Source organism: Rhinolophus sinicus, chromosome 14 (genome assembly GCF_057876585.1).
Source record: "Rhinolophus sinicus isolate RSI-liver-muscle chromosome 14, RSI-T2T, whole genome shotgun sequence".
NCBI lineage: Eukaryota > Metazoa > Chordata > Mammalia > Chiroptera > Rhinolophidae > Rhinolophus > Rhinolophus sinicus.
This window is the reverse complement of record NC_142514.1, coordinates 36,638,210-36,882,002: the sequence shown is the minus strand read 5'-3', so window position 1 is coordinate 36,882,002 and position 243,793 is coordinate 36,638,210. Positions and strand designations below refer to the sequence as shown.

Sequence of the window (243,793 nt, the reverse complement as noted above, 5' to 3'; positions counted from 1 at the left end):
TGTCAACATTAATACCCTCCTAATTGCTTTCTCTCCTTTTACTTCTAGTCTTGCCCTCAACCATCCCCCAGCCCCCACCCACCCACCACCCAAACTATTTTTCACACAGCAACCAGAGAGATCTACTTGGAAAACACTTGTGTTACCATATATTCTGTTTCCTGTTTCATTTGTTCACCCATCATACTGAGTACCTATAATGTGCCAGCCACTATCCTAGAATCTAGGAATCCAGTAATACATAAAATAGACAAGGCAATGACTTTTTCTCTTAAGAAGGTTCTATATGATCTTGGCCACTAACTCACTTTCCCTTTGCTGTCAGAATACTACATTTTACTCATGTATCTGCTTTCTTGGAGCTTCTGCTCTAGTCTATTCCTATACCTTCCTATACCAATTCCTGTACATTTTTCAAATGTAAGCTTAAATGTCTCATTTATGAAAACTCTCTGACCAGACTAGCTCCCTCTGTATTTCTCCTTCTAGAACTAGTCACAATGATAAATTTAAAAATGTATATTCTTATTTAATGTCTCTCTCACTAGTTTTCTTGTAAGCCCAAAGAGAACAGGGAAATTTCTTGTTCATTATTCTATTCCCAGTGTCTGGCACACATCAGGAGCTCAATTTGTTGGCTGAATGAATAAACCTTGCTATAGAAGTGTTACCATATATTCTAGCCTGGTGACTTGTAAGATTCAGAGGCCTCTTTTTAAAGGGAAAACTTAACAAGTCACACTTTAGGATGTGGCCTCTCTTTGTTTCTAGTTAGAAAATTCAAGTTACTGGCTGAATTTGAAGATTTCTAACTTATGGTGCCACTGCTTTGGAGAGTTAAAACATACCGTCAAAATAACTGTCACTTCAGGTATTCAACCACAAACATTGACTGAAAACAAACTGGAGTATTTGAACAATATTTTTCAATTAATTTACCTCACCTGCTGCCCTAGTTCAGTTTTCACGATTTCCTCCTCGAATCGTTGCACTGCTCCTTTCCAACTCCTTATTGTCCCATCTTGCATTATTTGTCGTCACAGCATTATTTTTAAAACACATCGTTTATTTTATTATTTGTTCCTCCCAATTAGAATGCAAGCTCCAGGAAGACAAGGATTTTTGTTCTGTTCATTTTATACCGTATTTGTGGAGCTCCGGAGGCCTACAAGAATTTAAAGACTTGTAACAGTCATCAATGTATCTCACTGCTTCAAGTGTTTCTCCATTCATTCATATGAATCTACACCTTTTATGTGCTGTGATCTCTTGCCTCATGGTGCCCGTATATTGTATCTTATTAACATGTCAGTTATTTTTAATTTTTCAAGAATGTCTGTTTCAGTCACATTTTAGATGCCTGCCCACTAAAGGTCATTACAAGGAGAAAATAACGTCGGGAACACGGACTTGAGGGCAGTAGCCTGACCCACTGTCGCTGCTGAATAAATAAATGCTGGCTGAACTGGAACTGTGCACTCTAGTTTGTCGACGGAGCTAAAAAATATTCTCGCATAGACGAGTAAGCACATGTACACTGGTCTCTTAAGCACTGTCTTGGGCCTCGAAGGAGACTACCACCAAAGTGCCCTCGGCGACAAGGCAGAGCAGCGCAACGCCTATTTCTGGAGTTTAACTCAGCCTCGCTCCAATCGTGAGCAGCTTCCATCCGGCGGCAAAGAAAAATACTTCCGGCGTTCGGCTTTTGTATGTGCTGAGTCACGGCCGAAGGCTCCACCCTGGATATAGGGGCAGGATGCACAACATGTGACTTGAATGGGGGAAGAAACTTGGGGATTCATTTTCTCCACTCGGTTCTTGGTTTTCTCCTCAGGCGGGGTATGTCCCCCGAGCCGCGGAGCAGTCCCCCGTAGCTGCCTCAAACCAACCCTCCGCGCACGTCATAAACGCGGCGCGGCTGCCCGGGGGCACTTCTCCCGTCGCCCACCGCGTGGCTCTCGCCGCCTCTCCTTCCTCGCCCCGCCTACCCCAGCTTTCGTAGGGCTGTCTGTGTGCTCCGACAATCAGGCCTGGTCGCTTGGGTTCCTTTTGTTCACTGTTCCCATTGGTTGCTTACGCGAACGTGACTGCTGCCTTGCCTCTTTATTAGCTAGAACCCGTGGCGTCATCGGCGGCCGCGAGGGCGGGGGAGAGAGGGAAGTTAGCGTGCGGGAGACCGGGTTGGGGGAGGGGTGCGGGCCTGTCCTCCCCAGCGGCTGCGGCAGCACCAGCGCCGGCCGCCACCGCCTCTGGAACGCGGAGGAGGAGGAGCGGCTGGAGGAAGAGGAGGAGGAGGAGGTGCGCCCTGGGGAGAGGGATGCTCATCGCTCTGGGTTTATGGTGAAGGCTGAGTCGAGGCACGATTGCTGCAGTCTGTGCCACCGCGAGGAAGTTGTGTAAGGCCGGGCGGGAGCTCGCAGCGCGGTGGAGAACCCAAGCGCGGGGTCGGTGCGAAGACTGGGCTACAGCCAGACCCTTTCCTACTGTGACCATGCCAGGAAGGAACAAGGCGAAGTCTACCTGCAGCTGCCCTGCCCTGCCGCCCAACGGACAGGATTTGGGCGAGAGCGGCCGGGTTGCCCGTCTAGGAGCCGATGAGTCTGAGGAGGAGGGACGGAGTGGGTCTCTCAGTAATGCCGGAGACCCAGAGATCGTCAAGTCTCCCAGCGACCCCAAGCAATACCGGTGAGGGAGGAGGCCTGGACCGGGGAGGAGAGCCGGGTGCGGGCCTCTCTGTTGCTGCCGCGGTCCCTTCTTGTCTCCGTGTCTCCCGAAGGAGCCGCAGGGGCACGCTTCTCACCCCGAATGCTTCCTTGGGTGAAGGTGGCAAGGGCAATTAGGGGCTTCCATGTGGTATCAGCTGGACAACTGGGAAATACTGGGTTCCACAAGGAATCAGGATGTCAGAATGGGAAGGGTGGTTCGAGTAATTTTGACATTAAGAGCGGAGGTTTCTCTGAGGAAGGCAGGCTGGATGGTGAAATACTCTTGGTATTATGAGGAAAGGTTGAAGGAGTTGGGGATTTTAATTTTGGAGAGGATATTTAAGGGGCATATTATCACTATCCAGAAATATTTGAGGTGCCCTTAGTTGAAAGAGGTGTAAAAGTAATGGGTGGAAGTTACTAGAGGATGGTGTGTGGCTTAAGTAAAATAACTTAGTATTATAGTTGGCCTAAGATGAAGTGGCTTGTTTCCATGGGTTTCTCATTACTAGAATGGTTGGGTGACCTCTTCCAAGAATGTATTAGCGAGGACTTGGGTCTCAGTGGGGTAAGTCATAGTCTTGTAAGGTTTCTTTTAATTCTGAAATTCTCTACTTTTGGTTTATGCTGGAATCCTCTAAACATCTCTTAGTAACTGGTGGCTCAATCCCCACCTGAATATTTCCTTCAGAGGTAGCTTATTTCATAGAATGTTATGACAATGATGTAGTTTTAAAGAGAGATCATATTGTCCAAAAACTTCATTTACAGGTTGACGAAATTGAGATCCAGAGAGTTTATGTCTTGCTCAGAATTACACAGCTATAAATTATAACAGAGCTGGTATGAAAACTTTGTCACCAAATCCAGTGCAACGTTTACTGATTTTTATAAAGTTCTTACTCATTGAGTTGAAAGCTGAAGGATTCTTGGTCTTAATTTGTTATAAGCCCCTATAAATGTTGGAGGAGGAAAGAACCTTAGAGATAAAACTTTTCCACTCTCCACCATCCCCATTTGACAGATGACTGAAGCTGAGGTCTAGAAAAAGTGATTTAACCTCAAGTTAAAGACTGGCCTAATTTCTTCTTTCACTCCAAGCCTCCTAATTTAATAGTACATCACTCTTTGTACTATTAATATTTTCCCAGGCTGCACAGTAAAGAGATCTTTATGAGTGAGCCAGATTTTCTCTTTTTCTCATCAAAGATCCGTGGTTGTATTAGTAATATATAAATGAATAAAATTGAAACCTTGCGAAAAGGTGCTTGGTTTTTGCCTTCCAGATTAAATGTTCAATAACTGTTTCAGTTTTTGTCTGTCTATACAGATATATAATAACACTATCTCAGATACTATTCTAACAAGCTTTTAGATGTATTCTTTTTTTTTGGCAAGTTCATTTGACAGACACTTATTAAGTCCTAATGTGTGCCAGGTGCTGAGCTATGATAAATATATTCTGAAACTTGGTCAAATATAATAGTAAATAACATTTTATTCTGGGTCCTGGGCATACAGAGATCATTAAGACAGTCCCTGCCTTCAAGAAGCTTCCAGTGTAGTGGAGGAACCCAGACACAAGAAAGATAAAATTAGGGCACTAAAGTTTTATGGAAGTCGTAATAGAAGTATGTGCTAGGTTTATTGGGGAATAAAGTAAGGCACGGGTAACTGTACCTAGGGAGAAAGTTAGGAAAGACTTCAAAGAGGAGATAATGCTTAAGAAGTAGTCTTTGAATAAGTTGTTGCGTTTCTATATGTGGTCTTTTTCCAAGTCACTGTCCCTCCTAGTGTCTCAGTTTTCTTGTTTTAAAATGAAGGTTGATTTGAATAGCTGTGTTTTCCACTAACTTCTTCTCTTTCAAAAGAGTAGGTCCACTTTTAATCTGTTTTATATATTGAAGTTTCAATTAGACTTCTAAAGAAAAGGTTTTGTTACTTTAAAATAAAGGTGAAAGACCTCAATACTAGATGATTTTTAAAGAGTTACCCAACTTAAAGTCAAATGCTGTACATTTTTGTAACCAGAAACAGACATGAGGCATCTGCGGCCCAGAGAGCTGAATTATCCTTCCCGGACCTGCTCAGATGTTATCTCTGTGGAGCCTTTCCAGGCAGATAATCCCTCCTTTCACTGTATTTCGATCAGACTTGTACATGGTTCGTTACAGTACATATCTATCATATTATATTGAATGTGTGAATAAGCACCACAAGCAGAACTGATTAAAAGAATATATTGTTATGAAATAATGCCTTGAGAAATTTGTTTGCCAGTCTGCGTTAAATAATAGCCTGTGGAATTTTACTTCTGTATATGTCTAATTTGTATTCAGCTTTTTAAAAATGTTAAGCATATTTCCAGGAATCTTTCTGCTTTTTTAGGGATCTGTATAAATGCTTGATAAGTGTTGACTTCCCTCTCTTCTGGAAGGATTAAAGGACTCCAGGTTGGGAACTATTGGTCAAATCTTTATTGGTGTAAAGTGGAAATTCTAGATGGACAGGATTAGTGATAGTGCATTGACTTAAATATAAAACACTTAACCTGTTTGTAAAAAGACCACTTATTTATGTGGGAGAGAGGAGAAGAATATATTGAAAAGGCATGTAAGCTTCTGAAGGGCAAGCAAGCCCTTTTATTAAATGTTGGTCAGACTGTTACAAGTAAGGGGATTATATAAATTCTCACTATACTATAGAAAATAATGGATGCGGGCTAAGTAAGGTACAGGTTATTTCTAAACATGTATTATGTTGTTTACTATTACATATTGATGAACAGATCCAAGTGAGCAGGACAACTGCTTTGAGAATACTAATACCTGCTAGCTTTTGAAATAGTGGGGTGACTCACTTCTGAGTAGAAGCTTTACACACATCTAAGACATGAGAAGAATTGTACATGAGAGAACATTTTCTTTTGTATTGCATAGGAAGAACATGGGTTTATTTGTTTACCTTTCAACTAAAACCCGTGGAATAGTAATGCTTTTTTTTATATGAGGCAGCAATTGCATTTGTAGTATATATACACTGGTAAAATCATGTACTTATGTATATAAATTCTAGGAACTTGACACCATCCAGTCTCTTGGTCTGATACCTGAACTCAAAACTCGATTTTCACTGTACCCTCTTAGTTTTGTATTGTAAAGTAGAGGCAAGCTAGGTCTTACCTTGTGAGATTCAAGCTCATTTAATAAAGTGAGCACTTTCAAAGTTCAAATGCATTAAATTTTTTGAATGCTAATATGACTTGAATAAATGTATCTTTGTTACCATTCCTTAGACTGATTTCTTCTATGTGGGCTGATGGGCTAGTAAGAATAGGAAGAACATTCCTAACTAAACTTTCTTTTGGAAATAAGATTTAGCACTAAAGAGATCTCTTTTTGAAGAACTAAACAATGGTAAGGACTCTTTTGTCTTCAGAGAATTCTAGTCCATCTAGACTCCTGGTGGAGTCATAGAGCAGATACTGAAGCAGAAATGCATTACATGTAATAGGTGTTAGAATAGAGATATGGGTAAAGCATGGCATTTTTTAATCATTTGTGTATCTAAAGGTGAGGGTTTGAAATAACGTAGAGAATAGGTGAAGCATACTTAGGAAATACTAAGAGAGAAGTTGTGGGTTTTTGAGCATTTCTTACAGCCTTTATTCCTTTTCGCTATGCATTTATAACGTTTCAAAAATGGTATGATACTATATTTAACAATGTCAGGAACATTTTCTTAAGTGCTTTTTAATATATTGTGTTTACCTTGAAGTCCATTGTGTAGATAGATATACCATAATTTCATCATTGTCATTTTATAGGCTATTTAGATAGTCACATTTCCTTTACCTCAGAAGCCTGTTTATTCCCAACTGAATCTTTGGGTATGGACCCAATCATAATGGGTCTGGTAGATACATAAGGTGACCTCTGGTGATCTGGTCTGTTTCTAGGATATTCTCTAATTGCGACCTAGCAGACAAGATGGTTTGTTATGGGACTTGCACTCTGACATAGGTCTCATGTACATACTGATTCCTAGAATGAAATCATTCATAAAGCCTGTCCAACTCACAGGAAACTGAGTAGATTTATAGTCCCTTTCTAGTAGTTTTTTTTTTGGTGGTGATGGGGCTTCAGTTACATGGCTGGACCAGAATTAAACTTGTTTTTAAAAGGTTTGGATGTATACTGTAGTCTGGAAAGTTCATTTGGTCCTCTGGAGAGGTGTTTAGAGGGATTTTATGTTTTTATTACAACCACCAATAATCTTCATCCTAATAATAATAACTGGTATTTTGTTGAGTGCTTACTGTGTACTGTACTGTTCTAAGGAGTCCACATAGTATTATTTCACAGTATTATCTGTTTACTCTTTATAGTAACTCTATTAGTGCTCTTATTACATGATAGCCTAAATGCTATTCTATGAAAATATACAGAGGGTGCCAGAAAAAATGTATACACATTTTAAGAAAGGCAAAAACTATTAAAATTGTAATACTCAATATATACTGATAACAAAAGATGAATACAAGTCATGTCTATACATTTTTTTGACATCCCCGGGATTACTGAGCAGGTACTGAGCACTAATTAACTGTATAAAATGATTGTGTTCTCTCATTTGGTTCCTTCTAAGCAAATTTCTTACCATGGCAGATAAGGTCCAAGGCCTTCCATTTTTTGGTTCTTAACTTTCTAGCTTTATCTTTTTTTGTGCTGTTATGTGCTCCTTTTCTTGGCACGTGGTGTATGTACTCTTTGGTCATGTTTGCCTTGCAGATTCAAGCATTACCTCCTCTGTGAATCCTTTGACTCTTTTCCTTCACTTTTCCCCTCCCACATGTGAGTTATTTACACTCTTGTGGACTGTATTTTTTTCAAGCTATTTCATATTTTTGTTAAGTCCTATTTGTCTTTCCTCTCCATTGTGCTGAAATTTTTTTAGGGAGAAACTTTGTTTCTTTGTCTTTGCGTGCCTTTCCTTCTGTAATTAATAAATCAACTGTCTGTACTAAAACCCATCATTTCTCTACTTGTGTACTACTGTGTTTCCCTGAAAATAAGACCTAGCCGGACAGTCAGCTCTACTGCGTCTTTTGGAGCAAAAATTAATACAAGAGCTGGTCTTAGACTGGGTATAATATAATATAATATAATGTAATATAATATAGTATAATACTGGGTATAATATAATATAATACCGGGTCTTATATTAATTTTTTGCTCCAAAAGACGCATTAGAGCTGATTGTCTTGTTTTCGGGGAAGCATGGTAGATCCCATCTCCTTTTTATTGATCCCATCCATCAGTTATCTCAGTGCCCGTTCCGTACCGCATTATCAGTTTCCCCCTTATAGGATCATTACCATGAACATACAAATATGCTGTAATTGTTCGTATCTTCTAGGGAAAAACATTTCTTTACTCCACATCCTCTTTGAGCTATGCCCTTCCAGCTACTTAAATTTCTTGGTTTATTTTATAGGAAAGCTTATTAAAAGAGTTGCATGTACTTGCAACCTGCAGTTCATCTACTTCCATTATTTCTTGAACTCAGAGTGGGCTTTTGTCATTATTGCTGTACCAAAAAGCTATTTTCAAGATCACCAATAACCTTTATATTTGGTCAGTTCTCAAGTTCTTTTCTTACTAGACCTTTCAGTATATATGTATATATATATATGATAACCTCTGGTGATCTGGTCTGTTTCTAGGATATATGACACAGTTGATCACTAGTTTCCTTCTTGAAATGCTTTTTCAGTTGGCTTCCAAGTTAACACTGTTCTTAGCTCTCTTTCTGCCTCCTTCGCAGATTCCTCATCTCCTTGACCTTTAAATTTTGGAGGGCCTCCTGCTCAATCCTGAACCTTTTCTCTTCCCTGCCTACCTTTGCTCCCTGTGTTACCTCATCTAGTCTAGTAGCTTTAAATAGCATCCTTTATAAAATAATTATACTCAGGTTCCCCACCCCTATACTCTTTCTTGCTCTGTTTTATTTTTCTTCATAGCACTTACCGCCATTTCATATATTATATATTTACTTGTTTATGAGAGCAAGGACTTCATTTTGTTCACTGCTATATCCCCAGTGCTTATAATTAGTGCCTGTCTCATAGAGTCTTACTTACATCTCTGACTCCTTTATCCTTTTCTCCTCTGGCCTGATTGTTATATGAGGATATGTTTTTCAGTCTTTTTAAAAACACTTTATTTCTTGTTTTTATTTCAGATCAAATTTTTTTTTAAGAAATAAAATCATACAGCTACACACTTGAAGCTATTTGAGTATTCCCTCCTCCGTAGCATTTCCTACCCTCTTTTTCCAGCATTAACCATTATCTGAATTTGGTATATATACCATTCCTATGTATATTTTTGTACTTTTTATTAAATATACATTTATCTGTGAACAGTATATATTACTGTTTTTGCATGTTTTAACAGACATAGAAATAAAAATTATATCACATTGGATGTCTCATAAACTGCTTTTTATTTTTTATTTTTTGGTATAACAGTGTTTTTGAGATTTGTCCATGCTGATAAGTATAGTACTAGTGACTTGTGTTAAATACTATTTAATATCTTGTTGTACGAATACATCATAATTTATCTGTTTCCCTGTTACTGGTCATTTAGATTATTCCCAATTTTATATTACATTTTATGATTATGCCACAATTTTCTTTGATTGTTGGGCATTTAAGTTGTTTCCAGTGCTTCAGTGAACATTTTTACACATGACTCTTCGTGCACACATTTGAGAATTTATATACTGGTAAGCACATACCTATAAGTATATGATTCATTTTTAACCTTACTAGATGTTGCCATAGTACTCTTATAATTGGTTGTACTATTTTACATTTGCACCAGTAGAGCATGAGCGTTCCTGCTTCTATACATTCCTACTGACTCTTGATATGGTTAGATTTTTAAAAAATTGAGAGCCTGATCTATGGGAAATATTTTTCTCTTTTAAAAAAATCTTTTTTATTTGCATTTTCTCTTGTTACTAATAAAATCAAGCATTATTTCATGTTTCCTGGCAATTGGATTTCTCCTTTTATGAGTGGCCCATTTTTCTATTGGGTTAGTTTCCTTTTTTAAATTAACTTGTAAGAATTCTTTACATATTTTAAGTGCTAATCCTTTGTTGGTTATGAGTTGCAAATACATTCTCAGTCTATATAGCTTGTTTTTACCCTTTGTTTAGAAAGTCTTAAATTTTAATCAGATTTATTCATCTTTTTGTTTATGGTTTGTGCTTTTTTCATCTTTATTTTCTTCTGAAAGTTTTGTAGTTTAGCTTCTTACATTTTGGTAAGGATCTAATTTTATTACTTTTTTAAAAAAAAGTATGGACAACCAGTTGTCCAAGCACATCTTTTGAAAAATCTGTATCCCAGATTTCTGTCACCAAACGTTTCCTGTAAAGGGCTAGATAATAAATATTTTAGGCTTTTGTCAGTCTAGAGACAAAATTAAGGATATTATATAGGTACATATATAACAAGAAAGAAAACAAATTGCACATTCTTAATAAAATTTTTTATGAAGTTCAAAATATAATCGTACTTTTTTGGGGGATAATACAGGTCATCAATTGAGAAGAATGGAATTATTTTTTATAGGGATCACATTTTGCTTTGGGGGAATTCAGAGTTAGTGTTGCCTGTCATCAAAGGTGATTGCAAATGTTCATCTGTTAATAATGATTTGTAATGATATTTTTACATGTATCATCTTTGAAAATGTGTTTTCACACTGACAGGTACTGCCAAATACTGATAATCCATGAGCATATGATTTTATTTGAGCATATTCATTGCTTAAAAGGCATTTATAGAACCCTGTTAGAGTCTTTGATATTTTAGCCTTTTAGCATGTCATTACATTATAAATTAATCACTTCTGATTGAAAATTAGGTGGAAGCCCTTCAATTGCACAATTAAAAGGGCTTTGAAATAAGGAAATTTCTTTTGTGTTTTCACCAAGTTCTGAAAAACCACTGCTGGACCTATAGGAAAACATCCCCTGCAAATTTGTATGGAAATGGAGATATAGCTACTTGTTTTAACTTTTGACAGCACAGGAAATGTATAAAGCAGTTTGCCATTACTTGTGATTCAGACAACATTAGTTATTCTTGAAATGATTTTACCGTAAGTTTTTCATATAGGTGCTGTTTTGTAATAGTGGGTGAATTCATTAAGAAACATTATCAAGTCTGCAGCAACAGCTAATTTCTAAAGCCATTTGGTGTTTGAGAATACTGGTTGAAGGCTGTTCTACAGAAAAGTTTTAATCTTGTCTCAAAACATTGCAATTGATAGTGTAAGAAACATCCAAACCTGCAGAGAATTTTTATGAGTTTATCTGAGCTAAGCTGATGACAACTGCTGGGAAGCAAAATTTCAATGGATTGAGAAAATGCTCTAGAGAATGGCAGCTTTGCATCTTATTTTATACATTAGAATGAAAGGAGACATAAGGAGGGTTACATGAAATCCATTGGCGGTAGATTTTAATAAGGGGGTGGGAGAAAGCAAAGTGGGAGTACATCTCTGGGATTGGATAACAAAACAGAGAGACATATACTTCTTTTACATTGGTGGGTACTGGATAATTAATAACATGTACAGCACAGTGAAATGGTATTTGAGGAACAAGATGAAAATGAGGGGTTCTTTGAGCTCATGCTCAGGAACTGTGGGTGTGCCCTGAGGGGGCCTAGAAAAGGAGATTGCTCTGACATTTCAAAGGTATGTATCTTAGATGCAAAAAGACAATAGACAGTCTCACTTATGGTAAAGATAGACCTTTGTCAAGGAAGCTATAGGTCTAGGATGTGACTACCCACCATGACCCGCTTTTAGTTAGGAATTTTTAATGTTCAGATCATCCTATGTGGTTACTTTTGGTCTCTTGAGTTTGTAGGGTCTGCCATGCAGGTCTCCCCTGAGCTTGTCAGGCTTAGTATGTGGTCCCTTTTTTGTCCACACTTAACACATCAATCTGAAGGATGCATAAACGACCAACTACTTGTTTAGATAATGTAGTCCCATTGTGCTAGGAAGTCTCATTCCTAGGAAGTCTTAGTGTCCTCATTTGCTTTGCTGAAATGGTGTGAACCATTGGGGATGGGGCAAGACCCTGCCTTGGATGGAAGTCAAGGTTGAATTTTTCTCAAAAGGAAAAGACAGGTAAATGGGAGGCAATCAGGTCTTACAGGCCTTCATTAAGAAAAAAAGACCTCTGGATCATTTCTAACCTGCCAGCAAGTTTTGTGGTCTGTCTCACTTTTCTGTATTTTGCATCTAATACAACATTTACTTATAGTTTGAGGGTACACCATAGACCTCTTCGGTTTTTACAATCTGACCATTAGGTGGGTTTCTATTTACTGGCATCATCATTATTATTATTATTATTTGGCCCATCTTCCCATTGGACGTGCTCAAGTTTTCGTGCATTATTCATCTGATTCCTGCTAATTGTGCAATTGGGAACTGTAACTTTAAGGTTTAATTGGGGCCAACGCTGTAAGAATACAATGGTGTAAATTACAATTACCATCTAAAAATTTCCAGAGGCCAGGAGGACAATAAGAATTTCATAAGTAAATTTCCTGTGCCTCAGGAGCTGTTATAGAGGGCCATTTTTTTTTTTTTTTTTTTAGTAGCCACTTCAGCTTCCATCTGAATATAGTTAGTAGTCCTTGTTGGGTTAGGGAATAAACATGTTCCCATAATTGGATTCTAATGTTTATACATAAAATTCCTTTCTCAACATTCTTTTCCACTATCTTTCCACAACTTCCCCTGTTGTCAGTTTATCTCTTTTTACACATTCAGAAGTAACCAACTTACTAGGACAAACTGCTTCCTTTTAACTTCTCTCAAACACACCCACACCCTTTCCTTCTTTCTGCAATAGCATTCCTTCTAAATTTGAAAAGAGAAACCATAAAAAGAATATTATTGATAATACAAAAATTATACACCTTTAGCAATTACTAACATTGGGGCTCTATAAGAACAAATTTTGAGAAAAGCCCAAAGAACAAGTGTAACTATTATTATGAGTAATATTAGCAGACAGGTAAAGAAACAATTTTTACTTTTTTAAGTTTAACATCAATTTGTAGGTATACAGTCCTTATCTATGTCTTGGGATAGCTGTCTACTCTGATGTGGGGCTTCTCATCCTTGAGGAGCCTTTGATGTCCGCTGTAGGGAGAGGTGAGTGTCAGAGACAAGGGCAGATATTCATTCATGGTTAGCCACTTTTTTCTTTTTTTTTTTTTTTTTTTTTTTTTATGAGAAATGTGAATCCTTGAGTTTAGCTGCACATGGATTAGTTAGTAAGACCTTATAACATCCTTTCCCTTTTCCAATGGACAGAATCTCCCGGTTTTAAGTTGTGGTCTTTGAAGTATTTGTCTCCTGGGAGCACATTATGAAATGACTCAGTGACAAATTTATCAGTTTCTTTAAGCTGGTTAATAAGTCCTTGATAATGATGCAAAATGTCTCCTTTTAGTAAGGTTGGCTCATGTGTCCCTTCATCCAGATGCATAGGGCGACCAGTGACTGTTTAATAAGGAGAAATGCTCTGTTTATCAAAAGGAGTAGCTCCGATTGAGGAGCACCATAGGGAGAGGTTTTGGGAGATTAAAGCCTTTGAAAATTTACCTAGTTGACTTTTAATTATACCATTTGTACATCCCACCAATCTAGAGAACTGGGGTGATGAGCACAGTGAAAATGCTGTAGAATGGGATGGGACTAATGTTACAAATGGATTGCATTTGCCCAGTGAAATGAATCTTTCAGTCACTATGTAACTCAGGGAATTCCCCAATGGGGAATTATTTTTTTCCATTAATAATTTACCTACTGTTAAGCCTGTTGCTCTCCTGCAAGGGAATGCCTCAACCCCGTAAGAAAACATACAAATCATAATTAACACATATTTATATTTATGCGATGGTGGCATTTGGACAAAATCTAATTACCATACCTCAAAGTGGAGCTAAAGGAAGTGGGAAATGTCCTTGGGACGTGTGGAATGATTTTCCAGGGTTATATTTTGGACAGATAGAACATCTGCTATATATGTTTATGAGCTACACAGTAGGAGAAGGTTCCCAGTAATATTGTTTACTCCATGAAATCATCTTTTTAGGACCCCAATACATGTACATGTTGAAGCATAGGTAATGAGCTCTTATCGGTAAGACTGATTTTTGATTGGGTCCAAACTATCTGTGTCTGGGTCGAAGTTTCCCTTTTTGTTGCCATATCCTCTTCTTCTGCAGCTGTCCATTGGAACTGTAGAAGAGAGTCTTACTGATTTAATAGGGAGACGACACATGCTCTGGTCTGGATAATTTGGTTGCCTGTTGCTGCTTGTTTAGTTGCAGCATTAACTAAATTATTTCCTTTTGCTTCCATGGTGGCAGCTTTAGAATGTCCGGGAATTTTGATGACTGTCAATTGTTTTGGTTGCTGTATGACATCTAATAATTCTGCAGCCTGTTTTCCATTCTTTATGAGCTGCCCTGAGGGAGTTAAGAAGCCTCGTTGCTTCTACAACATTCCAAAGTTGTGAGCTACACCAAAGTTATAGCAACTATAATATTATAAATATTGTAGTGTAAATATTGGCTATTTGATCTTTTGCCAATTGACAAGTTCAAGTTAGAGCAATTAATTCAGCTTGTTGAGCAGAGCTTATTCAGGTAAATAAGAACCTTCTATTATGTCCACCATGGAAGTTATTACATGTCCAGCTCGGCAATGTCCCTGTTCATCTTTCAGATAAGATCCATCTGTAAACCAAATTCAGTCATCATTATCAATAGGAGTTTCCTGTAAATCATTCCTAGGAACCAGAAGGTGGTCAGTAAGCAAAACATAGTAATGGACGTCTTCATTCTGCAAAGAAGTTTACAAAGTTGCTGGGTTAAGACTTTTAACATCGAGTTACAGTAATATTAGGCACAGAAAGCAAGAATACTTCATAAGAAGCCAGTTGAGTGACAGAAGTGTTGAGTGTGATGAGAGTTCAGTGGAGATTCAACAGCATGAGGAACCTAAATAAAGGAGAGCCCACAACTGCCGTGTTTCCCCGAAAATAAGACCTAACTGGACAATCAGCTCTAATGCGTCTTTTGGAGCAAAAATTAACATAAGACCCAGTCTTATTTTACTATAATATAGGACCGGGTCTTTATAATATAAATATAATATAATATAATATAAGATCGGGTCTTATATTAATTTTTGCTCCAAAAGATGCATTAGAGCTGATTGTCCAGCTAGGTTTTATTTTCGGGGAAACACGGTATTTCTTCTGTTTGTTTGCATAACATGGCTGTAGCAGAGATGGCGGTCATGCAGAGAGGGGGAGCCCTTTGTCTATTGAGTCTAACTGCTGACTATAATATCCGATAGGGCTCTGAGGATCTCTATGTTTTTGAGTTAAAACTCCTAAAGCATTTATTTTCGTTTATAAAAAAGGAAGAAAATTTATAATTAAGGTGTCCCAGAGTTGGAGCTTTACATAATAGTTCCTCTAGAGCTTCTCTTGTTTGCCTTCGGGGTTCCTCTGAATTGAATCAGGTTGATGTGATTTGTAATAAGACATATAAAGGCTGGACCATTAATGAAAAATTTGGAACCTAATTGTGACAGTATCCAGTTAGACTCATGAACTCTTTAAACTGTTTTTTGTTTGTTTGTTTGTTTGTTTGTTTTTGGAAGGGGAAAGGATAAGATTCCTTTAAGTCTTTCTGGATTAATTAGTAGTCCATCTTCAGATACAGAATCGAAGCTTGTCCCTTGAGACCCTATGTCCCTTTATGGCTAGCTGTTGTAATAGGTGAATTGTGTCCTCTTGGGAGTCTAATGTGCTCCAGAGCATAAAAATCATCCACATATTAGAATTTCTGGGAAATTCAGCATAATTCAAATCAGCTTTTAGGAACTGAGAGAAATAGGTGTATATCCCTGGGGTATTACTGTCCAAGTAAACTCTCGATCTTCCCAGGTGAAAGCAAAGAGATAGTTCCTGTCTTTTTCTACAGGAATACTAAAAAGGCACTACATAAATCTATTTAACTGAAAAATATTGGCAGTCCACAGGATTGGCTGATAGATGGGTATGTGGATTTGGAACCATAGGATGTCTTTCCTTATAACTATGAGATTCTGTACCAATCTCCATTCTTTTCCATTTGGTTTCTTTAATGGAAGGATAGGAGAATTACAGGAGCTTGTACACAGAATTATAAGCCCCCTTTCAAGTAATCTTATATAAGAGGATTAATTACCGCTAGTGCATCAGGTCTTAAAGGATATTGGTGAAATGTTAGGTGGAGGCAAAGTATTGTCAATAGTTATTTTAATAGAAGTGGCTGACTTAATCTTGCCAATGTCTATACTGGAAAAAGCACAAAGTTGTATTGGAACCTCCTGTAACAAACATTCAGTCGGTCTCAAGATTAGTTTCCTCTTGTGGAGGTTTTTAAAAAAAATCATTATTTTCCCAATTGTTTTAGTATCTGATTCATTTAGTTCTAAATACATTTCACCCTGGGCAGAGGACATGTGGGCATCATTGGTTTTAAGAAAGTCTTGCCCTATGAAGTGAATTGGGGCAGATTTGACTAGTAAAAATATACGTTGCTTCATAATTTTCCCTAGCTGGAAGGGAACAGAGTCTGAGTTAAAAACAGACATTGGTTGATTAGATGTCCTTACCATTTGTACAGAAGCTTAGTTCAAAGGAGTGAGCAACTTAACTGGGTTAAGAAAAGATAAAGTAGCCCCAAATCTACAAAGGCCTTAGTAGTTTCCCTTTTTATGGTAATTTCAGTTTCTCCTAAAGTGTTTAAGTAAGGAGAAGAGGAAATGTGCTCTCCTAGTCCTTGCTTGCTACTGTTTCTTTTTCTAAACCCCATTTCAGTCTTCTACAATTCTTCTTAAGGTGACCTGAGTTTTTACAATAAAAGCAGACTCCTCTACAGGAGTTTCCCAGCAAAACTTAATTCCTTAATTCTGACCTAGTACAAGGAGAGTAGATTATGGCTGGTTCTCCTTGTGCTGAGACTGGCTTTTCTCTAAGGGGAGCTGCCAGAATTTCTGTTTTGTTTTGTTTTTTGTTTTGTTTTTTTCCTAGTCTATCCTGGTCTGGTTTTCTGTTCTGAGTCTCCTATAGGTCAGTAGGAAGTTCCCATAGAGGAGGTGTAGAAGAGATAGAGAAGGGGGGGAGGGAGGAAAGGAGACTTAAATCCCGACCAGCGACAAAGTAAAGGGTACAGCTGGGCAGTTGGAGAAGAGGGAAAAGTGGGGTGTTGGCATTGAGCAGCTTATTTTAGTTTTCAATCTCTTTGCCTCATAATTTTTTCTATTGATTTATAGTTTGGATCTTTTTTGATAGACTAGGACTTCCAATACAGTGTTGAATAGAAGTGATGATAAAGAGCATTTTGTCCATGACTGTTTTTTAAGTAGATTCAATGTTCATTTATAGAAGTTAACCCTCCAGAAAGTGAAGGACTTTTTGTGTGTGTGTTCTTAATTTGTTAAGGAGTGGGTTTTAAATTTTTATTATTTTTATTACATAAATAATGGACATATTTTTATTACAAAAGATTGAAAATGTATAGAAATTACAGAGTAAAATGTGAAAGTTTTTTGTACCCTGCTCTACTTTTAGTTTATCCCCAGATATATATGTACATATTGCTGTTACATTTGGTTTGTATCCTTTTACTTCTTTTGCTGTACCTTTTTATACATTTAATATATACATATGTAGTCATGATTTTATTTATTTTTATAAAACTAGGTGTTAGATTTTATCTCATGTTTTGTTTCATTTAGCAGATTTTAAGTACCTATCTTGTATAAGGCCCACTTTAGGCCTTAACATTTTGTTCATTCAACAAATGTATCTTAAATGTTTCCTAAGTGCTAAGCAATGTCTAAGGTGCTGCTGATATAAGCTGTGAAGAAAAAGAAAAGCCCTGCTCTCCCAGCTAACATTCTAAAAGTTCACACAGGAAAAAAACCAAACTCAAGTGATGATAAATGGTGTGAAAAAGTTAAAGGAGGATAGAATAGAGATTGACTGGGGCACGATTTTAGATGTGTGGTCAGAAAACATATTTCTGAAAAGGGGGCATTTCAGCAAAGGCTTAAAAGAGGTGGAGCAGCCATGCAAATACTCTATTTAGGGCAAGAGCCTTAGGGCTGAGAGAATAGCAAGCACAAAGGCCCCGGTATGGGAGCCTGTTTGGAATGTTCAGGAAACAACAATAAAGTCATTTGGTCAGAACAAAGAGAATGAAGAAAGATTGGAGAGGTAGTGGGGGACCACCAGATTATGTGGAGCCTTCTAGGCCCTGGCAGGGATTTTAGATTTTATTCCAAGTATGATAGGAAGCCATTGATGGTTTTTGAAAAGGGAAATGCTTTATACTAGTCCGTTAGGGATGCCATAACAAAATACCACAGACTGGATGGCTTAAACAATAGAAATTTATTTTCTTCAATTCTTCAAGGTGTCAGTGGGCTTGGTTTCTTCTGAGGCCTCTCCCTTTGGCTTGCAGATGGCTGCCTTCTTGCTGTGTCCTCACATGGCCTTTCATCTGTGTGCACTCGTCCAGTGTCTCTGTGTCCCAATTTCCTCTTATACAGACACCAGTCAGATTAGATTAGGGCCCACTCTAACGGGCTCGTTTTAACTTAATCACCTCTTTAAGCCTCATTTCTAAATACAGTCATATTCTGAGATATGAGAGAGGTTAGGACTTCAGCATATGACTTTTGGGGGGGACACAGTTTAGCCCATAACATGCCTGCTCTGAATTCTTTAGGCTGCTGAGGATAGACTTGAGGTATGTGTGTGGGATGGGGGTGAAGAGTAGGCTGGGGTATTGAGCTTATTTAAATGTGATTTTTGATACGGAAAGGAGATAAATCCATGGGTTCAGTCTTCCATCTTAATCCAGTCTCCCTTCCTTGTCTTTCTTTGCACATTATTCTTTCCAGTTTCTGCTAAATGAACTTTTTTTCTTTTTTTAAAAAAATCATAATTGCTTAAGTGTATCTCAGGTCTTCCCTGACTGCTTCCTTTTTTCTAACATTATGTGTTTACCTCTGTCATTCTGTATTGTAGTGGCTTAATTGTACTGTATTGTACTAGACAGTGAGTACCTGATGGTGAGGAATGTGTTTTTATAGTTTTTACCATCAATATAGTACGATATCTTATACATTAAAAGCTGCTAAATAAATGCTTATTGAATCACACATGAAAGAATGAGGATAAACAGGAGAAGTTTGCAGTCACCAAACAGGCACAGCAGCTTTATTAAGAGGATCATCGTCTTCCTTCAGGGCTACCAGTCTGTGGGATTTGGTTTTCTTAAAAATGAAGCCATTTTTTTAGTCCCTAAAAATTGGTGACTGGTATAAAATATCAAATACATTTTGCCAAAGCAATCAACAGAGTTTAACTAGTTGAGATTTTGCTGTGATATGCAAGCTGATATGACTGCTCTGTATATGGAGGGATACGTTTATCTTAAAGTCTTCTAGTATGGTAGAATGTTTATTAAGTGCTTATACATTAAAAAACATAGTAAGAGAGGATGAGTGGTGGGTTTAACTTCTAAAATTTTAACTTCTAAGATTTGGTTTTTGAATAAGTAAATATATTTTCATAGTTCAAAATTTAAAAATACAAACAGGGTGTATACAATATACTCTATGTATATAAAATACAAACAGTGATGTGTCTCTCTTATCTTTTCTCTCCAGCTACTCAGAAACTGATAAGCTTTTGAAGTTCCCCTTTCAGAAGCAACCGATTTTATTAATTTAAAAATACTGTTGGTTTTGTGAATGTGTGCTTGGAGTTTTTAAAAAATTCTGCTAAGCTGATTACTTGTATCAATATAGTGTAATGAATAGCTGATTCAAATGTTTTTTGTTTTTTTGTCTTTTTTTCACCTAGACACATCAAACTACGAAATGGCTTGCAGGCACTTTTGATTTCAGACCTAAGTAATATGGAAGGTAAAACGGGAGATGCAACGGATGATGAAGAGGAAGAGGAAGAAGAAGAAGAAGACGAGGACGACGATGATGAAGATTCTGGAGCTGAAATAGAAGATGATGATGAAGAGGGTTTTGATGATGAAGATGAGTTTGATGATGATGTTGAACATGATGATGATGACCTTGATACTGAGGATAATGAATTGGAAGAATTGGAAGAGAGGGCAGAGGCCAGAAAGAAAACCACTGAAAAACAGGTGTGAATCATGTCTATTATATCTTTTTCTAATTTGGGAATTCTTTGGGATAAATTCTAAACTTATGTTCTACTTCTTAATGGCAAAAAGGAAGTATATATTTTTCTTTTGATCTTCAGTAAAGGTCTTTTATTCTGTATAAAGATAACATTTATAAACATTTTGCTTTGATTATAAAAGTGACATGTTTATTATAGAAATTAATGGAAAATAAAGAAAAACAGAAATATAAAAATCACCCATAACCATAACTCTTAGAGGTAATCACTGGTAATATTTGAATTTATGTGTATTTGTGCACATGATATATTTTAAAAACAAATGCCAAGGGGTGAGAATCTGTATAATTCTTAGCCTGGGATAGAGGCATAAGAGAGTGTATTATCCTTGGAGAGACTGAAAGTAGAAAATGAACAGGGCTAGTATAGAATCCTCACCTGGGTCTATGGTTCTAAGAGTTCTCATTGGATATTTCTATCTAGGTAACTGAATGTGATTTATATCTTATGGGAAAGCACCAAAGGTCTGGATAGATAACAAGCAGATTGGAAGAACTGAAATAGAAATGGGGAGTTGAGCTTAATTAGTATAATATATGACAACAATCAATGAATAGATAAATAGGGCTTAATAGGAAGAATTTCCCTTTCTGGGTATCTTTTGAAGAACACTACCTCCATTTTGCAGTAGGGAGTACGTATATTAGAGGATAGTATTTTGGAGGCATTACGGTGGAATTGGTCAGCAAATGTTCGTTGAAGCTAATTTCTTGAATATTGCTAATACATTTAACATGGTACATTCCACAGACAAACAAATTGAAGTTCAGGTTATTAAGACTAAAATCTACATGTCAAATGTATTATACTGTAAAGTGGTCAGTCCTCAAAGATATGAAGTTATGAGATACAAATAGTACCATGTTTCCCCAAAAATTAGACCTAGCCAGACAATCAGCTCTGATGTGTCTTTTGGAGCAAAAATTAATATAAGGCCCAGTATTATATTATATTATTATATTACATTATATTACATTATATTATAGTAAAAAAAGACTAGGTCTTATATTAATTTTTGCCCCAAAAGACGCAGTAGAGCTGATTGTCTGGCTAGGTCTTATTTTCAGGGAAACATGGTAGACAGGTTTTAAATAAATCCTTTGATGGTCATTCTTCCTGGAAAAATTTTTTTAAAGAAGACTGTGCCAGTTCTTTCACTAAATTGGTGGGGGGATTGAATTACGTGTTTAAGAAGCTATTTGTCCTTGCTATTGAGGTTATGAGTGATGGCTGTTTTTGGGTAGCATGATAGGCCAAGTGGTTTTATCTTGGAGAGCTTCAGGGATGAAAACCAAAATACTGGGAAAAAATGCATAGGTATGTCACTTCATAGGCTATACTAAGGTTTTTATAAATAAATTGGGAATTAATAATGTAATGTAATATAATGTAATAATATTTTGGAGCAAAAATAGATCTCACAATTCCAAATAGATCAATAATAGAAAGGAAGAAATGTAAAAGTCACAGAGTGGAAAGAGTACTGACAATCAGGAAACCTGAATTCTAATTCTGGCTCTGTCCCTCTCTTTCTGGATGATCTTAGGCCTTTTTAACTTTCATTTCTATAACAGGATTAGATTACATAATTTTAGGGTCCATTTTAGCTCTAAGACTGAGTGATAACTTTGTAACTGAACAGTCCCTATCTGTATATTTCTTTCTATGTCTACCTATTAGTGGCTATTCTTGTGCTTTGGACTTTTTTATTATCTTCTATCAATTGATATTTTTATCTTCTAATCAATTGATAAGCAAAATTCTAGGGTTAAATTAAAAAATTGTCTTGACAGCTAATTTTACTGTCAAGACATTATAGAGTAATTGTGAACCCCTTTGACAGTTGGGGCTGTGCATTCAGTAGTTTTGGTACCCCTTTTTATTTTGCTTAGGTGGTTAAACCTTAAATGTTTCCCTCTTCCAGAAGCAGCAACATCAAATTCTAATGATTATTAGAAACTGGCTTACATGCCGCCTTCTCTGAGAACTCAGTATGATATATTCTCTGTAAGGTATTAATAGCTAATTTTCATGATTATGTTACAAAGGAATGGAAGAACTTAATGCATTTTGAAGACGAGATCAAATTGTTTTGATTCAGATACAATGGGGTATACTAGTGAAAGGAAAGATCACATGAGTGTAACAACAGAAGATGGTTTATATTCATTGAATGAATAAGTGTCTGCAAAAGGGAAATAAAGTAGTCTAGAGAAGAGGTGACTTAAGAGTAGCATGGGGTTTTTGCAGTGGTTTTATGGTTTAATTTTTATTTGAAAAATATGACCCTTGTTTAAGGTAAATATGAGAATTAATGGAAGTGGGAAGAAAAAAATTTTGAGGTGTTTGGAGAACTTTTACCTAATTAAGAAGTTAACTGCTTTTCCGTGTCATCACCTTTATCCCCCTCCATTTGCCTCCTCACAAAAAGGTGTTTTTGATCTGATTGACAGGTTTGATAAAGTAACAAGATTTAAATTTAAGTATGATATATACCAAAAGATTTGTTCAGGGCTTTCCTAAGTCAATTCTCAAATATGAATTGCTGAAATATGAATTTCTTGGGTAATTAATTCTCAAGTATGAATTTCTTTTCTAACAGTCGCAGAGACTGTTTTTGCTGTGGTCAAAACTGTCTGATAGACTGTGGTTTAAGTCAACTAATACAAAGATATCTTCAACTCTGCTGGTCGAGACAAGAAATCTTTATAGGGTAGTTGGAGCTGAAAGCAGGTTAGGCATCTATTAAACATCGTAGAACAGGTTAGACTGTGGTTTGAAGAAATGGATATTTCCACATGTTTTAACTGAGTTTATGTGCTTAAGTCTTCAAAATGGGATTTACAGTATTAAGTGAGACTCTTTGGTTCTTCTGAAAACATACTTTTGTTTTCTGACAAATGGCTAACTTTACACCAGCTACGTGCTAATTTTTAAAAGCTCTCTTTCTGAGAGGGTAACTGTTTATCAAAACAATCTGTGTCACCAAAGGTGTTAGCCTTTTAAAATTGACATTTGTAAAATTTGAGAATGTTAATAATTCAACTTCTTATCCTCAAGGATTTAAATTGACTTTTTCTCTCCTTTTTTGTGTCTTTTAACTTATAATGACATACGGCATGCCCTAATCATTTTTAAGAAGTGTAGTTTGGTGTACCTCTTGGCCATCTATTTTGTTAAAAACTCTAATTTTCCCAAGGTATTGGGAGAATATGTGCTGGTTAGTAATGTTCTATATATCTTGAATAAGAAATGAAGAACTAAAGAGCCTCTTTCAAGTTTAGTCCTATAGTGTTTTAATAGCTAAAGATTTTCTTTTTTAATCATTTACTTATCTTTGTTAGATGTTTTCCTGACGTGTTATTTTACACCCTCTTTTAATAAAAACAAAATTTTCTGAGAACTTTTAATAAAAGTTTTTTTCTGAGTCTTTTTTAGAAGTTTTAATAAAAACAAAACATTGAGAAGTTTTACATCTTGTAACTGAACACAGAGCCTTTCATTGCTTAGAGATCTTTAGAGATAATCTACCGAGATACATTATTCTGCAGATTTCCAAAATCTAGTAAATCAAGAAACATACTTGGTTCAGAACTCTGAAATCTGACCCAGAATGATATTTGGGTGGGCTGGCCAGTCCCTCTTTGCTTTTTTTCTGTCTGTTTCTACTCCCCCTCTCCCCCGCCCCAGGTCTGCACGTGTTCAGCATTTGGCAGGATGGCAAGAGGAGAAGTAGCAGGGTGAAACTGACCCATTTCTGGTGAGCTTCACTTTGCTGCGCCTCCTGATTATCAGAGAAAGAATTTTGTTACTTCCTATTGGAAAACGTCCATCTCCAAGTGAATCCTTAAGATGAGATGACAATATTATTCCTTTAGACTTAACTCATTATTTGTATGTGTTCTACTTACTCCAGTCTGCAGCGGCTCTTTGTGTTGGAGTTGGGAGTTTTGCTGATCCGGACGACCTGCCAGGGCTGGCACACTTTTTGGAGCACAGTAAGATCTTTGTAAAATATTATTCCCTTGTGTGTTTTTTCCTCCAAATTTGTATGACTTGATTTCAAAGATAACTAACTGCTTTGATAGAAGTATATGTTTAACCAGAGAAAAGACTAAGAAAAAAATCTTGATGCATGTCATAGATGAAGTCTTAATTTTAATTTCCTTAATTATGCTTGTTTTGAGAATTAGAATGAAACTGCTTAGAAAACTATTTGAATATGTAGATTTTATTATTATTTAGGTATGGTAGGGCCAACAAATCAGGAGACAGTAGCCAATCTCTAGGAATTTAGGCTATAGTCTTGGGAAGGGCAGTCTCTTCCAGGGTTAGCCAGGCCCCCAGATGTCAAAGCATTAGAAATATAGAAAATACAAAAGACATGATTAATAGAAAACAAAATAGAAAATATTCAATTTAATTATGAAGGTACCTAACTAAAACCTGTGTGGATGCTATGCAATTACAAATATCTAACATATTTGTTTTCCTGAGTTACTCATTTTTTACATTCTGGTTTTCCAAGCTATTTGAGGGTAAATGTTATGAGTTTTTATAGTAATAATTAATCTGCATGTACCCTTATGTTAACGTTTTAATTTATTTACAAATAAATTATATATTTCTTTTTTCTTTCTTTAAGAATAAAATGTTTAGCTTTTGAGTATATATGTAATATATGAGCATTATAAAATTTTAAAAACAGAAGTGTAAGGAAGAAAGTAAATATTATCCAGACTAGCCATTGTTAGTGTGTTGGTAGAGTCTCTTCCTATTTCTTTTTTCATGTGAGAAATTTCATAATTGATAATAAAAACATTGTCTATATCTTTGTGCTGTGTGACTTTGTGTTCTTTCTATTTAGTGGTATTCATGGGTAGTTTAAAATACCCAGATGAGAATGGGTTTGATGCCTTCCTGAAGAAACATGGGGGTAGTGATAATGCTTCAACTGATTGTGAACGTACAGTCTTTCAGTTTGATGTCCAGAGAAAATACTTCAAGGAAGCCCTGGATAGGTAATTAACTCAAAATGTATTTTTATTTTAATTATCTAATGGCACCACAAGTTGAAATATTGGACATTGTTCTATGTGTTTCTTTTTAAGCAGTACTCTAAGTCTGTAGAATTGTCACAACACTTTATTTGAAGAAAAGAGTAAACTATTAAATACACCTTGGCTCTTATTCTGTAATACTTAATTCTTGTGTTAAAGATTAAACTGAAACCCTTAAATGTCTTTTCAGTTTTGTAAATAATGTATTCACTATTCACTCATTATTGCAATTAGTCTTTCTAATTTAGTAGAAAATATGGAAAAACAGAGAAGCAAAAAAAAGGATAAGATTGTTCCTTAATTTTATAATTTAGAGATAACTATGGTTAATGTTTTGGTATATAACTATCTATATTTTTTGCAGCATATGGGATCCTATTGTTCATATCCTTTTATGTTTTTAAATAAGGTATATCATTTTTACATATATAATTTACAAAATGTGATTTTAAGTTATTATGTATTATTTACATTGTACAGAAGTACCATAATCTGTTCAATCAATTACACATAATCAGATAATTGTTTCCAGTTTTCTAGTATTGTAATGTAAGCCTAATCCTTACCGTGTTTCCCCGAAAATGAGACCTAGCCGGACAATTAGCTCTAATGTGTCTTTTGGAGCAAAAATTAATATAAGACACGGTATTATATTATACCTTATATTATATTATATTATATTATATCCAGTTTTATAGTAAAATAAGACTGGGTCTTATATTAATTTTTGCTCCAAAAGACGCATTAGAGCAGATTGTCTGGCTACGTCTTATTTTCAGGGAAACACGGTATGTACATCCTTAATTATTTCTTTTAATTAATTTCTAATAAGTGAAATTGCTGAGTATATTTGCATGTTTCATTTTCAGGCTTTTTTTGTGAAGCTTTTGATATTTACTGAAAAATTGTTTTCCAAAAAGTTTATATCAGCACATTAGTAGACTTTTGATATCACTTCAGACCAAAGTCTACACTAGAAAAAAGTCACTTTATACCAAATTCTAAATAAATGTAAGATTGAAATATGAAAAAGAAAATCTTGAGTTTGAAAAGTATAATGTAAGCTTCTTGAGGGCAGAGATATTGGTCTATATTTTGTTGAGATATCTCCTGCATCAAGAATTTGATACTAAGATATTTGTTGAATGAATTAATGCATTTCCTTATAGAAACAATTACTATAAAATCAAAACACAAATAATCAGAAAAATTCAAAACTTGGCAAAGAAACAGTTTTCTAAAGAAAATGCCTCACCCCTTAAAAGATTAATTTGGCCTGGAGGACTCTTTTGGGTAAATTCCCAGAAGTTGAAAGCATATGCCATTATCAATGGAATAAATATTTAATGTGTTTCCAAACCCCTAAATTAACAACTTTTTGCTAAAGCAATGCCAAAATCCCATTAAAATTGACACAATTACTTTGATAACATTATTTATAGTAGGATACAAAATGGTGGTTTTTCTTCACTAATCATAGGCATATGACTGCCTATGTTCAATGAACTATTTTATGGCTGTTTTTAATTGTATACTTGAGGACATGCACACAGCACATGCATTTGATACTCAGTGTTATATGTAATTAAAACATTTAATTCCAAAATAACAAACAAATTAGACACCAAAGAAATCAATGAAGGCAGTGAAAATCATGCCCAAGATTATTCTTCCTATAAACTTAGAAAATCAAGAATACTCTAAGAATGACTGCATGTTTGCTCTTGTTTCAGAGTTCTCAGCTCTCAAGGTTCACAAAATCTAATAGGTCTTTCTTTATATATTTGAAGAAATCTTAAGCAATAGATAAGTTGAATTCTCAAGTTGAAATCTTAAACAATAGACCAAATATAAAGAAGAAGAAAAAAACCCTACTCATTGAAAAAAGAATAGGCAAAGGATATGTTGAATAAATTGTGACCATCTCAGAAAAGATGAAACTTATCATAAAGCCTAGTTAAAGAACTTGTTTCATTTCTTCTTAAAGAGGTTCTGTACATTTTTTATTTAAGGATGGCTTTGGGAAATCAGAAGATAGTTATGCATTTATTTCTACTAAGAAAAATGCTACTGGATTAATAGAAATTAATAAGAATTTCAAATCATGAATTTATGCCACAAATGGTAGATAGTGATAGAGCATAAGTATTGCATATACTGTAATAAATATGATAATAGTATACTTCTGTAGTTAGTGAGGAATAAAAAGTCTTTGGATCATTTGCAAAGGACTCAGAGCATGGAATAAATGTGTTTTTTATAGGTCAATAAAATCCAATTCCCTAATACAGGTCACATTTTTTATCAGTATCTTGGATCATTAAGTAAAAAATTGAGGAAATTACTGAAGTTTTACTCTAGTAAGTAAATGAGAATGGAAGCTTCTTCTGCCCTGGTGCCATTTTCAAATTTCAATAAATTTGAACTTTGCTTTATAAGTATTTCAGGGTGAGGGCAAGAAACATTAAAGCCCAGGACATCTACAAAGTGGAATATCAAACAGGAGACGCTCCTCATAATAAGCTGGTCCTCCAAGAGACTTCCACCCTGGATTGAGGAAATGAATTAGCCATCCTGAGGAATTACAGCCTATGTTCAGACTTCCTGAGTCTTCTGGTGAACCTCAAGCCTTGATTGTGATTTAACATGGTCCAGAACTGGTAATGTTCTCAGATGCCCAAGAGAAGCCAACATTCATCCTCTCAAAAGGAAAATGCATTCATTCTAGGCCTTACATTGTTTCTATAAGTAGTTTTTTAAGTAAAATGACCAGCATTCAGTCAAACATAAGCAGGCACACAAGAAAACAAGACAACATGAATGGGGATAACAGAAAAAGATTTCTAGCGCTGTAGAAATCTTATATATTGGAATGATTAGACACAAATTAATAAAATGATTATACTTTCTGTTTTTAAAGAAATAAGAGAAGTTTAAATAAAGTTGCAAGGAATAGGAAACTATAAAATGTGACCTACAAGATTTAAAAAATAAAAAAAGAACATCTTGAACTGAAATATAATCATTGAAATTGAAAACCCAATGGACAGGTTTAAGAAACGAGTAGATATAGCTGAAGATAGAATTGGTGAACCAGAAGACAGGCCAAAAGAAATCCCAAAAATTTAGTATAAAGAGAAAAAGATGAAAAATACAGAAAAAAGGAAAAGAGGCATAGAGGATAGACCAAAAATGTTTGATATATATATTCACTTGGAATCCTAGAAGGGGAAGGAAAGAAAAATGGAGTAGATACAATATTTGAAGGGTTGATCAATGCTTCATAAACACTTCCAAAAAATAGAAGAAGGGGTACTTCCTAACTCATTCTAAAAAAGCCAGTGTTACTCTGATACTAAAACTGGACAACAATATCACAAGAAAAGTACAGACCAATATCTCTTATGAATATAGAAGCAAAAATCCTCAACAAAATACTGTGAAACTGTATCCAGCAACATATGCAGGATTATACACCACAACCCGGTGGGATTTATTCCAGGAATGCAAGGTTAGTTAACCATATAAAAATCACTGTAATATACCATATTAATAGAAGGACAAAAATCACATCTCAGGATATCTCAATATAAACAGAAAAAGCATTTGACAAAATCCAGCACCCTTTCACAATAAAACAATAGGAATAAAATGAAACGTTCTCAACCTCATAAAGGGTCTCTATGAATAACCCACAACTAACGTCATGCATAATGGTAAAATATTGAAAGCTTTTCCCCAAAGATCAGGATCAAGATGTCAGCTATAACCACTTCTTTTCAACATTGAAGTGGAGGTCTGAGCTAGGGCAATTAGACGAGAAAATGAAATAAAAGGCATGCAGATAGCAAAAGAAGAAGTAAAACTATCTTTATTTGCAGATGACATAATCTTAAACAAATGATTCTCATTATTTATGGAGAATTCACCTACCTTACAAAATTTATTTGTAACTCCAAAATCAATGTGATGTGTTCAGTCATTCATGGACAATTTTGTAAATTGTAGTGAAAGTTTTGAGTTGCTGACTCACACATTCTCAGCTGAGGTTGAACAAGAGAACACTCTGCTTTTTTGTTTCAGCTTTCATACGGAGGTAACCAGAGGATGAACACTAGGGGCAGTATATTATAGTAAAAGAAGCTTTGGCTCTAGAGTCAGTTTTATGGAGTTTGAATCCAAACTCTGACATCCATTGGTGAGGTGGCCTCAAGCAGCAATACTTCTGAACCTCATTTTTTCTTTTGTGAAATAAAGAAAAGAGAGTCTACTATGATGAGATACCTTTAGGACTTAAGATCATCGTGTGTGTGTGTGTGTGTGTGTGTGTGTGTGTGTGTGTGTGTGTGTGTATGTATCTGTATACCCCAGGACAGTGGTTCAGTATTCACTAATTCAGCTATTGTGGCAACTTTAGAGAACCTAACTACCACAGATAACCAGAACTCACTGTATATAGATAATCCTACAACTTCCACAAAAGAACTATTAAATATTGAGTTCAGCCAAGTTGCAGGATTAGAATCCATGTACAAAAATTAATTGCATTTCTGTATACTAGCAATGAAAAAAATCCAAAAATGAAATTAAGAAAAGAGATGTTTTGTCACAGCATCCAAAAGAACAAAATACTTAGGAAAAAAGTTGCATGTGGAAAGCTACAAAAAATTATTGAAAGAGATTTAAAAATACCTGAATTAATGGAAAGACATCCCATGTTAATAGATTGGAAGATTCAGCATTGTTAAAGTGGCAGTACTTCCCAAATTGATCTACAGAGTCAACTTAATCCTTATCAAAAGTTCAACTGCTTTTTTTTGAAGAAATTGATGAGCTGATTCTAAAACTCATATGGAAAGGAAGAGACCAGAATAGCCAAAATTTTCTTGAAAAAGAACAAAGTTGAAGGACAATTTCCTCCAATTTCAAAACTTACTCAAAGCTATGGTAATCAAGGCAACATGGTACTGACATAAGAATAGACATACAGATCACGAATGGAATTGAAAGTCCAGAAATAAACCATTACATTTATGGTCAGTTGCAAGGGTGACAAGATAATTTAATGGGAAAGAATAGTTTTTCAACAAATGGTACAGAAACAACTGGATATCCACATGCAAAAGAGTGAAGTTAGACTCTTTATTCACACTATATACAAAATTAACAAATTCAGTCACAGATTTAAATTTAAGAGCAAAAATGATAAAACTCTGAAGAAAACATGGGCATAAGTCTTTGTGACCTTAGACTTGACAATACTTTTTCAGATATGACACCAAAAGCAGAAACAACAAAGGAAAAGTAGATAAATTGGATTCCATTAAAATTAAAAACTTTTTTTGCTTTAAAGTGCCCTATGAAGAAAGTAAAAAGACAATTTACTTGGAAGAAAATGAAAAGTGAAAAGACAATTTACTTGGGAGAATGGAAGAAAATACTTACAGATCATATATCTGATTAGATACTAGTATCCAGAATATATATAGAACTCATACATATCAACATTGAAAAGACAAATAACCCAATTTTAAAATGGGTAAAGGATTTGAGTAGACATTTCTTCAAAGAACATACGCGAGTGGCCAATAAGCCCATGAAAAGATGCTCAACATTAGTCACTAAGGAAATGAAAGTCAAAACCACAAGGAAATACCATTTCACACCACTTCAAAAAGAGGAAAAATAACAATTATTGACGAATGTGTGGGAACCTTCATACATTGCTCGTGATGCAGCTGTGTTGGTAAACAGTTTGGCACTTCCTCAAAAAGTTAAACATCGAGTTACCATATGACCCAGCAACTCCACTCTTAGTATATATCCTAGAAAATTGAAAACACATGTCTACACAAAAACTTGTACATGAATTTTCATAGCAGCGTTATTCATAATAGGTCAATGTGGAGATAACCCAAATATCCATCAAGTTATGAATGGATACACAAAATGGTTTATGTCCATACAAAGGAATAAGAAAGGAATGAAGTTCTGATACATCCTACAACATAAGTGAAACTTGAAAACAGACCAGACACAAAAGACTCCCTAATGCATAATTCCATTTACATGAAATGTCCAGAATAGGAAAATCTATAGAGACCAAAAGTCAGGGGCTGCAAGGATGGGGAGTGGGGAATGACTGTTAATGGGTACAGAGTTCCTTTCTGGAGTAATGAAAATTTTCTGAAAGTAGACAGTGGTCATTGGTTGCCCATTGGCTGCCTTGTGGATATTGTTTGTTTGATCCTCCTGGCTTTTGTGTGTGACTTTAGTTTTTAGAATTAAATAAAAATATTCTGTTTTTTTATTTAATTCAAAAAAATTACTCAACCCATCAGTTATAAGAAGTACTGAAAAGAAAAAAATGTTGACAATATCTTAATGTCTAGTAGCAGCTAGTTAAAAGTTTATTCTCAGCTCAAGCAAAAGTTAAAAGTTAACTAAGTACTGTAGGAAATTAATTTTTCCATCATTTTACTTTTGCTGGAAAAAATGATTTTTAAAAATTTGATTGCATTGCATTATGTAAATGGTAATTTGCATACATAATTTGATACATCACAATTTATGTAAGTATATTACATTAAATGAAATTACAGTTATAAAATTAAGTGAACTATTAATAGCCTTTACATTTTTTTAACTTAAGAATTTTAATTATTTGTAAATGTGCATTGAATAAAAAGAGTAAGCTTTATCCACTTTTTATATATAAAACCACAGATACACATACAGTATATAAACAGACCGTGTATCTGTGGGATTAAAATTTCATAGTGGAGTGATTAGGAGAAAAGTCCTGAAAAGGCTCCTTAGGGTTAATAATGAAAAAAAAAAAGGTCAAGAAACACTGGTCTAGAAATACCTATATGGGTGCTGAAACTATAAAGAAAAGCAGAGAGGTGATTACCGTAACATTTAGGATGTTAACTCTGAGGGTAAGGTAGGTGCTGGGTGCTTCTAGAGTCCTGACAGTGGTTTGTTTCTTGACCTGGGTGGTGGCCACTCAGGGGTTACCTTCTAGTTATGCATAAATCTGTATATGTTTTATATACTTTTCTGTATGAGTGTTATATTTCATAATGAAAAAAGTAGTTTGTAGACTAAAATATAGAAATGCAGACTACTGTTTGGATTTTACATATACTTGATTATGAACTAAATCTCCAACTTAGTAAAATTTCTTAAAAAGTAAGATGTTGACTGATGAAAAGCTTTTACTGAACAAAAACAGAAATGCCAGATTTTTTTTTTTTTTTTTTTTAGGTGGGCGCAGTTCTTCATCCATCCACTAATGATCAGAGATGCAATTGACCGGGAAGTTGAAGCTGTTGATAGTGGTAAGAGAAGTGGTAACATATGTCTTACCACTTTTTCCTTTATTGAACCAGTTATTTATTTAGCACATTTATCATCCTTTATCACTAGACCATTTTATCTTTAATATCATAATGGGCTACATTGAAATAGATGTGTCATGTTTATTCCTGAAGCCATTAAAATGTATAATTCAGTATAGATTTGAAATAAATCAAAAGGATGGTAGATTTTTGTTTTTTTCAGCCTTTGTTGTTTGAGCGCTTTACAGTAGTGACTAAACTTGCAGGTCAGGAGCCTAATTTTTAAAGCTAATACAGGGTGTTAACACTTTAAAAGTTCACACACTCTTTTTGCATGAAGAGAGTTTCTCTGAGGCTTTATGTTCAGTACCATCCTGATATTTAAATAACGTATCCTTTGTTGCCTGTGGTGTAGGTGCTTTGTGGCTTGAATTTTGGTAATTCTGAAAACAATTATGATATATTTATGGATGAAGAAACTAAATCTTTGAGCAGGAAATGCATTTAGTTTTACTTTTTGACAATTTTTCTTCTCTTGGGGGTTTAAAGAATGACGACAATAAGGAAAACTGTGTGCTTATATAGGGCGAGGCTTCATTATAGAGCTCTGCTATAAATGTCCATTAATTACAAAGTACCAGTAAATAGCACCATGATTTATTGACATTATTATAACACTAAAATAAAGCAAGCAGTATGTGAACGCTGCTTGCCTTATTTTAGTGTTATAATAACATCATACTAGATTTGGGGGGACTTGAAGTTCATGTAAGTTAGGTTTGGATTGCAGCAACTGAAGAGGCAAGGTCTCTGTACTTGTTCCTCCTTTTATATTATTTTCCTCCTTGGCTTGATTCAGTGTCTATTTCTAATAATGGTTTATTGCATTCCCTAGGCTGAGTAAACTGCAGATGACTGGAAAGAGCCATCTGTCCAGAAGTCAGCCGACTTGTATTTCACTTATAGTAATGTCACTAACTGTGACCCTCAGTTCATTTGTAAAAGAGGATGAGATTCTTCCTAGTTCTAGCAGCTCCTTGTAATCAAGTATTTATTTTCTTCCTTTTTTTGTTACCTGCCTACCACAGTGTCTGTTTTATCATAGGCTCAGATAAATATTTGTTGAGTGAATGAAAAACCAAAATAACCGAGGAAAACTGTAAAAGTCTTCCTTACTTTTTGGGACCTACGAATTATATTCTCTGTCTTGAATGCTTTCAAGTATGTTTTTATTCATGCAGTTTCTAGAGTGGGTGAAATCAGTGTTTAAAAAAATTAAACCTCTAATTCAGTTTTACAAGTTTAAGTCAATATGTAGAGAGTGCCAAAAAAATGTGTATACATTTTAAAAAAGGAAAAAACTGTATTAATATATACCAATAACAAAAGATGAATACAAGTCACGTTTGACTTCTGCAATTACAAGAGGTGCTCAAAGTGGTTACCATCAGCATCCAGACACTTCTGATTAGGGCGAACTACTGCTTGAGCAACGTTGACAAAAGTGTTAACATCTCTTAAAATGTGTATGTATTTTTTTGGCACCCCCAGTATTTTATTATATTTTGAAATATTATGAAGAAATATCGAGACACGTGTATACATATATGACATATATATACGCATATATATGCACATATACACATAAGCATACAATAAGTAGTTTTGGATTAAGATGAACTTAAGCTAAAAGCTCCATTTTTTGTTTTTGTTTGCTTTGTATGATAGGAGACCTGTATTTTAATTTAAGATCTGATGTAAATAGCTAGGTATATGTCATTAGTCACTTAACCTTCTGAGTATGAAGAATTCACTTGAGTTCAGGGAGATGGGGAAAGCGCTTAAGTTTTAACTAGTGTAATAAACTACTTTAGTATTCATGAACCAGTTTTGAAAGCTCCGTAATTGGGTATTATTTTCTTCTATTCAGATGTCATGGTCTTTCTTTTATCATTCTTGTTTCATTCATGTCTTTAGTTGCCTGCATTTCTATCTCCAGCAACTAGTTCAGTAGTAGTATCTGTCACATAGTAGATGTTCAGTAAATATTTGTTGAAGAAATATATCTATCTTATTTAAACCTTGTAAGAATCCTATGAGCTAGGTACTTGTAACTCTATAGATGCAGAAGTAGAATCAGGGAAGTTTAGATAACTTCCTCAAGGTTGTACAGCTTAGTAAGTGGCAGAACATGGATTCTAGCCAAGATATTTCTGACTTCAAAGTGATTGTTCTTAACCATTAATACTTTATTACCAACATAATTGGCTTTGCAGGAAACTTGAACAGTATACTTGTATATAACAAAGTTCCCAGACGATAAGGAATTTGATTTAGTATTTTATTAGCACTTTCATCAGTAAAATCTTGGGCCTGTCATTCTAGAGTTGAACCCTTCAGATCATTAACCACTATGTTTTATTTGAAAATAAGGGAAAACCTCTACATAGGTGAATTGATTACCCAAAATTATAGAATATTTTAAGTTATAGAGCCTGGCCTAGATCCTTGAGTTCCCTACTTTACTCTTATAACACATGATTATAAAATTAATTTTTGTTACTTCCTTACTCTCAGTTCTGTAAGCTTGAGTTTCCAGATAATAAAGCAGATAGTGAATTTCATTTTATTAAAAGCTGTTCTTTAAAACTGACAGAATATCAGCTTGCAAGACCTTCTGATGCAAACAGAAAGGAAATGTTGTTCGGAAGCCTTGCTAGACCTGGACATCCTATGGGGAAATTTTTTTGGGGTAAGATACTAAATACTTCATCTTATTTCATATTTCCTAGTTAAGGAAGATAGAGAAGTTGAAAAGTTGATAAAGAATGGAAAATTGTAGGGTAAAGTGAGGGTAGATAGGTAGCTTTTCAAATATAATGCCTATATTTGATTCTCTAATATTGAATATATCAAGAATAGCAAGAATATATCAAGAATTTTGTGAATGCTTTCTGGGTGTCAGATACTCTGCTAACATGAATTATCTCATTCATCATCATAACAGTTATGAGCTGGGTATCATTATCATCTCCATTTAAAGTTAAACAGGCTAAGGGAAGTTATTTAATTTGCTTAAATCACACACTGGTGGATGTGGGATTTGAACCTCTGTTTATCTGATTATAAAGTCTGTGTTCTACCCCAACCTGACATTTCCATTTATCAACAGAGATTTCAGGAATGATTTCTCTAATAGCTTTTGAGCTGTGACCTAATTTTGTTTAACTGGTAAGCTGCTAAAATGGTATCTGTTTTTCATAATGACTTTTTTTTAGTGTTAGAATCAGTTATAGCCTCATATTCATCCTCTTGACCAAAGAGTGGAATCTGGGATGAACTGATTTAAATGGTAGTTCATTCAAAGGATGTTTTGCTTCCCTGTATATGTTGTACAAGTACATACATTTTATATGGCCTCCTTGCTTTATGAGGTTTATTTTTTAAGAATTATGCAGAGTATTATTAAAATAATTAAGAGATAAATCCTGAATTGAATAGCAGACTAATTATTAAGAAAGGAAGTATAAGGCAATTATTGTTGCTAAGGTTTTACCAACTAGAGATTAATTTCTTATGTGTTAAAATAGACTTTGGAATTGTTTCTTGGGAATTTTTGTCTTACATGGATATTGTTATTATTATTACACACCGATTCAATATTCTTGAATCACTTGGGTTATTTCATTAATTATGTGTAGTAGCGGAGCATGCATTGTTGGTATACTTTGTTATTTCTATAATCTTTTTCATCTCTTTACAGGAAATGCTGAGACTCTTAAGCATGAGCCAAAAAAGAATAATATTGATACACATGCTAGACTAAGAGAATTCTGGATGCGTTACTACTCTGCTCATTACATGACTTTAGTGGTTCAATCCAAAGGTATTATTACCTACTATGGCCCTTAGAATTACTCTAACGTAGTATTTTCTTAGAATTTGTTTGCCTTGATCAGTGTTGCAGTGCACTGTTAATTACTTTAGTGTTTGATCTTAATATGAACTGAAGGAAATCAGAATTTGGAGAGGTCACATAGCAAGTGGCAAAGCTCAGGGAAGCACAAAAGTCATCTGATTCTCAGGCAAATTTTTTTTTCTCATACAGACATAGATCTTATCTCTGAGCTAGTCTTTGAGTATACTAATATACTAATCGGTCATAAATTTGTCTGTTAAGTTACATTCAGCTGCTGCCACTTCTCTCTTGTTTTGCATTTAATCGATATTAATTATAAACCCTTACAGGGGAAGGTGTCTGTCTTTTATCCTTATATAGGATTCAGTAAAATGGCACAATTAGAATTCCATCATGGTGATGCTAGTAGAAGTGTCTTAAATGTAAAACACTGATCAGTACCACTGCTCTTTTTCTCCTTATCTCCTTATCTTCAGTAACTGGTGTCATTAAAGATATGGTAGCTTTCTTTTGTTTTCTTTACACTTCAATCAACTTAACCTGTTTTTCAAAGTTAATATTAGGTTGGTGCAAAAATAATTGTGGTTTTTGCAATTATTTTTAACCTTTTAAATTGCAGTTACTTTTGCACCAACCTAATGAATTGCTAAACTGTTCCTTTTGACATACTTTATAGTTTGCACATTTTTTTTCTCACCTTAATATGATTCTCCTTTTCACAAAATTTTGTTCTTTTATTATCAAAATTAAGATCAGAGCTGATTTGGCACCTAAGTATAAAACATTTTTGCTTTTAGGATCAAAATTAGTCCACTAAATTTGACTTGAATGTAAAGTTATGAATATGGTGTGGTAGAAATAGGCATTTAGATACCTTTCACAACATTTGTTTAGAATAGGCAATTTCATATTCAGTATGTAATATTAATTTACAGTTTTTAGTTAATTATTGTTTCCAAATCTGTTATGAACGTGCATTTTTCTTCAGCTAGGTATTGTTTCTTTTGCATTCTCTTCTTGTGTGATGACAACTGTAAGAGCATATTAATGATTGTTGCAAATTTACCTTGTACAATCTAGATTCAATTGATTTTGGAGCTGTAGCATTTATTATATTGTTTAAGAGTTACATATTTCTATAAATAGTATAGAATAAATTTAGAACTTGATTAGTGTAATTTACATCTTGTGTTTTATACCCTGGGGCATCTCTTGAGAATTATTGAAACTCATGTGTCTGGTTGAATTAACAAACACTATCCAGTGATGGTAGTGAGTCACTGGGATAAAGATAAAAGATTTCCTTTTTTATTTAATTTCCTGTTTCATGAGAAATTTCAAAAGAATTTCTTATGAAATAGAAGCAAAGAATTAAAAGAAGATAGAATTTTATGTATATTAAACCTAAGTAGAAGACTTATGGATTAAAACCTCAGCAAGTGTAAATTAATGTAAAATAAATGGAGTATAAAAGTACTCATGAGATGCCAAGAAGAAGGGTCAGTGTAGTATGGATTAATTGGGAAAAAACTTCCTAGAGGATGATTGATATATTCTTATCTCTTGGCCCTTCACACTGGCCTAATGATAAACAATTTATTTTTTTATTGTGTGCTTTTTCTAACTTTACCTTGGAGAAATAAAGGAATCTAACAAAATTATATGTACCTTAAGTATTGTTATTTTTTTGTTGCTTATTACTGGTTAAGAAGTGACAGGTAATGCCCAGATTAAAGTATCCCTTTGTTTTATAGCTATAGATCTGTGAGAAATCTAATTGCATTTCTACCTTGAATAACAACATTGCATTTTCCTGTCTCCTTCCTGCCCTCTTCCCAAGAAACGCTGGATACTTTGGAAAAGTGGGTGACTGAAATCTTCTCTCAGATACCAAACAAGTAAGACATTTATTTTCATAAATCATACATTTTTAAAGAGGCCATATCTTCTTGTATGAGTGCCAAAGATTTTTTTTCTTTCGGTTTGCTTTTAAACAGGTGATGAAGACCTAAAGTGGTTTAGCAAGATTGCACAGCTTTTGAGTGGGAAAACTAAGATCAGAACCCACATTTCTGTAGTTGCTGTAGTTCAAAATTTATAAGCTTGTAAACTTATAGTAAGCAGTAATTCTGAAGAATTTATGCCTCTTTTTATATTTATTCAGAGCTTTTCTGTTACTGTGGAGAGTAATACTGATATGAAAGCAAGTTTTGTATTGAGAGGCAGAATATATATCTACTTGTATGCCCTTCCTGAGAACAAGTTGTGTTCTGAAAGTTTGTTTTTTAAGTCATTTGTTTGAAACTTGGAATGCTTTTTCCCATAAATGAAATAATCTTATATATGATGATTGGCTTTCCGTACTGTCTGAAAAGTCAATTTCATATAGTTGAACCAAATTATCTTTTATTGGAAATTGTACATAGAATGGTTCCAGTACAGAAAGCTACTTTTTGTGAACCTCAAATTCATCAAAATTATACAAATACTTAAAAGATACTTTATTGTTACATTTTTGTTAATAAAAAATATAAAAACTAATTCTGACGCAATTAAGTCTTTTTCCCACTTCTAGCAGTTAGCATTTTTTTGTAAAATACATGAAATCAGGTTTTTTTTCTTGTATCAGGTGAGTAAGCTAGACTTTTTCCATTTCTTCATTCTAAGACATAATTTGTTTTAAATTTGTGAAAGAAAAAGTAGCTTTAAAAATGTTAGGATAATTTGTAGTAACAACTGATTATTATTTTCTTGGCTTTATGTTAATTGCCATTGATAATTCACAGTACTTTTTATGTATGAAAAGATAATGAAAGCCATGCCAAAGTTGCAGGGTTGTTTTATTTATTGTTGTTTGTTTTGCTAAGAAATGAGTATGAGCTATGGAAAAGTTAAGTGGCTGATTGAAACTTGTTTCACTGTGAAACTTTCTAATAAAATCAAATGTATATTGAGTAGAGGGATTCATTAGGTCCTGTCAATCCCTCATAAGCATTTAAAAAAATTCTCTTAAATAAAATTCATTAATAACTTTAGTTCCTTAATCAGATGGTTATAAAGTCTTCTAGGTGTTTAATATTAATTCATAATGATCATGTTTTAGAAGAAAATATAAATTACGATATCTTCAACCAGATGGGAAGTCTAGAAGGAGAGTTCATGTCTTTTAAATATCATAGTGCCTAATATAGTGCTTTCTACCTAATAATCACTCCATATACCTATATTTGTTGAATTAAAAAATTATGTCTAGTATACGTTTTTTTCCCAAATGGCTTTGTATAGGAGGAGAACTGAAGTTGAATGTGTTGATAGAAACAGAAAATATTGGGAGGGGAGGTCCCTTTAATTGTTTTATATCTCTTGTGAGTTTTAAAGATGTTTGAGTTACTGGGAGTGAGGTTAAGAATAGGTTATGTAGTTCAGGAGTTTGTGGCTTTGTTGCCATCTATTCACTTGTATCTAGAATGATATTCAGCCAGGAGTATATAGAATAGATTATAAATACCTATCAGTTAGGTATAGGTATCCCTAAAGATACTGCTTATAAAGGCTTTTGCCAATTGAATGTTAATGTATTTGTTTTATTTTCAGTGGGTTACCCAAACCAAACTTTGGCCATTTAACGGATCCATTTGACACACCAGCATTTAACAAACTTTATAGAGGTTCGTGAACCAAAGGTTTAAAACTGTTTGAAATAACTTTAGCGCATTCTCTAACACTTAATTGAGGCTGCCAATTTTCTTTGAAAATGAGAACATAACAGAAAGTTCAGCTGGGTTGGAAAAGGGAGTAGATGGGCGGTGGAAGTCCAGTTAGGCACTAACTAGCAGAAGATTGATTGCTCTGCTGATACTTGAGTCTGTTTCATGCTTTCTCCCTGTTTTCCCCTTGTTCCCTTTTGTTCTTTGGTTTTTTGTTTGTTTGTTTCCTGTTTCATTTCATTTTATATTCTGGTCTTTTTTTGCCTTAAAAAAGAAACAAAACCGAAAAATAGAGGAGGGGAAAACACTTTGGAAATTGTTTCCTTTTACCTTTATTATAAAAACAATTTTGTTAAGTGAAGAAAAATTTAAAGTGTAAAGCAATTGGGAGGGTGCAAATCACCCCTAAATCTTAACATCCAGAGAATTCATTTTGTTGAATTTCCTTTTGAGTTTCTCTAGGTATATTTTCTTAATATAGTTGAGAGTCCAAAGATATATACGTGTCTGTCTTTTGGTTTTTCGTTTAATATTATACTACATTTGTAATAACTTCCCAATGAGTCATCACATGGTTATTTGCCCATATTGAATTTTGCAGAAACATTCTTAATTCACCATTTCTCTTTCTTTGCTCTTTTTATCATGGCAGGTTTTTTTCTCTTTCTCCTAATTGCCTAAGTATGCCTTCCTCCTCCTCCTTCACCCCATTTCCAGTCTCTTTCCTCCTCCCGCCCTCTGATAAATAATTTTTGTCACACCCATTGTCTGCGGCTGGTTCCATTCTACCTAAGCTGACTCTCCTAGAGACAACTTATTTTCAGCTGTATTTTTTCTGGCTTTAGATTTTCTTTCCTTAGAATCACAAAATAATAGCACTGGGAAAAATCTTAGAGCAACTTCAGCCTAATCCACTCACCGTACCATAAAAAAACAAATTCAGAAAGATTTAAATGCAAGTGATTTTTCTCAAGGTCATAGCATACATATAGCAAGATAGTGGTAGGGCTGGATTTCAACCATGGGTCTCCTGACTTCTAGTCCTATATCCTTTCTTGCAAGAAGAGATCCATCCTCAGGAGCATTTAATATTTTGATAGTTCTTTTATCTGTGCTTTCTCTACCTGTGAATTGAAATTGAAATTTACGAAAATTGTACTGTTCAAATTGGGAAATTGGCAACTTAAAATAATAATTGCATTGTATTTAACCTTCCCCTGTTTTTTTGAGGATGAAATGTATTGAATTAAAAAAAAATTCATGTAAAAGTTATGGAGAAACTCTTACATCTATTCTTCTGAAAAATATTTTTTAGTTGTTCCAATCAGAAAAATTCATGCTCTGACCATCACATGGGCACTTCCCCCTCAACAGCAACATTACAGGTAAGAGTTCAAGGGCAAGTTTACTCCATTAGTTATTGAGTGAGAGTCATATTTTTAAAGCATATTAAATGGTTTAAATTTTGGGGTTCTAGATTTATACAAACACAGGTAATGTGGTAAAGTGGGACCTCACTGCTCCTGGATATTTCAAGCCTTGCTATATATTTTAATGTCTTCTTGGGTATAAAAAGTAGAGCTTTCTTCTAACTAGTTGCCTGTTCTGAGTCTTTGAAATTAAGTATCTTATTGTGAATACTAACTTTTGTAATTATTTTCTTTAGTATTTTGAGTACAAAATATATTTATTTGCCAGTGGTGACCATTTAGTTTGGTCTTGTCAAAAGTAAAGTTAAATAATTTTGAGCCTGGAATGCGACTACAGCATAAACCTCAAGGACTTACTCCTATGAGTTGGGAATGAGTTAGGGCAGATTTTTACAAAATAGGAAAACATTTAAACTTATTTATATCATTATCTTATTTGAGCAGTATAGCATGGGCCAAGACATTCTTTAAAGATATGGATCAATCAGTGCCTACCAATGCTTTTCTAATTAGAAACAAATGATAATAAACTGATAAAAATTTAACCTATTTTTTAAAACTATTACTAATGAAACAAAACCATGAGGACAGACATACAAGCAGAAGGAAAAAAAGTAATGTGTGTTGCTTAAGCTCAGTAAAAAATGCTTTTTAGAAAAAGTGTATATTACAATATTCAAACAAGTACCATAAAGTTAATAACAGTATGCCGACTGTGAGAAAGCAGAGAACATGTATTGTCTACTTGCTTTTGGTGCAAGGATAAGATACGAAAAAGTAATATACATTGACTGTGTAGTTATGTTAGTGTCCCCCAAAGTGTTAAAATTAAAATATGCATATTTAAAAACTTATTTGTTTTAAATGTTTACATAATTTATTTTAAATTATGAAAACAATACATGCTTGTAAAATATTAAAATAGGACAAAAGGAGAAGTACAAATTGGCAGTTACAAAACAGTCATGGGGATGTTAAATACAGCATAGGGAATATAGTCTATAATATAATAACTATGTATGGTGTCAGGAGGATACTAGACTTATCAGGGGGATCACTTTGTAAGTTATATAAATGTCTAACCACTATGCTGTACACCTGAAATTAATATAATATTTTATGTCAACTGTAATTGAAAAAAAAAATAGAACAAAAGAATATTAAGTAAAAAGTAAAGTTCTGCTTCTCCTTTTCTTGGTCTCTGTCCTCAAAGATATGCCAAATATTAATAGTTTTATATCCTTCAGATATTAAAATAATGAACATAAAAAATGTCTTACTTGTGGAAATTGAATTATATATACCTTCCCTGTTTTTGCATTTCCTAGTTTCTTAATTAGCAAAGCGTGTTTACCCTCTGATTGATTACTAAGGTAGTTCATTGTAAGAATCTTGAAAATTGCTGAAAAGTAGAAAAAATTCATCCATGATTCTGTTTTCCAAATACTGTTAACATTTCTATATGTTTCCATCCAGTTATTTTATTTTATGGACTATTTGTTTTACCCTGATGTTCATCATGAGTTATTTTGCATCCCCAAACATTTGTATTTCCAGTAAATTAGCTTTTTGGGGAGCTTTTTTTTTATACAAAGAATCAAGTGTTTATCCTCCATAGGTATCAAATACAGTACAGTTGGCTTTGTTCAGGTGCAAATGTTGTATAATCAGCTGGGTTCAATCTTGAACTGATTTGCTCCCCTACATCAGTGTTACTACAGATGTAATTCAAAGTCATATTTTAAACAATGTGTGGGCTTTGTGGATTGCTTAACATAGATGAAATCATAATATTATATCTTGACTTTAAGACTTTACTGACTATACTTCTGTGAACTAATTTTAAAATTTAAGAATGTTTAGATTTCCTAACTCAATTCTATATATTTTTGTTTTGGTAGGAATACATTTCTGAAATTACAGTAGAAGCCAGTGGGAAAAGACAATTTGAATAGAATATATACAACTACTCAGACTATTAAAGTTATTATTATATAATAAAGCATTTTACACCTGTTACATATTTTCATAAAAACCCTATGAGTAAGTAGTTAGGTAAGTGAAGAGAAAAAGAAAAACATAGAGAGGCTAAGCTTCTTGGCCAAGATCATGCATTTAGTTAAAGGAAAAACTAAAACTACATGTTAGATTTTCTGATCCTTAAAGCAGCACGTTTCAGTTTACCACAGAGCCTGAATGGAATACAGAAACTTACAAATACAGAGTGATTCATATTGCATTAGGCTCTAAAATTGTCAAGAATCTATATTATTTCCATTTTGAGTAAAACAAAAATGAAAGATTTTACCATGTAAAGAAGTAAGTTTTGTGTCCAAGAGAAAAAACAGTAGTCTTAAATTTTGGAATGATTGTTGTACTCATTCAGTGATTTCATATGGAGGAGTTGAATTTTACTGTGTTTTCTTTTATCTAGATACCAAATTAGTTATAATTTTGTCTAGTAGAATTTATGTGAGAATACGTTTATAATCATATTCTCAAATATCGTAGTCTTACCAGTACGATTTTTCTGGTGTATTTTAATACCTTAGTTTTTTAAATTTCTGATCTTAATATTTTTTTAAAAGGGTGAAGCCACTTCATTATATCTCTTGGCTGGTTGGACATGAAGGCAAAGGCAGCATTCTTTCTTACCTTAGAAAAAAGCAAGTATTAATAAAATGTAACAATCTCTCAAAAACAAGACAAAATAAGTGTTATATAACCCATTCTTTTCTCTTTTTGCTTTATCTGCCAGGAAGCCTAGAATAAAATCTAATGCTTAATTCAAGTCACTTTACTAACCTAGATTATTTTAATGGCTATATTTTATTTGTGCATTTCCTTGGGAGCACTCTGTTAGCCCTTGTTGGAAGTAGTTGTACATAAAATTAAAAAAATCATAAACTAATAAATTCCAGGATTACATAAAAGGTTAGCTCTAATGAAGAATTTAGATTTGATAGTAAAGAAGTCAGTTATTTACATGCTGTGGATCTCTAAGCTTTCCCAACTCAAAAGGTAGACTTTAATCAGAATTTCATTGGGCAGATAAATTACAATAAATATGTGGGACTGAACAGTATATGTAGCCATGTTAGCAGAACGTTTCCTAATACAGTTAGGCACTTGTTTAAGTTGTCTCTCCAAACAATAGAAGTATTGCTTTAGAATCAGGACCAATACATTCAAGTAATTCCTTGTTTGAGTTCTCTATACACTAATTCAAGAATGGAAAGGTAGATGAGAAATTTAAATAAGTACTTTAAAACATTAAGTGTGTACTAGAGCATTCAAAGAAAGCTGAGAGGGCAGGGTTATTATAAAAAGATAGTGATATTAGGTATGTATATACCTTACACAATAAATGTAAACTTTTGAGATGTGCATAATTTTTCTATCTTACTGAATTTTATTAGAATTTCAAACTATTCTGGCTTCCTTTCTCATTTTAGGTTTTTAACATTGTGTTGTTCTCTTCAACAAAAATTACTATGGCTTTATAAAACTGTTAATGTTTTTCTATTTTGTAACATATTAGTGTTTCTATTAAATAAGTAAATATGGCTGTTATTTCCTTCTCGTGATTCCTGCACGCACTACAATTCCTTGGGAGGCTTTATGCTTTTAAAATTTGTGCTTTTAAACTTATTGGAAAGCATATTTGCATCAAAGGCTGAACTTACCAAATTTTACATAGAAAACCTATTTTGTTAATTTGGTGTATTTGTAGACTATCCATCCCAAGATATTGATTGGATTAATTTTTTTCCTCACTGTAGGTGCTGGGCTCTTGCACTATTTGGTGGAAATGGTGAGACAGGATTTGAGCAAAATTCTACTTACTCAGTGTTCAGCATTTCTATTACATTGACTGATGAGGGTTATGAACATTTCTACGAGGTAAATAATTAAAAAGGGAGGGTTTTTAAATATAGATATCACTTTATGCAAAAGTGTAATAACAAGTTTTGTTTTTAGGTGGCTCATACTGTCTTCCAGTATTTAAAAATGCTGCAGAAGCTAGGCCCAGAAAAAAGGTAATACTTACTTATTAGAATTAGGCCAGGAGTCAATCCTAGTATGTTTTAGCCTTTTAGCTGCTAATGGACAAGCTTTAGTCCTGCCTTGATCGTTTTTTCAGGCATTTCCTGCTTAATTTCCTTTACTGGCTCCATATTCTTGTTCCTCTACATGTGAATGTATGTTAAAGGTTTATGTGGCTTATGTTTTCTTGCTGATGATGCTAATGAGAAATTTAAATATGTCTTCTGATTATAATTATCTTCTTTCACAGAATTTTTGAAGAGATTCAGAAAATTGAGGATAATGAGTTTCATTACCAAGAACAGGTACTAGAAGTCAAATTCTTTTTGAATGTTTTCTGTGACCAAGTTGAAACTGGTATGGACATTGTTCCTCTTTTTGGAAATGTTTTTGAAGAGTGTTAATTCTGCCATGTGAGTCTCAAGATGGCCTTGAGTCTATCTGCAAATTAACTCTTATGTTTTTGAGTATTTATACTAACAGTGAGAGGATTAGGCAGATTGACACAGATCGTATTGTGTGATAATCGTTTATATATGTAGTCATCCATCTGTCTATCCCTTTGATAAACATTCATGGAGAGCTTGCTATTGTACTTGGTAGTTTGGGAATTCAAATATTGTGAAGACATTCTACAAGTTAATCTGTAGTAATTATGATATACAATATTAGTAACAATGTGCTTTGTGATTTCAAGGCAAGGAAAGCATTTGCCTTGATTGGAATAGGATCAAGGAAGGCTTCATGGATGTGGTAAATTTGAATTGAGTTCAGTACTAAAAAATGGATAAGGTTTGGATACATTCTAAGCAATGAGAAGCACATAAGTAAGGAACTACGGGGTATTGTGAAAAAATGAATGAACCTATGTGTCTGTATTACAGAGTATATGAAAGGAAGGTATTTTATAAGACTGAAAGGTAAAGAGTTTAGAGCAGGAGGGTTTTTTTATACCCTTTTGTGCCTTGGATCCCATTGGAAATCTGTTGAATCCTGTCGACCCCTCCTCAGATTAATATTTCATCCCTCCAACTTTTTAAACTCAGAAAAATTGTCAGAGTAGTACAGTGATTACTGGTAGATCCCTCACCTGTCTTCACCAATTGTTAATGTTTTGCCATATTTTATTTATTCTTTCTCTATTTGTATGTGCGTGTGCATTTTTTTCTCAAAACATTTTGAGATTTAATTATAGATATTATACTTCCCCCCCAAATTTTTTTAGCATGTATCTGCTACAAACAAATGTATTCTCTTGCATAATCTCACTAAAAGGGTCACACTCAGGAAATTTAACATTGAAACAATACTGTTAATTATTACACAAGTCACATATTCTATGATTCTGTTTATATGAAATATCCAGGATAGGTAAAAACATGGGGACAGAACACAGATTTATGGTTGCCAGTGGCTGAGGTGAGGGAGTGATTGGGAGCAACTGCTTAATGGGTCTGGGTTTCCTTTTGGGGTGACGAAAATGTTCTGGAACTAGGTAATGGTGATAGTTGCACAATTTTGGGAATATACTGAAAAACACTGAATATACTAAAAACACTTTATTTTTTATTTTTTATTGTACACTTTAAAAGTGTGAATTTTATGGTATGTGAATTATACCTTAAAAAAAATTAAAGGGTAGCATTTGAGTGTTCTTCCTAGTACCTTCTCCATTGCTTTGGCACCCAAGATCTGCTTTAAGCCATGGTTCTTAGTGCTTTCTCACAGGAAATACTTTGAATCACTCAATTTTGTAGCAAACTGATTAGAGCAGTTAACTTATAAATAAGTGGCTGGTAAAAATAACTGATTAAAAAATTTAGAACAGAGTAGGAGTCATTTCAAACAATAGTAGCATTTTAGTGACTAATCAGTTTATTGATTCAAGAATTTCCTGAAGCGGAGGGAAAGAAGCTAACAATGAATCTTTTTCCTTATTCTATTTTTTTCTTATTTTTACGTGATAACACCTATGGTCTCTAGTTTGTACTCTTGTCTCATTTCTCCTCTCTGAATGCAGTAACCTTCACTTCTTTTCTATCTTCCATTAGATGAGAAAACAACCCATATTGTTTAGGAAAGCGGGGAGCCTGTAGTATTTTGAAAAGAGTGTTCACTACTATGTTAGGAGGCCTGAGTTCTTGTATCTACTTTGCCTGTCACTTTCTCACTGTGTGACCTTGGTCAAGTCGCCTAATCAATCTGAGTATATGTCCTCATTACAAAATGTGGGAATAGAACCACTTGGTTCCACTTGGTTTAAGATTCTGTGCATCTGGGTGCTCAGTAAATACTTGAATTGATTGCTTTCTTCTGGAAAAGTATTTCCGTTTCTTAGGTGAGAGAACTGTGGTCCCGCTTTCAGTTTTAAGTTGAGATGATATACTGATTAATACAACTTCTTACATCAAGACTTGCATCTAATCACACATTTTGATTTCTACATGAATTTGATTCATGGCTACAAATCGCTTATAGGTGATAGCGCTATAGTGACAAAGGGTGAAGACCTCATCCTTGTGGAGCCCTTGACGTAGAAACAAGCAATTAGGTCTGGTTATATCTGTTCAGAAGCTTTTGGTTCATTGTTTAAAAAAAAAAAAAAGTGAAAGTATTGGTATTTTGTGGCAAATGAAGGATAACAATGAGGAGTTTCTGGTGTGAAATAATTTTACCTCTTTACAGACAGATCCAGTGGAGTATGTGGAAAACATGTGTGAAAACATGCAGCTGTACCCACTGCAGGACTTTCTCACTGGAGATCAGCTTCTTTTTGAATACAAGCCGGAAGTAAGGAGGTTTCCATTTCTAAAACTTACATTTGGAGAAAAAGGAGGGTGAGAAAGTGCAGAAATGTATTTAAAAACTGTGGGAATGGAGAAAGCTTGGATGGATTTTGTTAAGTGTTTTGTTTCAATAGGAGAAATATCAATGGTTGTATGGATAATTTTTCATGATTCTTCCATGATTGATTATGTTTTAATATGAGGAGAATATTAAGTCCTCAGGTACTATTCTCACCATTTGTCAAGTGTTGAAATGACTACTTAAAGTGATTCCTAAGAATTATGTGATTTGGTTGCTAAGCATATTTAGAGAGGTGTTTAGCCTACCTTTTAATTCAGTTGGAGACTCTGCACGGTTAAATTTTAATCATTTTTGAAAAAATTTACGAGAAAAACATACAATTCCCTGAATTCAAACGTATGACTTATAGATAATACTACATACAAACAGATAGTTGGTCAGTGTCTTCCACTACTCCTGGGAAATAAGTCATTTTGCTCTATAGAGGGCAGCAGTGCTCAACCAGCGGTGATTTTGCCCTCTAGTGGTATTTGTCCATTCAGTTGTCACACCTGGGGGAGCTCCTGGCACCTAGCGGATAGAAGCCAGCGAGGCTGCTAAACAGCCTAATATGTGTATGCTGAAGACAGCCCCGCCCACCCCTCACCCCCCCCCCCCCCAAACAGTGATCTGGCCCAAGATGTTAATAGTCCCAAGGTTGAGAAACTCTGAGGGTATTCTAAAACTACTAATTTTAAAGAGGATAGGAAAAGGCAAATGAAGAAGCAGCAACCACACATTCTTTTCATCTCCCTAGGGTGGTCCAAGAGTTTTTTTTTCTGAACCATCATTTGGCATTTTTTTCTTGAAGAAATGGTATTTAATGGTAGTTAGGGTTTCAAACCTAACCCATACAATTTGTGTTTCGTCCTTATCAGAAGTGAAGGATTGTTGAAATAGGCCCTACTGGGATCATTTGCTGATACCTGGGTATACGGTAGTGTAATGCACAGCTGTTAAGAGTATAGTCTTTGGAGTCATGTGCAAACTTGGTGAGAACTTCACTTTTGCCAGTTGTAGCTGTGTTGTTCTGTATAGAGTACATAATCTTTAACCTGAGCAAATTACTTAACCTTTAACCTCTGAAGCTGAGTGTTATTTTCCATGAAATTGGTATATCTTAGGGTTTTTAGGATTAAATGAAATAACGTACTATGTTAGACATTACTTGGCACTTAGTAGAACCTTAGTGATAGCTATTTTTACTGCTAGTACTGGTACCATGTAGGATTTGAGATGAGTACTGCTTATAGCATTATCAGGAAACATACTTTAAACAACTGGTAGATTAGTGAAGTTTTGTGAGTTAGGGTGTTCATGGACTATAGACATATTTTCATTAACGTTAAGAAGCTAGGGTCTTGGTGTATCTAACATAATGTGGTTTTGCCTTTTTAACAGAGATGTATAGGTTGAAGTTGTTATTTTGTGTCTGTGTCTCCTTCCTAACCCCTTATTCCTTATCAGGTCATTGCTGAAGCCCTTCATCAGCTAGTTCCTCAAAAAGCAAATCTCGTTCTACTGTCTGGTGCTAATGAGGGAAAATGTGACCTCAAGGAGAAATGGTTTGGGACTCAGTATAGTATGGAAGGTAAAATATTTTTAACAATTGTCCTACATTTAGGTGTATCTGACTCACCTGGGAATTTTTATTCCTTAATAATTTGTCTGCTGGTTCTGGTGGGGAAAGTACATATATTTTTTAGAAGATTACTTTGAAATGAAAATTATTTGTACCACTTTGCAGGAAATTATTTTCTGTTGTGAGAATATATATATTTATTAGCTAGTGAAAAATCCTGTTGTCTTGGTAGGTTGGGGGCAGTTTTGACTATGTTTTAGAAAAGTACATCTCAAACTTCAGTATGTATATATTATCACCTGGAGAGCTTATTAAATACAGATTCTGATTCAGTAGCTCTGGGGTAGAGCCCAAGATTTGCAATTCTGACAAGCTCCCAGGTGATACCAATGCTGCTGAGACCACACTTTGAGAAGTAAGAGTCTAGAATGCATGGATGTGTCACTCAGGTTTCCTGTGAAAGGAGAATTGATTTGTGAAGACCAGTTGTTGACTGGTTTGTTATTAAGAGAATTCTGAACATTGCATTATTTGTTGGATCGGTTTGTTTTCCCTTCTCTATAGATGTTGAAAACTCTTGGGCTGAAATGTGGAAGAATAATTTCAAATTAAATCCAGATCTTCATCTTCCAGCTGAAAACAAGTACATAGGTCAGTAAAATAGCAACCAGTATGCACAATCCATCCATGTACTAATAAAACAAATAGCACTTGCATAGAACATTGTTTTACAGAGAACCATTTGAATGATATTTGAGTCTCCTAGTAACACTCTGGGGTGGGCATTATTACTGTTTTCTTACATTTCAAATGAGAAAACTGTGGCTCAAAACAGCAGAGCAACTTGTCTAAGTCTATTCGGTTGATAAATGGAGGAAACAGGACTTAAACGTAGATCTTGGGACTCCCTGAAGCTTTTGCTTTTGCTTCTATATCATAGCTGATCGTTTCATTCAGTCTATGTAGGAATTGCTGTTGTTTTACTGTTTTGCAAACTACAGATTGCAACCCATTAGAGCAGGGGTGTCCAAACTTTTTTCAACATTTTCACCAAGGGCCATATGCGGTAAAATACACAAACAGCCGGGCCACTCACTAGAGGTGAAGTACGTATTGCCTCACCTGGTTTATTTAAGTAAACTAAATATATTTTTGGAATTTGCTGTGGGCCAATTAACAATGGATCATGGGCCGCAGTTGGCCTGCGGGCTGCAGTTTGGACACCCCTGCATTAGAGGGTTGTAAAATGTTATGGGGGTTGTAAGGTCAGTGTAATGAGTTGTGAAAGCATTAAAAAAATCAATTTGAATGGAAAAATAGCAAAATGTTTCATTGCCTAAAGAAAGGGTATTATTGCAAGAGCTTTTGTTCCAGATACGTATATATGTGTATATCTGTCTGTCTACTAGCTTGAAATGGAAAACATTTCATAAAATTATCAAGAACAGATTGCTGAAATCCTGTTAAAAATGCCTGAGTGAATTATTGGTCTTCTCTTTTGTTAGCCACGGACTTCCTGTTGAAGGCTTTTGATTGCCCTGAGACAGAATACCCTGTTAAAATTGTGAACACTCCACAAGGTTGCCTGTGGTATAAGAAAGACAACAAATTCAAAATCCCCAAAGGTAAAATGTCTCCTTCCCTGAAAGGAGTGAAATAAATGTTACAAATCTTTCTCCACCTTGTAGCAACCTTTTTCCCTTATGTGTATCACCTACCTCCCCTTCCCTTTCCGTTTCCATTTGAAGACCTTTTCTAGGCTTATCAGACATTCTGTGCTCCTATGCTAGCACAGAAATCCTTGTAGATACTACAGATTCCAGGAAATAAAGATGCAAGCCTACAATTTTCAGATAGTTTTCTTTCACTTAAAAGAAAGCAGAGCCAGGTATTTGGCCATCTTAGGGAACAGGTAGTACTTCTGAACATTATTTTTTAAAAAGAGAGAGAATAAGAGTACACTGAAGGAAAATTACTCTTAGACACAATTGCCTCGTCCAGCATTATAGGTGTGAAATATTCTCCACATATCTCCCTACCACTTTGCTTTGCAGCATAAAGGAAGCACATTATACAGTTAAGCAGACTCTAAATTCCTTATTTTCAACATGGTGGCCCAAAGTACGTGCTTTTTTTTCCCTTGTCCTTGTGCGTAGGAGCGTTAGAAGCAACATGGACTCAAAGGCTGAGTGGTTCCAGTTGCCATTTGATCCAAATCCCTAACCTCAACACAACTGTACTATGGCTCTGAGAGATTCCGAGTTTATTGGGAAGCTGTTTCCTCAGTTTTTCTTGAATGACTTATAAGAGTTTCTAAAAATTTTCTTCACATTTATTCAGCTTCCTTGGAAATGTTCCGTTATAACCTTTAGTGAGCATTGGGATTGTTCCCTTAATGTTATTGACGTGTATAGCTCTGTAAACATTTCCCTGACTAAAGCTATTGATAAATATGAGTATTCATAGGCCTGTTTGTGTATCTCTCTATATGTCTGGTCATCCCATCGATTAAAGTATGCGTTCTGTACATTATTTGGAATATAACTTTTTAAAGACCCTTAAGGATAAAAATGTAATGGGCATTTAAGGATCAGTAGTTTATTTCAGAGTTTTTAAAAAACATGATATTGGAGGTAAATAGCAGATGAATAAAATATTTGAGGCCTCTGGGCTATATGTCTCATCCATGATCTTTTTTTCTTTCAGCATATATACGTTTCCATCTGATCTCACCTTTGATACAGAAGTCTGCAGCAAAGTAAGCAATCGTCCTCTTTTCTAGAAAATACATTTTGTATTATTGAAAGTTATTTTGTTTCATTATTAATCATTCTATCATTGTCTCTATCAGTACTTGAGCTATGCTGATTTACGTGTATTTTCTGTGCCCCAAAAGTATTTATATTGATACACTAAACATTGAAATAGAGTTGTGGCTGCTGCATCTCCAGTACCCGTTTGTAAAACTTGCTGATCATGTAGGCTAGTCATAGAATTACTGGATTGAGATGGTTCCTCAGAGATGAGTTCAGGTTAGCTTCCAGTCCCTAATGAGGACTAATGGATCTGTTGATCCTGTATTTATAGACTGCCAAAGAATCTGATTATGTATACTTTGTTCTTAGCAAATTACTTATATACTTATACAGCTAGTTCCATTATGGGAGGTCAGAAAGCCCAAAATGTGCCTGAAACAAGGAGGTGCTCGGGAAATGTTAGTTTCTTCCTTTCCTTTGCCAGTTACAGTGTAGAATCCAACCTTAAAATGACAAGCAGCACTAACATTAATATCCATTTAAAACTTAGGCCGCAGGGATAACCTCAGAGCTTTTAGGCCACTGTGTTTGCTGCCTTTTCCACTTGGCCATTGTGCAGCATACATATTATCATTTTCTATGTGTGCATAACTGAAAATGATTGGGAAGCAGTGCTGAAGGTAGGAGTTCTGTAATGCCCTTTTGAAACTGAGTCCCGGGTAAGCTAAACTCACTCAGTGTATAGTTTCACATTCTGGAGGCGTGAGTTAACATCTTTCTAAAAGTGAAGTTTCTTACTCTCAATCAAAGCAAATTCATTCATGTCTACTTCTGGTCAATTAATGAGGCTGTTTGCATTTTATACTCTCAGTGTGGTCCTCTTTGATATCTTTGTCAATATCCTTACCCATAACCTTGCGGAACCAGCTTATGAAGCAGATGTGGCACAGCTGGAGTATAAGCTGGTAGCTGGAGAACATGGTTTAATTATTCGAGTGAAAGGATTCAACCACAAACTACCTGTAAGTACAAATGCTCTGTTTTCCTCACAGAGCTCTTTTAAGATTTCATACGGATGCTTGTTGCCCCTAAGAACCAAGCACAGTGGTTTTGCGTGGAGTGCTGTACATAGAAAAAAATGTTTATTAATGTGGGTTATCATGTTTTCTTGGCTGATGACAACCTTCTAACTTTGGCCACACATATGGACAACATGTATTTGTTAATTACTAGCCACGCATACAGCACAGCCTGTGCTTCAGGCTTGATTTCACTTCCCTTTGCTGTCAGTTTCTCTGCAGCCAGCACGGGCATTTAGGACTAGTTTGACCTTAATTTCAGACCATCGAGCAATAACAGATTTACTTTGCACATTGCCTGACAGAGTAGAACTCAAATGGTTGTGTCCTTTCTTCTTTGTCTTACACTCAATCCCATTGTTTCAAGTATGTGTCTTGTTTTTCAGTTCTAAGTCTATGAGCCTTTTAGAAACAGGGTCGATATCGTGTCAGTAGTTTATCTTTTGGTAAGGAATGTGTTCCAGTGTCGCTTTGTCAAAAACTTCATAAGCAGAGAAGAAATAATATGGAGTGCTAGCTAAAAGGCTTAGATCACTGAATACCAGGTAAAATAATATTAGGTTGGTGCAAAAGTAATGGCGGTTTAAAAGGGTAAAAATAATTGCAAAAACCGCCATTACTTTTGCACCAACCTAATATAATGTACCCAACAACAAATTTTCTGTTTTGGTTTCTTGGATATTACATATATTAAGGTTTAGGCTCTTCATACAAGAAAAAAGTGGGAGGAAAGGACGTGGCAGAAATGAGACCTGTGCTAAGAGGTGATAGCCTCCATATCTTAGCAAAAACTCGAGTGAAGAGTAAGTTCTCTCCTTTACATGCTCATCGCTGTCACTCTCCCCAGAGGACAAACATCGGTCTTAGGAGGAGACACCATGTAATAATTTACTTTTGTCAACCTTCAAAGGCCTACATATAATGTAGCTTAAGATCCAAACAGATTAAAGCCTAATACAGAGGTTGTCGTTTGGGAGGTATGTTTTGGAATTAGCTGGGGAGCTTTTCAAAGTACAAAATAGAAAAGTATTTGAGGTTCTTCATTTTATGAAACTTACCTCACCTTAATATTAAAACCTGAGATAGAATATAAATATATAAAACTAGAGACCAGTTTTACCTGTAAAATATAGATGCAAACATTTTAAATTTGAAAATTGAATCCAAAAATGTAACAAAAAGAATAATTCACCATGACTGAGTGCCAGGAATGAAAAGGATTGGTTGTTCAGTATTTGGCAGTTGACGAACATAAATCATAACACAGGTCAAATGAGTAGTACTACAGACATACCGCGGATATATTGCAGGCTTGGTTCCAGACCACCGCAATAAAGCAAGGATCACAATAAAGCGAACTGTAATCGTTTTGCTGGTTTCATTTGTAAAAAAAAAAGCAACATCTGTGAAGTGCAATAAAGCAAAGCACAATAAAACAATGTATGTCTATATGTGAACATAGTGATAAATGTCAAAAAAAAGTCACTTGATAAATTCGAGTGGGCATTCTTGATAAGTTGGAATGGAGAAAAATTACTTAAACACAACAAAAATCTTAATTTAAAATCAGTAACAGCAAATGTTACGTTAACTGATAAAATGCTGAACATTAAAAACAGAAATAAGCCAATGATACGACGATACTCACAATCACTTCTATTATTCAACATTATTTTAGAGGTTCTGGCTACTCCATTAAAATGAAAAAAAAAAAGTAATAAAGTAAAAACACTTGGAAAGAAAAGGTATTTTTCTTTGCAGATGATATGATTGTTTTCCTAGAAAACCTCAGATACTACTAAAATTTTTAAAATAACTTTTTTTTTTTTTTTTTTTTTTTTTTTTTTTTTTTTTTTAAGATTTTATTGGGGAAGGGGACCAGGACTTTATTGGGGGAACAGTGTGTTCTTCAGGACTTTTTTCCAAGTCAAGTTGTTGTCCTTTCAATCTTAGTTGTGGAGGGTTCTGTTCAGCTTCAAGTTGTCCTTTCAGTCTTAGTTGTGGAGGGTGCAGCTCAGCTCCAGGTCCAGTTGCCGTTTTCTAGTTGTAGGGGGCACAGCCCACCATCCCTTGCGGGAGTCGAACCAGCAACCTTGAGAGGACGCGCTCCAACCGACTGAGCCATCTGGGAGCTCAGCGGCAGCTCAGCTCAAGGTGCCGTGTTCAATCTTAGTTGCAGGGGGCAGAGCCCACCATCCCTTGCGGGACTCGAGGAATTGAACTGGCAACCTTGTGGTTGAGAGCCCACTGGCCCATGTGGGAATCAAACCGGCAGCCTTCAGAGTTAGGAGCATGGAGCTCTAACCGCCTGAGCCACCGGGCCGGCCCCTAAAATAACTTTTGATGTGGCTGGTCACAAGATCAGTATATCAAAATCAGTGGATTTTTTCCCTGTAATAGTAATAACCACTTAGAAATGAATGGAAAAAATGTTCTAGTATTGAGAAAAACGAAATACCTAGGAGTAAATAAGAAAAGTACAGAACCTATCTAAAGAAAAATATAAATCTTATTGAAGCATATAAAAGAAGACTTTAAATAAGGGAGAGATTCATCAAGTTTCCGGATAGGACAGCTTGATACAAAGTTGTCATTACTTCAAAAATTAATGTATAAATGTAATGTCCTCCCAATTGCAGTCACATTTAGGGGCAGTGAGTATGCGGATAAAATTATTTTTAAGTTCATTTGGAAGAAAAAATATTTAAGAATACCCATGAAAATTATAAAAATAGAAGAATCATTGCTCTGCTCCAAATGTGACCATTATTGAGGATTTTAGCCCCTGGAGATGCATTATCAGTACTTCTCTTATGTCCCTGATAATAATGCCTGTCACCATGCTGAGCCCCTGGTAAAAACCAATGGAAAACAATCCCCCCACCAAAACAAACTTAGTGGATTTCTTCTATGCTTCTCCACTTAAATGCTTCTTTTCTTTTCAGCTACTGTTTCAGCTCATTATTGACTACTTAGCAGATTTTAGTTCCACACCAGCTGTCTTCACAATGATAACTGAGCAGTTGAAGAAGACCTACTTTAACATCCTCATCAAGCCTGAGACTCTGGCCAAGTGGGTATACCGGGGATCAGCTTTTATTTTGAAGGCCTGGAAGTATTTGCCTTCCCAGGGGTTAGGTGTGGGGGAGGAGGCTTAGTTTCAGTGCTAATTTGCAGACATGTAAGAATTGTGCTGTGGTTTAGGAAACCTGGCCATAGGGTTACAGGATTTCTAAACCCAGCTAAAGTAGCTATCTGGGAGTACGACTGAAAGTAGCCTATTATACTTAGAGACTTGATGAAAAAATGGGTGTGTTTTCCCCAAGTTTTGACTTTGTTGTAGCTCAAAATTGCTTGCTGCTGACTTCACTGGGGTGATTGTGGTGTGTTGGGTGTTGTGATGAGGAGCTGAGTTGAACTGCTTAACACATCATTTATCTAGCAACTGCAGCTATCCAGAATTCAGCCAAGGTTCCAGAGAGAGCACAAAGGCTTATATGGACAGTGTCATGCGGGGTCTCAGTTCCCACTCCCCACACAAGAACGCAGGATATGGCGAGGCCAAAAAGGAACACCCACGGAGCCATAGATGGGGGAGTCATACCACTATATTCTCACTGGCGGCTCAGTTGGAGACACAGGCAGCGGGAGCCACATGATCCGCAAACTGACATCTGCTTCTCTGCCAACCATCAACCCCCTAGCATAGCCACAGCGGTTATATTAGTGGCTAATAGCTAACCGGTAACAGTTGATGGCCAACTAGTCACAGCTGATGGCCATCTACTACCTGAGCTAGCAACTTTCCACATGAGGCCGAGAGCCTGGAAGCTGCTCTCTGGGACTCTGTCCCCACAGACAGTCTGTATACTAATGCTTAAACCCTCTGCTAATAGGCAACCCTCCTCCCCCGGCCCTTTCATCAGAGCCTGTTCTTTGGTCCAGAGCTAATGGTGACTAACAGGGTACTTTGGTGAATCAGGAGAAAAGTACCCTCTTGGGGGTACCCTCTATCAGCTGGCGGGGCCTTTATGGGAGGGGGAGAAAAGTCCCCCTAAGCAGACACAGCCCTTTGTGCACATGTTTTGCAAGGCCCCACTTGACCTCCTTGCCAGGCATCTATAAATGGTGAACAAACAGCACAACCTCATATAGAAGCTCTGCTTTGGACAGTTATAATGAGCCCATGAATGACCAACATTCAAAAGCAGGGGAAGAAGCATTTAAAAGTCAGACAGGTAATAACTGATAATCTGATCACAAAACCTACAATAACTAATAATCAAATATAAGTTGGAAAGGAGAGTTGTCTGTAACTATTGATATGATGAAAAATAGCCCTGTGTGTGCAGTAACTCCTGAATACTACTTTATTAAAATGTGGTAAAATAATAACAACACCTACATTTATTGAAGATGTGTTATGTGCTACATCTAAGAACTTTATATGTATTTATTTCTCACCAAAACCCCATTATTATTTCCCTTGTTTTAGAAATGAAGAAATTGAGTCACAGATGTTAGGTGACTTGCCAAGTTCAAACTGCTGAGTGTGGGAAAGGGAGGGGTGGTCAGTCTGATTTTGACCTAGAGTGACTGCCTATACTTTATTGTCACTTCAGTAATATTCGTAGTGGTGGCCTCCAGGAATTAATAAAATGTCAGATTTAAAATCAAAATAATAGTAATTTTTAAATTGGTGTGTGACTTACCTGACAACTTCACTTATGTGAAATATTTTGTTTTGCAAGTAAGACAGATAAGTGAGTTGTTGTACCAGTGAGCAAATCAATGTAAAAGATTATGCAATTTTAAATGCTTTTTGGTGATTGTTTCCCCATCTTAAGTTGTGACAGAAATTGTCTCTCTTTAAAGCATACCATATATAGAAATTTAACCCAATTCTTCTGTACCTTCAAAATTCACTTCTTACAACAAAACTTTTTTCTGCCTTCTGGACAGAGACGTGCGGCTTTTAGTCCTGGAATATGCCCGTTGGTCTATGATTGACAAGTACCGGGCTTTGATGGATGGCCTTTCCCTTGAATCTCTGCTGAGCTTCGTCAGAGAGTTCAAATCCCAGCTCTTTGTGGAGGGCCTGGTACAAGGCAACGTGACAAGCACAGTGAGTTCTGAGGCGCCCTGCTGTTGGCCAGGTCTGAGTGCTCTTGTGGGCTCTGGAATTGCATTAGTTCTTCCTGAAGCCCTGGAGGTTTGGCCGGCCAGCACTGTCAAGGTCTGTTTGGATGGGAACCTGGCCCCCTTGATGCCGGGCAAGACTTTCCTTATGAAGGAGATTGCTGGTCATGGGCCATGACTTTGAGTGAAATGGGTTTGCTAAACACATGGTATTGGTTACATTTGTTGAAGACTGTGTGTGGAAACTACAGTTTAGAGATTAAGTGGGAACTGGGGAGCGTGAACACGCACATACTTCGGCAGACCCTGTATGTCAAGCTTGTGTGTGAAGCTAAGGAGCTTGGGCTTCATCCTGTAGTAAATGGAGAACCTTGGAGGATGTAAAAGAGGGTTTGTCATTAAGGAAGATCCAGAGGGGCCGGTTATGGGGCTGCTATAAAAGTTGACAAGAAGTATGATTTCGCTTGTATGAGGTGTGTAGAGTACTCAGAGTCATAGAAACAGAAAGTAGAATGTGGTTACTGGGGGGCCAGGGGAGGTGAAAAAGGGGAATTTTTGTTTTACGGATCTAGAGTTTCAGTTTTGCAAGATGTAAAGTTCTAGAGTACTGTTTCACAACATTGTGAATATACTTAACACTATAAACTGTACACTTAAAAATGGTGAAGATGGTAAACTTCATGTGTTTTTAACACACAGACACACACACATACACACACACACAGAGTTGAAGTGAAAGGTGATGAAGCCTGAGGTTAGGTGAAATAAATGAAAAAGGAGTACTTAAGACATAATGAGGTAGAGGATGGCCAGACTGGATGTGGGGGTGATGGAGAAGGGAGGGATCTATGACGGTGCCCAACTTTCTTGCTTGGACCGGTGGGTTGGTATAGGAAGAGGGACAGTAGGAGGTTTGGGACAGATGAGGGGTTTGCTGTGATCCGTACTGAATTGGATGTGTGTATGGGACACACTGAGGCCTCGTCTAGCCGAGTGCTGGTGTGGGACTCTCCCTTAACTGTTCGGCTGGTGAGCATCTTCCTTTGTGGCCTCCCACCTCGTTTCTCAGGACTGGCCCTTTGATGGATTATATAAATGGCGTCTCTTGAGATTGGCTGATGTCCCCCCACTTCCTCTGTGTCTTTAATCTCACAAGCCCAAAGCAGCCTTAATGCCTGATAAACCGTAGTGTACTTACAGACAGATGTTTCCAAGCCTCCACCCACGGAGAAGAGCAGGAACATAACGCCTGCTTCCGTGAGCAGTGGGGGTGCTGGGTGCGGGCTTTGTCCAGAGGACATAGTGCCATGTTTTGCCCCAGGTAGAAACCACTTTAAAGATGAGCTCACCCTTCCACCTACCCCTCCTTTATAGGTAAGAAAACAAGCTTGAGAGGGGGAGGGGATACATTTACTTAGTATTAAGTATTATTCTATTGCTCATTCTATGCCAGGCTCCGTATGAATAGACCCAGGTTTCTAAAACAGTCACAGAGGGCACAGAGGGCACCCTGGTTAAGTTGAACTATTAAGTTTGTTCCAGTGGGGAAAGTGTCACAGAGCACAGGTGGGCAGAGTGCCAAGGGAGAGCAGAGAGGAGCCGTTCAGTTGACAAACATACTAAATCAATGAATGATGAGCCCAATTAGTGAAAGACTTAGCCAGCATTTTGGGTGACAAGACTATATTTGCTTTCCTAATGTTCGCCAGGGCTTCCCAAGCCATTAGGGCTGATATTAGTTGGTTCTGGGTGAAATTAATGTCAAGAGAGCCTGATGTAGTTATTTTCTTTTCTTTTGCCTCTTAGGAATCTATGGATTTCCTGAAATACGTTGTTGAGTGAGTATGGGTTTGCATTTTCCCTCTGGGAGTTGTGTTCTGACCAGCAGGACGGCCCTTGCCACAACGCAGTTGTTACCAAACCCAGTGGAGATGCTTCTTGTGGTGGATTTTCTTAAGGCTAGTTATGTAAACAAAGCAATTCAGAAGGGATTGTGGAAGGCCTGACCTCTTTATGACAATTTTGGGTGAGGGTAAGAGGATAAAGGCACCGCCTCAGTGACCCACACTAATTCTTTTGCAGCAAGCTGAACTTCAGGCCACTGGAGCAGGAGATGTCTGTGCAGTTCCAGGTGGTACAGCTGCCCAGTGGTCACCACCTATGCAAAGTGAGAGCTCTGAACAGGGGTGACGCCAACTCTGAAGTCACAGTGTATTACCAGGTCGGTGGCCCCTTGCATACGGCCATTCTCATGGCCAAGTGCCTTTTGGGCACTAAAATCTGGGGAATTAGTGACCCTATGACCTTCACGGCCCACTGTGGTTACCTCTGTATTTGTGCTTGGGGTCATTTGTCTTGTTGAAGCAACTACATTTCACAATTGCTCCTGCCGGTGAAATGAATCCTTAAATCACAGAGCTTCATTAATCACCCAGACACTAGTCCAGGGGGACAGACTGAAGCTTGGCTGGAAATTCCTATGCATTCCCCTGACAACCCCAAGCAGCAGGAGGACATTTGTTAAAAGGACAGTTTAGAAAATGAGACAAACGTAAACATGGCCAAGCAATCCGTATACGGCAAACAGAATGACTACCCAAGATATAATTCAAGGTTTTAAAGCACCTGAGATAGGATTTATCACATCCATTTTAGGAATGATGGAGCTGAGGTCCAGAGTCCCTTACATCCCTGCGGTCATACCAGCTGGGGCTGGAATTGATTCGTGCTGCCCTCAAATCCTGTGTTCGTTCCACACCATTCTGGAGAGGAGGGATGGGACTTAAAGAACTTGGCAACAATCTCAATTAGCCCACACCCTACTTTAGTTTGTGGTTAGCCCACTCATTTCTAGGACTATGGGGACCTGTGCCTGTCTAGAATTCCCAAACTCTGGGGCTCCTATAGCTGCTGCTGTGGCCCTGGGTTCCCTGCATGAGGAATTCACCTGTCAGGCCCCGTAAAGATCCCTGGTCTGGGCTCTGGGCATGGCTGCGTGGCCTTCCTCTCACCTTGTCCTTTTAGTTTCTGGCTCTGGACCGGAGTCTTTCCCTAGTGGCCCCCGCTTGTCGGTAGAGCCAGTCTCTCTCTGGCTGTAGCTACCTGGACTTTTCCTCCTAGGTTTTCAGCTTATTTGAAGCCAAAATGACCGACAGGTCACACACTTCATAAATGATATGGCCTGGGCCTGCGTAGCCCTGTCCACATTTGCCAGTGCTTCTCACTGCTCAGAACCTAGGAGCACTTCTCTAGTTTTAGGTAAATTTCTTATTGTAAGAGCATGTCCACTGAGGTGCTTTCCACTGGTCACCTCTTAGCACTAGCTTTTAATACAAACTGCTTCCTTTAGGGAAGCTGCATTCTGGAGAGGGGGGACAGAGGGTTGGGACAGGAAATTGACGTAACATTTTGACTGGTTTTGTCACAATCCTAGAGGCAAACAGGAAATCTCTTTGCTGACCAAACCGGGCTTACAGGGAGCATTGGCTGTAGCCTCTTCCTCTGGTGAAGTGGGAATAGAAATGAGTCTGTGTCAGAACCTTCAAGAGCCTGACTAGGGGATGCACTAGCAAAATTTCTGCTTGTTGGCCTTCTGCCCTCTTTTATTCTAACTGCATTATTTTGCCAGTGTCCAGGACACTAGGATGGGCTCTCCCACAATGTGGCTTCTGCTAGACTTTCTTCTTATTAGTTGGTTTGGGTTCTTGTGTGTGGCTGCAGAAGTTCCTATTTATATCCTCTCCGTCTGAGGAATAGGTCCAGACACCCTTCATTGATCCCCAAACGTTTCCTGCTCTCCTCCTTAGGAACTTGAACTGCAAAAACCTGATTTTAGGTTGTGTTCTCTAGGTCCTTTGGACAGGAGCTGGCAGATCAGAGATTCCTTGTCTGCCTGCACTTCTGTGCCAGGGCTGGGAATACAAATGATCAAGCATGATTCCTGTCTTCACAGACCTTCTGTCTACTGGGAAGGCAGATGTATAAACAAAATTGAAAACATAGGGCAGGAGAGGGTACGATCAGCACTCTTGGGGGATGAGCCTGGGATGGATGCCTGAATAAATGGTTGCCAAAAATAGCTGATTAAGAAGCCTTGTAAGCCACTGGATTTTCAGTTGGTCTGACCAAGTTCTCCTTTCAGTCAGGTACCAGGAGTCTGAAAGAATACACTCTTATGGAGCTGCTTGTGGTAAGTTGTATGAAGGCGTGTTGTGTTCAGGAGCCTGACCCACTACAAGGACTGTCCTTTCTGCCGGAGGGAGGGGCTTGGGCGTGGTCAGAGACATGTTTGGAAGGTGAAATGGTTATTTAGCATTCTTGTCCAATATGATCACGGACAAGGGGCCTGGGCATTTAGGAAGCAGGCAGGTATGAGAGGCTAGACTTAGGGGGTATGTGGAACACTTCAGGGGAGGAAATTGAGGTTTCTCTGCTAGGAAGATTTGGGCTGATGGGTAGTATGTTGAATTGCAGATGCACATGGAAGAGCCTTGTTTTGACTTCCTTCGAACCAAGCAGACCCTTGGGTAAGTCTGCTGGCAAGAGCACTGAGCTCAAATAAGGATCTGGGGCTTATTTTGCATGTGGAGGTTTGTTGGGTATCTGGACCAAGGAGTCTCTCAGAGCTCTTTGGTCCTTCCATGCCTTAGTCATGCCTACTGGTCAAAACTTCTGCAATTTGCATCTTGGACTATGATCAGGTTTTCAGTTTGGTCAAGTTTCAAGATTAGCAAGAGAAAAGCTGGCCTGTGGTCCTCAGTTCAGGAGAGGGGTGGTCACCGTAACCTGAGAATGCAATAGAAGCATACATACTTAGAGATCTTGTTTCAGAACCACCAGATCCAGTAAAGATGTATAGAAACCCTTCCCTCATCTATGGTGCTTCTGAGGGCAGGACCCAGGTGACTACCTGAGCTCATAAAAATTTTTCGCTTTGGCTATAGGTACCATGTCTACCCTACCTGTAGGAACACATCTGGGATTCTAGGATTCTCTGTCACCGTGGGGACTCAGGCAACCAAATACAAGTGAGTAGATGGGTCCAACTATTACTCTTGGCATGGAGAGTAGGGGCTACAGGCGTTTCCTTAAACCTCAGACCATGCTGACCAAATAGGGTTTGCTTCACTTAGTCACAGCTGCATGGAGTGGGGGCTGGGAGTGGCCGCTCATAGATGGCCGGACCCAGGACTGATCAGTGTTTCCTACGGTTCTAGCAGGGTTTGAATCCTGTGGTTATTATGCAGGGCTTGCCAATGTGTCACCTCAGGCAGACCTGAGCACAAGGAAGGCAAAGGTGCCTGACCTGACCTGACCTTTGTGTTGGAACCAAGGTCCAAGGCCTTGTTGGTTCTCAGCTTTGAAATGGTCAAGCATGGCTGTCACTGCTTCCATCTGATGGATGATAGCAGGGAAATGGGCTAGAGGTAGGGTTCTCTTCCTCCCTCAACTAAGGGGAGAGTACTGAGGACCGGGAAGAAAACATTTCAGCCTCTTTCCTGGAAATACGCCTCAGCCCTAAATTCTCTCACCTTGAGACCAGGTCTCTGATGACTTTTAATTGAAGATGTTTTGTTTCAGCTCTGAAGTTGTTGATAAGAAGATAGAAGAGTTTCTTTCTAGCTTTGAGGAAAAGATCGAGAACCTCACTGAGGACGCATTCAACACCCAGGTGACTGACCGAGCTGGCCTGGTCTTTTGTTCCTTGGCTCACACAAGCCCTCAAGACAACTAGACAGCAGTGCTGTGTGCAGCCAGTTTTTTTGAGCATTGTAGCCCCACCTTAATCTGACCATACGTCTTCTTCCTAGGTTCATCCCTCTCCATCATGCTGGCGGGTCCCAAGTGAAGGGGCCATAGCATGTCCATCGCAAACCAGACTGGACGGGGCCAAGAGTCCTGGGGGAACGGGTGTGATGCTGTGCCTGAAACTCTCTTTTTGCTGGTTAACAGGTCACAGCTCTGATCAAGCTGAAGGAGTGCGAGGATACCCACCTGGGGGAGGAGGTGGACCGGAACTGGAACGAAGTGGTGACACAGCAGTATCTCTTTGACCGCCTTGCTCATGAGGTAGGAACAGGGTTTTTAGAGTAAGACTGCCCTGACAGGGCCTCCTGAGATTACAGGAGTCACAGTTCCAAGCAAGTCAGTGTGTGGAAGCAAGACCTGGGGCACACGTCCAGGCTTGGTTATTTAGTTGCTTGTTTCCTGATTAGTCAAATCTAGTTTCTAGACTGGCCTCTCTAGAGGCACCTTTGGTGGCCAAGTGAGCAGGATGCTAATCGTTGCCTGCCTTTCCCACCAATTTCAGAGAAGATCCAGTTTTGTATTACATGTTTGATCACTTCAGATTTGTGGAGATAAAAAGTTCTGCTATTTAAAGAAAATTTAAAACTTCTGGTCTTCATGAGCATGGAGTTCCTCCTCCAGATTTAATGATTCCTGGTGTGGGTCTTTTGACGACTTCTAGCCCAAAGTAATAAAACCCACAAAAAAGAGCTCTGTATCCTGCATTCCAATGTGCGCTGATAATATAACCTTATGTGGCGAATTACCAAAGGACAGTGAGGCAAAAGGGTTTAACAAGAGGCTCTCGAGCAGCTCTTAAGGCACTCTTTTCCCTGTTAGAAGCAGGGCAGATAAAGTTCACTCATGCGAGAGTACAGTTAACACGTACTTGAGAGTCTGGGCTCACTGTACAGCTCTCAGCTGTAAATACAACATCTGCTACCCTCTCTTATCTGCCAGGGTCAGTCATTGCTATGAAACATGAAAGTGTATCACCAGTGCTCGTTTTTATCCTTCTCTGGAAAGTTGGCAGCAAGCTGATACTTTGGAAAATAAAACGATGTGCTCATACCAAAGAAATGTTATGCTTAAGAACTGTCTTTCCAGAAAACGTGTTGTTAGTCTTTTATAGCTTTCTTTCTTTCTTATCTTCCCTCCCCCTGTAAGATTGAAGCACTGAAGTCATTCTCAAAATCAGACCTAGTCAGCTGGTTCAAGGCGCACCGAGGACCAGGAAGTAAAATGCTCAGCGTTCATGTGAGTGCGGTTCCCTGAGCTGCGACCCCAGGGTTGTCATTTAGCCGTTACCATTCACTGCGTTTGGCTTGGGAACACAGACCCTAACAGGTCTTTGCCCAAATCTGCTCGGCACATTTCTCACCTCGAGTCTTTGCCTTCTTTCAGGTTGTTGGGTTTGGGAAGTATGAACTGGAAGAGGACGGTACCCCTTGCGGTGAGGATTCCAACTCTTCTTGTGAATCGATGCAGCTAACCTACCTGCCAACCTCTCCTCTGCTGGCAGATTCTACCATCCCCATTACTGATATCAGGGCTTTTACATCAACACTTAACCTTCTCCCCTACCATAAAATAGTCAAATAAACTGCAGTCTCATTGGCCTGAATGAAGCATTGTGTATTTTTAAATGTGCATTTTATTGAAGTTACACTATTATGGCCTTATGGCTTCCAATAAATTTTTGCACTGACATCACAGAATTTGATTTACTCCCCACCCCCCATCTGTTGTGACTAACAAACCAAGGATAGCAGCTGGCAGAGAGAAATCAGGGTGGTCAGGTGGGACCAGAAAGCTTACAGGAGCAGTTTGAGAAGCCCTGTCCTGTCCTGGTCCTTTCAGATTGAAAATCCCATCCCTACGTAATCAATGTCTTATTAGTACCTAAACATTAGGTGCTAATACTAATACCTAAATCATGGTAATAAATGGTGGTCTTTTTAATGTATTTTTAAATAAAGGTAATTCTGTATTGCCCTTCAGAATGGCCATTTGCTGCTGTGGCATTCTTTTTATTATATTTTGTTTCAGTGTGGTGTAGAGATCTAAAAACGAACACTCTTCCCAACCCAACCCTCTAAGGCAATAAAATATTTTTGGATAAAATGTTGGTAGCCTGATGTGTGCTATATGAGAGTTCAATGAAGACTTTGGAGAATAGCGTGGTTGGGGCTAAAGACAGAACACCAAGGATAAGGGGGGGGGGGGGTGAGGAAAAGGGATTTTTCCATTGTTTCAGAAGAGTCCTTGTGAAAAGCTAATTCCTATACTCAGGGTTGCCAAATAATTGGCTCCAAGTTTAACAATAAAGATAATTAAAGAAACACATTAAAAAAAGATTGGAAAAATTACTTTATGAAGCCATAAGAAGCACTGAGTATAATTAACTGTGATCCAGAGTTAGATACAATTTAATAGTTCAATTCCAAAATAAAAGTTATTATAGTTGAGACCATGAAATTTTCTAACACTTGATTTTAATACATTGCACTAATTTTCTAAAACTCACAGGAACCGATATTTACAGTAGAGGGAATATTTATGAAAAATCTGGCATCAGGTAAATTATATATGTGTATATGTGTATGTGTATATATCCCAAGATTATGTGAACTAGGAAACAGGTGATGTATATCTCAACAGCAGTACTAGAATGCAGAGTTTGAGACTGGGATTTATAAATGCTTTTCAAAGCGTGGGGATTGGAAAAGGAACACATCATCTTGTTTTCAAAACCTGAAGTTTTTCTCAGGACTGAAGTCCAAATTGTAACTGCCACAAAAGAGGAAAAAAGGGAAGCTTTTCTCGCTTTAATTGTTCATCTGCATCGGAAAGTCCAGTATCCCTGAGATAGGAACCACTGCAATAAAAAGGGAGTAAGTAGGTTCTCCCAAAGGAAGACTGTTGCTTAGTTATGCCTACTGCCCTGGTTATCAGGTGTAAACTACGCATTTCCCAACCTAATGCTTGGCAGCACCAAGACGTTTCAGTAATGGTTCATCATAAACCCAACATTCTCCATCTTCATGAAATAACTGTAAAAGAAAGGGGGAGAATTCTGTTACACACTTGCTGTATACTTCTACAATATCCTACTTTTTATTATTTTACATCTTCGTCCTCCATTACACTGAAATGGGTTTCAGGCAAGGGACGTGGGCTCCTCTCGTTAACACCATGCTTACTTAAAAACAGTGTGGTACTTCAACATTCACTGACAGGCACCAGTGAGTCACAGTGCAGGGTAAAGGCTGAGAACCAGTTGGGAGTTGGGGCAGGCTCCCTAAAGCAAGCTTACCCTTGTCTCCCATTGAATTTCCTTCTCCTTCCTTTCTCGGGCTTCTGCTCTTTGTCTTTCTTCAAGTCTATGCTTGGCTTCTGTTGCTGCATCAATATCCCTAATTTTTAAGTTGTAAGTGACATCCTTCCAAAGGCTAAAAAGAAGTCAAGGTGCTAAGTTAAGTATTAGACAGACACGGGAGTCAGCAATCTTGAGAACGAAAGTCAAGAGCTCCCCTGAATATAGCACAATTACAGTGTAAGTCAAATGGTTTTAAGTGCTGTAGTTCACAATCTCCTAAGCTGGTACCAAGGCACTGGAGTAAAGAACAGAAAAACGGAAGACTGCACTGCTAGTTGTCAAAGGAAGAAATAAAGGCTGGGCAGAAAGCTGGATAAATGATACTGTGTTTTCCCAAATATAAGACCGGGTCTTATATTAATTTTTGCTCCAAAAGACGCCTTAGGGCTTATGTTCAGAGGACATCATCCTGAAAAATCATGCCAGGGCTTCTTTTCCAGTTAGGTCTTATTTTCGGGGAAACACAGTATATAATAGAGGAGAAAGAACAGTGAGAACTGAGACCCGGCATTCTTTTTCTGGCACTACACCTAATTAGCTATGCAAATTAGGGGGTGTCAGTTCACCTCTCTAGGGCTTGAGTGTCCTTTACTACAAACCAGAAGGATTAGATCAGGGGAGCTGAGAAGTTCCCTTTCAGAAAAGCTCCCTTGGATGTAACAATGAGAACTTGGAGAAACAGTGTGAATAGATACTTAAGAGTCAAAAGATGAATTGCAGAGGCTTAAGAGATTTGGCTTCCTCTCAAGGTCTAGAAGATGACAACAAGTCTGGTCCAAACATGTCACTTTACAGGTGAAGATTCCTAGGGACTAGAAGAATGGCCATGCCTAAGATCCCCTTGTGGTGAGTAGCAGAGCATGTATTTCTACAGATTCCCACTTATGTAACTAAGCAGGCAGCCTAGCCAAGCAGGATATTAAGAAGTTAGAGATAACAAGCAGGGTAATGATTTGTAAGGTCCCCTTACTTCATTTAAGAAATGCCATAACATGCTAAACAAAGAACTTAAGTGCATGATTCCTCATAACCACTAAAAGATCCCAATTTTATCAGGCAAATGGGAACGGAAAAAATTATGTTTAAGACTGCAGGAAAATTGAGTATCGGTTAGATAGACATTTGATGATAAATTAAGAAATTGACTTTGTTAAAGCATGGTAATGACATGTGGTTAGTTATTTTTTTAAGTCATTTTAGAGATATGTACTGAAATAATGTAAGGATGAAATTACAAAGAGTTTCCTGCGAACAAAAGACCTGAAGGTGTTTTACCACACGTCTCAGTTGGGACTTTACTGTCATCTCTTATAAACCACAAAGATGGTGATAAGCCACCATACATGGGTACTCACTATATACCAAGCCTCATATACATGCTACATGTTCATCTCATTTAGTCCTCACAACAACTCTGAGCTAGTTCCAATTTCAGGAAAGACAGAGGCGAGCCTGCAGTCTCAGTTACACAGAAATGCTGGAGCTCCACGTGAACCCAGACATTCAAACTGCATCTGTGCTGTTACCCTCTGCTGTACCATCCCCCAACCCCAACCCTGTGCCTAAGCCTAGCCAATGTGGGGGCACCGCCTCAACAGCCCTTGTTAGGTCGTCTCCTTACCAGCGGGATTCAAACTCATTCTGATCTTCCAATTTCCTCACTTTCTTCTTGACTATAGGCAACTTCTTGGTATCTATAAAAACTGCATTTTCCTAGAAAACAGAAGAGGTAGGTAGGTAGATGTTTTACTGTTCAAACTGTTCTAGGAGGAAGAAGCAACTCTCCCCAGACTTTAACAGAGGTAATAATCAAATCCCACATACTATGTTTCCCCCAAAATAAGACCAGGTCTTATATTAATTCTTTCTCCAAAAGACTCATTAGGGCTTATGTTCAGGGGATGTCATCCTCAAAAATCATGCTAGGGCTTATTTCCCAGATAGGTCTTATTTTCGGGGAAACATGGTATATTCATGAAGACAGTGAGTTTCATATGCAGTCTTCAGCCTAAAATATAGTTGTATGTCTTAAGTCGTGGTAGAGGCTCAATTCAACAGACGTTTTCATGTGGCTATGTGCTACGAGAGCCGGGCCAGTAAACAACTAATCCTAATCAGTATCCTGAAGTGCTTTTCTCCAAGTCCCAAATCCAGTTCACTGTTCATCCCATGCCACCTTCCTGCTCCTTAATTAGGCACTGCCTGCAAGCTCCTGGAGGGCAAGGACTATCTTCATTTCTGTATCCCTGGTGCCAGGCAGTCAATGCATTTCTTATACAAAATCTAACTGTGTATGTACATAAACACAAATTAGTTTAGCACTTCATTTTATAAACATTCCACACATTCTAATGATACAGCTAACATTTACTGGGTGCTTACTATGTGCTAAGCATTTTTCTACATACTCGTATATTATTCTTGAGTGTTTTGAGAGAGAAACGTAAAAGTCATTCTACCTCCTGTACTGCTGGGGAAGAGGGGGGGAAGGAAAAGGACTGCCCTGAAGAGATGGCATTAGAGCTGGCCTTGGTGGTTCAACTTCCAGATGAAAGAAGCCAGAGAAAGGGATAGGCTACACAACTCAATGCAGCCTGAAAAAAGTGGCAAAATATAGGTTCTTACCCCTGTTGTTGTGTATTTTGCATACATTACGCCATTCCATTCCCCTTCAACTGAACAAAAAGACTTCTTGTCATTTGGAGAACTAAATAGAAAAGGAAACATTTGTGTTAATCTCAAGTTGAAAAATACCAAAGAATTTGGTCAGGGTGGCCTACCTACACATAGCAGAACACAGAAGAGCGACGGAAAAGTCTTTGGTAAAGGCAGCTTAACGACACTGGATTTCCCAGAGCCAACTGCATGCTAATGAACTTGAAATCCCATCAACAGTGAGTCTGAGAGGAACAAGAGAGCCCGGTGCTGGGGACACAGCAGACTAGGGACAGTCCCTGCCCTCCAGCTGTTCACAGCCTAGTGGGGAGAGACATCACCATTGAGATTCTAGATGGTAAGTGCTGTGGTGAGTATATGCGAGTTTTGCAGTTCAAGGGCAAAACTGCTAGGATGAGGGTCAGGGAAGGGTTCGCTTAAGGATATAATGCTAGAGACCAGGCTTTCATCCTCAGGCTGAAAGGGACCTCTGGGTCAAATGGTATTGACTTCTTTTCCTGAGCAAGGATCCCTTTCTCAAAAGCTCCAACAGGCCTCTACTTGGACATGACAGTGATATGTATGACAGGTACAGAATTTGGGAAGATAAGCATCACAGCAAAGGACAGCTTAGGAGGGGCAAGGCGTGAACACAGCAGGAGGCTAAAAGAGGTCAGGAAGAGAGAGATATACAGGGCAGAGGGATGAAGTTGCTATCACTGGACTGAAACTTAAACTTCCTCTATGATTTAGGGGCTTTGGGGGAAGTGGGATAAATGGAAAGAAAAACGGCAGGATCCCAGATTTAGAAAGTCATTGTGAGTGGCTCTCAACAGTGTGGTCTGGGAATCCCTGGTTGACCCTCTTAAGTCAAAACTATTTTCCTGATATTAAAACATTATTTGCCTTTTTCACTTTAGTTTTTGCACAAGTGTAGTGTTTCCAAAAGGCTATATAATATGTAGCAACCAAATGATTGCCAAGTAGATAGGAGAATCCAGCTATCTTTGATTAATTCCAGTCACACACTGCTTAACGATGGGGATATGTTCTGAGAAATGGGTCGTTAAGCGGTTTCGTTGCGTGAACACCATAGAGTCCACTTACACAAACCTAGATGGTACAGCCAGCCTACTGCACACCCAGGCTGTATGGTACATGGGCTACAAGCCTATACAGCATGTTACTGTACAAAACAACACAAGATTAAATCAAGCACAAGAGAAAATGATACAATCAAGAGATATATGAAGCTGCTATTGGCATAACACGGCATACTGTTTTACAGCAAACTTTTTTTCATAAGTAGAAAGAGTACACACTAAAATAACAATAAAATTATAATACATACACCAGCAACAGTTGTTTATTATCAATATCATGTATTATGTACAGTACACAATGTATGTGCTACACTTTGTAGACTGTGGGTTTGTTTATAGCATCACCACAAACACATAATGTGATGTGTTGTGCTGCGATAGTACAATGGCTAGGACATCACTAGGTGACGAATTTTTCGGCTCTATTATAATCTTATGGAACCACCGTCATATATGCTGTCCGTGATGGACCAAAACATCATTATGCAGCACATGACTGTATATTAGAGATTTACAAAATTCAGAAAATGTACAATGCCACACTTCTCACAAATTTCTTAAAGAAGAGTTTTGGGAAGTTTTTTCTTTTTTCATAAAATGCTATTGTCACTTGTAAATGCATTCATAAATATTTTAAAATCTGTTTTAATATCTAATAAGAGAAATATTGATGGATATAATATAAAAAGCTCTTTGGGGTTCTTAATTTTTAAGTGTAAAGAAGTCCAGACACCAAAGAGTTTGAGAACTACTCAGCTAGTATATCCTTCATCTGATGCTCAACTCCCTAATTTGAAGAGCCCACCAAGTGCTCGTTTAGCTCACTTGAGGGTAGTCTTTCTACTACTTATTGCTAAGACTGGTGGAGAATTCTGCTGAGTCAGCAAGTTCCTGTTGGTCAGATGACCTCTGAGGAACCCTGAGGCAGGCACACCCATGTCTCTGTTCTGGACATCCTATTTTTATCACCTGCCGTTTTGGGGGAGCAGCAGCATGATAGAAGTGACTTTTGCTGCTTTCTAAGCTCTGCCCATATTTTCTGACTGCAATAATATTTTGGATTTTACACTGATCTTTAGTAAACTTCATCTTAGGTTCATGGTCTCACCCTGCTCAAGACTTTTTTGGATGCTGATTCTGTCATCCAAATGAAATTATAACTGGTTAACTAGTCGTGTATCTTCCAACTGCAACACTGTTCCCAAAAAGGCCTTTGAGGGCAGAGAAAGTCCTGCAGATTTTCCTCTTCCAGGCAGGCTCTGAACACCCCCAGCTGACTGTTACCCAGACAGCACAGCTGTCGTCATCAGACCCTAGAATATCAGATGGAATCAAGTCAAGACGTGATGGTCACTGTTTTTCCCAAGAAAAGCACAGAAAAAAGGACTGTGCAGACTGGGAGACACTCCAGTGGGACTCACAGAGTCTGGACCAGCTCATGGTTCAGTCTGGCAATAGTCAGGAAATCGGTGATGTGGGTTAGCTAGATGATCTAGGAAGACGCCTTTCTGTTCCCCATTTGCAAGTCAAATTCCTAGAAAGGAAACCCTGCCAATGACCTCTGATTGTTCTGAACCCAGATTTTAGATCTCCTTCTAAAAGTGGAATTTTAGGAAGAGACATGACTCACAGGATGTGAAACAAGTTTACAAAGACAGAACCATTAAAATGGTCAAGTCCTAACAGAATTTATAGTTCAGGACAAAAGGAAAAGCATTTCGGAGAAGCAGAAGAGCACTAAAGCAAAAAAGCAAAACAAGAATACCTACAAAATCTCAGCGGTAACTCTGTGCTTCTTGCCCCCGTAGAAAGGTTTAGTGTGGAAGACGATATTTGCACTATAGCCAGTTTTGGAACAACTAATACTGCATTCTCCGCCTAGTTCCACCCAGGGCACTGTGAGGATAGACCTGCAAAATCACAAGTTTTCAGGTAAGGCGGGAAAATTCAGAGGAAAGAGCAGTGTAACTTAAGGAACAGCAGGGTCTACTGCTTGCTGATCAGAAGACATAGACACAGCTCTACTTGCCTTCCATAACCATTGGGGAACGTGAGGATGTAATGTTCGTCATAGTCTAGACACGAGACACAGCCTGTGGAGAGAAGGGTAAATTGATGACTAGTGTCAACTGGCTATAATGCTGCGTGTCTGACTGAGGGATATTCCAGGATATCCCATCCAATTTAGGGAAAACCGATCCTGCATCCCACCACTGCTCCCACCCCAACTACATATGCTTACATGCAACAGTGAGACCCAGTCTGGCTTTCTGGGGCCATTTCCTCTTACTTAGACCAGTGTCCACACATATTACAATGACACAAAATTCTCCTATTAACACTGGAGTCCACCCAATGCCCAAAGACTTACCCTGCCCTATGTTGTGCACCCCAATGGACATTCCGAGGAATTTTGATTTGGTCCAGATATGAGCATTGAATTGTATCTTCTTGTTAATACACTCAGCATAAAAGGCTGAAACTACAGAAATTGTTTTCAATTAGTACACTACGTAGCTATACCCGTCACTCCAACTCCCTTAACCCAAAGAAAGAACGGGCTCCAAGGGGAAAATCCTTCACCCCTCCTCAAAGAATTGCCTTCACCCCTCCTCAAACGAGGCCAACTGCCTTTTATACGCTGTTCCCCCAGTGCACGCAACCATTCAGGGCCCCGCGGGCAGGAACTTCCCTGAACAATGAGGCTATGGGCAATTCCAAAGACCTAAGATCAAAAGGTCTGCATGTTCTTCCGGTGAGCAAGAATGTTCCTGTCGCAGCCCTGACCTGAGCCCACCCAGTACATACAGGCTGACCACGGTACAGAGCCAGTCAGACGCCGAGGGTATGCATTCTCTCCCCAGGCCAGGAATATACTGTGCAGAAACTACATCTCATTTATATAAATTGTCTTAAAGTTGCTGAGGTCTCTACAGCACAGCTCATTACATGTAAAATGACTTTAGAAGCATTCAAGACTGGTTTCCCAAATCCCTTTTTAAAATACGCATTTAATCAGTGAAGTTAATTAATACAATCTTTGGAACTTATACAAGGAATGGTTCCTCAGGCATGAGGAACCAATCCTCTTGGGATTGGGCAGATACAGTAGCCATAAAACTGCCAGTACAGTGACCACACCAATGGAGCTTTTCATGACCCACTTTAGACAGGACAGTTTGAAAGTGGATGTTGCACTCTGGAACTTACTGGGTGGATGATGGGAAACCTGTTCAGCCACAAACGTTACACAGTTTTTGGAAACCCCAGGAATTGGTCCTTCTGAAACTAGCTCCTGCAAGCAAATACAACATTGTTTTCTTTTGATGTGGAAACACAAGTGACACTGCAGAGAATCTAATAACTGGAGTGTCTGCCTCCCAAGGTGGTTAACTGCTCCGCCCTCTATACACCCAAAGCACCTGACACTTTTATTATGGCACTGAATTACACTATTGAAATCACTGCTTGCAGCTGTCTCCCTAAGACATTCTGAAGGCAAGGATCATGCGCCCAACTCAGGGCCAGGCCTGGCACAGAGTGAGCACTTAGCAATGTTCACCCAATAAATAAGAACAGGCACACACTGCCGCTGTCTTCAGAAAGGACTATAGGTAACGTGCCACTTGGTAAGGGAAAGACACGCAGAGTTATGATTACTGAGAGACTATGGGCACTGTGGGCTAGGGGCCCATCTCTTGAGGCCTTTTACATTTATTTGAGTTTTCCTTGTTGGTCGTCTTCCTCAAACCAACCTCTAAATGCTGGGAGCCCTGGGGCTCAGGTGTGAGTTACCTACTCTGCCTTAGCTATGCTGTCTTCCCAAACGGTTTCACCTAATCCCAGGGCTTTACAGGCCATCTGAATATACTATAAATCTCCAAAAGCCCCATCTCCATTCTAGATTTCTCCCTTGAACTCTAGACTCTTAAACTTTAACTCCTAACATGACAGCTCCACTTACATGTCTCACAGACTCCTCACACTTTATATTTCAAATTAGAGTTCTTGATCTTTCCCCTCCCCAAACCCAATAATTTTCTTTTGTGTGTTGAATGCCACACACAAGGATTCATCTGATTGTCCCCTTTTCTTTACCTCCCCCAATCCATCTATCAGTTCTAACTCTAAAATACGGCTCGAATCAACCATGTCTCCCCTGGAATAATGCCAGAGCCCCTCAATAGTCTCCTTGCTTCTATTTTTGCCCATTTCCAATTTATTTTTCATAAAATCATTAAATAATCTTTTCAAGACAAAAATGAGATCCTGATAAGCCATACAATTATCATTATGGCCCACAAGGCCTTGCATGATTTGGTTTCTAAATCTCTATCCTCATCTCATACCAGTCTTTCCCTTCTCATACCGCTCATCTATATTCCAAATATGCAGGGCCAACCAGTGTTCTATGAGTGGTGAGCATCTTCTGATCACTTCTTTTACCACTGTTTTCCGACCCCAAAATAAAATGAAATCTTGAATCAGTATGCAACTTCAGAAAATTAAAAGCACTAGTGCAGCACTCACTGTGTTCTCTTCAGTATCATTTGGTAATAATGTCCAGTGACACTGAAAGATCTCGCCCAAAATGGGGTTGTATGGCTTTTTGGCAACCGATCCTTTCCTTCCTGCATGAAAGGCTGAGAGGTACCATTTCACAACCTGAACCATTCGGTCTCTGGCATCCTTTTGGTCACTAATGCTGCAAGGGAGAAAGACAAAATTTCATGTCCTGCTTTCTGACAAGATACAGGCTGATGCAGCACCCCTCAGCATGGTCCATCCCGTGACACGCTAAGAGGACCCAGGACCAGATGTTACCTCTAAGTTCCTTTTTAAAATTGAGGTATACAGTATTTCTCTGAAAATAAGACCTAGCCGGACAATCAGCTCTAATGCGTCTTTTGGAGCAAAAATTAATATAAGACCTTATAAATAAGGGTCTTATATTAATTTTTGCTCCAAAAGACGCATTAGAGCTGATTGTCCGGCTAGGTCTTATTTTAGGGGAAACACGGTAATATACATAACTAAACACACTGGTCTTAAGAGTTTGGTTTGATGAATTTGACAAATGTATATATATCTGTTTAATTAATCACCATCCATTCAAGACATAGAACATTTCCATTACCTCCAAGTTTCCCCATCCCCCTTTCCAAGCAATCCCTACCCCTGAGGCAAATACTGTTTCCAGTACCACAGATTAGTTTCCCTTGTTCCAGAACTTCATATAAGTACACTGTTTCAATTGCCAAATAGTTGGAGATTTCCTAGATGTATTTGTGTTATCGATGTGTATTTAATTCTTTCATGTCAGAGAATATACTCTGGTTCCAATAATTTTAAATTTATTAAGTCTTCCAGTATATGGTCTATCTTGATGAATGTTCCATACGCAGTTAAAAGACTGTGTGTTATACAAATTGTTTGGTAGTCAACTGGGGTCAAGTTTATTGATAATGCTGTTTGAATCTTCTATAGCCTAACTGATTTGGGCAGGGGGCATGGCGCATACAGGGAGCTACTTGTTCAATTAATTCCTAAGGGAGGAATTTCCCACCACGACTGTGCACTTGTCTACCTTCTCACTTTACTCAATTTTTGCTGCATATATTTTGAAGCTTTGTTATTAGGTACATACACATTTGGGATTAATTATTCTTGATAAATTGACTTTCTTTATCATGAAATATCTCAATTTGTTTCTGATAATATTTCTTGTCTTAAAAATATCTCCTTTGTCTGACACTAATATAGTGACACCAGCTCTGTGATGCTTAGTGTTTTGCATGATATATCTTTGTCCATCTTTTACTTTTAACCAAGAAGTGTCTTCACATTTAAAATCTCTCACTTGCAAATAGCATACAGATTGATCTTGCTTTTTTATCTAGTCTGAAAATCACTGTTCTCTTAAATGGATTGTGTATGCTACTTACATTTAGTGTCATTACTGATATAGCTGTGTTTAACTCTACCATCTTGGTATTTGTTTCCTATTTGTCCCCTTTGTTCCTAGTTCCATTATTTCTCTTTTCCTCCTTTTGTAATTATTTTTAGAATTCCATTATATCTTACCTATTGGCTTTCTAGCTGTACTTCTCTGTACTTTTAAGTGGTTCCCCTAAGGGTCCTCAAAGGTTAAATTCTCATAAATAAAAAACTATCCTTAAATCTCAACTCTATTATTTAATGAATAACTGATACTTTGCCTCTTTACTTACACATTACCAATAAATGTTTACATTTTTTTTGTTGAATTATGTATTAATTTAAACAGTGCCATATTAACTGAGATTCTTCCCTTTGGGAATTGGTTAAATGGTTCTCTTAAATCTTCCTCAAGAAGGAAACGTGCCCACCCACTGCGAAACCTCAGTGATTTGTGTCTGGCTTTAGTAAACCACAGTCCAAGGCCAAGGAATGCAACCAGAGAAGACAGATTAGGATATCCCCTTACAAAGAAAAATTGCTACCACTGAAAAGCAATGTGAACCCACCTCCTTATAAATTAATCCCACCTTTAGATGACTTCTGTCCTTTGTACATACATCTAATATTGCAAGCTTTATATTTAAAATTTATGAATCAGTCTGTAATCTGTAAACTAGACTGTAAGCTCCTTAAGGGCAGACACTGAGACTTCTTCTTTCTCCAGCTCATAAAGTGTCTGGGAAACTATGAGTGCTTTAGAAAGGTTTGCTGAACTTAGTCAACTAAACTTCATCAGGATACAGTATAAATAATTTAACAGTGATTACTAATTCCTGGACTTAGCTCTGTCAATACTGGCTACCTATTAATGGGCTCTTAAGGTTTTTTTTAAAATGTTTAACTTGGTTGCCTAACAACATCACCACTTTATCACCTATGCACACCAGATAGGCATATGACATAAACAAACTATTCAATGACACTTCCCTCAGAAATGTTTAAAAGGCAAAAGGGAGAATCCATCTATCCTGCAAAGGCAGAAAGCTACTTAGTAAAATGTTTAAAAATTGGAAATTACTGTGTTCAGTCAAATACCTCACAAACAGGTCCGGATGTGCAAAAAAGTCTGCATACATTTCTAAAAGAGATCTTCTTTCAAGAATAAATGTTGGAAGAACTACCTGAAAAACATACACATTTGACCCTTGAGGATCAAATTCCACTATGAAAAAACAGACTGAACTGTTAACAAAACTCATTCCCATCACAATAACCACCCACCCAGTACTGCCCAGGCATGCTTCTGATACCTACTTCCCAAACTGTTTGATTCAGAAATGCCCATTAACCTGCCCAGCAGATGAAAAACAGAGGAGAGGTTTTGAAGTTCAAATGCCACCTCCTCTGTGCAACCTTAGCTCCTTGAATCAGTGTAACAACAACAAACTACTCTGGGCAACCTTTGGACACCTACTACTTGCTGGGGCATTACATACACTTTATCTTACTGAACTGTGCAACAATCCTGTTGTAAAGAAGTCATTATCTCTATTTTACAGTGGAGAAAAATGAGGCTCAAAGAGGGTGAGAAATTTCCTCACTGCACTGTTATTATGTGGAATTCAAAATTGGGTCTGTTTGAATTGGAGGGCGAGGCAGTCTGTGCACTTCTTTACTGCTGCTTTTCCATCAGGTGCACTAGGAAATTTATCTACTTAAAAATCTATGTTCTCAAATAATTGACAGGTTCCTACAATACAAGGACCACCCTTATTCACACTTGCATTTTCAGCTACTATTGCACAGTAAATTTTTATAAGAGCAATTGAAAGAATAAACAAAAAGAAAGACGAATAATGAGGGGAAACAACAAACTCTTTCTACCATTGGTCTGAGCCCATGAAGAAAAACACCAAAGGGCTGGAAAAGTGGCATAGGAGAAAGTAAAGAAAATAGGAAACTGGAGTATGGGAAGAAGGAATGAGAAAGATTAGGAATAACCAATTTAAACTGGAAGAATTTCATCAGGGAATGGAAAAAGATTTTGAAATGTATATCAGATCATAAATTATTTATTATGGAAATAGAGCACCACAGTAACCAAAAATTCCTTTAAAGATAATTACTGCATATCTACTATATTCAAGATCCTGTCTTAAATGCTATGGAGGAGGCAAAGGTGAGTATGAGAGAATAATACTGGAATTTATAGTAATACCAGTGGAATGTGACAAATACCATACAAAAGATGCTCCAATTACCCTAGAAGTTCTGGAGAGGGGCAGATCATGTCTGTTTGGAGAACTAGAGCTGGGAAACCATTCATTCAGGTGGCACTAGTGAAAAGCCTTGGAGAAGAATAAGACTGTAATAAAGGGAGGGGAAAACAGAAGAACAAGACATGGAGGAGGGAGAAAAAAAAAAAGACATGGAGACAGGACATAGGGTGTGATACTAACCAGTGGACCAGCCTGGCTGGGTATACAGAGTATATAAGGAGTGCTCATGGAACACACGCTTAGAAAGGGACACCCCAGCTATAACACTTAGAATGTTTATTATCAGACTCTAGAGTTTAAATTTTAAGTAAACATTTTCCTTCCACAGAACATTTATGTTCATAATCTCAATATGGGTAGATTCGCAGGCAAGCTTATGTACTGACTTGGTGTAACTTGCTACCACTCTTGGAGAACACAGAAATTACATATCAGCGAGTAAGAATGCTGAAGAACAAAACAGGGGTAAATACCTTTAATATATAAACAGCTCTTACAAATCAACAAGAAAGATTACTACTGCCAGTAGAAAAGTGGAAAAAAGAACAGGCAATTCAAAAAAGAAACGGCCAAAAAACAGAAAATTAGATTTGAAGTGTAATCAAAGAAAGAAAAAAGAATTTTCTCTCCCTACTTAATATTTTTCTTTAGAACTCTCATTAAACAGATCTTCAATGTTTTCAGCAATATACTGATACATGCCATTACATCAAACTGCTGCAACATTGATGAAAGTAAGCTGGGCTAGGTTGCCTTCAACCTGGGTTCAAGTACTTATTTGCCACTTCTCAGGTGTAAGGAGGCTCTGGAAAACTACTCGACTTCTCTAAGGTTCTGGAAAAGGAGGATAATTACGTGCTCTGTTTATATCTTAAGGTTGTTTTGAAGACCAAATGAGGTGAATGGAATATGACTTCATAGTATCTGCAAACACTACAAAGTATTGGGAAAAGAACTTTAGAAAGTATCTGAACGGAGAGAACGTTTTTATAAATAGGAGAATATCTACACATTTAAGGCATTATTGTAATAACACTTTGGAATGCATTAAAAATCTAAATTTCAGCATCTGTTGGTAATCACAGCTATTTGTGTTAGCACGGATTTCTAAAATAGCTGTTTTTTAAATACATTTGATAAAAAATAGTATCATGCAAAAAATAACAAGCTTTTAGTGGGTACAGACCCAGATATGGATTATCTGCCAGAGGAAATTATGTGAAGCAAAACTCACAAACTTGATTGTGGCAGCCACTTTTGGTTGCCTATGCACATCGTTGCTATAGCCATAGTAAAAGAACTCTGATTTGGTTCAGGCTACAGGTTGCAGGGCCTTCCCAGATCTCAAAGGGTAAATGTGGATTCATCTAAACCAATCATCTAACCTCCCTTGCCAGTGACTGGCTCAGGCATGGGCACACGCCCACCTCTGGTGAGATTCAACTGAATGCAAGCCTGACTGGCCACTTCTGGAAAAGAATGTCCTTTCTAATAACCACAAACACACACACAAAATCCATGAAAAGAAATTATCTTTCTGCCTCTTGACATATTTGTACAACAAGGATGTGATGACTGGAAGTGTGGCAGCCGTTTTGCAATGATGAGGAGATGAGCCTGAGTGTGAAAGTCAGCATGCTAAGGATGGCAGAGCAGAGAGGCTGAAGGAACCGAGGTCCTTTCCTACGTTGCTGACCCACCAATCAATCCCAGAACTACTCCACTTCTGGACTTCTCATTATATGAGATAATAAACCTACTACTGTTCAAGTTACCTTATGTGGGTCTTTGATTATTGGAGACCAAAACCAACCAAGGCAGGAGATGTAGAAAACAATATTACAGATGTCAGTGTCTAAAATTAAGCTATAACTTTCAAATTTGAAGGAAAAATTCTGCTCCAGCAATTATGCAATTTAGTGATCAGTGAAAAAATTCTGGGGGCAAACTCCTGCAAATATTCTTACCTAAAACATTCCTAGCAAGTATGTTGGATTCCACAAATTCATGCTATCCTTGTGTTTCTGTTCTCATTTAGATTTGGGGGGAAAGGTTTTATTATAGACACTTATTAGAAAGTATTATGGATTAGTTTTTTTAATCGCACTCTAAATCCAAAACCAAAACAAAGCTCACTACTGACAAAGACTGTAGCTCAAGTCTTGAAAACAAGAGGCAGTAGCGGAAACATTACAGATTTTGATTTGAAATCACAGACCAGATTAGAAACGCAGTTATGCCACTTAGTAGGATTTAACCAAGTTACGTAACCTTCATGAATTTGACTTTCCTCATCTATAAAACTGAGTTAACAACAGCACCTACTTTGTCGTGCTGTGGTGAGAGCTACGTGAAAGGATGAGGCTTCTAGCACAGTGGCAGGGATATACAAACGCACCCGTAGTCCAGGTCTCCTAAATCAACTGGGCATTCTCTTTAGAGCACCAAGTTTAAATTCAAATCCAGAGCACAATTAGCTGTATGGCTCAATGTACGTCATAAACAATTTTCCATTCACCACCTGTTCTAATCCTTACAACAACTCTGTGAAGCCGGTCACTGTGTGTCCATTTTGCATGAGACACCTAACAATCAGAGAGGAAGGGACGTGCTCAAGGTCACAGCTTGGTAATAGCAGCAGTAGGATGCTAACACAGGTCCTCTAACCCAAGATCAGAACTCTGCTCATTTTGATTCTATGCACACTACACTGCTTAAGGTTTTGTCCAAACTCCTAATGAGGCCTAATCCTATTCCTTGTTTGCCCTAATAAAATACAAATCTTAATCCATACATACTATCGCTACGAAGTTATTCCAGCTTTACTTATTTCATCCACTTACAAAAATTTTCACTTTACTCATCTACATATATATCAAACCACAACAAAAGTATAAGCAGACGTTATGTCATTATACTCTATTTGTAGGCACCCTCACCACACAATCACTAAGAATCACACATACACATTAAGACTTAGAGCAAACGCCAAATTTCATTCTTACCTTAGTAAGATCCATTCCAAGTCTAACCTGTGACAAGAGATGCATGATAACACTCTTGTGCTCTTCCACTGACCCTGCCTCCCCTTCATCATCTCTATCGTCGTATGAATCGAAAAGGTCTAAAATAAAACAGATCTTCTTCAACTGGAGGTAAACTGGACCAATCTGTGCTATTGGTATTACAATTTTTTTTTAAACAAACGATTTTAAGGGGAAAAAAAGTTAAATTCTCAAAGATCACTTACCAGCATCACTTGTTCCATTGGACAGGGAAGAATTCAGGGATTCTGTGGTATCTGGGCGCTTTAGACTATTTCCTGAGCTGCTATGGGTCAAGGCTGAGACAGATCCAGAGGAACTAAAAAAACATCAATCACCTTCTTAAGCCTTTTAAGAAAGTAATTTAGAATCACAGAAACCTACAGTTACTTAAAACCAATATATGCAGATAGCTAACAGAAACAAGACTCTTAATAGCGTTAGCTGGTTATATATATAGCTATATACACATACGCTTTCCAACTGTCCCTGTCGCTGTCATTCTGACACTGAAACTATAAAGTTTGATGACCAAGCCTCTTGTCTTACGCCTTTTACATAGTGTGTGCTCAACCATGCCGAGGTCACCAAAAATTAGTAAGATTTTTTGCCTCTGCTTCTAAGTTTAAACTTGAGTTCATTTTCTGATTTTGTTACTCTGCATAAATGTAGATTTGTCATAATTCTCAGCAACAGTTTCTAGAACCTCAAAAATGGCATTTAGTCTCAGAAAGATGTCTTGTCTGTATTTTTGAGATCCTTTGATAAAAGTCCACATTGATATTAACACCTTTCCCAATCATTAAAAACCGTATTTGAAATTACAAAATAAAAAAGCATATTATTTTTTACAAGTATTTTTATAGTAACTGGTATTATGGACTGCTTTCTTATTAAATGTAAAAATAGAAATCAAATTTCTCATACTTCAGATATTATTTATAAAACAGTATACACATAATCAGTCTTTTATTACAAATTTATAGGTGCAAAACATTGTACTCTAATTTAAACAGTTTGCCCTGATTACTTATCTTCTTTTAATTTTTTATTTAATAATACATTGTTTTTTAGAGCTGCTTTAGGTTCATAGCAAAACTGAGTGGAAGTAAAGAATTCCCATATGCACAACCTCCCTCACTATCAACACCCCACGCCAGACCGGTATATTTGTCACACCCGATGAACCTACATTGGCACAACATCACTCACATACATAGTTCATTCACATCAGGGTTCACTCTTGGTGTTGCATAGTCTATGGATTTCAACAAATGAATAATGACAAATTTCTACCATTGTAATATTGTAGAGAAAAGTTTCACTACCCTAAAAACCCTCTGTGTTCTGCCTATATTAGAACATTCTGTGCTTCTTTTGATCTTTTTTCTTTTTCTAAAGATTTTATTGGGGAAGGGGAACAGGACTTTATTGGGAAACAATGTGTACTTCCAGGCCTTTTTTTTCTTTTTCCAAGTCAAGTTGTTGTCCTTTCAGTCTTAGTTGTGGAGGGCGCAGCTCAGCTCTAGGTCCAGTTGCCGTTGCTAGTTGCAGGGGGCGCAACCCACCATCCCTTGTGGGAGTCGAACCAGCAACCTTGTGGTTGAGAGGACACGCTCCAACCAACTGAGCCATCCAGGAGCTCAGCAGCAGCTCAGCTCAAGGTGCCGTGTTCAGTCTTAGTTGCAGGGGGCACTGCCCACCATCCCTTGCGGGACTCGAGGAATTGAACTGGCACCCTTGTGGTTGAGAGCCCACGTTCCAACCAACTGAGCCATCTGGGAGGCAGTTCAGCTCACAAGTGCCATGCTCAATCTTAGTTGCAGGTGGCGGAGCCCAACATCCCTTGCGGGACTCGAGGAATTGAACCAGCAACCTTGTGGTTAAGAGCCCACTGGCCCATGTGGGAATCGAACCGGCACCCTTCGGAGTTAGGAGCACGGAGCTCCAACCGCCTGAGCCACCGGGCCGGCCCCTTGATCTAGTTTTCAAAAATCCTTAGGTAACTAAATATTGCTTCTTTGATAATTTAGTAGTATACATCACAAAGTACTATAACTAATGTCTACCTCACCAGTTTTGAAAACCAATGGAAAATATGAGTAGAAGACCCAGGTAAGTTAAACAAAAGAACTGCACAAAAATTACCTTCAAAATGCTTTCTGGCTCTTTGTTACATCATAGAGTCTTTTAAATCAATTGATCTAAAAATCTCAAATCCTTTAAAATGTGTATATTAATTTAGATACATTTCCAAAGTTCAGATCTATTTACGTTGTGCTTTTCCGTCTTACTCAGATTAGAAACCACGTCTGGGTCAAGTGAAATGCTCAATAAAGCTCAAAATGGAAAAAATGGGATAAATTTTCATTTATCCAATTCATAAGTTATTTCATTCAGAACAAAGGATTTAAAGAATATAGTTAAAAAACAACAGCAACCTTGACAAAACAATGATATGCATACAGAAAATATTTACCTGCAATGTGCTAACTTGTATAGCTCTTACTGAGTACCTAGTATGTGTCTAACACTGTATGTGTTTATCTCCATAATAATCTAATCTCCATAAAACCTCTACAAGTTAGACATGATTATTCTCACTATACACAAATGCTCAGAGGTCACACAGCTGGTAAGTAGTGGAGACATTTCAAATGCATATCTGGCTTCAAAGCACAAGTTCTTTTCAACATACACTGTCATCTAGTTTATAAATGTATAAGACCATACTGCTCAGTAACATAGTTCACAGAGGCTACTGTCACTACAGGTTTTTAGAAACTGAACAGTGAAAGGACCTAAGCTTTACAGTTCTCTTCCTTGAAAGAGGAAGAAGAAGAGAGAAGAAAGAAACTTGCCCTGAGAGTTAGAAAACTAAGGGTAGCAGCTGATGACCAGCAGGTGTCACAAGCTCAGTGCATACAGAGGGCAGACAGGCAGATAACAAATACAGTCGACCCTCGAAAAATGTGGGGGTTAGGGGCGCCCACCACCTATGCAGTGGAAAATTCACATTGTTGGACCCTCCACATATTGAAAATATTATATAAAGAGGCCCGGGTTAGAGGACAACATGCTCGTAGACCTGGAGCCAGCATACTCAACTTGAAGGAATATAAACCCCATTTACAAACAAAAAAACAACCAAAAAGTCAACAAACACTCTGCTGGACAGCTACAGTCCCCACCAGTTTGGGAATCTACATTAGAGCACATAAGGAGTGAAACTGAGGGAGGAAAGGAATCCAGATGGGTTAGGTGGACCACAGTACTTAACTCTGGGTCCCTTCAAATGGGAGGTTCATAAACTGTGTATTTGTTACAGGGTGGGTATGGGGACAGCAGAGAGAAGGAAGCTTGTAAGAAGGAGAAAACAGAAAAGCCTGTGAACCTGCAGGTGACTTTGTACACATGTCTATTACACGTACAACAGGTAAGCATTTTTAAATTTTCTATTGCATTCAAATTTCAGGAAAACCTCTGAACTGGGGCCAAAGGTTGGTTATCAGTGATGATCATAAGGAAGCTAACCACAGATTATCAAGCTTTTACTGAATATAGTTATACATTTGCTTCTAGAAAGTAGATGAGTCCATTTTGATATTTGATTGTATGTTGTTTAGAATGACAGCTAACTTTTGGTGTTTAAGAGATTGTCCTTATTCTGTTTAAATAAATAAAACAGTGACTGAGGACTTCAAAGATTAGTAACCTTTACTTTGGAATTTTCATCTAAATCCTTATTTTCTTTTAACCCCACTATCATTAAAACCATTTAAAAAATTAAAATGAAATTTCTACTGGCAAACTGCTGATAATGACCTCTCAATTAGTTTATTCCCCCACATACATTAAGAAACGAACATGCTAAACCACACCGTTTTTTGCTAAACTGGCCATCTTAATCTGTGGGTTCAAACCTCTCTTAACTGAAGTATCGTGTCTTAAAAGTATGTGTTCACCTGGATCACATATATTTCACTTTTTCCTACATTCAAAAACTGAATTTGATCCACTAAAGTCACAAAACTTCCTGAGCCAATGTAGTCGTTTTCCTTATAAATTTTAAGATTTTGAGCGGTTTTGATTTCTCAGTTGGTATGCACACTTTAGAGAACTAGAGTCCTATACAATATTCCTTATGAAAAGAAACCGATGTTCAAGGTCAAAAGACTGCCTGATGGTATTAAGCTTGCAAATTCACATACAATCATCTCTAAATTTGTAATGTCTTATAAAGCGAACCCCAAGCTATAACAATAGTACCAACTGATGAGAAAGTAGGGTTGGAAAAAATGCCCAAAAAAAGTAAGCCAATATATCGACAACAAACAGTTACATTAAAGCAAATAAATGTTAGCTTGCTTTCTGTAACAGCTATCATTTACTGAGTGCTTGTTACATTCCAGACACTATGTTAAACACTGGATTGACATTATTCTCATTTAAATGTTCACAACGACTCCTTGAAGTTGAAACTATTATCCTCATTTTACAAATGAGGAAACTGAGGATTACATAGGTTCAATAACTTGATCAAGATCATAGATGTTTGAGGCAAAACAGATTTGGAACCTAAATCTCTTTCTGCGATTCTAGAATTCAAAGTCTTAAAGATAGCATCCTACACACCAGTCGGGCTGAGAAGTATTTTGCTTATGGGCTATTAGGTAAACAACTTTACATGTAAAAGACTTTTCTGTATAATGGTACATACCCAGCTTTGATTCGATAGTATAAAATAGGTTAAATCTTTTCTAATGAGGGAACACCTATCATCAGTATCTGTCAATCTGCCTGCTTAATATCTCTAATCCACACACTTCCTTCCACTCCCACGCTATTACCTTAGTTCAGGTTATCAACATTTCTTAATTTACTACTTCGTTTTGGATGGTCTCCTTACATATAATGCAGCCCCAGTGCATTTAATTCTATACAATTTCAGCAAATCTCTTTCTCTAAAATGCAGACCTGACCAGCAACTGCCATCACTTGTGAGAAAATGTTCAAAATTAGTAAAAGGCTAAAGGCCTCTTTCATGATCTAGCTCTTGTCAACCCCTTCTATATCTTTTTTTAATCACTCCCCACAACTTATGTTACAGCCACACTCAGTCGAGCTCCCCTTGCCTGCAGACTTTTCTTAATGGGGTTCCATCTCCATGAGAGCATTTCCACCTCCCACTCCTCTGCTCACCCCATGTCTCCTTCTCTCTAGTCACCCACATCTCACTTTAAGATCACATCCCCTCCCTCCTCTGTGAATCCTCCCCTGACTTCTCATGGCTTCCTATGCTTATTCTTACCATAGCATGTGTACCATTGGATTATAAATGTCTGTCTGTTCCCCCAAAAGACTAAGTTCCCTGAGGGCAGAGGCTGTGTCTTTTGTCACCTCTGTAGGTCTTTTGTCACCTCTGTATCATCCCTCCCTAGTATAGCTCTCCACTCTAATACAAAAACAAGTAATGGTAATCTCTTGTTTGTATACTTCCTACAGTGTTTCCCCGAAAATAAGACTGGGTCTTATATTAATTTTTGCTCCAAAAGATGCATTAGGGTATATTTTCAGGGGATGTCTTATTTTTTCATGTACAACAATCTACATTTATTCAAATACAGTTATGTCATCTTCTTCTGGAACATCGTCATGACATACTAAATGCATCCGTCTGGCTGATCTTAACTGGGGTTTATTTTCAGGGTAGGTCTTATTTTCGGGGAAACACGGTAGCTTATTTGCTCTCATTTGACCCTCTCCTAATGTTGGTGCTAAAGAAATAATGCCCCGAGTTCCATGAACAGTACTGGCATATTACTACAGCTGATGCTAATTTATTCCATTTAAATTAAGTCAGGAGTAAAATCAACACTCTCAGAGAATTGGCTTTGCTCAATAAGTCACATAAATATAAGCTGTCTTTTTCCAAATAATACCTTATACAGGAATCAGTCATTATTAACACCAGACTCAAAATCAAGTTACATTTTTAAAAATCAGGAGAGTCATTTAAATACATACATATTAGTTCATCAACTTACTCTATTAAATGCTTTGGGGATGAGCCACTTTGATGAAATTCATCAGCATCATAGAATTCATCTTCACTGCTAGAATAAGAGAACTCCGGGACTGTATTTGGAGACAAGTTGACATGACTTGGAGAAGTTAGACTGCTACTAGGTGGTGAGTGCCCACTGCCTAGGAGGTTAAAAAGTTTTTAATTAGGGGACAATATTGGTAAGAGAGGGGAAGAAATTAGGGAGATGGGGTCAATGCAGACCTTTCTAAAATCAAGAGTTAAGTTGGCAAAAGTCCTTACACTATTTGTAAAGAAAATTAACATCTAACTAAACAAGACAAAAGGGCAAATCGCATTATATAATAGGGCACAGCCTTTTAAATAAGTGAAATGTTATATTCCCATTCTATAATTATCTTTAATAACAGGAAAGGAGCCCTTTTGATTATAATCACAATGTGTCAGTTCTGGTGCTACAAGTCCCATAATAGATACCAGTACCAGTGGGAAGCCAGGGCTCTTGTTTTATACAGTAGATCCCGATACCCAAAAATGCAGCAGTGAGCCAATGGCAGTACAAAATGGAAATAATTTCAAAGCCCACGTGAATGTTAAAATATTGTTCAGGATATCACATTCTTATTAGTCAATGTTTTGGCAGTCACACGTGAAAGCACAAAAGCTCTGCACAAAGCCCTGAGCACTCACTATCCAAACTCCTCACCTCTTTTCCACCTAAGTCAGAGAAAAACAGAGGGCTATTATGGGATAATGTAGAAAAGGAAGAGACTAGGGGAGTCATCTTTCTATTCCTCAGTAGTAAGGAAATGGAAATTAATGGAGATCCAGAGAAAGACTGGATTAATGGTGATCATCTGATTCACTGTCTAGTAACAAAGTAATAACAATAAAAGTATGTAACAGAACAGTGGAACATGGAGATCAATTTAACAAGCACTTATTGAGCATCTAAAGGCTCTCAGGCAATTTATGCCAAATTGTTACAGATGTCTGTGGAGATTAAACTTAAGTCACTGCTGGCAGGCAATCTAAAAGTCAAGGCCACAGTTCCAGAAAAAATTGAGAATAGCAGCAATAAAAATGAATCCAGAGCCCACTCATGGATTTTCAGTCCATTCCTGTGTCTATGGCTCAATAGTTAGGGAAAGAGAGCATCTACCTACCACTTGGCTGTCACGCTTACAAAGATATTTTAAAAACGACACAAAAAGTTTCTCACCTAAAAAGGTAATGCTTACTGTGGATATTCCAAACATAGTTTGTTTTAGCAAATAACTTTAAATTCCCTTTATTCCCTCCAATAGCAGCAATAAAATGGGAAAAAAGTTTTCTCCTACTGAAATGGGGGGGGGGGGGGGGAGATCAGGGATTACAAATGATTAACATGCAAATACTCCAGGTGATCATATAACTGAAAATATGCCCAAGAAAAAATGAGTTTGAATGGGCACTGCAAACAAATGAAGTTTTCCTTATGAGAGAAAAGGATATTATTTATTTTCTCAATTATTCTGTTATTTCTTTTTTATTATTAGTGAAAGATAAAGGAAAGGTGGAAAAGATGAAAAAATGAGGCTGAAAATAAAAAAGAAATAGATACTAATTTAATTTTTTAAATTTCTTTAAATCCACCAAATCTAAAATGTTATACTTTTGAAATATCTTCTTCTGAAATAATTTATACTAAAGTTAATGTACATAAAGAAGAGTGCTCACTTTTTCAAAATTTGTAACTAGTTTATGTATCTCCAAATAAACAAATTTTGGCTTCAACACTCAGTGTAGTTTCAACACTCAGACATAATCAACACAATAAAACACAGGCCCTGTTTTTTAAATGAATAAGAGGTTGACACAGGTAATGAAATACAGAAAAAAAGTCAGCTAAGCATTTCAACCTCATTATTCAAAGTGCTTACCAGCATTTTCCCAAGAGCTTTAAATAAGACAGCTATTTTTGCTTTCTTTCTTTCAAATTGAGAAGATCTCTGCCCATGCTGTTAAATATTAAAGACCCTAAAGTAACAGCATCAGCACCTTTACTAATTCAAATTTCAAAATGGGCTAAAATCACAAGATAATCTTTCATTATTACACAGTAAAAGAAATCTGTCCAGGAAAGAAATCTGTGATGCAACTGCAGGCACTTACCGCTTACCTCCCACCTTTTCATGCATGGTGTAACAGTCACGAAAGCACTAAGTACTTCCTTGACTTTGGTTGACAGGTTAACTCAATGTAAACCAAATTCATTTTACAACAAGAAATAAATCTAATGCTAACATTGATAGCATTAATGTAAATCAGAGAAAAAATAAAGACCATAAGTCTAAATGAATTTTAAAAATGCAAACTAAAATGAAGTATCCCTTTTTCTGCCCATAAAACTGGTAAAAATATGAAAGACTGAAAGATCCATTCTAAAAACTACATACGTGCTAAAAGTTTCTGTACAAGGATATTCCACTGAAGTATTGCTTATAATAGGAAAATATTAGAAACAACTTAAATGTTCATCAGTGGAAAAACAGGGAATACCTGTCCAGACAACTGTAGAAAGAATGTTATAGACCTCACTATACGAACATGGAAAGGTCTCTAACTGTTCACTGTTAAATGAAAAGTGAAAGTCACAGAAACACAAGATCTCATTTGGGTAAAAACAAAAACAACAGTAAAAATACACACTATAGGTATATATGTACATACATGTACACAAATGACAGGGAAGAGTAAAGAGGACTTTCAGTTTTTGTTTTCTGTATTTCTGTATTTTCTGATTCCTTTACAATAAGAAAGTATACAAGTCTACCTTGAGCAAATTTTTAAAAAAGTCAATATAGATCTTCAAAATAAATCATAAACAAACAAACAAAATTCTGCAATATATTTAGATTATAATTATTACTAGCTTTTGGTTCAATCACAAAGTTAACCATTTCATGTACAGAACTGTAATGGTAAAACTATGGTATCTCCAACAGAAATATACAACACATATTCTTTAACTTTTTCCCCATCAGTAATCAAACACAAATCTTAAATTTAAATGGGGAGTTAGAAGGAAAGGAAATACACAAATCTGTACCTGTACTATTTGGTGTTGGAGTCTGATGTCCCAAGGTAGCTAAGACAGGTCCAACTGGTAGGGAAGATGGACGCTGCTCTGATTTACACAACTGAGCAGGTTCTAAGAGATTTGAACATGTGAAATAAGTTGGAGAAACAGCCCAAACACAACTCTGTTAACTGCAATTATGTGGCATTCAAAACCGCAAAGGTCAGTAATTTCTGAAACTATATTCCATTAAGTCAAGTCCCATGTTACTCCTTTCTGACATCCCATACCCGTTAAACCCAATGATGACATGCTACGGAGTACCAAGACACTAGGCAGGATAGCAAGAAACCAGTCATGGTTGGACAATACCTCAATACAACTGTTCTGTAAAACCAGCAAACATATCTGACGACGATAAAGTGTTTCCAAACATCAAACCACATAAAATCTGAAATGAGGCACAGTATCTCCTCTTTAGCCCATGAACAGATATTAGTTCATTCTCTTAAGGATATATACAAATTCACAAAAGTATTTCATATACTTGTATCTTTTAAAAGGATTTTTTTCCAGTCCAGTATCTGACCAAACTAAGTCATCATTGAGGAAAGATATGTTGGATGCAACAAAAAGTAAAAATAGTAGTTGGGTGTTGGCCCTACGTCCTCCTTTGCCAGTTTAAAAAGAAAATACTATTTATTCTTCTATACTTAAAAATACATATCTATTTAATTGGCAGACATCATAAATTTCATTCTTCCCTTTCTCATTATCTTAAAGTCCACCATGAAGAAACCATCTGTATTGTTCAGAACTATAAAGAATACCCCAAATTAGAACATTCCTGGAAACCTCCAAGCAGATCAAGGTACACTTGGATCCAAGGTTTTCCTTGGAATCATAAATCCTGAATCACAGTATTTAATCCATGTCTTAGTAACCATGTTTGTCTGCTATCTCACTTTGAAAACAAGAAGCCCTTTCACTGTACTTAAAAAGCCCCAATATCAAAAAATACTATCACCCTTTCCCAGTTCATTTTCAGCTGCACTATTTTTTTAAAAATTCCTTTTACTCATTAAAAAACAAAGAAAAAGCCCTTCAAGATTACTACAACTGTTACGCAAATTAAGTTTTTCTCAGCAATGAATCTGTGAAACATTTTTCTAAATACTATACCTGGAGGTAAGACAGTCTGGGAAGGCATTGTGTTGATCACAGGTTCCAGGGGACAAGGTTGATATATTGCATCTACAGGATTAATAGTACTCTGAGATAAAGAAACACATAGTTATTTTTAATTAAATGCCCTTCCAGTGCTGACCCTCCCAAATGTATGCAATTGCCCACGTTTCTGACAGTAAAGTCCTGAGGGTAGCTATACAGACATGTTGGTCAAAATAGAAAGAGGAAATGAAATAGCTTTTATATACAGAAGTCTCTGAGTTCCCAAAAAGGCATAATAAGGAGGAAAAATGAATGAATCTGTCATATAGGAAGGTAAAATTTCAGAAAGAGCTGTAAAATGGTGAGGGAAGACTTCAGGAAGCCGAAATAAAAATCTCTCAATTCAATTCAGTGTTTCTCAAATTTTTAATTCACCACAAATATTGTTTCTCTACGAAAGATGAAAGGCTCTCCCTTGCTGTGGTGTTAATAACATCACACCTATGCCCAGCTAATGTACTACACTGCTAGGACCTTATCTTCATACCATACTACTGCCACCATTTAACACCGCACTGAACAGTATGGGCACCTAGTTTAGTCGCTAAAGGCATGTAGCTTTTATTCGGGGAGTGTGGGGAAGAAGGGTTTTTGTTTTGTTTTGTTTTGTTTGAGGATTTAGAAAAATATAAACATGTGGTTACACTTTTAGAGTAGAAAAAGTTTAGGTTTCTCTGATTGCAAACCAAGAAATTACTCTGCCAGCATGACAGCATTTTAAAAACAAGACTCCACAGCTTACTGGTGCATTTTTATATGGAGGAGAGGGGATTTTAAACAAAAGTGTTTGCCAGAGTAAAGTTTAGAACCACCACTTAGAAGACTATACTAGACAAAACCTAAGAAATAAAAATTTCTTTAGCTTTCCCTCTGGGAAACTAAAGTTCAAATGTGTATTAGGTACAGGCTATAACAGAAAATACTGAAATTAGAAATGCTTTCCTGATGAATGAACCTGAAAAATATTCATAAAATTTTAAAGTACCTAACACTAGAAACGGAGATAATGGCAAAGTTTTTGTAGCATTCTCATTTTTAAAAAAATTTAATTAAAAAAAAAAGAAAAAACTGTCCCTCTCTCCGCATATTTTGAAATCATTAAATCAGATTTCTTAAACCAAGTGACTTGAACCAAGATTTCGGATTCTTGTCACTCCAACAGTATACATACCATAAATACTCTGAATGGAAAATAAAGACTTAGAGAAGGAACTCTGAAAACAATCACTGATAATCACAAACCTAGTAAAGTGATGTGTGGGGAAAGTTCTAAAGGTTTGGGAAAAGCACAGAAGCAGGGGTTTGGGATTTTCATTCCTTAGAATCCTTGCTCAACCAAGGATGTGGCAAGTCTCCTATCTGTTATGGGCCTCACTTTCCCAGTCTGCACAATGAAGAACTGTCTGAATTACACGGTCTCTAAGGACTTTCTGGTTATTACTTTACGATTCTATTTTTAGATACCAAACCAGCCCATAACCAAGTAAGTGTCTCAACGAGTCCTGGAGTTGTCCTTAAAATAAATTCTTTATTTTTACATAGTGGTGTTCTACAAAGGGCTCCAAATGCTTCACAAAGGCAAAATCCCACCATTAATACTTTGATTCATTGGAACGAGAATATATCACCTCCTTGTCCCCACTCATTATATAAGAAAAATTACTGAAGAGACTACGAAAACAACTTTTGGAAAAAGGGACCAGGATTCTATCTTTTGAATGAAATATTTTGTTTTCCAGGTGAAATGTTCTAAGATTAGGTTTGTCAACCGAAGAATATTCTTTTATTATACTTTTTATGCATGTATACTTAAAGTACTCAATATCATTTGCTGCTGCTGTTAACAGAAACTATAACTATTCTACACTCATCTCCAGTCCTTGGCCAATCAACTTCAGGCTAAAATATGCCAAAGTCCCTTCTATCCCTTGTTTCGAAATGTATGTGCAGCGCTTGAGAAATGCAAGCAGATGACAATCCTCAGCCCTGAACTGTTGTGACATTAATAAAATTCATGAAATGCAATAAATACTAAATTATATAGTCATATATGTATGTATAGCTAAGACTATGGAGTGTTATGTGCTCATTCTGTACCTTACAACAACCTTCTAAGGTAGAACCAGTCACATCTTTATAGAGGAACCTACTCTAAGGTTAAATGCCTTGCCCATGGTCACAGTTAATGAATGGCAGGGCTGGGTCCAAGCCCCAAAATATGAACAGTTCCTTTCTTTTTTCAAAATAAAAACTCTTTAATAAAAAATGCTACAGTCCCTGATCAAATAATTCAAATATGTTTGTTTTCTGCAAGATTAGATTTCCTAAGAGTATATACTTTCTAGGTGTTTTTAATTACAAATAAGCAAACATTTTTGGTATGCTTTAGAAAACTATTAACATAATAAAAAGGAACTAATTTTGGTCTGAGGGAAAAGACATAAAATAATGCCAAGGTGATTTTCCTTAGGGTTTTTGGGGACCATGAAATGCTAGACAAATATAGTCTTTTTCCATGAGGCTTACAATCTTATTTGATACCTCAGGAAGATACATTACATTGTATTTGTATCACATAATTGTTTTGTATCAGTGTGGCTCAAACTCCAAACTCACATTATGAAAAGAGAAATTAAAAAATCCCAATGTATTTAATTCAAATTTCAAAAATGTTTCTCTTATCTCTGCCTTCTTAAATATACAAGCAACACCAATATTTAAATTTTTCCATTTTAATTCAAATATAAAGATAACATGCTCATCCTTTCTAGTATACATTAGATGGTTTTGAAGATTTACAAAATGAGTTTGCAGATTTCAGACAAGCTGGCATTTATAAAGTATTAGGACAAAAAACAAAACAAAAAACAAAAACAAAAACAAAAAAACCGTTTCAGAAATAGTCTGAACAGAAGTCACTTACTTACTTTAGTTACCATAAAATTAGGGTAGCTCAAATTACAAACCTTCACACTCTAACTTTTATTTCCAGTTGAGAAATACTAGCAATAAAATTTTATTTTCTGTTTAGAGGAGCAGTTGATAAGGGAAGAGTAAAAAGCCAAGGGGAGGAAAGAAGAAGAAAATGTCTGTAAGTCAAAGAATTTGTGTTGCAACTTGTTCCAACAAAAATGCAGTATGTACCACAGTAACAATGATAATTAACACAATACACAAAATCTAAAAATAAGAATAGAAACCTATAAACATATTTAAATAGATTAAGATATGTTTCAATATACATCACCCCCCACCCTCTGCTTTCATCCGAGAAAAGAGTTTGACAAGAAATGTAGCATTATGAGTTATGCCTTATTTAGTCATAAAGCTGCGTATTCACACCATGATTAACCTTTCAAATTAACACACATGCAAAGTGATACAATATGGACCAACACTTAGAAAAATTTTAAGATTGACATTTCCCCTCCAAATGATTGCTGAGAGATGGCCAACTTTAGGAGCTCAAGGAAAATTGCAAGAGTCAACAACAAAAAGCAGTGAGTAGGTAAAAGAAGAATTTGTGTTGAAAAATAAGTAGAAATGCAGGCTTCTCCTGACATGACTGGTTATAATGCTCTGCAGAAGTAAAGGGAAACAAAAAGATTAGATTAAACTTACTATAATTCCATCTGCGTGCTTCTCCGCATTACACTGGTCCTTAAGGAGAAATGTTAAGAATATTAACTTCATTCTCTCATTTAAGTAACTCTTTGTGTACTTCTCTCCCTACTAAGAAAACTTGTTTTACTAGATAAGTAACACTGCTTGCAAAAGATTTCTCTGCTTTTTTTAAGATTTTAATTCCATTTGTACCTTCCTAGCCAAACATAACTCTATCACTGGCTATACAACAATCAACAGCAACAGCACAGCAATTATTTTTCTATACAGGTATTTAATTAAGTTCATTGTAGAAATATCCTATTGAACTGTGTAGTCACATTGGTACTCTAACCATTGGTAATGGTTAAATGCAGATATAGTAACTTAGGATTGAAGACCCTGAATATTTCTAGGTTCAATTTTATAGTAAATTCCCCAAACTCTGACTGTACTTTAAAGGTATGAAAATTGTATACCCTTAAAAACTCAGGATAGAAACCATTTCCCATATTCTGACTGCTGGCCCAAGAATCATATTAACGCTTTTCTAAATAGATGGTCTGATTTTGGTTTCAATTAAAAACAATCACTGTATTCACAGAATGATGATATAGGGGCTAACACTTACTGCCTCGCAGGTATTTTACTATATTAATTCATTTATTCCACCAACAACTCTAAAAGGTAGGTACTATTATTATCCCCATTGGACAGATGAGGAGGGAGGGAGAGAGGGAGGGAGGGAAGGAGGAATGGAGGGAGAGAGACACCAGAATTCCAATACAGGTAGTTCCAGAATTCATGCTCTTAACTAATATGCTATTTTGCCTTGCTTCTCCAAGGACATACTACTTAAGGAAGACGGTGGTGGAAAGTTACGAGCACATTCTTGTTCCTGTAACCATAATCCATCTATTAGCATTACACAGCCAATATATTTAAATTAAAATAAAATTGTTGAAAGTTTTAACTCCATACTATCAGGAAGTTTTCAAGTTTAAATAGAAGCCAATATTTGGTCTTGGGTTTAATCACAACGGCCAAGTTACATCTCATTCATCTGTAACTTTTTCTTTAACTATGGAGATAATGGGTCAACCAAGAACAATTTGAAAATTTGGGAATGATTTTTTTTTTTTTAAAGTACAGAAAAGAATGAACATAGCAGGCCTGAAATAGCTACCCTTAGAAAAGACTGCCTGCAAAGTTGGCCTTTGGCTAATTAGTGTCTAGGAAGTTGGGTTTTAGGAGGGTTTCCACCACCCTGACTGATAAGGGTGGCTCACTGTGCCTAATTTGTTGAAGCCAACTATATGGTTTATGCTAAAGACCTGCCATCCTTCTGGAAATCTGGAATCTTGGTAATGCTAAACAGAGTGCTTACATGACAAGCCTCCAAGGAAAAAGCCTTGGGTATTGAGTCTCTAATGAGCTTCCCTGGTAAACATTTCACATGTGTTGTCATCATTTGTTACTGAAGGAATTCAGCACATCCTGCATGACTCCACTGGGAGAAGACACATGGAAGCTTGTACCTGGTATCCTCTGGGTTTTGCCCCATGTGCCTTTTCCCTTTGCTGATTTGGCTTTGGATCCTTTTGCTACAATAAATCTTAGCTATGGGTATGACTATACATTGTGTTCTGTTGAGTCCGCCAAGCAAATCACCAAACTAGGGGTGGTCTTGGGAACCTCCAACATAGTGGATAACCTCTGCATACCCCTGAGAATATATCTACATAATTCATGTTAAGATTTCCCTCCTTTATTTGCACAATTAACTATATATTTAGAATATCCAAAGTTCCAGAAATTCTTAATAGAATCAGTTGAAAATAAATTACTGATAAACAGAAAGAAATTAAAATGAAAGTTTCTTGCTCAGATATTTTACTTTTAGCTTTCCCCTATTAATTTCTAAACATTAATAATGGATTTTTCCAAAGGATTTATCAGAAACATATACATGTAGTAGACTAAATTTTTCCAAAATGACTCCAACAAGGGGTAGACTGAGTTCACGCCCCCTATCCTTGAACTTAGGCTGGCCATTGCAACTGTCTCTACCAGTAAATATAACAGAAGTGAGTATATGTGACTCCTGAGACTAGGTCATGGAAATGCCACAAACTTCTACCTTGTTTTCTTCGAACCCAGCCACCACACTGAGAAAGCCCAAGTAGTGGTGAAAAGGACTATATAGAGAAGAACTTAGGCCTCCAGCTAACTTCCCAAGTACGTGAGTGAGCCATCTTGAAAGCGGATCCTCTGGCCACCCAATGGAGCCACCACAGGTGACACTGCATGAAGCAGAAACAAGTCAGGAATCCTACCCAGACTGCAGATTTGTAAGCAAAATAAATTACTGTTGCTATTTTAAGGTTTTGGAGTGGTTTGTTATGCAGCAATAGATTACTGATATATTACCTAAGAAAACCACCACTTCTAATTCTGATATCATTTAAAATAAACTTAAATGACAATTTCCCCCCAAATGTTCTTGATTAATAATGCATGTTATTTACAGGGTATTTTGAATTAGGGTTTATTGATTTTTGTTACTATTGTGGTTTGTCTTTTAAGGCAGAGTCAAATCTACAAAACCATAGACTATTAAATGCCCACTGTCAATCCATTCCCATCATGAACTTTAGGGATTTTGTTCTATTACTGAAAAAGGCTTACACTCATTCCCCTCACCATCCGCCCCCTCCCCCCGCCACTTTTTCTACCTTTCCTTTTGTTGTTGTTCTGTAAGTAAATCACAAGTTGCTTTTTATGGGGGTTAGCTAAAACTAAAGCTAAAGCTCAAGTGTTATTGAACAAGAGATTAAATTGAATTCAGTGTAATTATGTTAATGAAACAAAGAAAGGGTCTAATGCTACTTCCCACTTATACCACATGTTTATCTAGTTGTAAGTTCCTCATTCCTTAATACACGGCTATTCTCTTCTCTGAACATGCCAACATGACAGATCTGGAAATATGACAGTGAACAGAAACATCAGCACCACATAATTTGGGACAACTTCTGATCAGAATTACAGACTCCATGCCGACCAACAAAATACATGAAATACATCTCCATCTTTGAGGCAATGCAGTCTAGTGAAAACTCTCTTAAGTATGAACCTATATACTTACTAACTGTATGACATAAAAAAAATAGACAAATTAGGTGACAAAAGAAAATTTCTAATTCATGTTGGATGAGTCTCAACAAATGTGACTAGAACTAGATAGCCACATACAAAAAATAAAAAAATAAAAAATGAATTTGGACCCTTACCTTACACCACAAAGATTCTATGTAAGAGCTAAAACTATAAAACTCTTAGAAGAAAACACAGGAATAAATCCTTGTGATCTTGGATTAGGAATAATTTCTCAAATAAGTCACTGAAAGCACCGGCAAGAGAAAACTGATAAATTGGACTTCATCAAAATTAAAAACTTGCATGCTTCTAAGTACAGTCGTATCAAGAAAGTGAAAAGACAATCCAAAGATTTGAAGTAAAACTTGTAACTCATATATCTGATAAGGACTTGCATCCAGAATATGGAAAAATCACTCTTACAACTCAGTAAGATAAAAAACCCAACTAAATGATGGGCAAAGACTGTGAATAGATATTTCTCCAAAGAAGATACATGAATACTAATAAGCACATGAAAAGATGCTCAACATTACTTCTTAGGGAAATGCAAATGAAAACCATGACAAGATACCACCATCATGGCTATAATCAAAAAGATAATCACAAATGATGGTAAGAATATGTAGAAAATGGAATCCTTACACATTGCAAGTAGGAATGTAAAATGGTATGGCTGCTTTGAGAAACAGTTTCTTAAAAAGTTAAACATATTACCATATGACCCAGGAACACAACTCTTAGGCATATACTTGAGAGAAATGAAAATATACGTCCATATAAAAATATTACAGGTAAATGTTCATAGCAGCAGTATTCTTAATAGCCAAAATGTGTAAACAACCCAAATATTCATCAACTGATGATTGGATAAACAAAATGTAGTATATCCATTCAATGGAATATTATTCAGCAATAAAAAGGAATTAAGTCCTGATACATGGATGAACCTTGAAAACATTACGCTAAGGGAAAGAAGCCAGGCACAAAAGACCACATATTATATGATCCTAATTATATTAAATGTCCAGAACAGGCAAATCTAGAGACAGAAAGTGGGTTAGTGATGCCAGGTACTGAAAGAGGAGTGGGGGGCAAGGGTAATGAGAGAAAGAGGTACAGGGAATGACTGGTATTTCTTTTGGGGGTGTGAAAGTGTGCTAAAATTAGATTATGGTGATTGTTGTACAACTTTGTAAATACACTAAAAATCATTAAAGTATACACTTTTAAATTAGTGAACTTTATGGTATATAAATTATATATTAATAAGCCTGTTTTTAAGAAAGTCTGACATGGAACGAATGAATACGTATTGATGAAAACAAAAAATCTATGCAGAAAAATGGTCTGGGGAGAGAATCGGGGATCCAAGGACAACTTAAATATGCCATCTACTTTAAAAGTCTCTGTGGTCAGATAACTCAGTTCTGAAATCTAGATAATCTAGACCTGTGCTGCCCAGTTTGGTAGCCACTAGTCACATGTGATTACTGAGTACTCAGAGTGTGGCTAGCTCAGTGTATACACACACCCAGGATATTGAAGAGCTGGTGGGGGGGAGAAAAGGCAAAGGAGAGAGAAAGAATATAAAGTATCTCATTAATGAATTTTTGTATTGATTATATGTTGAAATGATAATATTTTGGATATACAGGATTAAATAAAACACATTCATAAAGTTCATTTCACCTGCTTATATAAGTTGTGGCATATGGTCATGTCACCTAATCTTGATAAAGACCTGGTCAAGTCTCCGGCTGTAGGACTCTCCCAGATTCTCTGCTCTGGTCTGTCTCCCATCCCTCACTTCCTCTGCAGTTCCTTCCCCACGAGTGGAACACTAGCTGTCTCTATATATGGTACAAAGGAAGAATGAAGTCTTCTGAGCTAACACAGCCTACCTGAAAATCCCACTAAACAAATGGTTTAAAATTCCCAATACCCAGGTGACACCCCATACCAATTACAACAATGTCTGAGAGTGGGAACCAGGTATCAGAATTCTTAAAGATCCCCAGGTGAGTGCAATGTGCAGCAAAGTTTGGGAACCAATTCACTAATCATTTAGGCAGGAGGAAGCTTTTGGAGTTATAATTAAAAAAAAAGAATTAAAACTGAAAGGAGCTTAAAATTCTACCTACAGTATGCTGCCTCTAAGTCACTAATACTAAATAGACCCAAAACAATAAAGGTATCAAATTAGCTATCTTCTTACATTTCTTTGGGGTCTTGGATGGCAATATTTCTCTCCAAGTAGCTGATTACAATATTTTATTAACCTTCCAGTGAAGAACAGTCCTCCAAAGTGACTATAACAATCTATATTCCCATCAGTATTAGATGGAACGTCTCCCATTTTTACCAACATGTGATAATGTCACTTTAAATTCTATACCCTCTGTCGTGCAGGGTGTCATGCGGAGTCTCAGCTCCCACTCCTCGCACAAGAATGCAGGATATGGTGAGGCCAAAAAGGAACACCCACGGAGCCATAGATAGGGGAGTACCACTATATTCTCACTGGTAGCTGGGTTTGGAGACACAGGAAGCAGGAGCCACACGATCCGCAACCTGCTGTCCACTTCTCTGCAATCCACAACCTGCACTCCGCCGTGCTAACTGCAATCCATGCTTGTCAGCCACCATCTTCTTGCTAGCCCCCATTTGCTGCTAACATAGCCACAGTAGTTATATTAGTGGCCAATGGCTCACTGGTTACAGCTGACGCCCAACTAGCCACAGCTGATGGCCATCCAATCACAGTTGATGGCCATTTACTACCCGAGTGAGCACCTTTCCACATGAGGCCAAGTGTCTGGAAACTGCACTCCTGGCTCTGTCCCCTAAAATTTTTTAAAAATGTAACAAACACTTATTTAGGACTTGTTATATGCTTGGTACTAAGAGCATTACAAATATTAATTAAGTTTCACACCACCAGCAGGAGTACAGGTACTATTATTATCTACATTTTATATAGGAGGAAACCAAAGCAGAGAGAGGATAAATGAACTTGCTCAAGTGGTGGAGCAAGGATTCAAACCCAGAGTCTGGCTCCCACGTCCATGCTCTTAAAGAAAATGTAATGCTTCCCTCTCATTATTATTTTAAAACCCTATATCTTAATCACAGATTAACTGATCAGATTTATCCAAAGATTAATTTACAAAGGTAGATCATCAGAGCACAACAGAGAGGTGGCTAAATAAAAAAATCATACATATAGTGGAAATAGTAAACAACGCAACCATTAAAAATAATGTATTAGAAAGAATCATTCAAAATTCACAATTATATTTATCAGGTCCCCACCATGTGGCAGGCAACTGTTCTAGGCAATGAGGATACTGTGGTATTATGGACAATACAGTGGTATTATGGACAGTAATTCAAAATATATTTCATGAATAAGCAACAGCAATTAAAGTAATGGTTCATTAATGTAATTCAGTACCAGAAAAAATCTGTAACACAATTTTTAAAAACGTATCTCAGTTATACTCTTCATTATAAAAAGAACTCTACTGAATTTAATTCCCTTTTTTGCTAAGAAAAACATTTCAGTGAAAGGTTTTGCAATGTATGTCCCAGTTCCAGGCAGAAACAATGGATAAAATGGAAGGAAGGGGTGAGTCATTCAAACATGCTCTCTTCATTCCCAGCCACCATCAGAAATCACCTTATCAAAAACAGGTACATGCTGATAAGGTAACATCCAAACACAATAGTCGTTCAATAGTACCAGGAAACTCACAATACAATTTACTGAAGAAAAGAATACCTTTCGGAATTGAGATTTTTTTGTTATTAAAGAAAAATGCCGTTATAATTTTTAAATCCCATTAAATGAAAGTAATCAAAAGTAAAATTTACTTACTTTAGCAATTTGCAGCAACACAATGCAGTGTTTAATTGATTCTACCATGCTCTATAAAAACAAAACACTGATTTTAGGACCTTCCTCCAAATAAAATGGTCATACAATGTTAAAGCTTAAAATATGAGTTCAAATGTACAGGGTTTAGGTCTATACTACACAAGAAACACCCTCTCTGGATATCCAGTGGGTTTTAATATGCTGGTGCCCAATAAACTTATCATTAGCAATTCTGTAAATTATTAAGGAAGGCCAAAAACTTGTTAAACTGAATAGTATCTAAACGGTTTTCAACATTTCAAACAGAAAAAAATATAAGTCTGATTAACTTCCAAATTCTTAGATCAACAGCAGCAAATCGCACTGTAAATCCCTAATACATCCATTCAAAACTTTTATGGACTTATGGAGAATAAAAGATTCTATCAAAATATTGGTGAACCAGGAACACTATTTTGCCTGATTTTAAATGCTTTTATCAAAATACAAATCTCATTAGTAGTCCATTATATAATGTCAGAAGGCCAGCAAATCAGAAAACTTGAATCACAATTTATTTTAAGAAATATAACTGTGCATGGATGACATCTTTTATCCAAGGATCTCAAACAGACAAGATCAGAAATAGATAAAATGGTACATGAAGTCAATTTCAATTAGAAGGATTATTCTACTCATTTCAATTCTTTTAGAAAATAATACAATTCTTAAACACCCTTGTAAAAATTCCTAAAAATTAAAATCTAAATTGCTCTTATTAATAGCAGCAGCTTAAAATATAATATTTTAAAGCACTTTCTAATGCAAAGCCAGAGTTTATCAAACACATAACTTACATTTGTTGCCTCTTTGAGAGTTTCAACTTTCTGTGAAAAATAGTAAGTTTAAACAGAAATAATCAGAAGCACAAAGAGATAGCATTATTTTTTACTGGTTAGTCATTTAAAGCAGTACACCAAAATGTACTCAATACTCTCAGTGAGTGCAGTCAACTTGGGAAGGGAGTACTTTTTCTTATACTTTGTTTTTATTTAAGTCAAATATTTAAATAAAAACTTCAGACATTTTATGAATTACACCCTCAAATAAAATTCATGTTTGATTCAATTAATGATTTATAAGAATAGTATAAAACATTCTTATTCCTTATCTGAAAACAAGTTTTGTCTTTTCTATAGATTCACTAAGTGATTTTAAAATACTTATTTCAGAATTGCCTTAAACTTTGCTAAGTTGTTTAAAAATGACATGGGACTAAATTCTAAAACTAAGACTGGGAGACTGGGAGGTTAGCTAAACATGATTTACTACTATTAGTAAGAGTGAAAGAGCCAAATACAAGACTATGATTAAGAGAAATGCAAAAAATAAAAAATAAATGATGCTACATCAGGAAATTTAGTCAAGGAGAGAAAAAATGTAAATTGAAAACAAGAAAACGATAGTCAAATTACAAAGCAGCTGTCAGAAATCCAAAGGGGAGGGAGTGGGGGAACAGTAGCAGAACTATAATTAAAGTGATACTTGTTTTGTTTCTTTATCTGGGCTTGTTTATTCTGAAAATTCTTGCCAGTTGGTTTATTAATAGCTGAAGTGATTACATGTAAATATAATAACTTTCTACCTTCAACATATACCAGAAGAGGAAAGAACTTACTCCTAAGAAGGTACTCACAAAAATGGGTATATTAAAATTTCGTACATTCCCCTTTTGTTTAATTATGAAACCATAACAGAAATTCATCAGAGAACTCCCTTTGAAGTCTATATGGCAGTACTATCATACTAAGTCAGTATCAGTATTATAGTAGATAAAAACACTGAGGTCCTTCTGTTATTTCTCAATAAGGCTCTTGGATTTAAAATTTTTAAAGTCAATATCATGATTATAGAAGTTACCTTTCTCTGTTCATCATCTTTGCAGTTTTGAAGTTTGTCATCAAAAAGCTACAAGAATTGAAAAAAAAAAGATTATAGAATCAAGACACTTTATTACATTTTGTATATTTACTAAATATAGAAAAGCAAACGTTAGTTCTTAAATACAAGTCTTCCAGGGATGATTTATATGATTTTCAAGATAACATATTTTTTCCAGGCATTGTCTCAAGTCAGATTCTACTGGATTATTTCAAGCAGTCAGGATCAATTACTGAATGAATCACAAGCAAGAGAAAACAGATGACTTTTAAGAACTTAAAATATCAATTCAAACCTAAGTTTTTTCTACTCTGCGATCCAAGTTTACCAACAATCCTCTTTTTCCCCCAGGACCTCTGGTTGTAATTAACTTTAAAGTAGGAATTGAACGAGACAATTAATTTCAATAATGATAAAGTAAGTAGAGAATCACCTCTCCCAATCCCTCACTCCCCAAAAATGGAAAATGCAAGGCCTTAGAAATAGAGCCACTTAAAATTTACCAGTTTGAAAAAGTTTTTAAACAGAATGTCAATCTAATCTTGTCTTATTTTTTTCTAATTCTATTTACCTTCCTTGATAACTAAAAAGTATATTATATACGTATACTACTTACCAATATAATTAGAGATAAAGATCTTTGAATAAGTCATCCAGACCTTTTAATAAGTCAGCTTTAAAATGCTTTAGAACCACATAAGGTATCAAATAACTGTTTTTACTCAAAATCAAGCTCAGTAACATTTGCTACTTTATTTCAATTCAAGATATAAACTAATGCCATACCTTTAATTGTTCTATCAAGATTTGTAGGTAAGCATCAGCTTCTGTAAGTTTCTTATCAAAGTCTTGGACACTAGGAACAAATCCTGAATCCAAACCCTAGAGAAAAATAAAATTTGCAATAAATTTAACAGTATCCAAGTAATATTTAATAGTACAAAAGATACTTCATATATGACATTTCAATTTAAAAAATAAAAAGAGTACATTTTTACATAAATAATAGGCCTATGTAAATTATCTAAATTCTCCAAGAATAATGGTACGTCAAGCTCCCTCACGAACTTTTAGCACATTCCCTTCTCATTATGCTGGTGCTCAAATTAGGTTCAACCTGCTCTTCAGAATCACTTTCTTTTCTCCCAAAAGCGCTATAATGGCTCCCAGTCATCTCCAGAGTAACAGTAAATTAGCTAAAGGGACACATACAAAACAACGTATATTACTTCTATTTCCCCTCCTTTTGTTCAGTCCATTCCTCTAGTCCCTTAATTATAACTTCATATTCTCACTATTTAGTTCTCCTGTTCCCTTAACCCACCCCATCAGCACTAATGTTTTCTTCCTCCTCCCTTATCAAAAAAGAAAAAGAAAAAATAGCCTCAAAAATTCTCACCCATTCTAACGAGGGGCCCTCTCTAAGTGAAAGTGACAACACTTCTGTCTTAATCAAATTCCCTACTCACTTTCACCCTTGGCATGAATACTACACTCTGGACATGGTATAAATGTTTATTTATTTAGAAGGCCCACTTATTTCTCAGTTTAACAGTCTTGCATTTGCATGTCCTATTTTTTGTACACTAAACATTTTAAACTCCAAGAGTATGGGATTTCTATGTTTTAACTCTACTCAAAAAAACCTTTTGAGTTCTTAATCATCTCTGACTGAAAAACACAGCAATCCTGGGTGTAACAGACAAAACAGTTGGAGACTGAACAGGACTACCAGCCTGCCATATTTGCATGCCCAGATGTCATGCAGTTAAACAGGGAAATAAGGGTCAGGAACCACTAATGTCACACCCCAACCTTACCACAAAACTCTGTACTAGATGGGTGAAATACAGTGGTTCAACATACCATACTTGCCTTTCATTTGTCATATCATCTCTGCCTTTGGTCAAAACATGCCAATCATTTTCACATTCCCCAGTTGGAGGGAATTTGAGGTCAGAGTTCATTTTTTATTATACCAATTCCTCATCTTTGTATAACACTTCATCATTAAAAGCACTTTCACAGCCATTATCTCAAACACCAGATTGAGCAGGTATAGTATTATAGAAACAACAATGGTTGGCAAACCTGATTTCTAATTGCAGCTCAGCCTAGATATTGTGACTTTCTAGGCTGCTGTTTTCTTACCTGCCAAATACAGGCGTCCTCCTCCTGCTAATATTAATGTGGCAGCTACTACCTCTGCTAAGGACCCACAGTTACTAACACTCATGAATTACTACTGTTACTACTATTGTTCTTCCAAAACTAAAATTTAAACACTGAATCAAAATAATTAAAACCTAAGTCCTATTAAGACCATGGGAAAATCAACTTATCCTATAATGCATTTTCTTTTTCACATTCAAAAGCAATAAAACTGCCTACAGTTTACATACAGGCCTACTTTTTTTTACATACATGTAAAGAAACTGCTTGAAATGAGTATTGAAAAACAGCTTCCCAATGAGATGTCATGTATGAAAACAGTTTAAGAAAGAAAAATCATAATAAACAATGTATGTAAAATCCAGATGTTAATAAAAATTGTGTCTTAAATATCCTCTTTTTTAAAGATAACTCAAAAAGTTCCTATTAGAAACATTTACTATGTAAAGTATGATAATAAAAGAAATGAAAAAGGATAAATCCATCACATTCCAGAGATATTCTATGGTACTTCACTAAGAAAGAAGGGAGTGATTTATTTCCATGTTACTCTACCAAAAATATTAGAAGGACTGCTTGGCTTGGATTTTGTTTCACAGAGCAATATAACATCATTATCAATAATTTAATTATAAGACCCAGTTAAAATTAGCTAAACACATTGTTCTTGCTAAATATTGAAAAGGTCAATAGTACATGCAAAAGTGAATGAAAGGTGAAACATCTAAATGAGGCAGAAAAAGTGATTTCTAAGAATTTTCCCTCTTCTGAATCAACTTCAAGTTAGCACTGTAAAAATCTAATATACCCTTTTGAACAAATCACTATCCCATTAAAAATCCTCTAGTGAATAAATGGAAACCAATTAGATTTAAATTACTGGGATCTGAAACCCACCTGAATTAATTCGTCAAAAACAACACTTTGATGTTGCTATAATCATATGAACCTCATCTTGGCCCTTTTCTCAGACCTGCCTCTAGATAACCTTCCACAGCATTCCTGTACCCTTTGAATAAAATCCACACTGCACAACACCCAAGTCAAAGATCCATCTTTCTTTATGCAACGTATAATAGGAAGTTTATTAAAACAGTTATTAGCTTAAAATCCCAGAACTGGCCTAAACTCCCTTGCACAGTAATCCATAAATCATAAATCTTTGGTGTACTTAAAAAAAAATCTACATAGTTGCCCCATCTGCAATCAATAAAATAACATGTACAAATTTATCAAAAACATGGACAAGCAATTGCTAGTAATTACACTGGTTTCTCAAATCTAGAATAATGCACTAGAAGAAACACAAGTTTTCACTACATATTGTGACTTACACACATACATACATAGAATCAAAGCCATCTAAGTCCAAACTTGCGCTCAGAGAAGTTACTTTTATAATGTTGAAAGTCACCTAATCTGCTTTAGTATCAAAAGACAAGGAACTTAGTACCTCATAACAGGATTTTTCATAAAAACTCCCTTAAAGTCATAATTATTCCTCTGTCAACACTTACGATATAAGGCATTATATTTATTCATATCCTTTTCAATGGAGTTTTGTTTTAAAACAGATCATAAAAATAGAATACAGTCTTTTACCATGCTGAGAGTGGCTTGCCTTCCTTTCAAAAGAACTCAAAACAGGGCAGACCCTTTAAGACAGAGTGGGACTTCATACTTCCTACAGTGACAACTTACAGTAGCTCTTGAGAACAAGCAGGTTGGGAGTCAAGGAGATATACTTTCTGGTACTCACCCTGTCATATTTTATCACAATTAAATACTAACTGACTTCTCTGAAGGATTCTAAGCTCCATGAGAGCAGGAACTGTGCCACTCATTCGACGTATCGCCTAGGGCTTAATATTGAACGGATGTATATGGCACTGACTGCAGCATGTGGCAACTACTGATACCATGATACCATTCTTCTCCATGACCACTACTCCTTAGCTTTTCTGTTCTCTTTCTTGTTTCCTTTTTCCACTCCCTCACTTTCTTCTTCACATCTTTCCTTCCTTCTCTTTTGTCTATGCCCTTTGGTAGTAACTAACGTGGTTATGTTGCATTTTTGGAACTCAGGATCAAAGAGGCTGCTGCTCCCTCCCTAATTTATCATATTGATGAGCCATAGTTCTAACTTGATAATTTCTGTTTGAATTCATTTAAAGTTTAAATTAAATATAACTATTATAAAGAAAGACAAAATGGTCTGTGGTGTAAAAGAAGTTAAATTAGAAGAAACTCAATAGAGATCAAACCCAAATCTAAACACAGAATTAGAAATCTATGTAAAGAAAAAAAATCATTTATGTGCCAAATACACTAAAACGAAAACAGTCTTCTAGCCTTCAAGAGTACTTTGCTAATAAAGAGAGCTAAAGTATACATATATTCAAGAGTAACACATGACTGTTCTATCAGCCAAGATCTATGTATCCAGCTTAAAATATATACATAGACAGACACATACACCTGGGCCAATTTAAGGGGAGCTTCAAAAATAATAATCTTGACCAGAGGATCGAACTGCCTCAAAACTGTATATAAGTACTCCCCACTATCTTTCTAATATTTATGTTGAATAGCATCACTTTTCTCAGAAGGCCCTTCAAAGCTAACAAATGTCAGGAAAATAAAATGAATTCCTATTAATGACTGAGTTCAGGCATTAAGCACTATTTATACTTTATACATACACATAACTGAATGCATCACCCCCGTTAAAAAGACGACTACTGCAAGGGATGTCCTTAAAACTGTCTAAAGTACACATAAATTGTAGCTGCTTTGGAGAGACACTCTCTTAGTTAAAACAGTACAGGAGGCAATTTTTGAGACTAGGAGTAAGAACTTTTATTAAAGTAATTAATTCCTGCTGACAGAGGAAGAGTAATGAACAGAGGAGGTGGTAAAAGGTGGTTTAAGGTCTTCAGAATCAGGAAATAAGAAACTTATGGGTAACTTGAGGAACTGAGAACAGTACTACAAGAAGGGCTATGGCTGAAGAACAACATTGTAAAAAGAAATTCACAAACGAGTAATTATTTTCATATCAAATCTTATTTCACAGCAAAAATTCAAAGAACCAAGTACCCTATCTATTAATATATCCAGTGCTTTCTCTTATACAGGACAAAATAGTATTTAATAAAGATATGTTGCAAAAAGAGAGAAGGAAAATATATTAGAAATAGACATTATTCCATGTAAGTCTCAAAGAAAAGTTCAGAATAACAAGAAAACAGAAAAAGTTATCAGTAGCAGAATTGTAAAAGGGAGTACAGCTTAAAAATTTAACAAAGGAAAAAACACCAAAGAAAACAAGCCTCTTAATGAAAAATAAATGGCACGAATCCAGACAAAACTAGATGATCATTAAAAATTAGCAGAGCATACACCCTATAACTAAAATAATGAAAACTTTGTAGAAATGTCGCTTTGATTAAAATATGAGAATATTTGGAAAGTTTATGTTCACAATCAGCAATTTGAGATGACATGCATCGCAGATACACAGATACACTTTCATCCAATGAGACAAGTATAGGGCATACTTACAATTGAATCACTTACAATTATTTTTGAAAATTCAAGAACTGGAGAGATACCAGAAGACTGGAAAAAAGCAAGTGTGGTACTGATCTTCCATAAAGGTAAGGAAAAGAGAGAATAGAAAGTTACCATACTGTGAGTTTGACATCAATAATTAAGTAAAGGAATAATAAGAGAAAAATCCGTAACTATACAGAGGAAAAGTAGGTACATGAGCAGCAAAGTGGCAAAAAAAAAAAAAAAAAAAAAAAAAAGGAACATACGTACTAAACTTAATGGCTTTTCTATTCCGTTAGCAAATTAAATTTTCTGAGAAAAGACATCATTTTGTCTCCTTACCAAATGATTTAAAAATTGGCTTAATGATAAAAAAGTTTATTAAAGAACCGGAAATACTAATAAGACCATGGTTTTATGTGAGGTATAGTAATCTGTAATTTCCTTGGATTACTGAAAATTTGGACACATTTATAATCACTGTTGCCTCTGGTTTATTCACTTCAGCTAAAGAAAGAACAGATTTGGAGGTATAGAAAAGTTCTAAGGGTAAAAATTTCTCCCTATTTTTAATCCTAAAGAATACTCAATTATCAATTAATTTGGAGTGAAGATTATCAATTCAAAACGTCCACAAAATTGAGACTATTATTAAACATCTCCACTATAACTTCAGGAAGATATTTTCTATTTAAATCAATGTCTTGATCATCTAAGTCTCTAAATTACCGTGTTTCCCCGAAAATAAGACCTAGCCGAACTATGAGCTCTAATGCATCTTTTGGAGCAAAACTTAATATAAGACCGGGTCTCATAGTAAAATAAGACTGGGTCTTATATTAAGTTTTGCTCCAAAAGGCGCATTAGAGCTGATGGTCCGGCTAGGTCGTATTTTCAGGGAAACACGGTGATATTTTCTTTTATAGCTTTCTTACCAACAACTACGAGGTACCCCCAAGAATGCCCTAACAAGTAAGATCTTTTTCCATAGTTCTAAGTGAACAGTTCTAACTTCATGGACTGACCACGGATGCATAATATATATTAAAATCTTTTTCAGAGTATTAGGTATTCTGCTATACACTTTTTAAGTGTCCTCATTTCATTATCACAACATAGTAAGGTAGATAGACATTAACCCTATTTAATAACTGCATACCTAAATCATCTAGTTGGGATTTTGTTTTAAATTGGGATTTCAACCCAGTCCTTTGAGTTCAAATCCATTACATTTTTCTACTAAATCACAATATTTGAAAAAAAAAGTCATGGCATAAGAGCACTAAAATGTAATCTAAAAATGCCCAAAGGAGCTTGATATAGTGAAAATTAGTGTAAGCTTTAAGGTTAGATTGATCTAATTTTAAATTCTCAATCTTCAATTTCCTAACCAATTACATGTACAATCTGGCCAAATTACTTTCTCCACCTTCATTTTGTCACTAGGGTTGCATATGATAATAAACCACTCAGTTTCTGGAAAGATGAAATGAAAGAATGTGTGTAAAGTAACACAATAGCAGGTGTTCCACTTCCTCTTCTTAATTTGGACTCATAAATAACCAGGATTCACCACTGTATCCCCAGGCCCTAAACTAGTGCCTAACATATAGAAGGCACTCAATAAATATTTGATGGGTAAAAACAAAATGAATTAATAACTAAATAATACCATAAAACACATGTAATTTTAATAGAGATCTATAATCAAGAAAAGGATATAAGTATAAACTGTATTTCACATTCCTTCAAAAAAGGAAAACAAACAGTAAGTTGAACTCTGAAGAGGATAATAGATAACAATAATTAAAAAGGTATGAGCAATAGACAAAACAAGTGGTAAAATACAGTCTTGGAAAACAAATCAGAAAATAAAACCCATGTGAGATGTTCAGAAAAGTACTGGGTATTATGCCTGAATCACAAAAGGTAAATTGTACTGAATTATTACCTTGGTAACAAAGAGTCAAACAATAACAAGAAAACCTTCTTTTTCCCCATAAAATAATCTGGTTTTTGAAACTACATTAGTTCTTAGAAAAACAATCACCTTTATCTTTAAATTTACAAAGAAAATATACATTATATCATAATAATTAATATGCATAACATTAAGTTTCTTTTTTAAAAAAATACCAAAAAACAAATTTGAATTGCTCATACAGTTGGGACAAAAAAACCTACAAAACTCCTTTGTCAAACAGGAATCAGGTACAGACACCAGTCCCAAAATTCATGAACTTTAATCAAAACTTTTAGCACAGCTGCTTACTCTTTATGATCTTTTCATCTAATACTGACACTGTTCTGTAACCCTTTGACTTACAGAACACTAATACTGATTAACACTAATATTGATTCCATAAAGTGAGTTGCTTACTCAAACTACACCAACGAAGTCTGAAATTAGTTACTATTTTCCTCTATTTTAATCACTGAAATCTTGTCTTTCCAAAAGATTCTCCCAATTTATTCAATAAAGTCTTATAAAAAGTTATTGTCAAAACTAAATAAAACAAACAAAACTTGAAGTTTATAATTGGATGACCATATATCTTAGTTTGTCTGGGATAGTACCTGTTTATGCCTGTTGTCTCAGCAAAATTATCAGCAACCGCCTTCACTCTCAAAAAAGCCCTATCTGGGCCATGAAATCATATGGTCTCCCCTCTCTATAAAGGATTTAACTAGCATTTTAGAGATATAAATGTCTGGAAGACATATAAATTGCTTCAGAATGCAGCAAATTACTTAAAAATATAGATATACATAAAATGAAACATGAGTTTATAGGCTCTGAATGCAGAAAGCCAACTACAGAAATAAAGGACACCAGAATTCAAGTCAGTATTAACTGAGAGCTTACCTTATGGTTGATAAATGGAGACAGGAGTAATGTAGAAGTTACATTTTTAAAAAGTTCTTTTATTTTACTTTTTTTTTTAATTAAAATTTATTCGGATGAGAATGGTCAACAAAACTACACAGGTTTCAAGTGTACAATTCTATAATATATCATCTATCTATTGCATTATGTGCTACCCACCCAGAGTCAATTAAAAAGCTATTTACACACACACACACACACACACACACACACACACACACACACCCCTGAAATAAAAACACATGAAACATATATTATTCCTGGGGAGTGGAATTGAGGGAAAGGACATTTGAGACGGGTTCTTTGCGTTCTTTACTTTATACACTGATGATGTCTGATTTATTTTACAGGTAAGTATGCATTTATTTAAATTCAAAAGCTTTATGTAAAAAATAGGAAAATACAGATTATAAATATTTTTCAAAAAACTGTGAAACTTTTAGCTTGCAAAATCATCAGCATTGTTCTTTTAAAATTATCTACAAAATGCTAAAATGTCTTAAGAAAGTAAATTTGGCAATTCTGAAGCTGCTCAAATATACTTTTCCAAGCAAAATAAAATGTAGCATAACAGATTTATAACATTGTTTACAGATAAAGCACAAACTAGCAAAAAAAGCACTTAAAAATTAGCAATCACCACTATACTAGAATAAATGCTGAGAAGATAAATGGCCAGTAACATAAAGCAGAATACTTAATTTTTCCCCCCACATCCTTCCTGCCAATAACATGAATGTGACTCATGTTATGAGCAAACTCATAAAAAACAAAAACACCTACTACACTATTCCCAACAAAGCACTGTGTGACCAGGAGGGACTGACAATCAACCCCAATTTTTCTTTTCATATACTAGTTGGTCAGGCTACTAGCAGTATCTTTCTTAAAAGTCATGGGTTAAGTCATTCCAGGATTTAAATAAACCCTGCCTGGCTTACTAGTATGAGATGGAAAAAATACATTCTTTCCCTCCCTAACCTCAGATTACTGCCTATCATTCAAATTAACAGCATTTTGGAAAGTCTCAATATTTTTAACGGTTCACCAAAAACAAAAGTTTTAGATAAGTTTCCTGGAAATTTGTTCTATGTATATAACTAGGAGAAATTCACATTAAATACATGAATCCTTAAACTGAGTGTTTTAGTAGTTCAAGGTATGAGATAACTGCCGAATTTCCATTCATTGTATAATCCTCATTGAAAATTTGAATTAAAAATGTTTTCAAAAACAAAACCTCATATATTCATATATTCCTCCAACAAAACTGCATCTCCTTGTATAGCAAAATATAACATTGAAAATTAATACCCAAGGGGGCTAAATGATAAACTAGTCAGATAGACAATCAGTCCTAAAAGGTTTACTTGTATCTCACACAAACCAACCAAACAAAATAGAGCAAAAACAATAACCATGAATTTAAAAGAATAGATTTTATAATCAGTATGGCATTTATCCTTTAAAAATTATATACACCAAAACAGATTTGTACATCTGATTTTAGCTGCCAGTGAATATCAAACAAAAGGAAACAGGTTCAGTGATTGCTACAGCTGTTTAGAGTAATACAAAATTAGCCTGATTTAGTTTAATTGTTGTCAGAAAGCTATCAAAATGGTCTAAAATATTGCTAGAATATATATGTTCATGAGGACAGGATTTTGTTTTGTTCTCTACTGTATCCCCCAGCATAGTGCTTGGTTTCTAGCAAGTGCTCAATAAAAATTTTATAAATGAATAAAATAAATTCTGAAATGTGCCTACCTGTTAGCATTTAAACATAAAAGATAATCAAAATATAAGAAGGTCTTGCAGATTATAAATCAGAGTATTCATTTAAAAAAATCATAAATAACTCATTTAGTTATTAGAAAGGATTTTTTATAAGTATGGATTCTGAATTTTTGTAAGGCTAATTAAAAGTTTTCAAGAAAAAAAAACTGAATAGAAGGGGAGACATTGTACTGTATAGGCAGTGTAAAAAGCAAGACTTGGCAATGACAATTGACTTGTCTCTCTAAGAACTTGTTTACTCATGCCAATCTCATGAGCATTGTTCTACACATACTACTCGGGGTCAGAAATCAGTGTTACAATAATTTATTCATTGGGAATCTCTTACAACTATGGCACTGTGCTGGATTTGGGGAAGCCAAGATGAAGCAGATATAGACCCTGCCCTAAGAGTTTCAAACCTATTGGAGGATATAAACATCTGTCTACAAGTAACTGATTCAAGCATGGTAAAAGAAGTGTTTATAAGAAGATTCAAAGGAGAAAGTTAAGGGGATGAGAAAGGTTTCACAGAGGTAACATTTTAGAGTGTAGGATTTGGACAGAGATGGAAAGGGAAAAGTATTACAGCAGTGGGCCTGTGCTGGAAACAGCATAAGCAGATGGAATGTTCTTTTTAATGAAGTGATTAGGGAATGAAGGCAGGGTTAAGGCAACAAACAAACAAACAATGGATACTTAAATACCCAGGAATTAGGAACAGGGGGACCCCTCACCATGGCCAGACTGAAAGAACAGGAAGGAAACAATGTTGCATGGGCCAATCAAAGGAGGAGCTACTCAAAGGACACTCTAGTTGTAGGAAACAGCCACTGCCAAAAATGCATCAAATCAGAGAAGGAACAAAACAAATAAATATTCCAAAGGTTCTCTCTTTTCTTCCTTCCATCTCTGTCACTGCCTCGCATCACTAAACCTAACCACAAGTCAGAGGATCAAGGATGCCAGGTGACACAGGCTGCAAGATCAGCCTCCTGGAGTAGAAATTAAAGAAAGGCAGAGAATGAATCTGTAGGAAAATGGAAAATAACCAGAAAAGGCATACTCCCCAACTCAGAGCTAGTATAAGCACAAAGAGAGGCTGGAAAGCAGGAGGCCAAATGAGGAACAATATTCTCTTAGAAAAGCATCAGATGTTATTTTTCAGGTCCAGATGCTGAATCTGAAAGGAAACCAAAATTAGTGGCTGAACTGGAAAAATTACTGGGGTTTGGGGAGTAAGGTGAGCAATGGATGAAGACAGGACACCAGAGCAGCACCTCAGTTCTCTCTAGAAATAACAAAAGAGAAAGAACCACAGGGCTCTAGTCCTAGCTATTTCAGTCTCTAACTGTGTGACCTTGGGCAAATCCCTTGGCTTCTCTGAGACTGTTTCCTCCACTATAAAAGTAGGTATAGGTTGATTACAACTCCAAGATCAGTTCCAGGATTCTGTGAAGCCAGTATCTCCAGGTAAATAACCATGTTCACCAGGTAAGTAAATGCCTCACCGTACGGGATAAAGCTCGAGTCCACTTATTCACTTTTGAAAAGAGTTAATTTCGTTTAAATAAAGACACTTACAGGTTCCAACTGCAGCCAAGTCCTCCATGGTATGACAAAGAATGTTAAAACACAAGCAAACTCGATCATTTAGTGTAACCTTGAAACTGAATGAGAAAGACTAATGCAACCAGATTTTAAAACATGCTCTGGAATGTAGAGAATGCAAAGGAACAACTGAGTAAGCAGAAAGTTTGGTTGAAGTGGCACATTTTGGAAAAAACAAAATAAGTTGCTCCATCAATAGAGCAAAGAGGCAAAGTTCTTAAAGGTGTCTCCAGAAATAAATGAACTCCAATGTGGAAAGGACTGTAAGTCTGAGTCAGTCTCTGTCTGTCTGTCTGTCTGTCTCTCTCTCTCTCTCACACACACACACACACACACACACACACACACACACACGACTACCACTCCTTCATAACACAAATATTCATTGAGTACCTGTTGTGTGCTAGGTACTATCATCATCTTCAAAGAACATCTTTAAGAGCAATACAAATAACAGCAAATGTAATTAATCATTAATTAATCTCCTGGAATGAGCTCAAATTTTACCCCTTCCAAGCAGCCTCTCTGACTTCTCTAGCCACCAACGTGCTCTTTTTGCTCAGACGCCACCACAGAACCAATCTGTGCTGACACTGCTATCAGTCTTCTTTCACAGAGACTGGGAGGGGGGTAGGTTCCCTGGGAATCTGTTCACCATTTATAACATAGTTGGCTAAACATTTTCTCCAATCCTGTCTCTCAGGTGTGGCCGAAAAGTCCAGGGAGCTCCAGGACTTAGGAAACATTTCTCACTCACAGGGATAAACCTAATTCCAGTAAAACCGAGCCAAAGGTTTGCACACTTAGGATATGATTAAGTTACATATTTTGATCATTTAACAAGCGTTTATTGAGTACCTACTAGGTGCCAAGCTCTGGACTAAAGACAAAGGCTCTGGGGATACAAAGATGAGTAAGGACCTATGATCTCTAGGAGATGAGAGTCTAATACAAGAATCAGATGGGTGAACAAAAAATATACAATGCAACCTAGTGAAAGCTGTACTATAAAGAGAGAAATGAACAAAGTGCTGTTGTAGCACACAAAAGACAACAGTAATTCTAACTCTGTCTGAAGGAAGACATCAAAGAAACAGTAACACATGAGCTGAGCTGTGTCTTAAAGGAAGAACTGGAGGTTTATCACCTGATAAAATTCTGAGCAATTATAATTTTAAGCAAGAGAAAAAGGCTGTGAAAGGACAAAGAGCTATGAAAGGCTATGGCATGTTTGAAATGATTAACAGTTCACAGTGGACGCCTTGGGTAAGAGCACCTGCAGCCAAGTCCAAGCTTGAGAGAAATTAGGATGAGGTTGTGAAGGGCCTTGAAAGGACAGGCCACACCGCTGGACTTTGGCAAGAGGAACCCAAAACAGATTGTTAAGTACAGGAGTGACTTAGTCGGATTTGATTTTGGATAAAAGTGTATGGATAGAGGGGGTCTAGTGACTGGGAGACTAGATAGAAGATTTTGCAAAAGTCTAGGTGAGAAATGATGAGGGCTTGAATTAAAGCATTATCATGTGGAAAAAACCAGACCAAATCCAAGAGACATTACTAAGGCAAGTTTAACAGGACCTGATGATGGGCATGGAAAATAAGGGATATGGAAAATGGCTTTAAATGACTAATTGCCTGTATGTGGTGGAACTTTTAGGGAGAGAGACTTGGCTTAGTTATATTTTCAACCTAAGAACTATTCTTTCAAACATAATCTTTGTTTAAACCTTTACTGAAAAATCTTCCTATATAATTTTTGGCTACGTGGATTACAGCGATCATAAAAACTGTCTTTTTCTACAGAATCCCCATAAACATCAGCTATCACTCTACAATAAAGTTTAGATACTGATAGAACTTCACCTATCTCAGGGGACATCCTACCACTTGATTTTCAGAATAAAAGCCTGATATCCTCTTTCTCAATCAATAGTCTGCAAACCATGCAACTAGGTAATTTTTCAATCAGCAGAATATCGTTGCTTCACAATGTTCTTTCCTAGCAGATCCAAACTTACATGGAATTAAATTCTCTGCTGATCTTAAAAACCGGGGATGGCTCAGTGGTTAATTACCAAACACAATCTTTTCACATCAAAAAAAGAAAACCGTAACATCTAGAACTTTAGAAATATCAAAATGGATGTGACCAATAACCTTTGCAGCCTAGTATTTATAGAGAGGCACTTCAAGCTTCTCTATCATCTTTCTTATTTCCCACTTAAGCTCTCAGACTAAAATTCTGATTTTCAGTGGTTTATATCTCCCCTGTGCTAGGAAAGGTACTATGTTTTTTATTTATGTTGTCTCTTGTTGGTCACAAAAAGTGAAAGTTAAAAAATTTTAAGTGAAACTGAATGAGAGATGTTAACACTATTCATTAAAGGGCTCTACCACCTACTCAGTTAGTTACAGGCAATGTACTGACAGATGATTCACAGATAGTGGAGAATTTCCAATTTAAAGTGCACTTCAAAAGCTCTTAAAACTGCAACTACTATTCTAAGATCGCTCCCAGCTTCTCCACCAAAACTAGGAGAAATAATTACTTGATTCATTTTAAATTTGCTAACAGCTAAAAAGTAAATAGATTAATCAACAAGCAAAAGCAAATGTCACTTCAAATTAGCAAAAAGTTCAATACACCTTTCACTTTCATAACAAAAATACTTAAGAACAGTATGAATGCTGCAAAAAATGCACTATTCAAATATACTTCCTAGTCTATTCATTAGACTCAACTTTGCTGAGAACCTAAACCTTTTCCCTCAGTTTTAATGAGTCCCGTACAACTATTCCAAAGTTTTCAATAATTTCTCACAAGCTACCCAAAAAGCATAAAACCATCACCCTCCCCACACACATACTCACACATAACAGCACCCATAATTATTACACACAAAAAGACTGGGCCAGGCAAGAACACTGTGCCAAAAAAGAAAACAAAATGTTTGACCTGCAACTGGAGATTCTATTAAAGGGCAACTGGTCAAAATTAAGCTTTCACATTAACAGAAAGCTTAACTTTTGTGTTTAAGCTATCTTGAGACATCATCTTGTGAAAGGAAAACAGAGTTCCACAAAAACGAATCGAAAAAGAGGAAGAGATTCCATCCAATCTGGTTTGGTGGCGAATGACCTCTCGGCGGAACAGGAGGCGCCTAGCCTCAGTCTCCAACCCATCTAGGCCGAAGAAGTGAGGAGAGCTCCCGGGAAAGAGAGGGCCTGGGCGGCCACATCATCCTACTCACCCCAGAGGGCGGCGGGAAGGAGGCAAGGAGAAAGCGACATTCGCGCCCAAGGCCCCGGGCAGACAGCAGGGATCCCGGGGACTCAGGGGTGAGGGCCGACCCCTCAATCAGACCCTCGGGGTCTACTCACTCCGCAACTGGCCAGTAAGAAAGCCATTCGCCAAGGCCCCCGCCCTCTGTGCCTCCAGGGGACGGAGCCGGGGGCCGCCTCCAAGCACCCTTTTTTCTCCCCCCTCAGCGGGATCGCCGGGCTGCGGTGCACACGGTCCTGCCAGGTTCAGATGGGTCCCCGGGACACCCCCTTACCCCAACCCTTGTCCCGTCCCCGCCCCGGTCTAGGGGCCGTACTGATTGGCTAGGCCTGTCGGCTCTTAGCAAAGAGACCCCTGGCGATTGGCCATGGGTCACCTGCTGTAAGGGAGGTGAGCGGCTGACGATTGGCGGTTAGGCCAGTTTTGGGGTGGAGAGGAGGGACAGAGCCGGCTACCAGTCGGAGGCACAGGCGGCAGCCGGCGGTCACCTGGAGGGCTCAGCGCTCTGGCTCCGCGGCCCTGCCCAGACCCAACCCGGCCTTTTCTTTGTGGCAGCCTAGGGCTCACCCGGGGGCCAGGAGCCGCGCCCCGCCCCTCCCCGCGCTGGGACCTGTGCCTCAGGACACTCGACTGCGGCTGCCAGGAAAGGGAGGTCGGAGCCCGAGAGCGCTCAGCTTTGCTTCCGGTCTTCGGCCCGAGTGATGCCTATAGAGTGGACGACCGAGTAGGGACCGGGTCACAGGAGTAAACCTGCTTTACACCCACTGGTTTCTAGCTCACCATCCCCAATACTTTGGCAGCTGTGGAGCCTAGTTTCATCTTGCCAAGTTATCAACTGCTTTTGCTTACTTCCGGAAAGTTGTTTGTATCTGGTAGCGGGGAAGTAAAGAGGCGGAAGGAGTGAGGGGAGGAGACACTATATCAATAAACAAAAGCTTGGGTGCCTGTTTTATTAATCCAGAGAAACACCGTGGGCCTGCTGTTGTGCCACAGCTCCATAAGGAATGTAGGTGGCTTGTGAAGATGCTTCAGGAATCCAAATGTCGTAACTTCAAATTAGATCCCAAATCAGACTTAGAAGACCTCGACAGAGTCATTCAAAATACAGGAAATCACAGGCATAAATGATTAACTTACAGATTTGGAGTACAATCTTTTCTGTTAATATTTTATTTACGGTTATTTATACATACCTGTAAGTACTAAACTCCTAAGCAGCTAATAAATTTTTGTAGCTCTACAGATACCTGCTACAACTAGCATAGTGCAAACTGCACAAAAGGTTCAATAAATGCGTGCTGCACTCAGTGTTAAAGATACCTTCAGTTTGTTTTATGTAAATTTTTTCAAGACGTCCAACATCAAACGCACTCCCTTCTTACATTCACTCCTCAAAAGCGTGGTCCTCTTCTAGAGCTCCCTGTATGAGTAAATGAAAACCTCTACCATCCACTCTAATATGCAAACCATAAACCTAGCAGTCCTAATGCCTCCCTCATTTCACATTCAATCCGTCACTAAGTTCTGTCATTTTTACCTCCTAAATACATTCTCAGTTCTGTCCATAGCTCTCTGGCATAACCACCACTCAATTACAGGTTCTGGCCTCTTGCAATAATCTCATCAGTAAAATCTTCCTGAATCTACCTTAGCGCCTCCAATCCATTCTCAACACTATAACCAAAGTAATTGGTTTCCAAAACCAATTTTATTACATCCTCCTCTCTGCCTCTTCCCGCTCCCTCATTAAAGAACTTCAACTGCTTTCCATTGTGCTTAGGATACAACCGTCTTTAACAATGGCCTGTGAGATTTAGCCCTCTCCCTACCTGCCCCCTAGCTCCATCTTATACCTTCCACTCCCTCCTTTAATGCACTCCACACATTGGCCTTTTCCAAGCTTCTTCAGTTTGCCATGGACCTTCCAACCTCAGGGCCTTGACACATGCTTTTGTCTTTTACACTGTCCCCTTGACACCAATCCCCACCCTTCGCTAATTTACTTCTACTCATCATCATTTCCTCCCAGACTATGTGAATTCTTCCTATTATGTTTTCATAGCAACTTATGATAGTAATAATTTTACATGTATTTGTTATTTTAATTATACTGTTTTAATTTACATATAATGCATCCATCTTAAATGCACAGTTCAATATATTTTGATAAATGTATGCACACGTGGGGATAAGGGGAAGGTGAGAGGTTTTGGGAACGTACAGAGGGATAGTGGATGGGGGGAGGGGGGTTCACACAGTGTGAGGGATATAAATGATAAATGTCTAAGTTTTGCTTTGTCTTGTGCACCTGAAACTAATTAATAAAAAAAAAAAAAAAAATGTATGCACACATGTAACAACCACATCAAGTAAGACAGAACATTTCCATCACCACAAAATTTCCGTTTGTGCCCCTTAAGCAGTCAATCCCTACCACTGCTGCTCTGCTTTCTATGTGCATTATTCCCTTTTAAAACTTGTTCATTTAAACTAAAAAAAAAAATAGTTCACACATTTCTCTCAACCCGCCACTCCCTGCCTCTTGCAACCACCAATCTGTTTTCTGTATTTATGAGCTTTTTTTTAAAATTTAGATTCCACATATAAGAGAGATCATACAGTATTTTTCTTTCTCTGTCTGACTTATTTCACTTAGCATTATACCCTCCAGGTCCATCCATGTTGTTGCAAATGGCAAGATTTCATTCTTTGGATGGCTGAGTAATATTCTATTGTGTGTGTATATGTATATTTATATGTATATATGCATGCGCATGTGTATAACACAATTTCTTCATCCATTCATCCATCAATAGACACTTAGGTTGTTTCCATATCTTGGCTACTGTAAATAATGCTGCAATGAACATGGGGGTGCATAAATCTTTCTGAATTAATGTTTTCGTTTTCTTTGGATAAATACCCAGAAGTGGAATTGCTGGATCATATGGTAATTTTATATTTAACTTTTTGAGGAACCTCCATACTGTTTTCCATAGTGGAAAACCAATTTACATTCCCACCAGCAGTGCGTAAGAGTTCCCTTTTCTCCACCAATACTTGTTATTTCTTGTCTTTTTGATATTTCTATCATTCTAATAGGTGTGAGGTGATATCTCATTGTGGTTTTGATTTGCATTTCCCAGATGATTAACGATGTTGAGCACATTTTCATGTATCTGTTGGCTATGTGTATGTCTTCTTTGGAAAAATGTCTATTCAGATCTTCTGCCCATTTTTAATTAGATTGTTTATTTGCATTATTCTTTGATAAATGTTTATGTTTATTACTAGACTGTAAGCTTAATGAGGCAAGGATCTACGTATCTGATTTTGTTCAACATCATATCCTCAGTATTTAGCCAAATGCCTGGCACATATTAGGTATTCAATAATAGATTTACTATGGGCATAGATTCTGAAAATAAACAGTTCTATGATAAATATCAAAATATAAATATATGGTGATAGAGGAAAATACTATATTAATCTTGCCAGATGGACATGGTCAATGTCTAAACAACCTTCACTAATACCCTTTGAAATTTTCCTTTAATATCTGCTTCTCCAGCAGTTCATTTTGTGCCTGAGCAGCCCAAAGGGCTTAATTCAATATTAGCTGATCAAACAGTTCTCCAGGCCAAGAAGAAAAAGCCTACATCTCTAATTCTATGTACTCTACTGTTTGACCCTTATGTAAGAGACATAATACTTACTTATGTAATTCTTGCTTGCCAGTTCTTTCATGTGCTTATCAAACCAACTAGACAGAAAGAACCATGGGGTCATCAAGGACTTTAGATTTTTTTAAGTAACCACCATCATGGGTCAATAGTTTCAAAATCTAATGCACTATCATTTTTGACAGTTTAACGTAAATAGTTAAGTTCTAGTACATAAAAATTTAGTGGACCCAGTTATCATTAGTTTTTATTGATAAGCTTAAGTGTTAAGATTAGGAGTAATGGCAATACAGAATATGATTTATGACAGTCTCTTAACAATAATACTGAGTTTTTCCTTAATTGCATGTATGTGTGTATATGTGTGTGTGTGTGTGTGTGTGTATATATGACTCTATGTTCTAGTTACATATTTAAATAGGTCACAGCTATAGTCCAGTTTCATACTACAGATAACTATTTGTTGTAGACATATAGTTCTCATTTTCCTAATCCTTATGTAAAGTTATTTTACAAAGCATAAAAGATGTAGCATTTAAAATGAAGAGTAGTTACACAATACAAGGCAAATTTACCCATTTTATCCCAAGAAACTGTAGGACTTCTAAGCAAATCTGGCAACTCAGGTGTTTTAAAAGATATCTACAAGTTGTTTCAGAAGTAAGTTAAATAACCAATGCCTTAAACCTATATATGACAACTGATTACCAATTCATGTATCAAAAGGATCTTTAATACTTATCTTTGAACTACACAACTAAGTTATTAAATTGGCACTTAATTTCTTTTTTTTGGTTCAAGAGAAAGAAGAATACACTCTAGTGATTAACAAGTATAAAAAAACCGTATCTTAAACTTATACAGTGATGTATGTCAATTATTTCTCAATAAAACTAGAAAATTTAAAAACAAAAAACTAAAAAAAAAAAAACCTCTAAATTTTCCTCTTGTCACTTGCTGCATTTTACAAATATATATCTATATAAATATACAGAGAGTGCCAAAAAAATGTATATACATTTTAAGAAAGGAAAAAACTATTAAAATTGTAATAGTCAATATATACCAATAACAAAAGATGAATACAAATCACATTTGACTTCTGCAATTACAAGAGGTGCTCAAAGTGGTTACCATCAGCATCCAGACACTTCTGATTACGGCGAACTACTGCTTGAACAACATTGACTAAAGTGTCCACTTGTATACATTTTTTTTGCACCCCTGGTATATATACACACATATATACACACGCATATATATAAATAAAACAATCTGAGAAAAATGAAAACACTAAGGTTCAGAGTGAAAGGGTCTTTAAAATGGCAAGAAGTCTACTGAGTAAACAATAGGCCAATTTTACCTATATCTATAAAGATGAAAAGAACATTTTAAATATACAGATTCATGTACTACTTTCAAAAATATTATTTCTGCTCCAGTCCACTAATGTTTACCTATAAATCACATTTTACTCTGATGTCATCTCAGACATGTATGACAATACTTTTGATAGAAATAGAAGAAAAAATAGGTTTAAAAAAAGTCAGTTTCCCTAGGAATTTGCCTGGCAACTCAGGCCAAATGACTGGAGCAGAAAATATTGAAAGACAACTCTTGGAAGGATATGTAGCTCCACTATTTTGTCTGACCAGTACTTGGAAGTCTCAAAACTAAACGCAGCCAATTAAGTTTGCATGTTGAAACTTTGGCCAGATGGAATAAATACACCACTTGGCATATGGTAGAAGCAGTCCCTACATTATGATCAAGGCCACCATGTTCCAGAAGTTAGATTGTAAATCATTTGCAGTTCTCAATACATTATCAAACAAAAGAAATCTTAGTTCAAGGTTAGGAATGAACACCCTCTACACAGCCCCACAATGGCTCTGATGGTATACAGTACTGCCTTGCTCGCCACTGTATCTTTAGCATCATCTCACACAGGGGCTGGCATATATTAGGTGCTTCATATCTGTTGAATAAATGAAAGACCAGGTACTATGCTATAAAAATAGCAGCATGAACAGCTAAAAAAGGTTGAAAATGACTAGTCTAACAAGTGGAGGGACAGAAGGCCGATGTTTTCCTATGTGAGCTTTTTAGTACCATTCATTTTTTTTTTTTTTTAATTATGAGATAGGTACAATTGCCCCAATTTTTACAGGTAAAAATCTATATTGGTCACTTAATTTTCTTCTGAAACAACTTATAAATTTCATTAAAAACACATGAGTTGCCAAATTTGATTAGAAGTACACAGCTCCTAAATGCTCTTGAAATCCTGAAATCTGATTTGATTTAAAAATTAAAATATATTCTATAACACAATACCATTTTGATCAACTCTCTAAAAGCACATGGTTATAGCATTTCAAATAATTGAAAATGGGGTGAAGAAACTCTATTTCAATTACTTCGAAAACAATTCTATGGCAAGAAAGAGGATTAGCAGTTTGGCATGGACCAAATGTCTCCGTGGACATTTTGGATAGAAAAAAATATCCTGCAAGGAGAAAAGAGAGTCTCCCTCCCAAGGCATATGATTTTAGGTGCACAGAAGGTAAATGATGATTTTGCTCTCTCAGCATCCGAAAGACAAATCTGAAAGCCATGTAGGCTTATTTCCTCACTATTCTGAAAAGCTGAGCAGAGTGCTAGCTAAGAAGGTCTCAAGTTAACTCAGTACAAGAGAAGAGTACCAGTTCTTACTCGCCTATGAACTAGTCTCCCCTTTCTAAAAAGGCCACTTTACCAGCCTAGGAGCTTCCTCTCTTACGAAGTCATATAATGTTTTTTATTCCTTCTCTTGACCTGTGTTAGAACTGTGGCCACAGTTCAGTCAGGTCAGACCATGAAGGTGAACTGAACTGTGGGATAATGAAAGCTTGGAAGATTGCAAAGCCATCCTTGGAATATACTCACTACTCTTCCTACAAAATATTTTACTGTATCCTTCTAAATGAAAATATTAAAGCTGAAAAAAAAATGTGCAGAGCTCCTTGCCACAAGATGGGTGAAATGGCTTTCTATTGTGTAATTAGTCGTCATTTTAAATGTTCTAGCTTTTATACACTCTAACTTTACATTAGGATTAGGAAATTAACAAATGAGAACTACTATGTGTCTCTAAAGTAAGGGTGTGGGAAAAGCTACTGTTTTCATTTAATACACTTCTACATAGTTTAAAATTTTTTTATTAGCACTCCTTATTTATGTCATTATTGTAGTTTTTAAAAAATTCAATCCTCATTATGATTTTTGTTTTCTTCTTTATACTAGACTGAGCTCTGTAAAGGCAAGGACAATATGTCATTAATTTACAATTATATCATCTACAACTAGTATAGTGGAACACTTGAAGTGTTCAATAAATACTTACCAAGTAAGTTTTCTAAAATTATTCTCTATAGGATCTGAATTGAGCATGCACTATTTAAAAATCTTTTAACTTTATTTTGATAAAGAGAAGGCAGGAAAATATGTAAGTTCTAAAAGATTTCCATAAAGACACAAACTTAAAACAAATTTCACTTAAAAACAAATTTCTGGCAGTTAAAGGAATAACCTTTTGCATCTATAAAACTGTACCATCTGTTTAGTTGTTTCCCAAGAATTCAAGATAGATGGTCTACTACCAGTTAAACAGAATTAATTTTAAAAATGAATCCTAGAATGCTAAATTCCAGTTTAGGAGCCAGAGAATGTCTGCCTTCAATAATTATAACAAAGTTGGCAACAGGCCTTAGGGGAATTTTCCTTTGTTATAGGAAACCCAAGTAACTGGCTACTTCTCCAAATCATTTTACCCGTGGCAGCGGTGACACAGCTATACTGCAATCATTTCCCCTGAGAAACAAAGAGCCTCAAGGGAGAAAAACAAAATATTTATAAATATGATATAAAAATAAAATCGAATGAGGCCAAGGGAAACAATAGTGGCAATAAACAGATCTTTATATATCGAGAAATTGAAATGTATGTTTAATAAGCTAATCTTCGGGGGCAGCCAGATGGCTCAGTTGGTTAGAGCGTGAACTCTCAACAACAAGGTTGCCGGTTCAATTCCTGCATGGGATGGTGGGCTGTGCCCTCTGCAACTAAAGACTGAAAACGGCGACTGGACTTGGAGTTGAGCTGCACCCTCTACAACTAGACTTGGAGCTGATGGGCCCTGGAGAAACACACTGTCTCCCAATATTCCCTAATTAAAAAAAAAAAAAGAAAAGAAGCTAACCTTCAGTGAAGTAGCTTAACACTCAAGAAAAACACTCAAAAAATTTCTATTAATCTTAGTTACCCAATTAGACATACAGCCATTACAGCAAAGAGGGTAGATTCAAGGTCCTAACGCTAAAGATTAATTTCTCAGCTACTTTCCTAAATTGCACCTTAAATACGAAATTTGTGTTTGTCTATTATACCGAAGTATCTAATTTTGAAAAAAAGGCTTCAGAATGGCTTGACTGTTTTTTCTAGCCTCAATAATGATTTGCAATCTGAATTCTATCACATCTCCTTTTTGGATAATGATGTTTTACCCACAGATTCAATGGTAAGGTTTCTATTGCCCTCCCTCTTCCCCTCAGCCATATTCTTGTACAAGGTATCATGTCATTTCTCTCTAGGGGCTTGAAATCAAAGCCAATGGATAGTGAACAAATAGTAAAGGGCAACAATTATAAAATTATAAGACAATAGCAATGAAATTCCAATTTGATAACCACCTAAAACACACTTTATAGTGGCTTATATAATCCTATACATACAGGACAATTATAGCGCAATTTCTTGGCCCAAAGAATAATCACAGAAGACATTTAGTATAAAAAAAAAATTTTAAGAGCAACTCATTTATAGCATAAAAGTAAAAAACTTAAAGGTCTGCACTACTCACTTAGACATCTACATGAGTGTTTTCAAATTGGGATCTAAAAAGTCTCCAGGACAATTTTCTGTTTTCATTTGTGGTAACCTGTAAAAATCAGTAAGATGCTCCTTGACTTACGATAAAGCTATCGTAAGTCGAAAACATCGTTAAGTTGAAACTGCATTTAATACACCTAACCTACTGAACATCAGAGCTTAGCCTATCCTACCTTATACGTGCTCAGAACATTTACATTAGCCTACAGGTGGGCAAAATCATCTAACACAATGAGTACACTGTGGAGTATCGGTTGTTTACCCTAGTGATCACATGGCTGACTGGGAGCTGCATCTCGCTGCCGCTGCCCAGTGTCACGGGAGAGGATCATACCACACATCACTCGCCTGGGAAGAGATCAAAATTTGAAGTATAGTTTTTGCTGAATGCGTATCACTTTCACCCCATCATAGAATAAAAAATCGTAACTTGAACACAGTCAGAACACATAAAAGTGGTATGACAGAATCATCACACTCTACACAGTAGTATACACATGATGAACTTAGAATCTATACCTAATAGTACTATTTTCACACTGTAAGTAATGACCCACTTTCAGCAAGGCAGTATGGTTCATCACATTAATGTTAATTTAGATTTTATTGCTTTGTGCTTTGTTTGTATTTAATTTGCAATTTTTTTTTTGCAAATATAGTTAGTTCTATAACATTTTAAACCTAAGAAATTTATATCTAGCTTTACATTTGCCCACATTAAATAACATTATGATATAATACTTTATGCACTGGTATTCTGGGCTTGCAGTTGTTCTCCTAAAATGGGGCCCAAATTTTCTCAAGTTTATAAAGCTGATTTACACCTCTATGACAGCTAGACAAGCTGCTGTAATTCATTATATCCTATAAAATATAGGATACTGCAAAACTTACAGGATGTAACATCCCAAGTCTTCTTTCAGTGATCAATCCCTTGCTTGGCAATAAATATCTCAGCATTTAGTTGGCACTAAAGCTTACTAGTGTAAACAAAGAATATGAAAGGTTTCCCTCCATTAATCAGCATCATCAAAAATCCACTGAACACCTCTTACAGACTAATAAGGGGATTAAGAGGTTCAGCAGCCCCTCTGACCTCCTTTCAAGGAGTAGCCTAATTTAGTTGCATATAAATACATGAAAACATACAAGCTAACATACAACAAGTTTAGAATGACTATTGGAAACTCAACTTCCATAGGAATGGAAAGGAGAGAGATGATTTTAGTTGTCTTCTCCCATCCTCAGACTATACTAATTGCAATTTGCAGATACCCACAGAGGAGCAGAAACAACAAGAAAAGGAAAAGAGGAAAGATAAAAGGAAAGGGAAAAGGCAGAAGAGATGCTCTAGATGAATTTACAGTTAATCAGAATGGAAGGAGGAATGGAATTAATATGTATTGAGTACCTTCTACGTACAAGGTGTAATGTTAGGGAGATTATAATGTCTTACCGCAACTACTTTATTAAGGGTTTATACCTACTTCTAAAGATTAGATAACTGAGGTTTATTTACCCCAGATTACACAGCTAGTAAGAGGGCAGAGCCAGATCCTAAGTCCTCATCAGCCTGGCTCTAAAGATATTCTACTATACTAACTCTTAAATCATATTTAGAAGCTTTGACAGTGCTTGGTAGGGTTTGCATGGTACTATGGGACTATACTATCAGTAAGATAGGTTCTCTCCCTGGCCTCATGAAATTCGTAGTATCAAGTGGGAGATGAGTTATATAGTATTATATTATTAAGAGATAATGTATGTAAAGCCCCATGGTTCCTGACACATAAGAAATGCTCAAATATTCATTGCTGCTACTATTATTAAAAAGCAGAATGTTATATGGGCTACACAGAAGTGGAAATCACCGCAGCGGTTAAGGACGTAAGCGGCTGTTTTTCACTATAGTGATAAGAAAAATATAGAATGAAAAGGTAGTACGTGCACTGGATCTTGAATAATTGGAAAGGATCTTACAGAGGTAAATTTGAGGATTGGGGATGGTGAGCACTTGGAAAGAGCAGCATGAGTAGAAGCAGGAAAGATTTCTATGTGGAGCATCAGGTACATGTAGGGACAGGAGATAGAAAGGAATGTTGGGGTCAAATCAAAAAGAGCCTGAAAGTCCCTAAAAAGTTCTACTCCATCCTACAGATAAATTTAAACCATTAAAGGTGCTTCACAGTTATAGATGCCTTAAGATCATTAACTACAGTCACTCACTTATAGGATGAAGAAGAGGATAAATTCAGGAACATTAGGAGGGCACCAGAAATAGAGATGTAACAAAAATAATAGTCATGGAGATGTAAGAGGATGGGTGTCAGTAATTCTATTAAAAAGAAAAACAAAAAAAAGAGTCCCCAGGTTTGGCAGGTTGTCAGTTAGCACCTAAAAGCATTCTCAACTTTCAAACCTCAATGGCTTAGAGAGCAATGCTGTCATTAACGGAAACAGAAAAACTGGATAAAGATATGAGTTTGGGGAGGAAAGGGATGATAAAGCTCAGTTTTCTTCATGTTGAGATTGAGTTCCAGGGAGACCTTAAACTAGCAAAATCCAAAAGAAAAGAATGTAATACCAAAGCTAAATATCAAAAGAGATATAAAGATCGGAGAAGGAAGAGTCATTCACATAGAAGTTTTAGCTGAATCCATGAAAATGGTGGGGGCTGATGGAGGGTGAAAGAGTAAGGTCACCATCTCAAAGGAAACATGATGCAGTCAAGAATATGGGTGCAGTATTAGTCTTGGGAAAGAGAAATATTTTTTCCTTTGAAATACGCAAAGCAGAGAAATAAAGTATAGGTGAAGTCACTAAGAACTATCAGAGAAGAGGAGAGACTTTTCTCTATCAAGAAGGGAACAGGCTGTAATTAGATACTGAATACTAATGAAAAGATTCCAAATAGAGATTTAATTGGAAATCAACAAGACATCAATAAGAAGACCATTAAATAGTTATAAATACCCAATAAAAGTTAGACAAAATTTAAATCGTGAGAGATACAGCCATCTTAATTTTGTAGACTCTAACAGTACTAGAAGCAGAGAACGGAAACCAGAATGGTATACAGTACAAAATACTCAGTGACAAGAAAGTCTAAAGATGCTAGCAAAATCAACGCTGAAGAAGCAGACTATAAGGTCTCTACTGGGGAGTGAAATAAACAAAACCAGAAAGGTACTTAATGACCAGAGAAAATGGAGGAGTAGAGCTCAGACCAAAATGAAAGGAGGAGAAAGTTCAGGAGAAGTAAAGTGGTAGAAGAGGATGATGGTAAGAAAACTGTGGTTAAAACAAAACACTTTTAAATTCGGTATTATGGAGGTGGTGCAGCACTTAGTAATGACAATACCAAAGCAGCATGTTTTAATGTCTAACATAGAGGTGAAATTCAATGGAAAAGAAAGAAATGTAAATACCTTCTCCCACTCCCATTTGGAAGAGAGCTCGCTCCATGAGGACCTACTCCACAGTGCCTAATAGTATGTTATACATCTCACAGTACTCAATAAACAATGGAAAAGCAACCTATACATCATCTGTTTGTTCCTCAATTCCTTCAATTATTCCTTCATGTAACTCACTGCTAGTGGGCACTACTTAGAACGCCGAGTTCTGGGAGCGGGCATGGTGGGAGCTGTTGTATTAGCAATGGCAGCTAACACTTATCAAGTTCTTACTATAGCGAGGCATTATTGCAACAAATTTGCATTTAACTCATTTAATGGTCAAAACAACCCTATAAAGTAGGCACTTTTATTCTCCTCGTTTTATAAATGAGGACACTGGACCTCAGAAAGAGTAAGTTCAATGTCAATAAATGTAAGTGGGGCACCAGAGTCAGGTCCTTCACCACACTTCACTATCTCTGGGAACAGAATCTTCACCTTTTTGTCAGTCAAATTAACATTTAAGTACATACTGTTTCCCTGAAAAGAAGACCTAGCCAGACCATCAGCTCTAATACGTCTTTTGGAGCAAAAATTAATATAAGACCCAATATTATATTATATTATATTAATTATATTATATTATATTATATTATATTATATTATATTATATTATATTAATTATATTATATCCAGTCTTATATTATATTAAAATAAGACCAGGTATTATATTAATTTTTGCTCCGAAAGATGCATTATAGCTGATGGTCCAGTTAGGTCTTATTTTCGGGGAAACAGGGTATTTCTAAATGTCCTATCCTCTGCATGCATTAACTTAGAAAATATACATAAAGAACTCTGCTGTATTACATGTATTTTAAAATATGAAAGCTATTAGAGTCTAAGACTTCTCAAAGTTATCTTTTTCTTCCTGTTATTCCCCCAAAAAATGTAAACTCTTATATAGAGCATATAAAATGTATTATATATGTTGGATTGAGGTTTGCAAAACAAGTTGTTTACTAATAGGGACAGGACAATGGCCGCACATGTGTGAGGCTGATAAGAGTGAAGTGAAAGTAAGTATGTTTATGTTTAGAACATATATATGAAAGTAGACATGTTTATGTTTTTGTGTGAAACTGAGCATAACAAAATTGAGTGATAAACACCTTCACCTAAGAGGTAAACAACTTCTGGTTATCACCCAAGAGGTAAACAACTCCTGGCAAACTACTTAAGAAGTAAACAAGTCCAAGGAAAAGAGGATAAAAGCAGAACTCCAGAGCAATGTCATGAGTGGTCTGACTGGGCGCTCCAGCAAACAGCCTCTGCGGGGTGCAAGCCATGATACTCCCGGACTCTCTGAAGTTCTTCCTGGCAAGACCAGCTTGCCTCAGACCCATCGTGGGCCCAGTCATCTCTCCCGGACCAGGAACCTTCTCCTCCACCTCAATTGACTCTGGGACTTGGTTCGTTATTAAATTCTATTCTACTCTGTATAATCTTCTGTGCTTACCAGAGCATTGGCCTCTGGAGGGACATTGACTCCCAAATAAAGCTGTGTTACTCACTCTATCTGAACCTGTGTGCCGGGACTTTGTTTCCCACTCATATCACGAGTACCACGCAGGGACTTAGGGCCCTGTGGAGGGGTTAATGTCCCCTTGACTTTCAGGAATAGACTGAAATGTAGCAGACTGCCTTTACAGGCGCTTGCAACAACTCTCTTCTTAGCAAAAGCTCATTCAATTCCAAAATTGAATCAAATTAGGTACCTGACCTTAAGGAATCTGCTTCCTAACTGTGGAGGTGGAGCTATGTATACTTTAAAAGATAAACAAGGATATGGTAAGAACTTAGTGAATTGTTCAATGAGTATGGCATTCAAAGGAAAGAGATCATTTTGAATTTGGGGGCATGCGGTCAGTCAGGCGAGGCTCCACAAATGAGGTTGGTTCTGAACTGGGTTTTGAAGAAAAGAAGCACTATGCGTAGGCAGCATGGAGGCAGATGGCATTTCGGAGAGAACATCCTGCACAAAAATGTGGAGACCAGAACTGAAAAAGATGTGTTCAGAGGAAAGCAAGTTAGCAGCAGCACCCCCTAGTGGAAGGTGTATGTAGAGGAATGGTGGCAAAAAGGTCTAGAAGAGCAATCTGGGAATAGATCTTAAAGAGAACTGAATGTCAGTCTAATGAGCTGGGCAGAGAATTTCATCTGCCATATTTCGTCTAATATGATTCTTAAAACACTTATCTTCATATAATATTGAGTGTCAATTAATTGAAAAAAAATAAAAAAATTTTAAACAACAATACTTATCTTCTAACTGTATCACAAATTTGCTGAAATGCTACAGTCATTTATAAAACTGCCTAATTTAAAAAGAAACCTACATAAGTTATAAAGTTGCTTTTAAAAAGCACAGCTCATAGAGTAACATAGATCTCCTAGTTCAATTAATATTCATTACTTAGTCTCTTACTAACCACATCCGCGAATAATGTTTTTTAAGCCTGTTTTTGAACATGGTCAAGTGATGAGGAGCTCATCATCTTGTAGGACCTGAGATGCCCGATTCGACCTTGTCTAAATAGGCCAATTCTCAGTATAGAGCAAAGATAAACAGAGAGAAAGGGTTATAATACATCAGTTTTCTATCATTCAAGTCTGTAAATCAAAACAAAATTCTCTATATGCCGCAATACAAGCTCTTTCCTGGGAGAATAAACATAGGAAACCATCTTCAGTATGGTAGAGTAGACATTTAGTGTTTTTGTCACTCAGCATCTTTTGATCCCTATTCTGACTATGCTTGGGGTGCAGGGGGTGTGCGGGCAGCTTCTACCCTTTCTGTAATGTGTTTCTGGTGAAGCAGATAACATCTCAGCTTCAACAGTGGAGCAGATGACTGTAAAACTGTGATTGGCCTGAACTGGGAAAATGACTGAAGCTCAGGTAATCAATACTAACCTATCAACCCTATCATGGTCCAGAAAGAACAACAGCCTCCTATAGACTTGGAGTTCCAATGAGGGGAGGCTGAAATTGTTGCGGCCATCTTGCCATCACCCTAAAGGGAGAACCTAATTAAAAATGAAGCCAACCCAGAAGAATGGGGACTGAGAAACAGAGACAGGGGACCTGGGTGTTCAGGGCGTTGTCTAAGTGCCTACTTCAGACCACACCTAAGCCAGGTTTGCTTTCTTCTTAAACCAGTTTAGGTTTTTTCTTTCACTTTCATCCCCAAGAGTACTACCCGACACACACATTAATTACGAAATCCTATTAACAAGAAAAGTAGGTCAACTTCTCAGCACTTATCTATTATCAATGTACTATTATATAATTTGGTTATATCAATATTCAATGATAGATACTAAATTTAAAAAAGGAATCATACAATTTTACATAGCATTTCACTTTTAACATTGCCTTGCACTGTCTTATTTCTACACAAAAATCAGTATTTTACCCCACAGAAAGCGAAGAAAATGACTGCAATTTTACTATACCACACTATAAAAGTAAGAATAAGCAACTCAGAAATTAAAAGTTTTCATTACATCATCTCATAGTTATTTTAAAAAAAACAAAACAAAAAACTAATGAACTATACATCCAGAAGCGATGTAAAGACTTACTTGAAGCTGAAGAGTATGTCGTAGAATTGTTTCTTCTAAGGCATGGATCCACTTCTCTCGCTCATCAGCATCACGAGCTGGAATAAAATATTATAAAAATTAAAACCTTAATTTCTACAATATAGAAAGTAAAAATTTTAAATCATGATACTAATAGAAAAGGTTTTTAGTTGTGCCATTTCCTTAATAGGTTCAGCATTTTTCATACGTTCCAAATATGCAATCCACTTGTAGCAATTTATAACAAAGGAAATAATTCTGTTCAATAATACCGCGTTTCCCCGAAAATAAGACCTAGCCAGACCATCAGCTCTAATGCGTCTTTTGGAGCAAAAATTAATAACACCCGGTATTATATTATATTATATTATATTATATTATATTATATTATATTATATTATACCTTGTCTTATATTACATTAAAATAAGACCGGGTCTTATATTAATTTTTGCTCCAAAAGACGCATTAGAGCTGATGGTCTGGCTAGGTCTTATTTTCGGGGAAACATAGTAACAGACTACCTTCCCACTGAAAACAACTAGTAAAGCTGCAATAATTAAAAAACTGGTTCAGGCATTAGAAAACAACTAATATTAGAGTAACTGAAAATCATCCCACTAAGAAAACTCCAGGTCTAGGAAGTTTCACCAGAGAATTCTGTCAAATATTTAAGAAAAAAATGCCAATTTAATACAAAATCTTCCAGAGAATAGAAAAAGGGACACTCCTAACTCCTTTGTAAGGCCAGCACAACTTTGATACCAACCTGATAAGATTATGAGAAAAAAAATGTATAGGCAATTCTAATGTAATAAAACACATAAAAAAAATTCCTATAAACATTACTATGTCATGTCCAAGTTGAGTTTATTCCAGAAATACAAGGTTGGTTGAAAATGAAAAAATTAAATCAACACTCAACAATATGAAAATACATATGAACAAGGTTATTAACTATAACATTGTTTATAATTTCAAAATATTGGAAAAAAACCTAAGTATTTATACAAAGGAGAGTGGTTGAATAAATCATAGACAGGCAGGTATAAAAAAAAAGAATGAGAAAGATCTCTTTGGAGTAATTTAGTGATTTCCAGATACACTGTTGGAAAAAAACAAAGTGTGCTACCTTTAGAGTAAGAAGGAATGAGATATAAGAAAACATACACCCATCTACTTTTTTTGTGCAAAAGAAATATAAAAAGAATGAACTAGAAACTAAAGAGACTAGTTACCTACAAGACATGGGGAAAGGATGGAAAGCAAGGGAAAATGGGAAATCGTTAGTAGGGATACAGAGGTAGTGATACTTCTCTGAATTTATCTTTTTTGTATATACTCAGATTGTTTAGAACTATAGAAATGTTTCACATACTCTAAAAAAAAAAAAAAGAGAGAGATCATTAAAATCAACCAGGATGGGAGGAGGAACCTAAAACAGAACACGAACAGTAACAAATAACCTAACTGTATTACAAATAAGACAAGCACTCTGAAGGGGATGAGGAAGAAAATAATAAACCTAACTAACTTTGAAAACAGTATTCTGACTAGATAATGCAAAAAAAAGAACTATATACAAACAAATTGATTCTATTTAGTAAACGTAGTTTTTATAGGACTATACATTACAAGCAAGTAAATATATTGTAGATAATGAGAACCAGGTTTCTCACTGTCAGAGGAAAATAAATACCAGTAAGGAAAGGGAGAAGGTGAGTGAACCATGTGGTGTTGGATTAGAATCGGAAGTATCAATGAATTTATGGTTTTAGATAGACAGACAGACAGATAGATAGACATAGGAAGTGCTTGAGAAAGAATGGGGCATGTCAAAATGAAACAGGAGCCAGTCTGAAGGAGCTCCAATCAATGGCCAAAGTCTGAAGAATTTGAGCAACAGAATAAACAGTACTGGATTGCAACCCATATAATAAAATAAATATTCAAGAATCCAATAATGATATAAATAATTGAATAAGTAAATAAATAAGGAAGGCGGTACAGCTCTTCCTTCAGAAGAGTTACAATTCATAACTACAGAAGGAATCACAGAAATTTAAAAATTACTAGACAAATACCACAGCAATAATTGTAGGCAAGATCCACCAATGGCATACTAATATCTAAAGTCAGTGGACAAAAGTTTGAGGTGAAACAGGAATTAGCAGAGTCTCAAAGTATCTTCCCCAAGATATTTTTCAATTACAAAGGGAAAACAGTAATTTTACGATGAAGAAATCTGGCAGACACCACCTTAATCCAGTGATCAAGATTAACATCACCAGTAATAAATTTATTGCTATCAGATACCCCCCAATATGATCCACTGGGAAGGAAACAGCATCATGCCTGTGGTATTCTTGTCCAAAATACATAATCTCAATCTAATCATGAGATAAACCCAAACTGAGAGACATTCTACAAAATACCTGACGAACACTCATCAAAAATGTCAAGGTCAGGAAAGACAAAAAAAGAATAAGGAACTGTCATAACTAAATGCAACGTGGAATCTTGGATTAAATCCTGGAAAAGAAAAGGAGCATAAAAGGGAAAAATCAAATGATCCCTGTGGTTGAGTTAAAAGTATTGTACCAAATGGGTAGAAGATCCAGCTCAGGCATCAGAGCCTGAGCAGGATGAAGAGGGTGTACATCACGCCAAGGGACAACATGACACGGGGCATCAAAGCCCAAAGCAGGATGAACAGGGAATCGACACAGTGGAAAAGTCCAGCATGAGGAGTCAGAGCCCAAGAAAGTGGGTGCTATGGGAAACTACATACAGAAGCACTGATCACTACATAAGTATAAGAAGAATGGTTTCTCACCATTGGAAATAGAGTTACAAATATGGTGAGAGAGAAAACCAAAATGATTTCTGGAGTGTCATCAATTAGAAACGGAGATACCAGTATGAACTCAGGGTTTTCAATATATATGTAAATAAATACATATGGAAATATGGACATGGACGCACATGTGACATTCATATGTTTCTTAGCTCTCAGAGGGTCTGGACGCCATGATTCGCAACAGCAGTAAGTATACCTAGCACCAGGTGTTGATTTCTAAACACCATTCTCCATTAAAAGGATCCAGGGCTCCTTGGGAAAATTGTTGATTCCAGAACTAAGAAAACAAGCCTGGAATATCTTTTTGTGTGCCAGAAAATAAGGAAGGAAATATTCAGGGAAGGGTAAGGACGTGTCAAAAGAACACAGAAGTCAGTTTAAAGGGAATTCTCCTGGCCAAATCAAGGACAATTTGAGCATCAAAATAAATAATGATAGCAACGAATTAAAATCCATTGAGTAAAACAGGAAACATACTGAAAGTTTGATGAGGAATGGGATATCGGCACAGCTTTAAAATACTTCCCCATAAAATATTAAGAATGGAAAAAGATAAAATTTGAGAACAAGCCTGGAAAATACCAGCTTAATCAGGTGCTCAAAGTAAATGTCAGTAATGGGACAAATTGAAATCCTGTGATAAGAACACAGCATCAGTTCTATGATCTTCAGTCCAAAGATATGAAATCTGAATCAAATCATGAAGAAGCATCATAAAAAAACAAACCGAGGGACATTTCTACAAAATAATTAACCTATATCTTTAAGAAGTGTCAAGGTTATAAAAATCAAGGAAAGACTGAACCTGTTCCAGACTGAAGGAGACTAAAGAGAGATGACAACTAAATGTAAAATGTGATTCTGAATCAGATACTCTTGCTATAAATGACATTATTGGGACAACTGGAGAAACCTGAATAGAGTCTAAGGATTGGATGGTTCTAATAATGCATCAATGATAATTTCCTGATTTTAATGGTTGTGTAGTGTGTGTATAGGAAAATTGCCTTGTTTGCAGGAAATGTCCTATAAAGCGTTCAGGAATAATGCGACATTACTCTAAAACAGTTCTGGGGGAAGAAGTTCTTTGTACCACACTTGTAACTTTTCTGAAAGTGTGAGGTTATTTCAAATTTTAAAAATTATACTTAAAAAACATTATGGTAAATCAAGGAAGACATAAATAAATGGAAATACCATTTCATGGATTGGAAGATTCAATATTATATAACATTATTCAAATTGATCTATAGATTAAATGCAATCCAAATTAAAATTCCAAAAGGTATTTTTGAAATTTGTCAAACTGATTCTAAAATACAAATACAAAATGGTACAAAAGGTTAAGAATAGCACCGGCTTTCTTAAAAAGAGAAAAAAGCATTCTTAGAGGGTTTACTCTATCAGACATAAAGTCTTATTATAAAGCTACAGTAATTAAGAAAATGTGGTATTAAAGATAAATAAATAAACCAATGAAACAGAATAGAGCCCAGAAACAGGCCCATTCACACTCGATTTGTGACAAATGTGGCAATAAAGGAAGGAACAATCTTTCAATAAATGGTGTTAGGACAATATGGCGGGGGGAATGAAACCTGACTCTAACCTTGTACTATACACAAAAATCAATTCCAGGTGATTCCTTAATTCTCAAGTGTGAAAGAAAAACAACAAAGCTTCCAGAGATTTTTTTAAAACAGGAGAAAATCATCATACCTTTGGGATAGAATAAAGTTCCTTAAACAGGATACAAAACGCCCAATTATAAAGAAAATGACTACTAAATTTACATCAAAATTAAAAGAGTTTTGGTTCAGCAAAAGACACCATTTAGAGAATGTCATGATATGCCACTGTGACATACGGAGTTAAAGAATATGGACTCTAGAGCCAGAATGCCTAGGCTCAACTGTGAGCTTTGCTATTTATTAACCATGCGACTTGCGGCAAGGTACTTAACCTTTCCAAGCCTCAGTGTACTCATTTGTAAAATGAGGGCAGTAATAGTATCTATCTCATGAGGTTATTACAGATTTTAAGTAATACAAATACAACACTTGGACAGGTAAGTGGCATAAGGTAGGTGCTGATTAAGCATTAACTATTATTATTATTACTGCAGAGTATTTATTACGACCTGGCCCTGATGCCAAAGAGCTCATAATCTAATAAATGACAAGTATGTATTTAGCTGTGAAAAGACATGGCTTATGCCACCACCAAAGGGAGTGAATAAAACATCAGGAAAGCGCTCCTTAAGGAGTTCTGTCTTAGAGAATAAGAATTAGTTTGTCAACCAGAGAAAGACAAGGGCATGCTGAAAGAGGAGAGCACACCAACAAAAACAGTGAGGTGTGGAAAGCCGCATTTGGGAAACTGGTTGGAATGCGTCTAGAATATTTGACTGCTTTGGGGAGGAGGAAATGGTAAAAGATTAGGAACTCAGCCCTAATCTTTATTAAATAAGTGGGGAGCTCCTGAAGAGTTTCAAGCATAAGAGACATGGTCTAGTTTGCATATTAGAACATCAATCTGGCAGCGCTGTGGAGAATGAAAAATGCAGCTAAAGTGGAGGTGGCATGCCACTTAGGAAGTGGTTGCTAATGTGAGGCCTAAATTGAGAAATGACTCGGCCATGACACAGGCGCCCTTCTCACTGCCATCAGGGCATCACATGGCAATCATCTTTAAATCTGCTACCTCTTCACAAATGGAATCAGATACCAAGTTCACCACATTCTTTCTTGACATAGTTAGTCCCTCTCTCTATCTTTTCTTTCAATTCCTATAGACAATATGCTGGTTCAAGCACTCAGTCTCGTGCCTGTACACAAAATATCACAAATGTAGTACCTGCACTAGATGCAGCCTGCGTGCCTCACTCAGAATGCTCTTTCCATCAAAAACCCCAACCTTCTCCCATATCCTACAGAATTCACCTAAGCTCCACATCTAGTTCCTGCCTCTTTCACATGAACCAAACCATCTTTGCATTGACCTCTAAACACTCTAACAATTATCTTCCTACTCGTGGCATACTTTCCTCCTCTTCGAACACTGGCTCTACCCTCCTTCCCAACTCTCTAAACTTCACTTGTCTTAGAACAAGTCCTAGTTCTCCTCAAGGAAGTCTTACCTGAACAGTTCAAAAGCAGTGATTTCTCCCTCCTTTGAATTCCTAGAGGGCATCTAAATGCCAATATATCACCCAATTATTCTTTGATCAAGTATTTACTGACTACCTATAAAATTTCATCTTTTACTGCCCCCACACTGTTATTTACACTTTTCAAGTGTTTATGTTTCGTCTCTGTGATTAGGTTATCTGACAGTAACCATAGTGTGTATCACAATACTAGATATACTCATCCACCCACCCACCCACCCACTGAATAGCTATTGTGTGCCAAGTACTGTGTAGAAACTGGGGATATAAATTCAAATAAAACCCAGTCCCTGTCTTCATGGAACTTATATTCAAGTGACAGGGAGAAACACATGTAAACTGACAGCTGCTTCTACCCAGAATGACTCGTACTACCAGAGAGGAATTCAGTGTAAGCATACAGTTCAAAACCTGTCCCAAGGAGTGTGTGTTTGTGGAGATGAATTTGAGGAAGGCTTCTGGGGCAAAAAGATTCGAGTTGAGTTTTAAAAACTGAGTAGGAATTAGACGCAAAGGTGCGAGTGTGGGTGTGTGAGAAACAAGGGAGGGAGGGAAAAAGGAAGAATGTATGTATATGTGTGTGTGGGGGGGGTACTGACAAGGGAGGCATTCAAGGTGAAAAAGGACAGAATAAACAAAGGCAAATATCTGACAAATTACCTTCTCCCATTCTCCCATGAGCCAATAAACAAACTTCTACCCTACTGGATCTAATAGGAAAAATATCTTTGTGTATATGAAGCACCAATTAGATGTATGGTTATTCCATCATAATAAATTATTTGTTCATATGAGAAATAAAAATACAGTAATGATATACACAATTCACAAACCACTACAGAGGCAGCTCTCTAGAAGTAAAATTAAAGCTATACTAATTCTGAATCCCTGATAAAAGGGCCCGATTTAATTAGTTAAGACAACTTCTGAATAGTACGTTATATTCCCCACATATATAAAGACAGGTTAAGTCTTCCTGTATAAAGTTATCTATAATTCAGTTTGTCTCTAGACTTTCTTCCCTAGCACCTGCCTCTCCTCTTCATTATATTTTTCAAGCTCTCTTTCCATTCTAGGAGCCAGTGGGTTCCAAATTTTGTTTGGCTGTGACCCACCATAAATATATTTTATAACATGACCCAGTTCACAAACACATATACCCATACATGTGTACATATACATAAAACTGAACAGTAGTTTCACAATATTTGCTTTCACTACATGCCATACACATTAATATCTCCTCTATTGTACTTCACTTTTTTAAACATGATGATCTTGGCCCACTAAATAGGATTCACAATCCACTAACGGATTGCTATCCAGAGTTTGGAAAAACACTGCTCTAAACTACCCCAACACTTCACAAAGCTATCGCTTTTCAGAAACTCTTAAGGAGTATAGGATAGAGGCTAAGAAGGTTGGCTCTGCCCTTATTCACCCAGACCTTGAACAAATTACTTATACTCTCTGAGGTTTACTTTGCTCATCTGTAATCTGAGGATGATAACAGTATCAGACCTTATAAGGTTGTGAGGTTCAAATGAAATAATCTGTACAATATTTACCACAATGCCTGACATATAGTAAAATATCAATATGGTATTATTATCCCACACAGCGTTAAGAGAAAACAAGTTCTGTTAATAATCTAATAAATGATTAGCCAGAGAAAATGAGTAGGAAAGGGATTATCGGTAGCTCCTCATTTCCAATAAAGCCTGGCTTATATGGAAACAATATAAGGCACACACAGAAGGAAAAACAACATCCATCCAGTAAGTAAAATACTTACATTTTCAGAATTCCATAATCTTAGCTCTTTTGTTATGTTTCTATTCACATTCCCTATATTATACAGATTTGAAGTAGATTTTGAGACAAGTTTCCTGAACTCCTATACCTTGCCATCCTGATCCACTGCTTAGGAATCTGTTCTTAGTCATATTTTCTTCTCCTTTAGACATACAACTATGAATAAATTACTACCTGTTTGCAAAAGAAGAGGTTATTTGCCTGTTTTGTAATTGAAGTAAAGAAAAGAATTAGCCTCTATAATAAGGAAGTACTCCTTTTCTCTGAAAGTTATTGTGAAATGAAAATATTACACAAAAACATTATTTACAGGTATTGAGACATTGCTCAAATGACTACGGAGCCCCAATACGCACCAGGTATGATGCTGGAGATATGAGCAAGGATAAGACAGCCCATGATCTCAATTCAGTCTCCTGAAAAGTACAATCACTTGGCTGGATAGAACACTGTTTAGTGAGGGATTGGTTATCTTGGCCCATTCTAATAGCCTCTGATATCTGTCTATTAGAATCCTATTCATTCTTCTGGGCTATGCTAAAATGTCACTTTATCCACATGTTGCTCATGCTCTCTCCTTCTTTAAATTTATTCAAATATTTCAATACTCATGTAGTATATAAATACATGCCCTATACCAGTCATTGTCTTAGGCATTAGGGGCACCACTCTCAGCAACAGCTCTAGTCCAGAAAAAAATCAGGGTCCAAATCTACCTTTCCTATATTAATTCCCAATTATACTCTTGCACAAACCACTACATTTCAGTTACATTATACTTACTGCTCACGTGACTCAAGTACCAGCTTTTTGCTCAAGTTGTTCCTCAGCTGAAATGCCCAGTCTTGTCTCTGGGTAAATAACAAAAGCTAACTCTATTGAGCACTTAATTTGTGTCAGCACAGTCTGACACATGTCTAAACATTTAACATGTATTAACTAATTAAATCCTCACAACAACTACATGTGATAGGTATTAGTATCCTCATTTCCCAGAATCGAGAAACAGAACGTTTAGTGTTTTGCATAGAACCTAGAAAGCAGCAAATAGGATTGCTTCAAGCACCCCTAGCCTTGTTAAATAAGCTTCAACCCATGACCTTCTTGCTAGACAAAGTCCTTCTTCTTAAGAGAGAACAATATAAACCTTTCCACACTTTGGGGATATATCATACATGAAAAGCAAGAACAAGAGCCAAAAACTCTAGTCCGAAAACCTGCGTTCAAGTCCTAGATACACTACTTTTGTGTGATCTCTGGAGACAGTAGGTAACACCTCTGAGTATATCCGTAAATTTAAAAAGGGATTAATATCACCAACTACCTCACAGATCTACTGTGGAAATTAGGTGAAGTAAGGTATGTAACACTGGGGCCAAACTATTTTCAGGATAACACTAAGGCCCTATCAGTGTTTTCCACTGTGTTCACCTCTGCACTGAAGGTGCAAAGGCAATGGTGGTAAAACTGTGGGCACCTTAGCACGAATGGAGGCAATGGCACCAACTGAACTGGTGGTGGTTACTCTTCACCACCATGTATTTGCAGGAGAAAAAAATTCCTATTTCACTTAAGAGTACCCTTAAATCTCAATCCTTGAGTGTATGATTTTTAAATAGTCTACGTGACAAATGGGAAGGAGGCATAAAGCATTTCTGCAGCATACCAAAGTAAAATGATTATCTCAAGGAAAAGCATTTGTACAATTGTCTGACTTATGAACTAAGTGGCACTTTTCTCATGAAACAGCATTTTTACTTGAAAGAACAACTGACAAACTATATTATTTTCACTGAAGTATCTGGCAGACATTTCCCTGAAAAGGACTAAAGCGAGCCTCTCATTTCAGGGAAAATTGACAGGGTGTTTTTTCGTTTGTTTGTTTTTGTTTTGGGGCCAATTATAAAATTCATATTTTCAGCAAGCATTAGAATTTTAGAAAACCTATATTCCCCAGCCAACATGACCTTCACAGATTCTCAATACTTAAAACCTTTTCTGATGCATTAGGGGCAATATCAACAAATGTGACTTTTTTTTAATGTCATATAATGAAACGTGTCTGCGTATGGAAGACCCGCATGTGTCCAATGCCTGGTATTACAAAATCATACCTAGGGTAAAAGTGCCAGACAGACCACGGAATTAATGTAATAGAATATTTTTGTAAATAAATTTCATTGTTATAGTTTCAGATTCGACAACGCAACTAACCTGCAAGAAACTATCACTTACTGAATTTTAATGAAATATCAAAGAAGAATATTCACAATATCTGAAAAGGATTAAAATACTCCTCCCTTTTGTAATTGCATATCTGCATGAAACTACATTTTCTTCATATACTTCAGCCAAAACAACATATCACAAAAGATTGAATGCAGAAAGAGATGTGAGAATCCAGCTATCTTCCATTAAGCCAGACATTAAAAAGATTTACAAAAATGTAAAACGATGTCATTCTTCTCACTATTTTTGTTTATTTGTTTAGGGAAATGATTATTTTCTCAGGTTATTGGTATAACAGGTTTGTTATTGATATTTCTAAGTGAAAGAATAATTTTTTTAATTCTTCAGTTTTAATTTCTAACCGGATAAATTCAGCAGATATAATGCACACAAACAAAGGCTCCTTGGAGTCCTCAGTAAGCTTGTAAAGGGATTCTGAAACTAAAAAGTTTGAGAACCACTTGTATAAAGTATACACAAGAGACGTCTTATATGATTACGTATTGATTGCCTCCTCCACTAGAATGGAAGCTCCGAGAGAGAGCAGAAGCTGGTTAGTCTTACTCACCGTTGTATCTCTAGCATTAAGCAAAGTGCTTTGCACATTTTTTAGGTATTAATTATGTATTTGTGAGTGGGAACATGATGGGTAGGTAGCTAGATGGATACTGAATAAAAACATTCCACTTACATAATTAGGTGGTTCCAAATGCTGTTGACTATAATTTGTAACAAGTTTGGACAAGTTGGGTAGTCAGGGGGTGTATTTTACAGAAGGTAATAGGAGAGAGAAAAATCAATTCACATGACTCAAAATCTAAAGTAATCTAAACCAATGTTTTGATATTCAGAAGGTTTAATAGCCATAGTTTAAATAAACTGTTTATCATAATAAGAACAGTGGTGAGATCAGATTACAGATAGGTCTATGTACTTTATTTTGTATAGGCTACTATCAAAGCATCTATAATACTATAATGTTCATTTGTTTACATTTTTCCTTCCCTTGAGGTCTGGGATCAAAGCTGATGCAATTTTCTTGACTCTCAAAGCTTGACATGTTCTTAGCAACTAATTGATACTCATAATTACCAGACAAACGATAACCTGTCATCTTTTCAAATGATACTTTCTCAGTGAGGTCTCCTGACCAGTGTATACTAAAACCAGTGCACTCCAACCCAGCATTCCCAATTCCCCATATCCTGCTCTACTTTTTCATTTCTCCATTGTACTATCCCTTCTAACACATATGCATTTATTTATGCTTATTATTTACTGTCTGTCACCTACCAATGGAATATAAGCTCCACAAAGGCAGGGATCTTGTTTTATTTATTGATACATCCCAAGCCCCATGCCAAACGAGAATCATACCAAATAAGTGCTCAATAAATATTTGTTGAGTAAGAAATAATGATCCATTATTTCATTATTCAGTAAATAAATAAATATTTCTTGAGTAAGAAATAATGATCCATTGATTTCATTATTCAGTGCATGGTTCCAATTTTATATTTGCAATCTAAAAACATGTTAGAATTCCTAAAAAATCGTTATTTGTGCTTAGTACCCTTTAAAAGATGCCATAATTGACTCCCTCAAAGATTTAGGAATAGTTTTATAGCTAAAGCCTCCAAACCGTCAAATAAAACATAAGCAAATATTTACAGAAGTGTTTCTCCCCACAATTTCTGCTTTGACTATGAAGCAATACTATGCTTCTTCTGCAGAGTCAGTATTGTATTGGGCAACTGGCATCTTTGATTCAGTCAAAGTAGACAATGAAAATCAGATGTAGATGAATGGATTCTTCTCAATTCATTCTACAATCACATGCTTCTAAATCAACTTATTCCCAGTCAATGAAAAGCCTCACCAAATTTATAGGTACATATATCCTAATAATTTTAGCTTCTGCAGAAGATGTTTCCTAACTACTTTAACTCCATGTTTTAGTAAAGGGGTCACTATTCCTTAATCATGAATTCAGGAAAAATTAGGATTTGAGTTTTAAATCTTTAAGACTTCATATACTGTGGGGGGAAATGTCAGGAATAGGATGGTTTTAGAGAGTTCATCCAGGCAACGACAGGAGGTTGATTTGGCAGAACACAGACCAGACAAAGGGAAAGAAGTTAAAAAGGACACATGCAGAAACTGTGAGAGTATAAAGATCTGGACGGTGTCAGTGACTTAGGGGACAGAGAAACGGTAGAATCCAGTGGACATGGTGACTCATTTGATGGAGAGATAATGTACGGGATGCAGATGTAGGGAAAGAGGTTTCAGATTTGGTAAATTGGATAAGTGGAAGTGCTGCTCCACAGCATAGAGAACATAGGAAGAAAAACAGGTGGGAAGTGGTACGTTATGAAATTTTATTTTGGGTTTGAACAGACTCAGATTCAATTCTGAAATCTGGTAAACCTGACCTCCTGAAGAATCTTATTATCAAAAGTTATACTGAATTTATTAATTAACAGTTAGCACTTAAATATATGTTTTTATAAAATAATTCCTTCACCTTGTTGGGAGGAGCCAACAAGAACACATTTTCAATGCATTCTGGGGAAGGGAAGGGAGAGAGGGATGGAAGGAGGTAATTTTGAGAAGCTGAAGCCAAGCCTCAGTTCATATGGAGAAATACAGAACTTCAAAAATACTTTCGCTGATTATCAAGGTTAAGCATTATTTAGAAAGGAAGAATGATGTTACAGAATCACTCTATTTTTGAATTAGGCAATGAAAGGAAAGAGAAAAAAATTAAAACATGTTAGAAAATTCAGGAAGAAAACTACAAGCAAGGCAAATAAAATATATCTATTACAAAAGAGAATTTGCTATTTAATTCTTTTGTCCACTTCCAAGGTAAACAAGGCCAAAACAGATGTGCCCCAATGAAGTGACAGAATCATATTAATAAGAAACTACAATGGTCAATTTATGATACTTTAAATAAAATGCTTAGTTTTCTAAAAACAGATATTCATCACACACTAAGGGTAGAGAAGCCCTTTATACTTAAAATATAATAGATTCACCTTTCTTTAGGAAAGCATATATTTCCAGACCAAGACTGCATATAAACTCAGACATAACCCCAGTACATTCCACAAGCTCAAACTCTATCTTGCAAAACACAATCTAGATATAGTAAAATGTCATTGATTCAGCCTTACCTACAATTTAGGACTTATGTTTATAATAATTTACACCAACTCACTGTGCTTAAGCCAATTCACTAAGCACAAAGTGTAAATAACATTACAAGAAATAATGATAGATCATTCTAAAATATATATATATATATCAGACAACAATGTTAGCTTAATTCTAGTGTCCATAATAAAGCTAGAAAGGGCATTTCTTTCCAGATAGTCTATAACTCAGATTTGCTTCCCTGTCCACCATGAACCAACCTGTCTGCATGACTAACACGCAACGATACACTTCATTTATGGCATGATCTTGATTTATCTTGTTAATGTAAAAATGCAGATTCCTAAAAGGAAAGGACTCAATTTCGTTTACCTTCAAAAGTTTTGCAAGGTGACTCGAAACTTCCAAACAGAAACCATGGTCAAGCATCAATTTATATACTTAAAATAGTCATTTTCTACTCGTAGTCCTTCCATTAAAAAATCAGAATATACCTTGTGCTAGTAAGTCAGACACTGCCGCCCACATATCTGAGTACATCTTTTCAAGCCTAAGTCCCTGATCTTGTGACTCTTTAAATGAAGATCACTTTCTCAGGGATCTAAAGCTCTGAAGCTTTTTTTTGCCCCAGTTGGATAACTCCACATATTTTTCTAAACAATTACATTTACTCTTGAAATATTCCAAAGTTGTACTTTTATTCAACAGAATACAGAGGGTGCCCCCAAAAATGTATACACATTTGAAGAAAGGAAAAAACTGTATTAAAATTGTAATGCTCTATAAGTCATGTGTATACATTTTTTTGGCACCCCTGGTATTTATTGAGGGCATATGTGTCCATAGCAGGTGTGGCCTGGTGACACAACAGTAAAAAATACAGTCCTTGATACTTCTCAAAGAATGGCCATACTCCCATTACTCTGTCAGAAAGCCAAGGATGATTCTGAACTTCTTTTCCCCCATCCTCTTACATGCAATTAGTTGCCAAATTCTGCCTGTTATAAATGTATCTTTCCTATTTATCCTGTGGGAGGCACTCTATTGCTCTCGCTCCAGATCTCATCACCTCTTTCCAGAACCTCTGTGGTAAGCTCCAAATGGCTCCCTGCCTCCAATCTCACTTCTCTCCAAAGCATCCCACGAACAGCTCCCCATGTTCCTTCTGAGCCACACATGGGACAATGACATTTCCTTGACTAAAATACCCAATGCCTCTCCCTAATTTCTAACAAAGGTGTTTTAATTTCTCATTCTGGTATATGAGACCTTCGATGATCTATCTAGTTCCAGACTGAACTCAAGCCTCCTTCCCCTCGCCTCCCATGTATTCTAAAATACACCTACACTTCTTAACATTTCCCAAACAAGTCATCCTTTTTCATACCTCCAAGTTTTTACATACATCTTTCCTTTATGTGGAATGTGTTTCTCCTTTTTCTGAAGGTGGGTAAATGTTCTTTCCTTTCGCTCCTAGCCGTGCCTATCCCCCATCTCTTTTCGTCCTTCGAAACCTGAATCAAAATCATGCTTTGTGACGTTTTCCCTGCCTCTACCAGCTCTCTCCTCTATATTTCCATAAGTCTCTACAGCATTTACATTGCATTGTAATTATTTGTCCCAAACTACATGCCTTGGATAAGGAGTGATTTATTCAGTTTCCTCCTGTCTCTTGGGGTTGTTAAAAGAGTTAAATGAGAAAACACAAATAAGCCTTTGGTAGAGAACCTGCATTCAGCTGCTATCCTCATCACTGTCTTTCTAATATATATTCCCATATTTATTCCTCCCATTAAACTGAGAGCTCACTGAGTGGCAGGGAATCAGCTTTGTATCCCTGGTACCATGCTCAGTATGTGGCACTTTCAAGAACCTAATTTGGGTAATCTCTAGCCCAAATCTGAGGCTAGAAAAAAAGAGAAAAGGGAATCCCAGAAACAGCAGCATGATCATCAGCAACTTTGTAAAATAAAAATAGTAATACCAACAGTTACTATTTTTGAGCCCTGCTTTTGCCAGGCATCATGATAAATATTAATATGCATTTTTCTCTCATCTTACAACAATTCTAGAAGTCAACATTGCCATTCTCATTTTACTGGTGACCCCCTGCTCCACATTTAGGCTTCTTAGGTAGATAGGACTTCCTCTGCAAAGGAGGAACAAAATGGAGAAGATACCTTGGTTTGTTTTCCTCAGTTGACATAGTAGAACTATGCAGTCAGAAAAGGAATAAATTTAAATAGGGTACAGGTCAACAATATTTGACTCCCTGCCCTTTATATCCATACAGGGAACATTCCTTAGCCTTTCTTTAGCCAGTCTTCCAAGCCTCCCTCACACCAGGTGACGAGTGTTCACCGCGTGCTGCCTGCCGTGACTCCCACCAGTCTCTTCTGACCAGTGTCCCAGTTCCCTTCCTCAGCTGGGCCCCTGCCCAGTGACAACTATCAACTTGGACAAGCTAAGCACAGAAGCAACTTTGACAACCAAACCACATGATAGCATGAAAACAGTAACTACTATCAGAGTAGAAAGCGCACTGTACTGTTTAGAGTAAGACAAAACAGCAGTGAAGCTAGAGCTGCAAAGAGGCTAAGGTGCGGTGGAGAAGTCAGTGGGCTAAGGCATGCGCAAGCAGCACCGAGCAATGTAAAGAGCATGGGTCTGAATCCAGGCCTGGCCACTGCTTACACATGTTACCTCGGGTTAAAAACTCCTCCAAGCCTCAAAGTGGAAATAAAAAAAACCTCTCAAATAACCATGTGTGGGTATACAAGAGGATCACAACCCTAACGACACCCTTAAAAAGTGTTTGCTTCCTCCCCACCCTACTTCATCACACACTTCTAGAATATGAATCAATCACCTACTCCAGAAAAGTTTTCCATTCATCCTCTCCAAGATAAAAAAAAAATCTCACTGACTCCCGTCTCCACTTAACTTGAATCACCCATATGCAAGGGCTCAGCTCAATTCTTTTTTACATGATCCCCTGATTCCTCCCACGAGGCAGTCAGTCACTGAGAGCGGATGACCTCCTTAAAGCCAGCCACGCAGCAAAGACAGATTCTTAATAGTTTATCGGAATTCTAATTCTTTTCTTCCAGGGTATTAGTCAAACTGTCTTAGGGTCCTCCAAATATAATATTAAGAAAATGCAATGACGAAATCCAACTTGAATTTATATGCTGGACCAATGTTCCACGTGGAGTACATTGATTAAATCACCATGCTCACGAGAATGAATGTTCACAGACTGCATGTAGAGTTAATGAAGGAGGTTGAAAAGACAAAGACGACCTTAGCAGAAGTGAGCATTTTCTTAGAAAATTCACCAGCTAGTTAGCTATTTAAAAGTAAAAATAAGGGTGAGTGTAGTCTAGGCATTATCAAAAGATAGAGCTTTGACTCAAGTATATTTAATGTGTGGTCAGAGAACTACCTGAAATTGAGCAACCAGGAAACCTCTGGAATAATGATTTTCAAAATGTGAGATCCTTGAAGACAGGCATTTTGCTTCGCTCACTACCTTATACTCAGAAACTGGCCTAATGCCTGGTATACCGGTATACCTAAGCACTCAAATATTTATTGATAATATCAATGAATGAAGGCGTGAATGCACGAATGAGTGAGTGAATGAATAGAACGAATGGATGAAATAAACCAAATACTGGTATTTTCTCAAAGTGCTGAGGGGCTGCCTGAGGCAGAGCTCTAAGCCCTCAACCTTCTGACTTCAAACAGCAATTGTACTTTTTTTCTGTCTCATATCTGGGCTTCTAAATAAGACTGCCTGTGTAAAATGCTTTTATTGAAAGTTTGAAAACCAAGGAAAATCTAATTATTGTATCATTTCCTTCCTTGAACTCCTATTATAGTTACAAGGGTACACAATTTAATGCTTAATTGTCTCTCAAGTTATTTTTGAGTCCCCAGAATTTCTTGAGGTATGAGGTTACATTTTACATAAGCAGTACTGGCCTATTCAACGTTGATATAATCTGTACTTTCTTGTACACCGACTCCTTGGAGAAAAATTTGAATTTTCTTATATTAGGCAACAAATGGACATTTTGCACCATCACATGGTACAAAGCCTGCCAGGCAACAATTTAGTTCTTGTAGCACCACCATCTCCACTTGAAGAGCAGTGCTCAGGCAACTATTTTAATATATTTTGCATTCTATTATGCCATTCTTTCGATTAATAGAAAAATAGAAAAATTGAAGTGACAATAATCATAAATCTTATAAACATAATATAATGAGAAATCATTAGGCATGCTGGAAAGCGTACATTTTTATCCTCGGTGGGACATTCCTTACATTTTGGCCCGTAAGACTTCAGTCCATTGTCTCTATGTTCATTTTTGAAGGAAAGAAATAACATGGATGAATACAACTTATGAATAAATATTATGTCCAAAAGGCAAGGTGTCATTAAGGACTTCACAGTATGCGGTAAGAACACACTGCCCTTGTACCCTGCAAGTCTTTGATCAACTCACAGTCTGCTTTCATGCGTATTTTCGGGTATTATACACTAAAGTAGGGAAATGCTTTGATTTATGTATCTTAATTTACTGTTCACACTAACTCCTACCAAGCAATGTGTTTCCAAATTGTGTAAAAAGATTACTTAATATATATCAGCAATTTCTCGGATAGTAGGGTTAATGAATGACTCTAAGGATTCCCTATTCTCTTTCAAAAAATATATTAAAAAAAGATGAGCACACCACCACCAACAAAAAAAATGGACAAGGAAGTGAACAAGTTATCAATAAAGAAATAAACACATTAAAATACGTGTGTGTTTTTTTTTTTGGGGGGGACAATGAATTGGCATCCTTTTAAAATTATAATACTAAAAACCTAGGAGGAGTGTGATGGAGCAGAGGGGCATGAAAATCAATAATCTCTCTTAAAAGCGATTGGAGAGGATTGTTTCAGAAATATTAAAAATATGTCTTTTGTTCTGATAAATTCTTTTGTGAACCTATCTGTCCTAAGGTAAACAAAGATTTGGTTAATGATTTATGTACAAGGTTTCATAATGATTTATGTTTCAAGGTTTCCTAATTATTTAAAATAGGAAAAAAACCTGTGCAACAGATGAATAGTTAAATATGATTAGTCATAAAATGGAATATTATGTAACTATTAAAAATCTTAGAACTTGGAACATTTAGTTTTGGGGGGAAATGTTCATGATATAATATTTCAAATTAAAAATCTGGGAACTTTACATATACAGAATGACTCAATTTTTTAAAACACACACACAAACAACAGAAGGATCAGAAGGAAACACACAAGCATGTTGCTAATAATTATCTTCGGGTGGCAGGATTATAGGTGATTATTAGTATCATCTTTATACTACTCTATATTTCCTCAAATTTCCACAGTGAGCAGGTATTAATTTCACTACTTAGAAATTATGGAAAAGGGAATGGTGGGGGGAAAAAAACATAAATTACTAACAAAAAATTTTAAATATCCACTCTAATACTAGCTACTCACTAAGCCAAACAATCCACAGCTGGTTAAACTTGGGAAAATCGTAATTTCAAACATTCAGGAAGGATCTTGAACAGAAAGCAAATTAGGAAGAAGAAAGGTACACCAATCGTCCTCCTACAATACAAAAAACTCCCAATATATGAATTCAGTGGCATTTTCCCACTAACACCTACTGAAATTATAACATCTAATTAGATAATTAGTTATAGCTGATTTGCTTCCCTTAGCCTGAAGTCTAAATGGTTATTTATTTTGTTTTTATTTGAGGAAGGGTAACCAGGTAAAAATCAAAAATATAAAATTACAGTGGGAAATTTTTTTAAGTCAATAATCAACAAAAGATAACTGAATCTTTTTACTTATGATAATGGTGAAATGTTGTTAAAGCAGAAGACAGAAGCCTGCAGCCAAGAGCTAGTCCAATGATGCCCTGTCTATGTTTCTAAATGATTAATGATGCGGATGTGCCAGGCGGAGTCGATCGATGTTAATGCAGTAGGGCAATGCTGTCCTAATGTGCTTGATCAATATAACTTTTCCGAATTAAACACTTTCCTTCACCACTGGGCGGATACCGTATGTAGTAATTCTACATTTTAATAAACGAGCAAGCTTTAATGGACTGAGTTGGAAAGGTCACCTATCAGACCAACCCCAGGTGACTTCCACTAAGGCTTACACAGTTCCTGAAGATTCTTCTAATTTAAACATTTTTTCAAATGTTTAAAAATGTTGTATTTTGTCTTAGGCTACTTGCATTGCTTTAAATGTATATCTAAATACACTTGCAAACAAATTTCATACTTGAAATCTTTCTGGAGAACATACTGTTTAAATGTCTTCAGTAAAATCCTTTGAAAGTGAAGGATTATTTTATGAAGGACTAATCACATATAGTATCCTTAATTTCCATCTTTAAAAAATTCAGATTTTTTTGCACGACAGGTTTGCTTAAGGCAAGTCACCCCTTATACGTAGGACGGGACACAGTCAGGGAAGATCTAAGATCAGGGGCAGGTCACTTGACTCTCATTTCTCTCATACATAAATTGGGGATAGTTCCATCTAACATGTAAGGTTATTATGAGAGTAAACTGGAATAGAACGTGAGACCACTGGATGCAGAACAATGGTTCTCAGACTTCACAATGCAGCAGAAACACTAGAGAAGGTCCAGGCCCAGAGTTTCTGAATCAGCAAGTCTGGGGCCAGGCCCAAACTTCTGTCAAGTTCCCAGGTGAGGCTGATGCTGCTGGCTGGGACCACACTTCAGGAGCTACTGATCTAGATAGACCTGGGCACTAATCCACTAGTCCTGGGCGCTTCGTTTCTCTGAAACTCAGTTTCTCTAACTCTAAAACTAGAAATAAAACAACCTCATTTTTGTGTAGTTTAGGAATTATGGAAATAATGCAAAGTGCCTGCTGAACACAATGCCTGCTTCATAACAGATACTTAGTAGCAGTAACAGTAGTTGTTACCACCATCACTGCTGCTACTATGTCTACTAAGTAAAGAAACGTAGATTAACATCATAGGAAAAATTATTAATTGCATTAAATTGCATTTTAATTTAAAGTTCCTTATATTTCACAATTCCTTTTCTGATAAATTATAAAAGTTAATTATAAACTAGTTGAAAAATCTCTCCAAAAACTTTTTTGTAGCCGTTTAGAGAATGGCTCTAGAGTATAACTGTTCAAATTCCAGTTCTGCCTTCAATTACCTATCTGACCGTGGCCCACAGTTACCTTATGCATAAAATAAAAACAATAATAGTACCTACTTCCAAAGGTTGTGAGAACTGAATGAGTTAACAACATAAGTAAAACTCTAAATAGTGCCTGGCATAAAACAAACATTTGATAAATATAGCTATCATTATTATGCCAATACACTATCAGTAACATTATAAATCATTGTATATACTAAATTATTAAATAGCTTCAATTTTATTTGACAGTAAAATGCAAATAACTGGGTATTTTTCTAATTATTAGTGTGAACGATAGACTATCTAGTCTTCTATTAGGTTGAGCCATATGAACTGCGGATATGCAACTACTTTTGACCAACAAAAACAGTACTTTTTTATGGTTGGAGCTTGTAGCTTTCATCCCAAACTCTCTGATCTTTCCTTTGCGCCTGCTGATGGTTTCACCCTAGTGTGCTCCAAGGTCTGGTTCTCAGCGTTTTCACTCGGGTCTCCCTAAAGGTTCATACCCATTACTACCATGGTTTTAACCTAAGACTGAAGATCCAGAGGTTTTATCTAGTCCATAGATGCATTTCATTGGCCTACGTATATATTCTTTTAATCTGGAGATTTAACACACATATTCACAAACTCCCCCTCACACATAAAAAGATCTGAATTTCTGGTTTCACTTGAAAAACTTGATGATCTGGCAACATTGGACAACCATTACCAAAAGCCTTACCTGTCTGGAAGTAAGTAGCAGCTACCCCTTCAAATGGCACAAGCTCTCCATACTGCTAGTCTTCATTCAGCTTTCCTCTTCACTCATTTACTAGCCCTTAGGCATTCAAAGTTTCAACTTCTAGCTCCACCTACCAGCAATACCCTGCTGACCACAAATCTCCATCTCCAGGCCAGACTCAGGTCCAATTGCCATCACCACCTGTGTGTCCCACGGACACCTCAAACATAAGAGGTCCCTCACCACCTCTGTTCTCCTGGACTCTCTATTTCATATGTTGACAACAATCAAACCATAAGCCAACCCAAAAATGTCACCTTTACTACTCTCATTCTCTCATCTCCCATTTCCAAGCAATCACCCGTTCCTATACATTAACCTCCTAAAAATCTCAAATCTATTTCCTCCTCTCCTGCCCCATTACCATTGCTTTAATCCATCCAGGGCCTCAACAATCACAGCTATTTAGTATCCAAAGCCCATGTCTCATTCTGTCTCTCCTCTGCTGAAAATCCTGCTTCACTGGCTCCTCACTGACCTCTGGATAAAAATAGAATCAATTTATATTAAACATATCTGCCTCTGCCTAACTCTACAGCCTCATTTCCTCCCCACTGTTCTAAGAGTACCAAGCATTTGCAGCTTGGAAACATACCGGCACTGTCCTAGTTCCACACCTTTGCAAAAGCTACAACATCTCTCCGCCTGACAAACTTCTGTTCAATCCTCAGAACTTCTGTTCAATCTATCAGATAGAGGAGATAAGGAGGGAGAGCAGCAGAGAGCACCTCGTGCTAGAGAACTTTTAATTTTTACATTACATACTTCTGAACAACTTGAAATTTGAAGAGCTAGTATGATTTTAAATTTTCATTGTTATAAAAAGAATTACTTGGTAACAAGAATTACTTTTTGTGAAGTACTGACTGGTTCCCTCTGCATTATTTCAGTGCCCTATATGTATTTCTCCTACTATAGCATATTTCGCATTACATTATAATTACATCCTTACATGCCCCTGGACATCACTGTCTATGTCTTATTTACCTGTGTGCCCTCAGTTCTGAGCACAGGGAGTTACATACACACACAATGAATGTTTGAATTCAACAGCCAATATAATGCCAAAGCTGCTTTCCATCCAATGTTTAGTCCAGAATCTATCTATGCAAACAACGTCGGCTGGCTGGCAGGAAAAGGGATCATTTTTTGCCCTTGTTCAAAAGAAAAGAGAGCCAGTTCATTGAACATTAATTGGCAAGTATTTTCTTTTTAATATCTCTAAAGAAGGTTATAGATTTCAAACTTTTAAAGCTCTAACATGCTAAAATTGCAATTTCAATTATTGCCTTTTCAAAACTGAAGTTAATTTAAATTGATTTTGTTTTCAGAATTTTATGGCATCTCTTTAAATTGGATATATTCTAAAATACCAAGTTACCAGAACTGTGAATCATTGTAATGACAAATTATCTGTTGTTTCAGGGAAGAGTGTTCTCTTCCTGGCACCAATCCTCTTTATTATAAATAAACGATGTTTCAGAATACAGGATTATGTAGCACAGCTAGAGATTTAAACCATAGTGGAAATAAAGGTGATGGGTAACAACCCACCGACATATATTTCCGTATACTTGACCTTCTGTCTCGTTCCTACTGCCCATGCTCCTAGCCAAAGGCAATGCCCCCCACCTGTGTATTAGGTCCCATCCTCTCTTGCCTTCTCAAAGACAGTGACCCAACAATTCTCCCCTCTCCTGCATCATCAATTTTCCTACTTTACTGAATCACTGCCAACAGCATAAAAACATGCTATTATTTCTCTCATCTAAAATAAAATAAATAAATAAAACATTCCCTTATTCTCATTCTCTGCTCCAGCTTCCTTACCTTCCCTTCACAGCAGAACTTGAAAACACTGTCTATATCCCTACTTTAAAACTGCTCTACTCAAGGTTAGCAATGGACTCTTAATTGTTAAACCCTCTGATCATTTTTCAGTCCTCAGCTTACTTGATCTATCAAGAGCACAGCTGCTGGCACAGCTGCTGATGTCTCTTTGCTCCTAGAAACAAGTTCTCTTGGTTTCCAAGGTACCACATTCACCTCCTCCCATTTGGTTGCTTCTTTTCTGTATCTTTTGCTAGTTCTACCTCATGTCTGTGCCCTCTAAATAACTATTGGAGTGCCCTAGTGCTCATTATTTGGACCTCTTTTCTCTCCACCCTTACTCTCAAATTCTCATGACATTAAATACCATCTATATGTCCAAGACTTCCAAAGTTATTTCTCCAGCATGAACTTTTCTCCTGAACTCGGCACTTCAACTGCCTACATGACATTTCCATCTGGATGCTTGGTAAGTTTCTAATACTTGTTTATAACCATGTCCAAGGATGAGCTCCTGATACCCACATCCCCAACCAACAACCCCCCCAACACACACACACACACACAAATTAGTTCCTCTCTCAATCTTCCCCAGCTCAGTTAATGACAACTCCATTCTTGTTGCTCAAGCCAAACATTTTGGTGTCAGCCTAGACTCCTGTCTTTCTCTCACATGTTACAGTTCAACCTTCAAAATAAATATAATAACATACAACAAATTATTACTTCGCAATATGAAAGGAACAAACTACCAATACACACAACATGGATGAATCTTAAAAGCATTATGCTGAGCTTAAAAAAAAAAATAAAGCCAGACAAAAAATAGTACATACTGTATGATTCCATTTATGTGAAACGCTCCAAAAGAAAAATCTAATTTATAGTTAAAGTAGATGGGTGGTTCCCTGGGGCCAGGGGCTGGGAGTGGGGACTGACTGAAGGAAAAATAAAGGAATCTTGTAGGTGACAGAAATGTTCTATATCTAAATTGTGGCAGCAGTTATGAGTAAATAAATTTGTCAATACTCACTGAACAAAATCAATAAAATGGCAGAGGAGAAAGCCAATAAACAAGATAAATTAGAAAAATATAAGTAAATATAAAGAGAATGCTAAGTCCTGGGGAAATAAAAAAATTGGCAAAGAAGAAAATGAAATGTGCACATTTTATTGTATGTTAATTAAACCTCGATAAAGTTGATTAAACACATATACACAATTCAACCTCTTCTATTAGGTTGGTGCAAAAGTAATTGAGGTTCAAAAGCTTAAAAAATTGTAGAAAAAACGCAATTACTTTTGCACCAACATAATACCTAACCCCACTGCTCCCATGGGAGCCACCATCATCTCTTTTCTGAATTACAATAGTCTCCTAATTAGTTTTCCTACAGCTGTCTGTCCCTGTCTCCTACATTTTATTCTCACATTGGCCAGAGTGATACTGTTCAAAAATTACATCATATCACTCATCGGCTCAAAACCCTCTAATGGCTTTTTAGCTCAATAAAATTCAATGTCCCTACTGTGGGGCGTAAGGCCTCACATGACCGGGCTCTCTGCCATTACCTCTTAGACCTCATCTCCCACTACCCTCCCCCATGGTTATCTGCACCAACCACAGCTGGCCTCCTTGCTGTTCTTCAAATATGGCAAGCACACTCTTTGGCACTGCTGTTCCTCTGCCTGGAATGATGTACTCCCACACCCCCAACAAAGCCATATAACTTGTTCCCTCACTTCCTTCAGGTCTTTCACCGAAAGGCACCATTCCAATGAGTTTCTCAGGCCACTCTAAAATTTCAACACACACACACACACACACACAACCTCACGTCTATTTCATTTTCTTTTCCTGTTTTATATTTTTCTCCCCAGGACTTAGCACTCTCTTATTTACTTATATTTTACTAATTTATCTGGTTTATTGGTGTTCTCCTCTACCAGAGTGGATGAGGAGAAATGCCAAGAGGAATTTTATGTTTTCTTCATTACTATATCCTCAGAACTTAGAATGTCTAAAACAGATGTTGAATAAATGAATGTGTCTGAACAAATTCTAACTTTTCCTTTAATAGGTGATACTAAGTAGAATTTGCTTTATAGATGCATCAATTGATAATTCATTTGCTTTCAATAATTCTGGTATATTAAAGAACTTCAACACATTTAAACATAAGCTAATGTGTATCAGCCAAACTTGCTTTCCATTCTAATCAAGAATGTAAGAACTATCAGACATTGAGAATTTTTCATCAAATTTTCAGAGATTTTCTCATAAGGACTTACAAATGTGAAATAACTCTCATTATTGCCAAGAACTATGTATGGAGTCTTATCGAGTTCTTTAAAAAGCTAAATAATCTCATGTTGCTTGAGACTCCCATAACTATCACAGTAGAAAATAATAAATTCTCAGAACTAAGAATCCATTTTAAAAATGCATACAACTCTTATTGATCCTTGTCATTTAAATAATTCATTAAAGGAATTGCTTGTCTTACAAGCAGGCCACATAAATCTAGGAGTGTTAAAGGAGAGATGGGTTGAACATAAATAATGTAACAGTAAATCAGAAGGTTGAGATGCCTTTGCTTTAGAGGTCTGAGCATCCTCTCCTTTAAACGGGCAAACAATACAGCTTCTGGAAGTCCAAAGAAGGCGAGACGTCTCCTTAGTTAACTGCAGAGGACAGAATTCCATACTGCAGCCTTCACCTGCATCCCGCAGCTATTACTTGAAACACATTAAAATATTCAACTTCATTCAAGAAAAGAGTTCTAGTGTGTAAGGCATTACCTGCTTTAGTTTATAAGCAGCATTATATATTTAACCTAAAAATAAAGGCCTTGGGCTTTCATAAGATTTTAAATGTTTTGTGAATTTTATGAAAATTTCAGGAGAACATCATTAGTTAAACAGCTCTAAATAAAGAATTCGATCAAACACAGTACATATTTTTAAGGATGTTCTTTCCTAAAAGCATTAGAGACAGCACTTTTGAGTACACTGGTTTGTCTTTACTGTATATAAGCTGCATCTTTCATCTCTATGTGTCAATTTCTTAAACAAGACAACAAAGAAAAATAACTGCAATATACTATCCTAACACAGAAGGACAATGGCTGTCTGAACATCTCCTATAAAATATCTGGTCACTGTGAGACTTCATAACCAAAACATTTTTAATCTATAAATTTATTTAATATTTATTTATCTTGGTATACCTAGCATCTATCACAGTGCACTATCACTTGTAGTTCAGAGAAAGTACTAACATCTCCAATCTTCTCATCTCTAAGTTTCTTGGACTGCTTTAAACATAAAATAGAGGTTACTCTGGATAGGCAAAATAACAAAAACATTAGTAACAAAGCTAACAGATGCTCTTAATACATGAGAGGTATATTAAGACAGGATCATTAAAACTGACTTTTATTTGCTGGCTCAGAGTTTTCAAAGCAAGATGAAATGAGAATGATCATACAGTACCTTACCCTTTCTACCGGTGAACCATAGCATGCAATGCCGAAACATAGCAGTGGCAGATGGCATTGGTGTTATTAACTATAAAAGGGATAATAGCAGAGAAATGACGGCTGGCAGACAAGACACAGAAATGGAGATGAAATGAAAGCAAACTCGTAGTCCTTGAAGCAAAGCAAAACCTTTAACCAAAGGTTGCCACTAGCTTCAATTTAATTCACATTTTGAGTTTTACACTGACAAGCACTGCAACCTTCATAATCAGTCTTTAGACTCTTCATGCAGAAGCAGAACCATACTCCTCGATAAAGAAGATCAGCAACCTTCTGTAAACACAAGCCAGCAGCAGCAGCAGCCCATTACTCTCTCCCTTCACTGATTTTTAGCCTTTAAAATTTTAATCTCCAATTGCAGGCAGATCCAGTCGTTTCAAATAGATCTGTATCCACTGCAGATACAAAGCCCTGCCTAACCTGCAGTACCACTTCCTCCAGAACGTTCCTGTGCGCTCGTTCATGCAGGATCAGTTGCAAAATCATTCAAGTCATCCAGCAAACAACCCACAAGAGAAGAAAAGCAGCAGTTGGGACTATGAAGAGAGAGAATCTCTTCTTTCAGCTCACCCTGGAAATGGAAGGTTTTCTGATCAACAGTTATTGTGAAGGTGCTGTCGTCCTCATCGTCTATACCAATCACAGCTCCCTGTGAAACAAAGAGCAAAATCCCAATAAGGCAAACAATGACATCAGCAATACTCACCACTGCTACAGGCACGGAATGCTCAATGCACCGACGACACTGAAAGCAAACTAGACAAACAAAAGGGGACTCTGAGACTCTAGTTTTGGTGAAGGACGAAGAATTACAGGAGAGAGGAAGGCAGGGCACTGCGGTCCTCTGCATGGAAACTTTCTACCCTTGCTTATGGGGCATGGATGTGGTGGGAGGGTGAGGGGACAAACAGAAGCTTCAGTCTAGAATCTGTGTAAGAGCAGCTCACTGAGCCATCCTGAGCATTAGATTGCTCTCTAAAATGGGAGTCAGAAACCTCCACCTCACCACGTTGTTGTGAGGCCCAAAGAGCTAGGTGGTTCTTCATCCAGCTGCTTCTGTATTATACTTGTTAGTACACAAATGCCAGGTGACACTTGCTTCAAAACACTGTCCCAATCACTTCTTCCAGGTGTGCTCCCATAACCACTTGTATGTGGCTCTGCTACTGTCACATTATTCTGTGAGTATCTGTTTATTATGTCTGCCTCTTACCATTGAACTGCTACGAGATCTTGGAAGTCAAAAACTATTTTGATACATGACACTCAAATACAAACTATGTGTGTTCTAAATAAAAGCATGAACACCTCTCCAAAAGTGGGGCCTGAGTTTATAAATTGTTTGTTTCAGGAAGGGTGAGATCTAAACTTTTATTTTTTTGTATTCAACTACATGCAACCTATTAAGAAAACAGGGATTGAGGGAAACAGGGACATGCAAAATAGTCTACTGTAAGTGTCCTTAAGAAATAGGTATCTTCAGTATTCCAGAGAGAAAAACTAGAGAACATGGTAAAATGCCCCACATTGAGACAAAGAAGCAGTGTGCCACAGACAAAACCAGGAGCTTGAAAATGAGGGTTGAAAAAGACTCAAGAAGCCAAAATACCGAATCCCATCAGAAAAATACTACTACTATCCCAGGAGAGCCAAACATTTATTCATTTCTTCTCAGAGGCTGTCTGGATGAACCCCAACTCTATCCAAATCCTGTCAACTTGAATTAATTATTCCCCAGTCTCAAATGGGGTGGGGATTTTTATCCCTATTTTTAGATAAGGAAAGTATCTCCAAGGTCACACAGGGTAAATGGCAGAACCAGAACCTACTTGCTTATTCCATGAGAGAAAATATAGACACACCTCAGTGGGTAAGTATGTATGGGAGAGGCTCATTCTGGTAACTTAATTTTGTGCTCAACTGAGTTAACCTTCTAATTTATGATATATCAAATATTTGCTGAGTCATAACTAAATACAAAAGTATGTGCCAGCTACAGCTTTGAATATTATAATAGAACCTGCCCCTCAAGACACTTATATTCCAGTGGAGGACATAAAACATGCAAAGAGGTAAATATAATACAAAGCAAAAAATCTCTACATGGATAATTTTGAAAACATACTAAATGAAAAAAGCTAGTCACAAGGGTCCATATGTTGTATGATTGATTCCATTTAGCTGAAATGTCCCAAACAGGCCAATTCAGAGATCAAGAGCAGATTAGTGGTTGCCTACTGCTGGGGTGGAGGAGCGGAGGTGGGGTAAAAAGGGAAGTGACTGATAAGTATCTGGTACATACTTTTGTATTTAGTTATGGGTATGAGTTTCTTTACAGGATGATAGAAACATTGTAAAGTTGAGTGTGATGATGGTTACACAAATCTGTGAATATACTAAAAACACTGAATTATATTCTTTAAATGGGTGAGTTGTATGGTATGTGAATTACATGTTGAACGAAGCTGTTTTAACTTACAGCAATCTGGGTCCCTTAGCAAAAATGCACCACTTACCTAGTCAACTCAAAATAGAAACCTCTAGGTTCTATACATGTTCTCCCTCATTCCATCACCACAAGTTGTGCTCATTCTACCTCTGAACTATAATCTCAAATTCTCCAACTCTTCTCTGTCCTATGAATTGCTACTGCCCTAATACAGGCTCTTCTTGCTTGATAAGGCAATCTGCCTTCAGTCTGGCCACATTTTAGTCTACAGTCCTTGCTATTGCCAGAGTAATATTTCTACAGCACACTCTTACAGGAAATCCAGATGTTTAAAACTTTCCTTGACTCTCCATGAACTACTAAATAAAGTCAACATGTCTTCATAATGTCATTCCAGACTATTCAAAATCTGACCCAACCAACCAGTCCACTGTCATACTCAACCCCTTACTCTTCACTGCACAGACCCCATATGTACTCAGCCTCAACATTTCTTCCATACACTAAAAAAAACAAAAAACATAAAAACCCCACCAAGCAATTTCGCTTTCTATATCCTTCCTCAAGCTCAATTCCCCACCACTTGTTAAACCAAAGCAGAACCTCACATCTCCCCCAGTGACCACCTCCTTACTCACTGTTTTCCCAGAGGAGCTTTCTGAAAATTGACCATGCCTTAACCTTTCATCCGCTGCTGCAATCTAGCTTCCTTCCCCACCACTGTGCCCTCCCAGGTCTCCAATGACACTTTACGACTCTAGTTTTATCACATAGCACCGCTCTGAAGCACTAGAGTTGGAAAAGTCAGACCTGAGGAAAGGTCTCTTACAAGGGGAGCTTCTCTTCAGTGAGCCCGTACAGTTATGATTTATGTATATATTACCTTTGAATATAAAGTTGTTTTCAAATGATATATGTAAAACGCTCATCATAGTGCTTAGGGGTGAATTTGCTAAGATATAGGGTATGCACATGCCGATTTTAACAGATACTGTCAAACAGTTCTCAAAAGTGGTTGTGCCAACTACACACCAACCAGTGGTGTACGTAAATTTCAACTGCTCCACATCTTCACTAACACTTTTTTATTATACTTCAGTCATCTGGCAGGTGAGTAGTGGTATCTTGCGATGGTTTTAATTTACATGTCCCTGATAACTAATGAGCTTAAGTATCTTTTCATGTTTGTTGGCCATTTGAATATCCTCTTATGAAATAGTTCAAGTTTCTTGCACATTGACAAGACTGGCCTATTGAATCCTTCACTGGTTATGAATCAGGCAAATTTCTACCCTGTTGCCAGAGTTTGGACTCTCACAATGACATCTTTTCATGAAGAATTCTTAACTTTCACGTAGTACAATGTATTGGCTTTTACACTTTATGGTAGTGTTTTCTGTGTCTTCTTTAAGGAGGCTTTCCCAATCCCGAGGCCATGAAAATATTCTATGTTAGCCTTTACATTTGCATATCAGGTAGAGTAAGTCCTCCAACTTTTTCTTCTTGGCCTTTACAAATTATGAATCAACATCACCACCATAGTCATAACCAGTTGTCTCTAGAATGGCAGGTGAGAAGAAGTCACCATTTCTACTGGGGTCTGTTTGTTGACTGAGAAGGCAGGAATCAGACGTGGGTATTCTATAAATTTTAGAGTCAGGTGAACAAGTTAAACACACACACACACACACACACACGGAACGAACTGGGATTACCATTTACTTAGGTCATTTTTAATTTCAGTAATTGTTTGTAGCTTTCTGAGTAGAGGTCTTGCCCACCTTTTGTTAATATTTATTCCTAATTGTTTTTGGTACTATAGTAAATGTTTTTTAATTCACTTTTAAAAACTCATTTTCTAATTACTAATTGTGGGTACACTGAAATACAACTTATTTTTGTAAAGTGACCTCATATTCAGCTAAATTCACTTATCAATTCTAATAGTGTATCTGTAGATTCTTTCGGATTTTCTGTATGCTCAATTAAGTTGCTGTGAGTAATAAGTTTATTTCTTCTACTTTAATCCTTATACCTTATATTTATTTTCCTTGCTTTATTCACTGGCTAGGACTACCTGATTTAAGACTGCCACTAGCGTGGCAGACAATGTTGAATATAAATGATGATAGGGGGCATCCTTGTCTTGTTATTGGTCTGTCCCACTGTCCACTGTAGCTATTTATAACCTCTCTACTTTCCTTGAACCCCCAACAACAACATAAGCAGTCATCAGGTAGGAACTCTAAACCTGCTATGCCCTCCCACCTAAATACTCACCTGTATCTACACTCACTCTTGCTTCCTTTCCACTTGCCATAATGGAAAAGGGACTCCACCCCCTATCACCTTTCCTCCGGTCTCTTAGTTTACCAATTTTCAACTTTTATCTCTCTCTACTGACTCTTTCCCAACTGCATTTACACACGCTAGTCTTTACCCTCTTTCCAACAACAAAAACTATCCTTCTCAATTATACATCCTCATCTAGCAACTGGCCCACCTCTCTCATTCCCTTGCAATCAAGATTATTCAGACTTGCACAAGCCTCCTGCCTAAAATTTATTTTAACTTCCCATTCCTTATAGGATATGTGACCAAATCAATGGCTCTTCTTCACCTTCAAGTACATAGGGTGATTATATGACCTGGTTGTTTGCCTGGGACATTTCTAGATTATTCCTGTTGTCCTGGCATAATAATGAATAGAACCCCCTTTTAATCTAAAGATTAGTGTCCTGGCTTAGAGGATATGATCACACCGCCATAGCCTAGCCTACAAGGTCCTCAGTGATTTGCTCCATGCCTACCACCTCTCATCAAATTCTACACATGGGCAGCTGGAGGTTTACCAATTGCCCCAAGCTGTCTTCCACCAAATATCCTGCCTCTCTCTTATCTGAGTTCATACTACTTGTTTTTTACATCTGATAAAGCAAAACTCCCTATGCTAACCCATATATGGAATAGTATTCTACCATTAAGCAAAGTTCTTTGTATGCTAACCCATCAAACTTTGATACACACACACACACACACACACACACACACACACACACACACACAAATGTATATATTTGTATCTTTCATTTTTCTTCTGAAGGTTTCAGATTCTGTCAGTACCTGGGCTCACTCACCAAGGTGCCTGCTACTCCAGGGTCACACTATCCAGTTTCCCAGACAGAAAGTAACTGGAGCTGGAGTCTTGTGCAACTAGATGAATGTCCTGACTTTCTCTCTTCTTCTTTCTAGTATACACAGAAACATACTATAGGCATGAATCATAGTTCTGGTGCCAAAGACAAAAAGCAGTTTTGCTCTCATGGCTTAAAAAAAAAAAAAAAAAAAAAAAACACTACGCAGGGCTATTTTAGGGCCAATCTCCCTTTGCAAGGAAAGTGGGCTGGTAAACTGACTCCAAAGACGATAAAAAGGAAGGACTCCTCTGGAATACAGATTGCTGACACAGCTCCTAAAAGGACGGCCAGGGGATATAAACAGGAGTAAGATATATCTCTGCCCTAGAGAGCGCATAATCTAGAGAGGAGAGAGGAGTTCACAAAGTAGAAGGAAGCTGGAAAGCTCATGGCCCATCCCACTCACCAAAGATGCTACTGCATGGAGGACCTGCTTAAGCATCATTCACTGATTCGACAAGTATTTACTGAATTGTCTAGCTATTGTTCTGAGTGATTGTGATAGAGTGGTGAACAATTTGCTTTTTTATTGATTAATATGCATTCTTTTGGGTTTTTGTCTTTTTCATTGATTTGTAGGAGTTTTTTTTTTTTTTTTACATATTCTGGCCATTAATCCTTTGTCAGTTGTATATATTGTAAATATTTTCTCTCCCAGCCAAGGGTTGTCTTTCTCTTTGAGTGTGGTGTCTTTTTGTTGTTGTTGTTGTTGCTGTTGTTCAAAGGTTTTAAAATTTGAATGTTGTCAAGTCTACCAATCTTTTCTATATGATTTGTGATTTAAGGTATCCTTCTCTGTCCTGGTATCACAAAGACATTCTTCCATATGTTCTTATAAGTATAAATTTTCATTTTATACATTTAATACCTCTGGTATTTATTTTTGTGTATAACATGGGATAGAGAGTAATTTTATTTTTTCCATTTGGGCAGCCAATTGATCCAGCTTCATTTACTGAGTGACAGAATCTGATTTGTAATGTGTTATATACTAAATTCTCATAGATGTGTGGCTCTATTTCTGAGCTTTCTCTTCTGTGCTATATCATTTTAATTACCAGTTTCATAAAAACTCTTACTATCTGGAATGGCAAGTTCCCGAACTCCTTATTCTTCAAAAATTTCTTGCCCAGTTAGCATTTTAAATAACTTTTAGAATCACCTGGTGAAGTTCTTTGATAAGCCTAATAGTGATTTTGACTGGAATCACAAGTGCTTATAGATTAATTTAGGGAAAATAAACATACACGTTATTGAGTCTCACAAGCAGGAACAGGATACAGCTTTTACTATATTCAGATCTTCCTTTAGTCTTTCAATGATGTTTTATAGTTTTTCTCCATCAAAGAAACACATTTATCTTGTAAAATATATTCCTAGGTAATTTAAGAATTCTTGTTACTATAAATAGAATTCTTTGTAGTAACTTTTTCTGATTGTTTGTAGGTTGCATGGAGCAACACTATACGTATGCTTTCTGCGTAATGATTTCATATCCAAAAACTTTTTTCTGTAGATTCTTGTGGACTGTTTTATGTAGACAATATCATCTGTAATACCAACAATGTTTATTCTTCCCTTCCAATCCTTTTTCTTTGAATTCTTTTGTTTCTTATTCTCTGTATTAAATGTTTACCAGGACCTCCAGTACAGTTGCAGAAACATCATGTACAGATACTAATTTTGTTTTTCCCTCTAAGTAAGCCATATATCTTTTGTATTTTTTCTAATCTTACAGCATTCACTAGGACCTCCAGAGCACACTATTTAAAGGAGCAAAAGCAGGCACTGCTGTCTCACTGCTGATTTTAAAGAGAATACTTCTATTTCACTATTAAGCACAATGTAGCATTTTAGCAAAATTACCCCTTACCAGGTTAAGAATATTCTCTCCTATTCCTAGTTTGCTTAATTTTGAATGCATATTTCATTTTATTCACTGCTTCTTCTATATTAATTCAGATGGCCATGTAGTTTTCCTCTTTTAATCTGTTAATGTGGTAACTTAATTAATTTTAAAATTAACATCCTAGTATTCCCATAATAAACTTTACTTGGTCATAATACTTTTTGTTTATATATTACTGAGTATGGTTTGCTGTGTTTTGTTCAGGATTTTGACATCTAAATTAATAAATAACTCTGGCTTAAAATTTTCCTTTATTAATTTCTTCTTTCTACTTTATCATTACTTTTTTTTCTATTTCTTAAAAAATTTAATGCTTTTGTGACAACATGGATGGATCTTGAGAGAGTAATGCTGAGCGAAACAAGTCAGACAGAAAAAGCAGAGAACCATGTGATTTCACTGATATGTGGTATATAAACCAAAAACAACAAAAGAACAAGACAAACAAATGAGAAACAGAAACTCATAGACACAGACAATAGTTTAGTGGTTGCCAGAGGGTAACGGGGGCGGGGGGTGGGGGGTGGGAGATGAGGGTAAGGGGGATCGAATATATGGTGATGGAAGGAGAACTGACTCTGGGTGATGAACACACAATGGGATTTATAGATGATGTAATACAGAATTGTACACCTGAAATCTATGTAATTTTACTAACAATTGTCACCCCAATAAATTTAATAAAAGAAAAAAAAAAAATTTAATGCTTAGCTCATTAATTTTCAATCTCTTTTATAATATAATCATTTAAAATGATAAATCATAGACTGCCTTAGATGCAGTTTTAATATGTAGTTCCTTCATTATCATTCAGATTTAAATATTTTATAATTTACATTATGATTTCTACTTTCACAAATGAATTAAAACGAAGTATGCATGTGAGGCAGTGAGTGGCTACTGTTTTGTTAAGGAATTTCTAATTTATTCCACCATTGTCGAAGAATGTTATCTATGCAATACTGGGGTTTTAGTATTCTCTTTTACCATAACAATTTTAATTTTTTTCTTAAAGTCTATTATGTCTGATATTAATACTGTTTCCTAGCTTTCTTTGGTTAACAATTTCCTGGAATATTTTTTCATCACTTTCTTTTTTAATTCTTAATTTGTAATTATAAAATCATATAAACATTCAGGAAAGATAGTATTAATGACATCTACGTACCAATCAGAGACTACATAAATGTTTACATCTTTCCCACAAGAAGACATTTTTAGCATCAAATTTATACAGATGACACTTGCAAAAACGAGCAACTGAATTAACAAAAAAAGGAAGAAATCAATAGAGTAATTTTTCATAATGAAATAACAAAACAATTGATAAAAGCATACCTAAGGGGAAGAGAGTAAAGGACAGTCTTAAGGTTATACATTAACCTAAAAATAATTCTTTATTGTATCCACTCTAAGATGTCAATGATTGTAAGACGCATCCCAATGCCAAAGATGCTAACATGAAAAAATAATGCAGAATCAAGTACCATATTTTGCAATGTATAATGAGCACCCACGTTTTTGGCCCATACTTTCAAGGAAAAAATCTTTCATTTTAATTTTTTAATTCAAATTTTTATTTGTTTACATTTAGGTACTTGTTCTTTGTATTATAAAGAAATTTTAGCATTTATTTTTTTCATATATTACGATACAAGAAATTTTATGCAACAAATAATTACAAAACACAAGAACAGATACTAGGTACAAGAAATTTTATGTACCGGTAACAAATTTACAATATTTATGCATCATAGAAGGCCAAGAACTTTGTCGTTGCAAGTTTGTCGTAAATTCAATAAAACCAATTATCGTATTCCAGGGTATTATTTTGCATACGGATGTCATTATTGATTTCTAGAGTTATACTTTTAACTCGACCACAAACAAAAGAATTAAAAACACTTATATAAATACGGAATTAGTACTATCCATGTATAATGCACATCCTTATTTTTCCCTCACAAATTTGGGCAAGAAAATGCTTATTATACATGGCAAAATACGGTAAGAAGTCAGTGCTAAAACTATTAATGCATCATGGTACACTGCCAACCTCTCTTGTGACAGACTAAAGGAAAAGAGAAAAGAGAACAGATGACACATCCCTCGGGAAATCAGACAACTTTGATGGCCAACACAATTACTAAATGGAGGGAGTACTCAGTTTCACTGGACTGGGTAAAAAGTGTTACTTTAAGTAACATATGGAGTAATAGTTTTTGAAACGTCACAATACATTTAGATTGAAACTTTGTTGAATATAATTCACCTTATTTGGGTGATTCCTAAGGCCCTGTAGAATTCTTCAGAAGCTGAGATTCATTTTATCTATGGTAATTATTAATTATAACAGTAACTACTATTCATTAAGAACCTAAGTCCCAGACACTGTGCTTGGATACTTTTAAAAATATCAATTAATTTGATATTCATAATTCTATGAGTAAATGATATGATGCCTATTCCACAGAAATTAAGAAAATAAGGACTCAGAGCTGAATAGATGAATTGTTTGAAGTCATAAAGCTAACAAATGGCAAAATTCAGATTTGAACTGCATTTCATATATGACCTATTCTTGTCTCTACCCAGCACTGCCTCTTTAATGTTACTGCTTCTCCATTTTTCAGATTTTACCTGGAAATGTCAATATTTTGTTTTTAGCTAGTATGTTGGGGAGGAGGGGGAATTAGACACCAGGACTCAATCAACATTTTACTTTTACATCAAGGCAAGGGCACCATCTAGTGGCACACACTTTGCCACCATCAAAGAAAGTGGATGGGAAGGAAATGGTTTTTCACTCTTCTGCTTTCCTCCACTGGTTTTACACGACTTTGAAACAAGTTGGGGGTGTCCACATGAACTCTTCTAGTCAAGAAGAATAGGATCCTAGTAACTATAAGGACTGAACAGGGTTTTAGAACGAGACAGATCCAAGTTCAATCCCAGATTCACTATTTACTGTGACCTTGGAAAGTTACTAAAAGTAGCTTGACTCTCAGTCTCCTCATGTGTAAAATGAAATAACACCATGTACCTGACAGCGTTATCATGGGACTACACGTGAAAAATCAACACAGTGCCTGATCATAAAAGCTTCCTCCATGATTACTGGTACCTTTCCCTAGGTTCCTTTTATGCAGCCTAAAACCACATGGGTGTTTTGCTTTGTTTTTTAGAAAACGTATCATATACCACTAGCTCATTTTATGCTTAAAATAACTTCCACAGGTCCTTCGTATGTAAACTTTAATAAAAACAAATTCTTCAATATTTATTATTATAAATACATAAAATCAGCAATAAGCATTTTTATGTACCTACTTACCATGTACCAAGCATAGTAACAGTGGATGGGAACTCACTATGGAGTGGGGAAAATAAAGTTAAAATGTAATCATGGAATAAGTATTTTCATGGCTATAAGTGACAAATGTTATGATAAGGTAGAGGAGGGGGATTATGGATCAGGAATGCTTCATAGAAAAAACATTTGAAAAGTCTCTTAAAAGATGAGCTCACCAGATCAGAGCCCAGAAAATTCCTGACATAAGAAAAAATATGTGAAGAGCAATGAGTAATGAAAAAACACAGTGAGGGAACACAAAGAAGTATAGTGTAATTGGAACACAAAATAAAGATGGATGGAGAGGCAGGAAGAGACCTGTGGCATGGGTCAGTGATAGCTCGTTAAGCTCATTTGGAATCTAGATAATAGTTGCATCATCTATCACCACCATCAGCACCATCATCATCCACAGCAGTTATTTATTGGATGTGTACTATGCACAGGAGAGACTGTTCCATTTCCTGGATTCTCAAGCTAGATCCAGGCCAGAACAGAGAATGCTTCCTGTAAATCGCCTCAGACTGTCTGAGCGATCCCTCCCCTATGCCCCATGGTGTGCTGGTGCATGGTGGTTCCTGGAACAGGCTGTTGCCCTCTCCGTGGCAAAAACATAAGGCATTTTCCCCTTATCTGGGGCAGTCAGTGCCATGCAGAGCGGAGGCAGAGGATATCCATGTTGTCTTGCCACTGCCCAAGATGTGCCCCCTATGTAAGCTTCCTAAATAAACTCGATGCAATGCTGCAGTTGTCAGCCTCATTCTTTGGTCTCTCAGGAAATTTTCCCAACACCCTACAAGTTATATAATGTTATCTTCATAGGAATTAAGAAATTTGCACCAAGTCAGTAAGGGGTGGAGCTGAATCAGATTCAGCCCCAGGTCTCGCTTATTCTTTCTCCTACAACAATGGTCCCTTTCGATGCACAAAACAATCTGGAGAATCTGTTTAAAAATAAAAGTTCCAGACCCTAGTCTAAAACAGTATGTCTAGAGAGTGGGACTTGGAAATCTATACTGTTAAACAAGCTGTCCAGATGTTTCTTAAATAGGAAGCCAAAGGGCAGTCCGGCTTTTTGAAAACACAGTTGACCCTTAAATAACAAAGGTTTGAACTACGTGAGTCCACCTATGCGTGGATTTTTTTCAATAAATACTATGAATGTATTTTCTCTTCCTTATGATTTTAACATTTTCTTTTCTCTAGAATACTCTATTGTAAGACTACAGTACATAAAACATATACATACAAAATATGTGTTAACCGACTGTATGTTACTGGTAAGGCTTCTGGGTAACAGTAGGCTAATAGTAGTTACGTTTGGGGAGAGTCACAAGTTAGATGCAGATTTTTGACTGCACAGGGGCCAGTGCCACTAACCCCTGCATTATACAAGGGTCAAGTGTACCGCAAAGCCTCTCAAAACACACACACACTACTAATTAATAGCTTCTATCTATGTGCCAGGGGCCTAATCCTCACAAAATTCGGCAGGGGTATTACGCTACTTACTTTAAAGAAGAGAAAACTCAAGTTCAGGAAGCTTACAGATAGCTTCCCTCTTCCAGTCAACAAAGCAAAAGGCAAAAGTAAGATTCAAACATAGGTATATCTGGTTCTTTCCTGTTATGCTGTATGGTAGGAATTCTAACCCACCCCCAATGACCCTTGCCCCTCTATAATCTCTTCCCTTTTGAGTGTGGGTGGAAACTGAATACGAAGAGATCTCACTGCAGTGATTATGTTACAGGATGAGTGATCACTGGAGTGATTATATGGCAAAAGGGTGTAGTCTAATCTAATCTCATGAGGCCTTTTAAAAGCAGAGTGTTTTCTGCAGCTGGTAGCAGAATGGAAAGTCAATGTGATGCAAAACTCTAGAAGGATTTGATGTGCATGCTGACTTGAAGATGGAGGGGCCTCATGACAGGAAGTATGTGTAATCTCTAGACGTTGAGAGCAGATCTCAGCTGCCAGCAAGCAAGAAAATGAGAACCTTAGTCCTACCACAAGGAACTGAATTCTGCCAACAACCTTTAAAAGATTTTGGAAGCAGATTCTCCCTTGGATTCTTCCTCAGATAAAAGCCCAGATAAGAGCCCAGCTTGGCCAATAGCTCAATTTCAGCCTTGTGAGGCCTAAAGCAGAGAACCCTTCTGAGATGCCTGATCTACAGAACTGTGAGGTGATAAATGGGTGAGGGTTTTTTAATTGGGGTGAAATACACATAACAAAAAATGTACCATTTAAACATATTTAAGTGTTCAGTTTAGTAGCATTAAGTACATTCATATTGTGTGCAACCATCACAACCATCCATCTCCAGAACGTTTCCATCTTCCCAAAGTGAAACTTTGTACCCATTAAACAAGAACACCCCCCAACCCCTGGAAACCACCATTCTACTTTATGTCTCCAGGAATTTGACTACTCTAGGTACCTCATATTAATAGAATCATACAGTATTTGTCTTTTAGTGACAGGCTTATTTCATTTAGCATAATGTCCTTAAGATGCATCCATGTGTCAGAATTTTCTTCCTTTTTAAGACTAAATAATATTCCGTATGTATATACCACATTTTGTTTATCTATTCATCCATCAAATGGACACTGAGTGCTTCCACCTCTAGGCTACTGTAAGTAATGCTTCTATAAACACGTCTCTACTTTCAATTCTTTTGTGTGTGTGTGTGTAAATGAATATTGTTTTATAAGTCAATTCATTATCTTGAAAATTGGGTAAGAGGAAATAATCAAGCATTTATGCTATTTGTACTGTATCACTGGGCAACCAAATAATAGATGAAGTGTCTCCTTATATAATTATCTGATAAAAATTGAAACAAAATAAAATACCATAATTTTGCAACCCCCAAGTAAGTTAATTAATACCGATGCTGAGCATCAATAGCTGTTAATATCAATAAAGAGCAAAAAACCAGACATTATGTGCTTCCTGATAAAAGAACACACCGCCACCTATAGTCTTGCCAAAGGGATCAAGCCTGAGTCTGATCCAGACTCTGGCTCCAACTGTCAATTTGCAGGAAAAGCAGAGACAGGAACATGCTGAACTGCACCAGTAAGCAATCAATGAAATCTACACTACGGAAAACTCCTACAGGTCAAAGGGCCTGGATTCTTCAATAGATAAACTACAAACAAAAGATGTCAAGCTTTTTATTTTTAAATGAGCAAGATAAAACTACAGAATTTAGGAATGCAAATCCAAGACATGATTGCTAGAATAGAACAGATTACTTTAGGAGACAGGGAGGGGGGCATAATTTAAATGGGGCACATAGAGAGGCTTCCGGGATAGCAGGCAAAATTCTATTTCTAAACCTGGGTGATAGACACAAGGGTTAATAATTAACTAAGCTATATTTAAAAGAAAAAAAATAGTGCATTAAATGTACCAATGAGACAGTGGCCCAAATCCAGATTTAATTCAACTGAAGAGCTGTCTTAATACAGTTCTGCCAGTGTCACTATTGAGCCTATTTCAAGCCAAGAAGGCAGTTAATACCAGACTGCGTGGTGACTGGGGTCAGCAGCAAGTGCTCAGAAAAGCAATTAAACCAAGAAGACAAAAGGAAACCAAAGGAAAGGGAAAAAAACAGTAAAAAATCTTCTAACGATTTTTTAAATCTTTATGCTATCACAAATACACCATCTGCTCAAAATAGGCCTATCTGATTCCCATCCTACAACTTTACCATACTTATTCCTAATGCAGTTGCCAAAATTTGTCCATTAGAATTTGGTTTCTTTCTCAGAGTCATTTCCCATTCCTACCAATTAGCTACTGCTACCGTAATAAAGGCAATAATATGTTTGCCAAAGATAGTCACATCTGCAAAAGTAAGGGTACAGAAAAAAGATGGCAGAAAGAAAACAACAGGAGCCTGAAGAAGAAAAGGCTCCTAGAAGCTGATTTACCTAGTTACAATAGAGAAGGCCCTTCTTTGGACACAGTGGAGTACTAGAAACTGTATCCCCAACCCTGCGTTCTGTCTTGCCTTTAGCCACCTGGACAATGGTGGAAACTGAACAAGCAATTAAAAGCAGCACGAAGCTATAGGCCTTCACGTCCAACAAGGCAGCCACAAGCTACACGTGGCTACTGGGCACGTGAAGTGCAGCTAGTCTGAACTCAGATGTGCCATAAGTGTAAAAGATGTTGGATTTCAGACTTAGTACTTAGAAAAGAATGTAAAATATCTCATAATTTGTATTGATCATATGTTGAAATAATAATATTCTGGATGTACTGGCCTAAATAAAATACATCATTAAAACTAACTTCACCTGTTTCTTTTTACTTTTTAAATGTGGCTACTGCAAAAATATTGAACTATATATGTGGCCCATATTATATTTCTACTGGACATCACTGCTAAACAGACCATTATTAAATAGTGTTGAACAGGAAGAACAAAGCAGCTAAAAGTGGCAATTTTTCAGAGATTTTTTCTACTGTTTGCTCTACCACGAACACTACAACTATTTTCCAGGCCCTGTTCCTGGCTGTAAAACAGAGGATAAACAAAAAATCAAGAGCTGTTTTAAGTCGTGGATGGATACCACATGAAATCATGGGCCAGTGAACTGAGTTCTAGTCCTGGTTCTGGCACTGACTAGCAGTTCCCTGGAGAAATCATTTTTTCTCTCTGAGCCTTAGTTGCCTGTCCCAACAAATTAAGTAAAAAAGCTAAACTAAATTTAGAGTCCCATGATTCCATCAAAATAATTTTTTAAATTTCTGTCAAAATTGGTTTTCATAAAAATGAGTAAATACTCACTCTGAGTCTAACACATCCTCGGCGAGATCCTCTCATCATTTTGTCCTTGGACTAAAAGAAAAACAAAAACATTCAATGAATAAAAGATTAACAGACTGATTGTTTTAGAATCATCTAGGGATAAAGGTACAAAATTTACAGTAATATCCCTCCTTTCTCCCTCCACCCCCTGCCCCAAATCATTTTCGGTTTCTCAAATTCACACATGGGAGGTTAAGAATTACCTGGGGGTTTAAAAATTACTCCCAGATGATTCTGACTCAGATAATCAGAGGACCACATTTTGAGAAACACTGCTTTAGCTTTATCTCTTTGCAGTTCCCCAAAGTGGTCCCATCTTTTGCCTTTGAGATTACTCATCTGATGTTCCTCAGCTTAGAATATCCTTAGCCCTGATTTTCTGCTTTGCTATCTGTCACCTCTGCCTGATCTGAACTTCCATCCCTGGGCTCCCACAGTCTCTTGAGTGTTCCTGTCACAGCCTGCACCACCCTGTTCTATGACTAGTTAACTTGTCTGACTCATCCATAAGACTGCACATTCCTTAGGGGGTAGGAACTGTACCTCCCTTATATGCTTCAGAACAGTGTCTGAAACACATTAGGAGCTCAAGAAATACTGATGAAACATTGCTTACCTTTCACGTCTCTGCTACTAGACTGAGCCAAGCAAAGGCTATATTCCGCACAATAAGCCCTATGTTAACAGTCAGTAAATATTCCTAAAATTAAATTAGTCATGTATAATAAAATGAAACCTTAAATAATCAAAGTTTTCAAAATACCTCAACAATGTATTTTTCTGTACTCCTCTATGTAAGAAAGAAGTACAATGAGCCAGTATCATGGAGTTATGTTTTAAAGAAAATTGTCCCACTTTAAACCACAGATGCCCTACATCCAATGCCCTGAGCCACAGGCAAGCTTCCAGCTATAAAATAACTAAGTGCTAGGGATTTAACGTACAGCGTGGTGACTATAATTAACAATACCGTAGTGCATACTTGAAACGATGCTGAGAGAAGATCTTTAAAGTTCTCACCACAAAAAAAAAAAAAGAGAGAAAAAAGGTAATGATGTGCGGTAATATATGTTAACTGACCTCACTGTGGTAATAATCATTTCACAATACATATGAAGGTCTGACAATTAAGTTCACAAACTCATCCTAGAAAAAGTGCTACATACATCATTGCTGAATATCACTATGGTCAACTTCGAACTACTCCCCTTGGGAAGCTGTGCACTGATGCCAGTGCCTAGTCCACCCTTCAAAGCAATTTTGGAACTCTTTTTCTGGAACGGCCATCAGAACTGTCATCGTATTATCCTTGATGTCCTGAATGTCATCAAAATGTCTTCCTTTCAATATTTCCTTTATCTTCAGGTAAAGAAAGAAGTCACTGGGGGCCAGAGCAGGTGAGTAGGGAGGGTGTTCCAATACAGTTTTACTGGCTAAAAACTCCCTCACAGACAGTGCCTTGTGAGCTGGTGCATTGTCATGATGCAAAAGCCATGAATTGTGGATGAAAAGTTGAGGTCTAACTTTTTCACACAGCTTTTTCAGCACTTCCAAATAGTAAACTTGGTTAACTGTTTGTCCAGTTGCTACAAATTCATAATTAATAATCCCTCTGACATCAAAAAAGGTTAGCAATATTGTTGCAACAAGTTCACAAACTTAACTGTCATACCTTCCTATAAGCACTAAATCAAATAAAACTTAGCCTCAAGGTAACCATTTCATTGTATTTTAATTATAACTTAATTGTATCTCCAACAAGATCCTATAAGCATTTAAAGGTTAGTTCAGTGTATTCCAAGCACATACTGAATACTCAAGAAAGTATCTTAATTCAATGAATTAACTCACAAAATCTAGTTTGGTGCTGGTATATGGTGCCATCACTGAAAAACTGGTTAATTGGAAGTACAACTATGGATTTACTCTGTTTCATAAAGCAAATGCATCTAGAAAAGTTCTGTACAAACATTAAAACTCACTAAGGAAGATTAGCTTGCCATTGAAATTAATTCTACAGCTTTATAAAGCAAAGAATGCCTCCTTAAACCTGTTACATAAAAACACAAATTTTTAATTGAATATTAATTTTACTTTGTTTAAAATAAACTAAATCTCTATTCAAGACCAAGCAAGAGTCTCATCTGACTTGCGCTGAATCTCTCACAGCTACAAGTGAGGTCTCTTGAACTTTTTAACATACAGCATCCCACCTTACTTTTCTTAAGGTACTTCTTCTATCTTGTATGAAAATAATGTATGTGCATGCTTCGTCACCTCTCTTGGAAGGCAAGGTTTCTGATTCATCTTTGTGCTCTTCCTAACCCAACACCCCTGCTACAGTTTTGCAAAGAATAAACATCTAGAAAATTAATGGTAGGAGACATGTGGACAATGCATGTGGACAATTTACGTTAAAATGGTCTCCCTCGTTTTAACATAAATGTAAACACTGCATCAGTATTGAGTCACAGGTTAGTTCACTGCCAACAGCATACGTATAGGGTTGCACTCCTAGCTAGTGTTGCACTTTGGACCATATACTGCTGGAACACAGGTGGACAACCTGCTAGGCAAAACTAACCTATATAGAAATCACAAGAGGTTGGCTCTAGGGCATGGGATGGACAGGAAAGGGACAGGAGGGAACTTTGCAGAATGACAGCAATGTTCTCTATTTGATTGGGACACTGGTAACAAAAGTGTAAACAAATGTCAAAACTCATCTAACTGTACCCTTGAATTCTGTGGGATTTTTTTTACCGAATGCAATTATATCACAATAAAAGTAAATAAATAGTACTTGCCAGAATTCCACAGATACACGGCTTTACAACGATTACAAAACGGGAAATGACAGCAATAACACCCATTCCTGTAGTCTCCTTTCTATCTGAGAGTGCACAGCCTCCTTAAACCTTAGTAGTATTTAATGTATTGAGAGCCTTCACTACTTAATGCCCTGCATTCACTCAATAGCCCCAAATGTCATCATGCTGCTGGAATGTTACACTACCAAAAACTTGGAGGAGTCACAGACCCACAGTAATAGAGCAATTTTCCGCATCATTCATCCCTCGCGTTATCATAGATCACTCCCTCATCTCCCACCCGCCCCCATTACAAAGAGCCTCATTTGAGCAGCACATTTAGTGTCTACTTATATTATAGATAGCGCCTTAGAAAAGTGTACTGAATGTACACAGGTGACAATAGGGGTCTCACCAAGATCCTTGGTAGATGGCTGCCTTACTTTAAAGAAAACATATTATCGGAATAGAGATATATTCAAGATCATCTTTAAGAGCCAGAACAACATGGAGGTCATTATACTAATTACGACTAATTACACTAAGTATCAGAAAATATTAATAGTAATAGAACTAGAGTAAGAAGGCCAGAACTCAAACCAGACAGCCAGAATAGATGTTTTGCTGACCGAAAGATCAGACCTGTTCAGTTCTCATAACAGGTGTCTCTAATACGGAGATACTGCATCTTGATATCAGTGTCTGATGCCATTAAATATCTGTAACAAACAACTCCCTTTGGTCTCCTTCTGCTCATAAATTTGGCATCCCGTATAACTTGCATTCAGACTATATACAGTAATGCACTAATCAGATAGCCTAAGCATACAGTCTCATTAACAGTTTTATTTCTTGTTATGAATTAATAAATTGGGATACTTGTTTATGTAACAGTGGCCACAGTGTACATTTAGTAAATAGCATTATATGTCAAATACTGTTTGTCATAAACTTCAGCTTTTTGCTAACGTTTATGGAGCACTAAAATACCAGACACTGCTAGTACATTAAATACAATTTTATTTAGTTCTCACATCTTAGTATATAGGTTCTTTTATTATGCCCATCTTATAATTGACAAAACAAAGGCTCAGAAGGTTTAAATAACTTGTCCAAAGACTCACAGAGAGCCAAGTGGAAGAGAGAAGATTTCAATCCAGGTCTAAGCCCAAAGGCCATGCATTTCTATCTCAGTGACCGTGTTTCCCCAAAAATAAGACCTCACCGGAAAAGAAGCTCTAGCATGATTTTTCAGGATGGCATCCCCTGAACATAAGCCCTAATGATCTTTTGAAGCAAAATTTAATATAAGACCCGGTCTTATTTTCGGGGAAACATGGTACTCGTATAAGTCTGGTTAATTTAAGTCTTCCCTCAGTTTTTCTGAACCACAAAGGCTGAGTGTCAGATCAGCAATCATTCTGAATTCAGCAGTGCAAACATCACCCTGTTGAAGCCTTGCAGCAGTGCCTAGAGCGGTACCCCTGCCTTCTGAACTATCTCTAGCATGGAAACCCTTAGGTCACTAGATCACACATACAGATCCACATCCCTATCTGAGACCTTTGGGTCAGATGTGTTTTGAAATTCACAATTTTAGAAAAGTAATTTACATGAAGTACATACATGGTTTTACGCCTGTTGTGAGGTCTGGCGTATTGAGCATTTAATTACTTTCAAATTAAGCACACTGATATTTCTGTAATACAACGAATATCTATGCTAAGTATGATAAAGACTAAATAATTCATCCCAATAAGCTTTAATTTAAAAAGACTAAATAATCACACAGTTCAAGAATATAATATAATCAATTTAGGAAAATAACTTTTGAAATTCAGATTGAGGGATTTCGGAATTACGGGTAAAGGATTATGGATTTGCATTTTGATCTAGGGATCTATCACACTGTAAAGTCGTAGGTCTTTCACTATTTTTTTCAAAAGGACAATTTTATTTTCAAGTCAGAATTTCAACAAAAAGTGGAGAGAACCACTTGCATAGAGCTTAACTAGCAAAGCTGTGATGACCTGGGGTTTTCACAAGTTTCCTTTCTGAATTTTGCAAGCATCCTCTTTAAAACTAAATATTACATATTAAATAGTAGTCTAAGTTCTGCAAATTAATTGTAGCATGTTCGTATAGACTGAACCTCAATGGAGATTTTCTATTTTTGTTTTGTTTCTTAAATACTGCCCAAAATACTAAATAATGACTAATGTTACTTCCCAAGAAAAGACTGAAGAAAATGATGGGGGCGTTTGAAACTGCAGATGGTTTGTGCTGTGTGTTAGTACTTCTCCCACCAAACTGTGTGGTGATAATTCACTATTATTCAACTTCACTTTTCTATTGCCCAAGGATGTTTTTCCTTATTAGGAAAAGACTAACTCAGGGCCCAAAATAATAACATCATAAAAAGATGAACAGCAAGAAGAGCACTACAAAAACTTAAAGATGGGAAAATTTGTACAACACACCAAATAATCTAGCTAGCAAGAACAATAGCCAGAACCATGGAATTTTGGATTCTCAGTCCTAATTCTAAGACTTACTGTACAGGCCCCAATTTAGAATGCAGCTATGCTCCAAAAGCTCCTTGTTCAAATTTGGAATTTGGAACTCAGAACAAATTTTTGCAAAGAAATTGTTAAAAATGTTTCCCAGGTTAGCCAGGAAAGGCGCTTGAAATACAATATGTAAATATCAAGAGATGGGGGTTATGAATGTCTAGTTATTATGTTGTACACCTGAAAATAATATAATATTGTATGTCAACTTGTATTTAAAAATAAAAATAAAAATTTTAAAAATGGGGAAAAGTTGTTATAAATTCAAACACTGCCTAGGAAATGACTTTCTTAAAGAATTTCTCTTAGATGTTGGTGCTTAAAAAAAAAGCAGAATGATGAGAGAATAAACAAGTCAAGAACACAAGAGCTATGCCAAAGGGCTTAAGAAACTTTCAAGGGCTTGAGAAATTAATGATCTTCAATAATCACATTTTACTTTTATAATCAGAAAAAAATACTTTTTAAAAAAGCAATTTAAAAACACTCATTCTCTATCAGGTTAAATTTTACGAGTTCCAAAAAAAAAAAAAATTAAGGCAGAGAAGAGTTAACATGCAAGCACAAGACAGTTGGTTAGTCATGCAGGACGTCACCCATCAGAAATTTACACTTACTCCTCTTCTGGGTGAAAATTTCAAAGTAGAATCATCCTCGAGAATTTGCCACTACTTTTCTCTGCTCAAGTTTTGTGAAAATAAAAAAATGCATCACTCAACAAATTCTAAGACTTAGTATCTGCTCCCCTTCCCTTTTTCCCCATCTAGTCGGTTTGCAGTGAATTGGAATCTTGTTTATCCTTGGCATTTCAATAGGGTTTATCTAAGTCCCTGTCTTACATCTTAGGTGGAAGAGGATTCTGCACTTTTTACTGATTAATCAATTCAGTTTGCATTTTAGAGGAGCCTATGCAGAAAGTTTATTTCATTCTCATATGATGTAAATTATCACCTATCAGCAGACTAGTTATAACTTGGGTTTATCATCATTTTAAAATATCATTGCTAATGTAATTTAGTATCCTCCAACAGAAAGAACATTTTACTTGGAATTAGAAGACTTGATCACACACATAGAAACTGTGATTTCTTAAGACTCATAGATAGAGAACAAACTGATAATTGCAAGATGGGAGGGGGTTGGGAGATGGGCGAGAAAGGTGAGGAGATTAGGAAGTACAATTGGTAGTCACAAAATAGTCATGGGGATGTGAAATACAATACGGGGAACATAAAGAATAATGTTGTAAAGATTATGTAGGGTATCTGATGGGTACTGAACTTATCCGGGGGATCACTTCATAGATTATATGGATGCCTAACCACTGCACTGTACACCTGAAACTAATATAAAATAATACTGAATGCCAAGTATAACTAAAATATATATATATGTATGTACATATACATACATATATATAGTCACAGGATTCAAAGTACAGCGTGGGGACTATAGTCAATGGTATTGTAATAGCTATGTACGATGTCAGAGGGGTGGTAGAATTGGGAGAGGTTGTCACTTTGTGAGGGGATGTAGATGTCTGGTCACTAAGTCTCTGTTCTCATGGAGCATACATTCCAGAAGAGCAAAACAGACAATAAACAACAAAAACAAAATAATTTCAGTAGCTAACAATAAATGCAATGAAAATATAAAACAAAATCATTGCAATAGTGACCAACAGTGAGGTCTACTTTAGCTAGGGTGCTATGGAAAGGCTTCTCTGAGCAGTGGCATCTGAATGAAGACCTGTATAACAATAAGGAATCAGCCACGCTACAGACCTAGGGTAACACCAGCCACAGAAGCCTGAAAATATATACCTATGCAAACTCTTTGAGGCAGGACCAAGTCTGAGGTGCTCCCGGAAATAGAAAAAAAAAAAAGCTAGAGTGAGTACTATAGAATGGTAAATGAAGGCAGGTCACAAAACACGTATAAGTCCTAGTAAAGAGTTTGGATTTTTTCCTAAAGTCACTAGAGAATTTCAATTAGAGAAGTAACTTGGTCTTTCCTTTATTTTAAAGATCACCTGGGATGTTGAGAGAAAATGCATTTTAGAGAGCAAAAATTGAAACAAAGAGAACAATTATGAGGTTTTGCAACAGATCAGATGAGACATGATGATGGTTTATATGCTACAATGGTAACAAGGAAAATTAGGAGAGGTTATGAGGCCTAATGGGTGATATATTTGACAATATTAGAAAATACCTAGAACAAAGATTAATATATAGTAAAAGCTAGTGGCAGATTACAGTCTCCAAAAACGTCCTGCAATAATGTTTCTCATCCCACAAGCTCTTCTATGAAAGTTCTAGAAGAGCTTGTGGGATGAGAAACATTCTCCCCCTCATTATGAAATGGAGCTTTTGCCTGTGGGTTGGTCTTTGTAAACTGCCTCAAATAAGTTAACTGAGTACTGCCCAGTTGCACAGAACTATGGGAGATAATACAGATTACTGTACCTTCTCTTCCAGCATCACAAACAGCATAGGAATCTTAATCTCCCAGATCACTGAGATCGCATTAAGTAAGGATAATGAAAAACGATATTCTTTGTTCATTTTGCTACTTGAAGAAATGCAATACACAATGGTACAACAAATTATATTGAAAATTTTTACTAAAACATTATGAGGCTGTACCATATATAAAATGATCTCGTTTATATAAAATATACATACATGTGTATTTAAGCATAAAAAATTGTTAGGAAAGCTATTATCCAAAACACAAACAGTGGATTTCAGGTGGGACTTGTCTGCCTTTTATTTGTATATACTTCTCGGTATTGTTTCAATTTTTTAAAATTAAGAGTATGTTGTCATCTCTTCAAGAACAATCAAAACTATAGTTTTAAACACTTTAAAAGAAAGAGTAATCCACATCAAATTCTGCAGAGACAGAGCTATTAAAATTAAGAGTGAAAAAGCACACACTGGGTTTAGCAACAAAGCTATCATTGCAGACTTTTGCTAGGATTTTCAGTGAAATCTGAAGGCAAAAATAGGACTGCTGTAAATGCAAGATGGATGAATAGAGACAGACAGTGTAGAAAACTCTTTCACTAGGTTTACCTATCTTGAAGAAGAGGTTAGGATGGTATTTCTAAGGAGAAATAATTTTTCAACTGGGAGAGATATGCCCATGTTAATTTATTAAAGAAAAAGTTAGTAGATCCTAAAATTCATATGGAAATTCAAGGGATCCAGAACAGGCAAAATAATCTTGAAAAAGAACAAAGCTAAGGACTCACTTCCCAATTTCAAAATTTACTACAATGATACAAATTTACTATGATAATTGAAACAGTGTGACACTGGCATAGCAATAGGCATAAAGGTCAACAGAATAGAATTAAGAGTCCAGAAATAAACCCTCACATTTATGGTCAACTGATTTTCAGCAAGGATGGCAAGACAATTCAATGAACAAAGAACAGTCTTTTCAATATATGGTGCTAGAATAACAGAATATTCACATGCAAAAGAATAAAAATAATAAAGAATATAAAACAAAAAAAGAAAAGAACGTTACCCTTAACTCACACCATATATAAAAACTAACTCAAAACGAATCAAAGACCTAAAAGTTAAGAGCTAGGACTATAAAACTCTTAGAAGAAAACAGGCATAAAACTTTGTGACTTTGGATTAAGCAATGTTTCTCAGATCTGTCACCAAAAGCACAAGCAAGCAATAGAAGAAAAAGATAAGTTAGACATAATCAAACTAAAAAATGTTGTGCTTCAAAGGACACCAACAAGTAAAAACATACCCCACAGAAGGGGAGAAAATATTTGCAAATTATGTATCTAATAAGGGACTTGTATCTAGAAAATATAAATAATTCTTACAACACAACAATAAAAAAAAAGACAACACAATTTAAAATGGGCAAAGGCTCTAAATAGACATTTCTCCAAAGAAGACACACAAATGGCCAATAAGCCCATGAAAAGATGCTCAGCATCAACAGCCATCAGAGAAACACAAACCAAAACCAAAATTAAGACTCTATTCACACCTGGGATGGCTATAATCAAAAGAACAGATAACAAATGTTGGCAAGGATGTAGAGAAACTGGAATCCTTATACTTCCAGTGGGAATGTAAAACAACCAGCTGCTTTGGAAAACAGTCTGGCAGTTTCTCAAAAGGTTAAACAGAGCTACCATATGACTCAGCAATTCCACTCCTAGATCTTATCCAAGAGAAATGAAAACATACGTCCACACCAAAACTTATGTACACAAATGTTCACAGCAGCATTAATCCTAACAGCCAAAAAGTGGAAACTCAAATGTCCTGATGAATAGATAAAGAAAATGTGAAATATGCTAACAAGTCTATTCAGCAATAAAAAGTACTGATATGTGTTACAATATGGATGAAACCTTGAAAACATTATGCTAAATGAAAGAAGCCATATAAGAGTTGTTTAAAAACACGTTTATAATATGATTCTATTTATATGAAATGTCCAAAACAGGCAAACCTATACAGACGAAAAGTACACTAGTGGTTGCCTAGGGCTGAGGGTGAAATATTGAGGCGTGATTGTTACTGGAAAAGGTTTCTTTTGTGGGGTAGGAGATGAAACTTTTCTGAAATTGATTATGGAGACGGTTGCACAGTTCTGTGAATATACTAAAAACCATTGAACTGTGTACTTTAAATGGATGGTATGTGACTTACATCTCAATAAAACTGCTATTTTAAAAAGCAACAGGCAACCGAAAAGTTTACTAAAATTGTTATAACTAAGATGTTTAGTTATATTACAATATTCTTAAAATAAAAAAAAACAACAAAAGTCCATACATAAATAGGAAGACATTGAAGATTACACGAGAGGGAGGGGAGAAAGCAGATAGAGGAGAAAAACCTACAGACTAAGGTATCTGAAAAATTTGTGAGCAGATGGAATCCAAAACATGCAAGAATTACCTTTTCAACTATGATGGGGAAGAGTACAGGCAAGGAGAGGCAGGAAAGTGGGTATACTAACAGATGGGGGTATGAGGAGTTGAGAGTGTTCCTACCAAATGGACTCAATTGTCTCTGGGAAGCATGGCATCTTCTATGAGTGATGGAGAGTTGAGAGATTGCAGAGAGAGCTGCCAGAGTGATAAAGCAAATAGTCACCCAATATTTTATTTACCCATCCATGCCATCACAGTAATCTAAAATTAAACACAAGAAATGAAATAAGTGGACAGTCTTAGCTTGAAGGCTTAATGTGAATAAACATCCAGAAAACAGAAAATCAACTTTCACAATAATCTCAACATGTCACATGAATGGGAAAAAATTAATTATGATTATCTCTCTTTCCTTGAATATGATTCCATTTATATGATTCTATGTACCATGTAAACTTATTTTTTTGCAAAAAAATAAATTCCCTTTTTACTTTTTAAGAAAGTTCAAACTAGTCTATGAAGATAATCCTTTACAATAAAGTAAATAATAAGAAGGAAACCGATTGGGCTGGCCATTTGTTTTTCTCTATAAGCAATAAAAGGCATTCAATCCTTAATCTAAATCACTTGTGTATTGTATTGTCTAGCTTCCACTGGTATTATGTAACTATTTGAAAATCTAATCCTATGACAATTGCCACATATAGGAGTAGCATATTTAAGAACAATTCTACTTTCTGTCCTTCCACAGATTATTACCATCAGCAAAACTGCTTACAGCAGAAGCAAGAACGGACTGCTTGACTGATATAACACACTAAGTAAAAGATCTCACAGAGTTTGACAGGCTCTGGATGATTAAACAAAAGCCACTGTTGTTAATATAAGCTCAAGCAGGTTTTACATAAGTCATGGAAATTTACATCTTGCTATTCTGCAAAACATATAAGGCTGTGTAAGGAACAATTCCAAAATAGCCCTCTGCATCTCCTCTTTAAGCTTTGTTTGAAGGACCTTGGACATACTGTTCATTATGAGAACAACGTGCCACATTGTAGGGCTTGAAGATTATAATACTCTGTATGACCACCGAAGAGTTTACAAGCTTGCTGTACAAATAAAGAAATGTATTAGAGATACAGCTAGTTATAACATTAAACAGTAAAATGATTAAATGCCGAAAAGATTTACATGAGCAAAGCTCAACAGTAGCAGAATATGGAAAAATCAAGGTTGACTATTCAAGGAAAACAAAAGATACAAAATTTCCACATACTTCTTCCCACTGACAGATACTACTTATCATTTTAGGAGATTTCTTTGTTTTCTTTTCAGAACAGTTAGATTAGATACAATTATTCTTTTGTTCCTTCTACAATTCTTAAAGCTACTTTATCAGATTTGGACAACTAATATGTACCATGTAAGCCTAATAAAAATCATATTTTTTATATTCCTAAACAGTTTATTTAGAAAAATATAAATTCCTAAACAGTTTGTTTAGAAAAGTATAAAAGTATAAACTTTTGCTTGATGGGAGTAGTGCTGATATATTCCTAGGAGAATCTGAGACTACCTCTTTTATATCTTTGCAAGAGAAATATACTTAAGCTCTTCAAAAACCAAAAATCCAAGAATTACCGTGTTTCCCCGAAAATAAGACCTAGTCGGACCATCAGTTCTAATGAATCTTTTGGAGCAAAAATTAATATAAGACCCGGTCTTATTTTAATATAAGACCGGGTCTTAATAATATAATAAATATAATGTAATGTAATACCAGGTCATATATTAACTTTTGCTCCAAAAGACGCATTGGAGCTTATGGTCTGGCTAGGTCCTATTTTCATGGAAACACGGTAGGTCACAAAAGGCACTGGGGCTTCCTGCTTGCTCTGACTTGGATCACTGCCTCTGGGTGAAGCCAATGCCTGTCAGGATGACACTCATGTAGCCAAAAGGAGAGGCTAGTTGGTGAGGAACTAACGCTTTCTGCCAACAGCTGTGTGAGTGAGCCATCTTGGAAGCAGATCCTCCAGCTCGTCAAAGTCAAGCCTCTCAGGTGACTGCAACCCTCGCCAACGTCTTGACTGCAACTTCATGAGACCCTGAGGCAGAACTACTGAGAAGTCACTCTCAAAGTTCTGAGCCACTGAAACTATGAGATAATAAATGTTTGTTGCTTTAAGTTGCTACGTTTGAGGTAATTTGTTACAAAGCAATAGATAACTAATCCAATGGTGTTTTTTAGCATCCTATCCAAAGCTGTTATTCTCATACTCAACTCTCCCTATGTGTAAAACCAGTACTTATCTGTAACCCAGATTTTTTCCTAAATTCCAAACTATATGCCATCTTTACATCAATGACCCAAAGCAACCACCTTCTCCCCTAACCTCTTCTTCCTATTTTCCCTATCAGCATTCATCCAGGTAAAACCAAAAACCTGGATTTCCTCACTCTTCCTCCCCTTTCACTCACATCCAATCAATTGCAAAGTCCTATAAATATGATCTCCTGATTATTTCTCTGTAATCAGAGTATTTAAAGAATAGAAATTTCACTTGCACCTCTTAATAAATTTTAAAATCACAGAGACAACCCGACATCATGTGCCACCTGATGTAATCTGTTCCACCTATGAAGTATTCTTGCCCCAAAGGAAAAAAAACACAACTAAATTTGATTAAGATTCTAGCTTTATTAGTTTATAGGAACTACAGAGGACAAAAAAAACATGTTTAAACATACCAAAAGGATGTTATCAGCAAAATCCAGAATGTGGAAAATTCTACAGAACAAATGATCTGGTATCTTCAACAAACGGCAAAGAAAAAGAGGAGGAGGGAAGTACAGATTAAAAGAGACTAAATTTTATGTGTGGGTCTTGTTTGGAATCCTGACTCAAACCCTCTGGCGAGGGAGAGATGTTTGAGACAGTCAAAGAAATGAAAACTGGATATTTGATAATAATTATTATCATTGTTATTACTTAGTTGTAATAATGGTATTGTGATACCATTTTTTTAAGAGAGAGATCTTAACTTTTAGTAATACACACTAAAATATTCACAAATGAAATGATATGGTTGCTGGGATCTGCTTTAAAATAATCCACTGGGGAAGGAAGGAGTTGATGGGAGTACTAATAAAACAAGATTGGCTACAGGTTGATAATTGCACAAGTTGGATGACAGGAATCCATTTTACTATCCTCTTTTATGTATATTTGAAATTTTCTATAATAAACATATTTTCTATAATAAAAAGTGTTAAGCAACTGTCCTGGGGGTAAAGTTCAAATTCCTTAGCATGTTTTACCAAGAAAGCCTTTCATTACCTGGCCCCTGCTTACCTCTCAGGCTCATCTCACAGCTGGTATCTCACAGCCCAAGCTCTCCTCCAAAAACATTTACTACCTCTATGTCAAGCAGTTTAAACTTCGTTCTCTGCTCACATGGCTAACCCCTACTCATCAATAAGGTCACAGCAAACCTGCTTCTTCTAGGAAACATTTCCTGACCCTCCCAGACTAAGTCAAGTAACCCATGTATGTACCCCCAACCATCCTATGCTGCCCTTATCACCTCGCACTTGCTGCATCCCCCAGTAGACTCTAGGTATCATGCGAGCATGGACAATTTCCATCTTATTTACCATTTTAACCCCTCTTCCTAGCATAGTGTCTGGCGCACAGTAGGTACTCAATAAACATTTCATAAATTTACAAAAGGCATGACCCACCACTCCACTTTCCAACTCCTCACATTACCTATACCTCTCTCACTTTTCCTTCTTTTTCATCTTCCTTTGTGATCATGATTCACATAAATGGTTGGCTGTTCACATAGTGTTCCCAAATTTACATCCGTAGCCCTCCTTGGGCATCTAATAAAAATTCAACTAACAAATTCTGTGCTATAATCTAACAGATCTTTATCTCTAGGCCTGACCTATGGCTTCAAATATATTCTGGACTCAATCTCCCATTATCTCCCAAACTTGCTTTTACACTAGAGGTGCTCAGAAATTCTCAGCATCTTTGTAATACCCCTATGTTCTCAAGCTTCCCAATTTGTGCACATTTCCCATTGCCTGGGATGCCCTTCTTCTCTTCTACCTTTAGCCTTTAAGTCTAGGCTCAAATGACTCTCTGGCTTTTTTCAGGCAATGTTCCCACAGCAGTCTATTCTTATTTCTATTGTAGAATTTATCATACTGTTTTGAATTTATGTTTAGGTGTCTGCTCTGCTAGATTGTGAGTTCCTTGACGGAAGGGACTCTCTCTCCTTGCGCCTCCAGCATATAGTACAATGCCTATTACAAAGTCGGGCCCCAATAAATGCTTGCTGAATGAATTACATTCTATTGTTTCTAATAATTAAGAAACTGATCTAGAACTGTAAAGACTGCCTAAATCTACTTTCCTAAAGGAGGTAATCAGTTTCTCTGTTCCTGTACTGAGCAGAGTAATAATATATAACATTAAGCTCTTTTTCAAAAGCTGAAGATATGCAGATTATGAAAACAAACAAAAAAAAATGCAGTAAAAATATCATCCATTCTCAAGGGATGGGTTTGGGTTTGAGTCTGGGCCCAGGCCCAAAGGAGAAGATCCCCACTGAGGTAAGTTTTGGGTGAATCGATATTCACAGCAATTTCAGTGATTCTAACCCACCCCTGACATTATCCCAATATCAATTTTCAGCACAGGCCGACTCTAAAGCAAGGCCAACCTAGTTTAGTAAAGGGTTTTCATGGCCTCCCTAGAACAAACCTACAACCACAGAGCCAGACCAGAGCCCAAGTGATTTTTGAAACAAGAAATAGAGTGACTTGCTATTTACTGCTCTGTTTAAAAGGCTGTGCAACTAATTCAGATACTCTTCCCGGAAGATGCAGCTCCAAGTTACCAGGTTTCCCCGAAAATAAGACCTAGCCCAACTATCAGCTCTAATGCGTCTTTTGGAACAAAAATTAATATAAGACCCAGTCTTACATTATATAAGACTGGGTCTTATAGTAAAATAAGACCGGGTCTTATATTAATTTTTGCTCCAAAAGACACATTAGAGCTGACGGTCCGGCTACGTCTTATTTTTGGGGAAACAGGGATCAGCCACATACAAGCATTAAGATGTATCTTCAAATCCTTTGGAATCCTACTGTAACTGAACCAATGTCCAAGTATACAGAATTCACTGCCAACATTCAATGTGTCTCCTACTTTCTCTTTAAGTAAATAACTATCTTTTTCCCATCTTTACGGAACCTCCTCTTATCTGGGATTGGGTATTATTTTCACAAGATCATTTTATCTTACAATATTTCTCCGTAAGCAAATACTTTAACACTGAAGAACTAGGGGGAAAAAAAAAAACCTTCTAAATAGCCATTAGTGAGAAATACGATACCTCTTTCTGTTGGCAAGGATGATGTATCATAGAATCTAGTCTCAGAAGGGAAGCTGAGTATTGGGGGGTGAGAGATGGGAATCTATGAAAAAACCTGTATACCTTAGCCAGCAAGACAAGGATTTGTCAAGATATTCAGAAACAAAAAGGGCAACGAGCCAGAAAAAAGCTACACTGAAGGACGAAAAACAGTAGAAAATTGTGTCTGGGCTAAGAGCTCCCAAGAACCCCAGCGTGGGGCCTGTAACCCACCATGGTCCTAGATGCAGACCCACACAAATTTGGGATTTGTTAATTCCATAGTGCCACTCACTGGGATTACTCCACCTTGAACTGGTTGGAAAGATTCCATGGGATTTTCTGATTATCAGATCTACTGAAACCCATATTCTTCATTTATCTGAGCCAGGGGATTTCATAATTCCAGAGTTTTCAGGATATAATACTCAGTTACCTCTCTTTCATGGCTAATCTTTGTTCCCTTTAAAAATTATGTAGAGAAAGGAAGTTGATAGTTGAAGGATGCTGAAAGTTATACTTTGTACTCCTGCAGGCTTGCCTTCTGTAATCACAAGCTTGCACTTTTCTCCTTTCTGTAGTGAAAGTGAAGTGTAGTGGGAAAAATTTGGAATCCAGATTACACCATTTACTGCTATAGCTCTGAGATCTTGAGCAAATTACTTAAAAGCCTGGAGGCTCAGATTCCAAAACTATAAAATGGGGAAATAAACTGGGGATAATAAATACCTACCATGCAGAGTTACTGTTAGTAAAATTAATTAAAGGAACAACGAAACTTAAATATAAGTTCCAGAGAAGAACAATGGTCACTGTCTTGAACACTGTTGATTCTTGCTCACATTGCACAAGAGTGTGCACACCGACCCACACACACCTAGCCTAAAGCAATAATTAACATATAGTGGGAGCTCAATAAATATTTTTAAATGAACAAATAAATACAATTGTCCCCATTAACCCTTTTTCCATGATCATATTTTTCGTCTCTTCTATTATTTTCTGAAATCTTCAGGACATTCTTCTTCGTCCTTTTCAGTGGTTTCCTCCCTCTCATTAGCTATTATTAACTATCCTCCATTCAGACAAAGTACCTTTGGAAGTCATTTCTCTTAATACCACCTATCTTCCATTTCTAATGTGATGGGGGTGGAGGAGATAGTCAGAACATAAGATTCATAGCATTCATGGATTTGCCCAGGGCCACTGATTTGTGTTTAACAATCAAGCCGTGAACTCAGCCCTCCCCAGAATATAACTTTCAGGAGACACCACACTATCCATTCTCTCTTTGCTAACAAGAGACTCCCGTGTAGGAATCCTCGCCTCTCAAAAGTTAAGGTGTCGGCTAAGGGAGCAGCGCGTCCCTTTAGTGAAAACACTCGACTTGAGCAAACAGGGGGGATTTGCACCCCATCGTGCTGCCCCTGGGCCGGTCACCTATGGACCCGGCCACGCAGCGCTCTTCAATCCCTGGAGGGAAGTTTAGGGGCGCGGCCGTCTACAGGGCCTGGAGGGGGATCGGCGTCAAGTCCATGACACGTGGGGAGACCGCACGGACCGCGCCACCGGGTCCTATAAACCATGACCACGACCACCCTCACCGCCCAAATACAAGCCCGCTGGACCCCACCACCGCTTATTACCCCACACTGAAAACGGAACGCGGCTCGCCCCCAGCCCATAAATCAGACAGCCAGTATCTGCTTATTGGCTGCACTGGCATCTCCTTCACCCTTATTGGCTCTCCCGGACGTAAAACACTCCTCTCCCAGGGAACCCTCTCGTACGGCGGCACCCCCAGCCTAGCAACCTCAACCCGGCTACCAAAAAGCCCGGCCCCCCTCCACCCAGGGATTGCGACCCGCGAGAAGCTCGGAGCTTCAGCCCCCCGAGGACTCACCGTGTAGTAGGAGAGCAGCCCTGCATTGTAGTCCAGCACGAACCAACGGTACTGCCAGCCCTTCATCACGTTAGTCCATTTGCTCAGCGGCCCCTCCATGATGGACGCCATCTTGGGAGCCGCCAAGGATAACAAACGGCCTGACGTCACTCGCCTATAAGGCAGTCAGCTTGCGGGGGGCGGGGCCGCCGCGGGAGGGGCGGGGCCGGGAAGGGGCGGGACCCGTGGCTACTCCTTCACTTGGACACGCCAGCTTAGGCAGCTACGTCCTAAAACACGCTTTCTTTGGGAGCCTATTGTGTGTAGAACTCTGTGCCAGGGATGTGAGAAATACAAGCATGAGTACTGCTATTAAAATGATTTATTAACAGAAATAATTTTACTCGCCATGATGACACCTACTATTTCCAAAAGATTTCACATCTGATATTCATTACTATACCTTTGTAATATAGATTGGAATCCAGAAGTGTGATGCCTCCATCTTTGTTCTTTCTCAGGATTGCTTTGTGGTTCCAAATAAATTTTAGGATTTTTTTTCCTTTTTCTATTAAAAAAATGCCATTGGAATTTTGACAGGGATTGCATTGAATCTATAAGTGGCTTTGGGTAGTATGGACATTTTAACAATATTAATTCTTCCAATCCATTAACACAGGATATCTTTCCATTTTTTTGCTCAGGTGCCTAATAGTATTGCTTGGTGAGTATCTGAGTCCATATAAGCACATATCTGTGTTTTCATTATGCTACCTGGCCTTCCCAAAACACACTACACACTTCTCACAGAAACTTGATGTTCCAAAACATTATTCAGCAGAAAGCCTCATGTTGCTGATGTCTTTTGGTATAAACAAAGTGTTGGGATCTTGAAACATCATGATTCAGATTGAGTTAAAAGATTTACATAGTGTTAATTACTACTCCTCCATTAGTTTCTTAAGAGCAGGAACCCAGTTTTACTGATCTTTGTAGCCCTAGAAACTAGCCCAGTGCCTCGCACATTGAAAGTGCTCAATAATTATTGTTTGATCTGAATTATGTGTTCCATTGAAACCGACCTACTAAGTTCCAAGGACTATGCAAAGCACCATCACCTACATTTTCTCCTTTAATCCCCACCACAATCATTCAAGATTTATGTTATTACATCCATTTTACAGAGGAGGACAATGGGACATAGAGCTATTGAGTGGCTTGTGCTAGGTCACACAGCTAGTAAACGGCAGAGCAAGAATTAGAATCTAGGTCTCTATCCCAGGTCCATTCCACCCCCGCTGCAAGCTATATTTACATTGTCTATGTGTAAATGTCTTTGATATGACATAGGGAATATGGTCAATTTCTAAATCAGTTTTAACTTTTATCAGATCACCAGGCATTGGCATGCTCTACTTAGCTTCAAATGTCAAAACACAGGTCATCAGGGAAAGCCAGAAGCACGGGAAGTTCTCGATTCCTAAGACCATGTCCAGTTGCACAGCACTTTGTCTGCATTCTACTTCCAGTGTCAAACTACCTGCTTTAGATCATCAGCTAAAATTAAACACGGCGAAGATGGATCTGTTCTCATTCCCACATTCCTTTGTGACTGGCCTCTGGTGAAATGAGGTAGCAGCTGAAGCAGAGCAGAAAATGAGGATTAGATTCAAAATCAGAAGGTAGAGATGATGTTAACCATTAAACAGCATAAGCTCATCCAGGACAGAAACTGGGACTAATTCATCCTGCCACTTAGAATATCAATAAATGTTACAGTAAAGATATGATTTTTTAAAAGATCATTCTGGCAGCAAAATTGAGAACAAATCAGGGGCAAACTGGAGGCAAGAAGACAAACTAAGAGACTTTTAAAACCAAGCAAGCAGTAAAAAGTGTATAGACTTGGACAATTGACAGCAAGGATGGAGAGTGGGAAAGATACTATACAGTATATTTATTGAGAAACATTTTAGAGTTAAGATTTTAAAACTCACTAAATAACAGAATTAAATAGAAGGGAATAAGGGGGAGGCAGAGACAATACCAACAACTTGTGTAACTGAATGATTACTTAAATAATCAAGGTTATTTATTTTTTGTGAAAAAGGAAGAACAAAAACAGCTTATGTTTCTCAATATGAAATTTCCTTCCTTTACACAGCTGTTTAGAAATGTGAATTTCTTTGGTTTCTAGCAAAAGTGATTTCCAGTTTTCCCACAGCCAACACTATAGGTGCAAATTGCTTCAAAATGTATTCTGTTGTTGCTGGTTTCCTGCCTTCTATTCCTAAACTTCCCCCAACTGCTTTTTTGTTATTGTTGTTATTGTTGTCATGTTTCTTAATTGGCAGTTGTTGGGCATCAAATAAAACAAAATTTACAAAATACTGCCTTCTTAAGGGAAAGGACAAAAACTTGACTGTGCTTTGCTGGGTATAGAGGAAACAGAAGATCAAGCTTAAGTAGGAGAAAAGCAAAATAAGACACAGCCTACGTTGTCCACAAACAAATCCCAGTTCTTTCCCACCCTTTCCCATAGCTAGAGAGCAAGAAAGTGAAGCATCAAGTTTAGGAAAATATGGCTATGGTTTTGAGGCAGAAGGGAGCTGGGAAAGGGAGAGAAAATATTTTAGGAGATCTAGGCTTTGTGTTTTAAGGAGAGAAAAGAGGAATACACTCATCTTTTACTCTCCCCTTCTAATGTGCCCATTCGAGACCCACATCCCAGCCACCCTGTACTTTATACAATTCACAAACATCCTCCCTCCCTCAGAGAGAATGGACCCATCATTCCTTTGTGCTCCACCTGCACTCTGAACAAACTTCTAGCAGAGTCTGGGACACCTTATTGCATTTACTGGTTCAGAGAGTCTGAATGCCCCCCTTGACAGTGGGGTCTTTGAGGACTCGTTCGTATGTGCATGCTCAAACTTAGCACATTGCTTGATATGGGACAGTGCAAGCAGCACAGGTAATCTGGATGAAAGGGGAAGGGGAAGCTGGTTTGCTGGAAATACAGTCTTTACTTATATTTCGTATGTACTCGCATTGGCTTAGAGGAGCCATTAGAAGTTATAATCAGAAACTGAAAGGAGTTTGAAATTTCAGAGGTAGAACAATTCAGGTGTTGAAAGTTTGAGGGTGTAGCCATAGGAGTGGAGAGCTGAAGGAGAGGTATGGATTACAGGAGACCTGGAAGTCAAGGCATTGTGAAGCCACCCTGCTAGATACTTCATTTACGTGGAAGTTGAAGTCACCTGTTTCATGGCAAGGGTTGGAGTTGAGAAAAGCTCTGGGAGAGGTGCCACAACCTCAGTGAAGCAAGTTGGAAAATGACAACAAGGACAAAAGGACACTCCTCTCTGCCCACTCTTCCCCAGGGGCCTAAGCAGAAGACTAAAGAAGCTAGGTTGAGTTTTGTAAATTATTTGGGTTTTATAAATGGTTTGTGGGTATCAGTTAGTTATGGTATCCCTTCTCATGACCAGCATGGATATTCTCCAGTTGCTGCAGCAAAATAGTGTCAAGAACATTTAGAAATCTATCATTCAGGAAGCAATCAGATTAAGGTGCAAGGATATTGTTTGGAATAGTGAAACCCTGGAAACAACCTAAACGTCCAACAATATGGAAAAGGGAAAATGTAGCCATTAAAAAAAAATTTAATGGCTGATGTACAGCTATTAAAAATTGTTTGGATAAATGAAAAATTATGATGCCAAATTATTACATATATAAAAATAAGTATAAAATGGTTAAACACATACAGTATAATTTTAATTTTATTAAAAAAGGTACATATCTTCCAGAAGACTATAAGGAAATGCAGAAAAACATCCATACTCAGTTTATGGGATTGTAGGATTTTCTTTCTTTCTTTATACTTCTTTTGTGTTTTCCAAATTTTCTATGAGTAACAGACATTGTATTTATGAGGGGAAAAAATGCTATTTTGTGAAGGAATAAAAAAATAATACACTAAAAAATACTACCAGATAATTATATCAGCTCTGAATTTGCCAGGCATATGCCATTTATAACCATAATATGCCTGCCTTCTTAAGGAGCTGGAATAAATAAGCATCGCAGTTCAAACAGTGACACCCTGTCAGAGACTAATAGCCTTCTGTCCCTACCAGGACCCCTGCAGAATTCCTAGGCCCTTTTCCTCATTCTGTATCGGTCTAGGTCTCCATGTGAGCTGACACAGCAACATTTTGACTTTGCAAACTTAGAGTAAGTCACCACCACCATACATCTGCAGTGTATTCATTCACCCCTTTTTTCAGGGAAGTCGGCTTCACTGAACAGCAGTTCTGTGTCAAGCCGTCGACCAGGTGCTGAGAATAGACGTCAGTCACTCGTGGTTCCTGTCCTCAACAGGAAACATAATGTGCCGCCGCGCAGGGTGATTCATGGTAAACCAGAGGTGAGCACAGAGGAGGCACCTCAGCCGGCCTAGTGACAGGGTAGAGTGTTTCAGGCCACACAGGAAACAAATAGCCTTCCTTTCTGTGTCCACTGTTACCACCTTGGCTCAAGTCCTCACCATTTCACGCTTGGATGGCTACAATAGCTTGGAGTTATCAGCTCTAATATTGCCCGCTTCAACCTGGCCTCCATAGTGACTGTGACAGCCATTCATATTTCTAAAGAAAAGGTGAAATGTAACTCCTTACTTTCCAGTCTTACTGTTTGTATCATCTTCTCCCCATTTCCAAATATGACACTAGATTCCTAAATTCATCTTATTGTTGATCTACGTTACCTCTTTGCTCTTTTTGCCCCCTCTGTGTTGAATGTCTTGCCTCCTCTATGTTTGTCTAAAACATACTACTTGTCTTTCAGGGTTCTGCTAGTGTCTATCATGTCATTGATGAAAATATGAAAATTTTCTTGATTTCTCCCCCAACTAGTTATAAATCACCATCACCTCATGTGAATGGCTACTATAGCACTTGTAACACTTTCTTGCATTTATAGGTTTACACACCTGTCATTTTCATTAGACTAGAAACTCTTTAAGGACAGGAGAATAATATTATTCATCTCAGTATCCCAAGCACCTAGCACAGGAGTTGGCAAACATTTTTTGTAAAGTGCCCGGTAGTAGATATTTTAGGCTTTGCAAGCCAGACATTCTCTATCACAAATATTTAACTCTGTCCTTGTAGGGCAAAAGTGTAAATGAATGGGCATGACTGTATTCCAATAAAACTTCATTTATACGGGTAGCTGGTTAGCTCAGTTGGTTAGAGCGCGGTGCTCTCAGCAGCAAGGTTGCTGGTTTGATCCCCGCATGGGCCACTGTGAGCTGTGCCCTGCACAACTAAATTGACACAACTACTTGACTTGGAGCTGATGGGTCCTGGAAAAACACACTAACAAAACAACAAAAAAACCACACACCCACAAAACACTTCATTTATAAAAACAAGCAGCAGGCCAGATTTGCCTTCGAACCATAGTTTGCCAATCCTAGATCTAGTGTGTGACGGACTTACAATAAATACCCAATGAGTTTCTTTTGAATGTAGAATGAAGTGGTAGAGGCAGGATTTGTATCTTTATTACGTTCTGTGGGAGATGCTAACAGTTTCTTGTCCATATTTTCTTGGCATTCACTTCTATACACCGAAGGCCACTTATAAAAACTACTTACAGTTCTTTGCCTGAAGGTTTGTTTGTTTGTTCATGGCTAGAGAACATACTTGGCTTGTGCACAGAGCAAGCTGGGAGTTTCAGAGATTTAATGACACCAGAAGTAGCCCTGAACTCAATGGAGGATGGCAGGTTGGCAAGCCAGCTTCCTCACCTCTTCATTGTTGTACCCTGAATGTTCCAGTTGGTTGCCATGGTAACTAGCCTGATAATGTTCACACTTTTGGTTTTCTTCACTCCCTTGTCTCACTACTCTATCCCACCCAGGTTTCCTGACATCACACCCTAAATAAGGTATATTCCAATCCAAACCAAGACACGTACTCATTCTACTACACCACAATGTTTAGCTAGAGAACCCCTATTAAAATGTGTTCATTGCCTATAAATAATAACATATAAACTATTAGTATCCCCTAAAGTATTGGCACAGAATAATCCAGCTATCATTAAAAGAAGGAGGAGGAAGAGGTGGAGGAGAAGAGAATGAGGACTCCTAGAGACTGAAACATAGATAAACCAGCTGTGCTATAAACCAGCTGTGTGACCTTGGCCAAAACATTCATCCCCTCAAACAAAGAGATTTTGATTCCTTTCTGAGAAATATAGGCAATACTCATTCATTGGCTTTTTGAGAAGGTGAAACAGGGTAAGGTATTACAAATGTCCCGCCACTTCCCCTAAACGGAGCTCTCTAAGATAGTTTTCTCTCTAAGTCTAAAAATCTTCTTCTCAGTTCTCATTCTCCTAGGCCTCAGTTAATTTATTTCATTATATCTGTATATAATGTTGTTATTCCTAATACTATTTTGTTCCTTATCTTTCTTACCTGCATATAACTTGTTTTCTCATTTATATTGCTAGCTTCCAAGGGCAGGGGCTTTATCTTACCCTTATTTATGATTAAGTGAAATCATATATTTGAAAATGGCTTGCAGACTGCAAAGTGCTTTGTTGTCATTCACCTCGTTCAATCAATGTGTTTTGAGCACCCACTATATGCCAGTCATTGAAGATACACAGAAAAGTAAGATTTGGTCTCTGCTTCAAGAGTTTAGTGAAGGAAACAGATTAGGAAGGCATATACTGAATGGTAAATACATTACCATTCAGTGAGATATATGTGAGGGTAGGGATATGATGGAAGGGCTTTGAGAGCACCAGTAATGCAATGGATTTGCTTAAGGAGAGACAGTCAGGCAAAACAATTCCAATTTCACCTCCACCCTTTACTTGCAGGGGACCCTGGCCAAGATGCTTAACCTTTTAGACCTAAGGTTCTTAAACTGAGAATAAGAATATCTTCCACACAAAATCGCCCTGGTGATTAAATAAGGTGATAAATCTAAGGACCTAGCACAGTGCTTCTACATAATTGGTGACCAACACAAGCACATTCCTTTTCTTTCCTTCTTTCCAGTGAAGGTAGGAGAAGCTTCCAACGGGAGCAATAGCAGTTGAGCTGAGCTTACCAACATGAAATCTTTGTTTTCTTACTCAGGGAAGGGAAATTAATCCGTAGAGTAGCTACTAGGAATAGGAACTCTCTCAGGGGTTTTCCAGAATGAAGAGGGAAAGAATATTCCAAAGAGAACAGTAAAGACACAATGGCTTGAGATTATGTATGGTGCATTTGGGAAATGGCATGTCCTCCTGGATGCTGTGGAGTGAGCGGAACCAGTGAACCCATGGTAGGAGATGAGACTAGAGAGGGAGACCCGGGCTGGATTGGATAATTGTTTGCAAAGTTCTTCTCCTTCCTATATCTACTGTTTGGAGTTTAAATGTCCAGCTAGCCCTGCTGAACGACAGATACACTGTCTTAGACAGAAATAAGTTCTCACAGATCCACTGGGTTTCAACTCTTAAGTGGGAGCATATCAATTACAAAGATCTAACCTCCTATCTAATTCCCAAGACTACACAGTGATTTCCAAAACATGGCCTTGCTGCATAATTTATGCACTCACTTTGTAGCTCTGTAATTAAATCTACAGAGGATTTGGAGACACATGGCAATGCTGATACAATTCTCTCTCTCTCTCTCTCTCTCTCTCTCTCTCTCTCTCTCGCTCTCTGTCTATATATACATATATATAGATATAGATATAGTGTCAAAAATATATAAACATTTTAAGAAAGGAAAACTGTATTAAAATTGTAATACTCAATATATACCAATAACAAAAGATGAATACAAGTCACGTGTGACTTCTGCAATTACAAGAGGTGCTCAAAGTGGCTACCATCAGTGTCCAGACACTTATTACGGCGAACTACTGCTTGAGCAATGTTGACCAAAGTGTCCACTTGTATACATTTTTGTGGCACCCTCCTAATAGATCATACAGGAATATAAAATTGATGGTTTTCAGCATTCCCTTTCCCTATCTGTATAGCTAATGATAGATTGCATTATGATACAATTAAGTGGACTCAGGGGGTGGATGGATGCACTGACAAAAAATTAAGAAGCATGCGAACTGAGTGACCCATACAATCTTTCCTGACCCAAATTCCTGTTTCAGTCAGGGTCTACATCATACACTCTAGCTTTTTGGTATCTACTATATATGTCCTTAACTGTTCCATAGGAGATCTGTTGAAAGAAATCTTATTGTTATCACATGTCTACTGTACAAGGTGTGGTCAAACAATACAGTGAATATTTAAATTTGAAAAATTTATTACAGTAAAATACACATTGCCATTAATCCCCCTCAAAATAATCCCCTTCACTTTGAACACACCTATCCCATTGTTCTTGCCACTTTGTGAAGCAGTTCTGGAAATCCTCTTTAGTTGCGTTGTCATGGCTGCCTCGATGTCCTGAATCATTTTGACTTTGGGGAAGAGCCAGAAGTCGCACAGTGCCAGATCCGATGAATAAGGTGGATGAAGACACACCATAATGTTTTTATTTGACACAAATTGCTGTACCAGAAGTGATGTGTGACACGGAGCATTATCATGATGGAGGATGCACTGTTTCTCATATTGAAGATCCCTGCCTTTCCATTGGACAGCATTCAGCAGCAGCAGTGTTCACCATATTTGTTGATCACAACGGTAAGGCTTCATGTCACATGTTGTTTTTGCCATGGCAATTTCTGTTCAATAACAACATTATGGTGTGTCCTCATCCACCTTATTCACCAGATTTGGTACCGTGCGACTTCTGGCTCTTCCCCAAAGTCAAAATGACCATGAAAGATAAACATATTGAATCAATTCAAGGACATCAAGGCAGCTACGACAGCACAGCTAAGGACACTCATGTAAGAGGACTTCCAGAACTGCTTCAGAAAAGCGGCAAGAATGATGGGATAAGTATTTTTGAAGCAAGGGGGAGTATCTGAGGGGGATTAATAGCAATGTATATTTTACTGTAATAAATTTTTTTAAGCATTCACCATGTTTTTTTTTCGTACCTCGTATTCTGGCACTGTGCAGATAATTTCACATTCATCTTGTTGAGTACTTACTCTGTGCCAAGTGCCCTAGGTACACAGCAGACAACAAATTAGACTTGGTTTATCCTCATACAGCTTCTAAGTATTTCAGGTAATCCTTATAACAACACTTCAAAACTGGAATTTTAAAGAGAAGGAAGTGAGAAGTAGGTGAGGTCAATAATTGGCCTCAGAGCCAACTTATCCATTAGGCACAGTAGACACAATCCTTAGAGCTCAAGAAAATATTTTAGTATTAATTTCTTTTAAAAATCAGAAGAAAAAAGTGACTATAATAATAAGTATATGTATAATACTAATAATAAATCCAGCCTGCATTATATTTGTCTTTACGCCAATGCAGTCATAAATATCCTTTTTTTTTTTCTTTTTTTTTTTTAATGGAGGGAGGAGTCCATGAAGACAAAATTGCATAGAGGCTACAAAAGTCATAATACGGCCCTGAGTGGTCCAAGATCATACTACTGGTAAGAGACAGAACAAACAAGGTCAGGCAGGCCCTGGTAAGCGTAACATCCCTTTTGGTCAGATGCATCTAGAGAATGGAAGCTCTGACTTTTTTCTTCTTCTAGTACCTAGTTCATAGGGGTAGTTCAATAAATGCTGAATTCAGTTGTATTGGGTCACCCCAACATGCTTTATACAGTGAACAATTAACAGTATATTCTCATGGATAGAAGAAAACCCTGTGGATGCTGCAAAAATCACATGGGCATTTCCCATCTGGAAAATAAACCTGTAAATGAAGTCTATGCATTTTACCAATTTGTAGAATTTTTGGATCAAAAGATTAAAACAGGTATCTTTCTTTGCTTGCAAACAAAGATACTTGTCTTACACTATATGTCAGACTTCTGACCAATCTCTGATGTCAGCATGATATCCTAAAGATAAATACAATTATGTTTATAATAAAATTTAAAAATTCACCCTCTCATGTAACTTTCACTGTGCTAGAAACTGAGATTATAAAAACAAAGAAGCCACAGTGGTCACTGCCCTTGAGGAACATGTGGTCAACTTAATCTACTTGTTTGACAAGAAATGAAAAGACTCCACAAAAATGTTACCAAAGTGGTACAGCTGGTTCCAACTTACCGGAATGAAACATAATACAATTTCTCACATTATGAGCATAACAATGGTAGAGACTATTAGTGCTAAGAGAGCTCCTCATGTCACACTCCTTTCAAAAACCTGAACCCCACCACGGCCTAGCGCAGTGGTTCTCAACCAGGGACGAATTTTGCACACCCACCCTCAGGGGGACATTTGGCAATACCCGGAAACATTTTCAGTTGTCAGAGTGGGAGGGAGTGCTGTTGGCATCTAATGAGTAAAAGCCAGGGATGCTGCTAAACATCCTACAGTACAAGGGAGAGCCAAAGAATTAATCTGGCCCAAAATGTCAACGTGCTGAGATTGAAGAATGCTGGCTGGAAGAACCAAATCGGGACTCCTTCTGCTGGCATCCAAGACCTGGATCGATTTGGCCCTTCCTACCTTTTCACTTTATCTCTTTGTGCCTGCCCTGATTTCTGGCCCTTCCATCCTCCCAGGAACCTTATGCTCCAGCCCTATCAGACTGTCATAAAATTTTAAAAAGTGATTAAGCACTTGGGCTCTGAAATCAGGCAGATCAGCTGTGTTTCCAGACTTACTGTCAATTGTGTATCCTTGGGCAAGTTACCCTCTTATCTCTAAGAATCAGTTCCTTCTGTAAAACGGGGGATAGCAATGGTTATTGCAAGGACTACATGAGATGATGCAAGTTAAGTCATCGGACTCTGTAAGGCACATCTCTGCTCCTGTGCTCTTGATGTTTTTGCCTTTATTAGGGCACCAAATTCATGCTTCCGTGGTCCTAAGTTAGTTGCCTAAAAGTCTATCTCTCCAACTTGTTCGAAAATTCCTAAATGGCAAGGATTGAGTCCTATCTGCCTTTATCTCTACAGCATCATGCCCACAGTAGGTGATCAGTAAATATTAGTTGAATTGCAAATTTGGCACTCTCTTTGAGAGAAGACCACCCTGACAATGAGTAAAAAATCCAGAATTCTAAAGTGGTTTCCTTTTCCTTCGCTGCCTCCACTCTCTCTGCCTACCTCTCAGGGTTGGGCTTCTCCAGAACTAGGGTTCTTGGCATGTTTCTTAGCCAATCTCTTCTCCTTCTTAAACAGATCTCATCTAGCTATGTGGCCTAAAGTACCACTTATGTGCCCCCTCCCCCAACTTGTATTTATAGATGAAACTCTTCCTTGAACTCCGGATTTATATCTTTTAACTGTCTACTTGATATCCTCAACTGACATCTTGACATTAGCACACAGCAACCAAAGTGATCTCTTTCAAATGTAAATTCACTCCTTCCAGGGTTTCCCACTGCACCAGTTATAAATCTTTCCCATGGCCTACAGGCCTGTTTGAGGTCTTGATTTCTCACCTCCTGACATTGCCCTCCTTGCTCACTGTGCTCACACCACATTGGTCATCTTTTCCTCTCCTCTGAGCCTTTGGACTTGAGGATCGCTCTGCCTGGAACACTTGCCTCCAGATCAATCATGGCTTCTCATTCAGACCTCAACCAGTGTCACTTCAAGGAGGACTTCCTATCCCTCTCCCAGCCTATCAGCCTTGCCCCATCTTTCTCTAAGTCACAACCTTGTTTTACCTGTTCAGAATGCATATCATTATCTGATATTTATTTGCTTCCTTGATGATTTTCTTTCTCCTACTAGAGCAGGATACTTGCCAGCCTGGTTCTCCAGTGTACCTTCAGCACCTAGTCCAGTACCTGACACACAGTCAGACCTCAATATTGAATAGTGGAATGAAGGTGTCGTGAAGGCACTGGAATGAGAAGGCCTGAGTTCTAGTCCTTGTTCCATCTCTGTGTGACCTTGGCAAGTCACTTTATTTCTCACAGCTTCAGTTTATTCATCTATAAAGTGAGCATAACAATACTGAACTCAAAAGGTTGGTATGAGGATTAAATCATATAACGCACGTTAAGTGCCTAATGCACTCTTAGTGCACAGTACGATGATCAACAAATAGTTGGTGTTTTTCTCCTTCTTAGAGGCTCAGTTTCCTCACAACAGGCCAAATGATGCTGGTTACACAGTTTTGGGTTGTTGTAGAAGTGATGTTAACTTACAAGGCTTTCCTTCCTCTAGGCCTTGGCCCATAGTATTCCTTTGGATCCTGTCCTCTCTCCCCTCATTTGTTCCCTGCACAGCTAACCTCAATGTTACCTCCTCCAGGAAGCCGTACCTGAGGATGTTATGCTGGAATAGTGCCTCTTCTGGTCTTAGGTCTTTCTGTTAAAATAAACAGACATCACACTGTTATTTTTCTGCATAGGCCCAGTGGATGGATGGAAGAAATAAAGGAAAGAAGGAAAGAAGGAAGGAAGAAAGGAAAAGAAGGGAGGAAAGATAGAGGAATAGAGGGATGGAAGGGATGGAGAGACAGAAGGATGATGGAAGGAAGCATGTGAGTTTATTTTGAAATCAGCTACACCAACATTGAGGAGGCTTAGGGGACCCAGAGGCCAGCCTCAGCTGGCCTGCCATTCCCCTACTCCCTAGGGACCCTGCCCTGTAGCTCCCTCAATACTTAGTGGAACCCTCCCGCCTCCATCCTCCAGAACTCTCAGCACATGGTCCCCAACCATTGGCTGGGGTCCTTATTACACCCAAGGCATCAAATGAGAAGCAGTCAGGAGTCTGATACATGTGATCTCAGCCCCTACCCCAGAGTCCAAGCAGGAGTGCTCGCAGCAAGGTGGAGCACCTGGCCAGTCTAGTGCTTCTCCAAGGCTGGGCTTAGGGACGCTGAGCTCCATGGATGAAGGGGCTGCCACTGCTGTCGTGCTGCTGGCCACCTGCACCCTGGGAACACAGGCACAGAGCCAGCTGTACTTGCAGGAGGAGTTTGAAGACGGGGGTTAAGAGGCCAGGCTGGGGGCAGAGGATCTGGGTACAGGGGGTGGGGGGTAGGGTTAGAAGGGGGTGAGACGAGACCAGGCCCTACCTGCTCCTTGTCACCTGCCTCAGTGGTATACAGTTCAAATTCCTGCTCATCCCTTCCTAGATGTGTGACCCTGGGCGATTAGCTTACCCCATGTGTGTTTCAGTTTCCTTCTCCATAAAACGAGGATAACAATATGGATCTTGCAAAACTGTTCTGAGAATTAAATGAGATAAGGTGTGTAAAGCATCGTCCCTAGTGTATTGTAGGTGTGCAGTAAGTGCTGGTTTCTTTCATCCTAAAAAAAGGGAACTCTGGAGGGAAAATGTGAGCACTAATTGTGATAGTGAAATTTTTTGTTTTGTAAAATATCAGAGCTCAGAGGACCTTGGAGGCCACCTTGCCCAGCCCCCTCCCTGGAATGCCTCCGGAACATCAGAGAATTGTGACAGTTTACTTACCTAAGGACAGATTTTCAATGGTACTGTTTCAGACTGCCAAATACTGTGTGTGTGTGTGTGTGTGTGTGTGTGTGTGTGTGTGTTTGTGTGTGTGTGTGTGTGTGTGTAAAATCTGATTAATTCTTTGAGAGTGCGGTGGATAGGGCACTTGTCCAGGAGTCAGGATTTTTTGGATTTGAGTCTGTATTCTGCCTTGAAAGCCTTGATAAGCCCTCTCCCTTTTTTAAGACTCAATTTCCCAGTCTGTGATATAAATAACACTGTGTTGAGAATAAGGCACAGAGATGGTACAGAGGAAGGAAGGAATAAGCCCAGGTGAGGGGACTAGACTGGAAGGCTTCAGGGAGAAGGTGAAACCCAAGCAGCAGTTTGAAGGTTGAATAAGAGTTTATCAGATGGGCAGGGATGGAGAGAAGGGCGTTCCAATCAAGAAGAACAGCATGTACAAAGGTTCCAAGTTATGTTGTTACAGCCAGTAGTGGCATCTTTGGGGAACTGGAAAGTGTGAAGGGGAGGGTAGTTAAGGTGAGACTGGGGAGCAGGCAAGCACTAGATCCAGGGGGCTAAGGAGCCTGGCCTTTTGCTGAGCAGTGGGGAGCTAGTGAAGGTGGTAAGCAGGGGAGAAACAAGATCTGGCCTGGGCATTAGGAAGACCACTTGGCAAAAATGTGGAGGAGGAACTGTGAAGCTGACCAAAGCTGAGATTGGAGACAGACATCTGGGATGCTATGCTAATCTTCCTGGTGAAGAGTGGAGAGGCCTGGGTGAGGTGGGCAGGGTGGAGGTGAGGGTGGGGAAGGGTTTGTGTGTTGGGGGGCATATAAAAGAGGGGCAGACAGGCGAGATGTGTAGGAGTTGGCTGAAGAGTGGGAAGCAGGAAGCCTTCAGGTTCACTGACTGGCTGTGGGGGAATCTTTTGATAAGGCACATGCCTCTTTCAAGGGTAGGTTGGAGGTCCCCATTTCCTGATTGACCTCAGCCATCCTTTGCAGTGAGCCCTGTGAGGCTCAGCTTCTGACTGCTAGCTCCTAGGCCCATCACCCTGCCTACGGTGGCTTTACTCACACAGTTCCTCCTCTTGGAAGGCAGAGAACATGCACAGACCTGCAGTCACTGCCCCAGGGCCTGAACTTCTCTTGCCCAATATGGCAGGAGTGAAATGCCTAAGGGTGTTAGTGACAAATATTTCTGAAATACTCCTTGGAATCAAGGAAAGAGGGACTTTAATTCTCAAGACCCAAGACAGCTGATGAGGCTAAAATCATGAACAAAATCCAGCCCCTTATGTGCCAAAAAGGATGCGCTGTATGACATCCCCGCCTCCAGGAAGCCTTGCCCAGGCCTCTCCTTAATCCCACAGCCTCTGTGCTTCCTTTGTACCATCCCTCCTTGCACCATGGTTGTCTATTTGCCTGTTTCTCCTCTGTATTTCCATCATCAAAGTCAGTGCCTGACTTAGAGAAGCGCCTGGTAAAGGATTACTGAATGATTAAACTGAACTTTGACACACACAAAATTCATACCCCATGAAGAGAATTAATGTTCCAAGAAATGTTCCTGCAGTAGGACTTAGACACATGTAATTGTTGAAGTCAAATGCCTATCTTAAAGAAAACCACCCAATTTTTATGCTGAAAGCAGAGAGGTCAGAGATGAGCTGAGGGGCTGATGCTGCTCACTGACTGCAGAGGGTTGGCTAGTGGCACCACCAGAGTTCTGAGGCTTTTCGTCAGCTTACGAGATCTAGAAATCCAGTACTGTGGGGTACTCAGAGCTAGGAAGATGTAGGTACTGAATTGTTCTACCAAACTCATGAAGGCTGGTCTATAAACCAGATGTCCATGAATTCATGAGCATCTCAGACTTCACATGTCTAAAACAAACTCTTGTGTTTACAAAACAAACTCCATACTTATTCTCCCTCTGATCTTCTCCATCTTAGTAAGCAGCCCAAACATCCATCTGGTTGTTTAGGTCAAAAGTCTGAAAGTCATCTTTGATTCCTTTATTTTCTCCCGCTTTATCAAATCCATCAGCAAGTTCAATTAACTCTAACTTCAAAATATATTCTGAACATGATAGTTTTACTTCCTGTACTGTTCCCTACCCTAGTCCAAGCCACCATCATCTTGTTTCTGGCCTATTGCAGTACCTTGAATGGCTTCTCAGCTTCTGTTTTTGCTTTCCCCTAGTCTCTTCTCATACAAATTTCAGAATGATCCTCTTGAAATATAAATCAGATTATATCATTCTGGGAGTTAAAAACCTCCACTGCCCTCCCATTAGATTTAAAATAGCATCCAGCCTTCTGACCATGACCTACAAGAACGTCTGTGATCTGATTCTTGCCTACTCTCCAACCGTTATCTCCTGCTTCATTATATTCCAGCCACATTGGCTTTCTATTTCTCAGACACTCCAAGCTCCGTCCCATCTCAAGGTCTTTTTCCTTGATGTGACTTCTGCCTGGAATATTCTTCTCTTAGGTCTTCACATAGTTTACTCCATCTCATTCAGGTTTCTATTTAAATGTCTCCTTGGAGGGATTTTTCTTGTTTGCCCTATCAAAAATTATTTCTCCATGTATAATTATACTCTATCCCTTTATACAAATTAATTTTTTAAAAAATCAACCTTTTGAGATATCACCTGTATATAATAAAATGTATCCATTTTTAGTGTGTCATGCATTGAATGTTGAAAAATGCATAACCTTTGTGATCACCATCACAATGAATATTGAGAATATTTCCATGACCCCTAAAAGTTCCCTTGTGAACCTTTGCATTCTTAATTTTTTAGAATACTTTTCATTATATGGTAAGTTTCTTGTTTGTATGTTCATTCTCCCCTTCTCTCTCCCTTTCTCTCTCTCTCCCTTTCTCTCTCTCTCCCTTTCTCTCTCCTCAACCTTTATCTTCCTGAGAACACAGTGCTTCCCTATTGTGTTCATTGCTGTATGTGCAGCCCCTAGAACAGTGCCTAGATCTGGCATGTAGTAGGTGTTTGAAAAATATTTTTTGGGGGGAATGAGTGAATGAATTGCCCCAGGAAATGACCCTTTCTAGAGAGCAGAATGCTTATCCTAGCCAAGACCAACCCTTCCTAGATGACAGGGACCCAGAAAACCAAACACAATGAGTCAGAGTGTAAGCTTTGTTAAATGCCTGTTGTGTACCAGTAGATTTGTTTGCTTTATACATATTTTTATTGACTCTCTCAACAGTTTTACCAGGAATATGTTATTATCTCTCTTTCACAGATGAGGAAACTGAGGTTCAGAGAAGTGAAGTGACTTTCCCAAGGTTACACAGCTAGTGTCAAAAGTGGTTTGGAGGCCAAGTAAGGCAAAGTCTAGAAAGCAGTCACTGCAGTTTATATAATAGTTAGGAAACCATTGATGACTCAGTGTAGTGGAAGGCTGACTACAGCAGGTTGAAGGGTGGATGAAGACTAAGGAAATGAATAGAACAAGTGTGGGTTTCATTTTGGAGAACTCTAGCTGAAAGACGAAGTAGAGTAGAGCTCAAGGAAGTAATTTGGAATGCAAAGTAAAGGTGGAAGGTTTGAATGACACAGGTGAGGATTTTGCAGAAAGGCAAATGGGCAAGAGATTTGAGAGGAGTGAGTAAGGTGAGGGATCCATGTCTCTTCCAACTTGACAATGCTGGCACTTGGTACAGTGACTGACATATAGAAAATGCTCAATTAAAAGTTTGTGGAAAGAAGGAAGGAAGGAGGGAAGATGGAAGGACTACGAGAGGTAGACAGGAAGGAGCCAGTTGACTAAAAAGAAATGGAGGGGATCAAAGAACATGTGTACTTCGAGTAGCAGAGTGTGAGAATTGGAGGCTAGGAGGCCACAGTCATGAGGTGGGGAGTTTGAGTTTGAGATTTCAGAGGTGATGCAGTTTCTGGTGATTGTAAGGCCCAGGATGTGAATGTAAGAGTAGGTGGCTAAACTGGAGTGGAGGTAAAAGTCAGTGGAGATAGGGGTGTGCTATTAATAATTGGAAACATTTGAAGACAAACCTAGATGTCTAACAGGAAGGTCCCAATTTAGTAAAGTATGATATATCCACAGAATGTTTGGGAAGTTTTTGATGTCATAGGGAAATGTTTATGTTCTACGCTTAGATGTAAAAGGTACCAAATTATATATAAGGTAAATATTGTCACTATGTAAATATATTTGTGCACAGAAAAAAGGAATAGAAGAAAATATACCAGAATGTAAATGATAAATAATGGAATTTCAGATGCCCTTAATTTTTTCTTTATTTTTTAACTTTATTTTCTACAATGAACTTACGTTGCTCTTTTAATATGTACAATACTATTAAAAATTAAGAGAACTGTCTTTCCGTTTCTTCTTGGAACTGAATTTCCTTCTTTCGAACTCTAGTTTTTGTAGCTAAACTGTATCTGATACCTTAAATAACCTTTATTAAGCACAGTGTTGCTCACTCGGCATGATGCTTTACACACTCCAATCCTCACCTCAACTCTGCAAAGTAATTATTTTTTCCAGTCTACAGACAGTATAACTGAAGTTCAGAGAAGTTGAATAATTTGTCTCAGGTCACACAGCGATTCAATGGCAAAGCTAGGATTTGAACCTAGGACTGTATGACAGCAAACTGATTTTTCTTGCGTTACTCTTGCTCCCCACCCCACTGCCTCCCATGAGTCCAGTAAGTTGAAAACCTTCTAGCTCACATTTTAAGTAGTGCTTAGCAACCTCAAGGAAGGTAAATCTTAGATTCTTTAAATGTTAGTACTGAAAAGGCCCTGAGATCTCATCTAGCCCCAAATGGTCCCCTTCTCCCCATTTACAGGTGAGAAAACTGAGGTCCGGGGAGATGATATGACGTGGCAGAGTCGTTTAGTGTGTTCTGGCAGAGCATGACTCAGGCTCCTTTCTTTCTGCTGTTTTCCCAACCTAGTCTAGGTCACAGAACAGCTCAGCAAACAGAGTGTGTGCCAGGCCTTTAGAATTCAACCCTCTCATTGTACAGATGGGGAAACTGAGACCCAGAGAGGAGAGGTGGTTTTTCCAAAGTCACACAGTGAGTCAGTGGCAGAGATGTTTGTTGAACCAAGGTCTCTTACCTCAATAAAGGAAGCAATGACCACTGCTGCAAGCTGCTAAGTGTCAGGTGGCCAGCATGTGACAGTACCAGTGGCCTCAGGGACAACATGAGCTTTTGGATTCCGAGGCCTTAGATGGGTTACTAATTCTCATTGAAAATGGTAGACAAAAGGTTGGCATTTTGAAGAGAGAAGCTATAGTTTATCCACAACCTACATTAAACTACACAGGAATGTTGGTTGATTGAATTGGAGAATCACTGAATTAGTGATACAAGTGTGAGGGGAGGGCTAATGGTGATGGCAGTAGCCGTGGTAAAAGTACAAAATCAGGCAGAAAGAAACTGGAATGCAGATGAGGGGCTGAACGATTCAGAAATCACAAGGGTGTGTGTGTGTGTGTGTGTGTGTGTGTGTGTGTGTGTGTGTGTGAATGTTAATTCTGTCAGCTCTCAGACTTGACCGTGAAAACTTGGCCACGGAGACATTCTGAGACAAAGGGCTTCTGTACCCAGTTGGCTCAGACCCACTGAGGACAGCCCAGCAGGACTGAGGAACAGCCCGCTGTTCAGGCCTCCGACTGATAAGCAATTGGGACCGTCTGTGGATCGTGGATACTTGGAGATGCCGAGCCTGGGGAAGAATCACCCTGGATGGAGGCCCAAACCGAAGAGGGCTGATCCAGCTGGCCTTTCCAGGTCTCAAGTACAAACTGATGGCAAGGATCTCTCCGAAGGCTGCAGGGATGTGGAGGCAAGAGCAGGGGCCATCGTTAACATATAGGAAAAAAAAGAGAAAAGCTAGAGGGAAATGTATCAAAATGTTGACAGTGATCATCTCTGGGAGATAGATTTATAGGTGTTTTTACTGCTTATTTGCTTCCTCTGGGCCTTCTATGTTTTCCATAATAAGTTTTACTTTGAAACATCAAGAAATATAAAATAAGAAAAGCAGACACTTTATTTGCCTATCTCTCATTAGACTGTGAGATCCTTGCTGGCTTGAGAGCTCGAGGAATTATGTCTTGTTAGTACCCTGGCATCAAGCAGTCACACTGGCCCAGAACAGGTGCTCTGTAAATATTGAAGTGAATGACTTGTATTCTCTTCTAATTCTAGCATATAGACTCTTATTCATGCCCACTTTTTAAACAAACGTGGCTATCGGCTTTGTAGGGTATAGTTGATTAAATATGACAACCTATGAATGAATGGAGGAGCCACTAGAGGTACCCATTCAATGACAATAAAAATAATTATTTGTATTATCTTAAGTAATTTGGTCCTCATGCCAGTCTATCATTCAACAACATTTATTGAGTACCAATTATGTGTACAATGTTTCTTTCTTTAAAGAGTTTAAATATAATCCTTATTTATAGATGAGAGCACAGATTCAGAAAAGTGATTGGCTCAAGTCATATGCAGAAATAGGTGGGAAGGATCAGAATCTTATCCAGTGCTGTTCACCACCCCACAAGGCTTTTTACTAGATGGTAAATATTTGAGTGACTATGGTCCATGTGGCAAACATCAGACAGACTGGCAGGCAGAAAAAAAAAAGATAAGCTGGCAGGCAGATAAGTAGAGAGATAGGTCCACTGGTCCCCTGAGAGCTAGATGGATTGCTAGAGGCAAACACATTGACCGCAGGGAGCAGAACAGGGACAGTAGAGACAGAAAATTTTCAAAGCAAACCTACACCTCTGCTGTATATCAGAGTCTAATGCAGAGCTTGACTCTTCAAGAAATTTAGTTTTTGTTTAGGATTCTCTATATAAGACGTCAGTCTCTTCTATGATACCTACAAAAATATTCCACTGAAAATGGTAGACAAAATGTTGGCACCTGGAGCAATAAGATGTAGTTTATCCAGTAAATTCTCCTTTGCAACCTACAGTCTGATGATGTTGAATAAATGCAGGAAATGTGAATTTTCATTTAACTATGCAAACATTTTCTAAAGGACCTACTCTGCTCTGTCCCAGGCTCAGGATTAGGTGCTGGGGAAGGGACAACTTGTACCTTCAAAGGTAGACATATTGACCTCTCATTACTTTTCATATTATATATCTTTGTGTACATATACACATATATACAGATTCAGTTTCAAGTAGTATTAAATGAGCACTAATAACACGCCTGACACTGTATTGTATGCTAATTCATTCAATTCTCCCAGAAACATTATAAGTTAGGTAACCCCCTTTCAATAGATGAGGAAACTGAGTCTCAGAGAGGTTCAAGATACTGCTGAAGCTAGTGGCAGAGGTGAGCCCCAGTCTTTTGATTTGAGCTACATTACAAGCCAGAGATGCTGGGAGGTGCAATGTAGAGATAAGTTCATTTGACAGAAGAATCATGGTCATGTGGGTTCCGTGGTTCTATATCTCTAGAGACTTGGGTTAATCATGTGCATTTATCAGCTAGATGTGCTAGCTCCCAAACACCTGTTACTTTTTGTTGGATGGATCTCTTGGGACATACAATATTTGACCAATTTGAAGGAAAGATTTAGTAGAGGGGAAAAAATTATAGCAGCCAACCTTGGTTAACTGCTCTCTTGCTCTCAATAGGATCTCTCCTTGACCTGGGCCCTGTGTACTCTCCTCTCTTCTCACCTGAAACGTAAGTACTGCTTGCATGTCCCTCAAAATACCATGCTCCTTCATGCCCCAGGCTTTTGCAGGTGTAAGTCATTCTGTTTGGAACACCTACTCATCACTTTTCTGCCTTCTCTATTCTTACTTCTTGGGGCATGCCTTCTATGAAGTCTACCCTGACTCTGGGGGGCGGTCAGTGCTTTTCTGAGTTTCACTGCCCTTTGCTTCCTTCCATCACTTCCCTTGCCACACCGTATTATAATTATTTACCTGTCTGTCTCTTCCACGAGACTGAGCTCCCTGCACCTGGTAGGTCCCTGAAGAGACCCTGTCAGATTCATGTCTCTGCCCCTGGTATCTGCCACAAAGTGAATGCACAAGAAATATTTGTTGAATGAAGGAATAATGAGCCCAGAGTCGGTGTGCAGAAGAACTGGGTTCTAATCTCACCTCTGCAACTGACAACTATGGCTCCAGCAGCAAGTCACTTCCTTCCCTGGGCTTCAGTTTCCCTGTGTGTAATACGAGGAGGTCAGATTAAATGATCACTAAGGGTCATTCTGGCTTGAGCCTTTTCTGATGTTAAGATGTTACGATGTTAAGAGAAAAAGTATGAAACATTAAAGTGGGACTTTATTAACCATGTGACATTATTCTCCTGACAAGAAAGTCTCCTTATTTTGGGACATCTTAAGTAGTGTCAGGTTTGATTTATATCAATACTGTTCACCCAGAAAATAATTAGCTATACGAGTTCTAAGTCCTGTTCTAATCTCTCCTGCTGTACAGTTCAAGGTCAAATCTGTACAACCATTTCTACATGCTTATTAGGCTCAATTAACCTTTGTCAAAGGATTAATAAATGAATCAATCCATTTGTAAGGCTGAGAATCTTATGGTGTAGGCAAAATGCATGAGCATGCATCCGCTCAGTCATTCAACAAATATATTGGTTATTTATTTTGTGTTAGATACCAGAACACAGGGGTAGGTAAAACAGTTCTAGAACTTAGCAGTTTTGTGGAGAAGACAGACATTACTCAAATTATACACAAATAACTTTATCAATTACAAACTGTAAAGTACCGTGACTTATATTTCCTACATACCCTTTAGGTTATAAAGGGCTTTTCACTCACATGACCTTAGGGGAAGCCGTATAGTATAGGAATTAAAAGAACAGATTTTGGTGTTGTATAGGTCTGGGTACAAGGCCTGGTTTACTTAGATACAAACTGGGCCCTTGGACAAGTTTCTGAGCTTCACTTTCCTCATCTTTTGAAAGGGGGAAAAAATAGGACATATGTCACAGAGCTACTATGAGAATACAATGAGATAATGCATGGGCAACACTCAATGCTTGACATATGGTTGCTAAACAGTAGCTTTTGTTATGATTATGTAATTTTTTGTTCTTCATAGCATCTTTTCCTGTAGGAGAGCTTCCTGAGGGAGTTCTTTTCCAGAGGAAATGCAGTGTTTGAAATTAGATAGATTTGGGTTCACATCTCAGGCCACCACTTATTGGATGCAAAATGAAACTAATAATACTTACCTCGTAGCATTGTCCCTGGGAGTAAATGAGGTGAAATTTTTAGGGAGCCACATGAGAGCTTAACACATAATAACTACTCTTTTGACTTTGGCACCAATCCTTATCCTTCATCGGGTCAACTATGGTCAGGGAAGCGGTATACATTTCATTCAAACTCAGAAATTTTAGGCAAAGAGAACCTCCTGGGGCCCTCCTTCAGGAGTGGTGAGTGCTGTGTTCACTGAAACTTCCTGGCCTGTCTAACACTGAGATCTTGGGAGAGACAAGGGAAGACCATGGAAAGCAAACCCACCCCTGGGCCTCCTGAAGGGTGGTAGTTGATTCATCAGACTTAAGTAACAGGAGATGACAGAGCCAGCTCAGATGAGGGGTTTTCATGGGCAGAGTTAAGGCAATAGCCCTAGATATTGTGTAGTGGGATTTGAGAAATAGCTACTCAGCTCCAGGGAGGAGATGAAATAAAGGCTACCGCCAAGGACTCTTCCATCTCAAGCTGCCAAATTGCCCTGTGACTCTGGGACCATGGTGGGCCCAGGAAGTTGGAGTCAGCAACTCTGAGGCACAAAACCAGAAAGGCATTGAATGCTTAGATGGAGTGCCAGGTCCCAAAAAGAATGCCTCTTTGTCTACATGCCATCTACGCCAAAGCAAAACAAATTTATCAGCATCTCCTTGAAACTGCAAGGGAGAGTCTAAAAAGTTTGAGCAATAATAAAAGGGTAAATGGAGATTGATTGTTCAATGTCATCATTACTAATTCAAGAAGTACAAAATGGTATTGCTAGTCTCTCTACTTGGTGAGCTGATTTTATTATTTTATTTTACTAAACATAAATATGTACAAGGGCTTAGTCCCCTTAACCATATTTTTTCCAACTACTTTTATGAGAATGCCTCATGACTTTCAATCATACATCCCCATGGCAGTTTGCAGAACTTAATTCTCGTAGAGGAGGGCGGGATGGAACATTAACGTGTAAGTGACTCAACTAACACATGGAGTGCACAAGTGGTGGGATTCAGGTATCAGGGAGGGAGGAAGACTTCAGGAATATTGGAGTTAACACCTGGTATTCCCTTACTGTTCCATTCAGTCTTGGTCAGTCTTAGCTGCATCTTTTTGTCTCTAAGAAAACACAAATAACTTCTACATGTTGATTTTTTTCTTCTTTACCTCATAGATGGATGGAAAAAATGATGGGTGGAATCTAAACATAGGCCAGATTATGCTAAATTTCAGCTCACTGCAGGAAAGTTTTATAGAGACAAAGAAAAGGATAAAGGTAAGTTAATGGAATTCAGGAATGTATTAATTGACTAGAAAATTTTTGGCCTTTATACAGTTGTTTTAATCCATGATTACCAATTCACTTTTCTTTCTTAGAATTAAAAACAAAAGTAGTGAATGGAGAATGGACTCCACAAAAATAATAATGTCCATTTATTGATACAGGTATTTAAAGCTAAACCCTTAGAAGCATTATCCCCATTCACGTGCCTAACAACTTCATGAGATGGTTACTGTTCTGTTCTCAGTTTTGCAGAGTTGCCTCAGAGACTCGGGGTAATTTGCCCAAGGGTGTATACACAGCTGGCAAAGGCAGAGCTGAGACCTGATTCCCGGTCTGACTCCAGGACGATGTTCATTACCTCTGGACTATATTGCTTTCCCCAACCCTAGGATTTTTTATGTAACACTGTAATTGAAAATGGAAAAAGCACTGTATAACCTCCAAATGTTGCTTTCCCCTAGAGCAACTTGGTACAATGGAGAGTGGAAGAGACAGACCTAGGGCTAACTCCTAGGACTTGCTAGTTGCAGCATTTGGGCAAGTCTTTTCACTTCTCTGAGCCTTGATACTAAATGGAGATAATTATCATTACCTGCCATGCTCCTTAGACAGGGCTGCTATAAGAGCCAAATGACACTATGATGGAAGGGGAAGCTCTGAGGGCTAGATCTGCAGGCAAGAGGCTTTTTGTCTGAGAAAGCTTTTGTCCTATAAATAGATTTCATTGATCGTCCCCTAGAGTGATTTCCCATCTTCTCTCTTCTGCCTACTGTTATGAATCTCATTTTCATATTTATTAAAGTGGAGAATTACGAACTGGCCTGAGCATTTCAAATCTCATTTAAATCCACGCTGGAAAATTGTTTCCAGAGGAGAGAGAATTGGAGACTGCGTAACCCATGGGACGCCCGCTTCTTAGTGGCTCTGAAGGCAGTCTGCATAGCCACCCATCTCCTCTCAGCTTGAGTTCTTGGTTGTTGCTTCTCACATCTCCTCCCACTCAGATTCATTAGGTTCCCCCTGGTTGTCTAGGAGGGCTCTTGGGAACACGTGGGGCTCAGAGAGAGAGGGGACTACATTAGGCTACATAGCAAGGTTTGGTAGAGCAGAGATTCAAAGCTTGGTCTTCTGCCTACTCATTCAGCGCTCTTTCCTTTGTGCCTACTCCCTCCTCCACAGAAGTATTTTCTGGCTACTCTAGCCTCATTAGAGGTCTTTGGGGAAGTAAGCATGCACTTTAAAATACAGACAGCTCCGAACACAATATCAGACGTGAAAGTGCTTAGCCAGAGTCTGGTGTGCAATAAATGCTTTGAATCAGGAATTGTAATCCTTCTGTGCAATTTAACACGTATTTATTGAGCATTTCTTCTATGCCTGGCCTTGCCTTTAATGCTGTGAATATAAAGATGCCCCTGCTCTTCAGGAGCTTAAAACTCACTCAAAGAGACAGAAATAAACCTCGTTGCAACTCAGGGAAGTACAGAGAGCTGTGGGACCATGAAGGAAGGACCCTCACTGAGCACGCATAATGATAGGCCCTTGCATTTTATGATAGTTTACAAAGTGCTTCTCACATGCTTACCCATTTGACTTTCACAGGAAACTGTGAAGTAGGAATAATTATCCACATTTTGCTCATGAGGAAAGTGAGGCTCAGAGAGTTAAAGTGACAGTCAGTCAGAGTCATAACCAGTTAGCATGGAATTATGGAAAGACCCCTGACCTCAAAGTCAGGAGACTTGGCTGATGTGTCTGTCATTCATGATTGCATGATTTTCAATAAGCAACTTTCCCTCTCTGAGGCTTGGTTTCTTCATCGATAAAGTAATGTAGTTAGACTAGAAAGGTCCTGAGATCTCTTACAGCTCTGGTATTCTCTGGAGGAGGAAGTCAAGTCTTATCAGGGGGGCTCTGGGATTCGATAGACTGGTTGTATGACCCTGGACAAGTGAGATAGCCTCAATGACTTCATGATAAAGTGGAGATGTTAGCAGAGCCCACCTCATGGGGTTAGTATGAGGATTAAGTACAGCAATACATACATATGAATGACACATAATGCTTATCAAGAGGAAGTGTCCAATTAATTTGAGCAATGGTTATTATTTGTCCCAAGAGGTAGCACTGGGCCTCTTTCTACCACATCAATTGAACGTGGCAGAGCCTGATTCTGGCCACCCAGGGGGCCTCAGAAGAAACAGATCTTTGTTTTGTAAAGCTGCAAAACCTTATTTAAGTATGTCTTGAAAATTAGAGGCAGTGTGGTATAATGGAAAGAAAGGATCAGACAAGCATGGCTTCAAATCCCGGTTTAGTATCTTACTAGCCACCTCCCCTCCCTATGACTCACACTGCTAATGAGTAAAGTAGAGATAATACCGATTTTGCAGGGTTTCTGTGAGTCTTGAATAAGATAATGTGTGTAAACTATTCAGCACAGCACCTGGCGCACGGTAAGTGTGTAAGAAAGTACCAGAGATTGGAGAGACTAAGTGCTGGGTCTCTCTGTCTGCTCTGGGTATATACTCATAAGCCTAAAGAGTCTGTGCTCTCTGTTCCCAGGTCTCCAGACCAGCGAAGATGCTAAATTGTATGCCCTCTCACCCAGGTTGAAGCCATTCAGTAATGAGAATGAGACCTTGGTGGTTCAGTTTTCAGTAAAACACAAGCAAAACGTTGACTGTGGTGGTAAGTATGTGAAATTCTTCCCTGACACCCTGAACCAGGAGGATATATGTTCAGAATCCGAGTACTACATCATGTTTAGTAAACGCTCTGATAACAGTTGCTATCAGACCCATGAGGTCTTAGTGAGAGCCACCACAGGTGTCAAAAAGGCTCAGGTTGACCTGGAACAGGAAATTTCTAACGGGATAGCTCCATGCTCCTATGTTGTAGGACTCTTCAAAGACCTGAGAAAAAGCAACTCTAAACCTAAATGTTACTATAAATAGACCAAAGAGGTGGAGAATCCCGTGGTACTAATAAGGCTACAGTACTGAGAGACGTTCTCCAGTTTTCAGAAAAGGAGAAAGCTGTGTAGATATTTTCAAATGTACCTATGACAACAAGTCTTTGTGCTTTGAAGGAAGTTCCCACCCTCAGTGAGAGAGAGGAATAGCAATTCAGGGATCACCTTGCTCCAGCTTCTGGAATGCGTCCACAGTGTTGCATCTGTAACCTTAATATGTCACTAGGCTTCCTTGGGGCAGTCCAACTCTTACTTAACTCCAGTTTTAATGTGGTTGCTATTAAAAAACTGACAAACAACAACTAAGCCAACTCCCAAAGCACTGATGAAGAATGTGGATTTTACTAAATGTTTTTGTATAGAGCCAGAGGAAAGGGTTACACTACATGTCACTGCAAAATATCCTTAAAATTCTCTCTAAACATTTCTTTCTTTTCCTAGGGAGCTTCAGAACTCTCTTCAAGCCCATGCCAAAATCCTTCTCTTTAGCCTCCTTGCCCTTTGCCCGCCTGCATCTCTTCTCCCCCAACTTTCTTTCTTTCTTTCTTTCTTTCTTTCTTTCTTTCTTTCTTTCTTTCTTTCTTTCTTTCTTTCTTTCTTTCTTATCTTTCAATCTTTTTCATATGTAGAGCAACATAGCACTCTGGGTGTCTAAAATGTGTGTCTCTGCCCTCTCTATTTTCTTCAGAACCCATCCATCTAACAATGAGTTTATACAGAGATACATGGTAGTTGTAGTGGAGAAATTGGAAGTAATTTTTAAATGTGATTTTTCTTTTCTTTTCATGTGACTATTATTTATTCAATGCTCAAACAACCCAACAGGTTTGGGCTGTTATCTTCACTTTGCAGATGGGAAAATAGAGGTAAGAGAGTTGCCCAAGGTGAATAAGAGGGAAGCCAGAATTTAAACCCAGTCTGTCTGGCTTTAAGGCTTGTGCCTTTTCTATTCTACCCTTTTGCCTTCTGTTTGGTGGGGACACAGGCATATGAATAATTTTTTTTAAAGGCAGAAGGAAAGGCATACTTTTCAAAAGGTGTTGGTGAGATGCTATGAAATCACAAAAGATGGCATGACTCATCTCAGCTGGAGGCTTTTGGGAGAAGATATTAATTGTTCTTTGAAGAATGAGTTAGATTGTAATAAGCACAGAAGGAGATTGAGGAAATGTTATGAAGGCAGAGAAAACAGTGTGCAAAACTCAGAGGCATGAAATTCAAAGACAAGCAGAAAAACAGTGAGACCAGCATGGCTAGAGTGGGGTGTGTGTGTGTGTGTGTGTGTGTGTGTGTGTGTGTGTGTGTAGGATAATCAGAGAGCAATAATATGGGAGATGAGGTTGAAAAACTAGGTTAAAACCTATTCTTGGACCTCTGTCAGGTTAAGTTCTCTAGGCTCAGAGCCACAGATGGAAAGTTCCCTCTAAAAGTTTTCACAAAGCAGAAAGAGCCTCAGGCTGTTTTTAGGAAAGCTTGAGTTTAAATCCCAGCCATGCTACTTATGAGCTGTTTGATCTTGGGCAAGTTGCTTAACTTTACTGAACCATCATTTTCCCAGTTAAAAGTAGAGATAGTAATACTTACTTGTGATAGTTCAAAGACAAAGTACCTGGCACAGGAGGGGCTTCCATTTGGGTTTGGTCAATGGGAGCGCTGGCAGGAGATCAGAGAGGGGAGAGTTATGTCCCTCAACTGAAAGTTACAGCTTCTGTCCTGGCTGCCCTCTCCACAGGACTCCTTCCTCTGGGCTCTGGTAACTACTCCTTCTTGCCCCTTCAGGCTTAAGGGTAGGAATAGCTCCACAATTGCTAGCCCAGAGCACAGGGCTATTCCTCATGTTTTCTCAATGTCCTGCCCCCATCTTTGTAAATAGTCTCTTTATTAAATTCCCCTCAAACAGTCTTAAATTTGAGTGTGCTATTTCCTATTGGAACCCCAATTAATACACAGGCTATGTCTGTCTTGGTCTCAGCCCAGGCAAACTGCGTAAAAGTGGTGTAAAAATCATGCACGGGGGTTTAATTTCCAGGCCCTGACATCTGTGGCTTTGGCAACAACAAAGTACAGGTCATCCTTCATTACCAAGGAAAATATCATGAGAACAACAAGACCATCAAGTGCAGGGTGAGTGTGTAGGCTGGCCTCCGCCTAGGGGGAAAGGATAACCCTTTTAATTTAATATGTTCTCTCGTTTAATCCTCATGAACTTCCTATAAATTACATACTATCATCTCCGTTTTACAGATTATAAAATAGACCTAGAAAAATGCTGTAAATTACAGTAGATCACATAGGAACAGTTGATCCCAAAATCTAGGAAGACATATAAGGCCTTCACTTGGAACAATGCTTGGCATAGCTCAGTTCCCACTGCTAGATATTGGAAGGAATGGTGCAGATGGGGAATGCTGGGCTTAAAAATTGGGCTTGGATTTATCTTAGTAATGTCAGGATAGAGAGACTTAGGTTGCCTGGAGGATAACAGCTGGATTTCATCAGCAACTCAATAGGCATTTACCAAATGCCAACTCTGTGCTGGGCCTTGGGCTGGGAATAGAGTGAGCCAGAGATGGCCCCTGACTTCACAGAACTCACAGTCCAGTGAAGGAAAGAGTCAAGCAAAGGAGAGTGACCACCTACGATCAGAGTCTGTGCAAGCACAGAGGAGACCCTGCCACACAATCTGGAGACAGGAAATGCTTCCTAGAGGATGTTTCCCTATGCTGAGGTTTGAAAGATGAACATGAACTGGTCTTGTGAAGCAGTGTGACAATTTTAGGTAGGATTGAATACCTGGAAGAGGTAATCATGTGAGAAAAGTCAAGAAGACTTGAGAAAGAGTGGCACTGCAAGTAGTTTGGTACAGCTAGAGTGCAGGGGAGAGGCAGGAACTAAGTCTAGAGAAGCCCAGAGGGCCTGGGTCATTGGAGATGTTGTGCTCAAGCTCAAGGCCTTCCCCTAGGAGGACTGTTCAGGGGTTGTACCTTCTTGCTCTTCTCTTTCCATAGAGGCTCCCTGAGGTCCCCCTCTAGGCTAGGCCTTATGCTGGAAGCCACAGACACAACAGATGAAGCAGACATGGCCATGGAGAAGCTCACAGTCTAGTGGGACAGACAGAAAAACAGACAAGATCAGAGAATGACCGGAGCTATGATATAGAGAATGATGGGAGATAGGGGAGACCAAACTGGTCTGTTCTTATGAGAATGAGACCCACAGTCTCTATTGGGTTAACCAGAGAAATGGGATGAGGGATGTGGTGAAGTGTGAATATGTGGGGGTGGCATTCAGGAACTCAGAGTCTGTTTGAGGTGGTGCATTTAATGCTTGAGATCTAAAGATGTCCAATGTGGAACTAAAATATTCCTCATTCCCTTTCTAGATCAATAAAGACACCCATACCCGCTGATCATTTGCCCCAAAGCTACATATACCGATAATAAGTCAATAACAAGCAAGTAGCCACTGGGGATCGGGAAGGTAGCTGGGACGTCCTGCCTCCCAGGAAGATCAAGAACCCCTGTGCCCGAAAACCAAGGACACGGGATGAATGTCTGCAAATAGAAGATCCTGAAGATAGTAAACCTGAGGTCAGAGGGTGTTTGGCCGGGACACAGTTGGGGGTTCAGGTGTGGGGATGGGAGAAGGAGGCTGGGAACAATGGAGCAGATATTAGGGGCATCAATCCCTCAGGGAGGCGTCCAGCTAAATACTGGTACCCAAAGAGGCATGGAAAGAAGGGGGAAGCAACTCACATTTGTTGAGTATCTACTGATCCTTCTGGCAGCTTCCATGAGCAGTGTGTGATGATCTCTATTTTATGGATAAGGAAACATGCTTAGAAAATGAAGTGACTTGTTCAAGCACATATACATTAGGATCTGGATCTCTTTTTGACAACAAAACTGTTGACAGGAGATTGTGTGAAATATATTCATTGATTCATTAACATTTACTGGAAAGCTGTACTGGATATAGCTATAAATAGGACATTGCAGTGATTGAGAATCCTCCTGGGATTCAGAATCTAGTGGGCGATGCAGATAAGTACACAGATGAATGTCACACTGTGTAATTAGTACTGAGTCAGAGATGTGAAATCCTTTGGGAGCCCAAAAGAGGCTCCTAATCCGGCTTGCGTTGGGGTGCAGGTGGTGGTCTGGAAAGGAGGCAATCCTTGAGTGATTGGGTTAAACTTGGGGTTGGAAACATAGACTGGGGTCAGACAGATATGGGTTTGAATCTGAGCTCCACCATTTACAAACTGTGAGATCTCAACCTAGTAACAGTTAGACCTAGGGCAAGAAACATAATTGCTGGGAAAGTCAATTTCACAAACAGGGATTATTATAATACCTATGTGCAAAGGTTGTTATGAAAATTAAATGAGCTATTTATACATAATATAGTGCCTGGTATATAATAAGTCCTTAATATACAGCATTTAAATGTTAATAATGTACTGAATTTCAAACAGTGAATTCATTAGAGCAAGGGAAGTTGGAAATGGGTTGGAGTGAAGACATTCCAGCCCCAGGGAACAGCAGTAGCAAAGGCTCAACAGTTAGGTGGAAAGTAACATGGTTGTGTGAAGACCTGAAAGCAGCAGTGTAGTATTTTGGGAGCGTAAAGTTCAAGGTGGAGAGCAGTGGGAGATCAGGGTAGAACCAGGTCATGAAGGACCTCACCTGCTACGTGGCAACTGTACGGTCAGAGTGGAGTCAGCCTCGGCTGAGGAGATGCTTGTGGGTCAGAAAGGGACCCAGCAGCTGGAACACAGTCCATAAGGAGAGGCCTGCAGGCAGGCAGGCAGGCAGTCGCCCGGCCATGTGTGGAAGATTCAACAAAGAGCTCCAATCCCAGGGGGAGGAAGGTGTGGTCAGGGAATTCGGGCAGACAACCAGGTGAAGTGCCTGGGCCTTTAGCACCAAGGGAAAATTAAGGGCTAAATTTTTTCCAGGCCCAGCAGGCAACTCAGGGCACAAGATTAACCTCCTGGTGAGGACCCTGCACCTGATGTGGCTCAGGTTTGGCTCAAGGCCTAGGAAAAAGGCTGCAGGACTCTGCTCCCTGCTGAGTGAACCTGGAGAAGATGGAAACTAGTTAGGTAGGCGGGGTTCTATTAAGACAATAGCCTCCAGGTAGGCTGCTGACTGTCTCAGGAATCACAAACAGCTGAGAAACAGCCCAGGAAACTGAACTTTCCCAGTCGTAGGTGCTGAATGACTGTGATTCTAGTGGGCTGGGCATCCGAGCCCTCCATCAGTCTGAGCAAATGGTCAGCACCTGGATGAACTGCCAGGCAGACAGAGCAAAACTTTGGAGGCTCCATAACAGAGGAAAAATGAAAGTTGGGGTAGGCTGTTTGTGACTGTCTTGGGAAATAGAAAGGACCTGGGGTACAAGGGAGGACGGGTCCAGGTCTGGGAGCATGCTGGGGTACAAGGCAGGTAAGCAAGAGAGGAAGAGGGACCCAGGCAGGAAGACCTATTCTGACAATAGGCGCACATAACTGGGGGAGGAGGAGGAGGCAATTCAGAAACAAGGGAAAGTTCCTTTTTATTTGAGCTTAAAGTACTCAAGGTCAGTGTGATAATGAACTTGAGGATAGGTTGGAGTCGTTGAAAGGCTTTTTCCCTCCTGTATTGGGTTTGTTTGCAGAGTTCTGAACTGGGTTTTCATAGGGTGAGGACAGGAGGGTGGCAGGGGTAGGGGACCAGGTCCAGCCTGACTGTACTCTAGATCCCATCTGTCTCATAGAGAAACATTTTGTTTCAGGACTGGGAGGACTTTGAATACATGCCAGGCCCAGATGCCAAGAAGCCAGATGACCGAAATGAGGTGATAGATGGGGTGTGGGAAGGGCCCTTGATACCAAACCTGACGTATAAAGTGAGGGGACTCTCTCCTTCCAATAGATGTGAGAAATAAGACAGAACAGATGTAAGTTTTAACTTGCAAAACAGAAACTCTGAGATCCTGTGGTCACCTCCCCGCCCCTGCCCCCGCCCCCGCCCCCGCCCCCAGTACGACTATATAGCCTAATCTAGGCCCTGTTTTCAGGGTTGTGCCTGCCTGGGAGAGGGGGTGGACTGGGAAAGGTCAACCCTGGGAAGCAGAGGTGCAGGCAACCTTAGGCGAAGGGGTTGTCTAGGGTGGTGGAAAACAGCCAAAAATACATGGTCAAAACAGGAAATGGTCTGGGGCCAGAAACTGGAAGTCTCAGAAATTGTCCAGAAAGGGAAAGCACAGCACATGAATGAGCCAAAAGTGTTGGAGCTGGGGAAGGACTAACTACTTTTTAAGGCCTAACTCCTGACCTCACGTCAGAAGCAGAGGGAACTAAAGGAATCAGCTGTCAAATGGTCCAGAGATAAAACTGAATGAAGCAAGCGTGATTATATTTGGGCAGTTTCCTCTGCTACACACCAGGAAGAGAATGGCTCCAAGTGCCAGAGTCCTTCGATGGTGTTCCCTGTGAAGCTACATTTTCTTAACTTCATGAACAAACTTACGCAAAGAGATGGGACCAGGCTCAGAATTGGTCTCTGCCACCTTGTTTGGCTCCCTCTGGATAAAAAGGGGAACTTGGAAAAGTCTTGTGCATTAACTCAAAGAAAGAGGAAAAAGTTCCAGAACTCCTGCTCTGAGTCCTTGCGCCTAAGTAAATACACAACTGTCTTTATAAATTGATTGGTCTTTCTGATTGCATGAGAAGAATGGAAAAACACTAATGCTGTGTTCACTCTTTGGTTCTTTGCTTAGGGACAATGGAAACCTCGGATCATTGACAATCCCAATTACCAGGGGGAGTGGATTCATCCAGGAATAGACAACCCTAAATATAAGCCGGACCCCACCATTTGTCGCTATTATAACATCAGTGTTCTCGGCTCTCTGGGCTCGGAGCCACTGAGCAACAGTCCCAGTAAAGTTTCCACAAAGTGGAAAGACCTCCAGGCTGGAAATCACAAACCTTGAATGAGTCTTGATCGTTCTAAGCCTCAAACTGCTTATCTTTAAGATGGGGCTAATTATATTCATCCTAATAATTATAATAGCTAACATTTATTGAATCACTATCATGTACTAAGTACGATATTAGAGACTTTGCAAGTGCCATTTAATTCTCACTGTGAAATCTCCTACTTCTAAACGTGAAAACTGAGGTTTAGAAAAGTTAAGTAATTTGCCTGAAGACATATCTGCTAAGCAGGAAGCCTGGGATCTGAGTGTAGGCCTTTCTGAGGCTAGATTCAGGGGCCTGATACTTCACATTGCTGTGCTGATCCTACGTGATTCTTGGGGGTGGTTCTGGGGATAGAAGTGAACTAGAGATGTCATAAAACTTTGAAATATAAAAATCCCTAGATAGAGGTTGAGGATGATTATCCCAGGAATGAGGACAAGCCCTGACCTGGCCTCCCTGTCTTTGCCAGTCATCTTCCCTGGCTCTGATTAGACAGGAAAGAGGAGGGCTCAGATACCCAGGCCTTCATCTATCTCTCTCTTCCCTGAGACCTGTTATTTTGAAGATGGGGAGGATTCTTCCCCAAATCAGGAGAAAAGAGAGCACCTCAAGCACCTGCCCCAGAATGAGGCCCCTTAGAAACTGCAACCTACGCAGTCTTGGAATTCCCTTGCTGAGGAAGGGAACTCACTTTTGTTAAACACTGGCCTGGGATCAGTGCTTTACTTATATGTCATCCTTTAATTCTCACAATTCTGTAAAGTAAGTGTCATTATCCCTTATTTGTACCCCATTTTACACTTGAGAGAATTGAAACTCAGAAATGTCAAGTGACGTTCCCAAGAATACACAACTAGTGCATGGTAGAAACAGGATTCAAACAAAGGTCTGTCAGCCTCTAAAGTCCTTGCTTTATTGACTACACCCACTATATGACAGAGCCTCTAGAAAGCACAGCCTTTTGTCTTTGGGTATATCCTAGAAGGTCCCATGGCCAGAGAAATCCCCTATTTGAAGCTCTCTTGGTTTATTCATTTTCCATTTTATTTATTTCTACTTTGTTGCTTTCCTGGCTCAGTGAGACCATCATACTGTGGAAGTGCAAGGAGATGGTAAATTACAACATGCACAATAGGGAATCAGGAGGGAAGGAAGAAAGTAGGGAGGGAGGAAGAGAGGGAGGGAGGGAAGGAGGGAGGGAGGAAGGGAGACATTATATCCTACTTTCTTATCTGAAGAATGTCGATGCAGTTTGCACAAGTATCCATTGTTATCTTTTTTGTTGTTGTTGTCCCTTCTTAATAAATAATAGGAACGTTCTACATCTTGTAAAAATATGTGGTCATATTAATATACCTAATCTGACTGTTTCCTTAAGATGCATTGGTTTTTTTTCCACTGAAAACATTAAATAACACATTTTAAACTGTATCTTTGTCCATCTACAAAATATATATATATATACATATATATATATATATATATATATACATATATATATATATATGTATATATATATATATTTTAGATTTTATTGGGGAAGGGAATAGGACTTTATTGGGGAACAGTGTGTATGTACTTCCAGGACTTTTTTCCAAGTCAAGTTGTCCTTTCAATCTTAGTTGTGGAGGGCGCAGCTCAGCTCCAGGTCCAGTTGCCGTGGCTAATTGCAGGGGGCGCAGCCCATCATCCCTTGCAGGAGTTGAACCCACAACCTTGTGGTTGAGAGGACGCGCTCCAACCAACTGAGCCATCCAGGAGCTCAGCAGCAGCTCAGCTCAAGGTGCCGTGTGCAATCTTAGTTGCAGGGGGCGGAGCCCACCATCCCTTGCGGGAGTCGAGGGATTGAACTGGCAACCTTGTGGTTGAGAGCCCACTGGCCCATGTGGGAATCGAACAGGCAGTCTTTGGAGTTGGGAGCATGGAGCTCCAACCATCTGAGCCACTGGGCCGGCCCCCAATCTACAAAATTTTAAAATTATTTGACACTAATTGCTCTGAGTTCTATCAACCTCTCTAAGCAGGCATACCTTTCTATTTGAGAATTTAAATCATGCGGAAGGAATGCTTCTCAAACTTTATCACAAATCTGAATCACAAGGGATCTTATTAAAATGCAGATTCTGATCCAGCAGGTCTGGGATGAAGCCTGAGCAACTACATTACTAAAACTCCAGCATTATCTCTTAACCTTTTGTTTTTTTCTGGTGACGCAGTTCTGCACAATGCTGACATCCCCTTTACAGGCTTCCTTTTCTTTTATGTTCTAACTGGGTCTGGCTTTCATAGGTCCTATCTGCCCCACCCACTCAGCCCACCCAGCACACCCAGTTTACCACAAGGTCCCTGCGCCATGTTGGAAAATCCTAGTAACTGAGGGCCACATGGAGATGGGCAGAATTCCCTTAGCTGTCCTGCCCCAATCCAGGTTTCCAGCCTTCAAATACTCTGTAAGACCAGTTGACCATGTGGTCTGTTCTAGCCTAGTAAGCTTGTTAACTTTCCTGTCTAGTCCCTCCCCTCTCCTGCTCTCTGTTCCAAAACTTCATACACAACCCCTTAGATTTTTTTTCTTTTTTTTTGCATAGGCAAAAGTGATTGCATTCTTTCATCAGGACAGAGACTGGGAGGAGGGGGCAGCAAACAAAGAAAATTATTTTTCTTACCTTTGGGATTCCTGATGATCCTTGAAGGAATAATGACACAAAATGCAGTGAGTGTAGCCTAGCCATAATGCAAAGCATGTTGACATCCCTGAAGTCATATGATCTGCATCACAGCCCTGTGAGGCTTTGAGGGTGGGACTTACCACCTCAATGTTATGAACAAGGAAGCTGAAGGCTCAAAAAGGTGACTTGATTTGTCAAGAGGCCACAGCTAATAAGTGCCCAAACCTATACGCTTTCCATTTTATGATCCAAGTGGGACAGCACAGGAAAACAGGAAACTTTCAGTGAATGATCTTTATAGGCTTTACAGTCTAACAAAGCTCTTTTTTGCATGTTCTTTTCTTTTGAGAACTGTATGTTTTCTTCCATTTTCCAGCTGGAAGCACGGAGGCACAGAGGATGTGAGTAGACTAAGGTCACTCCCCTGGTAAGTTTTAGGAAGCAGGACTGGCCCTTGTGTCCTGATTTTTAGTTGGAGGTAAAGCTATGAGTTTAGTGTAAGGAGGATGGGGGTTAAGGGGCACCAAAGAAAACAGGGGAGCTTAGGAATGTTTCTCGCTGGAGTAGGGAAAATGGAAGAGCCAACAAATGAGCAGTTCTTTAACCAAGACTGCTGACAGCTCAAAAGAGAAAAAAAAAAGTCCCAAAGGTAAAAAATATATATATCTTAGAGTTGCACAAAGAATTCTTAAAATTGATTTTAAAAATGGCTCAAAATAATCTCTATTCAAAGTGGCTATTTTGTCATTTATTTTTCTGTTGGAGGCAGGGTTGGTGGGATGATGCAAGCCAAATATTCTTACTTAAAAAAAATAAAACAAAGCAAAACTTTTTTCAATCCCTGGAGGAGGGACATTTGATAGCGCATACTGCAAACTATTTCTTGGCCATATAACTGCTCCCACAGAATTAACTTGCTAATTTATTTAGTACACTGCTAAAGTTAAAACACACAGACACACACACACAGACACACACACAGACACACACACACACACACACACACACACACACACACAGAATGACCATCCTTCTGCTCCTTTGAAACATGTCCAGATCCTGAAAATTTATAATAATTATTATATTACCACTTATTGAGTGTTATCTATCAGACACTAAGCTTTACAAACATTTCTAATTCTCATGACAATACTGTAAGGGAGTTGTTTTCAATGCTTTTATTATGAGGGAATAGGCTCAGAGTTGTGTAACTTGCTGAGAGTCATACAGCTAATATGCGGTTGAGTTGGTCTGTCTGACCCTGTGAGTTGTCATCTTTCTCTTCTGTTCCTTTATCATTAAATCAATAAACACTGAAATTGTTATATACCATATATATTAACTCATGGTTTCCTTTCATTGTAAATACTAGATATGTTATTTTAAGAAAATAGAGAAATATGGTAGAGAATCTAAACTCTGCTCATGTCTTGTCAAACCTTTTCTTTTCCCTATGTTCTTTAAGTTTTCCTGATTATATTAAGGAGAGAACCTTAAAAAGGGGACCTGTAAGTGGCATCAGAGGTAGGTGCTGTCAGTCTGAGCTGAGGTAAGAGCAGCAATTGGCAGCCTAGCAGACTGATGAAAATTTCTTCACAGCCCTCTAAAACAGTGGTTAGAGGCTCGCGGAGCATAGAACCTCAGGAAACAATAAATTAGTTTCTTTCTAGAATGGATCAGCCAAAGTGGTACAACATTCTGAATCCTTGTATTGTGAATCACCTTTGTTTTCCTCACTCCACCTTAATTCTTGATTAAAAGCTCCCCTGGCTTGGGAATCTGCATTTAGCAAGGCCCCCAGGAGACTTTTCAACCTTATGACCTAGTTCTAATAATCCCATTGTTTTTATTTCAACAGGTGAAATCAGGCAGCATCTTTGATAATTTCCTTCTTACAAATGATGAAGAGTTTGCTGAAGAGGTTGGAAATAAGACCTGGGAAATAAGAATAGTAAGATATTCCCCTACCCTGAATTCCAGGTGTCTGACACCTCATTTGTACACCGTTCTTTGCATTTTAAAAGTCAGCCTCACAATCATTGTTTCATTTTGCTGGGCCAATGGCCCAGTGAGTACTGGGGTGGGGTGGAAGGAGTGAACTCACATTCACTGGACATGGACAACTTTGTACCTGACTCTGTGAGCACTTTCCAAAAGTTATTCCACTTAGCCCTTTAAACAACCCAGCAAAGCAGATATTATTCCCATTTTTCAGATGCAGGAATTGAGATTCATAGAGTATATATAAACTGACCAAGGTCAGACACAACCTTTAACTTGTTGAATTAGAACTCACACTCTTTCTGTTTCACTCTCCCTGTTCAAAGTGTAGTGATCTAGAAGGCTGCCACTGAATCCATTTTTGATGAACGACTTGGAGAAAGAAAGAAGGTGTTAGTGCTGTTTACCAGCTCTCCTAGAACTATTTTATGGGTGGAGTGATATTTGGGACAATGGTTTCATGATGGTAACATCCTCCATCCAGACTTCTGGTTCTTCAGGAAAGTCCATTCAAGCAGGTGAGGCCAATGCTGGATTACCCAATGGGCAGACTAAGCTCATGCTTAGAGTGCCAGGAAAACACAAGCATAAAAAAAAATTTTTTTTGAGAGAACTTCGATACTTAATATTTCCAAAGAAGCAATGAAGAAGTCATCATGGAAAAAATAAAAATTTACTAAACTTTTAAAAACTTTTTAGCCTGGTTTTATTTTGCTTTTACTTTGGAATTATCATCTAATATTGTTTTGTTCAGGCAATATTGCACATTGGTGAAGAGCATGAGTTTTAGATTGCTTAGGTTAAGAGCTAGATTGCTTAGGTTCAAATCCAGGCTCCATCACTTACTAGCTGTATGACCTTGGAAAAGTTATTTAACCTCTCTGATTTTCAGCTTCCTCATCTGTAAATTGAGAATGATGATAGCAACTATCTTATAAGTTCTTGGCATATAGTAAGTGCTCAATATATGGTACCTATTGTTATTAAACCATACATTCACTTGACAAATTTTGTTGAGTGCCTGTTCAAAGCACTGTTATATTTGCTGGGGATATATCAGTGAAATAAAGCAGAGAGATTTCTACCCTCATGAGGCTTACATTTAGTTAAGAGAGCCCAACAAGAAACATATAAAGAAATACATATATATATGAGTCAAATGGTGAGATAAATGATGGAGAACAATAAAGCAACAGAGAGGGCTGTGATAATGGGGGTTTTGCGCTTTTATATAGGGTTGGTTGGGGAGCTGTCATTGAACACGTAACATTTAAGAGACCTAGAGGAAGTAAGGAGCAAGCCATGCAGCTATCTGGAGAAGAAAAGCCTTCCAGGTAGTGAGAACAGCAAATGCAAAGTCACTGAAGTAGGAGCATAATTTGCTTGTTCAAGAAAGAGTAAGAAGGCCAGTGTGACTGGAACTGAGTGAGAGAGAGCGAGTAGTTGGGGCCATATCCCTGAGTAAAATGCCATCAGAGCCATTTTTAGTAAAGGAGTGATATGCACTGGCTCATAGTTTAAGATATTACTCTGGCTACTGTGGTGCATAAGACTACAACAATAAGCAAAGACTAACAAGGCAGAAGCAGGTGGTAGTGGTGGACATAAGGAGAAATGCTCAGGTTCTAGATCCATTTGAGGGCAAAACTCACAAGAGTGATTAGATATGAAATATGGAATTTAAGATTAGATACAGAATATGAGTGAGAGTAAACAAGAATGGCTCCAAAGTTTTTGACACAAGTGACTAGAAAGATGGAGTTACTGAGATAAGGAAGAAAATGGAGAAGCATATTTGGGGCTGGGGGTAAGGGCAGAAATAAATAACGTAATTGTTCAATGTTAAGTCAGATGATTATTCGAAATCCAAATGTCAAGGAGGCAATTGAATATGAGTCTGGAAAAGAGATATAAATTTGAGAGTCATCAGCCAACAGGTAATACTTAAATTCCCATTTGCTGTATGAATCCCCTAAGGAGTGGGTATATATAGAAAGGAGATTCAAAGATGAGCTTTGGAGCACCCCAATGTTGGTGACTCTGACAAGAGCAGTTTCAGTGGAGAAGTATAGGAAAAAAAATGTGTTCAAGAAAGAATGGAAGAACTAGAGACAGCCAGTATAGACTAGTCTTTTGAGGAGTTTTGCTCTGAAAAGGCTAGAGAGAAGGGGGTGGTAGATAAAGAGAAAGGGTCAAGTTTTTATATATATATATATATAAATCTTCCTGCATTCTTGTATTCTACTGGGATGCTTCAATAAAGAGAGAAACAATGTAGCAGAGAAAGAGGAGAATTTCTGGAGCAATGTTCTGGAGACTATGAGAATGGATGAGATCTATTGCTCAAGAAAACAGGTGAGCTTTCCATAAGAGTACAGCTATTTCATCCATAATCACAGGAGCAAAGAATGTCTGCATGAGAATAGATACAAATAGGTGGGTAGGTGTGGTGGTGGGAGTATGTTTCAGTTGGATTCTCTGGGAGGCAGCCACCAAGATGGAGTTAGAAATACAGGAGACTTATTTTGGATAATGCCTGGGAAAGATGAAAAGTCTGACACCTGTGAAAGGAGAGGGGAGAAGTAGGAGGATTGGGTAGGAATTGCTGCCTAGTATAGTGTAGCTCTGAGAAAGACTCGCCAGCTCTACAGGGCTCCAGTGGGAAGACTGACTATAGACGAGTACCGTTTTGGAAATGGCCAGACACTAGTTCTCCTGCCATATTAAGCCATTGGCTGGGAGCTGCTTTGGAACAGCATGTCCTGGGTTCAAATGCTGCCATGGATCCCCAGGTGCTGCAGCTATAGGCTCTCAGCTCACTGCATTCCTCACAACTGATTGACAAGTTCTTCAAGGGAAATCCAAGCAGAGTACCTCCATGGCTGCCACAAAATAAGTGGAAAATTACTTCTGACTGTGAAATAGGAAGTAAGGCCAACAACTTAGTACGAGATTGGGAGAGATATGGTGGAGGTTTGAGGAGGAGAAGAAGGTGAGAAATATTTATCCAAGGAGAAGGAGAGTGAATCAACCACAGAAATATAGTAGGCTTACTGGCTAGCTCTTAAGGGCTCACTTTAGTTTAATAGTAATGAGTTTAAAATGAGAAAAATCAGCTTGGTTTTATTGTTTTCTCTGCTTAGGTGCAGGCCTGGAGAGTTGGATTTAACCAGAGTTGAGAGTTTGCTCAATTAAAGGAAGGAAGGGCAAAGGAACTGAGGATGTTTGCAAGAGATTGATCACACAAAAATAAAGCAAGGAGAAAAGTGATGACATGAGTTGGTTGAGAGCTAATGAAAAGAAGATAGGTTCATGGATTCTTATAGGTCTAGCTGGAGTTGAGGAGATGGTGGAATTGGTGAAGTTGGTGGTCTTTGGTTACCTTTGTTTGGCAAGAGCAGTTTGGGGGGTGGAAACAGATCAGTGAGTAGAGCAATGAGAGGAAAGTAACGAAATAGAGAAATTAATGGTAGTCAGTACTTCCCAGGCATAAGAAAATGAAGGCCTGATTGTGAGAGTTTTTTTCCCTTGACAATGTAGGAAACACAACAAGATGTCAAGCATTTGTACCCAGCAGGATTCTAGCAGGCCCAGCCTACTGGGTATGCAGGTTCTCAATCTAACTTTGTCCCCCAAGTCTGCGTAAAAGACCTCTTGGCCCAGATGCTCTAGGTGAGGATGAAGCCCTAGAGGAGTTTGTACTGTGTGTCCTTTTTTAAAGGCCCCTCTGAATAGAAAAACCTATGAAGATTGCTCTAGGGATCAAATTCTGGGGCTTAGATGAACACAGTAAAGAACACAGGGGCCCCATTTCTAACTTGATGCAAGTTCTTACTGATCACAGTTCAAAAGCAAATCCAAAGAGTTCCTTAAAGACTGTGTTCCTGTGATACAGCAGAAAGAGAACCAGACTCAGAGCCAGAAAACCTGGTTTCTAGTTCTGGTTCTACTACTCACTAGCTATATAGCTTGGGCAAGTCATTTAATCAGTCTGGACCTCAGATCCCCCTTGTAATAAGGGAGACTAGTAACTCATACATTGCTGTGAAGAATAGAAATAATGTGTGTAGATTGTCTCACACAGAGCTTTGCAATACTGTTGGCATTCAATCTGTTGAATTTGAAACAATTTTATTTATGAACAAATTACACACACACACACACACACACAAACACACACACACACTTCTCTCCACCCCACACATACTGAAAATTTTTATGTAAATAAACACCATCCCAGAAATCTTTTAAGAGTGTGGGAAGATGCCAGACATGTCTAAAGTAGGTTAACTTTGTTTATACCATCTGTAAATTATTTTGAAATTCCACATTCTAAACAGGATGTAGAGAAGCAATGCAGAGAACTGTATGAAGAGATGGAAAAAAAAAAAAAAAAAACAGGAAGAAGAAGCCAAGAAGAAAAGGGAAAAGGAGGAGGAAAGGGAAGATGACATCTGGGGAATTAAAGAAGAGGGAAGTGAAGAGGATTTTGCTGAGGAACCTGGAAATGACAGGCAGATGAAGGAAGATGATGCTGAAAGAGCGTTTCTGGGTAAAAATGAAGAAATCCTTATTGACCAGAAGGATGAACAGTAACTGGGTAAAATGGTCACACTCAGAGGCAAATGATGTTGCTTACAAGGAGAAATTTTCGTGAGGTTGGCAAAATCTGGGGAGCAAAATTACTTGCCCTTTTTAATGAACTTTGGATTTGTATTTCTGCCCCATCTCCTTTGCTCTGTACAGCCTTGGGAAGGTCACATAACCTCTTGCAGCTTCTGTTTCCTTGTCAATGGAAAAGGAGTGATAATTCCTGTTTCATGAGATTGTTGTAAGGATTACTCATATAAATAGACAGTCAACAAGTAGTAGCTATTACTGCTATCATTATCATGATGTTTATGAAATTAATTGTTGGTAAATAAGCTTCTGTATGAACTTGATCTTCACTTTCAATTTATCCAGTACATCCAAGAATTTTATTTTGTTTAAATATCTGTATTTCTTAGTATTTACTGAGCAATTCTGAGGGTTTTACATGTGTTTGATGATGTTTTCTTCTTGCAGATGTATCAAGCACTTAAAAACAAAATCAGACTTTTGAACATAAAGAAAGATATGTTATGAAAGTCCTTTTGCTTCTTCGCTGTTTTGTGCCCTATCAAATTTTTAACTAATTATTCCTTGTTTGTAGGTTAGTAGGAGGACACCATTATTATCTTCCTTTTACAGATTCAGGAACTGCTTAGAGCGGGCAAGTAATCTAACCTTCCTGTGCTTCATTTTTCACATTTGTGAAATGGGATTCATAACGGGACCTACTACAAACTCAGCTGTAAGGATTAAATGCTGACTCCTTCCTTCCTTTGTTTTACCAGAAGTGTGCAAAGGACTAATCCCAGTCTAGCTGGTGAGTCAGGCCCATACATAGCTGTCATATGATAACGCAGGTTTACAAATATTGGTCTGGAGTTTAGTAGGTGTTCAATAAATATTAGTTGAAAGAATGAACAAAACTCTGGCTGGTGGTTTCAGGGAAGATTTCATAGAGGAAGTGGCTTTTGAGCCAGATCTTATAGAATGCATAAGAATCTGTCTGATGGAGAAGGGGATGTGTGGACCAAATTTCAGAGTCAAAGAGTAGGGCACCCAGGTGGGTGGTGAGGTCAGGGAGGAGCAGCAAGAATTCTTTCTTCCTTCTTTCCTGTAGGTTGGTGCCTGGTGTAGTTTTGGGGCCTTACAATCTTTGGAATATTCTGGTTTGGGAAATTTGCCTTTGCAGGGGAGGCAAAACTCTACCCTCTTAGGGTCTTTGGCTGGACCTGAGAATTCCATTTGATTAACAGGAGAGAAGCACACCAATTTATTTAAGAAAAGTTTTATGTGTCATAGGAGACCTCGTAAGGGAATAACAACCCAAAGAAGTGGCAAAACCTAAATGCTTTAATACTAGTTTGAACAAAGAGAGGCAATTGTGGGAAATAATTAAAATATACAGGGAGCCAAAGGAAAGATAAGAATTATTGTAACAAGGCCTGTTTGTGCAGAATTCTCCGTGTCAACTTTCCATCCTTGATGATAAGAATGTTTCTTTCCTGAGATATGGAGGGCAGTTCTCACATGGGAGTTTTCTGCTTTCACACAGAAAAGGGGAGATCAGAGTGTCCCTTTTGTATCTGCTGTTTTTCAAGTGCCTTTAGCTGAAAATAATCCTTATGCCAAAGTGGCATTTTTTTGGTGGCGTATTTTGGCACCCTTCACCTTCATACCTGTTTCTACGAGGTAAGAGTCTTCTCATTGTGAAAAAGAGCAAGGCTTCAGGTGCTGAGTCTGAACATTGTCTTGGAGCTGGAGGGCTGGTGTGGAGGGTGATCTATACTTTAGGGATGCCAGTCTGATAGAAGCATTGTTTACTACCAATGTCTTATCTGATTGGTCAGGCATATGTTCTACCAGTTGTTACATATTTTCAAATATCACCAGATAAAGATACTGATTTTCATGCAGAATAAGTGTTTATTTGAATTTTTAAAGCTTCGCTTTTGCTTTTGTTAAATTTTCTTTTGCTTTTATTTTAATGGATTGTACAAATATTATTTCAGAAATTAAGGTAATTTTAACAAGGAAAAAATTCATGAATAGTTCCACCCATTCTGCACACAGACTTTGAAATTTTTTGTGTTTCCTTCCAGGACTTGTCTTTTAAACACCACCATTCTGCCACTCATATGCCTCCAGATGTGTTTGCTTTTTTTTTTTTTAATTCTGATTATATGTTTAATTTTCAAAAGTAACAGGAGTTCAATGTAAAAAATTTGGAGTCTACAAACATATTAAGAAGAAAGTAAACACTTCTCATTGTCTCCAAATTCAGAGACAGCTGTGCAATTATTTATTGTCTTTCCTTTCAGTTTTGCGTTCATTCATTGATTGGTTGATTTGACTTTGGGTTGAGAGGGTTTAATCATATTCCACAGTACATGGCAATTTATCATCTTTGGTGGGTGATGATCATTTTTAAATTTTGTTATTTCTTCTTTTATTCCTTTTCCCTTCCCAAAACAGGCAACTAAATTCTATTTGTAGGTGTTTTTTTGTTTGTATATGTTTTTACAAAATGTGAATTTTTGTTTTGCATAGATGTATTTTTAATTTATGTAAATGGCATAGTGTCTAAATCTCATTTTGTTTCTTCATATTTTTCACTGAGCACTGTTTTGAAAATGCATTCATTTTGCTGTGTATATATTCAATCCATTGCTTCTGATTGCTGTATAATGTTTCATGATATAATATTCAGCATAGGTTAGCTATCCACTCTCCCAGTGACAGACAGTCAGGTTGTCTTTGAGTCCCCACCATCATAAATAATAAGGTAATGAATATTTTAATGCACAACCATTTATGTGCCTGCATAAGAATTTCTTTGGGACACATCCCAGGAGTAGAACTGCAGGCTCATAGACTATGAGTTCTTAATTTGCATAATTTATGTCAGATTGCTTTCCACAATGGCTATACCAATCCATACTCCCATCACCATGCGTAACAGTTCCAGCACCCCACAACTCCACCAGCAGGCATTATCAAATTTTTATAGTTTAATAGATGTACAAGATATTGCTGTTTTGATTAACACTTCTCTGATATTTTTGAGCATCTCTTCATATGCCTTTTGATTTGGGGATTTCCTGTTTCATATTTTTTGCTTATTTTTTTTCTAGAGGTTGCTGCCCTCTTATTTATTTTCAAGAGTTTTGTGTAGTAAGTATTTTAAATATCTTCTCTCATTCTTTCATCAAGTTGCTATGTCCACAGTGTCTTTTGTTGAATAGAAATCCTTATTATTCATTAATATTATTATCTTATAGTCTGTGCTTTTGAAGTTCTGCCTTTCCCTTCTCCTCAGTCACAAAATATAATAGTATCAAATATTTTCCTTTATTTTTCACATTTATATGTCTTTTACCCTGCTACAGTTCAACCTTGTATGTGATGTAGAATTGTTGAAATATGGTAATTG

General features: G+C 37.6%; 2 protein-coding genes and 1 pseudogene across 19 annotated transcripts; 2 read left to right on the top strand and 1 right to left on the bottom strand.

Annotated features, from left to right (window-relative positions):
• Positions 1-1,971: 1,971 nt before the first annotated feature.
• NRDC (nardilysin convertase) lies at positions 1,972-66,431 on the top strand. Of its 2 annotated transcripts, none has more exons than XM_019742779.3 (31): positions 1,972-2,685; positions 19,752-20,052; positions 24,028-24,109; positions 24,979-25,132; positions 32,441-32,514; positions 35,171-35,266; positions 36,278-36,400; positions 38,274-38,331; positions 40,028-40,101; positions 41,456-41,525; positions 44,159-44,236; positions 45,353-45,473; positions 45,552-45,610; positions 45,868-45,922; positions 48,303-48,407; positions 49,932-50,055; positions 50,611-50,697; positions 51,552-51,671; positions 52,753-52,804; positions 53,674-53,824; positions 56,827-56,954; positions 58,844-59,006; positions 60,827-60,858; positions 61,103-61,241; positions 63,162-63,209; positions 63,494-63,546; positions 63,964-64,047; positions 64,601-64,691; positions 64,973-65,089; positions 65,975-66,064; positions 66,212-66,431. In XM_019742779.3, exons 1-31 carry the CDS (start codon positions 2,492-2,494, stop codon positions 66,407-66,409), a joined length of 3,321 nt encoding a protein of 1,106 aa, XP_019598338.2. In that variant the 5' UTR covers positions 1,972-2,491; the 3' UTR covers positions 66,410-66,431. The 2 variants fall into 2 exon arrangements, with proteins under 2 accessions (XP_019598338.2, XP_019598339.2); XM_019742780.3 differs by having other exon boundaries at positions 2,140-2,298.
• A 733-nt stretch (positions 66,432-67,164) lies between these two features.
• Positions 67,165-197,226, bottom strand: OSBPL9 (oxysterol binding protein like 9). 17 transcript variants are annotated; one of them, XM_019742781.3, is made up of 25 exons: positions 197,068-197,226; positions 179,405-179,455; positions 164,261-164,339; positions 137,053-137,129; positions 111,858-111,926; positions 106,893-106,988; positions 106,086-106,133; positions 105,023-105,052; positions 104,187-104,237; positions 97,166-97,204; positions 93,497-93,587; positions 92,345-92,446; positions 89,255-89,414; positions 83,414-83,526; positions 83,169-83,287; positions 78,980-79,065; positions 76,475-76,649; positions 75,155-75,239; positions 74,316-74,426; positions 73,974-74,037; positions 73,714-73,854; positions 70,812-70,893; positions 69,808-69,899; positions 68,124-68,259; positions 67,165-67,860 (listed from the first exon to the last, which is right to left on the bottom strand). In XM_019742781.3, the coding sequence occupies exons 1-25, from the start codon at positions 197,176-197,178 to the stop codon at positions 67,786-67,788; spliced, it is 2,283 nt and encodes a 760-aa protein (XP_019598340.1). In that variant the 5' UTR covers positions 197,179-197,226; the 3' UTR covers positions 67,165-67,785. The 17 variants fall into 17 exon arrangements, 16 of the variants coding, with proteins under 16 accessions (XP_019598340.1, XP_088647261.1, XP_019598341.1 ...); XM_088791135.1 differs by lacking the exon at positions 92,345-92,446; XM_019742782.3 differs by lacking the exon at positions 97,166-97,204.
• A 23,634-nt stretch (positions 197,227-220,860) lies between these two features.
• LOC109453213 (calreticulin-like) lies at positions 220,861-232,201 on the top strand (annotated as a pseudogene).
• Positions 232,202-243,793: the final 11,592 nt, after the last annotated feature.

What these genes read in the sequence shown, in the direction of transcription:
- NRDC (XM_019742779.3), top strand. Translation starts at nt 2,492, where the DNA reads ATGCCAGGAAGGAACAAGGCGAAGTCTACCTGCAGCTGCCCTGCCCTG. An exon ending in ATTTAACAAACTTTATAGAG is followed by an intron (nt 40,102 to 41,455) that starts GTTCGTGAACCA and finishes AATATTTTTTAG; the next exon opens with TTGTTCCAATCAGAAAAATT. An exon ending in CTCTTATGGAGCTGCTTGTG is followed by an intron (nt 63,210 to 63,493) that starts GTAAGTTGTATG and finishes GTTGAATTGCAG; the next exon opens with ATGCACATGGAAGAGCCTTG.
- OSBPL9 (XM_019742781.3), bottom strand. Translation starts at nt 197,178, where the DNA reads ATGGCGTCCATCATGGAGGGGCCGCTGAGCAAATGGACTAACGTGATG. An exon ending in GAAAACCTTCCATTTCCAGG is followed by an intron (nt 137,130 to 164,260) that starts GTGAGCTGAAAG and finishes ATTTTATTCCAG; the next exon opens with CTCGTGATGCTGATGAGCGA. An exon ending in AAATTCAATGGGAGACAAGG is followed by an intron (nt 67,861 to 68,123) that starts GTAAGCTTGCTT and finishes TTTCTTTTACAG; the next exon opens with TTATTTCATGAAGATGGAGA.